At 43.0% G+C, this 220,164-nt stretch overlaps 3 protein-coding genes, 1 long non-coding RNA gene and 1 pseudogene across 26 annotated transcripts; 2 read left to right on the top strand and 3 right to left on the bottom strand.

The window, feature by feature from the left end:
• Positions 1–4,567: 4,567 nt before the first annotated feature.
• LOC112312344 (large ribosomal subunit protein uL24-like) lies at positions 4,568–5,556 on the bottom strand (annotated as a pseudogene).
• A 22,975-nt stretch (positions 5,557–28,531) lies between these two features.
• On the bottom strand, positions 28,532–65,658 carry FHDC1 (FH2 domain containing 1). Of its 6 annotated transcripts, none has more exons than XM_053910839.2 (12): positions 65,313–65,658; positions 58,237–58,867; positions 50,921–50,982; positions 50,145–50,247; positions 44,680–44,765; positions 44,493–44,593; positions 42,466–42,536; positions 42,258–42,365; positions 40,403–40,473; positions 38,075–38,192; positions 34,503–34,667; positions 28,532–32,723 (listed from the first exon to the last, which is right to left on the bottom strand). In XM_053910839.2, exons 2-12 carry the CDS (start codon positions 58,729–58,731, stop codon positions 30,681–30,683), a joined length of 3,423 nt encoding a protein of 1,140 aa, XP_053766814.1. In that variant the 5' UTR covers positions 58,732–58,867; positions 65,313–65,658; the 3' UTR covers positions 28,532–30,680. The 6 variants fall into 6 exon arrangements, with proteins under 6 accessions (XP_053766814.1, XP_053766812.1, XP_053766815.1 ...); XM_053910837.2 differs by lacking the exon at positions 65,313–65,658 and adding an exon at positions 65,071–65,252; XM_053910840.2 differs by lacking the exon at positions 65,313–65,658 and adding an exon at positions 64,780–65,048.
• Positions 65,659–80,901: 15,243 nt separating this feature from the next.
• Positions 80,902–166,426, bottom strand: ARFIP1 (ARF interacting protein 1). 9 transcript variants are annotated; one of them, XM_024569279.3, is made up of 10 exons: positions 166,157–166,413; positions 153,328–153,407; positions 142,268–142,369; positions 128,434–128,542; positions 125,455–125,550; positions 123,599–123,711; positions 114,300–114,521; positions 107,706–107,863; positions 101,894–102,068; positions 80,902–82,760 (listed from the first exon to the last, which is right to left on the bottom strand). In XM_024569279.3, the coding sequence occupies exons 2-10, from the start codon at positions 153,403–153,405 to the stop codon at positions 82,605–82,607; spliced, it is 1,209 nt and encodes a 402-aa protein (XP_024425047.2). In that variant the 5' UTR covers positions 153,406–153,407; positions 166,157–166,413; the 3' UTR covers positions 80,902–82,604. The 9 variants fall into 9 exon arrangements, with proteins under 9 accessions (XP_024425047.2, XP_045058175.2, XP_024425049.2 ...); XM_045202240.3 differs by having other exon boundaries at positions 166,292–166,400; XM_024569281.4 differs by lacking the exon at positions 153,328–153,407 and having other exon boundaries at positions 166,292–166,426.
• Positions 166,427–166,522: 96 nt separating this feature from the next.
• TIGD4 (tigger transposable element derived 4) lies at positions 166,523–179,580 on the top strand. 8 transcript variants are annotated; one of them, XM_053930628.1, is made up of 5 exons: positions 166,552–166,800; positions 169,245–169,288; positions 171,349–171,679; positions 174,682–174,769; positions 174,943–179,580. In XM_053930628.1, exon 5 carries the CDS (start codon positions 175,456–175,458, stop codon positions 176,992–176,994), a length of 1,539 nt encoding a protein of 512 aa, XP_053786603.1. In that variant the 5' UTR covers positions 166,552–166,800; positions 169,245–169,288; positions 171,349–171,679; positions 174,682–174,769; positions 174,943–175,455; the 3' UTR covers positions 176,995–179,580. The 8 variants fall into 8 exon arrangements, with proteins under 8 accessions (XP_045058170.2, XP_053786603.1, XP_053786605.1 ...); XM_053930630.1 differs by lacking the exon at positions 169,245–169,288; XM_045202233.2 differs by lacking the exon at positions 174,682–174,769.
• Positions 179,581–186,531: 6,951 nt separating this feature from the next.
• Positions 186,532–198,453, top strand: LOC112312676 (uncharacterized). Of its 3 annotated transcripts, none has more exons than XR_008425228.1 (6): positions 186,532–186,634; positions 191,605–191,675; positions 191,859–191,910; positions 192,470–192,977; positions 193,379–193,454; positions 197,009–198,453. It is a non-coding gene; the product is annotated as an uncharacterized lncRNA (long non-coding RNA). The 3 variants fall into 3 exon arrangements; XR_008425229.1 differs by having other exon boundaries at positions 191,605–191,910; positions 192,470–192,610; positions 192,868–192,977; XR_008425227.1 differs by having other exon boundaries at positions 191,605–191,910.
• Positions 198,454–220,164: the final 21,711 nt, after the last annotated feature.

Here is a 220,164-nt window from a genome sequence, read left to right as displayed (position 1 = left end):
TGAAGAAATCAAGAGGGATGGCAGTCCTGCCCCGAGGGCCACGCCCGGGGTGGAGCACACATAGCAGGTTGGCTGTGGGCCAGCCGCAGAGCTAGGGCTCGTGGGGTGGGGATCTTACACAGTTCGGGGGACACTCTGTTAGAGAAATAACCCAAAACTGCAGACACAAAGTGAGGCACGGAGCCTTGGCAGAGCCCACGCAGGAAGGGACCTGAGTCTTCTGCTCCATTAGCGTCACGACAGAGTCACCGTGGGCACAGCATCGTCATGAGCAGGGTGGTATATTCGTTTGCTGGGGCTGCCGTGAGAAAGTGCCACAAACTCGGGGTATCAAGCAACAGAAGTTTATTGTCTCGGAGTCCTGGAGGTCCAGAGGCTAGAAGTCTGAAATCAAGGTTTTGGCAGGGCCACGTTCCCTGGAAACCTGTTGAGGAATCCTTCCCTGCCTCTTCCCAGCCTCCTGTGGTTCGCCATCTCTTTTTGGAATTCCTTGGCTTGCAGCTGTGTCACTCCAATCTGTGCCTTGATCTTCACATGGCACTTTCCCTGTGTGCCTCTGTCTTCTCATGGCCTTCTGAGGACACCGGTTATATTAGACTAGGGGCCCGCCCTACTCCAGGATGACCTCATCTTACCTAATTACATCCGTAATGACTTCATTTCCAAATAGGGTCACGATCTGAGATATGGATGAGTGGAGCTTCAACATATTTTCCTGGATGGGACACAGTTCCACCTGTAACAGGTTGTGGGGTGGCAGTAGCGGCGGTGGTAGAAGCAGCTGGAGCTATTCTGCAGCCTTAGGGCTGGGAGATCCCCAGAGGTGGCAGCACTGGGCTCCCTGGGTGGGAAAGCTTTCTGCCTCCTTTCCCAGACCACCTGGAGAAGGTAGCATCTCCCCAGATACCCTGCTGGCCCAAGGCTCTGCTGCTTCAGGTCTAGTCTTGGTGTCTTTACTCCCTGGACTCACAGCATCGTTTTGATAGTCCCTAAGAAACTTGGTGAGTGTGGGTAGGGCACGCACCAGGAGCTCTGACACTGGTCCCTAGTCCCTGAGAGTTCACAGCCTGGTGAATCACAGTGGATGAAAATTGCCCCACAAAACACCATGCCGATATATTCATAGCCACAGGGCTACGAAGGCCAACTCCCAATGCGTGCCAAGCTCAGTGAAAGGGGTGGATGTTTAAGGGGTTAAAGCAGCAGGTGATTTGGGCTGGAATGCATCATTGTTTATGGTTTTCTTTTCTCTAAGAGGTTTTCCCTCTTCATTAGGTTTTGCTGAATCTCCAAAATGAATTTATGTTTGCAGAGCACACAGCAAGGGGTGGGAGCAGCCTGAAGAGTTCTGGGTGGCAGGAAGAAGCCAGGCTGGGCTTAAAGAAGGCAGATCATCACAAGATGGGTTCTCCACATTCATTCAGTAACCTCAGGCCTCAGCAAGGTCAACTACGGGCTGACCCAGTCACTTCAACATTCTAATTAACCAAATGCCAAAGAGGCCAGGCATTTTCAAAGTCATGTTCCAATGAAATACACCCAGCATTAAACTACTAATCAACGTGGCTCATCCATGCCGATTCAGTCACCCCTCGGAATCCAGCAGTGCCCCTGGGGACGTCAATTTGAATATGACTTATCCATGATACAGTGCGGTGCTTGTGAGCCGTGTGGGGACTGGCTGGCCCTGGATATAATGTGGAAGCTGCTTCCTGGTCACACAAATCAAAGGCAAAAAAGAGTCTGGTCATAAGAGCTTGTGGTCATTTGGGTTCTAGATTAAGATACAATCCCATAATGGCCATTTGGCTGCATTTGAATTTGAAGCCTTGGAAGAGGTTTGTTGATTGACCAACCCTGGTTAGAGCATATTTGAACTTGCTGAGCCAGGAAAGGCAGGCTCCGTGTTGACGCAGCTCCCACCCACCCACAAGAGAAGGGCAGCCCCTCTTTCCCTCTGAGGGTGCCATTGAGACCCTTCTGTGGCTCGTTGGCTGGCCTTCGGACCACCCTGCTGTGAACTCCTGGGATTTCACTGAAAGAATCAAAACTTCTGCCCCTCCTGTGTCTTGGTCATCGGGGCTTCAGTTCTGCCTCTCTGTGGGGAAACAGAGTCCCCCCTTTTCCTGCACTTGAGCCCAGCAGCTCCTTATCAGAAAGCAAGGCTGCCCTTCAACAACCTCCTGACCGTCCCACTCTCAGCTCCAGCCCCCGGGGGGACGCACAAGACAGCAGGCCACAGATGTCTAGGCACAGGTCTGCTGCCTTCAAAGGGTTAAACAGCTGTGCCCCATGGGAAACCCTTTTTTGCAGCCCACACCATGCTGGGAGCGCAAGGAGTGCTTGGCTGGCCTGGGCGGCTGAAAGCTGCTTTGCATCTGCTTGTGTATGCCGCCTCACTTCGGGGGCTTCTCGCACTCCTGTTTGGTGATCACCAAGGCACTGAAAACTGGAAACGTCTGTTCAATAATGAATATGTGATCAACTGGGACTGTGTCCATTTTTGCTCTCATTGGTAACTCGGGGAATGGCATTGTACTCAGCTCAGAGGAGGCCCTACAAAAGACTATTTAGGTGAATGAACAAGTGAGTAGATACATAAGTGACATTTCAAAGTGGGAGTCATGGAAATATGCACAGGAAGGACCCAAAGCAGCCAGGGAATTTTCCATGAGGGAGAGAGACCTGAGCTGGGCAGCTGAGACTGAGTGGGGTGTAACAAAGCAGCGAGAAGCCAGGACTATTTCTGTCAGAGATCTTCTCAGGAGGAAAGGAAATGTGATGGTGGGGATGTTGGGGGCTCAGTCAATTAACAACCATCTTCCTGGGGGCACAAGGGCATTTCCCATGGGGCCAGGTGAGAGCCTGCCTAGGAGGTTTTAAGAATTTGAGGCCGCACAGTGCAGCCCAGCAGTAGAGGCCATGCAATAGGGGGTTCAGGCAATGAATGTGAACTCACGCTCTGCTCAGGCAGTGGGGCCCGAGGAGGTGTGTTTTATGCTCTGAAAGTCAACATCTCCCTCCCACTCAGGACCCTGGACTCTTATCCACATGCACTGACAGGCTTTCCCCTTGAGCTCCCTGGATTTCTCCTGAGGAATATTTTCAACAGCACCGCCAGCTCCCGGGGTGTTGTCTTGGTTCCCACAGAGACTCATCAATTCCTCACACACTTATTGAGCACTCACCATGTGCCGAGAATTTTAGCGATGGCAGAGAACGGGACAGGCACAGTCCCTGCTATCGTGCAATTACATTCTCTGGCAAGGAAGACAGATAACAAAGCAAGTCAAGAAGAAAAGAAATAAAGTAACTGGTGTGGACGTCACAATAAGAAGCATCAACCAGGGCGACATGACAGAGAGGGACAAGGTGGGGCTGGCAACTTTAGATACGGGGTTGATCAGAGATGGTTGCTCTGAAGAAGTGACATGTGAGCTGAAAGCTATAGGTAAGTCAGCTCATGCCAAAAGTCAGTAAAGAATGGGGAATAAAGTTTTGAAGTAGTATCTGTTAAAATATGAGATTAATTGCTAATAACAAGAACCTACCAAAGTGGCTCAACTAAGTTAGAGGTTTGTTCCTCTCACAAACCTCTTATGAAATGTACTTATAAGGATGGAGGTAGGAAGCCTCCAACAGTACAATAGTATGACAGGAGCCTAGCTCTTTCTATCCTTCTGTTCCACCATTTCAAATGACGAACTTCTAGCCTTGTGATTACATCATGCCTCAAGATGGCTGCTAGAGCTCCAGTCATCACATCTGTATTCCAGGCAGGAAGAATAAAAAGGAAAAAGGACAATGCAGCACTGACCAGCTATCTGTCTCCCTTTGAGGGAACTTTCATTGCATTCATTTACTGTATTAAATTAGTATTTATTTTACTTCTACTCCATAGGCCCAGGCTCTGTGCTAGGATTGACGACATAAAGAAGGCCCAAAATGCTTCTCTTTCCTGAGGGACCTGGAGACTGGGGGAGAGGCAGACGGTGGCACACAGAAGACTGCGGCAGGTACTGCATTCACGGCGCACAGGGGAGAAGCACGGAAATGCCTGTGCGAGGACGGACGGGCCTGCAGTGTCCTGCTACAGGAAACAAGCTGACAGAAAGGCCCGGAACTGCATGATTTCACTCACATGTGGGATATGAAACAAAACACAGCGAATGAACAAACAAACAAAAAAGGAAACAAACTCATAGATAGGGACAACAGGTTGGTGGTTATCAGAGGGGAAGGGGTGGGGGCAGGGTGAGGAGGTTTAGCAAAGAGGGTCAAACATATGGTGATGGAAAGAGGCCAGACCTGGGGGCTGGACACGCAATGGAGTATACCAACGGTGTGTTATGGAGATGTATACCTGAGACTTTTATAATATTACTAACCAAGGTCACCCGAATAAATGTGAAGGAAGGAAGGGAGGGAGGGAGGGAGGGGGAGAGGGGGAAAGAGAGAGAGGGAGAGAAAGAAAAAGAAAGATGCTGTCAGACACTCCCACTCGCATTTGGGCTGACTTTATTTTTTTCATTTTAAGTTTGTAGTGAAAGTTGTATGTAAGATGGCTTTATTTCTGCATCTTCTCAATAGTTTCTTCCCTGTATTTGCCCTTTCCCTTTCCTAACGGGCAAGATTTGGCTTTACATTCAAGGATCTTTTTTGCGGTCTTTGTCCAGCTCAGTCTAGGGACAACCACCTTGCTGGGGTGAATGCCCACACGAACAGTTGTGCCATTAACTTTCTCCCGTTGCTCTCATTCAGTGTAGATGACGTATTTCTTCCTGTGAACCTGGACGACTTTGCCAATTACTGCCCTTTGTAATGTCCTCACACAAACTGAACTTCATCGTCCTCTCAGTTGGGCATGGATTGAACATTGTACTTCTGCCTCAGAGGAGAAGACGTCATCTTCCTGCAAAGGTGGGAAGGTTCACTGAAGTGCCTTTTACAGTCCTTGCTCCGGTCAGAAGTCACAAAGGGATTGCACTTCACTTTGACCCCGGGTGCTTCTGCAATGGCCGCAGAAGGGAAGAGCTGGGCTGAATTTCAACCCGACCGTCCAACAGGAATGCAGTGCCAATTTTGGAAAAAGCAATTTTGTGATCCATGGCCTTTGACCTAGTCATTCACTCCTGGGAATTTATCTTAATAAAATCATTCAACAGAAAAAAAAAAAAGGACTGTGGTACTATAGGTTTAGTTAGCATAGCATGTAAAAAATAACAGGAAGCTGAGAGGAGGCAAGAAGCATCTTGAGACATTCTGAGACCAAAGCTGGGGAGTGTGTGACTGATGGATGAACAAGCGCAGAGATACAAGTTCTGCAGGGCTGATCAAACAGCTCTGTGGCTGAAGCTCTTGAAGCCCTGGTTCCCCCTCCCCACCCACATGCTTATTGCCCCTGCCTCTAACTCACAGACTGAGCCTGTCCGCGTCCCAGCCCGTGTCTCTGTGACCAGCGTCACTCTGCTCCTGTCTGTACTCACAGCCGAGATGGCCGACGGGAGGGGACTGTGTGTTCATAGAATGTGGTAGATAAACACGATGAAATATCATTCCGCTACTTAATAAAATTGAGGAAGGATATGTCAAAATATGGAAAAATGTTTCATAGCAGAAACAGCCTAGATGACCGTGAAAGGAAAGATTTAATGGCCTGGGACAGAGCATCACACTGGAATGTTATAGTAGCTATATAAAAAAAAAAAGGGTAATTATGAAAACCATGTAGGAACATGGAAAAAATGTTGGATATAGTGATAAGAAAAAATAGCTGCTACAGAATTATATATGTGAACAGACTATATAAAAGATTTCTCTATTTCTCATTCCTATGATGTTATGTAATTTTTATTATGAGAAAAGTAGACTGTATGCAAATAGAAAGTGATATGCAAAATTTCATGAGCTACGAAGGGATGACCGATTCAAACTTTATTTTTTATTAGCATTTTCTTAGTGACTTTTCAGTAAGATGAACACAGCTTTTAAAAGATAACAAATTTTGGAATGAAGAGAACGCTTCCAAACCAGCAGAGAAATAAGTTTTTGTTGAGAGTCTTCAACATTGTTGTAGGTTCCGGAGGAAAAGGATGAAGAAGCCAGACTGGCTGCCTGCTCTCCAGCTGTTCCCACTGTCTGTCCCCCTCCCTGTGGTAGACTGCCTGCAAAGGTGGCCGTCCCCAGCTCCTCCCTCCCCGTGCACACTCCCTGCCATCAGGACACAGAGACTGTGTTACCTCTGCTTAAATCCTTTGGCAGCAGAATGTGGTCACACAATATGATTTCTGGGATTGGGCCCAAACAGTCTTCCTGCTTCTGTTTTTTTGTTTGTTTTTTGCCTTCATGGAAGCATGCTGCCATGTAAACAAATCCACTGTCCTGCTAGAGAGAGGCCAGGTGAGGAGAGAGGTGCTGGAGGAGAGAGGGTTCGGCTCAGCCAGCCCCGGGCCGTTCCAGCTGCCCCAGCCGAGGTGCCAGACATGTGAGCCTCCAGCTCCGGTGGAGTCATCCGGCCAAGACTAGTGGAGCAGAGACGGGCTGTCTACACTGAGCCCTGCTCAAGCGGCAGAACTATAAGTAAGGAGATGCTTGTTGTTTTCAGGTACTGTTGGGGGTATTTTGTTACGTGGCCATAGCTAACTGAAACAACTCCAGTCTTCACTAGCCTGAAAGACTCTAGGACCAGGGCTTGGTTGCCCTGGGTTGACACCCCCTCCTGGCATAGTGACTGGCACTTCAGGAATGGTGGATGGATGGACTCGGGTGAGAGAGAGGAGAGAAGCAGAACAGGAATATTACAGCTACATTGTATGGAGCATGATAGAAAGCCTTCCTACACATTGACTCAGCTCTTCCATATCAGCACAGTTGAGGGAATGTGGCACAGAGAGGATAACGAACTCAGCTAAGGTCACTGCCAGTGGCACAGCTGGGTTTCAAACCCAGGCAAGTCCAGAGTCCATGTACCCCACTATTTTCACACGCGCTCTCAGACTGACGTGCTGATGAAGACTAAGGAGTCTAGGTGCTGGCTCCTGACAAGCCCCTTCCTGCGTAAGCATAGAGAGAAGCCAGGCAGCACCATCTCCAGGGGAGGCCTGTGGCTGAGGGATGCTCCTGATACTTCCTCAGGCCTCAGCTCCTAAGTGAGCAATTAAAATGAAAAAATCTTCCAAAGTCGGTTATGGGAAGGAAGGCAAGAGTGTGAGTATTCACGGGAGCAGAATACCGCGGCCGTGTGGAAAGAGCTGATTAACCTGGTTGTCTGTCTGGTGGACAGGACTGATTCTAACAAAGCCCTCTCCCCAGAACCATTTTAGCTCCTCCAGACAACTCTAAGTTCATGCACCTCCCAGAATGTGCTTGCTTCCACCCTCAGGACTCCCAAAGGAACAGGCGTGAAAGGGAGGAAAGTGGCCTCGCGAACGTGGAGCCCAGCCCGCTGCAGCCTGCCAGACCTGGGCACATCCCCAGCCCGATCAGCACATTTGGCCCAGGAGAACTGGATACAAGCAGCACTCTCCTGCAATTCAAACCTGCTCCGGGAAGGAGACCGGGCCTGTAGTGGCCTCCCTCAGGGGGCCACTCTCGCACCCAATTCCCATTTGTTTGCATGCAAATAACCCCCTTTCCTGGACGGGTGTCCTAGCAACTCACCGTTTTCAGGAACTGAGATGAACGACTCCCACTGCCCTTGTAACTCTCCTGGGTGGAAGGGGCCACAAGAAGTCAGGACAACTGGGTTCAAATCCAGGTTCTGACACTTCCAGATAATGCGCCCATCTGTGGCAGAGGGATAAATGTTTATACAGCAACCGCAAGGGCCTGCCTTACGGCTTAAATGAAATAAATTGGGAAAAGATCCTGCACAAATAGAGCCTTTGTGTTTTCTCTTTCACACCCTCTCTCTTAGGTGGTTCACTTGGCTCCTTGGGAAGCACGTGAGAGACGGTTAAAGCTTTTACAAGAGAAGGAGGAAGGGAGGAAGGAGCTACGCACCTCCCAGTCCCTTCTAAATGCTGCAAACTCAGAGCTCTGATTAAGGTCCAGTGAAGGACAAGGGGAAGCTAATAGCTCAGAAACCACACTTAATCTTGCTTAACTTTTAAAATCTTCTGTTTTTCTAATTTGGAAAAAGAAAAGTTTCACTTTAAACATATTCAGAGGAATACAAATTAAAAGTATGATACAATCTAACCTTTCTCTTTGCTTATTCTCTGATGCTCTTTATGTAGATTCAAGAAGTTCTTTGAAGAACTTCTTTTAACATTTCTTGCAATACAGGTTTACTGGCAACACATTCTTGCTCGTCTGAGAAAGTCTATTTCTCCTTCACTTTTGGAAGATAATTGCACGGAATACAGAAATCTAGGTTGGTGGTTTATTTCTCTCAACACTTCACTCCCTTTTTGCCTGCATGACCTTTCTGAGGAAAAGTCAGTCAGATGTAATTTTTACCTGTGTTCTTCTGTAAGTAAAGTGTTTTCCCCTCTGGCTTCTTCTAGGGTTTTATCTCTGATTTTCTGTAGTTTGAAAATGATATGCCTAGGTGTGGTATTTTTGGTCCTTTGTCCTGTTTGGTGTTCTCTGAGCTTCCTGGATCCACAGTTTAATTTGGGGAAATTCTCCATCATTACCGTTTGGGATATCTCTTCTCTTTCTTTCTCTCTTTCTTCTCCTGGCATTCCCATTACACACGCCCCAACTTTTATAGCTGGCCCGCAGCCCCTGGGTAGACATTGTGTTTTTTTCAGTCTGTTTTCTCTTTGCTTTTCGATTTGGGGAGTTTTTATTGAGACAGCCTCAAGCTCAGGTAGTCTCTCCTCAGCTGTGTCCAGTCAAGTCACAAGCCCAACAAAGGAGCTTTCTGTCTTCATCGCTTTCTGGGTCCTCACTTCCAGCCTCCACTGCTCTGAGCCATCGGAAAGCTTGCTCTGTTCTGTCACTCATTTGTGCAAAGAACTTCCCTTCCCCATATCTCTTAGAAATATGAGCTGAGACTCTTTACAGATAAACAAATAGGAACTTCAAAGACCCTTCGCCTGCTTTCCCAGCCTGATCTCCCTCAGCCTCCTCTCCACGGCTCAGCCAGAAACTGCTGCCCCTGACACTTCTCAGGGGCTTTTTTTAGGGGTGTGTGTGTGGGGGGGGTGGGATTATTAACCTGAGTTCTGCAGTTATCTCGTGGGCACAGTTGCTGCCAAATCCTGCCACCCACCCTCTCTCCTCCTCCACTGGGTGTGAGCTCTTATAACTCGGTTTCATAACCACTATCAGGTGAACTCAGGGGCCCCAAGTGCAGTTGGGTGCTTTTGGAGGCGGGGTATTTGCGGCACAACAATTAGAGTCCCTCACCCCTTTGCCCTTGCATCTCCTGCTCCTCCCACTTATCTGCCAGATCCATCCGAGCTAGGAATTAGGAAGTGACACTCCCTAGCCGTGTGTGCGTGTTATTCTCAGCCACCCTTTTCCATGCCGCCTACCCTGGCCCCTTCCTATAGCTCCCACTGCCAAGGTTTCTGTCTGGAAGCTGTGGGCAGTACAGATAATGGAGAGCCCTTGGTGAAAGGGGAGCAGTCAGGGCAGCTGGGAAGCAGAGGGGCCAGATGGGGGCTGACCTCCATCAGGAGGACGGGACTCTGGCTTCTGGAAACCCCTGTCTCAGGCTGTCCTTGAGGCCTCCCCGAAAGGGGTCTGCCTCACGCTGCCATTGTTGGAGTTAAGCCAGACAGCAAGGGCTGCTTCCCCGGCCCCACCAGCGCTGCTGCCTGTGGTCCTGGTTCCACGGCAGAAGTGACGGGAGACCCCAGCTCCACCCCCCCCACAGCCCTGCACCTTTTACGGTGCCTGAAAACAACACTAGAGGAGTCCCCCCCGACACCTGCCGAGCTCCTGGAGCACGTCACGCCCTGGGCCAGGCTCTGAGTAGCCCACCTACTCTGGCTGCACACAGGTGGAAATGGGGCCACAGAGAAGTTTAGTGATTTGGGTGCCAAGACCCCGGACACAAGGCTCAGGCAGTGGTTTTGAAACAAGACCTTATCTCTCTGATAAGTAGGTTTGATTGATCTAGACAAGGCTCACAAGGAGTGTTTCCCAGAGCCTGTTTCTGTAAGCTGTCCCTCCCAAATGCCCAATGGGGGTGGGGCCAAGGGGTGGAATATGTCCTGAGGTCACATTTGGAAATTTAACTTATTTAATTTGGAAATTTAGTTTATATTAAAGGCTTTGATAAGATCTGAAGTCAAGAAAATGGTCTAACCCAGGTGTTTTCTTTTGCTGGGGTGGCAGGAACCAAGGGCCACCACACACGGGGTGTGGCTTAAATAACAGAAGTTTGTGGTCTCGTTGTTCTGGAGCCGGACGTCAGAGAGCGAAGCATCAGGGGTCGGCTCCTTCTGAGGGCCAGGAGGAAGACGTGGTCCGGGCCTCTCCCCTGGCCGTTGGTGACTGTCGCCAACCTTTGGTGTCTTTGGTTGCAGAAGCATGGCTTCCATCTCTGCCTTCATCTTCCCATGGTGTCCTCCGTGTGTGTGTGTGTGTGTGTCTGTCCCCACATGTCCTCTTTCTATAAGGACACCCACGATATTGGAGTGGGGGCCCCTCTTACTCTAGGATGGCCTCACTTTATCTGATTACCTCTGCGACAACCCTGCCTCCACACGAGGCCACATTCTGATGTACTGAGGGTAGAACCTCCACATACACACTGGGCGGGGGACGGGGCACACAATTCAACCTGCAACGCCAGGTTTTCCCACATTGAATCTGGGCGTGTTCATTCTGGGAAGGAGTGGATGGCATAGCTTGGGGAACTAGAACGCACACTCCCAGGAAAAACCAGCCCCTGCCTTTGAACCTTCCCCAAATTCAGTGTCACTAGAGACTCTGCCCCCCACCTCCCACCCCTTGCCACTTACCAGGCTGCAGCCCTGATGGGAGCAGTTTGCGGCTCCCAGGGCTCAATGAGGGGCAGCCCAAACCCCAGCTCAGAGAAGAAACAGGACCACTCAGCACTGGCCTGCTTCTCATCCCAGCGCTGGACGCCGGCAGGAGGCGGTACTTAGAGCCCCCCACCTTGAGGAAAGAAAGATCAACTCTCCCTTGATATCCAGCAGGCCCTGGGCATTCACACTTTACAGAATTCAAGCAGAACTGAAGCTCGGAGACATGCACAGATGTGTCACTGTCTGGGTCATGAATTTGACACAGCTGGTGGGACTGGTATGGGAGCCACGGAGCAGTGAGCAGGCCTCGCTGAGCGCGACCCGGCCAGAAGTCTCTGCACGGCCTCCTGCCCTCTGCCCACACTCTCTGCGGTCGGGATCAAAGCTTCCTTGGGGAAGAACAGCCCGTCGGAAATCTGGATTCTGACTATCCCAAGGAACAGAGCAGAATAAAAAGCTTTTTATTCAGACTGTCTGCCCAGCTGGCCCTCAACGAGTCACCAAAGTTGGCGCGAGCATCTTCTTAGATATCGCTGACACAAAAGGTTACTTTGAAGGACACTAGAAGGGAGGCATTTAGATGAGCCCAGAACATCCTCTGGGCCAGACAAGGAGGGCACCTCTGGTCTGGAAGATGAAAGTCTAAGAGGGAGCAAGCTTGACATTTAGAAGTTCAAGGACATCTTAGAGGAGAACATTTTGGAATACTTGAACAAACACGTATTTCCCTGAAACTTAGAAACAGCAGTAGAAGGACAAATAAAAGACAGTACTGCTTTTAGAATAGGTGGTGAACACAGAATTTATTAGCTCAAGGTATACCACAGGCTGATGACATTATAAATGGGTTTGAAGAGTGCAAGCCCATAGGTTCAGTCCTAGAAGACAAACTCAGCTGAGGGAGGCATAGCTGGGGTTCAAAGTGTCCAGGGGGAACGACTCCAAAATTGTACACACCGGCTGTGAGCCCAGAGCCCAGAGCAAAGCTGCAATATTTACAAATGGGGTTCTGATTTTAAAAGATCTTTCTATCGCTTTGTTCTCCTTTATACTAGTAAACAATGTAGCGTAATACGAGGCAAAGAGGGTCACAGGCTTAAGAACCAGGTCAGTTAGTTCCTGCTTCTAACTCCCGGGGTTTAGTGAATTATTGAACTTCAGGAAGGATAATATCATCAAACTAGATTCTTATAAATCAGTGAGATAATTCATGCAAAGCACTCATAGATGTGCAATGAAATTAGCTCCGTTCCCTTCTGCCCTCCTCAGCACTCTAGAGCAGAAAGTAGCTTTTCCTGAGGCGGGACAGGCAGAACACGGATGCTGGCTAGCTGGAGTGATAGGGAAAGTCCATCGAAATCTACGTCTCTGTCCCACCTTCTCACTTCTCAGGTCCCAATCACACTCCCTGTATTAACAGGACTCCTCAAGGGCCAGAGGCCAGAGGCCAGGCAGGCCCTCCTTGAACCTCCTGACTTTTGAGGAGACCTGGACCCAAGACTGCATTCCTTGGGAACAAAGGGCCCCACCAAATCCATTAACTCTACAGAGGAAACTTAGAGACACATAATGACCATCTCCTCTCCTCTCTCTGCCTCCCTTGCCATCGCACACTGCCCTTGTGAGAAGCAGTCTTCTTTTGTATTTGTACATGCTGCTTCCAGGAGGCCGTGGGGCACAAGCGAGACTCGCGGTCCCGTGAGAAGGAGTACAAGGCAACACGTAAAAAGCTGCCCTTCCCTTAAACATCTCAGAACCTCTCCTAGGGAATATAGTCAACAACATCATAACTATGCACAGTGATAGTTGGTTACTGGACTTATGGTGATCCCATCATAAGGCACGTGAATGCTTAATCACTCGGGTATATACTTGATACTAATGTAATATTGTATGTCAACTGGAATTGAAACTTTTTTTTTTCTGAGACAGGGAGAAAGCCTGGGGCAAGGAACGTGCCAAGACCTTCCTTTACCCACCAGGAAACGGTGATGGAGGGATGCAAGAAGGGGAAAAAGAAAGAGATGAAAGCAGGGTGGGGATCCAGGGAGAGAGGACTGATCCCTCAGGGGCTTGCTATTGCCCCTGAGACATGCCACCACCAGCCCTCACTGGGCCTTAGTCCCCACAGGTCAGCTCTGGCCTCCAGACCCCAGGCCTTTAACTCAGTAAATGAACATGGCCAAGCGTTTACCTGCCGGGGCCTGTCCCATGGATGATAAATGTGTGTCTTGACGTTTATTCTCTTATTTAGATATCTGATTCCTTGGGTCATGTGGTCAGCACTCAATCACAGTGATTTACTATTGTACTTAACATTATTTCACGTAACATTCATCATAACCCTGAGATGGGCGTCTCTTCACACAACAGGTGAGGCTCTAAAGGTTCACTGACTCTCCCAGGGCCATGCCACCAGAAAGTGACCCTGCAGGATCTCCTGCTTCTGAGCCAGCGCTCCTTCCCCATGACCCTTGATTTCACAGGTGAGCAAATTTCCTCACACGCTGGGTGCCCGCTGACTTAAGTGCCAGAGACACAAAGAAGTGTAGGACACTGCCAGGGTACAAAAGCTGCCTGTAAAGGGATTGTCTAATCCCTGAGTAACAGCAAGCGTGGAGGTGTGTTCTGCTGCTGGGAGAGGCAGCACAAAAGAGCCAATGACCCTGAATGGGTCCTAAAGGGTGACAGGGATCTCTAAGCAGCCAGGGAAGCAGAGGGGCCAGTCCCAGACCAAGAGCAGGTTGCTCTGCCTGGAAACAGGGTGGGCGGAGGGGGGCGTAGTTACTGATGGAAAGGGAGGGACCTCCTTGCCCCAATCACTCACCCTCCCACAGGCGTCTCTCCCTCCCTGGCTTCGGGAAAGGGTTTTGCCAAAGTAGCTACCAGTAACATGAATGTAAGATGGGGGCTCAGGGGCAGAGGTTTAGGGTAGAATCGGGAAGGATGAATTTTCCAGCTTCTCATAATATGTGACTTAGCCCCAGGCAGAGTGGAAGTGTTAGACATCCCGGGGCCCACCACCCGCCTCTTTGAGGCCCCTCCCACCTCTGGTTGTAGGGTGAGTCTACGAATAGTTGAGATTTATCACTGAGACCGTAGCCCTGAACAGCACCCACCGTGTACCTTCCCTCAGTAACTAGGAAGAGTTTGCATGAGGGACAGGAAGGGGGGCCAGTGTGAAGGGCCCTAACCCTCTGCCCGTCTCTGGAGACCTCCGCCAAGCTCCAAGAGTGCCATAGCACCTGTTGGGGCCACCCTCCTCCCCTCAGCCCCATCGGATTTGCAGTTGGGTGAGAAAGACTCTGGTGGAAAAGCAGCGCCATCCAGCTTACTCACCTGAAGGTTGGGAAGGTTTGGCCGAGCGTTTGGAGCTCTGCCATTGGTGGGGTCAGAGAGATCCCCAAGATTCCAGGCCTGGCAGGAAAATGTCAAAGGTTCGCAGCTTACTGCTTTCCCATTCCCCCTTTCCTCTCCTACCACCGCCTAGAAAAGCACCACATGGAAAGCTTCACCCATGGCGGCTGAACAAGGGCCCTGTTCTTTGTAGGTAGATGCCTGTGACCTAGAATGTTCCTCCAATGACAAGTCCCAGGTTCAGAGCCTGAAGGTGGTGCAGGTTGACACTTTCAACCCCTTTGTTTCAACGTACCCCAGGCTGCCTCAGGTGCCACCATTCAGCTCACCGTGGAGAGTTAGAAGCCTCTCTGGCATGAACAGCTATGTGTCACAGGAGCAGTGATATACGAGTCTGTTTGACCGGCTTGCTCTCTGGCACTAATATGTCATCCCTGGTTCCTAAGCCTGCTGGACTATGAATGAGCATGAATCAGGCAGGAGAGGAGGTTTCCAGGGAGCCCTCCTTTATTGCCCTAAAGTAAAAGCACCACCGAGGCTGCCTTCTCAGGTGTCCATCCTTCTGCCTGGCTGAGATGGGAAAACCCAGACATGGATGGAAGCTTGAAATCCTACTCCTGTTGGGACCCAAAGAGCCCAGCATCCCAGACCCCCAGGCACGGGGCCCACTTTCCAAGTGACATGTGAAGCTAGAACTTTAAAAAAAAATTGTATGAGTCACTGTGCTTTGAGGGAGGGGAAGGTAGAGATCTCTCCACTCCTCCCTCCCACTCCTGGTTCCCAAGGGCTAAACTGGTCCTCTCTGCAAAGCAGGATTTTCTTGGTGGTGCCCAGGTCCCCTTTTGGGCTGGCCCCGAGAGCACTCAGCAAACCAGATGAGCTCGCCCTGTTTGAAGCGGAGCCACGCCAAGGGGGATTTGCTCGGTGGGGCTGGGATATGACAAGTGCTCTGGGAGCCTCTTCAGCCAGAGGGTGGGATCTCTGGTCCGCTGAGGACTCTGGTTCCCAGGAGCCAGTGCAGTCTCTGCCACCCTCCGTTTCAGAGCCGCCTTCTACCGCCTCCCTCCCCAGCATCTCAGCTCTGCCCTGCCTGCTGTTTTTGGCTGTGTGAACCCAGCTGCCCTTCCTCCCTCCTGGGCTCTCAGCAAAGGCCGAGAGGGCACAGAGACACTTTGAACTTGTACAGAATGTATGGGTTTCAAGGCTGGTTCCTCTCCCTGCTGTTCTGTGTTCTCTAGAAATCTGGCCATTATTTGATGAAGGATTTGAACACAGATTTCCCCCCAAGAGACTGCAGCCACAGAAAGGGGACTCAGGGACTGGTCACAGAACACTGTGCTTGAAACTTCTGTGTGCTCTTTCCATGGCTAGAAAGACACAGGAGGTGACCGGGACCAGCATCTTTCCTGTGCAGTGGCAGCCAGTGAAGTCCATGCCTTGTCCCAGGTCACACAGTGGCTTCCTGGCTGGACCAGAGCTGCCCCAAGTCTGCTGATTCCTAGCCACCCTGGAGGCACTGTCAGCTTGTCCTCTCATATTTTCTGTATGACGATGACAAGTGTCAAAATGCCTTCTGTATTTCCATGATTATGTCCGGTCTCTCCTCCACCTACACATCCACCAGCTCATCAGCTCCTTGGGACTTTGTTTCTCTCGTCCCCACCACTCCCCTGTGCCTGAGCAGGGCCATGAAGCAGGACTTCAGTACAAGCCCAGAGCCCTCTGCACAGCTAGGGACCAGGCATTTAAGGAGAAACCTCAAACCAGAGACACCCAGGTGAATAACATGGCTTACCCTCAGCAGACCCTTAAATGAAGTGGGCCCGGTTAGTCGCACACTGGACAAACAGAGACGAGAGCTCCGTGAATCACTCTCTTGGCTCCTGCTTTGGCACTGGAGAGGTGACCTCACCCACTGCAAGGCAGGAGGAGCTCCTAGGTGACTCACCTGCTGGAGAGCTCGGGGCCAGCTGCACGTTCTCCCGGAACGTGTGAGAGGCAGTGTGCAGGGAGCAGAGGCGGTGATGGGACGATCCTCGGAGCGGGACCACCTGCAGACAATGCACACCTGTTCAGTCTGTGCATACGTGCGGAGAGAAAGGACCTGAGACATCCATGTATTCCAGGGAGCGCTACGAACAGTGGGAGATCCTGGGGAGGGGTGTGGCTTGGGGGCTGGTAAGCAAGGGAGGACTCTGACTTTGTGCTGTACGCATTAGTATAGCATAAGTGTTTATAAATTTTTTAAAATTCCTGAAAATAATTAAAAATAAACATATTCTCCTTGAGAATTCAAAATAGCTATGTTGTCTGCCACCTCCTTCTCTCATCCTATTCTGCCTGGGCTACAGGCAGAACTAGCAACATCTGGCCAAGCCATAGCAAGACAGTTGGACTCAAAGATGCTGAAGGAGGTCTGGGCTCTAAATGTTTACACCCCTGAGGAATGAGGTCAAAAGTTTCACGGACCAATGGGGTCAAATAGCTCTCTGGGTTCCATGGACACAAATTGCCCCTCCAACGCCAAGAAAAAACCGCCTCCTTTTTTTCTATCCACTTTCCCAGGCCTTCACTCCTGGGAGACCTGGGTTGACATTTAACACCTAAATGACCTGGTCCTCTCCTAGTGCAAACATGGCACCAACAATATGTGAAATGACAGAACCTTCCAAACCGTGGGTTGCACCAAGTCCCCAGGGAACTCTAGCTAGGAGTGGCCCCCTCCTGACACTCCCTGAGGCCTCCCTACATCCCAGGTAGGGTAGGAAGTGAGAAGAGATGGCAAAGGGAGGAAAGGTGTGGGTCTGCACAGCTGTCGCAGGCTGAAATTCTCTCTAAAAAAATGGCTGAGTTTATTATTTAAAAAAAAATTTTTTAAAGAAAAAGCTCCTTGGTGATTTGGATACCTCCCTAGGAGTAGATCCCATGCTGTGTCACTCTAACCAAGCTGGGCTAAAACTTGTCCCCAAGTCCTGTTTCCACGGAGAGTGAAGAAGCTTGGACCTCCTTCAAGGTGGGCATGAAGGTACAGGAGGGCTGCAGGAGGAAAGTGGGTGTCACCAACATTGAAATGGCATTAGAGGCCAACTGTGGGCACCATTTCTAAGCACGGGGAGCTCATTTCTGCCAGGAAGCTGGATCCAGCCCTGGGTCTTTCCGGTGGGACGGGGCTGTGCCGACAACAGGTTTCAGGGCCTCGCCCTGTGCTGCTACAGCTGCTGGAGGCTGGAGGGCCGAGGGTGCGGGACAGCAGAGCTTTCCACCTCGGCCACCTGGCACGGGATCTGAGGTCAGGGGACAACGGAGAGTCAAAGAAAACAGACCAGCTGGTCTGTGGGGGGCAGGGGAAGGGAGGCAATGGGAGGAGGACAACACACACCTGAAGGCACAAGTAACCCCCAACACTTTCCCAGAGAGCAGCTGAGCCTGAAAGTCCAGTTCGGTAAATGGGTGGAGAGGAGACAAAAATGTCTCCTCAGCAGAGCCAACAGCCAGCGTTGAAGTACAGAAAGATAATTACTTCTCCCTCAGACCATGAGGCTTCCTCAGGGTGGCGTGGTCAACATGGTCCCACTAACTTCAAGGCTGCACGTTAGGTTTTAGTGTCAGGAGAAAGGAAAGGAAAGGTTCCCCACTGTGGCTCACGAGCAGAGGTGACGGAGAGAAGGCACCATGCCCAGGGCTATGCCCACATTTTGTCCCTCCTGAGAAGGGGGACAGGCTTTCCTAGGGCCTGAGTGGGGCAGGGACAAGTCCTCCCCCTCCCGGGCAAGGCCGACTGTTTTACCAGCGGCCTTCCCCTCTTCTGGAAGCAGCTCTGTCAATGGTTGTTTGCTTTCCGACGCCAGGGGCCCCTGTTTTAGAGGACAGGCGTCTCCCTGGCTCAAAGGGCTCTCTTTCCATGACCCCAGTGACACCGCACCCACTGGCTTCCAGCTGCCTCAGCTGGGCTCTGGGTGCCCGGGGCCCTGGCTTCACACACATTCACAAGGATGTGTGGCCTTCCCCAGGGTGCACTGTTCCTGCTGCCTGCCCTGCCGATGGGGCCCCTCGGACGCCGCTGGTCTCCCCCACACCCCTCCCCACTGCAGCTTCTCCTTGCTCCGCAGACACACTTACCCTCCTCCCAGCCTTGAACCTCATGCTCCAGAAACACACTCACCGACTGCACACACCGTGTTGCTTTGACTCGGGCCTTTGCACAGGGTGCCCTGCTCAGGCGGCCTTCCCCCACTGCTTTCTTGGGAAAATTCGACCCCCGCCGTAGCCCCCTCCATGCTGCCAGAGCTCCCCACCCACTCTCCTGGGCCTTCAGGGCCCTGGGTGATAACTTCTTTTTCTCTCCACATTGTGACGACATCTTCATGTCCTTCTCCCCTACTGGAGAGTGACACTGCGAGTTTCTCTGGGCCAGGTCCTAACTCAGGGTCCGGCACACAGAGATGCTCGATGAAATGGAAAGGAATGGAGGTAAGAAAGGAGAGGAAGGTACCAGGTTAGATGCTGAACTTGAGGTCAAAAGCTCTTCTAAGGCAAACGTTTCTGAGATCAGAGCAGGGTCTAGGATGGGGCAAGGGAGACCCCCGAAACTCAGGTTGTGCCCTGCAGGGCAGCACCTGAGGGTGAGGTCTCCTTGAATCGTGTGCCCACCCCACCTCTCTTTCCTCACCCTGGCCCCGGCCCTGCCAAGCTTCTTTCGTTTCCTCCCAGCCCACGCTCACTCACTGGTTGTTTGCCGGGTGTCTACTGACTTAGCTCTGTCTGAGGCAGGCAGCATAATACCACCACGAGTGAGAAATACGCCGTGCCTGCCCTTGCAGGACTTGCAGGCTGGGAGGGGAGGAGACATCAACCAGTAAATCAAATCACATTTCATTAGAAACCACTGCGTGGTCTGAAGGAAGAGGAGGCGTGGCTCTCAAAATCAGCGCTAATCAATGAAAGATGTGTTTCCCCTGGAGGAAGAGATCTACCGCCAGCGCCAGGCAGCCCAGCCAAGCAGCGTTCCCGCTCACAGGCCCTCCTCCAGGCCCTGCCTCCCCGGCGCTGTGCAGCTGTCTGTCTGTCCCCACCCCCACAGCACCTAGTGACAGTGACTATGCGTACACTGTATGTGGTGGTTGTTCCTGAGAAACTCTCTGTGGTTCTCAAGGGGATGTGTGTTCAAGTGTCCACGGTGGTGCCCTGCGTGGTAATGCGTATGAATAACCTAGGCCTCCATCAGTAGGGGAATGGATACGAACAGTGTGGTGGCCACATACACACTCAGAACTGTTGTGCATCAGTAAGAGTTAACAAGCTAGGTGCACACGTAGCAGCGTGAAAGGGTCGTAAAATAGCGTAGAGTGAAGAAACGGAATGAGATTCACGGAATGCTATCACTTATGTAAATTAAAAACACGCTCCAAAAATAAAACAATGCTCCAAGACAATGCCACATATTTTAAGAGGATATATTTCTATATAGACACACACACATCAAGAGCAGTTATCGAATACATCATGGTGGGTGCCTACCGAGGAGAGAGGGAAGGGAAATGGAGATCAGAGATGGGGTGGGGGGGTGAATGAGATAATACCCAGCAGGAAAGGGCTTTACCCAGACTGATGAGAACTGTGTGCCAAGTACTGGGTGTGGTCAGCTTTATTGCCTGCCCCTGTGGTCCAACACGGAGCAAGACAGCACAAAACCAACCAATCAGCCAATAAAACCCCTGGCTGAGGATGCATCGCGAGAGAGCGGTGATTGCATTCCACTGTCGCAGGGCCTATTCCATCCCAGCTCCCCGCTTTGAGCTTGAGAAGCCCAAGGCCCAGAGAAGGCATGTGCGTTGCTCCAATCGTACAGCTTCTTGGTGGCGAGGTGCCGGTTCCAGCCCTAAGCTGGCACTCTGTGTCCCTCCCTGTATCTCGTTCTCTTTTCTGACTGCTCAGCCCAACCTCCCCTCCATGTTTGTTTAAAGGGCTTGTCCATGTTCATGTTAGCACATGGGCACCTGGTCTGAAATGACACGCTGGCGTTACCTGGCCCTTCCTTCGTAGAGTTCAAGGTGAAAACCTCAATACGAGCCAAGCTGGGAGGCTCAGGTACTACTTTATCTTTGTTGTTTAGTGGTTTTCCTCTTTCCAGGACAATGGCCTCAAAGCTCAGGTGACCTCATCGACTCGCCTGGGCAGGTAAGTATGGAACCTGGACAGGGCTGGAATGGGAGTGAGTCCTGTTTGGGGGAAGTGACATCAGTGTGGCGCTGGGGGCAAGGGGAGCTGCTTTTTAAAGGACCCGTCTTCCCCGCAGCCCGTTCAGCATGCCCTCTGAAGGTGGCACATCCACATCCCACGTTGTGCCCACGGGCCCACAACACCGAAGACCAGCACACTGCCCGGGCACTCACACGGGTGAGTCCAGGGTCTCAGACTGGTCCAGGGTCTTGACAGTGACGTTCCTGAGGGCACAGGGAACACTATGCGAGAGAGAGCCTCTCGGAGGAGCAGCCTTCGTGGGGGGCTCATTCCCCTAATGTCCCTCCATCCTGAGCGGCCCAGCTTGCAGCATTACAGGGCCACCCACTTCCACAGGGAAAACTGCCTGCACCGTCAGGGTTCCACACACCCACATAACCAACACCCTGAGCGAACGGCAGGCAGAACCCCTCCGGTCACTGACCTCCTCCCAGGGTTTCCACCATGCTGACTTCCCACAGCAGAGATGAGTTGTGTGTCCCCGTTTAACCCCATACTCAACAGAGCCCATAGCTGATTTTAAAAAATGCCCTTTTAAAATCTTAGTTCCCTTGACCCCATGGTTGTCTGGTGGCACAGGCAGGTAACAGGCAGTGTTCCTATCCTGGGGCTGCTGAGTCACGAGGAAACCAAATGACTCGGGTAGTCTCGGCCCCACAGTGCCAGCAGGCACCTGGCCACTCAGCTAGCTCGCCCCAAGCCATGCGACATCCGGGGGCCTCATGCAACAGGCTGCAGCCCTCTGCTCAGACCCCTTGGTCCTGCTCGGAGGGCATGGGCTTGAGACGTGATGTAGGTGCCGGGGACAAGCTCCTGGTACATGAAGAGGCCTCGGTGGTGACAAAGCCCAGAGCCTTGAAGATGTTTTAGGGGCCTGTGAGAAACGGCCAAACGTTGTAGCCACCTGTGAGACGCGATGATCTGGTTTGCTCACATCAGTCCAGAATTTCTCTTCTAGAAATTCCTTTGGAGCCATCTGACAGGCCACAGTCTTTTATCTTGTGTCTTATCACATTGTGATGATCACATTGTGAGGAACGACAGGCTGAACCTGTTTGACGACCCACCATCTTGCTCGCTGTGTGCACGTCAGAAAACAACCCATACGACTGCCACTGAGCATCAGGAAATATTCACAGAACGGCTCCCCCATAACCCACTGACCACTTACTGAGCACCTTCTAGGGGTTGGGATATGTCTCCCATTTCAATAACAACCCCAAAAGACAGGCACAACTCCCCCATTTCACAGGTGAGAGCCTGAGACTGAGGTGGGAAGTGACGTTCCCAAGGGAGCCCAGGTGGCAGAGTTGGGTTCTGCCTGGCTCCAAAGCCCATGCTCTCCCCCACCAGAAAGCCCCTGCAGGGCAAGCCCAAAGACCTGAGAAGGGCGGGCTCTGTGGGCCCCTCTGAGGACATGGGTGAGGCCAGCAGCGTGAAATGCGAGGGAAGGGAGCAGAAGGGGTGGACTACGAGGTGGCCCCAACATCCCCATCACTCTCACCAAGGGCCGTACTATCACAATCAAAGAACGTCAGCCCTGACAGCAACTTCGAGGGCCTGAAGCCCCACCTCCCCTGGATCAATGAGGAGACAGACATTGAGAAAGGATGTATGACTGGCCCAGGGTCACCCAGGGCAGGACAAGGAGGGCTCCACTCTGTCCTCAGCGACTGGTGGCCTCCTTTTTCTGTTTTGCCTTCCTTGCAGCCGGGGTGGTAGGTTTTATGTGGGCAGAAGACACCCCCCAGGTGACCACAGGGAAGTAGGGGGTTCCATGGGGAAGTCAGGAAGGAGTACACTGTGCTGTGGAGACAGAACCTCCAGCTCCCCTTTCTTTTGAGGGCCTCTGTTGACCTTGAGGGGAACTCCGGGCACAGCGCATTCCCTTGGCCTTTCCCTGAACCAGCAGCCTGCTGCTGTGAGGAGAGCACCTTCGCGTCACACAGGTGTGGGGCAAACATTCTCCAGGAGGAGGGGAGTCAGGAGTCGGGGGAGGAGGGAACCCCCTGAAGACTTTGGCCTTGGGGGTGACATCACGGGCCTCGGAAGCAAATGCATTTTATAGAGCCAATAAACTAGACACAGTCTGGCTCTTGAAGTGCCATCAGGTGCCAGGGAGCCCAGCCTTGCTTACTCTGCTGGAAGGAGAATCAGCAGTAGAGGCAGAACTGAGTTCAGTGACCTGTCCAAGGTCACACAGCCAGATAGGGACGGACTCCAGGTGAGGACCCACTGCGCCGTGTCAGCAGGCTGCAGTGGGGCCTGCTGCCCCCTGCCTGACCCGCAGTGGTCTCTAAAGACCTCTTGGTGAGCCCGTGCACCTCACTCGGCCCCCTGAGAAGTTGCCAGGTGGGACTCTGACCTAGAATAGTGCTAATGGCAAATATTTACACTATCTTAACATATTTAGTCATTTAACCCTCAAAACTGCTCAGAAGTCACACAGTACTGTGGCCCCTAAGCAGAGGCGTTAAGCATTTTGCCAAGGTCACACGGCTAATAAAGGGTAGAGCAGGAAGTATTTTAGCTGCCAGTGGAGGTCAGGCCCCAGCCCACCCATCGCCCCAGGCCCCCAGGATGTGTTGGGTCCTTTGCAAATACGGGAGGTGGGCTCATGTGTGAAACACAAGTGGCCGCTTCTCCTTGCCCTCAGTGCCCGAGGGGGTGGCTTAGGGTGCCCAGGGCAGAAGACGGCAGCCCTGCAATGGGGCTTTGGCCACCCCAGCAGGAGCTGCCTTTCAATGGGTGTGAGGGTTTGCCGGGTGGCTATGAGGTTCCCATTTCTCTCGATGTAAAGCACAGGCTCACTGCCTTCAGTGGGGAGCCCTGGGTGCCACCCCCTCTCCCTGCCGAGTCCACGCTCAGGTGGAGGCAGAGACCTGCAGTGAGGGAGGGGCCGTGGCCAGTGGTCCTCAATCACCTGTTTCCCTGGGACACAGGGTCCTGAGCCTTCTTTCCACCCATTTGACTCCAACCAGCCACACGTGTTCAGCATAACCTCAGTGCCCACCCTCACTGGGTCCTGGGGGGGTTCCACGGGTGAAGAGACAACCACCCCACACATGCACCCCAAGGTCACAGTGCAGCTCAGGAGTCAAGCGAACATGCCCAGCTGTTCTACAAGGCAGGCGGAGATCAGAGTTTATAACCCCGTGTGCTCTGAGAGTTCAGGGGCGGGAAAGTTCGATTCCCACAGCACAGGTCAAGGAGAGCAGATGAAGGGATGGAGGCACTCCTCCTGGACTTGGAGGGTGACTGGGCTTCTGGGGCCTGGGTACCCTGTTGGAGAACCCGTGCCAGACTCAGAGCTCTCCGGGATCACACACTTTTCTTTAATATCCGCTGAGAATCTGTCATTAGGTGACCATCCCTGTGCTCCGGAGCCCTGCCCTGTGGACAAATCCAGGAAGAGTAAACAAATGTTGCCATGGCAACAGCAGGCCCTGCGCCAAGGAGACAGAGGTACAGGAAGTGCCACGAAGACAGTGCCTGTCATGAAGCTTCGTCTTGTGACATATCCAGGTGCCACCGAGCCTTCCAACAGGTGAGCCCTACAAAGGAAAGCAGCCTTCAGGGGCTACACGGAGTCCTGGAGGTCATCTCACAGGCTCAGGGAAGGGACTCAGAGGCCTCCGCCCAGGGAGGGGATAAGTAGCTTTGGTGTGAAGGCCTCCTGTCCAGGTGACTTGTTTCTATCTTGCTTTGGAACAACACAGAATGAGATTAACCCCATCGCCAGCCTTTTATTGCCCTTTTTCAGTTAAACCACCTTGGTGGCCTCGCCATCAAACTGCTCGTCCTCACGCACGGTGCCCAGAGCCTGGCTGTCCCGGTCATTCTTCTCCAGCTCATCGAAGCTTGTCCTGCAAGCCGTCCCAGGGCTGAGGACGGAGCACATATGGACTGACCCGCGGGCCTCACACTGGGCGCTGTGGCTCCATGAATTTGGCCAAAGTGGGCAGCCACAGGAGCCCCCCAGCTCCCACCCTTCCCTTTCCCCTCTCCCTGGATGAATTCCTCCACTCAGAAATGGGAAGGACAAGTTCTGGGTCACTGGGACAGGGGGTGTGTACTGAGTAACTGTCGGGCTTCTCTGGAGAGAATAACCCATTCTCTCAGAGTTCAACCCATTATGAGCCGGTTGAGAAAAGCAGGGACTCGGGTAAGAGTTGACATCATTGGGCATCTTGTCCAGGTTCTTATCTAGTGACTCTTCTGTTGTATGGGAGTCCAACCTGAACTTGGGAGTAGGAGGCTCTGTGGGGGTGGGGAGGCCGTTCTGCTGTCTGTCTCTCATCCGAGGCAAGAAGCCTGCCCTGCAGGCAGCCCTCCTCTTCCCTCTCCTCCCTGCTGGTGATTCAGCTGGTGGGAACCACTGGAGTCCTGGGAAAGAGGAAAACACAGCTGACCAGGGAGGCTGACGTTGCTGTTCAGCCACAGCTGAATGGAGGCACTGTTCTTTCTTCCCGGGGTGACTTCCAAAGCCGAACCATCGTTTGAATCCAAATATAGTTCAAACCCCTCCACTGCACCTGCCCAAACCAGCAAGATGGGTGTCCCCGAAAGTGGTAAGACTTGTCCAGATTCTCTCAGCCACTTTCCCGGTCTGATTCGGCAGTTTATGGCCCAAAGTGGTGAAAGGTAAATTAATTATGCTGACAGCTTTGGAAAGCACTGGGGCCCAGTGCTCCTTCCTGGGAACACCTCCACACTCTAAAAGGGGTGGGAGTAGGGGTGGGGTCTCCTTCCAGCGTCCCTTCTTCCGCCTGCATTCTGACTGCCCCACGTGAGCGTGCGCACTGCTCCCAGCCTGCACTGAGTCAGCACCCTGGAGAGCTGCGCCCCACCCCCTTCCTGAGCGATGAGGTCAGCAGAGATGCTGGCCTGCCTGGCCTCTGAGCACAGCGGGAGAAGGAACCGCAGCCACTAGGCAAAGCTCCCAATAACTGAGTTGAAGTCGTGCTCTGGAAGGCTGTGGAAAGCCCCAGAACTCCAGGGGCCCAGGGAACAGGGCTCCAAAGTGCAGCTTTGCTGACAAAATCTCATGGTGGACACTCCGATGGCTGTGACATTGTTCAGCACTTATTAGCAAGTTGCTTCATAGACACTGAATTGGGGCGGCCATCGCAAGACTCATGAAGCGTCACTTCTTCTGTTCCTCCGGTGCCACACTTCCGAGAGCGCTGATGCTGCGTTACAGAGAGCTGCAGACTCACGGGAGTGGCCAGGCTATGATTGCAGGCACTTCTGTTTTAAGATGCAAGTCAGACCACCTGCTCAGATTCCATTAAAGTAGCTCTCCCTCTCACAGGGTGCCGAGGGCAGATGCATCATCTCTGCACCGCTCGCCCAGGAGAAAACACACCTGTTTGCCAGCCAGGCTTGGGGAGGTGTTTGGGCCTGAGAATAGCTCATGAGCTCCACATCAGAACCCCAGCCTCTGGCTTCTCTCCAGCCCACTGGTTCTCAACAGCAGGGTGAAAAGTGAACCACAGGGGAGTTACTTACAGTGCAAATTTTGGGCCCTACCAGAAAGATTCTGACTTGGGATAGGTCTGGGCTGGGGCTGGGAATCACCCACAGCTGTGGGGGATTCTGCCACACACTGGAGCAAACCGGATTGTGGGAAAGTGGGGGCTATTAGGTACTCCCACACTGTTAGAGGTCAGGGGCACACCGCAGAGCCCACTCCCTGCAGCGAACGTCCAGCTGCCCCTGAAGCTGCCCACTGACCCAGACCCCAGCTGTCCTTGACTCAGGAGGCCATGGCCCTGCCTACTTGGGCAGCCTCCCCATGGCCCTGCCATCTTCTCACTGGTTCTCAGGAGGCTAAGGGAGTGGGGTTGATCCAGCCTTCCTCCTGGGAAGTCGAAAGCAGAGGGTGGACACCCTTCTGTCGGGCCTCTCTATTAGAGGGAACAGACAACAGGTCGTTTCTAACAAGAAATGGCCACTGGACTTGGCCAAGCAGATGGGAGCCCCGTGTCCGACCTGAAGCGTGGCCAGGAGTTTGTATACCCAGCAGTGGACAGCGAACATTACTGGTGTTCAGGTGGCTCTGCCATAGCCTCTACCTGATGTCCCAAAGCAGGGGAGGCATGCTCTTGGTGCCCTGGCATTTTCCTCTAGAAACACTGCTACACGTGGGGAAACGTGGGCGCCGCAGTCTGCCGGTGGATGGGTGAATAGGTTCCCAGCAGGCTGTTCTGGAAACCTACCTCTGATGCGCGACATCGTTGCTCTGGGAATGTGTATTCTGAACTTCTCAAATCTCATTGCCAGCAAACTCAGGGAACACCATCTGCCTGTTGAGTTGGGGACTGCTTGTACGGCTCAGCCCTTGAATGTCTCTGAGGAGGCTGGGGCAAAGCCCAGGCCCTGATTCCAAAGGTCCGGCATGAGCATGCCTCAAGCAGAGTCCTCATTGAAAGGCTCAGCTATCTTCATCCCACGGGCTGATGGGCGGATGTGCCAGGTTCCGGGTGGTGGGACTCCAGGTGGGCCCCCAGCCCACGGCCCACAAATGAGGAGACTGCAGGGCTGCTTGGGGCCCTGACCTATCTCCTGGTGGGGTCCGATTTCCCTCCCTACAAACCAGGAAGCCAACTGCCTGCTTGCAGAGCTTTGGCCCGGAAGACAGAAAAGCCCTATCTTCAGCTGCAGGGTATTGCTTTTGTCTTCACTCAGGTGGACCTGTGAGCCCTGGGGCATTTTACTGGAAGGTGTTTGCAGACGAAGAGCCGCTCTGAGAGGTTGCTCTGGGCATTGAACCCGGCCACAGACTCAGCCCCTGCTAGGCACCGTCACCCCACCGTCACCTCACCGTCTCCCAGCTTGTTTGTGCTCAGGGCACAGTGTAAGGAAGTTCTTAGAGACCAGACGCAATGCCCCTTACTCATATCATATCTCATGCCAAATGTGTTTGGGGATACGTACCAAACAAAAATCTTTTTGGCAGGACTGAAACATGAAGCAAGGGGATCATGAAGAGTTAAGAATAAAGTTTGTTTCCATAGAAAATTCTGAAATTGCAAAATGGCATCATTGCCAGATGGGAGGTTGGAGGGATTCCACACCCACAGAGGCAGGAGTTGGTGACCTGTACACCTCAGGATGTTGAATTAAGGATTCTACCGATACTATTCCAGGGCCTCTCACCGTAACACACAAACATTCAGAATCTGGAATGCACAATAGGACACTGGGCCCTTGAAACCCAACACGTATCTTCGGGTGGAGGACTGGCAAACAGGGTCCTTGTGAAAGCCATTACGTAAGAGGTGAAGAGACCTACTCGAGACCCGCTGTGAACACAGGTCTTAGCGGGCGGGCAAACCCAGGCTCTCAGTGTCACGAGGCGAGCAGCGGCTCACAAGGGCGTCATCTGCACTCAGGCCCACTGGTGCCCGACCCAGGGCTAATTCCTCTTAGTCTAATCCACTCCCAGATAAAGCAGGAGAGTAGCCAGGACTAAAACCTGGTATGAAACCCCAAGGTATGAGGTGGGTCTTACTCACAACCCCACCTTTCTTTTCAAAGAAGCATCAAGCCTGCATTTGAAACAAAACCCCACCTTCCTCCTCCTCTGCTCATTCCTCAGGCAGCTCTGAGGTGCGCTGTGATTTCTCAACAGTGTCCTGAGCCAAATCACAGGAGGACACACGGCGGCAGATCCAGACTTGCCGGCCCCGCGGAGATTACACAAAGCTCGGCCCCAAACGCGGCATCATGTGACTCTGTACGAGGTGCTGAACATTCCGGAGGGCCTGCACGTCAGATGCCTGCCTGCCTGTGTTCCCACAGGCCTGGCGCAAGGCCCTCGGTTAAGTGCAGGTTCTGTGCTACCAAGACACACCAACGGCCTAATTTTGCCTCCTGAACCTTTTGAGAACAAGACTGTTGTAGGCCAACCCTCTCCTACCCCCCATCTTTCTTCCTCTCCTGCCAGGATGTCACCCACAAAAGTCGAGGAAAAAACACAGTCCCATAAACAGGAGCTTTATTCAACTACGTGTTACGTAAAAGAACATATAAATGGACCTTTAAATACATTCAGTTCATCTTAAACAATTTTATATAGAAACTTATTTACATTTCTCCATTATATACTTAAATTATTTTTCCAAGCTTACTACCGATAAAAGGTAATAGAATGACCACCTGCTCGCACAGATGCAAATACAGAAGTTGTCCACAGGGCTAAGTAAAATAAAACACCACTTCCCAGGTTATTCGATTTCAAAGCAACAACTTGTTCTGGAGGTGCTTTCCTCTGTCCAGGCCTTTAGCGAGGGCCCTGCTGTACAGGTGCCAGGGGCCGCTTTACGACAACTTGGACTGTTGGAGCCAGGACCCCTGGAGACCCGTCTGGAGGCCATGCCCCCACCTCCGCAGACTGAGAAACTGGCTTACGGAGAGGGAGTAGCCTGCCCAAGTTACATAGCATCAGCGGTGGAACAGGGACTCGAACCCTGGTCCTTAGGATCTCACCTAGGAGTCCTGACTCCGTCATTATCCACAGATCCATGAACTTTTTATCTCTTTCATCCATTTCCCATCCACCCACGGGCCCTATGTTTTGAATGTAGTTGTCTGCGTGGTGAAACACAGCTCAGGGTTCCCATTACCCATCTCTGCGGGGCCTGGAAACACCTACTTGGGGCTATTTTTACAAGAGGTTGTGTGGTCAGGTGCCTTATTCTTCAACCATAAAGTTCACCGTTTCAATTTAGCTGACTCATCCAAGTTGAATTTCCAATTAATTTGGTTGGAAGGCAACATCGTACAAGAAAGAAACTGTAATACATCTTGTTTGCCTAAATCCATCTACCACCATTGGATCTGAAACACGGTTTACACTAACAAGTGACCAAGAGTGGAACCAAAAAAGCTTCAATCATTCCCCCATTTCCCTACTAGTCTCAGACGTAGTGAAATGGGCCCTGGGTAGAAAAAGTACGTGTTCCCCTTTCTTTTGAACGAGGCCTTTTTTCCAAAGCCTCATTTTTCCTGATGATATACATTCGTCTAAAAGTAATTTCACTTTTTTAGTGTTTTTAAAAACTTGATTTGGTTTCTCTCAAGATTTCAAAACCACTGTACCAAAGAACCGAGTCAACATTTAAAAGTATCGCTGATCAGACAGACTGACTCCAGAATCCAGGTCACAGCAGAAAGGAAGGAACGGCTGGGAGCAGGTGAAGAGGACTGGGAGACAGACAGATTCGTTCTCACCTGTAACTACAGCGAACACAAGTCATAGCAGCTTTCATCAGTGGTACAACAGATAATACATGAATAGGAAAACAAGGAATGGGAAAGGTGTGATCAGCTGACGGCCCCCATCGCCTTCTAAATTCTGAAAGATCCAGCATTCTCCCAGGGGCTGCCACCTGCCTGCAGGGAGGCTGGCCCTGCAGCCATGTGGGCCCCCAAGTGCACATCCTACTGTCCATGGGGCCCCCCTGAACTCACAGGAGCACCAATTTCTGCCCGTAGGTCTCACTTTTCCTCCTGCTCACATGCAGACCCTCACCCAAAGTCACGCAGGGAGAGGTGAGCAAGGCAGAGTCTTCCAGGACACGGTGCCAGCCCCAGAACACCAAGGGCTCGTGGAGAAGTCCAGTTGCCAGCAATGGACGGTGGGTGGGCAGGTGGAACCCTGAGGCCGGGGAACATAGGAAGGTAAAAATATCTTCATACAAAGCGGTCTCTCTTCTGCCTTCTTCCCCCCAAGGGAGCATTCACTCTGCAAAAGGAACCAACTAAAACACTGAATTTTTATATGAAAAAATAAGCCTTTGATCTATAAAAACTGGCCAAAATTCCTTTTTTGCTCACTACATACTGGAGCGTCATCTTACACGCTCCAGTCTTTCACGGGGCTTTTGTCCGGGGGAGAGGGTTGGCTTGCACCGTCCTCGGGCATGTGTGTGGAAGGTGTCGCCGAGACAGGGGCGACCGGGGACCTGACAGCAGGCATCAGTCCACGGGACGGGTGGTGCCGTCCACGACAGGAGCGTTAGCAGGTGGCACCAGTGATTTGCATGCTGTGGGACAGGCATTGGGAGCTGGCCTTTCACAGCAGTCAGTCCTCATGGTAACCCCAGGAGGAGAGGGGACAGGCACTCGTCACTTCCACAGGGGATTGAGGATTTTCCCCAGTGTGGTCCGACCGGAGTCTTTCTTTCTGAAGGAGGCCCTCTCCGCAGTCCCTCTGCCCTTCAGAGAGGGCTCTGTGTTGGCACTGGGACCCTCAGGAGACTCCGGACACTTTCTGGAGGCCCGGGTGCTGCTGGCCCGCCGCAAGGTGCCACTCTCCTTGGAGCCTGCGTCATCAGAGCCGCTCTTCACCCTCAGCTGCCGGTGGGAGACTGCCCGAGTGAGGCCAGGGGCCTTGTTCACAGGAAGAGGATCTGTTTTCATGCACCGAGATGAGGAGGCCACTGTGTTTCGGGCAAAGCTCGGCACATGGGGTGCGCCGCGGGGGGCGCTGGGGGTGGGTGGAGGGGGCTTGGGCTCTTCCTCTGGGCTCTGGGGGCCCGGGGAGCTGGAGCGGCAGATCTTATTTTCCTCGGATTTCTGTCGGGGGACGTTCCGGAGGGGCTTGGCACTGGGCTTCTTGAGGGAGCCCCTGGGCTGCAGGGCAGGCTCCTTCCCGGGCCGGGTGCTGGCGGAGCCGAGCCTCGCTCGCGGTGGCTTCTGCTCCTCGGTCACCTCCCCAGGCCCCTTCGAGGACCTCCTGGGTGACGTGTCAGAGGTGCCCTTTACAGAGTTCCGGCGGGACCACGGTGCGTCTGTGCTGCAACTGCCGGGTGGCTCCCGAGGGGGCTGCTTCCAGCCCGAAGAGCCCCTGCTAGCCCTGGAAATGGGCACAACTTTGCGCATGCTCTCACTCTCCGAGGACGTCAGGGTCCGCACAGGCTTGGGCACGGCCCCCTGGCCTCGTGGGGCCGTCCCCTGGTTGGGGGCTCCCTGGGACGTTTCTTTCAGGGAGTTTCTCTTTAGTGACACCCCATCCTTCCCTTTAGAGGGTCTGTCCCTGGAAAGACCACCCTTGCCACCAGGCCCGCTCTTTGCAGAGGTGAGAGCAGGGGCATCCTCAGGGGGGCTGGAGACAGGGTTAGAGGACACCTGGCTACCACTGGTCTCCCCTACTGCAGAGGACACAGAGCCATCCTCCTCGCCCCTTTCCCCCGCCTCCCCGCCACCGGGCCTGGAGTCGGTTTCCTCCGAGCAGTCCAAGGTCAGCGAGCAATCGGTGGCATCAGAGATGCAGGACAGAGGCCCGGGGTCCTTGTTCTCAGGTTTGATGTTGGGCTCATCAGGGGCAGGCCCGTCACCCTCCAGGGCTGGACTGAGACCACCCTGGGCCCCCGTACCCACAGGCGTCAGGCTGCTGTCACCAGCGGTGCTGAGGGGCTGCAGGGCCCTATCCTCTGAAGACACCAGCAACACTGGGCTGAAGTCGGACAGGTTCTGCTGGGGTGTCTCCTCTGGGTCCTTGGGAATCTGGACCTCAAACTGGGCCAGCCCAGTCACCAGCTCGTGCTCCTCAATTCCCAGAGTCAGTGACGAGAGTGGAGGGGACAAGAGAGACGTCAGGCCCACAGGCTCGCTGTTCCTCTTTTGGGGCATGCTGAGTCTGCTGCGCCGAGGTCGAAGCAAAACTGGAGCAGGCTCCTCCATCTGGGGGACGAGGAGCTGGCCACACGAGGCTGAGGGTGGGTCAGGGGCTCCCGCCTGGCCCTCTGAGGCCAGAGGCCCGTGTGTGCGTTTTGAGTCCTGATCCCTTGGCTCCCTAGACTCCATCCAGGCCACCGTGGGCCGAGCCTGCCGGGGGCTGTTCCAGGGCAAGCTATTGAACTTGTTGGGGTCCTCGGGGCTGCCCATGGAGCTCTCCAGGAAGGTCAGCAGCTCCCGGTCAGCGGTGGTGCCCAGGGACAGGCGGGAGCGGCGGGTGTTCGGGGGCCGGTAGGAGGGGCTGACAGGCCTACGGTGCAGGAAAGAGGGCAGATCCTCTGCATCCTTCTTGAACAGCAGCTCCACATCATTCTCACTACTGCTCCGGCCGAATCCCACGAGCTCCCCAGCCGCCCAGGAACGCCGCTTCTGCTCCTGCTCCTTCAGCCGCCGCAGCTGCCTCAGCTCCTGCACCTGCCGGTTGTGGTTGTCCTGAACGAGGGGTGGAGAAAAGCCCGAAGATGCATCAGACACATGGGACCCATGTGCGACTGCAGAGCCACCTACCCCGAGACCTCAGTGAGACACACACGTGTGTGGAGGAGGGGGCTGGGTCATGGGTGTCACTGAGAGAGAACAAGTGTGCTTATACAAGTGCGTGGGGGGAGGCTAGGTCCTCCCGGAGCTATGTGGGGATGACCAGAGGAGCCCACTACACCTGCACCCAAAAGTCTGTCTAAGGGTGACGTCGGACCCCTGGGCCCAACTCCCAGCTTTGCAGTCAAGGCACTGTCCCCTCAGTGTGGGCTGTGACCTCAACTCCGAGGAAACCTGATTTGGTTCTTGCAAGGCTACGGCAATACACACACGCACACACACACGTGCTCCTGTGTGGCGCCTTCTACCTAACAAGGATGCAGATGTGTAAATGTACACCCAAGATATTGAGAGAGGCCTTTCAAATGTCTGTTCTGACTGCTCCCTGGTAAAAAACAACAACCAAAAAAACACCAGAAAGGCCAGGGTGGCTCTGTCCCTCCTGCCCCATGCCCTTCCCACAATTGGAGAAGAGGATTTGCCTTGCAAATCCTTTTACCTTCCACCCTGTTCCAAGCAGCCAGCCCTCCACCAATAACACGGAACCAAAACAAGTGCACTCAACAAAGCACACGTTACCGCCTGGCTATGTACTTTAAATAAATTTGTATCCTGGAAATTGGTAGGATCTCCCAACCCAAATCTGTTATTGGTAGCACCTTTTACTTGAAAATCAGTATCTTCAAATGGTGGACATTCCTGTCCAAGTTTCTGTGAGGCCCTGGCTCTGGCTGGCTGCCTGTTTGGGGGGGTGGGGCAGCCCTTGGCTCTCAGGGCAGCTGGGCTGAGAGCATCACACAGGTGGCCTCAAGAGCCTATAGAATTCTGACGGGAGCCAATTTGGCATGTCCCACCCACCACCGCCTTCCCCTTCTGAGCTCACTGCTTGGACAAGGGAGAGTAAACGTGGCCACAGGCTGAACCTCTGTCTCTTAGCTGCACAGAGGAAGGAAGAATCGAGAAATCAAGGGACTCTGGCCTACTCACTTAGGGGCGGAGAGAAACTTGACCAGTCCCTCAAAGAAATCTGGCTATGGACAAATCTGCTCCTGAAATACAGAGGCAGACATGATGCCCAAGTAGGAGGCTCCTCTTCAGCACCAGAAATGAAGGGAGGGGAGTTGTTTTGTTTTTAATTGAAATGAAAGTCTTATTTGCAAAGCCAAGCAACCCAGAGAGTTTTCTGGCTTCTGCAATGAACTCAGAGATTATCGGAACCGACGGTCGTACTCAGACCATCAAGGGCGCTCCAATGGTGGCAAGCCCTGGTGATGGCTACGGTGCTCCCACCAGTGAGAGGGGGCCTTCTGGTCCTCCCACTGCAGCAAAGGTCTCCTGGAAGAGGGATTTTCTCCCGGGGAGGAGGCGAGAAAGACCTTTAGGAGCTTCACAGAGACTTTTTAATATTGTGACTGCCATCATAAATAAACCTAACAACATGCTTTTAGGGCACAGAAATGAGGGTTGGGTCCTCAGAGTCGCGGAGGGCAGGGATGGCAGAGCCATCCCCCCAGTCCCAGCCCAGAGCCTGGCGACCCTGCCTGAGCCTGACTTGCCCGAAACCCCAGAAATGCTCCACCATCTTTCTGCTAGGGGCAGAGGGCTGGGTCTGGAAGAAAAAAAGAAATTAAAAATCCAACAACTCAGAAAACACAGAGATGCCACCTGCCGTACCTTTACCGCTTTGCTGAATTTGATACAAAAGTCTCGAAATATCTGAAGGCATTCATCCAGTTTCATGGTTTCTTTGTCTTCGCAGAAAAAATCTATAAGGGTGTGGGCCTCCTCCTGGAGCTCTCGTTTGCAGCGTTCCAGTTCTGTCAGCTTTTCCAGAGCAAACTGCGGAGAACAAACAGGCACATGTGGAGGTGAGCAGTCAGCGGACGGGCTGGTGCCCAGGAAGGCGTGCTCCTGGGCTGTTTCAGGTCTCCGAAAGGGGAAGGTTTATTGCAAGTCCGGTGCACTCAGAACCAAAAGGAAAATAAAATAGTTCAAACCAAACAAAACCTCCAGGGAAGCAAGGTGAACGCCTGTGTAGGGCCTGGGAGCAACAGGAGGGGCCGCAGGGCCTTAACCTGTAGAACGCCACTCACAAAATATTTCACCTTTAATGTCACTGAAAAGTAACATAGGTGAAATTGAGTCCTATTCTGGCCAAGAGCTAACTTTAGGGTCCCAGAAGGCACTTGGCTCTATTGATGAGTTGTTCGGTTGACAGGGAGGTTAGATTTAATCCCAAATGAGCAGGACTGAAGCCCTCATACCCAAAGGCCCCAACCAGGGCTTCTTATCCAGCTGCTTATCTAAGTCAGCGGGGGGTGCTCTGTCTATAGTTCATGCCTTTTAGTAGCTCTGAGATGGACCCAGCATTAACATCTTATTAAAGCTCCCCAGGAAATTCTGAGAGGCACCCGTGGTTAGGAATTAGTGCCCTATGCAAATCCATCCTCTTTACTTCTTCGTTGTCTCCTGATTCTTCTAGGACGAAGCCTCCAAGGCCCCTACAGGTTCAGGTACTGCCTCAACAAAGAAGTGAAAGCAGCCTGCTTTCCTCCAGTGCACGCCAACCGTCTCAGGGTGGGACCTACCGGGGCCAAGGGGCATGAACACACTTCCCTGCTGGCGCTTCAGGGACGGCTGATGCTGAGCTGAAACAAGGAAGCAGCGTGGTTCGAGGAGCCACAGCCCCACGGCACTGAATACGGGCACCCCGCTGAAGCCTCATGCTGCTCACTGCGCTTATACGACGGAGGAAGGTACGGAGTGTATCGCTTTATGAAACCATGCGTATCATGTTTTAAAGAAGGCTTACATTTGAGAAGCTGCCTGTTGAGTGGGGGGACAGGCCTAGGAAATGGAGAAGTTACAGGCTGCCCTCCCTCAAGGAGTCAAATCGCTGCTTGACATGTGTGGAGAGCTACAGACCCTGAAGAGAGCGCCGAGAAGACGCATCACCTCCTGCTCTCTCCCTTAAAAGCCCTCTTCTTACACTTAAACGTATTCAAGAGGTTGCAGGAACCAAAACTATTCAGGAAACCAAATACCAGAGAAAGTAACCTTCTGAGTCAGTAGCCCAAGGCAGTGTGTGCATTCACGTTTTGTTTTTCTTTATGGAGAGAAGGGTATTAATGAAAGGCTAGATCTCTGCCTGTCATTCTTCCACAGAAGGAAAGATGGATTCCAGCCAAGAACAGCTCAAATGCAGAAAAATAGGACTCTCGACAAGAAGGTACACAGGCGTTTACTCCACCTCATGTGTCTCACTGTTCCAGTCCAAGGGGACTGAGGGGACAAGGGGAAGGAATGACTTCAACGCACCGCAGTCACCCTCAGGACTTGGGAGGGTGAAATACCCTGAGTATGGGTCTGACAAGGCACCATGCTCAGAGCTATTCATCGGAAGTTCTTTGTTTGAATAATTCACAGTTAGGGCCAGGAACACTGGCAAAACATGAACAGCAACAGGTTAGCAGGGGAGGTAGCAAATTCAGCTTTCCATCTCTAAGTTGTCTGCCATGGACCAAAGTTCCAAAGCAGTTTCCTTGGTATTTCTCGCCCACACAGTCGAAAGACTGAAAGAGATCTGTCGTTTTTCTGCTCAAAAACCTTTAGCAGTTCCCCACAGCTTAGGGCGCAAAGTACAAAGTTTTCAGACTGGCATTCAGAGTCCTTCCTGGCCCGAGCCTAATCTACTTTAAAAAATCCTATCTCACCCTGGCCAGGTGGCTCAGTTGTGACTTTGATCCCAGTTGGGGCACGTAAGGGATCTGAGTGATTGACATTTCTCTCTCACATGGATGTCTCTCTCTCCCTCTCCCTCTCTCTCTTTTTCTTGCCCTCCTTGCTCTCTTGCTAAAATCAATGAAAACATATCCTTGGATGAGGATTAAAAAAAAATTTTTTTAATTCTATCTCCCCTATTTAAAGAAATAGAACTTAAAAAAGAAAACTAAATAGCTGGGTGGACGTTTTTATTTACAGAGATAAAAATGACTACCAGAAAGAAGTGTTGAGAGTTAAAACGAAGTTGCCTTTGAAGAGCAGCCTAGGGGTGCAACTGAGAGCTACTTTTCATCGTAAACCTTTCTGCTCGGCTGCTTAGCACACAACACTAATATTTAATGTGAGAACGGGGGAGCGAGGCATCCGGAATCCCTGACGTTCGGGATTTGCTTCATTTGTGTGAACGTGCTCACCGCTCAGCATTTTCCCACCTACCGTTAGGTGTCTGTGTGCTGGTGTTTTTGCACTTTTAGAAAAATCTGTGCCTTTTAAAGGGAAATTCAGAGACTGGTTATATGTAAAAGAAAACACAGAACACATGTTTAATAATAAAAATAAAATCCCAACAGAGCCAAACAAGATCCAGTGTTTAGTGATGGAAGCTGAAGCTCATAATAGTTGTAGCTTAATTACGAGTAAACGAGTATAGGCTGTGGTTGGAACCGCCTCAGGAGCACGGTGCTCCTTGCTGGGGCCAAGGGCAGCCCGGCCACACTGTTCCACCGAGCTCACCTCCGAGCACTGACATTTAAGGTGGCATACCATCTCCCCGAGGACGGAAAGCATAAAAAGGTGCCACTTCTTTTTTTTAATGAGGAAGATAAAAGAAGTATGTCAGCCTATGTGATTAGTGAGTCACAGGGAGCTGTCACAAACACGTCCACTCTGCGCTTTTCTGTTGTTATTCGGGGCAGTTCCTGCCACACCCTGCTGGGCTGATGCCTTTCGGGCGGTGATAGGCACGGCGATCGTGTTCTGCTCTCATTATAAAACGTGCCAAAACGCAGCTTGTGTCTTCAATAAACACAAGCGAGGCAACAACAGCCCAGGTTCTCAGGCGTCTTTACGATTTCTGTGGAACTTCGTTCTGTTGTCCACAAAATCGATGGGGAGACAGGAACCCCTAAACCTCAATTCAGAACCACGACTCGCGACGCCAGGGTTAAGTAGGCACCTTAAACTGATACCAGTCCACTGCAGCGCTACACGATCGTGAAAATCGAACAGTGACAAACAGGCCCGCTCCCTAACAAATACCTCAGTAAGTCGAGACCACATTCAGTAGCTTTTCCGCAAAAACAACCCAGCAGAGAATGGGCACTGAAACATGAAGTTCCCTTTACGGACTGGTGGGAGAAATATGAATGGGACCTGCTGCTTCCCCAAACACACCCATGCAAATCTAACCAGCCTCGGAGGAGCTGCTGCAAGATGAAATGGGGGGCCTTGAGTCACCCACAGACCTGAAGGAAATCTTGCATCTGCTGGCAGAGGTCCTCATCCCGCCGGATGTTTTCCTTCAGAGATCTTGTCCTGACGAAGAGCGAGTGCAGTTCCGCCTCCGTGTTATCCAGGGATAATCTGGAAGGAGAAAGGGGACAGTGGCAGTAGGCAACAGGGAAGCCTGTGTCACGTGGGTACATCAAACAAGTCTAACCGTGGTCAACCTTAAAAAGAGAAGGGGAGATACACCTGACACTAACACAGAGTAATATCGAATGTAAAAACAAAATCAAAACACAAACTGACCATCACATATCAGTTTGAATGCAAAAGCGGTTACAAGGGTCCCACTGTGTTCTATAGACATTAAAGAAACTGGGGGGGGGGTGGTAAAAGCAAAACCAAACACAAGGGGAAGGAGCCACTGCAATTGCACTGACCTATCCCTGTACTCAGTTTCCTCCTGGGCTGTTTTTTAAGAGGAGATGCCTTCTGAAAGGCACACACCGGCCAGAGAACAGGCTGCAGGTAACCGTGTCCTCGCTGGCAACCCAAACCATGGGACTTGTCTGAACGCCTGTAAGCAATGAGCATACGAACTAAAAACCGCGGGACTCAGATCCGCTTTCCCGTGGCCACTAAACACAAACACAAAAGCACTCACTCTGGAAAAGCAAGGGAGCCCATGCTGTTGATAGTCCTGCCGTTAAGGGTAAACGGAGACACTGAGCTGCCCTCATGTCGCTTGCCGCTGACAGCCAGAGTAGGCACTGTATTCACAAGAAAACTAACAATTCTGCAAAGGCTTCTGTTATATATACCAAATCCACATCAGTAGAGCATAAATGATGTTTTTGTCACCCAGTGAAGAAAAGAGATGAGCCCCCAAAATCCAGGGGGAAGTCAATCAGCAATTTCATATATTAGCATGCTTTCAGGCTGCCATGGCCAATTCTAACTTTTCTTCATGCAGTAAATCTTCCACCATTGATGGGCACTGACACCCATCTACGAGCTGTTGGTACTTCACCTTCCACATTACCGAACAGGATTTTTTCTAAGACAATAAACAGCTCACTAAACTTCCCCATCTAACTCTGTCCGGAACTGTCAGTTCAAACATGTAATGGTTATTTCTCTATTTCTGTTTTTTAGTAACATTTCTGTACTAATCAGAGGAAAAAAATATTCCCACAAAATTTCTTGTAGTAATTCAACACCAAAACTTTTATGAACGGTGCTCATTCTTCGGGGGGATAATCTGGTGATGGGTAAACATGAACTATGAACTGTTCACAGCTTTGCACTGATAACCTCACTCTGGGAAAGACCTGTGACTTGTGCTCATTGCCACTACACTGAGACACGGCCAACGACAGGGCTTGGCCCAAAAAGTGATGATTCACGTGCTTACGCATGTGGTTCGTGTCCTAACTGGACACGGCCACTCGAATAATTAAGTATATGCAATAAACTCTATTGCACACAAGCCCATGAACTAGGCGGATGGTGTGCGGAAGCCAGATCACTAGAGGTGACCTCGAGTATAGGCATCTCTTCCCAACTCCGCTTCAGTTAACGCCACATCGGCAGCTGGAGATCAGCCACGGTAGCAGTGTTTACGCCATGGAAATCAACAAACAATACAGATCAGAACTTTGTTCTCCCCTAAAAAGCTACTTTTTTGCACATTTACCGCTTTGATGCGGGGATGTGCGTGGCAAGTTTAAAAACACAGAACTCGAGAGGGCACGCACACACAGATTATACTATATTAAAATACACATCTTTAGTAGGATCAAAGCAAATCGAAGTGTTGTAAGTAGAGCGTTCTGCTTGGTGGATACTTTCTCTGTAAAGCTGAGTGACTAATTTAAAACAAAATCCTTTCACAGCCCTTGGCGCAGTTCCAACTTCTAATGTGATAGAAAATAAATGGACCATGTTAGATTCTACACGGAAACAAACACGGAGGGATGGTCCTGCAGGTGTGACTGATGATGCACCGGCTCCCGAGGTAACAGGCTGTGTTGTTTGAGCTCTGTCTTGGGTGTGGAGGGATCTGAAGGTCTTAATCCATGTTTTTTTACACTGATGATATTCATTGGTAATAGGTCTTTTTTAGGTTAAAATAAGGATTAATTTTTCAATACTCCCAAATCCCAAAGGTGTACACACACACCTCTGTAACTAAATGAAAGTAAGGTCTGAAAGTTCAACAAGACAAACTTTTTAAGGTTCACACGTGAATCCAGATGCTATACAATAGTCATCGGTTTTCATAAGAAGGTGGTTAAAAAGGAAAACCCTTAAATCGTCACAAGTCACTTTCAGTCTTCCCAGCTTACCTAGCAGCCTCCTGAACATGATGTAATTTTTCGGAAAAGTGAAGAAGACCATCATCATTCTTTTGGGCTTCCTGGAACAAAACCAGAATTTTCCCTCATTATACAGATAGAACTGGAAGGAAGTAATTTTCTCAGGGCTTAAAGGAACCTTAAAATCAACGTTCCCATTTTTATGCTTGATACTTTCAAAGCAGCTCCCTGAACTAGGAACTCTGATGTTCTTAGTAAGATTTACCAGAATGCCATGTCTCGAGATACATTTAACTTCCAAGAGCAAGTGATTCTGACATGAAATACAATGAACATGCCTGAAAACTCAGTGGAAGGAGGTGGTGGCTGAGCAGCACCCATTGTTTCCCAGAGAATCCAATACATCCTGCTTAAATACCACCCATACCTACGAGCGTGCCTTTAAACGACTGAGATACCTGCAGTTGTTAAACCAGTTTGCAAGCTGAGTTTAATGAGAAGGTGCGCAAGCCAGGGAGATTCTGGATTCTCTACCTGTTCACAGGGCATGAGGAAGGCAGGTATAAAGGGACCAATTAGCAACCCTGGAAACATCCCCACATGGGCAGGGACCAAGTCACACAGAGCACACCTGGATGCAGAAATCTAACAGAGCTGCCAGAAGACTCCCTGCAAGGCACGTGGGAGGAGGAACATATTTTCTGATTTTAATGTCCTGAAGATTAACTTTCAAATTAATCCTGAGGTCAACATGGCCTCCATCTTCTGAAGACTCCAGTAATAATTGAATGTATTATTTATGGGGAATGTAATATATGCTGAACATTAAGCTAAGCACTTGATGGGATTATCTGTTAACCCTCTCAGTTACCGGGTTTTGCAGTATCACTCCCCCATCACTAGATGAAGAGATTCGGGATCTGAGGTTTAAATAACTTGGGTGAGGAATTACAGCTAATAAATGACAAGTCGAAATCTCTCAGTTCTGCCCTGTTGTGAAGCTCCCAGTTGAAACCCGCACATGACATAGCTTCCTCCCCAGGCTGAAGCTACAGTCTTTGTATTTTCTGTCAAAACAACACAGCGGTCCAATGAAGGGAAAACAAACCAGAACAATTTGTTACTTGAGATAATTTCACAACAAAGAGATAATTGTCCTTGGCTGATTTTTCACTCTGTAACTGGCTCCTTCGGCATCACACAGACCCAGTCAAAAATGGAAGGGATGGACAGGGCTCATGAGTCCAAACCCTGGGCTCGCTGCAAGGCAGGCTAACCCATGCTTCACAAAAGGCAGAAAGGGGAAGTGATCTTTTTAATGGCCCTGACTCACTCCCTCGTTACATATAACTGGTCAAATATCTAGTCAATTCAACATCAGAAATGTTTCGACACCCAGGCCTCTACTTTCCATCCCTGTGGCCATTATCTGATTCTCAGCTCTCATCAATGAATTAGTGCCAACTGCCACCAAGAGGACCCCAGATTTCTACTTCTCTCTCCAGTCCAGCGCACCCTCCACATGGCCTTGTTTTCATAAAAACAAAAACAAAAAACCTACTCACACTATGCTACACACACACTCTGGTGGGCTCCACACTGCTAAAGCATGAAATCCAAATTCCCTAGCTTGAGGATCGGAACCCTTCATCATCTGTCTTCATCAACCCTCTCCCTCACTCCCCGACCACTCCACTCCCCTCCAGTCCTCTAGCTCTAGGCGCAGCTCAGCTCCCGAATTTGCACACAGTGCTTCTGCACAAGAACCTTCTTGGAGCCCACCATGCCCTTTCCTAATTCTGACGCCACCTTAGGCCTCGGAAAAACTGCACGGCCTGCGTGGGGGTTTGCACGCATTCTCTCTCCGTGTTAATCACCCCCGTACCTGTGCAACGAAGTGTAGAAGGTTCATCCCAGGTTTGTTGGCTTTTGTGTCTGCCAACTTGAGCAAAGAAGACAGTTTAAATCCTACTGCGTTGCCAGCATATCCTCCCTAAAAAGGACAAATCAGAAGAAAAAAAACACACATATATCTTTAGACTGACCAATAACGTTGGAAACACAACATTTTAATTCTTTTTAGTTTTACTTACTGCATTCATGATATTTCCCGCCTGTAGCACCAAGTGTAGTATCGAATGTAGCTCCTCACAAGACATTAGCTCTGTCAAAAAGAACACACCACAGGACCTTAGAGAAGCCTGCAGCTTCAATGCAGAAAAGACAGCGACCAGCTACTACATCCAAGTTCAAGGGTGTCTGAAGCAAGCTCTGACCCTCAACTGCATTCAAAGCCTGAGAAATTCAAATAAAGCAGCACACCTATGGTGTCTCTAAATGCAGCATTTGTACTGCAATCCACACCCTAGTGTTTAACTGGGAACCAAATTTGTGCAACACTTAAATATCACAAAATACTTCAATTGTAAAATTATTCAAATAGTGGAAAATTAAAAAGCCTCACAAAAAGCAGTGCACTGTATTATGGGAGTAAGTTTTCTCTCGGCAGTTACTTCTTCGTTTCCTTTATATTCACTAGCCTTTGACTACATGTAGGGACTATGAAAACTAATAGTGAGCAACATTTTGCTTAGTCGATAAGCTACGAGGAGATAAAAAATAAACAGGCTGGTATGACATGTAATAAGTTGCAAAGCACCAACCCTTAGGGGCCAGGCACCCAGAGAATCTTCCTATTTTATTTAAAACTATGCATTTCATTTGGATTGGCTTAAAGACTTAAAAAGAAATTTATCATTGTAATATATTGGTAAATTACCTCTTTAACTACAGAATCTTTTGTATACACACCTACACAAGTAATTGTTAAATGCACAATTAATTATCAAAAATTGTTAATGTATCTGGAAGGCTCAAAAAGTTTGATGATTAAAATGCAGTATACAGAGATAATATGCAAAATGCCACCTATTATATTTTAAGTTAACATTCTCCCTGAAGTCTGGTATTACTTTCAAAAAACTACATTTGGATCGCTGCCTGCACTGTGTTATCTAGGGAGGCCAGTTTCTGAAGGGGAGCCAGATAAGACACGTCTGAGCCGTGCACACACGTTTGCCCCGCTCGGTATGAAAACATGTTTTTCCGTCTCCGTTGGGACAAGAGGAACAACCCCTCTGAAGTTGCTGCAAAAGCCTGGGTCTAGAAAGAAATTTTAAAGGACCTCTAGACTGAAAGAAGAAAAAGTCTACATTCTTTGTCTCCCTTCTAAAATGAAGAAAACTATAATAGGCTGAAGAGAAAAAACTTGATCTCAACACAGGTTGGAGCAACTAAATGGGAAACCCAAATAGGAGCGGACAGTTCTGCACAATAACTAGAAATCCAGAAAATGGCTGAGAGGAAATGAGGGTGGCGCTGCTGAATGCTGGGAATGTGAGGGTCAGGAAGGGCCAGGGGCTGCCCCAGAGAAGACGAGGAGGCAACCGCACCTGGGCTGGGGCTGCATGCCCAGGGTCACAGGCAGCAGAAAGCCCAGCTCCCACCCCCATGGGCTGAGACATTAGGGCAACTCTGAGGGGCCTACCCAAGCTGGGTAAGCCGAAACATTTAGCAAGCTGTTCAAAGAAATGGAAATGGCCACCTCACCCTTCCCACATGTAGTGAGCCTGCCAGTTGTTAAGAGTCTGGAGGGGAGGTGGGTGGGATTGGGGGCACTAGGAACCCTGACAACAGTCACACTGGCTGCCCGGGAGAAGTCAGGAGGAATGGGGGTCTGCTGGAAAAGCAGGGTCCCAAACACCAACAGAGGAGAGACACACACACACACACACATACATGAAGCTAACCTTTGAGAGGAACAAGAGTGAGCTCACACAGCAAGGTTTATTCCAAAGCTTGAGATGAAAGAAACCTTCTCTTACGGGAGGATAATATGCTAATTAATTGATCGATGAATTAGTCAATTAATTAACTAATTGGGGGGGAGTAAATGTAGATAAACCTTAAATGCCATCCTTAGTAAGGTCTCATTTCCCTTTTTAGGGTGCATCAGAGATGGGACTTTGCATTTCTACTTTCAATGGAATAGTTTTTAAAAATAAACTGCTACCCAAATGAACAAAAAACCATTTACATGAAGCATCATGAATTTACCTACCTTTTATCGCAGTTCTTAGAACTGTTATATCTTTGTACAGAGAAGAACAAGAAGGTAAAAACTCTTTTTTTAGCACCATGGTTTCAATCCGAAGTGAATAGCTGAAAAGTAAAAATCAAACGATAAAATCTGATGTCACTGGTTGAAAAACCTCAGTCTGTAAAGAACAATGACCCGTGGTCCTTACTTTGGCACCTGAATTAAGCAGTGCAGAAAGGAGTCCGCCAGTGACAGCTTGGACACATCGCCACTAAATGTTTCTAATTTCTGTATCTAAAAAGACAAAGGGGAAAAGGGGGGTAGAGAAAAAAAAAAAACTTACGATTACAATGTACCATGATTTTACATTTCATCTTAGAATTCCTGTAAGCAAATAGGAGTGCAGTGCTGAATTCAAACGAGTAAAAGTGGGGACCTAAGAAAGACAGGAAAGGAAATCATCACATCTACTAGTTTGGTTTTTAAAAGCAGAAACACCAAAAGAAACAAAACATATTAGACAGAGAAGAGCGGCGTCACTTGCGTGGGTGTGAACAATCCCACTCCAACCAGAGAGCTGGGATCCTCCGCACGGGCTGCTAAAGGGAGGCTGAGAAAGGGCTGTTCTAAGGACGACAGTTTTCTGTACGTTGTAACCTGGAAGGGAGATCACTGCTTGGGAGAAGAAAAGAGAGACTGAGTGGTCATCATAATACGGCCCTTAAGTCGTAAGTGAAAAAAAAAATTCTTAGTATTTTTTAGTATTTGGGATATAAAATGCTTAACTGGGTAAAATCTAATGCAGATCTTTCTGTGGTCAAGTCCCCTTCACATATATTAACTTTATAGGAAGGGACCATTGTACGCTGAGGTGAGTACTCTCTGCTTCTCCGGCAGAGAGATAAAAAGGGACATGGCTTAACAGAAAGATCAATGTTAAGGGATCCCCCTATGAAAGAAATCAGGTAATACCAGAGTAAATACGATAGGATCCCATTCCTGTCATTTTATTTTTAAAGTGTCGCCTCCTTGCACGGATACACAGGAGAAAGATTAAACAGCCCGCCTACGCTAGGGATAGGATTCCAGTGGTAATTATTTCCTTCTGCTGCTTACTTTTATTTTCTAAAGTGTCTACAATGAACATGCATTATTCTTGTAAAAAATTAAACTAGAAGTTATTAAACATGCAAATATTCCTTCAAGTATAGGAAAGAACCTAGAGTTCTGAGACAGGAGTGTAGCTAAACAGCTAAGCAGGTGGGGATGGAGGCAAAGAGAAAGTTCTCTTCCACATCAGAGAGCGAGTCATGCCTTCCCCACACAGGTAGAAAACTGGACCAACCTGATGGCCAAAGCACTTCCGTCCACTGAGGCTTCCAACAAAAACAATTTATGCTAAGTAGGGCCTAAGACAACTAGTAAGGTAGACAGCCTACCTTTGCAGCTTCCCACCTTCTATTATTCTCCATAAAGCTTTCTCTGTTCCACCCCCTGGACTATGTTGGCTGCCCATAAAAATAACATGATTTTTAAGCCTCTTGAAAAATAGGAAATTACGTTCAAAACCACAGAGGTGGGAAGTATTTGCAGAGACCCAAAGATCCACAAACTGAAGTAGCTGCACCAATTCTTGAAGGCAGGAAGCAAACGGCACACTCGCACAACCTGGTTTTGATCTGGGCCTTAAGACCGTGTGGTCTTCTTCCGATGGCCAGAAAACAGCCATCGCTGGAACTGCATCATTCCCCCTGCCTTTGGGACCCCAAAGTGATTTTTGCCATCTTGAGTCTTACTAAAGGCAGATGGAACCTCTGGTTTTTAGCGAAGCCCAAATCAGAGCCTGGTTTCCGAACTAAGAAAGCTACAGGATGGATTCTGATCCCTCCTGAACAAGCCTCACAATTCACTATATATGGACAGGGGCAGAGTGAGGCCGTACCTTTTCTAAGACCACATACGTAGCATGAGCAACACTGCTGGAAGTAACAGCAGTTTTCTGTCCAAAGCATTCGAACAGGTCATGCCAAGTACTCTTGGTAGATATTTCACTGAGACATGTGCTAAACTGTAACTGAACAAGGATTAATCTCCTTCACTTATGGAAAGAGCTAAAAATGTTTAGATTTCAAGAGAATGGTGATGAAAAGATAGTATTTGATTTAAATGCCATGTATACAGTTCTTAATTGCATTTCAGAATGGGATTTATGTTCATTAAGTGGGATTACTGTAACTTCACAGTGCTAGGGAGGTCAAAACCAGAGGTGAAGCAACCCTGTAATTAGTATGCATTCCCACCATCATCAGAAAGCAAGCATTTATCAAACACCGCTGGGCACAGTGCTGTTGGCTGAGCCAAGTGACTCTCATTATGACCTGGCTGTGGCCGGGTCTGTCCTAACAGCCAACAGCATGCTCCTTCAGACTCGCGCATTCCTCAGGGCAGGCCTCCTTCATCCCATCTAATTCCACTCACATGGCCTTGAAATAGTTCCCACCCACAGACAAAGGGAAGATTCTGGGGCTCGTCCACTGTCAATGCGCCCCCCCCCCTTCCAGGGGCAAAGTAAACAAAAAAAGGAAGGAATGAGGTGATAAAACATCAGAGGGAACAATTCAATCTGCCCCCAGAGAGGAGAACATTTCTACCACCTTCCAGCCCTATATCTCCGACTGAGGTGGCGACAGGGTGCCGCTGTCCCGTCCCAGGGAAGGGCTCGCCAGCCAGGCAGGGGTCCCTTCCACTGCCCACCTGGCTTCTGCTCCAGCCTCCTCTCAGGGCACAAGAATACTTGGCTGGACATGGAGCACATGCCAGTTCTTTCATTTCTGGGTCTACCTTTTTCCTCTGCCAGTGCTAACCACGAGTTTCAGGCAAGATGAACAAACATGCCAGATAAAAGATTTGTGGCAAAGGGCAGAGGGATCCTGAACACAAATTAACCTTGGGCCGGCCAGTCAGCTGAGAATGCAGAGGAGAAAAGGCCTCTTTCCGTCCATATTTTTCCGCCCACTGATAAGATCGCAGGGGGATCTTGGGTGACGCTCACGCCAGTGCTCTGTGATAGCAGAGGTGATGACAAGGCTGCGAGGTCCCCTGAGAACTTTTGAGAGTTTTGGAAACCTCTGCCCTTCCTTCCTTCCTCCAAGTGCAGCAGAAGGGACTGCTCTGGGGTCAGACAAACCCAGGTTCACAGCCCCCTTCCTCCATGGCCAATCCACCGTGGGACACCAGACCCGGTCTATCTAGCCCATGGGGGGCCTCAGTTTCTCACTTGTACAATGAGGACTACCTTATGTCACTGTGAGGATCCAATGAAAACGGAAGACAAAATATTACAGCCACACCTTACTGACTGTCCACGTGCCAGACACTGGGCTGAGCCCTTGACATACATGATCTCGCTTGGCTACACTGTGCCCCGTCCAGTACCTGGAACATGGGGGTGCTCAACATGACCGCTTAGTCCCACCGTGTGCTAAAAATGAGCACAGAACGCTATGCCGCAGGCTCAGCAACATGCGGTTACGTGTACACTTATGCATTTGTGAGCATATTTCTGCCACATTCCTAAACCTCTCTCGCCTGGCCCTGCCTCCTGGCCTCATCTCCAGCCTCCACCCTCCACCAAAGACTCCAGGGTCGGCCCTGGGCCTGGGGGGTGCCAGAGGCCACACGGCATCCACAACACTGCCAATCTGTCCTCACAGCCAGCATGGGTCATGAGGAGGCTCCAGCTTTCACCGGGGGCGCTTTAGGGAGGGGTGTCAAGTGGCCCTGGGGACTGTCAGGGTGTTCCTGCTGAAGGAAGCTCCCAGTTCAGTTTGGAGGGTGTGGTGAGCTGAAGCTGCGAGTCAGTAATGTAAACAAGGAGGAGGGTGGCCAGGCTTGTCAGATATTGGGACTGAGGATGACCCAGCAGCGGGAGGGTGACGAGAGACGGCAGGGCCTGGCTCCGGCTGGGAAGGTGCTTTAGGATCCCAAGCCTAGCTGGCAGTCTGAGGGTGAGAGCGCCTCACGACTCAGGGAAGCCTTGGGTGGGTTTTAATCATCTTGCCCTTAACTGTCTTCCATTTGAATTATATCCCACCCACAAGTCAAAAAACAACAGGGTTCTTTAAAACATGAAAGGATTGACAGCTAAGTTGCCCCTTTGAAAAATCCCTTAGTCTTCCACAGCCTTTGCATTCTGGAATCACCTTTGAATTTTAAATTAGAAATGAAGGTATTAAGAAAACCATATTTAATCCCCCACCTCTTTGTGGCATGAAGCTGGCAGCCTCCCTCATGCCTGACTTCTGTTTCATGAGACATTTAGAGCTTTGCAGAGCACTTCCACCTGTGCCAGCAAATACGACCCTCCCTTTAAAAAAATCGCTAAAGTCAGTTAGGAGTGGGGGCCACAGCAGTCCTGAGGAGGAGTCATGGAAACAACCTAAGTTGGAATAAGATTTTGAGGAAAACTAAATCTTTTTTTAAAACCCAAATTAATTCTACCACATTCATCCTAATTTAAAAACGTGGGAACTCCCATTCTTTACATAAAAGAAAAATTAAACAGTGTTAAGTGAGTAAGATCTGGGTAAATTATGATTTGACGTCCCTTTCCCTCAATAATTTAAGACCCTTTTATTAACATTAATAAATGCTATTCATTAGCCTTGGCTAAGATAAATTACACTTAGTTTGCAAACAGAACATCCAAGGCAGAGAAAGGCCAAGGTTATTAGATGTGCCTGGAACACCAAGTTACACACTAAGACCCTCGATTCTGCATTGTGAGTTTATCACTGATGTAAAAGGTATAAATGCATTTCTCTTGTTATTAAAGGGAATAATGTCAAGTTCATCAGTCATGTGTAGGGTGGGGAGGGAGGAAGGGGCAGTATATGTAAAAGGGTAATATACTTTCTTTATTTCATAAGACTATTACTCAAATGTTCACAAGCACAGATATTCATGTAATTTCTTATAAAATTTTGTTTCAAAGCCCATTTCTTCACAAATAAAAGAGAACATTACAATTTTGGAAGGGTTGACAAAATTATTGTCCTGTTTTTTCCTATCGAGCTCCTAAAGGAACTTTATAGGTGGCACTACACTGCGACCCCAGCGATCTCCACCTTTCAGTCAATCACAGAGACAGACAGCACCCATTAACAATTTACCCACCTCTCCACATTTTAGAGCAACTTTATCCAAAAGTGGTTTTCTTTGTCTTTATTTCTTTTTAAAGCATGTGTATTATAAAAGAACCCAGGAATACCCGAGGCAAAGATCATCACTAGATGACAGAAAGCAGAAGTAAGATCTATGGAGCTTCCTCACGCTCAAGAACCGTGTGAGACACATAATTGCAGTTTAATTATCTCGACCATCCGACGAGGTATAAGCACCAGACCCTCACTTCCTAGGTGAGAAAACTGAAGTTCACAGGAGTTAAGAAACTTGCCCAAGTTTCACAATTCAGGGTAGAGCTGTAATTTAAACCTAGATTCTCTAACTCTGGAACACATACTCTTTTCTACTGGGTCACTTCTTAATTTTAGGTGAGAAAACTCTGGTTCTGGGTAGGAGAGCTCCCTTCCCATGTGATTTCTGACATTCCTACAAATACGCAGTTTTTATCACCACTCCGAACATCTAAAACTCCCACGCCAAATTCCTTACCTCCTCTGACTCTGGCAAAAGTTTAAGAAATTCTCGCAATGTCTCTGATCCATAATGCTCACTCTTTCCTTGATGGATATCTTCTACAATGGACTGAGGAGACCTTGAAAAGACAATTAGTCAGACTGCATTCCACGCTCGCTGGAGAGCCAAAGAAACACAAGCCAGTGGAAATTAAAACACATCACCTCCGCCCCCCTTTCAATCCCGCCTTCTTCCCAGTCTAATGGGCAATTTCGTGTCAGTGATCGCTACAGACCCGCTGCCAGAGACAGTGGGGATCCCCAAACCCCACTCAGAGGCCCCTTCACCCAGAAAACCACCCAGGCATCCCAGAAAGGTCCAAGTGGCAATGAGCACAGGAGTCTTCTTTGGGAGAAGAGAAGCTGTCCCCTTTGGTCTCATGAAGCTCCTGCAGAGCCCTTTCCTTTCCACTTCGGAGCACTAGAACTTCACCACTGTTTGACGCACCAGTCCAACCTCCGCTCAAGGGACAACACTGCGGATGAATTTATAAATTCCCTGACGCGGCAGGTCTGACTTGACAGTCCAGGGCAATTTGCCCTGTATTTCCAGCCACCAGACTGGGCTTTCATGAAGGAAAACAGCACCAAGCGACACTTGTGGATTCATCAAAGCCACATGTCTAAGAAGGATTTGAAGGCATGAGGGATGACTTCTCGTTATTCAACTCTGGATCTCAGCTCACACCCACGGACTCTAACACTGACAAGCATGGATATGACTAAAGGTGCAACTGTGTGCAAAAATCTTACTTCTTAAACTGCTTGAGGAATATCCCAATGTTCATGCTCCGTTTTGCATCCAAGACAGTAACCTAGAAAAAAATAGAGACACATAAGGTTATTCAAGTACAAACAAGAAGGAAGGAAAGAAGAGAATTAAAACCTATCAAAATATAATACCAATTTATGAGAGAAGAATATGTAACTCTGATGATTAAGTGATATACATAATATAGTCTTATAAGTAGGAAAATATTATCCCAAATGTTCTGCAATGATATATTTCCCTTACTGTACTCATTATACACTTCTATTTTAATACTATATAATCTTTAATACTGTGAACTGAGAAAGTAAATCATAATTCTGAAGTGATTTCAGAGTGAGTCCCAACCCTGATTTAGAGATACGAAAGAACCAACACTGTTATTTTCAGAAATGTAATAAAATTCTTAATTTTTTTCTAAAAGAAAAGTTTCCTTTCATTCAAAAAGAATATGTAAGTCCAACAACAGCCCTTTAGGTAAGAAAGTGCCCTACATTTTGTTGACTCAGAATTAAAAAGAAAAACCCTGTGTTGTATCACACCAAGTCGAAGACATTTTTTTCCCCACATTTTAACATCTCTGGAATCCGGATGTGTCAATGTATGAATGACATCTTTGATTTAAAGAAATGCGGTGGCTATTCCAATGTACTCCCCAAACCCAGATTTTGGCTCCAACAGGTTTTTAGCTGTTCAAAATTAATAATTTGGAAGTTTTACCTCACTAGAAATTAGAACTTTTTTTTTTTTGGCAAGGGGATGAAACACAAAGCCATTTCTTTCTTTGGAAATAAATATCCAAGACGTGTAGCAGAAAGATAACCTTAAAACTGCTGTACTTTTTTCCAGCTGTTTTTTGGTCAAGGGAGACTAGCTAAAATAGGAATGTTGTTATAATGCTCTTCCTTTCCAAATGTATGTGATTCATTGTGAACAAAAGAGAATCGGGTTTCAGATTAAATTCCTGATCGCTGGGCCTGCTTCTAAATTTATAGGAAACAGCAAGACTCGCAAGACTGTTAACCAAAGTTAATGGCACTTCCTGGCTATAAGGTTAAATTTTTACAAGAGTATGGTTGCCTTCGTTTGAAGACTAATCTTAAACCATCAGATTATTTACTATCCTAGGGGTTTATTTCATGTTAACACAATCACCTGCCAACCATAAAATAAACTCCCAAGTTAAAAGGGCCAGCTCCTCACTGCAATCCTTACCCTGGGGTTGCAGTTCAAGTTCAGTGTGAAGGGAGGGGAGGGAAGGGGGGAAAGAAAGAATGGGAAAAAACCTGTCAAAGTTATCACCCTTTAATGAAGGGAAGCTCATACCAAAAAGAGGAATCTAAAGTTACTGAGACAGACAACTATGTGTTTATTATCATTCACAAGTTAACAAGTAAGAACACGTATATCGATAGAGCTACGTACATACCCAAAGAACCTTCTCTGCACTCACTTCTACCCAGAATGGGGGCATAACTTCTTTTAAATTTCTCTCATTAAATTACCCCCTCCTGTTATATTTAACCCTTGATAGAAGCACCCTCCTCGGTCCCCACTACCCCAAACTCCACCCTCACCATCTTTACCCTCCAGCCCCCCGTGACTCCATACATTGGGCCGAGATCCGTAGCTATTGCTGGTAGGAAAGTGATGGAGACTTTACTCATTCCTATTTGCCGTATAAGGAAACTGAACCTCCGAGATGCCATGTTTATCATTTCCCCAAAGCAACACTACTGGAACTGAAACGCGCGCACGGGTGTATCTGCTTCCTTTTCACTCTAGTTCCTGTGAGTTGTAATAGCACTGAGACGCAGGAATAGAGAGAAGTGGCAGATGTTCTCCCGCCAGCCTGGTATTCACATTGGCATGTTTCTCAAGAAATGGGAGCAGATAGGGAGAAAGTCGTCCACAGGGTTGGTCCAGTCCCCTGGTGAGCCCAGAGTTATATGTGGGGGGTGATGGCTAGAAATCTCGCCAGCTAAGAGAGCCTCCAAGAGCCAAGAGGCTTCCTTATGTTCAACGCAGGGGCAGCTGCAGCCTGGGACAGCTGTCCTCTCTACGGCCTGCAGCAGGGCTTCAGAAACCGGTCACTAAGAGAATTCGACAATATTTGCAGGGAAAAACCTGGGCTGGCCAGGACCAAGCACCGCACAGGGAAAACAGCCCAGCACCTCCTCCAAACAACAGAAAACCAGACAACTGATAACACCGCAGGGACCGCCCCACTCTCTGGCACCCGCAGATTTGCCTAGTGCCTGAGCAGCCTCTTTCTCCCAGGTTATCTCACTCGATCCCTCTAAAGCAGTGTTACAAAGTGTTTGTTGAAATCCTTCAAAGAGGGTTATCACTACACATGTAAATTAGCTTATCTTGCTCCCAAACGCTGGCCAGCTCAGCAAGCCAGGCAATTGAGAAATGAACGCGTGTGGGACTGCTGGGGCTCTGCAATCATTCAGGGCCGTGGACTCTCCTCACCAGTTCCAGTCAATCCCTACCTGCAGCACACGTAGACGGGCCCCACAGAAGCCACGGCCTGCAGCAGTGGGTCCAGCCCGCAGGCTGCAGAGCTCCTGAGCTTTCCATAAAGGCCCGTGCAGGAGTTCACCACCCCTGGCCAACAGGCGCACTAACGTACGTGACAGGTATGTGCTCAGCTCATCCCATCCAGAGGATGTCCCACTTGCTATAAAAGCACAGTCTCCCCTCAGTTGGCCAGGGTGCCTGAGGCTGTTCCAACACCCCTGGAGGCACAGAGACCAGAGTATGCACTCTGCACTCCATAAATGATGCGCATGGCTATACCACCTTTCTGGTTAACACCTCGAGGCTCTCCTAGTTCCTGCTACCACAACGCGTGTACTTTCACCCAGCACCAATCCACCGCAAGTCTGCCTCCCGTATTCTCTAACAGACGCAGAGGGAACGTCTGTTTTCTGTTGTAGTGAAATACACCTAACAGGGTTTACCGTCGTCACCGTTTTTAAGTGCACAATACAGCTCAGTGGCGCGAAGTACGCTCCCGTTGTTGTGCAGCCATCACCACCACCCATCCACAGCACTCTCCATCCGGCAACACTGAAACTCTGGACCCATTCACCAAACCCCACTCCGCACTGCCCTTCCCCCACCCCTGGCAACCACCCTTCCACTTCCTGTCCTCAGGAGTTTGACTGCTCTGGGTGCCTCGCGTAAATGGAATCATACACTGTTTGTCCCTTTGTGACTGGCTTATTTCACTTAGTGTAATGTCTTCAGCTAAACGTAGAAAATTTTAAACCACTTTTTTTTCAATATGTCAAGAGGGCTTCCTATTTAAATAACAATAAGCAGTAGTTATGTCAATCCTATGTTAAATTCTGAAAAGCCTGTGTCCCCCGGTATGGGCTTAGCTTTTGGGTTTTGATGGTTCTTCATTTTTTTTATTTTTGGTTGGCAGTCAATGGGAAGTGTTCCTCCTCCTTCTACGAGGGGGCGAGAAATGAAAACCCAGTTGAGTTTGGGGTTTTCTTTCCTCCCTTCAAATATATTTAAAACACTACTACCTGGTTCTAGAGTTCTGGAATGAGCACGTCCCAGAATTTTAGAATACACAGGGATCTTAACAAGGGTTGAGAAAGAATGACCGATACCTGAATTACAGTGTGGGAGAATAAAACATTACCTCTTAGAAATTTAGAAAAACAAACATTCCTTCCATCCTTCCACTCTCTCTCTCTGTCTCTTTTGGTGAGAACATTTAAGTTCTACTCTCTTAGCAAATTTCAATTATACCGTACAGTGTTATCGACTGTGGCCACCATGTTTTCCTTTAGATCCTCAGACCTTATTCACCTTATTGTGGTTTCCTTGTGAATCCCAATTTTGACCTATCCTGCTGACGGACACCTTGTAAGATGGTCCCTTTGCTCCCTTGGGTCAGTTCTGTCAGCTGGGTTACCTTTACTATCTTTGAAGGCTACCAAATGGCTAAGACCGTCCCTTCCTTAAGAGCGTTTCAGGTTCTAGAGAGAGACGGGTACAGACCCGATGAACCAGTGCGGGGCTCTGAGGAGGCTGAGCAACACCTGCAACACCTGGACAGGGAACTCCTCAGGGGAGAGACCAGCCAGCTTGAGGGGAAAAAGGGTGGAGAGGTTGAGCTGAATCTTTTTATTATTACTACCAGTTATATAAATGTATTTCTAATTGCTTTATTACAGCTTTATTATTGTAATACCTGTAGCCTCTTCAAGTTACTTTTTAGGTAACAAAGATACAAGGATGGTAATATTTCATAACCTCTTCCCCCTTACCAAATGTTCCAATTTACTGTTTTAAGTGTTATTCTTCCTAAAGTCAGTGATTCCCAAACCCAGCTCCTCCCTATCTTCCAGCAACTTCTTCCTCTGGAGCATAATGGAGCTTATTTGTAATGCTTTATAAACCCTTTAAAGTATGAGCCAACCACATAATGGCAGGCCATTTCTGTAGCAGATTATTATGTTTCAAGGGGACATAATCTGATCCTTGGCATGTGTGCACCTCCAGAATGATGGCCCGTGTGGTGACACTTGGAACGCCAGGTCTCCAGGCTCAGGATGGGTCTCCTGGCCACCGACAGGTGGTGGGGACTACTGCCTTCCACCCTGGACTTCACTCACCGCACAGTGAACTGGGAGATTTCCTGCTGGGCCTTGTCGGACCAGTCAGAAATCTGCTGAGTGACCACTGCTTTAGCAGTATGTCTGCTGAAGGAAGAAACTAGCAGGTGTTGTATTCTTTACTGAAAAAATAAATAAATATAATGCTTCTAGCCATGTTGGAGATAGCAAGCAAAATTGAAAATTAGGCTGGATAACCCTGTTATGTGACAATATTACGTAATATGCACTTAAATCCATCTACCTAAACTACTTATCCTACCTGCGGTACTGAGGAATTGAAAAGTTAAATTGTTTAATTACACAGTTATGGTGATTTCACTTTTCTCTCTAGAGTGTTCTCTCTCAGATTAGGACCTACAGTGTTAAAAGTAAAGATATTTGCAAACCCATGTCCCTAACAGCAGTATTCACAGAGCCAAAAGGTAGAAATGACCCAAGCGCCACTGGTGGGCGGCCAGGTAAACAAGCGTGGTACGCACGGACACACGGAGTAGAACCCAGCCTCAGCACTCCGACACGCTACAGCACAGAGGCAGCCTGAGGACATGACTCGAAGTGTGATAATCCAGGCACAAAAAGACAGGCACTGTGTCATGACACTTACTTAAAGCACCCAGAGTAGTCACACGCAGAGAGAGAGAGAGAGAGAGAGAGAGAGAGAGAGGGGAGGGTGGTTGCCCGGGGCTGGGAGGAGGGAAAATAGAGCAGTTATCGTTTAATGGGTCCAGAGCTGCCATCTGCAAGATGAGACTTCTCCAGGTGGAGGGTGATGCTGGCTGTGCAGCAGTGTGGGTGGCTCAGTGCCCTCAACTGCACACTGAGGAATGGTTAAGATGGTACATGTCTATTTGACCACAATTTAAAACATAATTATTTGCTGTCAGTATTTTTTTTAAAGTTAAAGAAAAAAAAAAAGTAAAGGTATACCTAGAGTACAGGGGTGGAGGAAGGTAAGGGGAAAGACTCTTTTCCCCCTGAATTTTAGATCTGGCCTCAAAACGGGACATTTCTGCTTCTGCCACGGGTGGGAAAAGATGCCACATTCCCTGCTTTGTCCTTCCCTCTCTGGGGGGTCCTGATCCTCCCTTCAGTTCACCAACATAGAGCAGCAAATACCTCCTCGCCCCTTGAATTACCATTTTCATTTGGGAAAATAAATATCCCCAACTTACAAAGGCCAGCCACCTCCCCAGAAGTGTGGTGCTTTTCTGAGACATCACGTTTTTCCCCACATGCACCCATCCCCTCTTTCCTTGAAAATTCCTGAAATGCAGTAAGGAGAGCTCAGAATCAATGGTGAGACATGACCTGCTGTACAGTAAGAAACCTCTGCTGGAAGCCGGGGCGAAGGCCAGGGTACTTAGGAAATGGCTTCTCGTCCCTTCCAATACTGCAAGGCTCTGCTAAGAAGTAAAAGGACTTTGCATAGAGCAAAGAACACAGACAGAGTATGTTCAGCACTAAGGATTATCCCGAAGACTTCCTCTCAAACTTATGTCACAGTTTACAGTGAATTCTAATCCCAGCATTGTCCTCATTTTAAAATAAACAGACTCTTGGCTATTTCAACAGGGCACCACACCACTGGCTTCAGGGCCCCCAGAGAGAATTCACGGAAAGACATTATTAACACGTTCCTGAGCCAGACAGAAAAGAGGTCAATATTGCCAGCTCAAGAATTCAATAATGCAGGGAGCTGCTACCTCATTCCAGAGCCCTGCCTACTCTCTTATCTCACCAGCTCCATCTCTGACCTATTTTCTCAGCTCCCGTACACAGATTAAAAAATGATGCATTTCTGCTGCCTACACCCCCTCACTTTTTTTTTTCTTTAGTAGGCAGCATTCTTTCCTTTTAATCCCTGGTTTCCTAATTATTTCTTCTACCAAGTGGAGGCTTTTCAATTTTTACTCTCATGTTTCTACACAGAGTTTACACAAATGCAATTTTTGACTCAGTTTATATATTACATAGTGATCGGATGCTGCGCTTCCAGCTCACTTCTTATGACTTGTTGCTTTATTTTTTCCTCAAAGTAACACACTGAACCTTAACAGGAAATGTGCTTCCTATGAAGTCTATCTGAAAATCGCTTCATGCCTTGGCTCTCTGGAAATCTCTTTTCCGCAATGGCCATAATTCAATTCAGAGATTAGAGGAATAAAGGCCATCGCCAAACACTTGTGCAAGGAAAACTGAAAGAAAAGCTAAGGATAAAATCCTAAGGATATATATTAGTTAATGATGTTGTTTAACAAAAGGCATTGTCTCAGAAAGCTCCAGTTCATCACAGATGACTGAGTTAGTTGGGGGTTTTTTGTTTGTTTCACTGGAGACAAATAATCCTGGACTCCAGCAGAAGTGCTCCATCGGGGGAAACCGCAGATGCGCAGAGACAGGGCAGAGCTGAGAAGCCCAAGACGATAGCCCCAGATAGCATGTTCTCTGCATGAGGTCATAATCCGCCGAGATGTCTGGGAGGGTCGGCATGCAGGCTCCTTACACTTTGTTACTACTCAGCTCAAGTTCTCCATCTAAGGCCATTTCAATAATTCCCAGAGCACATTCCCTTGCATTATGTTATTCTTTAGTGATTCTAGCAAGTTTTGAAAGGTTTGTACCCTCCCAAACTCAAAACAACACCCCACTCTTACCTCCTCTCTCGCTTCCCTGAAGGACGAATTCAAAGGTCCTCCTCTCCGGAAAATGGAAGACTTGGTGGCATCTTCCTGGTGCCCGAAGAGCTCCTCCACAGTCTTCGCATCGATCTGGTACTGATGCTGCTGCTTGGTTGCCAAGGTCCAGATGTTGGTTTTGCCGCGCACTTGCTCCTCTGGAATGGTTTTCCAAAAGAAGCTTCTCATCCGCTTTTTCTTACCGATGTGGCTGTAGCCGTTCACGTGAGAAGTTGGGGGCAGTCCTGGAGGCGGAGGAGGGGCCGGAGGCCCCTCGGGGAGTGGATGTGGGGGAGGGGAAGGAGGAGAGGGAGAAAACCCTTCCGCTGAATATGATGGGCATGGTGGAGGTGGAGGGGGTGGTGGAGGAGGAGGAGGGGGTGGTGGCGCCTGCTCAATCATGAATCCAGCTGCTGTGGCGGTAGTCCCATTTTCTTTATCACTGACCAAGGAGACACAATTCATAACATGCATAGTATTGTTGCCTTCCGGGGAGGTAATTCTTGACTTTGGGGTAGCAGACACAAACCTCAAACTTGTGTCATACGTGTTCACCCGCTAGTCTGCAGCCAGAGAAACAGGCCCCTGTGAAGTGTGTCATCTTCCACACCTGCGAAGATAAAACAACATTACAACCAGCCCAGGAAAACAGTCTAGTACGAGCTCTTCCCGTCAGAAGCTAGTGCCAGTCCTCCTAGAGTAACTGGCTATTAAAATCAATGCGGGGCAATACAACCTAGAGAGCATTCAAAGGAACTAATACTTTTCTAAAAGTGAACCAAAGTTTACTGCCTGGAAACGTTGCCAACACAGCAGCAGTAAGTCCAACTTGGAAACCTCCCGTTAATCGATAGAACATATATTCGCTGAGAACCCACTGTAAGTTCAGCAGGAATTGCTCACTTTATGAATAAACTCCTTGTTCATGACCTGGCTCAGTGTCCCTGGACAATGGATACACAACCCCTAGGGAAATTACACTAATGACTGAAGTGTCAGGTGTTAGTGACCCTGCCTTCCTCCAGGATGGACATGTCCCCTCCCAATCAGTTGGCATCTTCCGCCTTGCATGTGATAGGCGGGGATTTGGAGACAATAAAATAAAGGCCAAACTCATCTCCCTGGAGACGGAGTCACCGCGTTCCTGCTCTACTGGGTGACACGGCTTCCCCGAAAATAGAGAAAAGAACACTCGACACGAAGATTAAAGGTTCCAACTCTAAATCAAGCTTCACTGCTTACCATTTCAGACCAGTCACTTCGCCTCGCTAGACTAGACTTCAGTTTCTCGTTTGTAAAAGTAGGAGGTTGGGATACATTACCTGACCTCTACCATCGCTTCCGATGCTATCACTTTGGATTCTAGTTAAGCCGCTCTCTGAAACCATCTGCCTCTTCCCTGACACTCTTAGAACCTGCCACATGTCCACCCTGATCCACACACACCGTCACTGACTGACTGCAGGGACCTGCATTTTTACTGACCTTTAATTTAAATGTTTGTTTCTGGTGTTGGGTTGGCATGGACGTGATGTGGAAAGAGGGGTTAAAACAACTCCATTTCTTCAGGTGTGAGCCCAGGTAAGTGGGAATGTGGACGAAGGGACCCTGTGCAGGCTGTGGAGGGAGCGCCTGACTATGTGGGTGAATGGAAAGGGGGGCTGTTTCCTCCAAGTCATAAAGGGCCCTTTTCAGACTGGACTGTGGAGCGTGGTTGTCTTTTTACAGCATCGCTGTCAGAGCACGCGCTCTCTCTCTCTCTCTCTCACACTCACACACACACACACACACACACACACACACACACACACACGGTGGCCAGACAAGACTGGGTTACACAGGAGTCAACCGTCTGCTCTCACCAACTCAAATATTATGAAATGTTTTACACAGAACCACACATAAAAGGCCAGACTGCCTTGGAAATGAGAGTGGAGGTTCCAGAAACAGACTGCTTTTCCTCAGATCCTCAGATGTGCAACCTGGGGTGAGGCAGGTTATTAACCCTACGTTCCGACCTTCTCTTCTATCACAGAAGGAAATTCCGTTTCAGCGGCTTGTATAAGAACATGCGAACTCATACACGCACGGCCTTACCGGGATGTCTGACATAATTAGCTGTTATTAACAACTGGCGTCGTGGGTACACATGATTTCTTTTTCTTTTCTCAGGCATTACATTTGCTTCAGAATGTGTGTTGGGTTTATAGATAAAGTGCTCAGGGAGCTAGAAACCGTTAATATTTCCACTCCCTGCTTGCTGTTACTCGGTTTTGGAGACTTGTCCCTTTTTAATACTCAGTGATTGTATATTAAGTTATCTCTATCAAGAGCAGATGTTTTTTATTAAATGTTTGAATATTTAAGTCCTGAAAATTACATATGGCCAGAAAATCGCATTTCTAATTATTAATTGAATACCATTGCTTTTCAGCATTTTTATCATGTTTAAGTTACATCAGCGACATTAAGTGCATTCACGCACAGCACTGGATAATATTTTTAAAGGTAAAGTGGAAAACGTTTCTCCAAGCCAGCTTGCAGCTTACTTGGGATGCAACTGGCTTTTAAAAGGAGTTTTCATAATTATCATTAGGGGCATAACTAGGCTGTTTTCACAGTTGGCACCGCTAACGCAAATGACTCACTGTCAATTACAGTTTATAGTTATATTTGAACTCTTCTTTTTTCAAGACAGCACAGGTAATCTTGGCAGTTTATCCCTACATATTTAAAAATGTACATGAAACATCTCTTGTATACAGGAGTTCTGGTCCTCCAATTCACTAATTATGTATAGAAGAGTTGCTAATCCTTCAATTCCAAATATGATGTCTTGTTTATAGATTATCCCTGTTAAGAATGATGATAAGCTTAAAAAAAAAAGGACTCTATCCTAGAAAGCAATAACTCACTTGGTGCCGAGTAAAAATATATGTTCAGATGTGCCCTTAAACCTCTCACAGCAAATGCAGAGACCCTAATAAAGAGGGGGAAGCCTGCACGCCCCCACGCCTTGCAGCAGCACTGTCTTCCAACACCAAACCTTGAAAAGACGCAAGTCTCTTTTCGGTATTATACTACACAGGGAAAGCACCAGATGAAAGCTTGTCCAAGTAATGGGTAACACGTGTTAGCTACGCATTGGCATGATTCTAACCCCCCCATCTTGAGAAAGAATATTATTTGAGTCCTGGCCAGGTGGCTCAGTTGGTTGGAGCGTGGTCCCACACACCAAAGGGTTGCAGGTTTGATTCCTGGTCAGGGCGCATACCTAGGTTGTGGGTTCCATCCCAGGTCCGGGCACATATGGGAGGCAATTGATTGATGTTTCTCTCTCATGCCCATGTTTCCTTCTCTCACCCCGCCCCCCATACACTTCCTTTCTCTCTAAAAAATAAAAAACCAAAAAAGTCAATAAACATATCCTCTGGTGGGGATTTAAAAAAATGTTGTTTGAAAAAGTTAAAGGAACAAAAGAAAATGTACAACATTGTTTCTGGTATGTTGTTTGGCTGATTTTCTCCCAGGGTAACATACAAGACTCTTAGGCCCCCCTGACAGTTTCTCATGAATACGCTGTCCAGAGATGATTAGCAAAGCTGCTAATTCTTTTATCACTGGCCTCCACGGGGCTTCAATAGTACTTCCTCCTTGGCCAGGATTTCTCACGTCAAGACAGAGGTAGGAAAAAGAGTGAGGATGGACATTCTGACCCTTTCCACAGTCTCGGCAGACATGAAAACAGAGGCTACACAGAGGACATTTAATTTACTTTGGTACTATCTCCGGGAAAGATGCAAACGTGTACGCTCCAAGTACGCGAGGAGAACACAGGCGATCTAAAGGCACTGGCTGTTTCTCACAGCCCGCGACTGCCAGCAGGGACAACAGAATCAGCCTTGGTTCTGTCTGGAAAATGTCAAGTATCCATCAATCTCCCCTGGGCAGACGACAGAGACAGGCTCGTATTTAACATCTCACCTACGGGCTGGGGGCCTCAGCGGCAGGGAGGGTGGCTGATCAGGCTCACAAATGCCCCTCTCTGAGTGAAATGGAGAGCAGTCACGGTAAGACTCCGAAGATGAGAACTTTAAGTCCCCTGCGTGCTAATCGTGACCCAGCACAGGTGTGTCTGAGTGACAGACACTCCCGGGGAGGCTGTAGCTCAGCTGAGCATCTTTCAACTGTGTGAATTTTTAGTAAGGGGACAGTGTGACCACGTTCTTGGCCTTTGGGCTCATCAGCAAGCAAAAAGTCTTAGAATAAGAATGTTCCTGGGGTCTCCAAAGGAGCCTTCTGCCCCCTTCCTAAACTCTCCTGCCTACACAACCCCATTACTTTGCTCTTGGTGTCAGAAACATAGCCAAAGCTCTCTTCTCTTGAACAGAGAGGGTGGGAGGGAAGAAAGAGTGTACGCTTTATTTCAGTGTATTTAGGAGGAAAACATGTTCCCGAAAGTCAGTTGAGAGCTGAGAGTTTTCCTGAAAGAGGGTTTAGTGGGTCCTTGTTGCTAGCTGGCCACTCAGCCCCTAGGTCAACAATCATCAAAAGCAAACACCAAGGAAAAACCACACCAGAAAATCTGCCTGATTCCTGACATGTGTCACAGATGAGGTGGGAGCAGGAAGGGCTGGCCCACACCCTTCTGAAGACGAACGGGGGCACAGCATGTCAGATTTGGAGAGAAGAGGCAGAGGAACTCACAGCCCTATTTTATTTGGGGGGAAGGAAAGGCTGGGGAGAATACAGGCAGTTCTAAAATACGGAATTTTTGCTCTCACTCCACTAACTCACTGGGAAAAGGCTCCTCCCCATCGCCTATCTTTCAATACCTTTATTAAACAGTGTCAACCATACAGTCGAACCAGAGCTGGCAACGAAGACTGTTTCCAGCCAGCGTGTTTAATCTGCAGCAAAACATAAACATTTCGCAGATGCCCGGGAGCGCAACACCCTGCGAGCTGAGAAGGAACGTCTGTTTTTGAATGTGCATTTTCAGTTTCTCTCAGTGTCCCAAAACCAAGGGGAAAAAAAAAAACAAAAAAAACCACAACCAGCGCCAAAGGATGCTCTAGAGAAAAGGAAGGAAGCGCAGGCAGGCTACTCATTCCAGGCAGACAAGTGTGGGTCAGTAGAGGGGGTCACAGACGGCCGAACAGTTTCTGTACAACATGTTTGAAAATGACTAGCTCCCGAAGAAACTCGACGTGGGGGACATCGGGGGCGAGATTTCTTCAAAAAGTCTGGATACATAGCAGTTTCCTAAGTCTGTGCGTTGGCGAGCAGACCACGCGACCCCCAACCCCGCCCCAACCACTCACCGAAACGCCACAGGCTCGGCCGCACGAAAGCCTCCCAGGGCGCCGCGAGCCCCCGGTCCGGGACGGCCAAACAGCAGCGCTCGCCGGAATCCCCAGGGAGCCCCGTTCCGCGTCCGGCGCAACAGGACCGCAGCGAGTGGGAGGTCCCCGCGGACAGCACGCGAGCCCTCGGCTGTGTCCTTATCTGGACCCGCGGCGGGAGGGCGGGGCAGCCTGGGAGAGGCGCGGGCAGACGCCCACACGCGCGGCGCCGCGTCCTCCGCGGACTCGGAGGCCCGGGGAGGGCGCGCACTGGGAGGGGCCGCCGCCTGCCGTGCGGGGACGAGCGGGGACGAGCGGGGACTGCGGGGCTAGCACCCGGGGAGGGGTTGATCCTCTGCCTGCCGGGAGCGCACGCCCGATCTCGGCCAGAAGCAGCCGGAGCAGCCGGCGCACCGCTTAGCCCCCCGGGTGCCTGTACTACAGGCGAGTCGAGGAAGGTTCGGGGTCGCCAGACCCCGCCCCTCGTCCCGGGGGCCGGGGCTTTAGAGCCCTCTCCACCCCCGCCGACCCCTCCCCTTGCCCGCCCCCTCAGCTGCACAAAGCTCCCAGAACCCGGGGGAGGGGGCTAACTAGGGAGGGTGTCTGCGCCTGAATCTAAAGGGGAGGTCACCTTGTTCGCAGACGTGGGCTTCGTCCCCTCCTCACCCCTCGGAGGCGACTCCCCCTCACCTCCGAGGTTGGGGTCCGGGGCGCAGGGAAGAAAGCCTCATCGCCGCACTGCGGCTCAGCTGAAGGCAGCGGGGACAACCGGCGAGAAAAACCGTAGAGGGAGACTCCTGGTGTTTGGTCGGAGAATTAAACTGGGAGCCCGCAGTCCTCAGGCTGGGGCACGACGGGGGCTGGAGGCGACCCGCCGGCCCACCCGCTTCCTCCCCAAACTTCTGCAAGTGCAGGGCGCACCTTCTAACCTGAACTTCGCGCGGCCAGAGCGAGGGTGCAAGAGCGAGAGCCGTCTCGTTGTCGGTCTTCGCCAACCCCGCACCCACTGTCAGAGGGGCAAGTCCGGTGTCCCCGCTGGCCAGGGACCCGGCGCGGCGCCCCGCAGTTGCGCGCTCTTGGGCAGGTGGGAATCAAGTAGGCGCGCGGTTTATCCAAAAGATTTACCAACTAAAGTAAAATCTGCCCTCCCAGGTCCAACCCCGAGGCGGCCCTCGACCTGGGTTGTTCTCCGGACGCGGGTGCAGACACGCGCGTGTTCGCCTCAAGGGACCGATCGCTGTGGTCAGCGGCCCGGGAAGTGCAGTCGCCAGAGTCACCTGGCTGGGTGTGTAGGGAGCGCTGACGTCCGGAGCCTTCCTAGTGAAGCTCGAAGGCAGCCGGGGCTCCGCACCCCAGCCCGGGCTCCCGGGTGATCTGCGCCCTCGGCCCTCCCGAGCAGGGACGCGCCAGGTCCCTGTGGCTCCGGAGCAGCAATCGCCTCTGCCGTGGCCGCGCAGCTGACACTCACCCGCGACCGGCGCTCCCCGGGCGCGCTCCGAGTTCCCGGCGCCGCGGCCTCTTCCCCTGTCACTGCAGCCCGGGCGGCCCGGGACGGCGAGGGGGCGGGACGGTGCGGGGCGGGGCTCCGCGCAGCCTCAGGTAACAATGCCGCGAGCCCGCCGCCGGGCCAGCACGCCCCATCCTGCTTGGCCCCATCCCCCTCCCACTGTCCCAGCGCCGCCGTCCGCGCTGTCCCGTCGCAGCGCTCACCTCCACCTGCCCGGGGCCCCGGGGCCTGGAAGTCGACGCCGACGCCCGGCACGCTGCTCCGTGCGGGGCCGGGTGCTCGGCCACCCGAGGAAGTAGGGGCGCCGGGGGACAGAGATGTACGGACAGTTGCCGAAGAGCCAGGTGTCCTCGTGGAACCAGCAAAGGGGAGGCGCCAAGCTGGCTTCTGAACCAGCCGGAGCCTTTCCACAAAGGAGCCTCTGCGGTAGCCTGCCTGGCACCCTCCCCTGTGTACACGCGCGCGCACACCCCTGCACGCACACACTCCGCGCACACACCCAGACCACACTCCGCCTCACGCTTGTTTCTCCCTGAAGCACCAGGCAGCACTTGGGTGAACTGTCCCAGCCCACGTAGCCTAATCCCCGCGGGGCGGAGCTTCCTTTAATCCTCAATGGCGACTATAGCAGGAACCTTTTAGTTACATTCAAGTCTGATCTCGCGAACAGACGATGTCTAGGAAAGGCTCTTCACAGGAGGAAAGGGGAGAACAGATTAATCGCATCTTTTTTCCGAGTGACTTGTGACGCCAACCAGTGGGGAAGGAGTCGTCCCAGGAAACCTCTCTGGCAAACCAGCTGATCGGAAATCAGCTGCAGGGTGGGGAGGAGCCCTCCCCGGGGATGAAGTCATTGCTACCTTTGACTCCTGAGCCCAGATAACAGACCCGTGCTTTTACTCCAGCCTGATGACTTCAGCCTCTCCACCCTGGTCCTCAGCCCCTGGACTCCCAGGGCAGAATTCCAACCTCTGTGTGGGTAGGAAAAGAGAAGCTAGTAGAGTAAAAAACAAAACAAATAAATCCCCACAACAAAATCCATCCCAGCCAATAGCCCATTTCTCAGCGGTTAACTAGGCTTACACTAACCATGAAGAGAAATCGATCCTACTCAGACCACGGAAAATCTCCAGGAGTGGGAAATGTAATAGACGAGAAAGACAGCTATCTCCATGCTCGGGGAGTTAATACCAATCCCAGGGAGCGGTCAGTGTGGCTATAGAGGCAAAAGTTAAATGACAGAATATCAAAAATAAGGAGTGGAACGAGGTCCTCTCCTCTTGTATGATGTCGGCCTCCTCAGATGAAGCATCCACACCCACCGCACACTTCCCGCTCCTTAACCCCCCTCCAGCCTGGCCTCTACCCCTCCCCCTGCCCAATGCTGAATGTGTGCTCTAAAGTCACTTTTTTGAGAGGTCAAGTCCAGTGACCCGTCCTCAGCCCACATTCCTTTGATCTCCCTGCAGCATCCTGGACTGCAGGCCTCCTCTCTGCCTCTCTGGCCTCCTCTGCTGACCCATCTTGTCCTTGGGGGACAGTCACTGGATTCTTCCAACCCTTCATCTCCCGTTATCCTATAGTAGTGCTTTCTGACTTCAACCTGGACAGGTCCAGGTTTTGGGGGGCCTGACACTTGTAAACCTCTTGAGGGAGCTTTTTAAAGAAAAACAATTTAAAAAAATAAAAAAGCTTGGAAACACAACAGTAGGTATGTGTCCAGGGAAAATCAGGAGCATGAAAATTTGAGCTCTGAGACAAATGCACTGTGGCAGGGACTCTTGAATCTATTGTGGTAATACCACAAATCCGAACGCGGTGTCCAAAATCAGCTCAGCTTTTCTCTCAAAACTAGTACTCTTCCTGCTCACACCTCTTACTTACGGCCTGATTTTTAAAATTTGAAAACCCAGACTTCCTCTGGTTTTCTCTTGTAAACTCCTTGTCTTCAAGTATTTGCTGGAGTTGAGCACTTCCTCAAGTACTGTCTCTTACATCTGCACCTTATATTCATTGTCACCACACTAGCCCCAATGAGAAGAGAGGGAAACTGGTATTTGCTTGCTATCGGCCATGAGCCAGGCATCGCCCTGGGCCTCACCATAGACCTAGAAACCCTGCACTCTATATCCTAGCTTAGAGCAGTTAAACTGGACACCTGCATCCACTTCCTCAACAACCTTCCATCCTCTGTTCTGATTCTGTTGTCAGTTCAGTAACTAAAAATGTGATTTCATCCCATTACTTTCCTGTTCAAAACCTTCTATATGTGTGCCCACAAGACAAAGTGGCATTCCTCAATCTCTCAGGCAGCACCCTACCTTCATCTCCCACAGTCTGGAGCATCCCATTCCACCCAAGCAGCATGTCATGTATATTTTCACTCTTATTTTCTATGTTGTGCCTATTAGGTGGCCAAGAAGAGCTTAAATAAAGCAGAACATGACTCTCAAATAGACTTAGTGTCTCAATGGATTGATCTAAGGCTGCAAATCTCGAGGACAATTTATTCTTTATCTATTGATATGAGGGTTGTTAACCACACCCTCAATTCATCCAAGTTTGTGCTTGGGAGTTCAGATCAGCCATTCCCAGCAATGTGCTTGCTAGCTGCTCTGTCTGGGAGGAAGGCTAGAGAGACTTCCGAGACCAAATGTGCCCAAATTCAGCCCAGCCTCTGGAATTCCTGGCTCAGAGGTGGCTGCTGCCGCTACTGTAGGGCTCTCAAGCAGCGGTGTGGCCAGCACTTTTGCAAGCTGGCCAAACCTCTCAGGGACTGTGTTAGCAGCTTCGTGTGGCCCAGGCAACAGGCCTCACCTGTGCCAGCTCCAAGCCTGCAGAAGAATTCTCTATTTACAGCTTGCTCTTCCCCCTCCCAGCTGTCTTTTCTAGACTGTTCCATTTCCTTTGCCCACTTCATTTTCTTCTTCTGGCTTCACCTCTTCAGCCCTGAGGAGTTTTCAGTTTCCTGCATCAAGTATTTTGCATCTGTCATTAGGAACCATTGAGCAAAGACTCAAACAAAAATGAATCAAATTTCAGGATCCACTCTGAAGGGTAACAGGCTTACAGATCTAAAATAGGCTTATTTACTTAAGGAACAAGTCTAGGATATGAGCTGGCTCTGGTGGCCCTCTCAGATCTACAGTGGACACACTGAAATGATCCCCCTGGAGCAGGAGTGCGGCATCAACCTGATTTTTACACTTGATCGTATCCAAGAGGCCGAGAAGCCATGGCATCAAAGTGATTTTTAAATCCCCCCCTCGTATAGATTGAGATTTGCTTAATCTCCACTCTTCTTAAAAAATATCTGATGAGACCAGTTGTTCAGATTTAGATTACAGGCTGTGTCTTGGCTCTTAAAATTGGAAACCGCAGGAGAAACAAACTACCAGCTCTCTAGTTATACAGATTGGACTCGCCAACCCTTCCAGTGACAATCATTTCTAAGAGAACTTGCTGGACGTTGTTTCCTTCAAAGGGTAGAAGCTGTAGAATAAACAAAATAAGCGGAATCATTGCCATCACTGTGAATGCAAATTTGCATCAAGTGTCTCATGGGCAAAACGCAGACACTGTATTACTATAATTTTCCAAACAACTTTGAACTGACAAAATGATGTCTTATTTCTGCAGGCTAAGACATTTAAATAGTAGGTTGCCTTTAAATATAGTAAAAAATAAATAAAAAATAAGAAGGCTAGGCTCGGGTCATTAGGGGAAACGTTTTCCTGGATGCTATGCAGTGACTTCTGAAAGTTTTACATAGAAAATGCTTTCACACGTCATGCTACTATCCCTGCAGCATCAACAGCAGGTCCCTTGCCAGAAGCAAGTATAGGTACCTCGCCTGTACTAGATCCTGATGTGTGTGAGGGTAGGGGGTTACAGACAACCCTTAACGCAAAGTGTAGGACACTGATGACCCTTGTCCCTGCCTATCTACGTTTCCATACAGCAAATTACCCATTTTTTCCCTTCTAAGGGGTGTGTGTGTGTGTGTGTGTGTGTGTGTGTGTGTGTGTTGAAGGCAGGGATGGAAGAGGAGACCAAGGAAAGAGAAACACAGTTGGTCTCTGAACAACACAGGGGTGAGGGGCACCGATCTCCACACAGGTGAAAATCCACATACAACTTCTGACTCCCCCAAAACTTGACTAACAGCCTACTGTTGGCTGAAAGCCACACTGATAAAATAGTCAATTAGCATATACTTTGTATATGTTATATACTGTATTTTTACAGTAAAGTAAGCTACAGAAAGAAAATGTTATTACAAAGATCACAAAGAATAGAAAATACATTTAGAGTACTTACTGGGGGGAAAATCCGCATGTAAGTGAACCCGCGCAGCTCAAACTCACGGTGCATATACATACATCACTGACTTGTCACCGAGAAACCTGTCCCAGCCGGGCCTGTTTTGTTTGCCATTAGTATAGTGCCTGGGAAACTGGTGTTAAATTTAAACGGAGGGTCTGTCTGTTATTCAAATTTTTAGGAGGCAAACAGCTTTAAAATATAACATAAAAGTGCGCCCCTTCTTTCTACTACCCGTCTTCAAAAAAGTGTGTGTCTCAATAGAAGGAATTACGTTAAAGAGAATGTCAGGTGTCACTTTCTTTTGCTACTGGTTTTAACTGTTTTCAAATCGCTTCCCCTTCTCAGCTAGAAAAGCAAACAGTAATCTGAAGTCATGACACATGCAGTACAGACCGTGTGCAAACAGAAACCCAGTGAATCAACAGCATTGCTATGTGGTGTGGGACAGTGTGTGTGTGTGTGTTTCTGGGGAAATACGATGTGCCCGTCCCGTGCAAGGCTCTGTAGGGCACACAAACGTCGGTGAAAGGACATGTCAGTGACTTAGCAATTTGTAAAACCCTTTGTACTTTCCTTGAAATTAAGTTTGTATTTAGCGTAGTGGCCCAGTTAGGAACAGTCCCCTCGCACGAAGATGGTGAATATTTGGCTATGATCACAAATAATAAAACCAGCTCATAAAAATTAGCATTTTAATATTTCTCGAGCCAATCACTTACAGGAATAATTAAAATGGACCACTTTTGGGAAAAGTGAAGAGGGGAAGCCTTTTGGTGGAAATAGCATTATGCAAGTGTCGCCTGGCCTTGGTCGCAGAGGGTCCCCATCTGAACACGCAGCTCACGGCCAGCTCACAGCTGCACCCCTCCGTGGGCCTGACCAGGCTGAAGCTGAGAGACATAGGCTGCAGTTAAACCCAGGACTTCTCTTCACTGTCACTTCTCACTGGCTGGCCCCTCTGGAGGAAAAGAGCCTCCTGTACTTAACTCAGGGAGGTGGTGTTGACCGTTCAGCCATTTGTGGTTTAAAATGGGCGAAAACCTTTCCCTTCACATATCTAAGTGCCTTTTATCTAATGTTTTTGTGCCTGTGATCAACTTTTGGTGTTAAATTGTGTATTAGGTCCTAAAAGAGATTAAAATGTATCTGCACAGAGTGTTTTTCTATTGGTTGTGATTTCTTAGGACTAGGGTAGAGAAAAGAGCAAGTGGCTTTACTTTTAATTAGTCTTCAATGTTCCTGGTTTTCTAAGTAAAAACGTAGGCTTGCTCCCTACCAGGCCTCTTTGTTGGAGGCACAGGTGAACAGATTTCGGAAGTTCTAAGTCTGGAATTGTGTCCTGGTGCTTCCTGAGGTGAGTGATGGGCAGTGCTGGCCCGGCTGTCTGTTTTACTCAGGGAAGGGGTGGGTGCAGGGAAATACACAATTAAACACAGGACTTTAATTCACTTGGTATTATTTTTTGTGTGTAATGGAATTATTTTTATGCTAAAAAAAGCTTTTCTCTCTCTCTCACACACACACACACCAGGGAACTTGAATACCCTTTCACTGTGGATTAAGATTTTATTTTTATTTATTTTTAGAGAGGGGACGGGAGGGAGAAAGGAGAGAAAGATCAATGTGTGGTTGCCTCTCCCGCGCGCCCCCAGGGGACCTGGCCCAGCAATCCAGGCCTGTGCCGCAACTGGGAATCGAACCAGTGACCCTTTGGTTTGCAGGCTGGCACTCAACCACTGAGCCACACCAGCCAGAGTTCACTGTGGATTCTTATTCCCAAATTTGGGGTCACAAAGTCACATCACACTTGTAATTTAAGAGGAGTATAAATAAGGGAAAGCAGAGAAAATGCTACATGTTCATACATTTTCATTCCTCCCTCGCCCCCCACTCTCAAAGATTTGAACATGCTTTCTAGCTTCGCGTTCTTCCCTTTCCGAGCATGCCCTCTTTGCAGTGCATCTCAGGGAGGAGGCTACTTGCCCAGGGTGCCGACTTGCCTGCTGGGCACAGTCAGGTTAAACTTTGTCTGCGGGAGGGAGAGCAGAGGAGGGAACCCTGCCAGCAGCCCCGCTGCACAGGAGCCTCATAAAGACGGGGGCCCCTTGTGATCCCCGTGCTCACGGTACAGGGTCTACAGAAGTCACCTGATGGTTCCAAGACCTTTGTCCTGTGTGACAGGCTGGGTAGAGGCAACATAAGGAAATCAGAGGGGCTAATTCTGCAGGCTAGGAACAGGAACCGGGGACAAAGGGGTAGTCATGGAGATTATGACTCACACAACCCCCCCCCCCCACCAAGTTTATTCACATGCCGGCTTTTAACAAAAGTCACAGTTATTCTACTTTAGGCAAAGTTCTTGTGATAACCAATAAAGACTCTTTTTTTTTGCATGGTGTGTCTTCCCTGTTACAATAAGCTGATTTCATCAGCCTGCAATCATCAAAACTGCCCAATAAAGAACTCTACAGGAATTGTTTTCAAATTCCCAAAAGCCATTTTGGCAGGTTCCAAGGCTCCCCTGGGCAACCTTGAAGCAGTCCCGCACCCGGGTCCTCGGCAGCCTGCCTCCAACCTACACACTGGAGCAGGCTGTTCATTTCTTTTCCTTCTCAAAAATGGGAGCACCCAGGTTGACCTCCAGGGGCACTAAGGTCACATATTAAACTGCTGAATCTTCTGATCAATTACTTTCCCAAGATGACCTAGGAGCTATGGACAAATTTGGCCTCTTTGCCCAAATAGCTGGTGCTACAGGCTCGAGCAGTGATGACGACCGTTACTGACATAACTCAAGCCTTTATACACACGGCACAGGAAAGGCTGCAGGAACGCTCACAACAGTTCTGCCCTCGGGAGGCTTCTCTGATCCAGAAGAGAATCCACCAGTTGAGTGTCAAGCTCTGTGAAGCAAGACGGAAGACAATATGAAGAGACCAGCCAGACAGCCTAACATTTTGTGGTTACCCAAAGAAATGTAGGCAGGGAAGCATTTTGGAAGTCACGCTGACGCAAGACCCAAAGCAAGGCAGCCCCGTGCTGGGCTGAGAAACACCTCCAGCTTTGACGCAGTGTGGGAAGAGGAGGCACTGGGATTGAGTTCTCTCTTGAAAGCATGTAGCCTGGCTCCTCTACTTTTCAGGCCACAGGAAAGGGATGAGGATTCCTGGTCTCAAAGACTAAGCGTGTGCTTGGTTAGACAGGCATCTGGCTCTGCCACTGCTTGGGTGAGACGCTTCCCCGGGCTAGGTGTACGAGATGCCAGAAAGGCTGCTGTAAGGAAAAAGATACTAGAATGATGAAAAGTCAGCACACTAGAAATTAAATGAATCATGAATGAAGGTTTTCTTAATTGGGTGATGTCAGTTCACCACCAGTGAACAGAAATTCACATAAAAATGCGTTAAAAGGGCTAAACGGGCAGTGTTCTTCCTAGAGTAAGTCGGAGGTCAGTGTCGAGGTCACTGGCAAGGAAGTCTGGAGAGGCTTGAACTGAAGCTACTTGTGTCTTGGGGGGAAAAAGACTTGTTTTCATTGCTCTCGCCATGAGCACAAAAGTGACTCCAAAAGCTCGAAAACCCAAAGACAGCACAACGGTCTCTTATTGTGTCACTGCACGGTTTTTAAAGGACAAAAAGGCAAGTTAGGACCACAGCCTGCTATGAAGATTTAACACACTTTCCTTTCTCTTGTAAATTTAGGAAAGGTCACCTGGTTTTAAAAATATTCCTTAGACTTATAGCTGTTCATTTGCAATTTCTAACTAATTTATTTGATGTCAGCTGTTTAATTGGGAAAAATGCTAACTAAACTTCAGAGAAAATATAGTGAGCCTTTTTTGAAAAGTACGGTTTAGATGACATAAAAGACATTACTTTTTAAAAGACCATACCACAGGAAATCCAAGGGATGAAGTAAAGGTCTGGCCTTCTCTGTTCAGCGACCACCAACTCAAAATAGGCTGCTGTAAACAGTTTGGTATATATGAAGCACATGGCAACCACCACCAAAACTTTACAGGAGATACACAGGATGTAAAGAGAAAGGAATACAAACACAGTTATTATAGAAAGCCATCAACATAAAAGAGGAGAGAACAGGAGAATAAGAAAGGAACTGAGAACTACAAAAACAATAAAATGGCAGTAACTACCCACCTATTGATGATAATTTAAATGTAAATGGACTAAATGCTCCAATCAAAAGAGGAATGGATAGGAAGACGACGAGCGCATACATACAATGGAATATTACTCGGCCATATAAAGAATGAAATCTTACCATTTGCGACAACATGGATGGATCTAGAGAGAATTATGCTAAGTGAAATAAGTCAGACAGAGAAAGACAAATACCATTTGATTTCACTTGTATGTGGAATCTAAAACACAAAATAAACCAATAAACAAAACAGACTCACAGAGACAGAGAGCAAACTGATGGGTTGCCAGATGGGAGGGGTTTAGAGGCCGAGTGGAGAAGGGAAGGGATTAAGAAGTACGAATGATGAGTTACAAAACAGTCCTGGGGATGTAAAGGGCAGTGTAGGGATTATAGTCAATACTGTTGTGACAATGCATGGTGTCAGGTGGGCGGGGGTTGAGACCTGTTGGGAGGGTCACTTCATAAGTTATATAAATATCTAAGCACTATTCTGTACACCTGAAACTAATATAATATTAAATGTCAACTGCAACTGAAAATAAAATTAAAAAAAAAATAGGGTCTGGCCTTCTCCAGTGACCACTACCGATCCAAGAAGAAATTGTAAGACCCACTTCAAGGGCCATGCGAACCTCTTGAGGGTGTAGTGGAATCAGGTGATGAAAGTCAACACGGGCAAGATAACCAGTCATTCAGCAAACACTCACGGCTGTTTAAACCTGGATTTTTTTTCAAGTCACTCGATAGTACCAGTAATTACACAGCAACCATTGCCGTGGTGAAAACTCAATTCTCCAAACATGGTCTGGCCTTCTCTGCTGCTTTTATTATGGATGTAAAGTAGTTAGAAAATTTTAATCCACTGGGTTCTCCGTTTTCTGACCTAAGACAGGGGCGAGGGAACAGGAAACAGAGAATTTGAGAACAATGTAAACATCCATTATTTATTTGGGGAGTTCTTTAAAGATTGAAGCTCATTTATTTAGTTAACAAGTACAAACTGAGGAAAATTTGGCCAACTCATAAAATACCATTTTAGATTGAGAATAAGTTATTAAAAATCACCAATGTACAAATATATTTTAAGCAATCTGAGGTACTATACATGAAGCAATAAGCTGCTAAAGTTTTAAGAAATCTAGAGTATGAAATAGTAGTATATGCTTATTTATGAAAAGACGGTCAAAACCGAGACAGAAGAAATCATTGGTGTTAAACTAAAATAAAGTTAGTGTTTTGTTTTGGGGCTTAACTTCTCTTATAGTTTCAATAGCTATTTAGAAAGTTGAGGGGAAAGAGAGAGGAAAAAAATCCAGTTCCGCGAATGCATGCTTTCCCACACGACTTGTTTTCTAACCAGCCTCATACCCTAAGCTACGTCTGCTTCTTCACTCCTTCTGTTTCTGTAATCTTTGCTGGAAAATTGGAAAATGGTTCAACTGGACACTCTCCTGAGTTTCTGTGTTTCCAAGTGCAAACCAATGTCTTGCACAGGCCAGAGGAGGGATTCCAAGAGCTGCAGGAGTGGAGCAAGCAGTTTCCCGAAACTGGCACAGGAAGGGAAACTTAGCAGGGGCCTACCTGTATTTCTGGACAAAATGCCACTCCCCCTTTTTAAAATTATTATGAAAACTTTCAAAGAAGGACAAGTGAAGAGACTAGTACAGTGACACCCCACACACCCATCCTCCTATTTCAATAATTGCTAACACATTGCCACATTTACTTTATTAAAGGGGTGTCCAACCTGCAGCCCACAGGCCACATGCAACCCAGGATGGCTGTGAATGCGGCCCAATCCAAAATCGTACATTTACTTAAAACATTATGAGATTTTTTTGTGATTACGTGTTGCAATGTGCTTAATGTGTGGCCCAAGACAACTGTCCTTCCAGGGTGGCGCACGGACGCCAAAAGGTTGGACAGCCCTGCAAGATGCTGTTCTCTCCGCCAGCTCTCTCTCCATACACATATGAACCATTCATTTGAAAGTAAATTGTAGACCTCATGCTACTTCCATGCACCTGTAAGCTTTTCATAAAACGTTTCCTAGTATAGAACTAGAACTCATTTAGGAAAGGGTAAAAATAAATTCACATATATAAATAATTGAGTACTTCATTCATTATTCTAAAAACTTAATTTTAAAATTTTTCAGCAAGATCAACTAGATTAAGTTAGCTTTCCTCTCCCTACCCCATATAATACTTCCCATTTGGAAAAAAAAAAATGTTGTTTTACAGTGAGAGTTTGCTTTTTTTAAAGTTAAACTTCAATAATCAAAGCTCCAAGATGTGGTGAAGACTAACCTGGTCGACCTTTTTCTTCCTGCCAGGCCTCCATGCCGGCAGGCGCACATTTCACCCCTCCGACACTGACACAAACACAGACTCCCGCACCAGACGCAGGCAATATGGAAGGTCGAGCCGTGGGGCGTTACTTCTGTCTAGGAACAACGCAATGGCATCTTGTTCCTCTTTCGTCTTCCTGATGAGTTAACGATTCATGATAAACCAGAGTTGCAGAAGGATCACTGTCTTTGATGGAGGATGCTGATGGCAAAGCCTCGCTTAGGCCCACTCAGAACAGTGTTTTTGTTCATTTGCGGAAGTTCCACTTGTGAAAAATGTAAGTGAAATTCCCAGCTCTGACAGTATAATAACCAATTAAGGGCGTAGAAATGGAGTCACATCTCTTAGACTGGGTCTAATTTCCCTTCCTCACAGGAAGAGTCTCCTCTTTCCTTATCAGAGTTAACACCAGAATAACAAATAGTTCTCAATTTATTTAGCTACTAAGAGTCAACGTCTATTTCACAAGCACAAAGCTGAAGTTCATAGTTTGCTGTCCATTAGGAGGACCACTTGGCAATTTACTATAAAGGCCCATTGGTGCCAGGAAACCTGTTGAGCAGGAAACCTTCAAGTGGGGACACAGAACAGAATTTAATGAAAGTCCTCAGGGGAGGAAAATCGTTTGCATTGTCCTATTTAATAGGTCTTGGATATTGTAAAAATAGTAAAGGACCCTTGGAAAAGCTTTGAACTAATGCAAAAATATAACTGGCCTTTTGATCAGAAAATTGCCTCTTTACTACTGGATAGTCTTTGCCAATATAATAATCTGTAATATTAGAGAAGAAATCAGATTTTTTAAATGCCTAAATTTGATTAGAATTAGTGATGAGGCCCTCAGATGGTCTCAACTCTCCCAGGCAACCTAGAAGTTTCAAGAAAAGAGCTGCTAGCAAAAAATATTTAGGAATATTATTACAAAATAAGTCGCTCTTGGTACTTCACACAAATTAGTACAAATTATATACAAATGTTGCACCAAACCAGCAATTTAAATAATTTGCTTCTATTTTTCACATCTTGAGTCATCTCCAGTGAGGGCTAAAGGAGCCTGCACACATTTTGAGGTAGATACATTATTCTTCAAGTTCACAGTCCTATGATTAAGAGACTCTTATCTTTAGCTTTTCAATATACGTAAGTTTACTTATCTTTTTATTTCTTTAACTAGTAAACCAAATTTACTAACACATTAAAAGGATCAAGCACCATGATCAAATGGAATTCTTTCCTGGGATGTGAGGGTAGTTTAAGATACACGGATCAACACATGAGATAAATCACCATAATGGAATAAAAGAAAAAACAAGATTATCTCAAAAGATGGAGAAAAAAAGCATTTGACAAAATTCAATATCCTTTCCTGATAAAACTCTCAACAACTGTGGATAAAGACAATATACCTTAACACAGTGTCATCTGTGAAAGCCCACAGCCACGACATGGTCCAGGTGAAACGCTGAAACCTGTTCTTCTCAGATCAGGGACCAGGTCAGGGTAACCATTCTCCCCACTGCGATCCGACGTCATCCGAGGGCAGTCAGGCAAGAAAACGAAGTGGCATGGAAATCAGAAAGGAACAGGTGAAATGATCTCTCCGCAGATGAAGTCATCTTATACGGAAAAAAGTCCTAAAGATTCCACCAGAAGGTGTTAGAATAAAATAGTTCAATGACGTTGTAGGATACAAAATAAAAAAAAACCAAAAAGTCAACTGTGTGTTTGCATGCTTCAAACAAAGATACAAAATCAGTTCTCTTCACAATAATAGCAAAAACAATGACACACTTGAAAATAAATTTAACCAACATGATCTGTACAATAAAAACTGTAAGATGCTGATGAAAGAAATCAAAGAATAGAGAAATAAATGGAGATATATTCCATATCCATGGACTGTGAAGATTTTAAAAAATTTTTATTGGTTTATTGGACATTGGTTAATAAAATTATATAAGTTTCAGGTGTACAATTCTCTAATACATCACCCGTATATTATATTGTGTGTTCACTACCCAAAGTCAAGTCTCCTTCAGCCACCATTTATCCCCCTTATACGCCCTTCTACCCATCCCCCCTTCCATCCGGTTATCACCATACTGTTGCCTGTGTCTGACTTTTTTTTTGTTTTTGTTTAATCCCTTCACCTTTGTCACCCCTCACATTTCTTTTTCATAATACTCTAAGTTAAAGGTCAGTGGATAATATTCCACTTGGAGGCTAATGGATTATTATTATTTTTACAATTTAGAAGACACTGAATACGCACTGTACTTCATTTTAGAAGAAACACTTTTAACACTTTGATTTAATTATGCAGTTGAAATGGCAAGATTTAAAGGGGAAATTCATATATTTAGTTGCAAATACACATCCGGCATTACATTTGGAAATGGGGGATGGCTAAGTAAGTTTAATACATTTGGGGGCCTTAGCATATCTGTAAAAAAAGGTGTTAAACAGAAAACCTCTAAAGGAACCTTCTATTTTACACTGTATGGCAGCAATTTTCACCCCTTTTCATTTCACGGCACACTAATTACTAAAATAATCTGGCACACCAAAAATATATATTTTTTGCTGATCTGACCAAAAAATAGGTTTAATTTTGATTCATTCACATTGATAGACAGATATTGTTGTTGGCTTTTTTTTTTTTTAACTTGACAATCTAGGGGAAAGAGGTCAGTGCCCCTGACTAGTCAGGTATGGCACGTTTTAACCATTCTCGCAGCACACTAGTTGAAACGCAATACTCTATGGGATAAGCTTCAGTTAACATCAGTGTGCTCTGAATATGGAAAAGATGGTTCTTAAATTGGGTTTCAGTTAAGTTACCCCTCAAGCCCAGATCCTTCCTGAGCCCTAAGATTTGGAAGCTTCCGGACTGTTACATTAATTCAACAAGGAAGTCATTAGATCGAGCTGGCTTTAATACCTTTGTAGTTTAGTAAGCTTGAAATGCTTCAAGATTAAGAAATCAAAGCTAAAATCAACCAATCACAAACAGCTGATTTAGGCTTTCCCAAATAAGGCAAGCACGTAAGCTGTGGCCAAATAATTGCTTTGCTTCTGCCTCTTCTTTATAAAGTTCTTCCCCCAGCTCCTGTCCTGGAGGGCTCCTAACCATTTCTGGTTTGGCACCGCCTGATTCCAATCAGTTGTTGCTCAAATAAATTCTTAAAATTGTTACTATGCCTCAGTTTATTTTTAGCAGGATGAAGGCAAATTTCACAGACTTGCTCTTCGGTGCGTTTTTTTTCTTGAATAATTTCTATTTTAGCAGAAAAGTTGGGTACTTCTTTGCCCCACACCCCACAATTCCCCAAATCCTGCTGGTTCAGCCTTTATCTTCCTGGTTGTTTTCCCTTTCCACTTAAAACATTTATAAAGTGTTGTTTTGCTGATTATGTGCACTATGCCCTTTTATGCATACCAACTAAAATATGCAAAACTGGGGTGTGGGTGTGTTTGTGTGTGTATATATATATTTATATTCTTGGAGGTATAAATTGGCAAAATCTTTCTGGAAAGCCAACTGGCAATACATAACAAAGTCTTAAAAGTGTGTATTCACTTTGAGGTCTCATTTTTACTTCTAAGCATCCAACCCAAGGGAGGACCCAGTTAAAAGTACAAAGGTGAGTGCATGAATATTAAAGGGTATGCAAACTAGAGTTTGTAATATAAATAATTGTTAACTAAAACATCTAAATTCAGGGGAGTTAGGTGGTTTCCTGCAGTACTTATAATTTGGCAAATGATTTATCTTCAACTTTTTAGAAATTAACTTCTGTTTTCTATAATGAGTATGAATTATTGACACTTAAAAGTAAATATAAGGGGGATTCAAGAAAAGGAATTTATTTATATAAAATTGTGTATTTATTACAAGTTTAAACTTCAGTCACCTTCAAAGTACTCTCCATTTGATGCAATACACCTATCAAGGCATTTTTTTCCACTACTCAAAACAGTTTTTGAACCCTGGCTGGTGTGGCTCAGTGGATTGAGTACCAACCTGTGAACCAAGGGGTCCCCAGTTCAATTCTCAATCAGGGCACATGCCTGAGTTGCGGGCCAGGTCCGCAGTAGAGGGTGCATGAGAAGCAACCACACATTGATGTTTCTCTCCTTTTTTCCTTCCCTTCCCCTCTCTCTAAAAATAAATAAAATCTTAAAAAAAACAATTTTTGAACTCGTTGATTTTGATGCCTTTTAGTGCTTCTGCCATTTTTTGTTTCACCTCTTCCACATTGGCAAAATGTTTCCCCGTGAGAAAAAAAAAGTCGCTCAGGATGATACTGGATGGATAGGGAGGGTGGGGCACAGGAGTCAAGCCTATTTTTGGTCAAAAACTGCTGAACACTCAGTGCAGTGTGGGCAGGTGCGCTAGTAAATCACCCATCATGAAATGGGCAAATACAATGAAAGAGTCTTCAAAAAAAAATTCACTGAGGCTGAATGCAGCCTCTCACAACAACACCATCTGGTGCACTGATGCAGAGGGGTTCCTAGAACATTCAACTAGCAGGGGAAGCCTGTACTACAAGGGGCCCGCCCTCCAGAAGATAATTCTGTTTTCTGGGAGGTGTCCCTCATCATTTACTGCTGGCTAATGTTAATTTATTTATTTCTTTTGCACATGTATCCATGACTCAGAATCACTAATACTTTAGTTTATTCTGAAAAATCATCAATCCATGAAATTACTTACTTAGCTACTACAATTGTTACTGAAATGTGGTTAAGAGTAGACATGTTCTCCCAAAATGGATTCCGACTGAGGGGGGGAAAAAAAAACCTTAGCGAGATAAAATAATTACAAGTGACAGAAACACCATTTTTTGTCATTGTTTCTGAAGTTCAGAAATGACAAATATGTCCTCAGAATTTCCAAACAGTTGCTTTGTATTTTAATTTACAAAGAGCCAGAGAAACAAGGTACTACTGCAAACACTTTTAATAAGAATACAAAATTCACACCAGAGGCACATTCTGGGGAATGTTAAGTGAACTATCACAATTAGTAATTCTGCTGGAAGAATAAAATAAGGCTCTCTGAAAGTACAAATATACAGGAGGGAATGATTTAAAATAGGTTTATGATTTACAATCACATTACATTTGTATTAAGCACTGAAAACAGGCATATTATTTAAAAAGCCAGCTAAAGGCATTTGAACATATATAACAAATCTTACAGTCCACAAAGTTCATGAATAACAGTAATTTTAAGGACTTCATTTCAACACAAAAGAAATGAACGGGTGAAGAAATACCTCTCAAAATATTAATTTATGTCTATGACAAAAATCAAGAGAACTTATATTTAAAAAGAGTTACATTACTGATTGAACCACACAGTGGACACGCCAACCATACAACACGACACCCACAGTGCTGAGCAACTACAACAGCTGGCCTTTCCAATCCCCTCCTGTTACCACCACACTGCCCCGCACTGCCTTTCCATTACGCAAATGAACAGAATTCCTCCGTCTTCCCGTGTCATCAGAGGAATGAAGAAAAACCAAACAGTATATTCAAAAGTTGATTTCACCTTAAACCGTATATGTAGTTTAGCAAATACAAAGAAACCCAACATGTATACACAGTGATCCTTTCCAACGAAGGAACAGACAAGTCAAACATTATCTGAAAGGGGTTTCCCTATGGATTATGTACATTGGTTGAATGAGAATTACTGTATCTGAGAAGGCACATATCTGTGATTTAAGGCTTAACCGGTATTGTTACATATGGAAGTCAATGAAATCTGTCTAGGGATTCACTTCTGTCAAAATGAATTTTACCCCAAACCTAGCTTTCTGAGCACAGATTTCTACTCTAGAAATCATCAAGAATTTCTGTTTCCAAGTCCACCTGTCAAAAAAATTCTCTTAAGCAGGTTTCATTATGAATCAAGTCATTGCTAAAATAACCACCCTATGACTCTGGATGATGCATATTCATAAGCTCGAAAGCCTCACAGAAATGACAGTGTGATTCCTGCGTCTTTAAAAAAAAGTCTAAACAAAATTACAAAGGTACAGATTAATTTTTAAAAAGGTATTTGCCAAAACTCCACAAGCCAATCAGTCAGTCATTAGAGCGGCTACCTATGTGTGGATGATGCAGGAACACCAAATAATTTTACTCTGCAAAATAGTTTCTCTTTTCTTTAAGATAATACGTGGAAACGAATCTCTTAAAGATGTTTAATATATTCTTATATAAAATATCTGATGTTGATACAAATCATGTAAACCTCCCTTTGGAAAAGTTACAACTGGCCCTCATTCCCAGGACCAAAAACCTTGAATTTTTCTCTGGTCAGTGCAAGTCTGCATTAGATGTTTTCAAACTACAGAAATAGCCGTCGACCCTTACAATACAAAAGGACTTCTCTAAAAGGAAAATTACTGTGTTCAGATTATAGAAATTATGTTTACATCAAAGCCACCCACCTTCCCATCAAATTTAACAGTTCAATTGTTAAAGTAGGAAAAAGGGAAAAATTAAAGCTGTTTGTGTGAGAATCTCTACAATCGTTTTTGCCCCATTTCTCTTCTCCCGACTCTGCTTAATTAGGCTTGTTTAGAAATATACCAATGTGACTTTCTTTTTTTGTTGTTTCCAGGAGTGATTTTACTGTTCTTCAAGCCAAGACGGGGCATCCATTCCGGGCGTTTTCAATTTGATATGGAACTGTTTAAGGGTCTGTTCAAGCTGTTTCTGATTCCCAGCAAAGTAAGCAGCAATGGCATTGTGGAAAAGGACCAGCTGGTTGTGCAACACTTTGACCTGTGAACGGGGCAGAACACGAGACCAAGCATTAGCACCAATGACCATGAAACAGAAGGTGAGTTATCCCAGGTCCTAAACAGCGTCTCTCCTCAGGAGAAGCTGTTTTAATAATGCAAAGTAGTTCACACACAGCAACTGTACACTGTTTTGCAGGGTCACTGAGCCTTCGATCTTTAATGACTGTTAATTTCCCTAAAGGGGACAGGTCAGTTTAAGAAGCTAAATACGCACGGGCATGCCTTGTTGTATTGTGGTGTGCTTTACTGCACTTCCCAGACGTTGGGGTTCTTACAAACTGAAAGCAGGGCCCTCCGCCTGCTTTAGCGTGGTGGTGGGCGCCCGCACCCGCATTACCTCTGAGGCACGCCTGGGCTCTGCGAGCCGTTCTCAAGCATTACTGAGGGCACTGATTAAAAAGTATCATTAAATGCCCTGCCCAACTAAGAATATTCAAAGTCAAATATAGAAGAGGAAACATTACATATAAGTAACTACATGATACATGCCCTATACCAAGTATGGGCATCATTAAGGCTAAACTTTATGTAAAAGTGGGCAGCCCAGACATTTTTAAATACTGAGGTTCTCTGCAAAGAATCGAGTGAATGGCAGGAAGTGTTGCCAGAAAGCTAATTGATTTAAGGTTCACATGACTCTCAGTTCTTTTCAAACACATATATAATGGTATCAGAAGTATGTTTTAACCAAGTAACACTACCTCTACAAACTTTTTTAAAGAAATCATGAAAAAAATCACAAAGATTTCTAAATAAAGTTTTTTCCCCCTGGGGTCTTATTTATAACTGCAAAATGTTCAAGAGTAGAAAGTATAAAACACATTCTGATTTACCCATACAATGAAATATTCATTAAGATTGAGCTTTAATAAGTTAAATGATGTAAAAATGTCTGATATATGACGCTTAGTAAAAAATAGGACATGACATTTTATATCAAATAGGATATGACACCTGTATTTACTATATTATACACACAAATATGCAGAGTCTCCTTAGCCATTTCTTTATCCATCTAACTCCATAAAGAAAATAACACGACATACTCATACTGGATAGTTTTGATTTGCCAAGTCTTTATTTTTAAAATTAAAATACTATGAAAATAACATGTGACACAGTTCTTGTGTCAAGCACTGTTCTAGGGTATGAGAGTCCAAGGATAGAGGAGGCACGTGACAGCAGAAATGATAATTAACGTGACTCACCGGCAACAGAAACACACTGGCTTAACTTAAAAAAAAAAAAAGAGGAAAAGAAGGAACAATGCAGGCACTTGTGGCGAGACCAGGGTTCTCCAGACAGGTCAGAGAAGTCAGGACTGGAGCACTCTACCGGCCCTGCCCTCTGGCTCTGAGATACGGAGGGTGTTTCAAGGGATGGTGGGCCTCAACCTAGGGACACTTATTAAGGAAACGGGATAATCACAGGAAAAGCGGGTTCCTAGGTGGCAATTTAGAAGATGAGTGAAACATTCTATTATAGTGGACGGTTACAATAATGCACCCAGAGAATCACCCCACTCAATGTCCACACCCTCGGGGACTGTTCCTAAAAGCCCAGGACAGCAAACTGAGATGTGATATCTAACCTAAGGGCAGTTTCAGCCTCTCCCAGGATGGAATCCTAAGCCAATCAGTCTGGAATTTCCAGACCCACACTAGGGAGGTGATCTGCCTGGTGAGACCCCCTGCCTTTCCCTAAGGGTAAATAAGTGTCCTTGCCTGAAACAGTCCACTCCTAACTTCTTAGTCCCAAATTCTTTCTGCCTACAAAACCCTACCATTTTGTACAACACACTGGGGCGCCCTTCTAGTTGCTGGATGGGACGCTGCCTGATTCAGGAACTGCTTAGGCCCATTAAATCTCTAAATACAATCAGTTAATTTTGTTTCTTTTTAAAACAAAAGCAAGGTTGGCCATGCAATGCTAGAAAATGAGGACTGATAAGCAAGCGCTTGCCCTCCTGGGCTACTGCCTCCACCTCGTGAGGAAGCCCAGTCTGGCCTCTCTGGGGACAAAAGCCCAGAGAGAGTGAGCACTGGCCAGCCCAGCTGTGTCCGGCACCCAGAAGCACCCACCTACCCAACCCACATAGTTGTGGCAAATGGTAAGTCACCAGTTGTTCCAGGCCACTAAGCTTTGGTGTTTCAATTATGAAGCAAAAGGTAAATGGTACATCTATGAAAAAGGTTAAGAATGCAGTTTCCTAGCAACAAAGAAGGTTTTAGACAACACAGTGAGGAGGAGGAAAATCAAAAGGTAGAGGACAGGCCTGGAAAGGGAAAAGGCTGAGTTGGGTGATAAAGTAAATGAGTAAAAAAAAGCATGTACTGGAGAGGGTAGAAGCCGGGGTGGCTGTGACCGTGAGAGAAATTAGAAGAGGAAGCAGCTGAGGACAGAGATTCAAACAAGAGAGGCAAGGCTGCTGCTGGCCGGCCCCAAGGTCTAACTGCAGTTCTGGAGTAAGTTTTCAAATCTTCGAGAACGTTTACTTCCAACTTCCTGGGAAGACCTGCATGAGGCATAGTCTGAAACCGGTCACAGCCTCCCCACGTCTGTACTTGTTACTCACCTAGGTCATCAGTCAGATACCCCCTTATTAGTACTCTTCCTTTATAGAAAGAGCTGTGGAGTCAGGGGGCATGCGTGCGTGCCAATCTTAGCCGCACCACTTCCTCGCGGCTTTGTGACGCCAGGCACGGTCACGTCTCAGCCGCGTATCAGGGATGAACCACCAACTGAACAGGCAGTGCTGCTGCAGGGGTTGAAGGAGAGAGACCCGACAAGAACGGCACTCATTCCATTGCAGCGGAATCCAAGTTTACCTATCGGACGCTGAAATTTTTAAACACTGACTTTTCTCAAAAAAATAAAATTTCGTATATTTAGAATCCACTGATCTGAGATTTGTAAGACTGTAATATTGTGATTTATAGTAAGGAAATTAGACTTGATCTCCATACTCATTCCTAGAATATAGCTCCTAAAATCCTTGTAATTTCTAAATGCTAAGAGGATGGGAACATCTTTTCTTATAATACTTGGTCTCTTGCCCTATTTCTGAAACAATTCCAGAGCTATAAAGGTGAAAGTATTTTTGTTATTCATAAAAAGCCCTTTCAAGCATACCCCACTTTAGGTTAATGAGATTTTTGGAAAGCCCCTGGATAACCACAGGATGGGGGTTGGTTGCCAAGGGAACTAAATTGTGATTAGGAGATGGGAATGTTCACCTCCACTGCCCAAACCTCTGGGGAGGCGAGAGGCGCTACAGGCTGAACTAAGTACCAATGGACAATGACTTAACCAATGGTGCCTATGGAACGAAGCCTCTATAAAAATTCCTGAAGTCCGGGGTTTGGAGAGCTTCTGGGTTGGTGACACAGCCGCGTGCAGGGACCGTGGTACGTCCCAAACGCCAGGGGGGCAGCAGTTCTTGTGCTCAGGACCTCTCCAGACCTGGCCCTATGCACCTCTTCATCCGGCTGTTTCTTTTCATCCTTTACTATCTACTAAGAAAACAGTTTTCCTGAGTTCTCTGAGCCACCCTAACAAATGACTGAGTCTGAGGAGGGGATTGTGGGAACCTGTGATTTACAGCCAGTTGGCCAGGAGAACAAGTGACAACCTGGTCTTTCAATTGGTGTCTGAGGCGGTGATGGTGGTGGGGGTCCGCAGTGTCAGAGCTAAACTGAACTGTAGGACAGCCAGCAGGCGTCCAGAGAATCAGAGAGCTGATTGGTCAGTGTGGGAAAACACCACACATCTAGTGTCAGAAGTGTGTGAGAAGTTTTGTATGGAAGAAGAAATGCAGTCATTTTCTTTTCAAAGACAGAAAGTGTGCTAAGGTGGGGTTCACCTAGCACGATAGAAAAGGGACGGCTGTGGAAGAGGGGAAAGGTGGATCTTTCAGGCACAGCCGCGGAAATGTTGAGTAGGTAACTGTATTTCTGAAGGGCGTTCAGGACAGCAGTCTGGGCTGGCCGTGCACATGCACAGTCAGTGCATCAATGTGCAGAGGCCGAGCAAATGCACACGATCAGGCAAGTCCTCACCAGGGTGGCCAGACAGACAAGAGGCCAAGGACTGAGTCATGAAAGTGAACCTTGACCCTTACAGCTCACATCTCCAGAACTGAGCTTGAAACGGATCAAAGGCCTAAAAGTCAAAGCTAGAAGCTACAGAAGTTCTAGGAAAACACATGAAAGAAAAATCTTACTGATCTTGGGTTTGGCAAAGATTTTTAAATAGTACACACAAAGCAAAATTTGTAAAAAGAAAAACATTAATAAGTTGGATTTTATCAAAATTAAAACATTTTTCTCTTCAAAAGACACAAAAAAATGAAAAGAGAAGCCACATACTAGAAGACACTATTTGCAAAATATGTATTAGACAAAGAACCTGATGCTATAATATATAAAGAATTCTTGCCCTGGCTGGTGTGGCTCAGTGGATTGAGTGCCAGCCTGTGAACCAAAGGGTCACTGGTTCAATTCCCAGTCAGGGCACATGCCTGGGTTGTAGGCCAGGTCCCCAGTAGGGGGTGTGTGAGAGGCAACCACACATGGATGTTTCTCTCCTTCACCTTTTCCCTTTCTCTAAAAATAAAACAAATGAAATCTTTAAAAAAAGTAATAAAATTATTTCCAAGAAAGAATTCATAAAATTGAATAAGAAGATGAAAAAGAATAAAATGGGGAAAAGATCTGAGCAGGCATCTCACCAAAGAAAATATACAATGGCAAACAAGCGCATGAAAACAGATACTTTACATCTTTAGTTACTAGCAAAATTCTCAGTAAAACCACAACAAAATGCCACTGACACACCCACCAGAATGGTTAAGATTAACAACTAACCATGCCTTATTGGTGAGGATGGGGACGAATGGATCTCTTACCAACTGATGGTGGGAATGTAAAATGGTCCAACTATCTTAGAAAAGTTTGCCGGTTTCTTCCAACGTTAAACATGAACCTACTATTCCCACATGTACGTGTACATGCAAGCCAGGTATTCCACTCCCAGCTCCAGACCTGACAGGGATGGATGAATGAGTGTGTCCGCACAAGCACCTGTACATGAGTGTTCACAGTGGCTTTGGCTGTCACAGTCTACAACTGGGAACAACTCAGATGGTTATCAACAGGGGAGTACACTGTGGTGTTTGCATACAATGGAGCATACACAGCAATAAAGAGAAATAAATTAGTGATACACGCAACATGAACAAACCGCAAAACATTATGCCCAGTGAAAAAACCCAGAAGACAAATGCAAACTGTTTAATTCCATTTATATAAAGTTGAGAATGTGCAAACTAATCTACAGTAACAGAAAGCAAATCAGTGGTTGCCTGGAAATGAGGGCTTGAATTACAAAGAGGCTGGAGAAAACTCTCGGGGGTGATGAGCACACAGCTAGCTTTGGTGGTGGTTTCACAGGTGTCTGCATCTATCGCAACTCGCCCAATTGTATACCTTAAATATGTGCAGTTGGCTACTCAGTCCAATTATACCTCAATAAAGCTATGGGGAAAAACGGTGATGCTTAGAAAACTGGTTATCCACCACCTGGGGAGAAAACTGGATTCCTAGTTCACAGAACATAAATCCAATATAACTAAACCAGCTCCAGGTGGATTTGGAATTGCGAAAAACAAAAATATCCAAAACTTTTAGAACATATAACCAAAAACCCAACAACCTTGGGTTTGAAAAGATTTCTTAAGTAGGACACAAAGGGCACTAACAAATAAAAGATAACTTAAACTCCTTAAAAACAACCAGACAACCCGACAGAAGTGTGGGCAAAGGCATGGACGGCATTTTACACTGGAAGCAATACATGTGGTCAATAAACAGTGAGGGACATAAAAGTGAAGAATACACAAAAGAGTACCATTTTACTCACTTTGCTGGGAGAGAGTGTGGATCAAAGGGAACTTGTGTACACTGCTGGTGGAATGAAAGGGCACACCCACACTGGAAAACAATGTGGCTTTATTCTACCCACTATGAGGCACGGTCAGGAACAGTGCGCATGTCCTTTAACAGCAGAATGGACGAATAAAATGTAAGGGGTGGGAGAGGTGAAGGGGTTGGTAAGGGACGGAATAGGAAGATAGTAACATTATTGGGAATGTTCAAGTTCTTGGGCTGGGTGGTGGGGTCACAGATTTTCATTGTATTATTATGCTTTATAGCTTAAATCTGCATTACATATGTTATTGTCTATGTATATCAAGTGTTATTTTTTAAGAAGATAAAGAAAAAAAGAAAAATAATCAAGTTTTATGATTCATTTCAGATATAGTACTAAAAATAAGACTATATATGAGTTAACAGACATAAAATGAAGCTAAATTAGAAAGTTTCAAATAATTTTTCAATTCTAATCCTCTCTATAGCCATAAATCAATTCTGTTTACCATCACAAAATTCACCTTTACTCGTAGTATCTAAAGTAATGGACCACAGAGAATTGCAGAAAACTCATATCTGTCCCTAAAATATGACGTTACAATCCTCAGGAACTCATACGTGATGCATTTTGAATTTCTGCAAACTACACTTAAAATTTCCTTCTCTAAAAATGACATTTTCTGGATCAGGAACAAAGCAAATTTATTACAAATAAGCCATTTATTATAATTATGTACTTTCCTCTGTCCATTAGTTAGATCATCTTTTTCCTTGTCTGCAGAGGCTCCTGTGAGCTGCAGAAGGAAGCTCATATAGCTAAAGCAGAATAAAAGATCCAGGAAAATGGGGTTCATTCCCATTTCTGCCCCAAGTTTACTGTGTGAACTCTCTTTTCACTTGCATAATGAGAAAATGAATTAAGATAATTTTTATGGTTCCTTTCTACTGAACTTTCCTGAGAAAAAGAATTGCTTCCTAAGTAGAGGCACACATGTATATCTGGAAACCCAAAGGAAAAAATTATTCCTATTTATTTTTAAGGATAGAAACCAGCTCCTCTTTTAGAGATTAAATTCAACTCAAAGTTTATGTCCGACATTAATTCATCACTCTTCCCTATTTAGAGGTACTTTTAAAAAGACTTTCACGCTAGCAGCCTAGCCTACCTTCATCACAAAGTACTTTTCTACCTTGCTCTACTATTATTTGGCCTTTCTTGTTTCCCTATTTTGGATGATCCTCGGCTCCTAGAATTATAGGAGCTTCTGTACAGTTAGCGTGAAATTCAAATTTTCAGAAATAGGTTCTAGCCAATTACTTTATTACTCTTTGGGTCACACAAATTTTTTTTATTTGAATTTTCATCTCCACGTTTTAGCATTAGAGGAGACAATGAAAGGATTTGATTGAGGCACCCGATCTCCAGAGAGCTGTTGTAACAGTCTAGCAAATTAGAGCCAGAGAGAAAGCGGGAAGGGCAGCAGACAATCCTCAGCTAAGCGTACAAATGTCAACACAAGTCCAGGTCCCCTCTCCCTGGGGTAGCTGACAAACCCAACATGGAGATACACCTCTTGTAGCTGAGGAAGACACGGTAGCTCATTAAGAAAACCTCAAACAGGGTGCATTAGCTGTGTTTAAAATAGTCCCCCACCCCCAATGAAACTTAATCTATTGGAAACCAAGGAAAGAGGGTGCTTTTAGGACTGACTTCTAGTTTTCACAACAAAATGATACAATACCCATTTTCACAAAAACATCCCCCAGTAACTGTGAGAAGGTTGATGTATAAAGCTTTTAAAAGTATACACAACACTTCAGAGCAGTTCCCGTGAACAGAGAGAGCCTCGGAGGATTCCCAGGTTTTTAATTTTAACTATGGAAATAAAGATAAAATTTCATTGCCATTTTAACCTCAGAAGCTCTTTTATACCAAACCAGATACCTTACCTCATTTTTCTATTAGCGCTAATTATGTAAGTTGCCGGAGCACAAGTTTCAGTTTTGGGAGCATGTCTCCAAAATCAGCCACAAATCTAAACAACGACACTGACTCTTTTATCCACGCAAAACATTACTAAATAAAAAATAAAGGGAAATTAAAATAAACTAAGAAACCAATTTTCAATGTGACTATACTTTCTAAATTAATTACAAATATTTTAAAAAGTAAAAAAAAATAAAACTTTTGCGTTTCTGGCTATTTTTGATGAACTAATTTACACTATAATATGTATTCATATAATGTTTTCAGTGCAGTTCAGACTGATATGTAGGCTACACGGAATCCTATAATGTTTTGGTTATTAAACAAATCATTACTAATGAAAGGGAAGAATTAAGTACTATTAGAGAAACAGTTACAATTTTAAAGGTAACTAAATTTTGCAATCTTGGTAATTGCTGTTGTCACTATATAGAAGCAGTCTTAACAAGACTTAAAAGTATTATTTTAAGTTACTTGGCTTGTTTATCAGGTTTACTTTGCTAGGCTGTTTGGTCTGGTAAAGGTCAATCTAGGAGAGATCCTGCTTTCTCAAACAGAACTGGCTGACGGAGAGAGGAAGAAAGTGAGGTGGGGGAAAGGTCAAACCTACATTTAGGAGATGGGGCAAAAAGCCAAAATGTTTGAGGGAATATTTTAGGGTCATTACACTTTTTAAATTTACTTGTGTATTTATACTAACAGATCATGAAAAGTGATGAGCTTCCAGAATCAAAGAAACAGCCAAGTGCTTTTGGTAGACACTGTTTGCTATGGTGGGTGGCACTAACTTTGTGAGGCACTTTCTGTGTGACAGATAATATGTCACCTTCACATCTACTCTGTACAGGCTTTTATTCTCATTGCTTCTTGGTCTTTTGGCTAAGATCAAGTGTATTCTCTCCATGTTACAGTTAAAGAAAGCAGACTCATAAAGTTGAGTAACTTGCCTAAAGTTAGGAAGCTAGGAAGCAGATGGGCTGGGGTCTGGGGAATTCAGGAATGTCTTATTTTGACTGGCCCCTGTTTTTTCACCTATGCTAACCTGCCTCTACTCACAAGGCGATAAACATTTGGGAAAGCTTTTAAACAAAGTTTAAAACAAACAAGAGAAGACATCCCAGAACTCTTAAAAGAAGGGTAGAAATATAAAAAAGATATACTTTAACCTTCTTCCTAATTTTGTCTCTGGCCCTGAAGTTGCATTGAAACATCCTCAGGACAAGGATCTAACACAAGAGTTGGAGAAGATGAAAGAAATAAAAGTTAATTCTTTCTCAAATTATGAAGATCAATGCAATCTGAAATTTTTCATAATTACAGAGCAAGAAAAAATCTATAATGAACTATTTACTGATGTATGTCCTAAGTTAGAAAAGATTTAAAGTGGTTGTAAGGATAAATAAAATACAACAGAAAAACAGAGATTTAAAATAGGAGCAATAGAAGAAGATGGAGGTAACAATTCCAGGCAGAAACAGGATGATGACAAATTTGACAAATTTTCAAAACCTAACATCACAAACAATTACAGTAATTTAGAAATACACTAAATCATTGTGAACTCAATTACAAAGAACTTTCATAAAGATCTGCCAAACAATGAGCAACCCAGATCAGACATAAGCAAAACCACGGTAGCAACATCTGGTGAATGACCTGAAATATAGCATACAATACTTTAATTGTTAAAGGGCAAAACAAACCTCAACACCGACTACTAAGGCAGAGGCAAGCTGGGGTTTGAAACAGAAACTGGGTAAGAGGAATGTAAGAGCAGGACTGATAGAGGATGCCAAGTGGATTACACCGAAAACTGCTCTCCAGCCTGCGCAGCACGTATCGATAGAAGATAAATGCCGTTTACAAAGCTACTGACTGGACAACCTGAAGAGAAGTATTACTTTGTAGGCAGCAAAATCATAAAAATGAACTTTTCCCCCATCAAATTTACATTACATATCTCCTTATCAGAGATACTGAAGTAATGGAGAAAAAGAGGCAATTTCCAGTTAAAAGTTATTAGTTATAATATGTTTATAATTGTTAAGTTCTTCAAATTAATTATTGGCTCTCCCAACAATTTGATAAAGTAGGGGTGTATATTACATGTACAACAATACTGGGGTAATAGCTGTGAGAAAATAAAGTCATTCTTTAGTAAGATGTCTCCAACCACAAATATGTAGAGTATTAAACTCCTCTCTTTACCCCCAAGTATTTAAAAATGTATAATTACGTGCTCTCTCTGCCCATCATTGATCTTTCAGAGAGCTTTCTCCACATGTGCATCACCCAGAGACCAGTGTCTATCAATCCGTTTACTGTAGGAAGGGAAGGCTCTGCGTGTTCATCCGTGGAGCTCACCCCCTGGGGAAGACGCAGACTAGCAGGCACTCCTGCCCAGTACGGTACGTGCTTTAAGTGGAGAAGGCCCTGGGCACCAGCGTAATACAACACACAGGGGAAGAAAGAAACTTTCAAGTTGCCAGAGGAAATATTAAGTAAGATAAATCATTCATGTGAGCATGGGAGCTCCTAGCTCAAAATTAACTGAGGCCCAGAAGAGTAGGTGAGAAACTGGGTATTCCCTGTCACCAGTTGCGAAACCCTGTCCTCCCTGGCCTTTAGACATAGGGACTACAGGGTCTTAAGGTTAAACCAATGGCCTATTCACACTCATCTTTACATTCACAAATACTTTTCTTTGATAACTACGGTTTTCTGTATTATAGCTTGGAAAACTAATTTTTATTTTAAGATTAAGAACTCTATCTCATACAACTTACAACATTCTGATCCTATGCACCTAACAACTATTTATAAACTTAATGGAAAAGCTTTGTTAAAATTTATGATAAGGCCATTATTGTTCTTAAAGAAACCCACAAGCAGTAATTCTATGCTCTGGTTTAGGATGAAAACAGAAAATGTAACCAAGTTTACTGGATCATTTAAACATATGATCCAGTTTCTTTGAGAGTTTTTTTTTTCTGGCCTTTACCCACCAATGCCCACGTTACTCAGTCTTGTGTAACCCTGCTTAAGTCAGCTGCCACCTGGCCTAGCAGGTACCTGCAGCCCACACTCATGCTTCTCTTCATCAAATTCTGTATTTCTTCTTTTCCATGCTTTACTCGGCATTCTGTACACAGCAAATGTTACTAACTGTTCTCCATTGGACTGTAAGCTGCCTGGCAGCAGGGAGTCTGTCACAGCATTTTTCCACAACCGTTTTTAGGGTTAGGCATTATAATGTAAGCCCTAAACAAGCACCTTAAAAAACCTGTTGAATTTTAGAAAAGCATCTTTTGAAAATCTGAAGACAGAAATAACGACAGAAAATCAAATGTTATAAGGTTTAAGAGCAATGAAGGAGAAACTGTGTTATCAAATGACTTTTTTAATCTAAAAAAGCAAAGTGTAGATGAGTCACGGAAGGAATATATATACACATATATTCAACATTAAAGTGCTGAGTCATTACTGAGAGAACTTTAAGGAAAGGTTAAAAAGAACAATGTAAAGTCAAATTCTTAAACACGGCCAGTGTCTTCTGAGATCTTATTCAGAAACACTAATTAAAGGTTCTACTTTTAAGTAAATTGAAGAGACTGTAACTACTAAGAACTAAAAAAAGTACTGTAATGCCACTGTCACTAAAACCAGTGCAGATTATCAGTGATCTGTTCACGTTTTACATCGATCATTCGAAAACTCAACTTTACTACAAGGCCTGACAAATTGACTCGGGTGCTACCCAAGGTTGGCAAAATCAGTGAAATGTGGACCTGAGGAGGACGCAGACATCAACTATTTTGTAGAACAGATACATCACAGTAGTAACAGTTAAGAAGTAAATTTTATCAGTGAATCCTATTCACACAAAGTGAAAGGAAGGGACAATCCCCTCCCCTTTAACAGATACAATTAAACAATGAAACCCAACCCTACCCTCCAGATGAGTTAATCATTTCTGACCAAAAAGAATCAGAAAACACAAGTACCTTATAACTGCCCCCCCCAAAGGGAACCAAGTCAAATCCGTAAAAACAGCAATTCATGACTATAAAGCTCTCTCTCCCTCATATACTCGTTGACGACTGCAATTACTGAAATGATTCTGGGTAACTATGGCTTGGAAGATGCTAACTTCAAAGCCAACCCACAACTCACAACTCTTTTCACTGCATGGTTTATATAGATAGTTGACTTTTGTTTGTTAACTAAAGAGAGAAAGGAGGCAATGCAAACCACAGGCAAATTTTCCTCCTCTACCTGAGTTTAGAAAAAATTTAAAAGGGATCTGCAAGCCAAACCACTAACTGCAGCAAACGGTACCATACATGAAAATATTTTCTGACATAAATTAGAAGTACTATATCACGCCATTTAGAATCTGTTACTTAAAAATGGAGGACATTCTTTTTTTTGCCCATTTTGCACATTTTTTTGCCCAAATTTTTGAGGGAAAAATAAGGATGCACATTATACATGGGTATAATGATTATGTACCATGGTTATAAAATGGACATGATAATTCCGTGTATAAAGAGCACAAAAACATGGACGTGCTTTATACATAGCAATACACAGTAACTGTTTTTCTGTTCTCTCATCTGATTTTAAAGCTAAGAGGAAAATTATAAACTATATAAACAAATATTAGACTATGTTTGAAAATAGCAATATAATTGTCTCATTTTGAAAAAAGATAGGGCATACTATTTAAAAAAGACACATTTCCCAGCTGTCCTTACCTTCCTTTCTTTTTAGGGTTAAATCTTATTCTTTGAATAGGCAGAATAAAAATTTAAAGGATATAAAAAGTGTGTAATAATGAGAAGTCTCATTTTCACTCCTGTCTCCAACTACTCTGTTCCCCTTATAGATAACCAATTTTAACTAGTTTGAACCAATTTGAACCACGGTTTATTCAACTAGGCCCTTCCTGCTCAGCTGTTGGGTTGTTTCTCATCACTTGATAGTACTGGACGCCGCAGGGAATAGCCACGTACAGACACCGTTTTCTTCCTCGTGTAGGCCCTAACTACCCAGGCAGCTTCATCGCAGCTATTCTCCCCAGTCCTCAGGCTGTGGCCTCACTGATCATCAGCTGGCTTTTGTACACTCCGCCAATTTTCAACTGCTGTGCCGCAAGAATTTTTAAAACACATAGTACCTGACTATTTAGTCACAGGCATGGCCCTCTTTCCCCTTAGATTGCCAAATTTAAAAAAATGACAACAGCCAACACAACAACAGCCATCCGGTGTGAATGAATCAAAATTATACCTTTTTTTTGGTCAGATCCACAAAAAATATATTTTTGGTGTGCCACAGAACTTTAGTAATTGGTTTATGTGTGCTCTGAGGTGGAAAAGATTGAAAATCACTGGCATATGCTATTCCTTCGATTTAAAATCTCTTCTTTCCACACACCTTTAGTTAACTCCTTTCCATTCCTTTGGCTCTAAGCCCCAATTTCTTCCTCTAGCTGGCCTTACACAATCCCCGCCCCGCAGCCAACTCCCCCGTCCTCACAGGGCCCTTTATCTTCCCTTCACAACACATCAAACTTGCACTTAGTAATTATTTGGCTAATGCCTATTTCTCTTACTTGAGTATATGCTCTTTGATGGCAAGACCATTATATTTCTGCTACCTAAATCAGTGACTGGCACATAAAAGGCAACCCATGAATATTTGCTGAATAAAGAAATAAAATAGCAAAGGTGCCAATTATACATCAATCTGTTCTCAGTACTTTACATGCACTTGTTTTACCTTTAAAGTATCTCTTGGAATGTTTGGTTCACTCCATTTCCACTACCCTTATCCAAGCTCTCATCATCTTGCCTAAACCACTATATTAACTCTTGGGTTCTACTGCCATCCATGCTCCATATTTCAGTCCTATCAGTTGCCAAGAATTTCTTCAATGGCTGTCCACTGGTATTAAAATGAGCTTTTCCTGAACGTGGTCAGTAAGGCCTGTACAGTCTGGCCCCTGCTTACTTCCCAGTGTTCTCTCTACGCTCTAGTCACATTCATTCGGTGAACATACCACCCTGCCCCTCACCCTGCCTCCGCCAGAGGGCTGTACACACGCTGTACTTTTTACCTGGAGTACTCTGTTTCCCATTTTACCTAGTTAATACTCAACATTACTTTCTCGTGGAAGCTTGCCCTGGTCACTCTTAATGGACGATGGACCTCTACTGGAAAGCACTGGTCACGGCCCAAATTACATATATATTTGGGGGTATGATTTGATCAATGTCCTATTTTTTAGCAGCCTGTAAGCTCTTCAAGGGTAGAATTTGTTTTTACTTTCCTCACTGGGTATCACCAATATCCAGAACACTTCTTTGGTGAGGCCAGGACTAAAGTTTTGCTACCCCAAAATATACCTTTTGGGGTATTGTTTTCAGGATGGTTATTAAGAAACAAAAGACTCAGAAAGCAACTTTGACCCTTCCCCTCACCTGACTAAAGAAATCCAGATGGAAAACCTGCTTTACCTTAACAGGGAGCATGACCTTAACGTCACAAAGTAAACTAAACATGCCGGAGGGAGGGGTCCCGCAGAGCTTGTTTGTTAGGATTCCCTGCGTCTCACCGTCTCGGAGTGGCCCAGGTAAAACTTTGCCGCAGGTTTCCTCCCCCTCACCTACCTGAAAACTACCTGCTTTCTCTTTGAAATCCCAGGCCCCTGCCCCCCCGTCTCCTTTGTCCAAAATGGCCTATAAACCTCAACTGCCCAATGCCCTTGGGTCTCATATTCTTTTGATACCCCGCACATGCAACTGTAATAAGTTCTGGACATTTTCTCCTGCTACTCTGTCTCGTGTTCATTTAATTAGACCAGCCAGAAGAACTCAGAAGGTAGGAGGAAATTATTTTCCCCCTACACTGGCACACAGTATATACCTGAAAAAAAAGGTTTGTTAAATGAGTGGAAAAAAGGACAATAAGAACATAAAATTATATTGATTAATGATGAAATACCCTGAGAAATTAAGTCTGGAAGTAAAGTTACATGGGTTAGGGAATGTTTCACAGGGCCCAAATGTAGGTAATGAATGATATCTGGCACAGTGTTGAGGCTGTTTATTATACTTGCACATATCAATCCATAAATGTTTATTATTATTATTATTTATACCCTAAAATGCTTTGTTAAATCTTTGACACACTCAGAGTTTTTTTTTTCCTAATACACTAATAACCTTGAAAAGAGATTTACTACGTTCGAGTTAAACTATAGAAACTAGAAACATTAATCTTAAATTACTTTTTTCATATTCTATGTGATTCCAAGCCATATAAAGGTTGTTTAAAAAAATAAACATGGATTGCTCACAATGATCTAAACATTTTCCTCTGACTTTCTGCTTCCTCTTTCTATGCAAACAGTACACACTGCAGACCACAGAAGCCTTTCTGGGAGAGTATGCTTTGCCCCCACTAAAGAAAGCAAACCATGAGGTAATCAGGACTCGTCCTTCCATCCCATGCTGGCTGACTCTCACTCACTTCCATCTCTCTCGCTTGCCTTCAGTGTACCTGTAGTTCTAGAGGAAATGCAAACATGCATTTGCCAAATGACTACTATACATTTCATACCATTGCTCGGCATCATGAGTGCCGTAAAACAAGGCCTGGTACCTATTCCCACAAAGTCTACAAAACAACCAAAATGTCTACTTTTTTCTCGTTACTAAAGTAGCCTGTGTTTTGTTTTGAAACTTGAAAGGAACAATCAAAGATAAATAATCTGACTTAATCCACAAGATAGCTCAAGTTACATTATTTAAAGGTGTAGAAAAAGAGAAATATCGATGAAAGGACAAACATTAGAAGAGCCTAATTAACTTTGTCCTTAGTGCTATGCAACTCAATGTTGTTTAACAAACAAGAGAGTATCAGAGATTAACAAGGGCTGTTTAGGTTAAAGACAAACACAGTATAACACGGGGATGGGTGAATACAGAGCACAGATTGTAAACAGTAGAAGAATTCAATGTTTCCCATTAAGAATAAAACTATTTCTAAAGACAGTCAGCAATCTGTAACAAGTACAGGTACGTGCACCTATCACTCAGCATGAATGCCTGCACATACACAGGACTGTCTGTATTTTACATACCTGTTCCCTTTGTTTTGCCAGGAAAGGAAGGTTAGGCTAACTGCATATAAACACCTCACTTTTCTAAAATATAACTAAGAATCTACTTTTCAATCCCTCTCAAAAATGTTTAAAAGTTTTAAGGACAAAACAAACAAAAACATTCTCACAATGTTTGGCCACTAAAATTCACTGTAATAGCCATAGGATGGTCCTTAGTCTTTCACTCAATGACTGCTTACTCCTCCTGTATGGACGTGCTCGGTGTCTGCTTATCCGGCAACTCGTTTTAGAAGAGAGGTGTTGCTGTGGGAAGCCCCCCCAACAGCCACGATCTGAGAGCCAAAAGAGAGCCCTGACGCCTCCTTCAGAAAGCTGCAAAAGCAGCTTTTAAAAATAGCAGTAACCTTTACAACACCATCAAATTACCAAACAGCACACTCACTGATGTTTCAGATATCTTTGTTTTAAAAAAATTCAATACACAACATGTAAGAAACGGAAAGAATATATGGACTTTTGCTAAAGTTCAAGTGCTAAGTAGATTACTCGGCGAGTGACTAAGGTATAAATTTGACTGTAGTTTAACAAAAGAACAAAACCCCCCGATTTCTGGAATTTCAAACTGCCAAGAAAGCGAACACAAACGACAGACAGTTCTTCGGCTTGCTTTTTCCTCCCTTCAGAGCTACAAACGAATTTTTAAAAGGGTAAAAAAAGGTTGCTCAACAACAGTAAGAAAAAAACAAGAGTTTTCTTATGGGTCTGTCTCCATCCAAATTATAGGTATTTATTGCTTAAAATAACAGAGACCAACATCTTGCTAGCTTTAAAGAATAAAAAAGATAAAAGATTTGAGTTTCTTTATGGATTCGGTTTAGACGCACCTGAGTACTGAGTTTACATGGAAACCTAGCTTGGTAACAAGGGTGGAAAGTCACAGCCAACAGTATCTCCCGGCTATCTAAGAACGTAAAACCCCTGAGAATAAGGCGATTGTATTCTCTTGTCCTACAGTGAGAAAGGTCAAGAAGGCGTGGCAATGACATTGTGTTCAAAGCCATGACTTCTAACCTCCGTCTCCGAAGCCTCGGCCCTGCTCACCTCAACACCAAACCCACATCTCTGACTTCCTACCAACTGCTTCCACTGGAGCACTTGGCATCCTCTCAAACCGAACCCAGGGGGGAACAGAACACATTCCCAACCCTCCAGCCAAACCAGAGCCCTGTGTTGGTTTCCCAGTCCCTGGCAGGCCGTCTGGAAGCTACTGTCTCTCCTTTCCTTTCTGCAGCTACTGCAGTGAAGGCTGTTAGGAGGGTAAGTGAGAGAATACATGTAAACTGCGGAGTAGCGGACCCATAAGAGTGCCTTCCCCGATCCACGTCTGGATCTGGAGATCTCCTGCCAAGTGTCACAAACAGTTACGGCAAGAGAAGTAGCGGTCAATGGCCACTGTTTATCCTTGTGTAATCTGCTCGTTTTTACCTACTCTGCCAAGACCCATATAAGCATAGCTGGTTTAAAGGTAATGATTCTTTCAAAATAACTTTCCCTTCTTTTTAAAAAGGCAACACAACCTTTCACAGAAATTGTCTAAAATACAGAAAAAATTATAGAAAACAAAAATTACCTACAACTTCCTATCCAGAGAATAGCACACAACACCATTAGATCCCAATGGAATGCAATTACCACTTTCTAAATTTCCTAAAATTATTTTCTCTATTTGCAGAGGTTGTGAGCCCCCAATTCTTTCCCTTCAAGTAAGGTTTGGATAGAGCCCCCCAAATTCTAGCACACTGTCTAGTGCAAACACATAGGGCGGTATGTCAAAAATATTTTCCTATTTAAAGTATACATCTGTATCTCAGTATCGATGCCGTCCCCTCCAATAAAATGTTGCGCGACATAACTGACCCCCCTACGGACAGACACATGAATGACGAACACAGTGCTCAGCTGACGGAAGCGAACAGGCTGCGCTGGGCTCTTGTTCGAACGATGCCCAGCAATCTGTCCGACAACTCCGCTGCAGTTCCCCTTCCTGCCACTGTAATGGGTTCACATGAGTATTTGTCGCCCACTGTAGCTGAAAACGGGGAGTGACAGTGCTGGACTTAGTAGGTCTCAAGGCAATTTATCATTCTGAAGCTTTTGTGGTAACCAGAAGAGTTTCTGAGGAAATGTTAAGGCAAACAGGAACACAGCAACAGACAACTGGAAGCGAAGAAAAATTCTGAGAGGGTACCTGAAGGAAAGCAGAGCTGAAGGCCTATCGTGACTTCAGAGGACGTGACAGGCATGGGAAGGGGACCACAAAGGTGCACCGGGAAGACCCCCATCTCCACAGGATCGAGCCTCACCTGCCCTGCACCGTGCTCACTACTGACTCTCTCATTTCCAGAACTGCTGCCCCCCTCACAAAATTGGGAAGGCGTGTAATGGAAAAAATGTTGAAGTGGGAACCTACACTTTACTGAAACCAAAACTCACGAGCCTATGAATCCGTCTCCGAGTGAATCCCCCAGCAGGTCCGTCTCAGCTCTCACTGTCCAGTCCTTAGATGTGCTCATGGTACATGGAAATAATGTGAAAAACTGATTTCTGGGCTAATTTCCTCTAGATTATGTCAACTGCAGCCCTACGCTGAACTTTTTAGTCACTTCTCATTTAGCAGTTAATATGAAGAATGCTTTTCTCTTCCTGAAATCTGTACTTACCATTAGGAAAAAGGCTTCAAAATATCCAGAGCAGAATCTATCATTATATAACTTTTTAAAGCAATTAGCAGCAATACCACTTTGAAGATCAACAGCTGAACATCAAGTATTGTTTGCCAATTGTTATATGTGAAAGACTGGGAAAGTAGAGTTGATGATGATTTTTATGACAGAAAGGTAAATATATGTTATGAACTTCTCAAAAACTCAAACCCTTATTATAGATGAAATTCCATTTTGCAACTGTAATGAGGGAGAGTTAACAGAAACAAAAAACATTCTATTTATCTCTTTAGGGTGACTTAAGTCCATAGAAAGATCTCAGAAGGTAAAGAATAAAGTCACCTTATTTTCTTCTAGAAATTTCAACTTGATAGAAACATCATTGCGCATTTTATCGTATTTCTCCTTATGGGCTTGGAACAGATGCTGTGACTGCTCGATCTTTGGCAGAGTGTTTGCATCACGTGGTCCAAGATTCAATTCTTCCAAATCAGTGCGATAGGCATCATATTCAATCCTGGAAAGGAGAGGCAAGTGAAGCACACTACAAAACAGAGTGAAGTAAGTTCAAGAGGCGAGCTAGAAATACATGGCAGGCTCATACTATGCCTTGACAGATGACGATTCTCAGACATACTTCATACCTCGTGCCTTTAAAATGATGCGTTTCTTTAATACAAAGAACTATTGATATAAGCATGGAGGGAAACAAGTTGCTCCTTAAATTCATTAACTGTTCCTCCCCAAGTACAGTATTAACCGACAAGTAAACTTTCCAAAATGTAAAAACCAGTTAAAAAAATAGATGTCAAAACCTAATGATCACAAGAACGACTGTAGTAACCAATCCCGCATGTGAACTGGTTAATACTGATGAGGCAGAGCAGGTGAGGACAGACTTTCGAATGACACCCTGAAGTGAGCGGGTGCAAGGGAGTCACACCGCGGGTCAGCAGTCTTCTAAGTACTGTCTGGGTCAGCAACGCACAGCAGAAATGTAATGCAAGCCACCTGTGCACCTGAAAGTTTTCTAGTAGTCACATTAAAGTAATAGAAAGTAATTTCACCCGCTTTAAATATATTTTATCAAAAAATCTGAAACAGTGTCATCACAACATGTGATAAATGTAAAAAACTGTTAATAAACTACTTTACTTGGGGGGAAAGGTACTGAGTTTTGAAACCCATCGTGTATTTTACACTTCCATCAGCACTCAGTTCAGTGGACAGTGCTCAGCAGACACACATGGCCAGTGGCTACCGTGTGAGACAGCACAGCGCTGGATGGAGTTCCGTAACGTTAGTATTCAGAATGCGACACGGCACCTATGACAGAGCGTTCACACCCTGTGTTTCCTGAGACTCCTCCCCTAATATTCTCCCACCACTAGCTGAAAGTTACCCCGCCCACCATCACTCCTGGATCCCTCAGCACCTGTGTAAGCGCAATACCATTTTGTTTATTCCACAGTGACTTATCCGGCAGTCTCAATTACTCAGCTACGGAAATGCAAAGTGATCTCCAACTTAGTCAAAATCAGCACCACTAAATTTATGTCCCAAAACTAATGCTCTTTGTTCAAATCTCTATAGTACCAGTCTCCTCTCCTATTCTGAGAATTAAAAATATTTTAAATGATGTAATATATTGTATATATGACTTGAGAAAGAATATATCAATCTTTCATATTGAGCCTAATCTATATTTAACTTATACTGAACTTAACAAACTTGATCTATCAGGGCCAAAAGATCAATCACTCATTCACTGATACACTGATTCATTCAACAAATATTAAGCAAACACATCCTATGTTCCAGGCACTGTGCTACAAAGTAGAGCTATGAGGATGAACAGATGAAGTTTATCCTTGAGAATTTTACAGTCTAGATGGAGAGAAGTTCTTAAACACAACCAAATGAGATAATGGAAATTACCATGAGAGGGGATAAGGTCGGGTGGAAATTAAGATGAAGAAATACATAATTACATATTTGAAAGGCATCTCAGAATAGAATTAAAACACTAGAACTAAATTTTAAAGGATGGTAAAAGTTTACATGATAGATTGGGGTAGAGAAATTGCTAGAGCATTCCAGGAAGAGAATAGTACAGACAAAGGCATTATCAGTCTATTGTAAGATACCATGAAACATTTGGAAAATAATTCAGTAAGTTATAACCTGAGGTTGGAACACAATAATGGAAGGCATTAAAGTCAAACGAGTAGGCAGGATTGAGATTAAGCATGCTAAAGGGATCAGGCTTAATCTGGAAGACAAGTGATAGGAAGCCCCTGAAGAACTCTGACCTAGAAAGGAACGTGTTCCTGCGTTTGGGACAGAAAGATGACTATAGTGGCAGTGGAAGGGATGGAGGATGACCTGGAGTTGAACATTGAGAAGTCAGAAGCAAGAAAACTGATTAGAAGACTATGGGCAAAAGAAAAATGAGTCGCCGAATCAGGACAATGGCAGTGGAGCTAAGAAGGGGACGGATACTAAAGATTTAGGAGTGAGACTGACTTTGTGATGGTAACAAGTTAGTTAAATTCCATGGGTCCCCTATAGCCACCTGAATGGCCACTCTGCCCTCCACTGGCTCTAACATCTTCAATTAGTTATCTCATCTTTTTGTTCGTTTTTCACCTGTAGGTGGGAATAATAATCTCCACAAACATTCATACATATAAAGTACTTAGGATACCAGGAAATAACTAGTATCTTTAGAGTGCTTTTTATTATGGCCAAATTAGAAGAGCGAGAGCCAGAAGCAAACATAGTAGAAACAATAAAAATAAAAGAGAAAAGAGCAGAACAAAAATAAACAGTAATATGCGGTGGTTTTTAACGTGAAGACAAATATCCTTCAATAGCCTTGGAGCACATTTTGAAACAACAGTGATTAATTTAAACATAACCAAAGTTATAATACGGACCTTATATTCCCTTAATTTTTACATCCAGAGTTTGTACATGGTATCAAAGTAAAACTTTCCATAAGAGCTTCTCTAACAGTGCTCATGACAACCCGGAAGAGAAGCCCACCAAGTTTTCAACATGCAACTCTTTGGGGCTGCCCCTCTGAATTGAGTCCGTATCAGTAAGTTTAGTGATAGCTGTTACTTTATGGTTTCCGTAAAACTTCTAGAGAACAGGTGTCCACATCCGAAAAGCCTCGACCACAACTGACTCCCTTGTTGCTGCTGCTGTGGGGAAGTGCTGAATGGGCTGTTAGAAGATTTTCTATGTATGAAGCACCCGAGGGCTAGGAAATACTTGTACACAATGCATAATGGGGAGCATTAAAAGGCCACCATCCGTTTGCCTAAACTGCCCCTTTCTGTGCTGGATCAAATAGCTGACCCTTGCCCTAAAAGTCAATAAATTCTAGTTTTGACAGAGAAGAAAATTCAGCTACTGAGAAATTTTTAATCTGGAATTCTTTTTTAAATATTAGCCTTCAGTAGGCAATGTTTTAGTGTTACAACTAGTCAGTCCCTTAGCTACTTCATAAAAAGCACAGGAAAGTTAAACCCCAAGTTAAGCTTGATGAATACAATCATATACTGTAATTCCAATAAAAAGAACAAATTATGAGGGTTCAGTCAATGTTGATGGTGGGTTTTAAAGCACACACAGAGGATGTCTAAAGGTTTCCTGATAACCAGCTACCAAGTACATATAACGTGATTTATAATTTTGTTCAAAAGTTTCAAACAAACCTATATATTGGATAAGCTGAGATCTTATATTATAGTATACTTTGTCAGATTTCTTATTATAAGATATGGAATTTATTTTTTTATAAGATGTGAAAATTTGAACCCTGGCTGGTGTAGCTCAGTGGACTGAGTGCCAGCCTGTGAACCAAAGGGTCACTGGTTCGATTCCCAGTCAGGGCACACGCCTGGGTTGTGGGCCAGGTTCCTAGGAGGGGGCACATTCGAGGCAACCACACATTGATGTTTCTCTCCCTCTCGTTCTTCCTCCCTTCCCCTCTGTCTAAAAATAAATAAATAAAATATTTTTTAAAAAGATGTGAAAATTTGAGATTAAAAAAACCCAGTTCAAGTTTGAGGCCTAATGATCAAAAATAGATCATGGGAGGGAGTTCATGGATTTTCATTTTGGCTTTAAAATAGTTCTCTAGGTGAGAAAACCATTTAACGTCTAGAGGCTTATTTTTCTCCTCTAGAAATTAAATACAAAATGTTTGTGTATGAACAGTGACTTATTTAATAAATGTGTCTTTCTTTAATATGTATTAATATTTTTAAAAGCATGTTAGAAATAAAAGTTGATGAGAAAGATATTACAAGCTTAAAATAAAATATATATTATAGTTCCAAAAATATTTTTTAGTACCTAAACTATATATTTCAGAATAGATGGACAATTATAAAGTAGAGAAACAGAAACTAGATTTGTGTAGTGCTTAACTGGGGGTACTTTTGGAACAAAAGAATTTTCAACTTCAAACCCCACAAATATTAAAACCAGAATGATTAAAATATTAAAGAGGTAAGATTAAAAAAGAAAAGCCTTTATTATGATCAAATTAGGGCATTATAAATAAGGAAAAAGAGATTTGGAAAAGAGTCAAATAAAATTTATAGAAATGAGTCCTTTGAAACACACAGCCAATGCCACAAGAGGATGTGAACAGAAACTGGAGAACCGATTACCGGGAATGTTACTGAAGGTGTTCCTACTGAAGGATTATCTTCCTGAGAGACTCCTGCAATGTTACTAAGGAATATCCTACTGAAAGATTCCTTCTGTTTCTTCCTTTCCACCTTCTGATTTTAATACTATGCTAGTAGGTAGTTCAAACAATAAAGTAAAAACTAGGTCCAACACCTAAATATGGCGTACAGCTATGTCTCTGCCCTTCTCCCTCCAGATGACCACAGCTATTTGTCTTGAACTTCACTTTCAAGTAATTAAGAATCTCATATGTTAATAATAAACTGAAAATTACAAACACAGCATATGACAGAAGCATCGCTTCTTGTGGAAAGATCAAAGTTAACTTTCCGAGAGATTTGGGCTTTTAACTTGTGTAAAGCATGAGAAAATACCTAGTTAAGAATAAGCACTCCATTGCAACACAAAAAAACTAGATGAATTTATAGTTTTCATAAGCATTTCTCACATCATTAAATGAGGGCAAGAAGCCAAAAAGTAAAGTTATACTTCTAGAAGGTAAAGTTTACCCTTCAACTATGCTACAAAAAGTATAACAGAAAATAACGATTTCAAGTGGTCAGAAGAAAAAGACTTCAAGGGGACTGGGAAGACAGGGAGGAAAGTGGGTCTGGAATCAGGAGCTGAAAGTGCTATCATAGGTCATAGGCCTGCTATTCCGTAGGCATTTATAAGTATTGATTAATATGTACTTTGTTTACCTGACAGGATGGTGATGAGAGAAAAATCGTGTGTGTATAAAATGTATGAAAATACTGCATTATAAAAAGCTACGGAAATTAAGGCAAACACTTAATTTACATAAAAGGCAAAATTTGAAAGAGTTTGAAGGCTGGTTATAATTTGGATAAAAAGGGAGCTGATATCCACACCACCAACAAAATCATGAAGGCAAAAATGAGCTTGTAAATTCAAGAGAAATGGAAACTATGAGTTTGGCTGCTGTGGAAGCAGTGAACTGCTGACAGTGGGAAGCAGTGGTATAAAGGGTGAAAAGGTAGGCTTAGGCCAGATTATAGAGGGCACCTAGTGTCGACCAGGTAGAACCCAAGGCCCTGTCCCTACTAAGGAAGCTGGAGCTAGGAGATCCTTCACCTCCTTATTCCCTAGCAGGCAGGGTTTGGGCACACGACCAAGATTCAGTTGGACACTCAAGGCAACGAAGCAAGTACTCAGGGGCCTTTTGGAAATGACTTATGGTACCTGAGGCAGCATCAAGGTCCTAATTAGATTCTTGAGGCATTATCTTGGCTTTGGTTCTTGCTTGTTTCTAGAATCTGTTCTCCTGCTTTTCTGTTAGTCCCATAGGCTATCCTATAACCTAACACATTTATTTTCTGTCCATACTGGCCAGAGTTGGTTTCTCTTATTTGCAACCAAAAAACCTTAACTGAATTGCATAACATCTGTAAACCAGACAATACGTAGTGAAATGTATACCAACCTGGCACTTTCATACTGTTTCACAGTCATTAATGTATCTTCAATTGTTTTATTCACCAAAGTGTTCACACTGGCGATAAAAAAATTAATGGCTCCAAGAAGAGTCTCTCCGTTTTTAGCCAGCAGCTTCTGGGTATCTGCATTATAGCCAAATTCTTCCTAAAACAAAAAGTCACCTTAACTTATCTAGTAATAAATTAGTAAGTGGGACTAAAAAAACCCCTCAAGTAGCACTAATGGGAAAGCATTTCATTTAGAACTCTAACTATAGAAGTTTTTTCTTTCAATGCTTAAGTAAATATAAGTCCACAACTAGCTATATAATTACCAGAAAAGTCTAGTAAACTAAAATTGTTATCAGCTCAGAGGCATAGCAAAATAAATAATTTAAAAAAGTTAAACTACTTTGTACTAGAAAGAATATTTTCATTTCTCCATTTTGTTTCGACTATAGTGTAAGCACAGCTGTTAAGAAAGACAGTATAGCAGATTATTAATCAGAGAAACTGTAACTTTCACAACCAAATTAGGTAACAATGGGCTAAAACTTTCAGACATAAAATAGATTGCAACTTTTGTGTTTTGACTAAATCTCCTCAAAGTATAAACATTAATAATACACGCTTCTTTGTAAACGCAGGGACCAGTTGGCTACTCCCAAGCTCAGGTCTGTCTGTGCACACAGCTGAGGAAGTGTCGCTCACACCAGTTTCAATTCATTTCTCCGAATAACCTGAATCTTGGCTTAGCAAACATTACACAGGGCTCTTTCAGATACGGCGGGGGCTAACTCTCTATTTTCAGCAGTGAAAGCCTTCCAGTCCAAGTTTGATTAATTAAGAGATTATTAGGAACACATCTGACCAAAAAAGAAATTTTATCATATTGTAAGATGTATCACTCAATTTGAGAATTCTGAAGTTTGTTAAAAAGGTTTTAAATTTAGCTGGAAAAAAAAAGTAATATTAAATTAACTAGAATCTTTGAAGATACAAATTTAATGCTAGTGCTACAGCTATAATTAAGTTTCTAGGTGATAAAATATTCAATAATTAATAAATAGCAGGAAAGTAAAATTATCTTTATTATGCTAAAAGTATTTTCCATGTAAGAGAGGCCCAGTAACTCTTTACTCTGCATTCAGGGAGATCTATACAACCTAGAAGGCTGCTCTTGTACTAAAAACATATTCTTCTCTAGAGAATATAGGAAGATGAAACAGCAGATTGCAATGTTATATAGCAGAATTTGGAACCTTACATTTATGGATGAGAAAAATAGGCCTACATTCAGGAAGAGTAAACTGACACTATTCTGCTTCATGAATGTAAGTTTCACCTATAATTCTGTGAAGGGAATGTGTATAAAACTGAAGATTTTAATGTACAATTTCAAAACTGGCTGGAATAAAAAAGCATTTTTACAAGAGCCATACTAGTAAAGGATATAAAACCATTAGGACACTAGGAAGAAATGAGTACACATATGTATTTGCATTATAAATAAGTACATAAATAATTAAGCATGTTCTGGCACTGAAAATATGATGATATAATTCCTTGTCAAAACTCAGTCCTTTAGTCACGTCACATGTAAATAAAATAGAACTATGTGAAGTATTTTGAAGTTTGTGACATGGTATGTTATTCTCATACAAAATGCACAAACTTAAAAAACCGTAATTCCTAAACTTCATTTAGTTGGTAAGTTATGTTAGTATTCTCGGTTAGACGGGGGCACTTTACACCTTGCTGTAAAGTCCCTCAGCAATTGTAAATAAATGAAACCAAGTCACCAAAGGGCACACACATCCCGAGCAGGGCGCTGGTTCTACCCTGACTCCAAAGAAGGAAGCCAATCCAATTCCCTGATCTAAACATTTGCTCGCTTTTTATACAGAGAGCACAAAGTTTCGAAATATCTGAATTTTTTTCAGTCTTTAGAAGATCCTACATCATTTACAACATCTACCAGATGTAAATAACCACCTCTTCCCATTAAACTTATACCATTAGGACCAAATAATAGAAACAGGATTGGATCTAAAACACCAAGTTTTAGTAATATAAATGATTACCTCACTGGTAACAAATGAGTTATTTTAAACAATAATACAGGGCAGTGAAAAAAGAGAATCGTATGCACCAATTGATAATTGATAGCAATATGGGTTGTGTGAGCTTTCCCAAACTTGATGCAGATGTCACCCTCTAAACTGAGGAAACACAGTTTGATGAGGCGCTGTGGAATGAACAGAACTCGGAGGCAGAAGGCCTGGGCAAAACGGTAGAAGTCTAGTCTGGGAATTCAAACAACTTGGAGCTTTACATCTTGATTCTGCCACTGGCTATAGTTGTGTCTTTCATGAATAATTTTAATTCTTTGTGTTTCAGTTGCCTTACTAATAAAACGAAGATCGTTCCCATATAAACTTGGCAGGAAGTGTAATGAGACAACCTGTATAAAGGTTCTAACGTATGACAGGTATTTGTTAAAATATCATTTCCTATTCCCATTCAGGAGATCTGCTTTTTTTTCCCCTGGTGAATACTGATTGTTTCTACAAAAAAGGAAAGACCGGACTACTCGTTAAAATTCTTCCTCAACTCCCAAATGCCATCACCCCAACAGCAGCCATCACAACCATCCACGTCTACTCAGTGCCACTGTGTGCCAGGCGCCACTGTGCTACGTGTCCCACGGACCTCAGTTAACACAGCCTCAGGTGGGAGGCGGTGGACGCCAGCTCTTGGCCACTGCACCCGCTACGTTTTCCTCACACGGCATCAACGGGCGAAGAAGGGCGCTACCGTGCTGGCCGGCATGAGTGATCCTGCCTACCAAGGGGCAGCTGGGCTGCTGCCCTGCGACGGAGGTAAGGGAGAGGGTGCCTGGAACACAGGCGATCCCTTAGGACGTCTTAGTCCTCCTATGCCCTGTGACTAATGTCAACGATTTGGGTCACCCCATCAGGCAAAGAACCAGGACAAGCTGAGGGGTTGGCTGAGGGCAAATGCAATACAGAATGGGTAGCGGAAGCGGCTCTGACCATGTGAACATTTGTAGAAATGAGGATTATAATTTTTATGAGTATTTCCTCCTTATTTGTCATAAATACGTTTGTGTGTATAAAATAAATACCTTTGTTTTTCCTTCCCTCTCTTATCCCTTTATCATGTGATACAATATATGTTAACTTACATCACAGTATTTAAGTATTGTTAACTTTACATCATGGTATTTAAGTTATAGTGTATCAAGGAAAAAAGTGAATGTTACTCAAGGACTTGCCGTCCTCTTGATCCTCTTGGGGGTGGGGAGGGTTAGTTGTATCACGTTAGGTGGAAGTAAGACTTTGTTACTGTCTTTATTTAGAGATTAAGTATGGTTTACAAGATGTCTATAAGTGCTACATTGAAAGGAAGGATTGTGATGGTTAATTTTTTGTGTCAAGCTGTTTAGACTATGGGGTACATTTGTTTGGTCAAACACCAGTCTAGATGTTGCTATAAAGGTACAGATTTTGTTGATGTGAACAACACTTACAACTATAAACGCTGTAGATGTGGTTTACAGTTGACTTTAAGGAGGTTATCCCTCCATAATATAGATGGCCTCATCCAAATGGTTGAAGGCCTTAAGAACAAAAGGTTGAGACTTCTTGGAGAAGAAGGAGTTCTGCTATAAGATTGTAACATAGAAATCCTGCTTGAATTTCCAGCCTGCAAGCCCACACTATGGATCTCAGGCTTGCCAACCCCCACAGTCATCAGGGGATTCCTTACACTAAACCCGTGTGTGTGTGTATTATGAACCTACCTCCTACTGGTTCTATTTCTCTGGAAAACCCTGGTACAAAAACATCCATCCTGTTAATATTGATTTCAGATTTCTAATGCATCTCCAACAGGTTCTACTTTACTATTATTTTTACATTTATAAACATCAATTTGAAGGTTCGAGTCCATGAATGATTGATCTATTTCCTGCAAATCACTTTTGTATGCATGCTTGCTTTCGGCATTTATTCACTAACGAAACATATCAAATACATCTTGGTGCACAAACAGCATAAAAGAAGAATATATCATGTCTTTTTAGCAAAACAGGACGGTTCAGATTCTTGTCCAAAACTGTCACGTGATGGAGTCATTCCTGTTGAATGTATGACTAGACCAAAGTAACTGCAATGCTTACTTTTATGTGTCAACTTGGCAAGGCCATTGTGTCCAGATATTTGCTCAAACATTATTCTGGTTGCTTCTGTGAAGGTGTTTTTGGATAAGGTTAATATTTAAATTGGTGGACGGTAAGTAAAGTAGGTTGTCCTCCATAAAGTGAGTGGGTCTCATCCAATCAGTTAAAGGCCTTACTAGAACAAAACTGACCACCCTGAGCAAGGAGGAATTCTGCCAGCAGACTGCCTTGGACTCAAACTGCAACTCTCCCTCGGGTCTCCAGCCTGCCAGTCTACCCTGCACATTCTGAATGTACTGAGCCTTCACAATTGCATGAACCAGTTTCTTAAAATAAATTTCTGTATACCCACACACACTGCTGGTTCTGTTTCTCTGGAGAATCCTGACTACTATAATGCATTGTCTCTTGCTGACTCTTGAATTTAGGATGAATTTTCTAGGATACCATCAGAAGACTCACACACTAAGATTTCACTTCTATTGAGTATTACCAATTCTGCCATCATCGTTAAGAGTCAATACTGCTGTCTGCAGTCATCTTCTGATTTGTATAACAATTGTGAAATGTCTTCCCCTGGTATTCTTCTCTTTGCCATTATGGGCAGAAAATGGAAAATTCTAAATTCTCAGTTGTGTTGCATGAACATTAAAAAGAACAAAAAATCACAAAAATGGTTTCTTCAGATTTCTTTCTAGCAACACAAACAAAAAGTATTTATCTCACTACTGTATCATTCCTCTAGGCAATGCTGTCTCTTGCTTCTTATTATCTTAGTCATTTTTAGCATGGTTGGAAATACCTGATGAGTAATGATGAAATAATTCCTAAGATGACGAAACAGCAAAATGTTTTAAGATACACGAAAATAAGATCTTTAAAATCCTATGCTGTCTCATTGATTTCTAATGGACCAATATGGTAGCTGCAAGATAAAAGATTTTATTCTATTAAAAAAATAGGTAAACTTCCTCAGTGGAAGACCTCAAAGAAAAAATAAAAGCCATGAAATATCAGTCCTTAAAAAGAGTTAGAAATGTTCAAACAGGAAACTAAAAAAATTAAAACTGGGTCCAATAGACTTGAATACTGAAAATTACTAACCTTTTAGTTCTGTAAAAAAAAAAGATTCTCACATCTACAAAGGAATATAATAAAAGTACTTATTAGCTAAGACTGAACATTAGTTGAGTTAATGTACATATAAGCTACTTAGACCTGTATCTGGTATATAGTAAACCCCCAGTCGGTGCTAACTATTATAATTTGTAGGGTTTATTGAGTGTAGCACCACTGAAAACATCGCTGCAATGCTTCCCCAGATCCTATATCCTGGCTGCCTCTTTCCATGCTGTGGGGTTTTCTCTGGGTCACAGACCCTCTCACGATTCCTCTTAAAGAGACAGCAAGAGATCATGGAGAAACAGAAACTGACCAGAATATGAATTCCAGTTCTACCTTTAATTGTTTTGCGATCTTATAAAAATTACCTAATCTCTCTTGGCTTCAGTTTTTTCATCTATAAAACTGAGGTAACATTTCTTGCAGAATTGTTAGATAATTACATGATATGATGGCTATAAAGCATCCAGTCCATTACACTGCGATTGTGGACACTCGATAACTGCAGCTGTTATGACTATTCTCCTTTCCAAACATTAATTAGTTCTTCTTTTTGCCTAATGACTCAGAATCGAAGCTCAATACATTTTTCACTTTAATGATAAGTACTGCAATTTCTAGCCAACTGTCTTTGTCCAAGTTTCTAGATATTATCAAATGATTTAATATTCTCAATTATCTAACTTTTCAAGTTAGAAGTCTGCAGGCGAGGGATTTCTGTATTTTTAGGTGAGAAAAAAGACATAAGAGGAGTCATGACATCATAAGAAATTGTTAGAATGCTTTGTTGACTACTTAGAAACACATGCAAAAAATAATTTTATTCTAAAATTTACAATTTGTATTAACAATATCACTAAAAGTATCACAAATCCAGTCGAGCAAGTTACTATTTGTTAAAGACACTTGGAGACTAGGTAAGAGTGAATTTTCGACAGGTGCCTGGATTTACTTTTTACCCACGCCCAGCTGCACACAGCAATGACTCTTTCTAGGCTCAGGCAGGCCGAGTATTCTTTTTCCCTTCCTCTGATTAACTTCCCTTCCCCTGAAGCCTCCAGCTGACATCTCTAGAGCATACTCTTTTACTATGGTAACAAATCAATTGGACCTTCTTAAAAATTATATTAAATATCTTAAAAGAACAGCTCAAGGTTCCAATTTCATTAAGACGTCAGCAAATCACAAATGTAACAAATCACTTCTTATCAACAGAATACTCCTATGGTCATTCTCCTCCTCCACACCCCCCAGTAGTTATTTAAAATAATCTTACATGGAGTTCTAGCGACTTCAAACTCAGGTCAGCAAATGCATCTCCAAGTTGCCTTTGGGTATGCACCATCTGGAAAAGCTGGTTCGACAATGTCTGAGCCAGTCTTAGAATATTTTCATACTTTTTCTTGTTATCTCTTAATATGTCAATCTGGGCTTCAAGTTCAAGGTCCACAGTTCTCGATCCACGGCCTAGCTTCTCGGAGATAATTTGTCGAGTGCACTAAAAGTGGAAAGATACACTTCGTTTAGGAAGAAAGAAAAAGAACAACAACAACAAATAATAATATGCAATGGAGTGCAAATGCTAGAGCATATGGTGTATACCATCTTTGGCTTCATACAAGCTAGCCTAACAGACTGAAAATTGTCAGTCCTGTTTACAAGTTCATCAGTACTCAGAAAGGAAATTTACCAGACATGTCTAATAACTATTAATAACTGGAGGACATTTTAAGATTTATCTAGCTAATTTATGTTACTGCCAGATGAGCTCTCTCACTAAATCATATTTTAAGCTTAACGTACTTGGTAGATTATTTAAAACAACTGAAATACTTAACACTGATTTAAGAACAGTATTGGACTATTAATAAACACAGTAATAATAATACCAAAATTATAATCTCCCATTGGTTTCATGTGCCTTTTTCCCTATTATCTTCCCCTTAAATCACTGTGTGTATGAGTAAGAGGAAAGAAAGGGAAGAAAGGAAGGAAAAAGAAGGGGTAGGAAGAGGGGTAGACAGGGGGAAAAAGAAAGGTGGAGGAAATGAGTGAGGGAGAAGGAGAAAGAGGTAGAGATCAGAGATTTTGAATTCTTTTATTTTGCTCAAATAGTATTAAATTATGCTACTCCATTCTGCCCCACAAATAATGATAAAAGAACTTATAATTTTTTTAAATTGCCTAATTTCAGACCACATGGGAATGAATTTTCTAGTACCTTTTGCGGGAAATAAAAAATTGTAAGCAACATCACTACTCAATAATACATTTTGTGAATAACTTTAAGGGCATTAAATTACTCCTGATCATTTAAAGTTACCATAAAACTTCTAAAAAAGTAGTAAATAAGTATTAAAAAATTTTAAATTGCAAATTTGCCCTTTTATCATCTCTTTCAAAGTTTTGGTTAGAATATTTGTTGCAAAAATTAAAATAATGAAGGAAATAAAAGGTGAATTTCTTCATCTTTCCTTTAATGCCAGTAAAGAGTAGAAAACTACTATGAACAGTTTGATAGGTAGTCTAGACTCTCCTTCAAACCAATACAATCACATATGTAACATGTCTAAAGTAAGCCTAAGAGCTATGCTATACAGAATATCTAGACATTTCTCTTCTGTGAACAAGTATCTTGAGACTTGTCCTGGTCAATACACATAAATCTGCATTTTACCCTAGTCATACCATTAAATGCTGCTTATATTTTTCCATTAAAAGCTAAAATAAAATCTTTATGATGCATTCTCTATTCTCATGAACTAAGAATATTTATGAATAAATTGTTTTCAAAAAGTTCTTTTTTAAGAAAGTAGAGAAATTATTGATATAGAATACGACAGAAAAGGTGAGAGGCCAAACTCACAGAAGGGAGATAAAACTGTGTCTAAGGAAAACATACAAACAAATACTCCTGGAAGATGAAGACCACATCAAGAGAAAAGTTTCACTGCAGATGCTATGACTTTAATGAGGAAAAACATCAACAAAAACTCACATCTGAAATGGTAACAAGATAAAGGAGATATTCCACGCATGCCCCCTTTTCATTCACACCGGGATTTCCCCCAAGCAATATTATTAGAAACAGTCATTGAAGGAGTTTGATAGACTGGGCAAGAGAAAGGAAATGTCTACTGTTGTCTGAGTGGCCTTTTTTCCCAGAGAAATAACAGTTATAAGCAGACAGTAGGGTCAAAGGTTTAATGAGGAAATGTTTTCTGTTGCCAGGAAGCTAAGGCAGTGGGAACAGTAAGGCAATAGTGAATATGAGGCTTATTCAGATTTACCTTTGATTTCTTGCTATAAAACTTATATAACAAGTTTTAAAACTGAACTTAGGGAGCTTATATTCCAAAACAGGTAAGTCTATACTCTTCAGGAAAACCTAAGCAATCTGGATCTGATAGTACTACAGATGGCCTACATTGGGGGTGCCAAACTCATTCTCACCTGGGGCCACATCAGCCTCGCAGTTGCCTTCAAAGGGCCAAATGTAATTTAAGGACTGTATAAATGTAACTACTCCTTAACTAGCGGCAAGGAGCTCTGCACCCAGCCCTTTGAAAGCAACCGTGAGGCTGATGTGGCCCCAGGTGAGAATGAGTTTGACAGCCTGGCCAACCTACATGGTGCTCTGTTGAGGCTGAAGGGAAACACAAGGTTGCGAGTCATTTCCCCACTCATCAGGGTCCCAGAGCAAGCTCCTTGGGCAGATCACTAAGATCACTAAGATCAGATGTTCATTTAAATCGTTTCCTGGTATGTACTAAAATTAAAATGCAAAATTAGAGATCAGTATATATTATAAATGAAGTTTAAAACAGGGAAGAAAAGGCTTAGTTCTCTACCCATCTTCAAAGTCCCTGAAGATACAGATGACTATACAGTGAGCTGGCAGTCCTATTTGGTTTTCCACGCTTATAAATTAAGAATTAATTTTGAAGATAACAGGGCCATTGAAGGAAAGTTAAAGGGGCAAGAAGCAGCAGAAGCAAATTACTGCTCTATGAAGATCTTCAACTTGGGGGAAATGAGAGTAAAATAACATAATGGTGCACAGAATATCACGTATCACCTTCATACATTCATGAATTTTATAAGATAGTTATTGGATACTCTGAGTATTTAAATAGCACCAAGAGCTTTTTTGGTAATGCCAAACAATGAATAAAAACATTTAAATACAAGGAAAATAATAATTTCATGGCAACAGTTTGATAGCTTTTTAAAAAAGATTTTATTTATTTTTAAAAAGATTTTATTGATTTAAAAGGGAAAGAGAAAGAAAAGCAGAGAAACGTGTGGTTGCCTCTCGTGCACCCCCTGCTGGGGACCTGGTCCGCAACCCAGGCATGTGCCCTAGACTGGAAATTGAACCAGCAACCCTTTGATTCACAGGCCAGCACTCAACCACTGAGCCACACCAGCCAGGGCCAATTTGATATATTTTTGAAAAGTCATTAAGGATGAAGGATAGATAGGGGAGAGAGCATAAAAGGAAATGTTAGAAACTTAATGGGGGAAATAGGTCAATCAGTACATAAATAAAGCAATATGACAAGAAAAATAGGAATGAAAATTTTATATTGGCTTAGGGACAACAAAGATTAATTTGATAAAGATGTGAATATTGATGGCAAATTATTAAAGACATTAAAAAAGCACTTAATGTTTGGAAAAGATGCCAAATAGCTCTGAGTAAAACCAAGGTTATTCTTGAAAAGAATAAGATGGGCTTCTAAAAGTACTCTATTCTACATTAGAAAAATACAAAAACAAGCCAAAGAGATCAAACAGAGTTCATTATTCATTAACTATCCCTGCAGATAAACATAAATAAAATTTGAATTCAAGTGTGTGGGTAAAATCAGGTAGATTAAAATAATATTTGAAGAGATGGGTTCAAGGCCTAAACATAAAATTGTTCCTATTATGTATTTGGTTTCAATCATGAGACTAGTTTTAGAGCCCAAATTAACAATCAATAAAGGAAGTGCTAAATATTCTCTTTGAGGAAAAGCCTTCAAGCGTTTTCTAGATAACAGAAACAGAAGAAATTAAAGGTAGAAATCATGAAGAAACTGAAGTCCAAGAAAGAGAGGGTCTCAGTCATAGCCACAGTCAAGGTACTCGAGAGTAAAATGAGTAAGAAGCACAGTCCTAAATCAATCAAATCAGAATTAATAGTTAAGGATTATCCAAATGACAACAAGTGCCCTACATTAGCTCACAATTTGGACAGAAAAGGTCAAAAAGCCACAGGAAGAGAGTCACGTAGACCCAAGAAGAACATTACACTTTGAGGCTCTTTTAGATGAGAAGCATCTACCAGCACAGACACATTAGGCTACAAATTCCATTAAAATCATGTAAGTTTGAACTTTCTTTTTCTCTTTGACTTAGAGTGAAGTATCTAATTAAGCACTGATGAAAAAAAAATTCAGTAAAAAATAAAGAGATCACTCTAAGGAGAACAGTAACTCCTTCACACAGTTGTTATGTCATGAGTATAACATTTTAAAGACTTGTTATTTGCATTAACACAAATTTTAAGAAAGGCTGAATGTGGTAGATAAATATGGAATCTTAATGATTCAACTGAGGTTATACATTATTGAGGTAAGAGACGGAAGAAAAGGAACAGATAAAGAATACACATATAACAGAAAAAAAAAAAAAGACACTAAGGAATAAGGACAGCCCTGGCTGGTGTGGCTCAGTGGACTGAGTGGCAGCCTGTGAACCAAAGGGTCACCGGTTTGATTCCCAGTCAGGGCACATGCCTAGGTTGCAGGCCAGGTCCCAGTAGGGGGCGCGTGAGAGGCAACCACACACTGATGTTTCTCTCCCTTTCTCCCTCCCTTCCTCTCTCTCTGAAAACAAATAAATAAAATCTTTCTTAAAAAAAAGATAAGGAACAAGAACAAACTAAATGACACACGAGAGGAAGAACCAAATGAACAATCTTAAACTTTGTAATCACTAGAATTTGGTTCAGAAATAAGGCTTGTATTCATTAGGTTCAAAGTGTGTGGACATAGAATGTTTCCAGTTAAGAGGCAAATTTCATAAATAAATGCACAAAGGGAGTGAATGAAGCTAAGTCTAGTATGAAAGATATGAAAGTGAGCACAAAGGGGAATTTCAAGCAGTAGACAAAGACAGCTCCATGAACAAAATTTACAGGTGTGAGAAGGCACAGTTTGTTGAGGAAGTCCCTGGACAAGTTGGTGTGGATCAAGGGATCCATGGATGGAAGAGCAGAGCAGCAGGAGAAACAGCTGGAAGGGCATGTGGGGGTCAGATTCATGCCACTGTAAAGACCAACTGCCATGCAGTTCATGCCGTGCAGATCAACTGATGCATTTTAAACAAGACTGAACCAAACAGTCAGAGTACAATATGTAGTCCAAAAGAATTTGTTAACAATCTACTACAGTAATGTTAGACAGTGATAAAGACACGAACTATGGCTATGAAGGCTAGAATGCAGAGAAAGGAATTAAGTCAAAAAATATTAAGGAGGCAGAATTCATTTAATGACTAGCTAGGTACATCAAATCAATGTTAAGATGAAGTAGAAATCTGAGTATCTGAGTGAACTGTTGTGATATGAGGAAATATAAAGGGAAAAACAATACACGAAATGGGAGAATCCACATCCTTGAGAACAAAGTGGCAGTGATTAAATAGAATGTCCCAAATGAGAACAGTGTAAGTAGGCATCAATTTTTGTCAACTACTATTGGCATTTCTCATTTTTCCATTTTAAAATAATTTTTATTTTTTGATTACAGTTGACATAATTATTCTAATTTCAAGTGTACACCCCAGTAATTAGACATTACATGACTTACAAAGTGATCGTCCTGATAAATCTCACACCCATCTAACACCATATATAGTTATTAGAATATTATTGACTATATTCTCAATGTTATTCCGTAACAACCAATTTATACTTCTTAATCCCTTCATCTTTCCCCCTACCCCACCAAACCCCCTCCCATCTGGCAACCATCAAAATGTTCTCTATATCTATGAGTCTGTTTCTGTTCCACTTACTCATTTATTTTGTTTTTTAGACTCAACTGTTGATATTTATTGCCATTTCATTATTCATATTTTTTTATCTTTTTCTTCTTCCTGTTCTTCTTAAAGATGACCCTTTAACATTTCATGTAATACTGGTTTGATGGTGATGAACTCATTTTTTTCTTGTCTATCCTTAAATTCTAAATGATAGCTTTGCTGGGTAGAGTAATTTTGCTTGTAGGTCCTTGCTTTTTATCACTTTGAATATTTCTTGCCACTCCCTTCTGACCTGCAAAATTTCTGTTGAGAAATCAGCTGACAGTTACAGGAGCTAACTGCTTTTCTCTTGCTGCTTTTAAGATTCTCTGTCTTTAACCTTTGATATCTTAATTATGATGTGTGGGTTTCTTTAGGTTCATCTTGCTTGGGACTATGTGTGCTTCCTCAACTTGTATGTGTATTTCCTTCACCAGGTTAGGGAAGTTTTCTGTCATTTTTTCAAATAGGTTTTCAATTTCTTGCTCTCTCTTCTTCCAGCACACCCATGATGTGAATGTTGGTAGGCTTCAAGTTGGCCCAGAGTCTCCTTACATTATCCTCATTTCTTTCTTATTCTTTATTCTTTTTGCTGTTCTGATTGGGTGTTTTTGCTTCATTACATTACACATCGCTGATTTGATTCTTGGTTTCATCTACTGTACTGCTGATTCCCTGTAAATTATTCTTCATTTCAGTTACTGCATCCTTCATTTCTGACTGGTCCTTTTTTATGCTGCTGAAGATCTTACTAAGTTCATTTAGCATCCTTATAACCAGTGTTTTGAACTCTGCATCTAGCAGATTGCTTATCTCCATTTTGTTTAGTTCTTTTTCTGGTTTTGTTCTGCTCTTTCATTTGGGACATGCTTCTTTGTCTCCTCATTTTGGCAGCCGCCCTATGTTTGTTTCTATGTATTAGGTAGAGCCTCTCTCTCTCCTGGGCTTGGCAGAGTGGCCTAATGTGTAGGTGTTCTGTAGGGTCCAGTGGCACAGCCTTCCTGATCACCCAAGCTGGGCACTTGAGTTGCACCTCCTCATGTGGACTGGGTACATCCTCTTGTAGTTGAGGCTTAATAGCTGTTGGCATGTCAAAGGGAGGGATTTACTTCTAGGCTGATCAGCTGCAAGGACTGGCTGTAAACACCAACCTCTGGCCACTGTGGAAGACCAATTATGCAGGGGCCCACCCCACAGAGCATGGCTCTGGTGCCCACAGAGTCCCCCGTGAGTGCGCTGTTTGTGGAGGGGGTTGGGTGATGATGCTTCGATGTGGTCTGAAGGTGTCTGCTGGATGCACTGGCTCTGGAACCTCGTAGGAAGTGCAGGCCAAGGTCAGCTGCCACCTGGGTTCTGCTTGGGGCCACCCAGCATGAGCTACAAAGTGATCTGCAGATGACTGTCACTTGTGCTGGGGTTGGAGGTACCCAGAGGAGGCCAAGCTGCGAACCAAGGCTGGCTGTTCCTAGTGCAGGCCTGGGACCACTTAGCAAGAGGTACGGAGCATGCTGAGGCCAGATGCTGCTTATTTGAGAGATTTAAGGAAAATCTGAAGCATGAGCCAAGACAGGCCATTAGTATGGAAAAGCCATTGGAACAGCTTGGGTGGGCCTGAAAGTTGGGTAGGGTAGGGCAAACAGTCTGAGCCAGGTTGATGGAATCTCAGACATGGTGCCTGCCTGCTGGCTCTGTGGGGGAGGGTTCATCAAAGGAACAATGGCCTCTGCAAGTGCTTCTATCAGGGAGAAAGTTGTCCACCATCCTACCCCCAGCTCTCGCCCTGATGCTGGACAATTCAGTTCCTCCTCCTATGTCTCCAGTGCCTTTCAAGTGCTGCCCCAGAGCTGGAACTCAGAAGGAGCGAGTAATTCAATGTGTGGGCCCTTTAAAAGGAACTGCCTGGGACTCCAGTAGCACTCCATCTCCCTCAGCCTCAATCCTCACTGGTTTTTACAGCCAGAAGTTACGGGGACTTCTCTTCCTGGCACTGGAATCCTGGGGTAGGGGACCTGGTGTGGTGCTGGGACTCCTTGCTCCTCAGAGGGGACTGCTATAGCTGAGATATCCCTCCCAATTTTCCTCTGCCACACACAGGTATGGGACCAGCCCGTTCTGCATTTCCACCCCTCTTACCAGCCTCGTTGTGGCTTCTTCTTTAATTCTCTAGTTTCAGGACCTCCATTCAGCCAGGTACCAGGAGGTTCTGAAGAGTGGTGTTCTGCAGCGCAGCTGGAATTCTGATGCCGTGGTGGAAGGGGATGAGCGCTGTGTTTACCTGTGCTCTACCCTTGCCTGTTCTCAGTTCTGCGCTGACGTGAGCTAAGTAATTTTTGGAAAGGTTCATGCAGAATGTTTCAGGGCACTTTCTCCTTCTTAAGAAAACCTGTGCTTTTGTAGAGGATTTTGGATATTTTAACTAGAAGAATAAATTCACTTCTGTATTACTCTTGAAAACATACATAAGAGAGATGTGCTCTGTATAAAATACAGATAATTCTGATTTACAAAGACCCACAAATAATTCACGAAGATAGAAAGCATTATGGCTAATGCTGTAACCTGAGCCTCTAGGGTTTTCATCCACTTAACGATTCTATAAATTCTACTGTCTTGTCCCTATTAAGATTCAAAGATAATAAATCAATTTGGGGCTTTAGCTCTTTGTAATACAGCAAATATAGTATAGATTAAATAACTTGCTTATTTGCTTAATGGACAGCCTAAGAAAAATAACCACTAATTAGGTACTGTGAGGCAATTCAATTAACAATGTGAAATAAACCTTTGAAATCCAACTCGTTTGTAATGTGGTGAAGTCTGTATAGTGAATGCTGTCACAGTAAGATCAGAGGGGCGTGAAAAACTAACACACTCCTCTTGACATTCGGTTGCTATAAAGCAGCGATTTTCAGCTGGTGCGCTGCAAGAACTTTTGAAACATGCAACACCCAACATTCAGTCACGGCACGGACCCCCTTCCCTTAGACTGTCAAATAAAAAAGTGACAAGGGCCAACACAACAGTAGCCTTCTGCTGTGAGTGAATCAAAATTACACCAATGTTCTTGTCAGATCGGCAAAAAATATATATTTTTGTTAGGCTGTGGAATTTTAATAATTAGTTTGTGTGTGTCATGAGAAGAAAAAAGCTGAAATTCATTGATATAAAGTATCAAAAAGAGGGAGTAGGGGAAACACTATCTATAGCAGTTCTGCAGCTGAATATATTCCGAGGCAACGTATTTCTTCTTCAATTATGTGTTGTCTATAAATTAATAAGCACTATAGTAGCTTTTTAAAAACCCTCTTCCTACTGGCTTTTTAAAGTACATTTATGTAAGAATCAATAATAAAACAAAATGCTTCATTTACTAATTGTATTTTTATGTTTAGATGGCATTGTGCTTTTATGTGTCCATATATTACAAAATAATAATTTGAATAACATACGAACAGAAATTCTTTGAGCCAGTTAGGGTGGAAACGTTAAACAATTACAAACCTTGTAGGTGTTTAGACTCCATTTTCTAACAAGTTCTAACTTTTCCATTGCAGGATTTTTAATTTCATCTGCTAGAACAACTGGTCCACTTTTTGTTTGTGTCCTCTGGCCACCTGCACGATCACAAACACAAAAGATAAAAACATAAACCAGATAAAGACAAGTGGGGAAAGAAAACAAGACACTGAGGCTGTTCAAATTAAACTACTCACGCACTTGAAAAATGAAAAGGTTCCCACAAAGTGAAGGAATACAATTTCCTGAAATCACTGAAGAAAATTTCCTAACATTTCAAAAATATTTCTATTAACAGAAATGCCACGTGATTCGTCTTCTTTAAAAAATGTTGCAATCAGCCTTGTTTTCTAAACAAATGCTGTTTACTTCAAGAAAAATAAAAATTTCCACAATTAATCTTATGAGCTTTGACCTAAACAACTGTGTCAGGAAAATCGGAGAGGCCGCACCCCCCCGCACAGGGATCTGCTTCCCTGTACTGCGCACCGCACCTCCCCCTAACAACAACAGTGTTCCCACAGTTCCGGAGGGCTTAAAAGTACAATTCAAGTTTAAAACAGTCGTTAAAAATATTTTACCACCAGTATGAAAGGCTGGGTTAAACGAGACCTACACTGTACCTCCTCTCTTAGGAGACCCCCCTCAAAAAAAGCTGTAAGTAATAAAGGCAGTGTGATGCCCTGACATAAAAACAGTTCTACAACTACATAGTTGCTAACAGTAAAATGTTTTTCACAGAGGAAGATATTTAATAAACATTTGTGATATTAATGACTTGGGATAGAAACTTTATAATAATTTTAAAAGGATAATGAAATGAGAAGAGAGCCCTGGCTGGTGTGGCTCAGTGGATTGAGTGCCAGCCTGCGCACCAAGGAGTCGCTGGTTCGATTCCTGGTCGTGGCACATGCCTGGGTTGTGGGCCAGGTCAGGTCCCCCCAAGTGGGGGCCGTGCAAGAGGCATCTACACATTGATGTTTCTCTCCCTCTCTTTCTCCCTCCCTTCCCCTCTGTCTAAAATAAATAAATAAAATCTTTAAAATAAAAAAAAAGAAGAAATAAGAGGAGAAAATGTGCTAACAAATGGTTTTAAGAAGTTGGCAAAATTTTCCTTTCTTACTCCTATAGCCAGATCAGCCTTTACCATAGCTCTACATAATCTAAAATCAAAAATTATATATATTATAAAACACACTTAAGAATTTACAAAATTCTCATAGAAACAAAATACAAAATGTTGATGTTTCACATTAAAAGACATTCAAGCAATATTAAAGTGCAGAGTAAATTCAATGCAAAAGAAATGGAATTTATCTCGAGTAATTTTCATTGGACAGAACCAGTAAATTTCATAATATTTTGTTACAGTGTGCTATTGGTAAGCTGAGGCTGGAAACAGGAAGACACAACGTTTTCCACATGACCCATTCCAAACAATGAACAACCCAACTGTTGAAGGCTCCTTCCTTGTTCCACTGAAAACAGAGAGCAGGGCTGCAAAGCTGAGAGTTTAGGATCAAATAAGTGAGCTGACATTTCCCAGAACAAAGAAAGGATGGTTTAAAACAAGTAAAAATTTATGATGTTTTTAAATCTTAAAGTGAATTAAATTTCAAGTCTGAAATACAGTTAATAACTTTTAAAAGCCAGAAAGATGAGTATGGCTAGAAAGATCATTTCCCTTATTATTACAAAAAAAGAAAAAGGAAGCGGCAGCCACTAAAAAAGTCAGAATAACACACACCTAAGAATATAAAGCAAGTGATTATGAAACTGAGTAAATTAGTTTAGCGTCAGCAGTAGCAAGAAGGCCTCTATCCGATCAGTGCAGTGAATACCTGCGGGAGCAATTATGTCACTTCCTTGCTGAGCCAGCTGACTGGCTGCAACCCTGCTAGGAGACAGAACGGATGGCAATGGCGGTGCTGAGGAACCTGCAAAGGGCAGACATTCAACTGTGAAAATCCTTTCCCTCCTCCACATGTTGTACATTTTGAATATAGACTTACCGACATTGCCTTTAAAATATTCAAAAACTGGGACTGAACACTGGAATTAATATGGTTGAGTTCTTGTATAAATTTTTCATCACATTCTTAAAACCAAACAGAACAGACAACTATAAGAAGAAACTTGGCAAGAACATGTCCACACAGGACTTTACGTAGACTCTGCACATTAACATCAATTACTAGAAGGTGATTAAAGCGCCATAGTTGAATTATTTAAAGATTAAGTAAATATTTTATAACTTGCTACTCTTACATATGAAAAAAAGCTCTTCAAGTAGAAATCCAAATGGCATGTAATACTGTACAAAATTTGTAATTACAATTTACAGAAATGTGAATGAATCATAGCCTTCAAAGGACATCGGAGCCACAACTTTCAAATCATAAATCAAATGTAACACAGTGTGGGTCAATGCCATTCATAGTATGGATGTAAGGGACCTATCAATTATATCACCTGGGAGCCCATTAGAAATGCACAATTCTCTGTACCTTAATTCTAAGGAGCTTAGTAAGTCCCTGACACTTGAAAATATGAAAACCTTAATTTGGGCTGGATCTAACATTTAAAATCCAAACATGCAATAGATCTAAATACATTGGTGTCACTTTTCAAAGTGAGGGATACCTGTCTCTTTCAGTCTGTTGAACCATAAAATTAAAAACTGGATGGGATGAGGGGAATCACCTAGTCAGACATGAAACTGTAAGAGAAACAAGGCCCAGAGAGGTTAAAACAGCTTCTTATTAGAGCCTCAGATGTTCTGAATGCACAGCATAATATCCTCATTATTAACTTTGATACAGAAAACACCAATCCATAAGTTACGTGTTGAGGTGGGACACACTTGAACAGGTTACCCAGGTTACCATTGTAAACAAAGCCGGAGTCACTACTATCCGAGGCACAGGGATTTCTATTTTTCAGTGTTAAGTAAGAATGACTAGTGTACTTCCATTTCTCGATGACCCCCAGAACAGAACTGTTATTCTAGTTATTACTGTTTATTAATCTTGTATTAGGAATAATCCCATGACATAACATGAGATCTGTTTAATATATGTAACAAGTGATAAAGAACTTTCCAAACTAAAATAGAAAAAGATAAAGTGTTGAGGTAACTAGTCCTTCCGGTGTTGGTTTTTGGGGTTTTTTTTGGCTTTACTTTCAAGGGTAACTATCACTTCTGTGTATCTTCAACTCTTTAAATCACTAATTTAGACTAAATTAGTTTCTAAAACCACTCACTAATATCCAATAAAAATACTTCTTAAAGGTTTAAGATATTGCTAATTGACTAAATTCAGGGTATTACCTGTTTCATCTTAACAAGAGAAATCTAGGAATATGAATATATGTATACAATGATCAAAACCCCATTAAAACAGCCCTGACTGGTATAGCTCAGTGGGTTGGGCATTGTACCACGAACGGAAAGGTCGCTGGTTTGATTCCCAGTCAGGACACATGCCTGGGTTGTGGGCCAGATCTCCAGTTGGGGGAGCATGAGAGACAACCGATCAACGTTTCTCTGGCACATCGATGTTCCTCTCCCTTTATTTCTCCCTCCCTTCCCCTCTCTCAAAAAAAAACAAATGTTAAAAAAAAAAACAATTAAAACAAAACTTGGGTACCAAGCACTCTTACTTCACTCTTACGAGCTTTGACTTACTCATGGTTTCTACTATTAATGAATGACTCTGCAACACGTGTGTTCAGCAGATTTCAACATTTGTTTCTGTTAGGCTGAATTTAAGTATAATTTCTTCTAAATTTGCTCTACAGGTGAAAAAGTAAATGGCTAATACTCTTCTTGCAGTAACTATTCAAGTCATGAGTCATTACGAAGTCACCAGTCATTTTTGCAGAGTGCTAACACAGCCCCAACTCCTTTTACATTTTTCCCTCAGACCTATTTGCAATCTCCAATAAGAACCCCGGCCACTGAGTCTCTAGTGAGATCCCGTTAGCCACATTTCACACACGTGTCACAACTCTGCTGGGGGCACTATGCATGTCCTGGGTGTCTCAACTGGGAGAAGACCCTCTCTAGCTTATGCCTAGTTCCCCCCAGACTGCACGTCAGGCATCCTTTACCTTTGCTAATTGTGCCTGGTATACTTTTGCCGAAATAATCACAGCAGTGAGTATGACTATATATCACAGGTGGCAAACACAAGGCCCGCCACCTTGTTTTATCCGGCACGGCACCTTGTTTCTACCCGGCAGCAGCGTGAAGCTCCTTGCCCCTAGTGGAGGAGTAGTTACATTTATACAGTCCTAAAGTTACATTCGGCCCTTTGACGGCAAGCACGAGGCTGATGTGGCCCCCGTGAAAATGAGTGTGACAACCCTGCTCTATATACTGAGTCCTGTGGGTCATCTTAGCAGATGACTAAATATGACGGTGGTCTTAGAGACCTCCTATATAGCATGTAAAGTCAGAAAAATAAGTTTTGTTTTCCTAATTGCTTTGAAATAGGAAATAAGTATTTATACAAATCAATACTTACGTAGCTATAAATTTTGTGGTTACTAGCTAAAATCATTTAAATTTGCATTTTTATTTAATTCTTGAGTTTTTCAGTATTTTAAAACCAATTTCTATATAATAATCAGTGAAATTATGCACACTGATCTATTTATATGAAGAAGACTACTAAAACAATTCTTAAATCATTTGAATTGAAGAGAAAAGGATTATGTTTATAATTGGTGTTTTATCACTGAATCAAAGGGCTCAATTCTTTTAATGAACTCCCATCCTCCACCTCACCCATCTTTAAAAATACATGGGCTCTTACCTGGAAGTGCTCCTGCTTCAGTAACCCCCTCCTTGGCACTGTCAAAGCCGTGAGATGTAATTTGGGTTTCTGAGAGGCCAAGTCCAGCTGGCAATGAACGCTTCAAATCCTTAGCAACATTTGAATAAAAGAGAAAATCTTTGTAAAAAAACCCTCATATCACATCAACAGTTCAGGATAAGTGTGCCCTTTTAATCACATCTTAAACTATTTTTTGCTCGACTATGTCATATTTCCTTATGCCATCACAGCACTCTGTAACGATGTACAATGGCAGCAAACTCAGCAAGATCTGCCAGTAAGAGGTACGGTGTATGTCAAGTGCAAAATACTTTCAGTATTCTAGAACAAAGCAGCAGGTAGATATTAAAATTCAATTTTCAAATTTCTAATCTATTGATACATCAGGAAAATCATTTTAAAGAACAGAATTAAGATGACTAAAAAGCCATATCTAATATTAAAAACAATTGATAGATGTGTAACATAACCATAATGAGCCTGGCTAATGATCAGTATAGGCAAACCATCCACTTGCAATATTAATTTCTCTTTTATTTCAAGGTTAGCTCAGTAAACAGGGCTTCTCTGACTTCAATCAGAATGAGATAAATTCAAAGGTTCTTTAAATTTACATTAAGTAAATTAGCTTACAATTGGAACTTAATATTCAACATTCAGCCTTAGAGAGACAGAGCACATACACGTCTGCACCAGGAAACACAGATTTTCAATTAAAAGTCCTTTCTTTTCTTTCACTTGGATAAGAGGAATTATCTAATTTTCATAATCAGAGTCTTCTTACCTTTTAGTACACCATGAACTTGTCATTATTGTGGAAAACCAATAGGATCTACAATAATGACAAGTCAGTGATGCACTAGAAGATAAATGTCTTTAAAACCCTTTCCTAATACTCTACCCCACCACACATAATGTAGTTACAACTTGAACACTCAGAACCTAACACTGAGTTTTCTAACTTGCAAATTTAAAGCTTAACAGATATATAGTCTCTCATAATTGACAAGTGTTTAGAGGGCTTTTCTTGAGAAGCTCATTAATTTTGCCTAGGCAATTACTTGATTGGTATGGTGGACCCTAAATAACTAATGAGATCAATTCTCATCTTAGGTGATTTATCAAACAGTATCTGACACAGGTGACGTGCTCTCCTGGGCACACCCGCAACCCGCAGTGCAGGGCACTCCTCATCTTCCTCTGACCACGTCTGGTAGGTCCTACCGTCTCCTTTGCTGACTCCTCATGTCCCCACCCTCCAATCCTGCAGGGGGCCCTGGGGTTCAGTCAGAGGACTTGTTCTCCTAGACTCGTGTTTTGAGTGATCATATTGTTTCTTCTGGCTTTGTGTTTTACCTGGGTCTCCCATTTAACTATTATGTCTAATCACATACCTGTCACTTCCACTTGGATTTCACATAAGCATCTCAAACTTTATGTCCCAAACTGATTGATTATATACTAAACCCACACCACGCCCAAAGAGCAAGAAAAACCAAATAACCTCTAGCTTTTATTCCTTTCAGTTAATGGCATCTCTATTACCAAAATATTAGTCAACGATCTTAGGACTTATTTTTGACTCTTCTTTTCTCTCATCTCCTCATCCAAACCATCATCAGAGGCTATCAGATCTGCATCAGACCAATTCTTTCCACCTCCACGGCTACCACCCTGGTTTAAGCTCGCATCCTGTTTCACCTGGATAATTCCAAGAGACTTCTAACTGGTCTTCCTGCTTCTGTCCATGACACAAGCCTCTACCTCCACACGTCCACCAGTTAGCCCCTACACCAAACTCTAACAGCCCCAATCTCATGGGACACAAAACCCGGACGATTAAGTGTTCTCCAAGGATTACATGATTTGACTTCACCTCCTCCTAGCCTTTCAGGCTTGCAGCCACACTGTTTCTTCAAAAAGAATAAACCTACCTCTATTTCAGGGCCTTTGTACTTATGACATTTTCTTTCTGGAATGCTCCTCTACCAGACATCCATGGGACCTGCTCCTTTAGCCAGAGAGGCTTTCCTTCAACAACGTGTAAAACAGCAGCTCCCACAGCGTCTACACTGGCACTCCCTGCTTTGCTCGCCCTGTTTATTGTTCTCACAGCAGGTGCCACTAAGTAATATAGTATGCACAGATCTGTTTATTTTTGTCTCCTCTCTCTATATTGTCAGCTTCACAAGAGCAGGAAGGTCACCTATTTTGTTTACTGCTATATTCTTAACACCTTTAAGTAGTGTCTAAGATACAGCAGCTGTTTAATAAATATTTGTTGAATAAATGAATTTGTTGAGTGAACTAAGGACTTATGACTCAACACCATTAGATTAAGAAGCTGCTATAGCAATAGGTTTATTCTGAAATTTAATGAGTATTTGCTTAATCTTACTATATGCTAGACTTACTGGGAAAAGGAAAAAAAAAAGACACAGGCCTCGCCTGACTGGAGAGACAAGATGTACAAACATTAACATAAAAGCTGAAGTTAGTACCAAAGCAAAGACAATAAACATCAGAGGAATTCAGAACAGGGACTAAGTCGCGGGGAACTAAATAGGAAAGACGAAAGTAGTGCTTGGGCTCTGAAGCAAGGACCTGTTCACAAAAGGAACCGACATGTAGTGAGCACCAGCTTCAGGGCAGCCACGCTCCAGACACCACAGATCTGGAGCAGTGCGGGAAACAATGTCTGCCCACGTTAGACTCACGTGGGGTTGGAGGGAGGAGACTGGCAGTAAACAAACCAATGGATAATAATACATTAGCTGATCAAAGTGCTGCAAATAAGTAGTACTTATTATAAGGGTTGTTTTTTTTATGGCAGGATAATGGAGACACAGAGTGATAGGCAAAGGATGCTACTGCAGGTGGGGTGCTCTGGGAAGGCCTCTGAGGAGGTAAAATATGGGCAGGCTCCTGAGCAAAGTGAGGGGGTGAACCATGTGCCTATGTGGGGAAAGAACAAGGCCTTAAATGGTAACAGCGATGGTCTACTTCTTAATTGAAGGGTAGACAAACAGTAGTCACCGTACTCTGAATTCACTTCACTGAAATATAATGCACATGCCGTCAAATTCGTTTACAGAGTTGTATACCAATTTTAGAACATTTTCATCACCCCAGAAAAGAAACTCTGTAGCCATTAGAAGCCACCCTCCATTCCTACCTTTCCCCAGCCTCTGAGGACCACTGATCGACTTTCTGTTCCCATGGGCTTCTTTTCTTTACTCTGGGCAGTCATATAAATGAAATCATACAGTATGAGCCTTGCAGCTTACTGGGTTCAAGGTTCATTCATACTGCAGCATCTATCAGTAGTTCATCTCTTTTTATGGCTGAATAATATTCCATTGTATGGACATAGCACATTTTGTTTATCCATTCATCAGCAGATGGATCATCACCTGGACTGTTTCCACGCTTTGACTATTATGAATAGTGTTGCTATGAACATTAGGTATACATGTTTGTGGCTGGGCTGTACAGTAATTCAACGTTTACCTTTTGAGGAACTGTCTGTTTTCCAAAATGGCTACACCACTTTACACGCACTATTTACACGCAGTGTATGAGGGTTCTAATGTCCCCATATCCTCACCAACACTTGTTACTATCTTTTTGATTATAGTCGTCCTATGAAGTAGTATCTGAATGCAGCGCTGATTTGCATTTCCCTGAAGACTAATGATGTTCAGCATCTTTTCATGTTCTTATTGGCTATTTGTGTATCTTCTTGTGGGAAACACCTACTCAAATCTTTGGCTTTAGTTTTGGTTGGGTCATTTGTCATTTGACTGTTGAGTTGTAAGGCACAAATACTTTATCATATATATGATTTGTTAACATTTTTTCTGTGGGCTGCCTTTTCCCTTTCTTCTTCATGGTATTCTTAGAAGCACAAAAGTTTTACGAGTTGATAACATCCAATTTATCTATTTTTTGTTGTTGTTGTTTGTGCTTTTGGTGTCATATGCAAGAAATTCAAGTGTCTAATCCAAGGTCGTTAAGAGTCACATCTATGTTTCTCTTCTAAGAGTTTTATAATTTTAGTGCTTAACATTTAAGTCTTTGATCCATTTTGAGTTAATTTTTTAAAAGATTTTATTTTATTTATTTTTAGAAAAAGGGGAGGGGAGGGAGAAGGAGAGGGAGCGAAACCTCAGTGTGTGGTTGCCTCTCATGTTGCCCTCCTGGAGACCTGCCCTACAACCCAGGCACGTGCTCTGATTGGGAATCAAACCAACAACCCTCTGGTTTGCAGTCCGGTGCTCAATCCACTAAGCCACAGCATTCAGGGCTTGAGTTAATTTTTGAGTATGGTGTGAGGTCTGGGTCCATATTCATTCTGGACATGTGGATATCAAGTCGCCTCAGCACCATCTGTTGAAGACTATACTTTCCATATTGAAAATTATCTCAGCACCCTTGTCGAAGCTCAACTGAACATAAATGTAAGGGTCAATTTCTGTCCTCTCAATTTTGTTTCATTGATCTATATGTCTTCCTTATGCTAGTACCACACTGTTTTGATTATTATAGCTCTGTAGAAGTTTCAAAATCAAAAGTAGTGCGTTCTACAACTCTGTTCTTTATTCTGAATCCATTGCATTTACATATAATCAGTTTGTCAATTTCTATGAAAAAGCCAACTGGGATTTTAATAGAGATTCTGCTGAATCTGATCAACTTGGGAAACACTGCCACCTTAACAAATTAAGTCTTCTGATCCGTGAACATGAGATGTAGTCTTTCCATTTATCTAGATTTTCTTTAACTTCTGACAATGTTCTATAGTTTTCAGTTCTAGGGTCTTGCACATTTTCCTAATTCTTATTTTTGATGCTACTGTAAGTGTAATTGTTTTCTTAATTTTATTTTTAGATTATTTATTCCTAGTGTGCAGAAATAAAATTGTTTTGCTATTACTCTATATTCCACAACTTTGCTGAACTTACTAGTTCTAAATATACTCAAACAACATACAAATGGCACATGTCCAAGACAGCTATGTTTACTACATTCTTGAAACTCACCTGAAAGAACAATACTCATTTGAATCATCTGTCCTGTCACAAAAATGTATGTATTTCCAGAAAAGATGTCTAGTGGAAGCAGTAGTTGGAAAGAAGGAAATTAGTAATAGGTTAAACATAGGTTAAAAACAGGTTAAATACAATGGTTATGTCTGATTACCTAGGATTTCAAAAAGTCACAGGGACACCTTCCATCGTGCCGAACATGGCCTCCAGAAAAAACAACTTCCAGTTGGTCTGAGGATATTACAGCTCACCCAGTGGTTTTCCAGGGTCCTTTATTCAACAAACAAAAGTGCTTCCAGAAAAACACCCATGTTCTTTATGTAAAGCAGGTATAAAACTTGAAAAGCACTAAGGCCTCCCTATGCCTAAACTGTTACAAACAGAAGGAATTTAACCAAAGTGGCACAAATGGGCCCATTCATACCCTGAGCTGAATCACCGTTTTGACAGCGGTCTGGCAGCTAAGAGCAGCACAAAATGCCATGTGCAATGTGAGAGGAATGTGTGACTTGTAGACAACGGCATTTCACGAACCTGTTGACTATTTTCTCATTAAATATATATATTCTCTAAGACATATAATTAAGCCTCATGGTTCACAAAAAGTTAAAATGTGCCTTTATATATTAACCCTTAAATTGTTTTGTAGCATCTCAATTGTAAGGCTGTGCCTAGCTTAATATCATTTTTAAATATCTGTTCCTGCATTCACTCCTATAGTTTCTGGAATACATTTGAGAGACAATGAGCCCATTTATAACCAATAACATAAAATCCCTTATTTGCATTTTTATGTCACAGACATTCAACTCAAAATTTAAGGCTTTGCAAAGCTGTGCTGAACTGTACAGTAAAATGGAATAAACCTGAAATTAACTTTTTATTCCAGCTATGAGGGTAGTGCCACAGTATTTAATAGTTTTAAAAAATAAATTTTCAAATAATTAAGCTAAAACAAAATATAATGCTTTTGGCAAAAGACTTTCATGTATATTTTAAGTCCTTTTCTAAGGATACAAAATAACAGTTTGTAGTACCAGCTTCCATAAAGCTGTGAGAGGTGCTCATTTTCAACCAAAATAACTTGCCTCCATTTTGCATATCTTAACTGATGTTAAGAACAAAAGTGAGGTTAAGAAAAATGTAAGTTAAGAATTTATGATTTAGCATGGTAATCTACTTTCGAACTAAAGTTAGTGCAAGACCAACACACGAAGCGCACAAAATGTTCAGCAAATTTGCTTTAAAACACACATCCTTGAGAAGATGCACAACACTACAACAGATGAGCAGAACTAGAGATTTTTTAAAGTAGTCCTCCCCTTTTGCTTAGGGTGAGGAGAAATCTCGAATGAAAGAGTGGTTCTCAACACCTATACTGCACCACCGAAGGTTCTCCAAGGGTTCTGTAAAGGACACGGGCTCTCTTCCCCCTTACTTTATGTCTGATCTGTCCCCCTTGTCTTGAGTCGTGTCACTCCTGAGATTCATTCTTCGAATTGTAGGCAGAGACAACTTTCTACAATGCAAATCGAACTGAGACACTTCCATTTTTGTCACTTAGTGGCCACTGTCCACTGCCTTTTAGGTAAAGTCCAAACTCCTCCACAAGGTTTTAAGGTTTTGCAGGATCTGGTCCCTACTTATCTCTCCAGCCTCATTTCTCACACATTTGCCCCCACATTTTCCACTTCAATAATAGTGAATTTTCAATTTTATGGTGTCACATCTTTTCAGGGCTTTTAGAAGTTGCCTCTGATGGGAATGTTCTTCACCCTTCTTCATCTGGCTAGCTCCTCCTTCAGATTCAGCCTGGATAGGAATTCCTCCAGGGATCTTTCCATCTACTCCTCCTACCAGTTCTCACAAAACGCTATGCTTGGCCTAGCACATCACTTCTCACATGGTATTAAAATCAATTTGTCTGTATCCTCTCTCCCTGCTGGCTGTAAGCTTGCTAAGACCAGGGTGCTTATCAATCTTGCTCCCCTTTAGTAATGCTAGCACCTATCAGATATAATACTAATATTTCATTTACTATGAAATTTTCTCAATTTAAACATCCTCTCTCATTCTTCAAAGTAGATAAAACATTCCAAAGCATTTACATAATATAATCATTAAAGAAACAAATTGAAAACTTTATGTTAAGTGTTCTACGCATTTTGATAACTTAAAATTTCCCTTTGTCACTTAATGTTTGGCTGCCTATAAAGAATATCTGCCCGAAGCAAAGCTCTTATTCAAACAGACCTCCACATCCCCAACTGTACTGTAAAGGTACTGTAACCTCCTTAACCTGCTCACAGTGGCTTCTCTGCCTCCTCTCCACAATTACCTTGAGTCAAAGCTTCTTCAACACTCTACTTATCAAGTGAGTAGAAGGCAGGGTCAGCATTTTCTCAGCCCTCCACTGGTACTTCTAAACTACCAGTTCTCAGGCTTCAGTTTGGGTAAGAATAACCTGGGAAACTATTAAACATGCAGACTCTTCTCAGCTGCCTGTTGTGATTCTCATTAAGTTGGAGCATGGAGCCCAGGAGTCAGAATTTCAAATAAGTCAGCCCAGTGATTCTGATGCAGGTAATCCTTTGCCCACATTCTGAGGAACTCTAGTCAAAGAGAACTGCTTTCCTACCCATGTGCATTACCACCCCCTAACCCCCACGTCCTTGGGGGCCACCCTATCGTACTGCCCTCTTCACCACCTTAACATCACCACCCAGTCAATCCCAGACATTCACTGAGGGCTCTGGCAGCCCCAGGCCTTCTGCTCCATCCCCAACTCGAACCATTATCCTGGGTGTTCCCAGCCTTTTGCATGTCACTGGGCACACTTTCAGGCAATGACTATATGTTCAGTTTGCAATTCCTTCCAAACTGATATATAAAGTGTCTAAGATGAGTTTTCATAGCTCACCAAAAACACAGCCTACTAATGGCATGGAATATAGTTTGTCGCTTTATTTTTTTAATACAAATTATGAAATATTTAAAATGAAATAAAACCTATCAAATGAGCCTGCCTAGCTATGCTGATGCAGGATGACTGGTTTTAGTAATAACAATTAGTAAAGGTATAGGATTTTTTCCCTAAAAACTTAAAGATGGTAGTTTGATTCAGGTTTGATAATTTGCAGTTGAATAAAGAGCCAAAAATAGTTGAGGGCAGATAAAAGATGTATTAGACTAATGTAGTACAACCCAGCCTGCACTTCGGTCTCAGATTGCATTAGCCTCTTCATCTCTAACGCCTCTCACTTTTCATGACCTGTTCTACTTAGGTAACTGAACTCCCGTGGCCACTCCAGACTCGTATTTAGTCAGGAAGCAACGCTTCTGTAGTCGTAAGTCTAACAACTTACTTTTGATCACAGTCTCATCCTGTATCTGTTATTCCACTTGATCAAGACAGTAAATCTCCTGACTTAACTATTTTCTTCATTTTATCAACACCTCCCCCAAGATACTCAATCATATTTTTCTCTCTCCCAGTCCCCTCTCATTCATTTAACAAACATTTAACAAGAACTTGCAGCATCCCTATCTTTTGGAGTTTTAGCCTCCAAAACTGCCTAGCCTCTTGGCCTCGCCCTACTCCTGTACCCACTAAATCTAGATTCCAAGTAGTAATCAGGTTTGGTAAGAATGAAATCATGTACCAATTTTTATCAAGGTAATGCTGAATTCATCCAAAGACTATCACTGTGGAAATATCTGTATGTAGCTACATTCAAAAAAGTCCTCCTAGAGATTAAAAAACTTATTCATGATAGTGTTTCTTTATAAATAAAAGCACAATCTATAGATTATAATTAAAATCAATAAGGCTTTAGCCTCTCAATAAAAATTAGTTTTTCACAATTTTTTTTAGATTTTAATTTACTTTTTTATTTAGAGAGAGGGGAAGGGAGGGAGAAAGAGAGGCAGAGAAACATCAATGTGCCAGAGAAACATCCATTGGTTGCTTCGCATGCCCCTTACCAGGGAGCAAACCTGCAACCGAGGCATGTGCCCTGACTGAGAATCGAACCGGTGACCTTTTGGTTCATAGGCTGGCACTCAGTCCACTGAGCCATACCAGCGAGGGTACAAATTGCACATTTCTAATCTAACATTTGGAAAGCAGTGTAACAATAAATTATAAGTAATAAGTAGGTTACAAGTTGAAGAGTAATTTGTATTCTTTAGACATGAACTTTACTAATCTTTAAAAAATATGAATTACTTTTTATTTAGAACCAAAAATATTTTTGCTGCAAACTGAGATAATACTAAGATAATCATTCTATCCTCTCTACATATAGCTGTTGCCCTTCGTCTTAATAAAAAGTGGTAAACCTCAAATCATTAGCCTACGTAAAACTGCTGCCAGAGTATCACTGTGACAAGTTCTTCCATTAAAATCTCTATGTGAAATGTGAAGAGTCTAACCAGAGCCTCTCCTAGGACAAAGAAGGAAAATCAAATGAGAAATGAAACGTCTGCAATGAGACACAAAAGCATTTATAATTTCACTGCTTGTGTCACAGTGACACCAAGTGGCCGGCAAAGTTATGACAACTTAACAAGCTACCATCTTAATTTTATACAAGATTATATATTTTAAAGTGCATTATATAGTATGCATTAAATAAAAGGCATTAAACAATTTCAAACAACAAATAGGTACAAAAGGAAGATACATATAAGTAAAATATCTCAGGAAACTGGGTATCATCCAGTTTTACATGAGATCTTTCCTTGTCTATAAAGTAGTCTAATGCTAAGAAATACATTTTAACACTCTTATGAACTTTTATCTATATTAAAATAGAAATATGGATTTGACATTAAATTCAATTTCCCTTTTATTGCTCAGAAAATAATGAAGAGAAAGTGCCCAAATCTAGGTAAATAGAGGGTGTGGCAAAAGCAGGTTTACAGTCGTGTATACACAAAACAGAATTTGGTCTTGTGTTATTATTTCTTAATTATTGTGTTGCTTTCCATACAGACCACTGTAAACCCACATTTCCCCACCCTGTGTGCATGCCTGATACTGAATGTAATACAGATCTTGAGTGTAACTTATTTATAACAGTCAAAAGATGCTTCTGAAATACCGTTTTTTACTCATGGTGAAAGGGCTCACGTAGCCAGTTTTTATTTCATTTTTATTTTAATTAAAGCATATTAAATATGTAAGAAAGTTTCATCATGCATATACTTTTCATAAGAGCAGATGCAAATGGAAATGTTTTACAATGTTGAATTTCTTTAGGGAAGTGAAGTGGGGTGTGCTGGTTTATTTCTTCTAAGGAGCCTTTCCCACTGGTGAAGTTCGCATCCACTTAGGGAAGAGACAACATGTCCTGTTTAACTTCTCTACCTCTCAACAGAAAGTGAAATAACTACGCAGGAGAATCTCCAAAAAGAGAATCTGACATTCACCAAAGAGTAAACTTACAAAGTTAACCAGCTTTGACTGCATAAGAACTCATACAAATATAGTATGTTTTAATGCACTTCACTCCAGTAAGATTCTCTATTCTAAAGTTAAAATTTGAAAGGATTAAAAAAAAACAAAACTTTTTCAGTGCTGCCCAAAATGCTACCCAAAGGCAAATAAAGGTAGAGGAATTAATAAGTACCAGGTGCCAAGGCTAAGGGCTAATAACTTGGTCCACACTTAATTACAGTAGTAAGAAAGAAAGATAGTGCACCTTTAGTGCAAGGATAGACAAAAAGACCAAGAAATAAAACAGAGCCCCAAAGCCCCCTGTGGCAAACGGAGTCTTTTCAAGAGACCATGAATATCAATGAGATATTTATATGATAAAAAAACCCTTAACTCCTACATCACACCATACACAAATTTTAATTCAAGAATAATCACAGATCTAAGCACAAGAAGCAAAACAATAAAATTTTTAGAAGAAAACAGCATCTTCATCATCCCGGGATAGGCAAAGATATCCTTAAAAGGTCACAGAAATCACTAAAAGGAAACACTGATAAACTGGACTTCATCAAAAATAACAACTTTTGTTCATCAAAAGATACCAGTAACAGAGTGCAAAAGAAAGTTACAGACTGGAAGAAATATCTGCAACACGCATATCCAAACAAATAATGTGAACCTGGACTATGTAAAGAACTCCTACAATGAACTAGAAAAGGCACACACACCCAACAGAAAAATGGCCCAAGTACTTGAAAAGGCCCTTCATAAAAGATAATATCCAAATGGTCAATATGAATATGAAAATATGTTCAACATCATTAATCATCAGTGAGCCATTAAGATGCATATCAAAACCACAATGAGATACCCTTATGCTTCCAACAGAATGGCTAAAATTAAAAGGTATGACATTACCAAGAATTGGTAAGGACGTGGAAAATTAGAACTCTCAACTCATTACTAGAATCGTCAACTGGTTCAATGACTTTGGAAAAGTAGTTGGCATTATGTACCAAACCCAAACATCATGCACCCATGGCCTGGCAATTCCTCCTTTAGGGATATATCCAACAGAAATATGCGACCATATGTACCAAAAGACCTGTACAAGAATAGACACAGCAATTCTGTTCATAATAGCAGACTGGAACCAACTAAGGTATCCATTAACTGAAGAATGGATATACAAATTGTGGTATATTAACACAACAGAAAATTATATTACAATGAAAAAGAATTAAATACTGCCACGAACAATATAGATAAACTTCCCAGACATAATATTGAGTGAAAGCCAAAAAAGAGTACATACTATATGATTCCATTTATATGCAGTGCAGAAACAGTCAGAAGCAATCTATAAGGATAGAGTTGGAATAATTGTGATTACCCTGGAAAAAGGGAGGTGTCTTGCCTAGGAAAAGGGCAAGAGAGAGCCTGTTCAGGTCCTGGAAATGTTCTACACCTTGATGTGGGTGGTGGTTCCATTGAGCTGTACACTTAACATTTGTGCTTTTTAGTATGTATAAGCTAAAGCTCAAAAAACAAGACAAGACCAAAAAACCCCCAGCAGCAACAAGAAAAAGAAGAGGTTTAAGAGGGGAGGGGAATATCCAAAATAATGCAGTATTTTACATGCAATGCATTTTTCTTAAACAAAGATCTTCAACTTTCATTACACTATTATAATATCAACTTCCTAATGGCAGGTATTTTTATTCTCTCTTATATCGCTAGTATCTAGTATATAGCATATAATAAGTATTTGCAGCATAAATTTGCAAAAGCAAGTGTTACCAAAAATAAGACAAAGCAATCATTCTCTAAAATATTGGTATAATTATTTGAATTAATAGAAGTTTGAAGACCCATTCGTTCCCTCCAAAGGACTGCTGAGGCAAAAATAAGTAAAATCAATTAAAATGATCCAGCTAAAACAGTGATTCTCAATCAGAGGTGAGTCTTTCCCTTCCCCTGGGGACGTCTGGCAATGTCTGGAGACATTTTTGCTTGTCACAACTGGAGGGTACTACTGGTATCTAGTAAGAAGAGGCCAGGGATGCTACTAACCATCCTACATGCACAGGACAACCCTCCACAACAAGGAATTTATCTGGTCCAAAACGTCGATAGTGCTGAGACTGAGAAATTCTGATCTACCACCTTCTGTTAAACTATTTTATTCTTAAACATATGAAGTAAAGAGAGCCCCATTTATTTATTTATCCTCACCCAAGGACATGCTTACTGATTTTAGATAGAGGGGAAGGGAGGAAGTGGGAGAGAAACACCGATAGGAAAGAGAAACATCAATTGGTGGCCTCTCTTCCGCTGCCAGGGACTGAACCTGCAACCTAGGCCTGTGTCCTGACCAGAAATCAAACCTGCGACCTTTGGATTTATGGGACAACGCTCGAAACAACTGAGCCAGCTGGCCAGGGCGAGCCCTATTTAAACTGTAAAATAACTTATCTCCCAACCATTTTCAAGAATATGAAAACTGTATTTTTAAAGTTATTTAAAGTTGTACACATGTATCATATATCATGAAAAGAGATGTTTAATGAAAATATCTCCAGGAAAAAAACCCATCACTACCATTTCTAGGACTATATTCAGCATATTACTTATTTTACCCCATTTAATATTCATATCCCCATAGAGGTAAATAAGATTCTCATTTATAGAGATTAGAAAGCAAAAACTAGACGAGATTAAATAACTACCTGCCCAAGGTTACAACGCTAGAAATTACACAGCTGAAGTCTAAGCCCAGACTATATCCAAACACACGGTGTTCCTATCAAAATGCACTGAATTGCAATTTCGAATGAGAGGCAGATCAAAATTAAAAGCACCCCTAGCTTCATTTCCCTGTGGGTCAAGTGTGCTTCAGAAAGCACTTTCGAAAGTGACCAGCCAAGTCGGGAGTAGTCTACTTAGGAATCACACAGTAAGAACACACAAAAAAGAGATTAGACAGTGCCAGTGTTTAAAAGAATAATCTGGAGTTACTATTTTCTCTCATGACAAACAAAATCAAGTAGCTTTATAAGCTTATAAGCCAAAACCGTCAGACACACTCCTGTTCTGGTCCCACCTCAGGGGTACTGACAGCAACATCAGTCTCAGGGCCCACCAGCCCAGCGCTTGACCCTGACGGACCACGACCGGCCAAGTCATCCCACAGGATGAGTTAGATTCCCGGCATTTCGGTCAATCTAGGAAAATATTCCTACCATACACTCCATTACTTTGGTCCCAGCATTTAAGGGCTTATTGTGATTCTTTGCATCAAGAGAAAGAAAAGTATTTTTACCCTGTTGAAGCCATGTTCGTGAGAGTCATCAACTTCCCCATTACTAGTCACTGGGATCTCTGCCGCTGAATTTTTGGGAGAATCTTGAGCCATGGTAGACTCCTAAAAAAGAGAAAAAAATAGTCATAAATAACACCAGATCATAAAAGGCAAAATTCAGAAGACTATATTCATGTTTATGATACTTCAAAAGCCACCAATACAGCATTTAAAAAAATAATTATAACCCATCTAATACTTATACAATAAACATGGTATTAATACAATAAAAATGCATCTGGCTTTTAACACTACACTCAAATTTCTTAATTAAAAAAAAAGTTACCTGATATAAGTGCCGGGGGACAATGATCTTGCCTTGTAAACAGTGTTACGATAAACTACCACTTACAACTGGGAAAATACTACAGAAAGCCAAGTTTGATTATTAATTCAGTTAAAGCAGCTCCACTTTTCCTGTTGTACACAATGGAGTTCTAAGTCAGCTTTTGTCTGAAGAGTTTTCTTGATACAACAAAAATTTTTAAACCTCTACCTTAGGAAAATTAAGTTTTACACTGTGATTTTACTGTTCTAAAAGTCAAATAATGCTTAAAAATACATTCCTTAATTTTATAACTATAGGAAATATAAATTTCTTTCAGAAACTAAATACAATCAATCAATAATAGAACATCAATTATGATTGTAAAAATTTTTCTTGCTCCAATCGTACTGTGGTTTAAAAGAATGTGGGGCTACAAGTTAAAATGCAAATTTCTTATCTGTAAAGAATCTTAAAAATAATCTATTTTCCTTATTTTAAAAAATAAAAAACCTTCAGAATAAATAAGCTAAACGATTTACTTCACTTTTCACAGAGAACGGGTGCCTCCCTCTCCTCACCCGCGCTTCACGACAGTGCCCAGCAGAAGAAAGGCTTTGTCAGAAATCCACGTTAGGGGCAGAGTCACTACCTAACAATACGCGCTCTAACGCTCAGACCTGAATCTGGCTGCTCCTCCTGATACCGCCCCGCATGGGACCCCCAAAATGAGATCAAACAACCAAAATAAGTGTGTGTGCACGTGTGTGTATGTTCAATCTATAGGCCTGAACCTACAGCCAGGAACACTAATTTAGGGGGTTATTATAGGCTGTCATACTATTAAAAGCAAGTGTTAATGCAAATAGCTTTGTGGTCTAGTCTCTACTTCTATAAAATACAAGAAGTCTTATTAAAGTATATCTCACAGACATAACTTAGAGCACATTAAGCCGGACTCAATGAATACATACTATATGATTTAATTGAAAAAGAAACCAACGAGTTCTGATGATTGTAGGCAGAACCGTAGTTACCGTGAGGTGGGGAAATACTAAGTCTTGACTTTGAGGGTGGGACTTTCAGTTTTCGTTTCCTAACAAGTAAAAAGCTGAACAGACTGAAATATCAACAAATCTTGGATTCAAAAGCTAGAGGAGGACACAGGAGCAAATTGCTGCCCCCAAAAGAGGAGAGACACACAGGCAAACACAGGGAGTCAGGGCTTCCCAGAGTGAAGACTCACCCGTGGACAGGGCCCCGGGGACCAGTGCTGGGATGGGGAAACCTGAGGAACTGTGGGAGGGTCAGCGTGGACTACCCAGAGGTACAGACTCCAGGGAGAATAAGGATGACCCACAATAGTGTGAGTTTTACCTCCAGGAGCTGGACCAGGCCACCAGAGTAAATACGGGAGAAAACTCCGCTCATCTTTCCAGCAGGCGAAGAGAAATGGAACCACTTTGAAATACACCAGAGCACTCTGTTCCTCTTAAGAGGCCTAACCCTCAGGGGAAACCAGAACTTAACCTGCTGGGGTATAATCAGTGTCTCACTGACCTGAGGAGGGAAATAGCCAAACCCAGCATACTCTGGCCATCCTGACACTTCCAAGAGGGGGTGGAGAAAAAAACTGAGAAACAATTGTGAAGTTCACAGTTCGGAGGCACAGGGTCACTGAAGGCTGAGGCCTAATCACAGAGCTGTATATATAATGCTGCCCTCCTCCCGGACATTGCCAAGACGTTGCTAAAAGCCTATTTACAGTATGTCATGTCTGGCTATCGAGAAAGAACTACCAGGTCTTCCAAATGCAAAACAAAAACAAAACCAGAAATAAAACAAAACAATTTGAAGACACAGAGCAAGCATCACAGCAGGATGTTGAAATGATCAGACCAGGAATTTAAAATAATTATAGTTAATAGGCAAAGGGCTGTAATGGATAAAGTAGACAGCATGCATGAACGGACAGATGGGCAATGTAAGCAGAATTATAGAAATCGCAAGAACCAAAGAGATACTAGAGATCGAAATCACTGTGATGGAAATGGAGAACGCCTTTGATCATTACTAGACTGAATGATGACTTCGGGGTAGGCAAACATTTCTTGGTCAGGACACAAAAAGCATAAACAATAAAACTGATAACATGGACATCATCAGAATTAGAAACTTCTCTTCAAAAGACACTATTAAAAAAATTAAAAGGCAAGCCTCAGACTGGAAGAAAAATGTGATATATGAATATATCTGACAAATGACTAATACTCCAAATATATAAAAATAAGTCTTACAATTCAATAAGAAAACAACCCAAATAAAATATGGCCAAAATTTTAATAGGCACTTCACATACACAAAAATATGAATGGCAAGTAAATACATAAAGATGTTCAACATCACTAATCATTCGAGGAAATGCAATTTAAAACCACAGTAAGCTACAGCTATATGTCCGCTACAGTGGCTGAAATTGAAAAAGACTGCCAATACTAAGTGTTGGTAAAACGTAACTGGAACTTTCAAACACTTTTGGAAAGAATGTAAAGTGGAGAACTGTTTAACAATTTTTTAAAAACATTTTATTTATTTACTTTCAGAGAAGGAGTAAGGGATGGAGAAAGAGAGGGAGAGAAACAGCAATTAGTGAGAAATACATTGATATATGTTGATCAGTTGCTTCTTATGTGCCCCCAACCTGGGACATGGCCCACAACCCAGGCATGTGTCCTGACTAGGAATTGAACCAGCGACCTGAGTTCGCAGGGTGGCGCTCAATCCACTGAGCCACACCATCCAGGGCTAACAATTTCTTATAAAAGTGCGTAATGACCACATGACTCAGCCATTCTACACTAAGCATACACCAGAGAAATTAAAACGAATGCTCTGAACAGACTCGTATATGTGTATTCATAGCAGTCTTACTCAAAAGAGCCCAAAAGTAAACAAAAATAAAATTAAAAATGTCCACCAACAGGTTAATGGATAAACAAATAGTCGTACATACATATAATGAAATATTTCTCAGCCATAAAAAGTAATGAATTACTGGTGTATGCAGTAACTTTCTTAATCTAAACACATTATGAGCTTAAAAAGCTAGACACAGAAGAATATGTATTCTGTCACTCTACTTACACAGAACCCTCGAGCACACGAAACTAGTCTACCTGACAGCAGCTAGTCAGTGTCTGGGGAGGGGGGGGAGGGTTCATTGCAGAGGTGCACGAGAAACTGCAGGATGATGAAAACACTCTGTATCTTGATTGTGACTATGGTTTCCCAAGTATATACATTGTGAAAACTCACTGGACTGTATATTTAAAACGAATGCCTTTTATCCTATGTAAATTTTGCCTCAAGAAACTGTTGATTGCTGATATTTTTAAGGGTAAAATTCCATTCTATCATCCATTCTATAATGGCAGAGGATCTATTTTTATTTCACGCCCTAAATCCACCCACAGAGAGCACACTAGGCTGGTAGGGGGAGGTGATACGGCCCTGACTATAGCGCCCATATACAAGGAGGCACTAATGTGCTCTCTATAACTCAGTAAAGGAAGTTTGTCATTTTCCAAACTATGTCTCCATGAGAAAAATAAATTAGACCAATGACTTTTCACTGTAAAAATTACTGCAGTCCTGGCCAGTGGCTCAGTTGTTTGGAACATCGTCCCGTACACCAAAAGGTTGTGGGTTTGATCCCCAGTCAGGGCACATACCTAGGTTTTGGGTTCGATTCCCAGTCAGGCCACATACCTAGGTTGCAGGTTCAATCCCTCATCAGGGTACATATGGGAGGCAACAGTTTCTCTCTCTCTCTCAAATCAGTAAGTGTATCTGCCTGATTAAAAAAAAATTTACTGCAGAGTCCTGTCATTTACAGACATATTCCGTGTTTGATCCAGAGTCTGAAAATCACAAGTACTTGCCTCTAAGAGAATACCTAAAGAACAGCAGAGCATTAAAAACCACCAAAAATAAAACCCTCTGTTATTCAGATCCAGTGTACCCCATCCTAGATCTTTTCTAACAAAATTTTTAATTGTATTTTTCCATTACCATTTAATCCCCTTATACTGCCCCCCACTATTGTCTATGTCCATGAGTCCTTTTTCCTTTTTGCTCAATCCCCCTACCTCCTAACCTCCCCCTGCCTGAGCTGTTATCCTGCTCTCCATCTCTAAGTCTGTCTCTATTTTGCTTGATAGGTCAGTTTGTTCATTAGCTTCCACATATGAGTGAAATGCTAGATCTTTTAAAACAGTCAGAGAAAATGGCCTCTTTTTGGTTTGCTAAGTCAGGCTTTAGCTAAATATGACACCTATCTTAATTTTTGGCAGCCCAGCCACAGCCCCCTTCCAATTCTGGGGAAAGGCTCCACAAGATGTGGCTAGCAAAAGGCAGAACCAGTATCTTATTACATAAAAGCTCAAAATATCAGATCATCAAACAACTTTCTCAATAGCTGCAATATGGATGGTAAACTACTTACAATCTGACCCCTACCTACTTCTCCAGCTGCTTCCCCTAATTCTCTCCATACTGATCAACTGGGCAACCAAACGTCTACTTTCTCCATCTTCACCCTCAATGCAGTGACTCTTCTCCCTGCCAACTCATCTGCCAGTCCACAGCCTGTTCCGTAACTGCCCAAGAGTCTGACACTACTTATGGTTTTCAAATCCTGAAAGTATACACTGACATAAAACTTTAAAAAGTTTTACACTCGACAGTCAGCATTTACAGGTGAACACCCCGTGGAAAATAAGAGATGTAACATTAACAAAATCTAATCCAAACACTAAAAAGCTACCTTAACAACACGAGAGAGGGCATATGGAAATATGAATGATAAAACCGAATTTCTAAAATATTTATAAAACAAGGGAAACTTTCCAGAAAGGATGTAAAAGAATGTCTTAGCATTAATTAGACTTCTGAAATTGTACAAGGCATTCAATCTTTTAAAACACATTTAACATTGTTTTTTAACTTACCACTGAGGACAAGCAAAAATGAAGTGGTATAGTAATAAGCTTAAAGTTTATCCAATTGTTTAACTCTACCATTTAAAAATGTTACTTGATAATTTACTAAAAAATACAGTGAAATGTTTCCAATGCTCAGTTTACTGGCTGCATATATTCAATGGATTTTTTGTTCTACTATCAAAGAGTAGTTATATTTTCTTCTAATTTAAAAAACTATCTTCTTAATTTCAGTCAATTCTAGACAAAAGAGTAACGAAGAAAGTAAACAGTGGTAGAGAAGAAAAGAAAGAAGGCAAAAATATTCAACTCTAATTGTTGTAACATGGCTTTCAACAATGCAGGTCGCGGTGCTTAGTGGACTAATTATGCATGTCAACTGAGACTGACTTTGTTCCAATACCAAGAAGCACAAATGCCTTCTGTGTCAGATGAAATTATTTAATTTTTCTTTGCCTATAGAAAGAGAAAGCAATTCTATTGAACTCAGAATTTAAATAGTCTTTGAAATTTCCTTTTGTATTAGTAAAATTTGACCTTCTTTAAAAATGGTTAATGTATGTATTACAAAGTATTAATTCAACATGGGTCAAAATTGTAAGGTGAACAAGCCTACCACATAGAATCTGAGACCTAACCAAGGTATCACGAGACATGAATTTAATGACCAGCCTCTGTCCCTTTACATAACTTTATAGAAGTCACTTTACTTGCCTAAATGATGAAAGTTTCAATTTCCTCATTTATAAAATAAGATTATTAACCTCACCTATATACCCTGAAGCTATTATAAGAATCAAGTATGTAATTGCTTGGAAAACTAAAAATGCTACACGAAGATGTTGTAATTAAAGCACATTAATTTCAGCTCAGGACCAACAGGACCAGCACTGGAGCAGTCCCCTCAACACCAGCGTTCACAGTGCGGCTACTCTTCCTGACTGTCACTGCGGGTGCCCCAACCACACTCTTCCAGCATAGGCCAGTATTAACGCAGAGCTGAAATGCAGTTACAAATGCTACTGTTTGTAGCCTTGTTCTTTTTTCTTTGATCTACGGAGGCAATTTCATGTTTTTAAAAGGAAGATGACCCCCAAACCCACTGTATTTTTATAAAGGAATGGATAGAGCAAATGTGGTAAAATCCAGATAATTATTATATTTGGATGATGTGTACATGGGAATCCATTATTATTTAACGTTCACTTCACGTTGCAAATTTTTCTTAACAAATGCTTTAATTGTAGTAGTGTCGGCATCTAATTTGTCTGTTGTCAACCACGTGCTATCTACACACTACATTTCAAATCTCCCAAGGTTCTCACCCTCTGCCTGTCATCCTCATTTGCATGTGAAGCCAATCTCAGCTGGCAGCTCCCCCTGACCCGCATTTCCACCCACTCTTTCCTCACTGACCTTTAGTTCTAGCCCCTCACCATCTTTCTTAAACACACCAAATCTTATTTTTGCCCTTGCTGTTTTCTTTCCTGAACGTCTTACTCCCAGATTTTCACAGGACTCTCCCCACAGGTCATTCAGGTTTATGCTCAAACATCATCTGAGAAGGGAAGCTCAACCAACTGACATAAATCAGCACCCTTCTACATACTTTTAGTCCCTTATCTTGCTTTAAGGTAGTGGGACTACTTTACATTATTTTATAAAATAACGTATACGTTTAACATGTCTGCCTCCTTCCCCAATGTTTACAACATAAAAGCCAACTCCTCCTAACACTCAAAACCCTTCCATGAAAAAAAAAAATCCTTCCATGGCCTACAAATTGTACTTCTTTAGATCCTATTAAATCAAACTAACTACTCACACTTTCTTATACATGTCTCTCAATTTCCTTTCTCTCTGTCTCTGTTCAAACAGTGGCCAACATCACTCACGTGCTCAAATTCTACCCACACTATAAGACTCAGTTTAAATGCCACCTTCACGATATTCCTGGCTGATAGCCCTCTGAACTGCTACAATTCTTCATCTGTACCACTCTAAGGCATTATTATTCTACATTTTATTTAATTCAAAATCCCCTGTTAATCCCCTTGAGTGCAGGATCTGTACCTAAGTCACTTTACAAACAATTATTTATTTATTTTTAGAGAGAGGGGATGGAGGGAGAAAGAGGAGAGAAACACCAACTGGTTGCCCCTCGCACACCCCCAACTGGGGACCGGGCCTGCAACCTGGGCATGGGCCCTGACTGGGAATCAAACCTGTGACCTTTTGGTTCCTAGGCCGATGCTCAATCCACTGAGACACACTGGTCAGAGCTCAATTCATTCTTTAGACCGCTGAGTTACTTATGTAAAGGAAGAATGAAAGTGCCTTGGCTGGTATGGCCTAGTGAATTGAGTGCCAGCCTGCAAACCAGAGTCACCAGTTCGATTCCCAGTCTGAGGCACATGCCTGGAGTGCAGGCCAGGTCCCCAGTTGGGGGCGCATGAGAGGCAATCACGTATTGATGTTTCTCTCCTTCTCTTTCTCCCTCCCTTCCCCTCTCTAAAAATAAATTTTAAAAATCTTTAAAAATATGGTGGTTACTTAAAAAAAAATGAAAGTATCTGTATATTTTTCTTGGACATTAGAAATTGGTATATTTACTATATTGAAGTGCACACAGAAAAATTCAATCAATAATCTCAGGATATATTAATACCAGACACAATTCATTTGACTGCTTTCCTTTTCTGTTGTTAAAAATCAACTTATCTGCTTGTTTTCCAAACATCCTCACTTCTACCTTTAAGTAGCATTTTCCCTGATTATTTTTTCCACACTTACTAATCTCTTCTACTTTCTTTGGGTTCATGTCACAGCCCTTTTCCTCACTGGTTAGGTTAACCCTTCCAGGTCTCCATTGCCTAATCTACTTTCTCCTAATCTACTAATCTCCTAAATGAAGAGAAAGAGTCAAATGCAAACATGGTCACTGTAGCATTAACTGAGATACATGTAAAACACAGCACAGCGCCTGTCAGGCTCTCAGTGAATGGTGCCTATCAGGCTAGTATTTCTTCTGTAGATGTAGAAGCAGCAGTTTAAACACATTTCAAGGTATAATGTTTGAATATTAAAAATACAAAGAATAAAATCTACCTTTATCTGCTCTAATCAAGAGTGGACTAGAATACAAAGCAGGCCAAGCTCATGTTTTCTTTTTTTAATTCAAACAAAATAAAAAAACCCCTTACATCATTTAAAAAAAAGTCACATGTAGCAGAAGAAAGCATTTTTATGGTCACTGATGAGACAGACGTTTTAATGGAAACAGCATGTGATCAAGAGTTAGGAAATCACTCTGGATTCTGCAATTAACTAGCTAAGAGATCATGAGCAAGGCAATTCACTTTACAGAGGCTAAATGAACTTTAAAACTCTTCTTTTTTCAGGGTTGATAATGTTTTTGAATCTCAGTTCAAAATGCTGGGGGTTTTGTTGTTGTTTTGTTTTGCTTTTAAAGATTTTATGTATGTATGTATATATATGTATATATTTATTTTTAGAGAGGGGAAAGGGAGGGAGGGAGAGGGGGAGACACACTGATGTGAGAAACACTGATTGGCTGTCTCTTGCACACACCCAATCAGGGATCAGCCTGCAACCCAGACTTGTGCCAGGATGGTAATCAAACCGATGACCCTTCAGGTTTCGGGACAATGCCCAACCAACCGAGCTACGCTGGTCAGGGCTGTTTTGTTTTGCTTTTGAAGAAATGAAAACTATCACTGAAGTCATCATATTCTATTCCTAATCCTCCCCAAACCAATATCCAGATCATTTACACTAGCAGAGTGCGAATTAATTCATTCATCAAAAAATATCCAGTGATGTGCCAAGCTCTGTTAGGACTGGTCTGAATTACTGAAAGTTCTGATGTATAGAACATTTATAATTAAGAGAATGGCCAAAATATATACACAGCTATAATATATTAAAAGAAGAATTCTTGTAAGCAAAATTTGACCCCCAAACGGTTTCAATGGATTTTGAAAAAAGCAGATTTAAGTTAGTAGAATATTACTAGATGGGGAATTTTAAAGTCCAAAATATTCCTAAATCCTACTTCAGTTAACTGTAAACTCATACAATGCTTTTAAATTTGGGCATAAATTCATATTACACTTACACACCTCTTTTTTTTTTGTAAAGTATTCCTTGTGAATGCTGCACATTTGAATATGGCTAGAAAAGCAGGGAGTGCCTAACAGGGACTTTGTTGTTAGTTTATGGACAAATCTGAACAATTACTCGGCAGCGGTTTCCTTCAGATCATCACCATCCAAGCCTAATTCTTTATGGAGTAGGAAACTGCTAGTTTAGCATCTATCCAAGTGACAGTCACAAAGACGAAACTCAGTGGTAAACCACAAATACAGGGTGGGACAAAAGTAGGTTTATAGTTATTTGTACAGAAAATGACACAATAATTAATAAACTACAACACAAGAATAAACTGTTTTGCAAACTCACGACTGTAAACCTCCTTTGCCCCACCCTGCAGGGTACTTTCTTTTATTATTATGGGTCCCATCACTGGTTGGACCACTAATTTTTCCTGTAGTTCACATGCGTCAAACGTCCCCTGATCATCACTCAATAGTAGATTTAGAGATCTGATCATAAAAAATCAAACCCATGAGTTAAGGTAAATATAGTACACATAATCCCCTAGTTTCTCAGGACTAAATATAACTACAACACTGCTTTCACTAATGGTAAAAGCCAAACTATTTTAAATCACAAAGAATCCAGAATCCTCCAAAGATAGTACATAATTTGCCAACCAGAACTCATCTTTGACTTTTGAACTAAAAATAAATTATCTAGCTCTAAATCCTATATTAAAGCTTGTCACACAGACTCACAGTGTCTTGGTGTGACTGCAAATACTGTGGCTGCTGTTACGCCACATGTACAGGTGGCAAATTGGTTCAGAAACTGCAACTAGAGTCAAAAGACCCCATGTAGTGTTCCAGCCTTGCCAACTCCTGAAAGTCAGTCACTGCCTTTCTGAAAGTTAAGTACGTTCAACAAATAAATGGGGAAAATAATAATTATTCTACTTACCTAACTGAATGATATCAAATAGACCTAAGGACCGAGGTGGGACAATATGAAAGCGTTACTCTGTAAATCTGTAAGCACTAAAAATATGAGAGGTATTACTACCATTAGGTATTAAAAAATATCTAGTGACTTGACTGTACTATAAAATTCATGTTTTTTTTTATTCTAATGAACTGGAACAGTAGTACTTATGTGGTCTACATTAGAATCACTTGTAGAACTTCCGAAAACAAATAAACAGAAAAATATACATGGCCCTGTGTTTATCTCTGTAGACTCTGATCCAGTGAGTCTGAAATCCAGAACTCAGCATTAAAAAAAAAAACAAAACTGTACACATGGATTCTGAAGCATGCCTAATTAGAAAGAGTGTTAGAGGAACTCAAACGTGAACCTTTATCTACTATTATTTCAACAGAAACCTCATTTCACATTTAAACTAGAAACTGTAATTTGACCCAACTTTTACATTCATTTCATCGTGGAAAGGCAAACGGGAACTTACTTTTCCTACTCTGAAGAAGTCTGTCTCCCCTCCCACTCCTTTCCTGTGTCTGTGTGTGTAAGCGCTTATTTAGACTAGCACGTGTTTAGATCAATTAGGTCCATTTGTACAGGCTAAAACTCTGATCACGATGGGCTGTCTTTGAAGAGCAGTATAAGTGCCACCCAATCACCTCAGAATTAGACTCGACTTCTTCTGTGGCTGGTTTAGATGCACCAAGAGTGGCAGTATCATTGCTGCAGTCCGACATGCCTAAAAGTGAAATGTGTTAAACACACATTAAATCTTTTCGTTAAAAGCTGTATCACTTCACCAATATCCTTGCAAATATTCCACAACATAACAAATTTACTTCAGTCATAATTTGCTTTGCAAAATTATCTACAATCATATGAGTACTATTGATTATAACAGGTGAAGAAACAAAACCAAAAGTTCAGAAAAAGCATGCAAAATGTAAGAATACATATCTCAATGTTAAAAAATAATTTGATAAAATCATTTGAGACATGAAGCAGAATTTAAAAGATCTATTAATATAGACTGTATTCATAACTATACATAAATACTGTTAGTCTATTTAGTAAAAGTTTTTCACAGGGGTAGAGATTAATTATTTTGAAATTATGTTATATGTATAATAGAAATGAACAAATAAGTAAATAGAATGTGAATACTGAGAACTAGATTTCTCATTGTTGGAGAAAAAAATTATAAACAAACAAAAGGAGAAATGCTAACATAAAACCTGTGGTGTTGGACTGGAATCAATCATCAGTATAAACTCATGGTTTTTCGTGTGTGGGCGTAATACACAAATATAACACACACACAAATGTATTTATATGTATAGGTCTCCTAGCTTTGTTCACTGAGAGGGCCTACAAGCAGTGACCCCCCGCACCAATGAGTGTAACTGGTGCTCAGACTTTGGCCTCTACACACTATTCTAAGGAGAAGTGGTTGACTCTAAGGCTGGGGCAGAGAAATTACAAGCCTAGAACATTTTCTTGTATCAAAAGGAAAGTTAAATTTTAAAAAAGGGAGGGTGTCACCAGTGTGGACCAGTTGGTTGGGCATCATTCTGCAAAGCAAAAGGTCACCAGTTACATTCCTGGTGGGGGAACAAGCCTAGATGTGGGTTTAGTCCCTGGCTGCAGCAAGTATAAGAGGCAGCAGATCAATGTTTCTCTCTCTCATTGATGTTTCTCTCCCTCTTTTTTACCTTCACTTCCCTATTCTCTAAAGATAAATAAATTTTAAGTAGCGGGGGAGGGCTTGTGGAGGAGTCCCTAATGGTCAATGCTGAAACCGAGCAACAAAATAAATGACAGTTCTGAATTTAAACCCGCAGAATGAGGCAAATATTAATGAGTGCGCGCTGTCATAATCGAATGAGTAAGTAAAAGGGGGTAAAGAGACAGTTCTTCCTTACAAAAGAATCTCAATTAATCAACATGGAAAAGAAAGAGGGAAACAATCACCACTAGGCAAACATCACAGTAATAAATGTTGCAGGCGAGAAGACCCACTGATGATACTAAAGTAAGAGGGCAAAGTTTTGAGGACAAACAGGATTTATACTATATAATATAAGTTCCAAGCATCTCCCACAACGCCCTCGTCTGCTGGAGAGGAGAGGTAGCAGATGAAGAAATTCGGAGCTCACAGTGAAGAAACTCAACAGATCCATCTTAACCAAGTGATAAGCAATCACCAGTAGGAAGACATGTCAACACTGTAATCTCCTCGATACACTGCAATGAGGGCGCAACATCGTTTTTTTTGTGGTATTCTTGCAAAAAATGCGTAAGCGCAGTCCAATAATGAGAAAACATCTGACAAACCAAAATTGAGGAACATTCTACAAAATAACTGATTACTACTCTTCAAACGTGTTGTAGTCATGAAAGATAAGAAAAGTGTAAGAAACTTAATAGTTTAAAAGAGACTATAGAGAAATAACTAAATTCAATGGGGGGTTCCTAGATAGAATCCTAAAACAGCAAAAGGACAGGTAGTTGAAAATTTGGTTAAATTCTAATAAGGTCTATAGTTTAGTTAATAATATTGTACTGATATTTCTCATTCTTGATGATTTTATAATTATATAATTATATTTCCTATTCTCGATAATTATATTAGGGTTATGTAAGATGCAGCATTAGGAGAGGAAGGGTGAGGAATATAAGGAAACTTTCTGTACTATTTTTGCAAGTCTGAAATGAGATTTTTTAAAAAGCTTTTAAAGACAATAAGGAATTCTGAGCAAACACAGAGAAATTACCCTTAGACAGGAGGAAATCTCTTTCACTGAAGGGAGAAGAGGAGGAAGGAACTGTGGAGAGAGCAAAGAGTGGAATGGAAAACAAGAAAGTTCAGGCAATTCATTTTTGCTGTCTTCTATTAAACAACTGCACCAATTAGGAAAACATATGATTATCATCCAGCTCAAGAAGAGACCAAATAACCCCAGGCAGACAGAGAAATAGGGAATCAAATTTCTGAGAATTGCAGAAGTAAGTACTAAATCTGTGTTTTACTCATATTCTTTAAAGGCTCTGACCTTCACATTTATTTTTCAGAAGTTCATAACTTTGATAACTAACATACATGGGGAATGACAAGATGTAAAGTTAATAACATAATCTGTAGTGTTTAAAATGTTTTCTGATCTTTACCTAAATTCACAGTCATCTTTTAAAAACTGTCCTCAAAAGAGAATGGTAAGTTACTCTTGCAAAACTACCATTCATGTTCAGGCCTCACAGATATGTCTACACTGGAGGCCAAAGATGCCTTAAGTCATCTCTAAGCGCTACTTCTTTAAATCAGCCACAGGTATTTATGTACTAATGAGTGTAAGAACCAAGAACCTATAAAATGAATTACTAATTAGCAGTTGTAAAAAATGCATAAATAATAATATCACCTAAAGCATATCATCCATCCGTTTGGGTTTTTTATTTTAAATACATTTTATTATGCTATTACAATTGTCCCAATTTTTCCTCCTTTGCCCCTCTGCACCCAATACCCCCTTGCCTCAAGCAATCCCTCACCCCGCACTTAGTTCATGTCTATGGGTCATGCATATAAGTTCTTTGGCTTCTCCATTTCCTATACTGTTCTTGACATCCCCCTGTCTATTTTGTACATACTAATTATGCTTTTTAATACCTGCACCTTTTCCCCCATTCTCCCTCCTCCCTCTCCCAGATGATAACCCTCCTAATAATCTCCATATCTATGATTCTGTTCCTGTGCTGCCTGTTTGCTTAGTTTGTTTTTTAGATTTGTTTGGAGTTGTTTTGATGTTACAATCAAAATCACATTTTGATTTCTACAAACTAAACACACTAGATCTATCCAAAGGGGAACTACAATGAGGAAGTATTCTATACCTTAAAACTCTTAAATGCATTTAGGGTATTCCTAGGACCTAGGAAGGAGAAGGCAGGGGATACTAGACTTGCCAGGATTCGAGGAGTTAAGAGAAAACAAAAGACCCCATGGATACCAGAAACAAAAACTGCATTTGAGTCTCCACGATACCAATGAGTTAAAGACTCAGAGGTTAATACTAAGGGATCTATACATGGGATGAGTGTTGTTGATCAGAAATCGTAACATGAGTTTTTCAAATTAAGGGGCTCACATACCACAAGGGTCTGAAATGCTATGCTCAAAACACCCGAAGGCAGATATAAACAGGGTGGAAAGAAAAAGGATAAACATGGGACATCACACTGGAATGAGAATTTACACTCTTTTCATTAAAATAAGTATGATATTATGGAATCTAAAGCAAAATTCACGTAAATAAAACAACAGATATATGTCTTCTACAAAATATCTTAAATTTTATGATAAAATATGGGTCTCCAAAGAAACTTCTGAAGGGTTCTTTTAGGGGTCCATCAGTAAAAAAGTTGGAGAAGTGCTATAAATATAACATATAGGACCAAGCAAGGAGCTCTGCCAAGGACAATGCTAAGGTAGTAAATACAGAGAAATTAGGGCAAAAAGTTGCAGAAGTTGGGATTGCTTTCACCTGAACTTGCTTACTGGTTACCAGGCTGAGACAAAAGAAAGTGGCTCTCTGACCTTCATTCCCAATGAAATCTAATGAAACGTGTCTATCTTTTCTCACTCATGAATAAATAGGAAGGGAATGGTAAGGCTTGTTTTAATTTTGTAATTCAAACTGAATTGTTTACAGTAAAAAAAAAAAACCACAAAGAACAGAGTTATACACACAGTGTCCACAGTAAATAACTACACATTTAGAGTTGAAAAATATCCAAAATATAGAAGTTTTCTGTTTAAGTCAAAACAATTTAAAATAATTTTGTTTTTTATGATGGTAGTTTTCTTAAAATAGGAAAAATGTCCTTTTCCCTGTCCAATGCAAATGATATTGAACTGAAAATGTTTTACCACACAATATGTTTAAAGTACATTACATTTTCTTTCATAAGTAGAATACCCAAATAAAAAGGGATACGAGAATAAAGAATCCCGTACATCATGCTGCTGTCTTTATGTCAACAACTATTTGGTATTTGCAAAAGCTATTTTGCTGCACGCCTGTAAGTCCTTTTAGATAGTGATAAATTAAGTTCAGGTTGTTCATTAAGATAAACACATCAGTCTAGACAATTCTAAAGTAGAAAGTTTTAGCAAAATACAGATAATTCTCAATTACATCTAGTAATGGGAAACAATTTAAAAATCAACCTAACAGATAATCAACTATTCCCATACCTACCATCCTTACCAACTTTTAACCAAGTAACTAAATTAACTGTTTGGAAAAGTCTTTTTATTTTCCCCATTCAGATTGTGTTACAGAGAAACTAATGAGAAGTAAAATGATAAGACTCTCAAAACTAAATTACTCCCTGAAAGAAAACCAGCTGTAAATAAGCCCTAAATTATTCAGTGTACTGTGTCCTCATTCTTCATAGATGGCTAGCTAAATTCCAGAACATTAGCAGTGAAGCCAACCAAGAACGAGAACTGGAGAGTTACTTTAATTCTGTTACTAAATTCCCAAAACCGTCTAAAGTAAACTCGTCAATATTCACAGGTAATTTTTCAGTGGAAAAAGCTCAGAGCAAATAATCTAAGAATACAGCTTTATACAGATACAGTTACACATAGAAATATTTAAGATATATACATATACACATACACACATATGAGTTAGTGTACACTTCCTAGCAGCAACCCCAACAACCATAAGCACATAGTAAGCCAGATCTTGGTTTCTTATACCATCCTTCAGGAAAGGGAACCAGCATTCCTTGAACGACTGGTTGATTCTAGAACTGGTGCAAGAAATGCACAAGATGAGCTTGGAGGATCTTTCAGTGCCAGAAAGTAGAAAGCTGCGTAAAAGAACCAACCGAAAGAGCTCCCATGGCCAAAGCTGGAACAGTCTGAGCAACAAAGTCAGTCAGTAGTACTGGATTATAACTCAAAGTATAAAATGCACATCCATGGGTCAATACTGATGTGTATATACATTTATACACACACACACACACAGATGACTGACTAATTTAATGAGTGGGGGGAAGTGGCAAATCTCCTTTGCAGAAGTATTCAAGGAGGTGGACCATAACCCCCAACTCAAGTGTGCATTTGCTATAGTGTCTTTCTTAATAAATCCACAATATGCAAAGAGGAGGGGAGAAAAGTAACTTTACAATGGATACTCCTGACAAACAATATCTCCAACCAGGTGATCAAGTTTAACATCAGCAGTGCTAAGGCACTTTGACAGTGTATACTCCTGATACGGGACTTGAACGGCATTTTGCCTCCGTTGTCTTTCTCCTGAAAACACACCGCCCAGACTAATCATGAGAAAAACACCAGACAAATTCCACCTGAGGAACAGTCTACAAAATACCTGTCCAATCATCCTCAAAACTATCAACTTGTCATCAAAAGCAAGGCATCCGAGAAACAAGAGGACACGTGGCAATGAAATGTAGTGTGTCATCCTGGGTGGGGCCCTGGAACAGGAACATTAGGAGAACACTGAGGCCATCTGAACACGTCAGTTAATAATAATGTACGAATATTGGTTCGGGAATCGTGACGAATGTACCATTCCAATGTAATATGTTAGTGACAGCGAAAACTGGGCTTGGCGTATGTGGGACTCGCTACACTGTCTCTGTGATAATTCTGTAAATCTGAAACTGTTCTAAAATGTGAGTTTGTCATAACGTAATCTAAGAACACTGTGCTATATTTTATAATAATTGTTTTCAACAATTAATAATGTAAGTTTGCATTAGTAAAATACTAATTTGCTTTCATGTACTTAAAAAAGTAGTATAACTGGCAGTTTTACTACTACTCTATTGTCTGCTGTATTTATAAATATTAATATCAAAATCCTAATTACAAAAATCCATGAACTGAAATCTTTAATAACATCAACTTGGCAATTCAACCAATATTTAGGTGTCGGGCACTGAGCCAGGATTCAGGGATTCAACAATGGGTCAAAAAGGAAAACAAGCTGTGGTTCCTGTCTTCATGGAGTTTGGAGGCAGTGAAGAGAAAGACAATCATACAGTTACACAAGCAAATGTAAGTTGGAACTGGGGTAAATGTATGATGTCACTACCTAACCTGGAGGTTACAGCAAAACTTCAGTTGAGGTGTGAAGGATGATGGCCAGGAGACGAGCAAAGGTAAAGTAAAGAATGAGTGGTCCAGACAGGAAGGAAAGGCCTTGTAATGGTAAGGAGCAAGACAAGTACAAGGACTAACACAAGGCTAGCTTGGCTGAAGTGGACAGTTAAACGGAACACGGTAAAAGAGACGGCTAGAGGACTAAGCCCTGTTAAGGAGTCTCGTTTGTACCCTAGAAGCAATGGGAAGCCATAGAAAGACTGGGGAAGAGGAGTGGACAGTGACAATAGATGTGTGTTTCAGAATAAGTCACTGTGCCTTCAGGATGGATAACGGATGAGAGAGGGGCCAAACGGAAGTACACAGACAAGAATTCAGGCTACTGTAGATATTTCAGGCAAGATGATAGTAACAAGCTAAAGGGGTAGCAGTAGAAATGGGAAGAAATAAACAGATTCAAGACTAATGAAACCTGACAGACTGGATATATCAGGGAGAGAGAGTTGTTAAGAATCACTCCTACTTTTCTGAATTTTACAACAGAAAAGATGATGGAGTCTATTCACTGAAATAAGGAACAAAGAAAGAGGCCCAACATTTGGGGTTTTTTGAGGGGCGAGGAGTGAGAGGGGAATCAGTTTAGTCTTAGACATATTGTATTTGAGATACCTTTATTCAAGAGGGTGCCAACTGGAAAGCAAGATACATAGTTCTAGAGTTCAAAGGGGATAGAAAACACTTATGCTCTTAGAAAAGCTGACATCTTCATCCTAGAAAAGCAGCTAACTTTTCTAGGATGCCCCCAAATAGCCAGGAACAACATCAGACTTTGACCATCTGTACTTAATTAAAACAAAAAGCTGAGAGAAAACATGGCAATATTTTATCAGCTAATACAAAAAATGCTAGACAGAGATTTTTAAAATCTTGGTTCAATAGTATAGTAATTGTGTCACTAACTGCACAGTGTCCCAAAGTTTCAGCAGGACTGGCCAGTGTTACTGTAAAGGATCTATACCTGCACCGTCCAGTAAAACAGCCACGAGCCACGTGGGGCTACTGAGCACGTGAAATGTGCCTGGTGTGACTACGGAACTGAGTTTTTTAAATCCTATTTTTAACTAATTTAAATAGGCATATGGTATTAGCATGGGTTTAGTGCTTCCTCGGGTACTTCACTGAATCCCCAACAACTACCTTGTGAATTAACTAGGAGTGTGCGTGGGGCCTAGAGGGATTAGAGAAGTAGAAATTCTCATTCCATCGGCTTATTATATTATTTGAACTTTTATTTCCAGAATATATATTACTTGTATAATTAACATGCCATATAGAACAATTAGGAAATACAGAAAGAGGAAAATAAAAATAATCTGTAAACACACCTTTAGGAAATACTCTACAATTAACATTAGCCACATACATAAAGAGGATCCAGATTTTTAAGCCTTTAGTTAGTAGTGCCTGTAGCACCACTGACCAAGTTACTCTCTGAGTTTTAGCACATGTACTTCTCTCCTACTCCACACCCATCCCCAAATACCCTGGAAATCCGATTACATAGTCATCGTCTCTAGAATTCTACCTCAAAACTGCTAAAAAGACACATTTAACAGTCCACTTGCCTATCTTCCTTTCATCATCACCCTCTTGTCACCAATGTCACACACTTTAATTAGAATCCAATCTCTACTCTGCAATGTCCTAAAATCATTTAGTCACTATAGTGAAGAGTACAAGCTTTGGAGTCAAGCAACTTCAGTGACCGAGTCTTGAGTTCTCTTTCTGCTACTTGGGTGACCTTGGACTGAATATTCCTGCTGGTTTTTATACCTGTTCCTTCATTTGTTATTAGAAAGTAAGAATTCCTAATACACAGATAGCATTTATAAAGCATAATGCCTAGCCAGAGTAGCACTCAATAAATGACAGCTATTATGAACTTCTACGTGCCTAGAGCTGTCCTAGATGCTGGAGGTAGCAAGCACTCTGAAACAAAACAGGTAGGGTCCCGGCCATTCTGCAGGTCACTTGCCACTGCTTAACCCCCAAGGACTCTTTCCACCTGGGTTTTGACTACCTGAGCCATCCCTTATTAGGTGTGTGACCTCATACAAAGAACTCGATCTAAAAATCTCAATTTCTTCATGTCTAACATGGTAGTGTTATCTGTCCTACCTACATAACATAAAGTCCTGACATAAGTAGAATAAAAATAAAATGAAATTGTGCGTCAAAGTGCTTTGTAAATCATTATATGCTGAATAAACAAAGGTATTAAACAAAGAGTGACAGATTCCTCTTTAGGGCAAAACTTTCCTTCCATTCAGTGTGCTGGGAATGGATCACAGATGTGCTGAAATATTGACCCACTCTCTCCACCCTCCTCAGACTTCAGCAAGCCAGGGAGGGCCTGGCTACAGCCTGTCATACAAATACAATCATTTCCCATGTGTGCCATGATGCAGGAAAGTCTGCAAACCCTCTTTGAAAGCACTATCTCACGCTAGCAGAAATGAGCTGGCTAACTTACCCTTTCCCCTGGATGATTTAGGATTCACCATCCAACTCTGCTACTCTTAGGATCCTGCTCCAAAGACAGGGTGTCGCAGCGTCACGAAGGGTAAAAGAGGATCAAGCCTGAACATTGAAGAGCTGCTAGCCCAAAGCTGTCAGAGATACACAAGAATGATAGAAAACAAAAGCTCTTTGGTGAGAACTGGCAAAGATAATGCCACATTTTCACAAAAGTATGGCAATTTCCAGCAACACCTGCCTATAACCATCTGAAGACAAAGGTTTAGAAGTAATGGAGCAGAGGGGAATAACAGTAAGATAGAGGGAACAAGGAGAAAAGAAATAAAGGAAAGAAAATATATACTTTTGTCTAGTAGTGAATAGCTGAGGCTCTGCAATGGGTATTCAGTGGCTCCCATGGCAGCCTAAAGCTAGTCGAGACCAAAGATAAAATTATTTTCAGAATCTCTTGTTTTACAGTATTCTTCATACATGCTAGAACTAATGCTGGTCCATATCTGACTTCTAGACCTTCACGGTCCCTAAGTCATCATCTTCCATACTACGTGCAACCACTCTTTCCAGTCTGTACACATACTTTTAGTTCTTCATTCATAGCTGTATTATTTTAAATTCTCTGTTGAATTTACTCCTTCCTCCATCCTGAATTTATTCCTTACTCTATCCCAAGTTTACCATTCTGGAATATACAGGGTCTGGCACAAATAATGCTTTTTTATTATAAAATCTTTATTACAAAATCATAAGCATGTAATTCTGTAACATAACAGTATCACACTCAAGCACACCGTATGACGTTTTAGCTGAAATGATCAAATTAAAACTATAAATTACTACACCCGTATTATTACCCTACTAACCACACTCAGGCAGGGGTAACTTCTGCCGGACCCTGTATTTATACCTCTAGACTCTCACAATGCTGAGTCTATTACTTAAAAATCTTTATTTTCACATCTTCTCCTCCTCATATATCATAACACACACAAAACTTTATATCCATCCCAAAGGGAAAAGTCTATCAAATAACACTCCAAATTTATTTTTTTGTCCTCCTTTGTGGTATGACTTCAACCAAGTATTCATCCGCTGTAGATTAGTAAAGGAAAAGATCTTATTTTCTTAATGTCTGACAAAAAAATCAGGTGAGATACCGCTAACTCAGGCCAAACAAGATGTAAAGAAATATGACAGAAGCTGTCCAGAGGAGTAGCTAAGGGCTCACGAACGGGAGTCAGACAACCTAGGTTCAATTCTGGCTCCGTCTGTGTATCCTGAGATTACTTTAGCCTTAGTTAATCATTTAGTTTCTTAATAATCATTTAGTTTCTTCATCCATAAACAAGGGAATTTTAGCTGCCTTCTGAGGATGCTGTGAAGATCAGATGAGATCATCACGTAAAGCATGTAGCATAATGCCTGGCGCAAAGTAAGCAAATGAATGTTAAACGTTGTTACGCTGTTAGATGTAACACCCCATCTTCTGACGTCATCATTACATTAGAAGGAAACTAATATAGCATAATTTACTCTTTGTAAAATTATGTTTTCTGCTCCTCCTCAAGTGAGGCTGTTAGAAAATTATTTTATTTTGTGAGCAGAAGAAACTGGTTACTCTATACAAACTATGAGAAGCTGTATAGGTCTCTTCAAGTTCTAACATTCTATAAAACAAATGTAAACCATTTAGAAATTTAATCTTTAATGGACAAACACTGCATGACCTAGTCAGTAAGTTCAAATATGCACTCTAAACTTGCATTAGGTTTGGAAGGATACTAACTGACTCAAAAGAGAACAATCATTAATATACCTATTATAGAAGAGTGGGAAAGGGGACGTTATGATAAGCAGCAGTATGTTGAAAGCTTATAGACAACACTATGAAGCATCTTATTTGCCCTTCCTAAGGGCAAACATCTTATCTGCCCCGCCTTTTGGTCAAAGCCAAGGCCCAAAGTGGATGCCTAAAGTGAAAAACAAGAAAATGAATGCAGAGTACAATAAGAATTTAACATTTTTACACTGAATTGTACCTAGGTTGGCAATACATAATACGCATTTAAAAACTAATAAACACATTAATTTATAAACACACTGGATCTTCATGGCATTGGCCACAAATAGCTATCCCTAAAAAGAAACCTCAGAACCACAAATCAGGAAATAAGTAGGCAATCTTACTTCCTTCTCTAGGTGTAGGAAGGAATTTAGAAACAATTATGTTTTGAAGTAGTTAGAGATTTCAGTATAAAGCTAGAATCTCTGCATTCTACTCTCCCCAAACAAGCTATTCACAATTTGAAAAATAAAGCCCCCCAAAAAAGTTTCCATTAACTTCAACAAGACACTAAGACATAGGTATACATCTGGGGGTTCTATACCATATATATATATATATATATATATATATATATATATACACACACACACACACCCCATATATATACACACCATATATATATGTTGCATATACACACACATACACACACTCTCTGGAGGTTATATATCTCCTTTGAGAATGTGATAAAAAGAATGGACCCTCCCCCAACCCCAAAATGCACTCAAACAAAACTTTGCACATAATTTCGGAGTTGGGGTTGAGTCACAGACATAACCCAAGATTAAGATAATTTATCACTTTGAAAAAGAATGAAAGTGAGGCATAGATTTTAATCCAGAAAATAAGATTAGAAATACTTTCTAGCATCAGATGTGGTGGCTGGGAGAGGGTGTTGGTCATGCTGGGTGAGGAAAACGAACAGGACAAATGGGGAAAAAGTGGATTAAAACAGTACTAACATATAGTGTGTTGTAATCACTCTGAGAGAGCAGCAACGACATGGCCAATTCCTGCAGCCTTAACACAGAACTGATTTAAAGTAACCAGTTCCGGTGCACATGCCAATGAAGTTAATTAAGTGATAAACGTGAACACACCCTTGCAGGTCAAAGATCAAGTTTATGAAAAGTCTTACATATCTTCCATTTTTCCTTATCAAATCAGAACCAAGTTAGAGAAAGTATACACTTTAGGAGACAACTAAGGGACGGAAACAGAAATCCTAAAGGGAGGTGGCTAAAGGATTTGCAGGAAGTGTAAACTGCACACTTTTTGAGATCAAAATGCTCTAGAAGGATAAGAACAAAAAAGGAAGTAACAATAAAGTAAAAGAAAAAAGCATCTAGAAACTGTTCTTTAAAAAATCTCTCCTTTTCCTAGACACGTAAACAGCAGCAACTTGGCAAAGAGGAACGGACGAGAAGACGACAGCACAACCTCTCCCCCAAACTCCAGCATTCCTCGGACGTTCCCACGAGCAGTCAGGCTTGGGACATTTCCTAAGCAAGGCTTCTCCTCCTGCACTACTCCCCGGAGAACCTCTCGGAGGGACTATCACTGTCTCCCTTCTCTCAATGCGGGAGAAAAGATGTGGGGGATGCAGGCAGAAAAGTAAAGGATGGACACCAAACCTGAAAGTGGCCCACTCTGAGACTTAATCGAGAAAGACCTGAATTCTGCAACCCCTCTTCCCATCCAATGCATGCAAAGCCAAGAGGGTGCCGCCCTGTAAGGGCCGGGTCTCCCTCTTTGCCCAGCTATTTCGGGGGACACACTTAGGGAGGACTGGAGGAACGAAAGGGCAGAAACCAACGATCTGGCAGAAAGGGCAGATATGGCAAAGACTGAGCATAGAAGTGTCCTGTGCATGTCCGGAACCCCAGAGGCAACGGGTCCGCCACAGCCAACCACTCAGACCAGCCTTCCCCCCGCCTCTTTCCAGGTGGGCCAGCTCCGCCCTCACCTGTGTGCTGGGAACCCGGCAGCTCTCACGTCGAGGATAATCCTTGCCGCTGCTCTCCGGAATGGTCTTAACCCTGGGAAGGAGTGAGCGGAAACGCGACCTAGGCCTTTTCCTTCTTCCCCTCCCCCCACGCACCTCGGCTTCTCGGGGGCGGGAAGCTACTGCAGCTGTCACAGCCTCTCACTGACCAACCGCCGAGGACACAGACCCAGGGCCTCCCAACCCGACCTGCGACGCGAACAGCGGGGCCGGAAGTGAGGAAACCGGAAGTGGCGCTATCCCAGGCTCTGGACGTCCTCTCTCTCCCTCAATCTCACCCAGCCGGCCACGACTCTATGGTGCCAGCGCGTCTCCCACGAGACCCCTCCGCCCCTCTCCGGGAGGCGGGCCCCGCCCCTCTCGCTGCGGCCTTAGCAACCACATCCGGGTCTCCGCTGGTGCTGTTGCCCTGGTAATTTTCTGGCTGCCAGGAGATCACAGAGGGGTGTGTACGCGGGTTCCGACGCACTTGCCAGAGCTGGGAGCTTGCCGAAGGGCGCGCGGGCCCGATCTTGAATGGTCGGAGGTCTCCAGGAGTCCTCAGCATTCTTCTTTCTCCCTCACACACCCCAGCCTCACGCATTAGGCATCTCCCCCAACAGACGGTGAGCCGGTGGCGGGAGGGTGGAAGTGGACGTAGATCGCCGCCACGCAAATCACCGGAGAGCCAAAGCTTCTTTCTCAGCTGCGGGAGAGTACGGAGGTTGTTCCAGTCCCGCGGGCGGTGGGAGGGTGGAGGGAATGCGGGGTTGGAGAGCAGTTGGGATGCAGGCGCCTCACCCCCGCGTCTTCAGTGCCTGGAGAGCCCCCTCTAGCTACGTCACTCACGCTCACGCCTTTCAGGAAGACCAGACCACCTACGCCCCGCTTCCCTGTGTTCTTGTTACTTGCTCTGTCTTTGTGATCACTTTCTGCTCTGCTCCCTCGCTGACAGTGGGTCCCCGATACTTCTCTTTCCTGCTTCTCCCACTTTATCCATACAACTGATTTCTGCTTTCTTTGTTTGCCCGTTACTTAAGATCACTGCCCTGTCTGCAGAAATCGAACAATTCCTTCTCTTAGAGCCCTTTGTAGTTTCCTAAATTGAGGCCCCAGACTGTACTCGGGATACTCTCCCTAGCTCCAGCGCTGAATGGAGGGAATGTATGGCTCCGCCGTGGCGCTGGACACACGGGAAGCTCATTTACATACCGTACACACAGTTGGTTCGCCCACACACGTCTCCCTTCAAGGTTCTTCACTGCTTTTCTTTTGACAGCCGTGGCTGCTCTTTTCCCCGCCATTTCACTTGTAGAAAAGCGAAAGGTAACAGTGTACTCCTTGGAGTTTATCCTTCTTTAGACCATATTTCTCACCTGCCTTTCCTTGTTACATTCTCTAACAAGATGTATTTCATAACTTATGTCATAACTTATTTAAGGCAGACTCTGCCTCTTCAAATTTCTAGGGCGTTTCAACACAGTGCACAGTACAGTGTATCCCTGTACAGATACCTTCCCCATGTCCGCGAATAGTAAATACCCATGACACCATAAATATTTCAAAGGTAAAATAACAATATTTATATTCTGAAATCTCCAGGACACCTCCTCTGGCAAAAAACAGTGCTGAAATCCCAAAACATAAATTTGTGTATAAAGGACCCTTATCTTACATGGCTCTGTTCTTAAAAGGAAAGAGCGAATATATGCCAATATATTCACTCAAACTGTAACTAAGTTCTACAGCTTACTGTGGACTTTTTTATTCAAAGCCATCTTGTTAGTCTCCTCAGTTATAAAGAAAAGGATCCCAATTAGAATAACTACTGCTCTTATTGTATAGAAACCGAATGGAATTTGGTAGCTAAGTACAAGTGTTCTTAAGTTCCAAGCGGGTGGCCAGGCGGAGGAGGTGCAGGGCAGTGCTGGGGGTGCTTGAGTGACGTGTACTGAACTCTGTCTGAGCTGACTGGTGCCCTAAGGATTCCTGCTAGTTGTCTTGAGTTTGAGGGCGTGTAGCTTCATTACAGTTAGTTTAAATACTAGTCTGTTACAGAGGCTTTCTTATGTTAGAAAGGTGGACACTTGCTTTAGTTATTTTTCCTTACCTGGATGGTGTCCTTGGAAGCTGCTAATGGTTTTGATAGAGATTCTGATGGACTTGAGCCCACTTGGAACTACTGCTAACTTCTGCTTGGTGAAGGTATTATTATTCATGTCAGGTACTTTTTAGTCTAGTGTGATCCTGGTCCTGTGTATGATTAGTGCTCATACACAGTGTTATGCTGTACGAGGCTATGTACAGGATTAATCTTACCATTGATTGCTCCTGCTCCAAGGGAAATTAGAAGGCAGGTTGGCTTGAAGAAAACACTGGAAGCCACTTCAGCTAGCGATGGAAAACAGTGAAATTCTATGTACTTTCTCTGGGAAATTTTTCATACTATCTGAAAGACCTTATTTAAAACCTAGCCCTGCTTAGATGGAAACATTTTTTCCCTTCCTCTTTCTTTCCTCCCTCCTTTCTTCCTTTTTTCCTTTATTTCTTCCTTAACCCCTTTCCTCCCTCCCTCCTTTCTTTCCTCTTTCTCCTTCCTTCCTTCCTTCCCTCTCTCCTTCCCTCCCTTCCTCCCCTCCCTCTCCTTCCTCCTCCTCCTCCTTTGTCTCTCTCCCCCCTTCCCTCTAGAGCTTAGGGAATTCTACTTGCCAGTTTTTAGGAAGAATAGATAACTACTTTTCTCTCAGTTGGCAATTGTATTTGGAGAGATAAGAAAAAGGGAATAGCTGCCTGCCAAGTATGCCTATGACGGGGGATTTTCTACTTACTTACCTTTGTACTATTATTGGCCATTATTCAGCTTTCAAATAATCAGGTACCATTTATTCATTTAGCTTGTGAGGAACTCTAGCAGCCTACCTTTCATTTATTGACCAGAAGAAAAGAGGCAACAGGTTAAAGGACATTGCTATTATTCCTTTATGAATGAAGTAAATATGAATGTAACCTTGTTTCTTTGCTTCAGATGTTGATTACTGTATACTACTTATCAATATTATTTCCTCAACAGAAAGAAAAGGGTGCTACCTCCAGATCTTTTTTCGGGGAATTCTGGTAATGTAATAAGTTCATCACTGTAATGGGAACATCACAGTTCCCTTTTCATGGAGGAATATTTAGTTACTGATTACACGGTATAATTCTCTAGAAACAAATTCTTTATTAGAAGATACTGATTAATGGAACACTTTTTAAAAATATATATTTTATTGATTACGTTATTACAGTTGTCCCATTTTTTGCCCCCTCTATCCCTCTCCACCCTGCACCCCGCACTCCCATCCACATTCCCGGACCTCAGTTCATGTCCATGGGTCACACATACAAGTTCTTTGGCTTCTCCATTTCCCATACTATCCTTAACATCCCCTGTCTGTTTTGTACCTACCATTTATGCTACCTTTTCCCTCATTCTGCCCCTCCCCCTTCCCACTGATAACCCTCCAAGTGATCTCCATTTCTGTGGTTCTGTTCCTGTTCTAGTTGTGTTGCTTAGTTTGTTTTTGTTTTGTTTTGTTTTTGTTTTTTTAAGGTTCAGTTGTTGATAGTTGTGAGTTTGTCATTTTACTGTTCATAGTTTTGATCTTCTTCTTTTTCTTAGATAAGTCCCTTTAACATTTCATATAAGGGCTTGGTGATGATGAACTCCTTTAACTTGACCTTATCTGGGAAGCACTCTATCTGCCCTTCCATTCTAAATGATAGCTCTGCTGGATAGAGTAATCTTGGATATAGGTCCTTGCCTTTCGTGACTTTGAATACTTCTTTCCAGCCCCTTCTTGCCTGTAAAGTTTCTTTTGAGAAATCAGCTGATAGTGTAATGGCAACTCCTTTGTAGGTAACTGTCTCCTTTTCTCTTGCTGCTTTTAAGATACTCTCCTTATCTTTCATCTCGGGTAATGTAATTATGATGTGCCGTGCTGTGTGCTTCCTTGGGCAATGTCTTTGGGACTCTCTGAGCTTCCTGGACTTCCTGGAAGTCTATTTCCTTTGCCAGATTGGGGAAGTTCTCCTTCATTATGTTTTCAAATAAGTTTTCAATTTCTTGCTCTTCCTCTCCTCCTTCTGGCACCCCTATGATTTGGAGGTTGGAGTGCTTAAAGTTCTCCTAGAGGTTCCTAAGCCTCTCATTTTTTTGAATTCCATTTCTTCATTCTGTTTCAGTTGAATGTTTATTTCTTCCTTCTGGTCCAAATCGTTGATTTGAGTCCCAGTTGATTAATAGAACACTTAAAGAAGTCCCTGAATAGTAGAATGAGTAGAAGAGAAGAGTAGACATTGTTTTAACTACAAAGAGAAAAAAACTAAAGTTATTCATAATTCCATTACCTAGAGTTAACATTTAACATTTTAGTTATTGCCTTTTTTCAGTGTATATATTTTTTCTTCATTTATTTAACAAATCCTTAGAACCTTTTTTTTTTTTTTTTTTTTTTGGCTGAGCACTAAGCACTCTAGGAGTAGCCATGAGCCTCTGGCTTCATGTAACTTTTGTATCTGTTCTATTTGTTGGTATACAGTTTTATGTTTTGCTTTTTTTCACTTAATACAGTATTCAATTTTCCTCACATCATTGAAGAATCTTTAGTGGCTCAGTAGTATTTTAGCATAAAGATTTTCCTTAATTTATTTATCTAATGCTTTGGGTTGCACATTTAGGTTATTTCCAGTCTTGTCTGTAATTATGAAACGACTGGGGAACCTTATAGTGTGCTAGAATTCTACGATGATTCCAGTGATCCTCGTCCTGTGTAATTCCCTCCCCTGGAACACGATAGGGTATCATTCCCACGATTATGTTACATTACATTAAAAAAGGATTTTCAGAATGTACCATATTTTGCCACGTATAATGCACACTCACGTATCTGTGCGCATGACACATGAGATTATTATTACCCGTGGTATATAATCATTATGCCATGTATAATGCGCAGCCTTATTTTTCCCTCAAAAATCTGGGTAAAAAAGTACACATTTTACACAGCAGAATATGGTAATTGAGGCTACTAATCAGTTGACTTTGAGTTCATCAAAGGGGAACTAACCTGGGTGCCCCTGAACTGATTACATGGGTCTCCTAAGAGCGGGGAGTTTTCTCCTGTTGGTCGCAGCAGCGGAAGTCAGAGAGATTGGAAGTGTGAGTGAGATTTGACAAGAGGAAGCTTCTCTGTTACTGTAATGAAGAAAGCCACAGGCAAGCACCTGACATTGGCCTCCAGGAGCTGAGAGCAGTCTCTGCTGACAGCCAACAAAAAGCCAGGGACATCAGTCCTACAGCCACAAAGAGCTGAAGTCTGCAAATAACCTGAATGAGCTCAGAAGCCAGTTACTCCCCAGAGCCTCCAGATAAGAGTCCCGCATGACTGACGTCTGGATTTCCGCCTGGGAGACCCTAAGCAGAGGACCCCGTTGAGCCCACCTGGACTTCTGACCCACAGAACTGTGAGATAATAAATGGCTCTTGTTTTAAGCACTACATGTGTGGTAATTTTGTTATGCAACAATCAAAAATGAATACATTTGCAAACGCGATTATTTTTGTATCGATAAGTATTTGGGGGTAATAAATCCTAGGTATGGACTTGCTGAATAAAAGTTATGCACATTGTTAAGGTTTTTGTAACATATTGCTCATTCGCCCTCCATGAGCTTTGTACCAATCTGTACGCCTCTAATAACCTGTGTTACTGCATCCAAGAAAACATTAGGTACTACCATTCTGACAGGCAAAAACCAAAACCAAAGAGGTATCTCCTACTTTGAAAGAAGATTTACATTTCCATTATTCCCAGTGGAATTGACCATTGTTTTCTTTAGTTAGCTTTATTGTTCACAAAGAGAAAATAGGCCCTAATGGGTAGTACAGCATTTCTCTACTGTGATATTTTCAAGGGGTAGAATGATGAATGGGCTTAACTGAGAGAATGAATAATTCTGAGAAATACTAGCTGCTGCCATATTCCCAGATGTAATATTGTGGGAGAATGCAAAATGTCAGCCTCATTGATTAGGCTGTAGGTGCCTTATTCTTTTCTAGGGAAAAAGTCTAGCTTCTCCAATTTAGCATTAGAAATGTGGTTATTTCAGGAATAAAGATATATTGTATCTTACCAGGGAATATTGTGGTTTTGACTACTGTTTTAAAAGGAAATACATACTATTACCTATAAGAAAAGATAATTAATACCTCCCTAAATGAACATATCGCCTATCAATTTGATCAAGATAACCAGTAATCTCTGATTATACAGATTATATTGCTTCATTTGAGATGGTATAAGGGAGGAAATTTGAGTTTCTTTTTCTGTAATCCTTGTAATTGGGATAGTAGGGTTTCTTTCTGACAAATGAAATAAGGCAGAAAGAAAAAAGAGGAAGGATAAAAGAAAAGTGAGAGTGAAGTCGGCAGATTGAAGAGTAGTTTTGCTTGGTTTCGCCTTTCTTAAAAGTTGGTTCTTGCTACCTCAATTTCCGAAGGTTGGTATCTTCCTAATTAGAGTGAGATATTTTTAAATTTTTATTTTGAAATAACTGTAGATTTACAGGAAATCGCACAAAAATGTTCGGGATATCCCTTATATTAGCACTTGCTTTTTTAGTTGAACGGTCAGGTCCTTCCCTTGGTTGTTGTTTGTGTTCACAGAATTCAGAATGGCCTGTTCTGTGGGCGTCTGATGCTGCCCTTTTACGTGGTTGCTCGGTTTGGATAGGCATTGGAAATGCTGACTTGGCTTGGTGCTGGGGCGTGGAATGCGTACTGTTATCAGAGGAGGCTACCCCACCGTGGTTCAGGGACACTATGACATAATGAGAAGCGTGGTTGACTTGACATTAGGCAGAGCCTGGATTCCAGACTGTACTCGAGCACATTATAACTGTTTGAGTTTCGAAATCCAGTTGTACCTTCCTCCTGAGTTGTTTGGAATATAGGAAGTAAAACAGTTTGGAAACTAAAGCCTAGGCTCTCATAATAATTGTTAAGCTCTTTCCTGCAATAACAATAACAACAGCAAACTCCCATACTGGTTGTAATTCCCATGACAAAAATTACTTTTTTGATTTGGACAACAGAAGCAGAGGAATTTTGACAAAAAATTTTAAAATAAATTTTGTGTAAAATAAAATGCATGTGTCATCTTGAAATCCAGGAGGACAGAGAGAAGAACTAGAAGGATGGAGCACCCACACTATTTCACACGGCAGTAACACCCACATATCAAATCAGTTTGTTGTCTGGGTCTGCAGTAGTCCTGAAGCCTGCAGATTCAGAACTGTTTGGTTTAGGAGACTTTGCTTTTAGTATATAGACAGGGATGGGCAAAAGTCGGGTTATTGTTGTTTGTATGGAAAATGATAAGTAATACCAACAAATAATATAATAAGTGATAATAGAAGAATAAACCGTAAACTTACTTTTGCCAACCCTGCACAGTAAAATTCCAGAATTTTATATACTGACATAACAAAAGGGACATTAGAGAGAAGATAAGAATGATGGTACCATCACCAAACATTCACTGAACACCTTGTAAGGTGCTAAATGTTCTGCTAAGTGCTTTACATGCTCTCAGTGAATCTCATTGAATGCGCAAGAACATTAGGAGGCAGGTGCTATAGTTAACCCCTATTTTACAAATAAGAAAACTGAGGTCAAATGGTTAAGTAAACCACCCAGGATCACATAAGTGCTAAGTGGCAGAGTCACCTGTCAACTCAGGTGTGTCTAGCCCAAAGCCCGTATCTTTACACTATGACAGGCCTTTATTTTACAGGTAAGGAAGTGGGGAGGTTAAGACCCACGGTTACTCTCCTTTTTATTCTTAGTCTAGGTCTTTTTCTGCATTACCCTCTTAATAATTTGTTTACTCCTATGCATTTTGTCAAGTTTTTCTGGCTTCTGTGCATCTGCTTAATGTGTCAAATTAATTTTTAAAAAGTTAGGTTTTTACACATTTAGATAGAATAAGATTTAGATTTTTAATCTAATGAAATCACTTGATTTGATTTTTAATGAAGCATTTTTAAAAAATTTTTATTTACTGATTTTAGAGAATGGGAAAGAGAGAGAGGAAAAAAAACATCAATTTTGTTTGACTTATTGATGCCTTCATTGATTGCTTCTTGTATGTGCCCTGACCAGAGATCAAACCTGCAACCTTGGTGTATCAGGGCAACGCTTAACCAAAGGAGCTACCCAGCCAGGGCCTAGTGCAGCATTTTCTACCAGATTCCGATAAAGGAGACACTGTCTCCCATGTGCTATTAAAAGTTGGACCTTGTGACTGCTGTCTGACTATGTTTTTCTTTTGGAGAAGTCAGAGGGGGCAGTCTGTGACTGCGTGTAAAAAATAGCCACCAAAGATACATCCAGCATCATTTTTAGTTCTTTAATTTTGGTAAGCCCACGTTTTCAAAACAGGTTAAATTTGTCTGGTTTATTTCAGAAGTATATATTACAAACCATGCAAAGGCAAGTGAAAATTCAAATGACAGAGCAGAGCTAGAGAGCTTTTTACAGAGGCCCTTCCGAAGGTAAGCATTTCTCCTGCTTTGGTTATTGTATTTTCAGAAATGTGCTCCCATTCTTTTTTAGTATTAAAACCGTAACTAATTAGTATAAATATTCTTTTTGATATTCAATTGGCATATCATTGCTAAAAATGCTGGGGTTTATTTTTTGTTTTGTTTTGTTTTACATTTTCAAGAGACAGAAGATATGTCCGTGGTCATGCCCTAGAAGGATTCTACTGTTTTCTTCTCCGCCCTGAAGAGACTTGGAAATTAATGGGTAACATTTTGCATGAAAATTTCTGAATGCTATTTGCTCTTATCTCTGAGGCCTTTTGTGAAGAATTAACAGGAGGTTTAATGCCCGCATGGATAAAATGGATCATCTTAAAGGATTGAAGTTCCAAAAATATATCAGCAGGACTGGACAGGTCTGACATAATGAGATTTCTATTTTAGCTTAGTTCTGGAACTCTGAATAAACTATAATATAAACTGTGCTACACAAGGTCTTCGGAAGGAAATTTCTCTTCTAAATTATTGAATAATATATATTTAGTCATCAATTTCCTAAGGAATAAGACTTAGTACCAACTTTTAATATATGAAGTGGGAGAAAGAGCAGCAACTGGTGTCATACTGGAAAAGCAACTTAATTAAAGAAACAGACACCAGGAAGAGGAGAAATCTCTCTCTAAGCACTGGGTGAGATGGCAGAAGCTTCTGCAGATGCCTCAGCTCTGCCTGTAACAGTGAAAAAAAAGAAAAGTCTGTCCATTGAAGAAAAGATTGACATCATAAATGCAGTAGAAAGTGGCAAGAAAAAAGCAGAGATTGCAGCTGAATATGGAATAAAGAAAAATTCTTTGTCTTCTATTATGAAGAATAAAGACAAAGTTCTAGAAGCTTTCGAATCTCTGAGATTTGATCCAAAGAGAAAAAGACTGAGAACTGCTTTCTACACAGATCTGGAAGAGGCATTAATGAGGTGGTATCGAATTGCTCAGTGTCTCAATGTGCCAGTTAATGGTCCAATGTTGCGTCTAAAAGCTAATGATTTTGCCCAGAAACTGGGACATAATGATTTTAAGTGCAGTAATGGATGGCTGGATCGCTTTAAATCCAGGTATGGCTTAGTATTCAGAGCTCAGCCTGTAGAAGCTACAGGTGTATCAGTAGACCCCTCAACTGTTTGGCACCAAAATGTACTTCCTTATTATTTAAACGATTATCATCCTAAAAATGTTTTTAATATAAAAGAGACTGGGCTGCTTTATCGAATGTTGCCTACAAACACATTTGCATTTAAAGGAGAAACATGCTCAATTGGAAAGTTATGCAAAGACAGAGTAACTCTGGTGGTTGGGACAAACATGGATGGCTCAGAGAAACTTCCTTTGCTTATCATTGGGAAAAACAGAAATCCACATTGTTTCAAAGGTATAAAATCATTGCCTGTGTATTATGAAGCTAACAGAATGGCATGGATGACCTCAGATGTATTTGAACAGTGGATGCGGAAGCTTGATGAGAAATTTCAAGCCCAGCAACGAAGAGTAGTCATTTTTGTTGATTCTTTTCCTGCACATCCAGAGGTAAAGAACCTAAAGTCCATTGAGTTAGCATTTTTTCCATCGTGTTTGTCTTCCAAATTTATAGCTATGAAACAAGGTGTTATTAAAAGCCTTAAAATCAAATATCGACATTGTCTTATCAAGAAATTTCTAAGTTCTGTTGAAGGCAGCCAAGAATTTACATTTTCCCTCCTGGATGCAGTTGATACCTTGCATCTCTGTTGGAGGGCTGTAACCCCTGAGACCATCGTCAAGAGCTATGAAGAGGCAGGATTCAAATCTCAACAGGGAGAAAGCGACAAGACAAATGCAGAGGCCGACACCGGTCCCGATTTGGTTGCCCACGCCCAAGCAGCCGGAGTAGAGTTTCCTGAAGGTTTATCCATAGAAGAGTACGCTGCCCTGGACGATGACCTGGAGACGTGTGAAGCAGCACCAAATGGTGACGCGGTGCGGACCAAAGAAAGTAAATCAGACGAGACTGGATTTTATACTTCCGATGAAGAGGGTGATGGTGGATCTCTGGGAACTGAACTTCCTTTACCATCAAAAACGGAGGCAATAGCTGCTTTAGATACTCTCAAAAGTTTTCTTAGAAGTCAAGATATGAATGATGAGCTTCATAATTCTTTAGCAGACCTTGAAATTTTTATTAACTCTTTGTCATCTAAGTAATAATTTATTATATAACATCTGAAGAGCAATAGCTTTTCCTGATGTATTTTACTATATGAGGTATATAAAAGGAAAATACCACTTAAACATAAAAAATGAAGAATTAGTAGTCTTTGGTTTACCTGCAGATGTCTTTGATCTGAATAGAAAAATTCCCTGGGCAGATTAAATAAACATGAAGTAAATGAGAAACTTGAATTTAAAATTAGCAAGCTTTGGAAAGTAGAAATGTATGTCAGAGACCTTGTACTTGAGAAATATGGTATATATGTTAAAAATAAAAAAATTCTCCAGCTGTCTGATCTATACAGGTTGAATCAGTGATTGCTATTTCCTTTTTTTTGAATGTTCAGATCATGTTCCAGAATATTTTATCTACCTCTTCTGAGAAACAAAATATCTATTGTTGCTTTGGTATTTGTTTTTTAATACATATATGCCACATATAACTAGACCCTTAATAACTAGACTCTTAATATCAAGTATTAATTTTAAATTACTTAATTTTTCTCACAACTAGCCAATCCTCCTAATAAGAAATTATAAAACACTACTAAAAATAAAATCTTACCCAATTATACACCAAAATGATTACAAATGTATCTTAACTATGTGCAAGTTATTTCTACATAAGGTCAAACAAAAGACTATGACCTTAGCAGATTTTTAAAATCTATAACCAGAAGATGATATGGATTCTTCCTAAATACTTGTATGTATGTCTAATAGCAAAGTACATTATTGAAACATTTACTAAACTCTTAAGATATTTATATTTTATTAAGACTACTCTAAAAAGTAAATACGAAGGTTACATATGCTGTTACTAGAAAAGAAACTACCTTATGTGGTTCTTAGTTTTCTAATTTTAACAGCTGAGGCTTACAATCTATAATATTTAATTGTTTTCTTGATTTTACTGAGTTTTATTTTTAGGAAAAACTGAGTTGTCCTTTCAGCATATTCTAATGTATTTAATCCCTCCCTCCACCCCCATAGTAATATTTTGGATTAAAAATCTGTTTGAGGAAGCTTTGTCTACAGAATGTTTAAAAATATTGTAAAAATCATTTACTCTTCATCTATAAAAGTCTTTAAACAGGAGAAATATAACAATGTGTCAGGCTTTTCTATTTTCAAATTATAAATTGTGTGCTTATTTAACTTATAACTAATTTAGGATTCCATTTGAAAAGTATTTTGAAAAAATATACAATGTTATTCAGATTATTTTTAATATGAATTATTATTAGTGTGATAACAAAAGACATATTTGGAAGGAAATATTTATAGAAAGTGTCTTTATTTTCCACTGTTAATTTACTCTGCTTTTGAGATTTTGTAATAGCGAGGCTTAAAAATGTATTAAAATTAAGATAGTTTCTTTTACAGTGAAATATGTATTATTTAAATTTAATTAAAGGCATTCTTATTAATGATTTAAGTTTTTAGTGTGGCAGAGTCATGGACCTACAGTGGCTCTTCAGAGCCCCAGCTGTAGCAATAGCACCTGGCACGTATTGAGTCCTCAACAATTGTTTCCCTGCTTTTTCCACTTCGTAACATTTGGGTATGAAATATTTCCATTCTGATCATTCCAGATACCATATGACATAAGAATTATTATCTTTATTTTTACAGATGCAGAAATTAAAATCTGAAAATACCAAAATATTTGGTTAAAATCTCAGAGCCCAAACTAAAATGCACTAATTCCCTGTCACATAGTCCTGTGTTATTACTATCTATATAACTTTATGCTTCTTTTCTATACTGTATAAAAGAAAATTCTAGTATTTTTCCTTTTTAGGACCCTGAGGGCGAAGGATTTCAGAGAGCATGCTGAATCTGTGCTGATAGCTCTATTCACAAGATCTCTCCTGGGAACACTATGAATAATGAAATACTGGTCTATCTTTTGATTTGGTAATGCTATACTATTCTAACACACAGGTTCCAGTGGAGTTCTATTGAAAATATTTAAAACAACTTTAATATTTCCAAAGTACTGAAAGCATCTATTCCTTTTTCCCCTATAGGATATGATTTTTTTTTAAACTTCTGGGGCATAATGAATCTAAAGATTATCAAGTAAGACAAGGTTACTATATAAAGAATTAGAAAAAGATGCCTGCAGATTTAAATTCAAAGATCAACTTTACATTGCTAATGTTGTGAGCTTTTGTATTAAATTCACAAGATATGCAGATTTAAATAACTTTCAGAACAAAACATTTTTAAAAATCACTTTTCCAGGACAGAGAAAGTTGCACCGCATACCTTGCTCCCGGTTTATCTTCTCTATGCAGTCAATACAAGTAGGGACTAAACGCCATGTGTCTTTTCAAAAAACAACTTGACTCACAATTCACCTGTTCTTCAATTAAATGTGGTATTATTTTCATTGTTTCTTGCCTTATGAATTCCTGCTGTTCTAATGTTTTTACCTCTTTCTACTTCATGGAACAACATATCTTATGTTGAACTTGGGACATTGATTCACTGCCAATGGCTACTGAACTGCTAGTAAAAGGTTTAAAGTAGGATAAAGTAGGACACTGAGTAAATCAAGGCCTGTGGGTTTCATGCTGCCTGCCTGTCCTCTCATTTGGACCTAAAAACAGATGTCAAACATCCCTTTTACTGTGTACAAAGCAGAATAATTGGCGGGGGTGGGGAGGATATGAATTGGGGTAGGGAAGAGTTGAAGGAGAGCTTCCCAAGCAAACACTTCAGATGTCAAGAGAAACCCTTTTCAATTACTGGCCCAGTAGCAGCTCTGTAGAGACTGGCAAAGAGGGATTTGCCCATTAGGAGAGTCATCACCACTCATCTGCTCACAGGTTCAGAGTCCAGGGGCAGGTGGATGTTTTGGGAGCACCAGGAGCTAACCTGAGCTAAGGATGGGGTAGCATAAGGCAGCCAAGAAGCTACACCTGTTGCTGAGAGTTCCTACCACCACAGGAGATAAAGGCCTAGGTTGGGGCCATAGTATGCACCCAGTAAGTTCTCAGAAAATAATTTCATTGAATGGAACACATTAAATTCAGCCCTAGTTTTATGCTACCTTGCAAAAGACATTTCATTTCTCTGAACTATTTGCTCCATCCATAAAATGAGGCTGACACTTCATTTGATTTTCTTTTCGGGAAAGAATATTTTGCATATTAATACATTTAGCAAATTCTAAACAATTTCACGACTATAAGGAATGACTGGAAAGGTGCTTTTGTTACTACTTCCAGATATGCCCGATTATTAACACTTTGGTCACTAAACTTCAATGACAAATCTTCTTAGCATTCTTCTGTGTGATAAAGTAGGGAAGTCAACATTTCTAGAAATATGCCATTTATCTGTAGAACTAAAAATTTATTCATTTTGAATAGGGAATAAATGACTTAAAAGCCTTCATTTGTCCTGAATTGCTCCTTGTGTAAAGCAATTTTATAAAATAAGTACTCATCACAAAGGAGCCCTTTCTGTAAGGACATTGTTTCATTCGATTGCACTATTTCCTTGGGTTGTGAAGCCAATGGTAATCCAGAGTATGGGGGATGATGAAGTCATACAAACACTACTGTAGCAGTCCGCTTGGGCTGCCATAACACAATACAGAATACCATGTAGACCGAGCGGCTTGAACAACAGAAATTTATTTTCTAATAGTTCTGGAGGCTGGCTTCTGGGATCAGGGTGCCAGCATGGTCAGTTTATGGTGAGGGTCTCCCCTTTCTCCCCTTGGTTTGTAGGTAGTCACATGACTTCTTCTTTGTGCCAGTACCGAGAGAGGAAGAGAGAGAGACCAAGCTCTCCCAGTGTTTTTTCTTATAAGAGCACAAATCCCATCGTAGAGGCTTCACCCTCATGGCCTCATCTAACCCTAATTTGCTCCCAAAGGCCCTAACTCTGAATCAAACACCATCACACTGTGGGTAGGGGGAAGGGGGCTGGAGTTAAGGCTTCAACATGAATTTTCAAGAGAACAAGAACACTCAGTTCATAACAACTACCTAGTACCAATAAAGGCATTCACATATTAATTCAGTTTTGAATTCGCTACAAACTAAAAGGGAATGTCTATTTCAGAATGTGTTAATCAGCTACAGTTGTTAGGAAGGACGTTAAAGTTTATGAAACTTAACAATCAATGTAGGAATATACAATATCCTTGAATAAATGTCAAGACTCAATATTGAAATATATCTTTCCTCTACCTTAATCCCAATCAAAATCCTAATGCAGATTTATTGAAAAATTTGCAAAATAATTCTGATTTTCACCTAGAAGAATAAATACTATGTATCAATATCTAAAAATTTTTGGAAAACAAGTACTATTTGATTTAACAGAAGTTTAAACAATATGGCATAACAAAGAGAATTACCCTGGTGGGTGCAGCTCAGTTATTTAGAGCATCGTCCCATAAACCAAAAGGTTACATGTTCAATTCCTGGCACATGCCTAGGTTGAGGGTTTGGTCCCCACTCGAGGCATGTACAAGAGGCAACTGGTCCACATTTCTCTCTCATATCGATGTTTCTCTTTTTCCCTCCCCCTTCCTCTCTAAAAGCAATGAAAAGATATCTTCAGATGAGGATTAAATAAATAAATAAAATATAAAAAGAATTAATAGGTCATCAAAGGAATAATACATGATGTCTAGAAAAAGACAATAAATTTGACATGAAAGAACAAATAAAATACTTTTTAATCAGTGGTTAAATAGGTGAATTATTCAATAATTGGTATTGGGATAACTGGCTAACTATAGGATTTTTTTTTTAAGTCATACGTCAAAATGAATCCTAAAGGCATTAGACTGGAAGGGAGGAAGGGAGGGAAAGAGGGAGGGAGGAAAAAAGGGGAGGGAGAGAAAGGAAACAAACTTGCAAATACTTGGAAAATATATTTAAATGCAAATATTTTAATATTTTAACAGGGAAGATCTTTTAAAAAGTGATAAGAAAACCATTAAGAATAAAAATACTGAAAGTATGAAAATATTTGCAACATCACTGGAAATCAAGGAAATGTAAGCAAAATGAAAAGATAACTTTGGGGGGTCTATCACAATAGACAAGATTATAAAGGTTGATAAGAGGCCAGACCATAGAGAACTAGGTGCACTCTTGTCAGGAATATAAATTAATACCCTCATCATTATAGCTCACAGGTATCAATATTAATTACCAGACATCGTTCTGTTTTGCGTGTGTCCCTTCACTTAATTCTCAGAATAACTTCAACTGTCATCACGCCCATTTTACTGCTGAGGAAATTTAAGTATAGGTAAGACTGACAAATGACAAAACTAGAATTCAAACCCAGAAAGTCTGACTCAAACATAGGTATAAATTTCCTGTAACAAAACGAACATATCAGGGACATTTGTTGCTATGAATTTGCATCTGTTGTCCCTTATCCAGAATCCTGGGAGTGTGTTTCAGAATGCAGAATTTCCCCGATTTGAAAAAGACAACTGTGTGTGCATATACTGTAATTATATAACACCCCCAGAGCAACCAGGGCAGCACTGCACAAGGAAACGTTAATGTTTTCCCAGGAAACATTCACATGAACTCAGATATGTAAAGGATCTAAACAGCTCAACAGTTTCATAGGCTTCTTGTCAAAGAAGTTCATGTCAGGTCAGCGTTTGTCACCAAATGGGCCACAAAAAGCTTTTCAGAGTTCTCATGTTTCAGAATGCAGATAAAAGATTGCACTCCAATAATAGCTTAAATTGAAAAGGCTGAATATTATTTGAATGTCTTAGAGGATTAATTAAATATACACGTTTGAACGAAGCATCAGAGTCCAAACTCTTTTTTAAAACTCCTTCTACATGGGCGTGTATGCAAACTTTCTTGTCTGAACTGAAGCGATTGTTTTCTAAATTTGACTTTAAATTCTGGAACTAAAATCTCCTCCTCTGGTGATTCTCTTTGTTGAACATCTTTACTGTCACTATGAAAACTATAAAATTTCTTGCCAAGTAAAACAGGAACTATAGCATAGTATTGAACTGGCGAAAAACTAGCCTTGCTGGTTTAACGTACTATGAATGACATGTTTGTCTTCATGCATTAGCCCCATTTAAGTCCAAAGAAGTCAACTTCCTCGATCAGAGACACCTCAGCCAGTGTGTCAGGAAGAAAATGAAAAGGATAGGATCCCCAATTCACTCCACTTTTATTTTTTTCTTAGCTGTCAAATCCTAACAAGATGGTAGGTTGTTGTTTTTTTTTTTAAGGTAGGACGGTTGAATAAATGCTTTATAGCTCCCCAATAGTACCTATTAAATACAAGCAGGTTATTGAATGAAGAACTCAATGAAAAGTTTGGTTGTGTTTCTTTACTAGGAATAAAGACCAGACCTTTGTTTTCCCCTAACTTCCTCTTTGTACGCCACTAAACTGTCCTTGTTGTGAATGCAAAGTCATTGTTTGTGTTCCTGGCTGGTACCACACCTTATTCTCTGTATTGCAAAAGAGATAACTCAGCATACAGATAAGGGTGGTTTTCATGTCTCTACCTGCCCCACTGAGGGACGACTCCCCTCCCCCCCAAGATCCAGAATTGTACCTCTCAACTCTTGGAGTGACTTGCTGAGAGGTATTTGCCTCGGCCCTACACTCTAAAATGAATATCTATGAGAATTTCATACTGTTCATGTAATTATTATTTATCAAAAAGTAAGGGAACGCAATTAAGCAACTAATAAAAAGACTCAAGTCCATGCAGAGCCACCACTTTCATTTCTTACAATTATTGTAAAATCAGCCAATGATAAACTTGGAAAAAGAGGGCTCATGTGTAATGTCACAGGAGAATAATCATTAATTTGACGTACTTTAAATTTAAAAATTTTAATTAAAAAGCATAAGAAAGCATATGCAATACAAACATTTACCAATTTACATAATTAATGTTGATATTATCATGTCTGTTTCAGATTACCATATATACCCTCTACCTTTTTAATTCATTCCTAAATATTTTATAGTTGCTACTGCAAATGGAATATTTTCCCATTTTCTGCTGATTACTACTAGTATAGAGATAAGTGAATGATTTTTGACTGTTTCATGTCAGTCACATCACCAGAGCTTTGTATTAGGAACTGGAGTATGTTTTCTAGCCAGGTCACTTCGGTATCACTTACAGATCGAGATCACTTAACTCTATTTCTTTTATTTATACTAATTGTTTTCCTCATGTCCCTACCTGAAGGCCATGAAATATTCCTCTGTATTTTCTTCTACTAGTTTACAAGTTTTGTTTTCCTATTTAGAGTTATTTTGTGTGTAGTATGAGGCAAGAATCTATCTAATCTTACTTTTCCTATAGGGGAAGTAACCACCATATATTGACTAGTTTACTGTTTCCTAGTGCCCTTTCTATTCGTAACAGGTTGCCGCACCTGTACCCAGAGGTAATGCGGGAGAAGAGTTTAATTCTCACAATGTCTGAGTAATTGCCAGAAGAAATTGTTTTAAACCAAATGACAGTTATATTTAAGTGGAAACATTGTTTGTTGGTTTTCTGTACTGAATGGAAATGGGGGTTTGTGGTCATGTAGAGTTTAATTTTTTAAAAAAGTATATTTCTGCATTCCTGGACTGTATGTAGTATGTACAATTTAAGTCTACTCCGAGACTAATAACTTTTCACAACATCAAGTTATACTCAGCTGTGGAATTTCAACTTTGAGTCTTTTTCTTCCAAATTTGATCATTGTCTGCCAAGGTCAACTATTCAGCGAGAGAAACCCTCGCAAGTCCAGATGTAGCTTACCTAACTTTTTAATTCAGGGTTTTCCAAATAGAATTGACTCATGCCTAATGACTCTAAAGATTGTAGTGAAAAAAAAAATGACTTTACTCCACGAGAGCCTGTATCACTCATTAGCCTAGGCACTAAGGATTTAATGGCGAGAGTGAAAAAAAGTCCCTGCCTTCATGGAACTGCCAGTCTAGGGGGGAAACAGACATGACTCCATGACGACACAAACGAGCCTGTGAAAGAGTAGTACCCACTTCTATAAAATCACACAAAGTGGGAATTTGACCTAGTCTCTAGGTCAGGGCAGGAGTCACTGAAGGAGCTTCTGGAGCTGAGACCTGAGATTTGAATGGTAAGTAGAAGTTAACTATGCAGGGGAGATAAGGAGACCATCCTGGACAAAGGCTCCTAGAGGGAAAGAACATGAATCAGCTAAGGAACAGAAAGAAAACATCAAGAATGGGGACAGGTGTGATGAGGGTGGTGGAGGCCAGGTCTTGCAAGCATGGTCTACAGTTCGGGCTAGGTTAGCATTAACTATCCTATTCATAAGGAAAACAATGTAGGAAGAAAATCAGTCCTGTTCACCTTTGCTTTCCAAAGCTGGGACCATAGCAGAATAATGGGACTCAGAACACAGACAAAATGTTAGAAAGTTGAGTTTGGGGAAAGCAGAGTTTCCTGCCCAGCTGAAAAACAATTCCCTCCAAGGTGTGAGGAGAAAAGAGAGAAAGGCCCTGAGAGCAGAGATTACAGCCAGGGTCACTGAGAGGGACATTATTGGAAGGTCCAAGAACTGTGGGAGCTGAGTTGGCTCTGCAGATGGCCCAGTGCCCCTGCCCCCGGAATGAGCATTGGAATGGACAGGGTCCATTGCCTGGGGCCAGGCTGTGAGGCCACCCTCCCGCCTCACAGCACTCCCAGGACTTCTCACTTTGACAGCAGCCAGTACTTTGCCTGGCGACTGCCTTGCAGAAAAGATTCCAGTCTTAGCCCCACGACGTTGGCAGATCTTACCCACTTCCTTATGTAAGCAACCTACCTTTTCACTGCCCAAGAGAAGGGCGGGTGGGCCCTGGACACCTCTTGAGATGGTGGAATCTTCCCATTCCTGAACTTAGAAACAGACCTGAACCGAGCTCATTTAGGATCCCTGTAATACATCCCTCTCCTCCCAGCACCCACTCCCACGGTGGTGAAATCACTTCCTTAGTGCTGATAATATCAATCACAGCCTGGAAGGAAAGAGTCTATACGCGCACAGGGAACAAATAGCAAGGTCGTACTATAAGACATACATCTTCACAAAAACAGTAAGATCGATTTCAAGTCTCACATTAGCATTTGTGATTTCCTTTCTGCCACTTCTCTATAAATATATAGGACTACAATAGGTAATGAAGAAGCACAGATTGAATAATTAACAGGGTTCTCCTAACTCACTGTTTTCAGGTGTGGTTTTGTGTGGGGCAGCTTGAATTATGTCACGACAATGCTCTCAAATGGCCTTCTGTGGAATCAACATCCTACTTGGAATAAAACATCTCCAATGCCATTGGAAAAGAAGTAACTAATCTACCCGAAAGCTATGTATTTTTGAAAGTTTGAGCCACAAAAGGGAGATTTAAAAACACAAGGAGGAGGAAAAACATGACAAAAGGTAAAACAAATGTTTATTTAAGAACAAACGCTTCTCTAGTAAATTACTTCCCTCTCTTCTTTTTTTTTTTCTTCTCTGGTATGGTAACAATGTGGCGTTACCATAGGATGTGGCGTTCTCTGTAACAGACTGGGGCTTGGATGTCAAAACGGAAAGGGAGAAGTATATTTTAGCACACGTAAAGAACAGCAGGTAAGGCTCTTTAATTTTTATTTTGGCTGTTTTCTTTGGGATTTTAATCATACTCTGCAGCTACCTTCAGCGTAAAAGAGAGCAAATCTATTTTTAGAACTATTTGCTCTCCGAATGCTGCAGTTGTCACTGGGGGGGACCCCTGTTCTCAGCTGGAGTGTCGTCCACTGCTTTACGATGAGCACAGCAGCAGGAGCAAAACCTCACATTGCTTTCACTGAAAACCTGTTTTTCTTCTCAGGCTGCCTCTCCTCCACCCTACTTAATTAACAGGCCAGAGTTCTTAGCAACGAGCGTTATCTCACACAATGCCCCTGGTTAGAAGGTGGTTCTTTTGATTTTTATTTTCTGTAAGAACTTTCCCCACAAGCTCAGGCGACTTCTTCTTGCTTTCATTAATGAGTGTAGTAGGCACACTGTGCTAAGCAGTTTGAAGATGTCTTTGAGTCTAGAAAAGGCACAGCTCCTAATGAACTCTCCAGTGAATGCTTTCACTGTGTGGGGATCAGTTAAGTACTTCCAGTGGGTTTTGTGGGACTGAAGAGAGATGATAACTGAGTTTTTAATCAGGCAAACTAAACAACGAACACTTTTTAATGACTTAGCAGCCCCACTCCTACGAGGACTCCAGATGGCCAAAGCTCTCAAGAACAATTCTAGAAATCCTTGTCAAGTTCCATCGGCACCTGGGATCTTTATATACGTTTAGCCTTTGAGTAAATGCTACATGTGTTTTTTTTTCCTCCTTTAAGATTTTGAGACTGTTGAAGATAGGGGGATTTTTGTTGTTGTTGTTTACTATGAAATAAGTAGAAAGGGCACTGAAACGTGAAATGGATCTGGAATAAGAATAATTTGGAAGTGTCTCTATCCCTCCTGTTAAACCAAAGTAGTGGATAGGAAGAACACTTGCGTTTTAAAATCTCTTCTGATTAACAGCCTCCTTTGAGAATCCAAATACAGCTTTGGCTTTTCTCCAGAAAAAGAACGTGTATATAAAATTTGCTTAAAATTTCAGGAGGATAAAAAAATCACTATTAGGAAACCCTACTTCATCTTTCTACCTTTTATAAAGTCTTCATTATGAAAAGCTATACAAAATGTTAAGAAAGGAAAAAAAAAAACCTCAGTCTCTGAGGCAATTGAGCTAACCTTTCACATCTGACTGTTCTTTTTTAACCACCTCAATGTCACCAATAAACACTGGTAACAGTTAAAATTTTCAAATAGAATTAAAAACAAATATCTTGTATTTGAATTGAGAAATGTAGTCTTCTTTTGCACATTATGTATTTTTAACTTTCATCTTTGAATGTTACTTTTAATGGCTTGTCTGTGTATTTTTACAAGGAATTAACTCCTCCTGCCAAATCCAATTACCAGTAATAAATAGAACTGTCTGAGGCCTCGTGCGCTCTAAGATCTGAACGGAGTCTGGAGTCAGTACCACGCTGCTTCTCTATAACAGGACACGCTCACGGCGGCACTCTGATACTAGACCCCGGTGAAGCCTCAGAAACACAGTGTTTGAGCACTGCGCATTACAGGCCCAACCTCCTAGGGATGGCATGTGTTCTGTTTTTGGAGGAAAAAAAAATCACAATCATTATTAGTCAAGCTGTTTCAGAAGTAGGAAGACTGTCAGGTGAGAGTAAATGTGATTCTGAGAGCCTCCTCCGCCAGCGCATCCTGTTATGTAGGGAGGGGGGATGCCGAGGAGTTAAAGGCCGGGTCTCTTCCTTGGAGTTTGCATCCAGACGGAAAGGCAGACACTGTGGGTAACAGGAGCCATTACATGCTGCTTCAAATCAGTGTAGCAGAAGACCTCTGCGAGTGCAGGGCAGAGCTGCTGTGAGCTGCTGTGAGCTGCTGTATCGGGAAGGATCATGCAGAGTCCCATACCTGGGCAGGTGAAGTGCAGGGAATATATCCAGGTTGGCATAAATTCTAAAGGGCTTTTTCTTTCGATGGGATATTTTCTGTGCTGTATATAAGGAAGAAAAAGCGTACATTCACAATGTCTCCAAATGTGGACTGTAGAAGACAAGTCCATTGCTTCCCCTTGGGCTTGTGCATGTTGTAGACACATCCACAGAACTCCACCCTCGATTGTGTAAGGCTCCGAGAAAATGCCCTTTCATCCCAAATGCACGTGTAATCTTCACGAGAAACCTAAAAAACAATGATTAAAGTAATAATTCCTGCTATTAGGCCTGTTAGACAGGCCTAAGCAGAAAGGATCAAGTGGTGAACAGCAGAGTCCAAAAGAGCACTGTATTCAGAGCTCAGAGCACAAGGCCTCAGAGGTGGAGAAAATCATTTTGGGAGCCAGACGTTTAGGCCAAGCCTGTCAGGGAGTGGCTGGAAAGTAACCCGGCTCAGGCTACTTCTTGTTCCCCGCCCCAGGAGCAGCAAGGTGACTAAAGGAAGCACCACACCACCGGTGTGAAAGAAAGGGTTTGAAGAAAGAGCAAATCATCTCTCCCCTAACCTGGTTACTATTTGGTTTACTTTCTAACAGAACTTCAGTGTCACAGGAACTTGAACCAATTTAAATACAAAATTTATTCTCACTGTACTCAAAAATCAATTCTCGCTTCCCACCCCCCAAATCCAAACCATTAAAACTTAAAGGTCCAATTAAACCAGGTTTGTGCTATTAAGCAGGCCTTATGTAGGTGAAAATCACTAGGGTAATGATGTACTCTGAGATGCCATGGCTGGCTCCAATCGTGGATGAAATCGACTCGTTTTCTCACTGGCTCACAAGCTTCTATTTCTTCTATGGTAAGATTAATATGAGTTACTTACGTTGGATGTTTACAATGTGCCTGGCACTGTGCTAAGAATTTTATGTTTGTTATTTCATATAAACACTCAAATAGCAACAACCAGATAGTACCCTGATTTTACAGATGGGGAAACTAGTACAGGATCGAGCTAGAATTCAAGCACTTTGGAGGATGACTCTCACCCCATTCCCAACTACGTGTCTCCCTGGCTGCCTCCCTTCCCCCACTCTGCCCATCCAAATTCAGTGAAGGCCCAACTTAAGGCCTATGTCTTCTGCAAACATTCCTACTGCCCACGTTGATCTCATCTCGGAACTAGTAAAGCATTTATTAATTGAATGTAGAAGAACAGCACATTAGAGTACTGATTTCACAACCTAATCAGAGTTAAAGCATATTGAGTACTTACTACGTACAAGGAATTGTTCTAAGAATTATATACGGATTAACCAATTTCACTCTCACAACAAAGCTTTAAGGTCAGAATTATTACCCCACTTTACAGATGTGCAAACTGAGGCAGCTCTCTCAGTTGAATAACTCTCCTAAGGGCACAGACATTCATATGTGTGAGCACATAGAATATAGTACTTGGTACATAGAGTATTTAAGTGTTGCCTATTAATACTATTTCACTCCACTGCTTCTCCGAAAACATTCGCTGTCTCTGTTGAGTTGATTCGTCTTCCCAGGAAGAAAATGTGTTTTCAATGAGCCAGATGCTGGGTTAGAAAGTGTCATAGTTGTCATTTCATTCAACAACTATTCCAAAGCATCTATCTACCTTGTGTCAGGTACTGTTCTAGGCATCAGGATGCAGCAGTGAAATGGTCTTTTCACAGTAATCCTGTACAGGAGGTTTATTAGCTCCATTATAGATAAAACTGAGGCTCATACTGGCCACTTGAAGGCTTGGAGTTTAAATGTAAATCTCTCAACTTAAAAGTGTGGGGTCTTTCTCTCACAGGAGATAACGCTACTTCTGTCTGTTATCTACCTGGTATATCTACACCACCCCCCTCCCCCCATGGGACACAGTGCATTTGGAAATTAGGCAACTGCTGTTTCTCTGTCTCATATTCAGGTTACAATTTCCTAACAACATCGCCATCATCCCCAAACAGTATTTGAAGAATATGTGTATGCTATGCAATTGCTGAGCCTGCTCCCCTGTGCTGCCACTCTGCCCTGCTCCCCGACTCCCCAAGAGTCTTCAAGCAAATGAACTATTCTGGGAAAAGTAGATTTGCTTTGGTTTGGAGCTTAGTATAGTCTTTGGTGGTCCTTGAGCCCCAGTTGCTCTATCTTCTCCTTGAGTCCCTAAGGTGACCCCTAATAAACCCCCAAAGACTCTACTGCTCCACAGGACACGAGAGAAACCATCAGGATTGCAGGAAGAGCTCTGTTTTTTGGAATCAGAAAGCCTATTTATTAACATCTTTCATTATTTATTTAACCAACACCCAGTATATCTCTTACTATGAGCCAGACACTGTTCAAAGCATTTCACAAACACTAACCCCTCTTAGATCTCGATTTGAGTCCTGATTTGCCATTTACAAATTGTGTGATTATGGTCAAATCAGTTAACTTCCCTGAGCCTCAGTTTCTTGACCTGTTAAGTGAGGATAATAAAATCTCACCAGTTGCAAGAATCGAACGAACTAAGTCAGTGCTTTACCAACGAACAAATGTGAGTTATTGTCATTTTGGTACTTTGCGAAAGAGTTAGACGTTTCTCCTCCCAGGAGCCTGAGCTGTAGAGCCTAGGCGGTGTAAACTGCATCTCAGGTTTTAGAAGAGCGTGAAACAGTCAGGCGTTACAGCTACAGTGAGTCTGTAGTGAGGTGTGTCTGCGCGCACGCGTGATGACTATAATAAACCTAGCCAACATTTAATCCACACGAGAGTTTTGACGTGGTCCCTTCACTATTCCCTTATCTGAATTCTACTCACTTTCTGGGTCTCTGTTTAGATTTTGCTCCTTTTGGGAAGCCCTCCTCATTCCCAAGACCTGTTTAAAGGATTTTTTTTTTCCCATGGCCTTCCACAGCATTTTACACTTCCCAGCTACTTTTTTCCATTGTTTTCTTATCTAACTCTTCAACTGGACCAGAAGCTCTGTGAAGAACTAAGCCACACCTATCTTTTTCTGCATTGTATTCTCACCATTTACAGATATCCTGGCACTTCGTGGGATCTCAATAAACAATTGCGTGAGAAAGTGATCCTGTGTCTGGACTGAAGGGGTAGGAGAACTTAGAGCCCTTGTAGAGTTATAGAGGACTTCCAGAACATTGCTACACAATGAGCATGGATCTCTTCCTCTTATCATGGAGCATAAAGCACGCGCTCCTAAGGTGACCCCGAGCCAGCCCAACATCCAAGGTCACACTGTAAGTGCTCAGAATATTTATTCATCTCATTCCTAGATGACCTTTGCCTACTAGCCGTTCAAGACCTTCACGGAACAGCTTCTCCCTGGTGAGTCAAGTCCAATGCTGGGAGTCGAGCGCATGTGGGCCAGGAGCTCCATTTTTAGAACTCAGCCTCTGAAGTGTAGACTAACTTGGAGGAGACTGGAAGGGAAGCCAAGCAGTGTTGTGTTATTGAACGTGTTTGGGGCATACAAATATCCTTGTCAGTGTCAGAAGGGTCAGTAAGTATCCTGCTCGCTGAGAAATTTCATGCATGGCAAAGAGATGAATTGGTATTGGGAACGAAATGAAATGTCACCACAGTGAAATGAAATGCTGGGGGAAAGGCAAAGGAGACAGACAAGGATGACAGAGTTGACAGTCATAGGGAGACAGCCTTTTAGCATAAGTTGATTTACCGGCCAGCTCAATAAAAAAATAAGCATTTATCTGGCTTGCACTATGATATATTAGACTCTGACACAATGCTAGGAGGGGCGGGGATTTAAAAAAGGCCATTTCCAAGGGCATAATATATTTTGTGTGTGAATTGCAGGTGACGAAGGTGAAACTGATAAGTGTTTTTCATATTTTTTGGACTCCCGTCATGTTTGCGTCCGTGCCAGCTCCTCTGGAATGCAGGATTCACAAAGTTTGGCGCATCAAGTTAAACTATCTCTGTGAGGTGGAGAAGAGATTTTCGTGGGAACCAGCCAGAGGTCCACATACACCTGCACTGACTCATGCAAGTACACGGCCGACTTCCCGTAAGTGTCAATTAGAAGAAAGCAAGTCAGCCATGCTCCATACCTATTTCTTAGAATGTGACTTTTCACTGGATATTGGTAAGTAGGTCCTGTGGTTATAATTCAAAAACATTTAAAATGTCATGAATAAGACCTCGGTTTCTAGAAGCTTAAAATATTCAGAAAGACTAGAAGACAACCTAATTTAGTGCTCTTCTGATTGTAAGCAGCTGACGAAAGCCATTTCTAGTAAGGCATCTTTGCTTTCTCTCCCTAAGTGCACAGGGAGGGAAGTGCAGAAGCGATTGCACGGCCAAACATCAAGGAAGTCATGAAGATAAAACACAATTAGACCGGAAGCCATTCCCCTTGGAGCACCTCGGACAGAGTAGGTACTCAATACTTCCTTTAAACAAGAGGGGTGAGAGTCCCCAACGTCACTGTAATAACTATCTAAGTAACCCAGCCACCACCATCGGTTTTTGTCACGTGGTGGCCAGCTACAGTCAAGGCCCAGGGAAAAGAAAAGCCAATGTCCTGGGCAGAAGGACTGCAGCCAGGTGGTTATGGCTCCCACCTCTGCACTCGTTTTATCTGCCTGATCTCAAAGCGCCCGGTGAGCAAGCAGTCAGGTGGGTGGGAGAGGCGAGCGTTACAGCTGGACTGTCCTGTCTACTGACAGCTACCTCAGAGCAAAGATAGGTGTGATCTGATTTGCGAAGTGTCTATACTCTTGAAATTTTGAATTTAAATACAAAATGGAATCATATTATTTTAAATGCACTTTAGGAGCTTAACTGTGTAAAGGACATCTGAGCTGTACCTTCTCTCAAGTGCAAACCCTCTTCAAATCAAAACAATACAGGTAATTGTTTTAAGCCAATATATCCTGTGTTTGACTTTTGAATGGCAAACTTATGGTGAAATACCTTATATTCTGAACTGCATTTCTGTAATTATTTTGTGGTCCAAAGCAATAGATTAATAAATTGTTGAAATACAAAATATATTCAGTAAATTTCTTTAAGTACGGAACCAACAAAAAGTTGCCCCATTTATATTTTGTGAGGTAGAAATCTATTTATACAATTATTTCATTAAAAAATAATTTGACATCCAAAAAGAGGGCATAGCATAAAGAACAGCAGGTAGTCGTACTACACAGGTGAAATACATTTTTACAAATATATGCGCAATCTTTGAGTTTAGAAGAATTACAATAGGAAATTTTACTTGATAATATTACATTATACATACTGTTAATTTGATATACACTTATCAGCTTGTGGTTATATATTCAATGGGATACCACAGAGTAGAGCACAAATGTTCAATTTACTCTCATTTTAACTTTGTCATTCAGTATTAAACTATTAAAGTTCATTTAAACTTATTTGAAAATAGGGTCTTTGCAGATGTAATAGATTTGTTAACAAAAATGGATTAGCACTCTTATGGCACTTCCCTTAATTTGGAATATGCCATGTAAACTGAAGCACATTCATTGACAGCTGTGAAGCTACCCACGTTCCTTACTGGGCTGGAAGAATCTGGGGGTGGAGCCCAGGCGCCTCTAAGAAGCTCCTATTCAATGGCTCCTATCAGCTGAGGCTGGGCAGCTGGAGGCCCTGAGGCCTCTCAACTCAGAGCACCCAGGGTTTATGGGGAAAGATGCCCTAGTCTGTGAATAAGTTCCCCTCTGACCAGTGCTGTTCCACTGTCCAGCATCTGGGAACCACTGTCTTATTCAGGAGACAGACAAAGGTCAAGTTTGCTTTTGATTGTAAACAATCACTAGCTGTAGTAGGAAGAAGATGTTAATAACAAAGAGTAAATAAATTTCCTGTCTTATAAATGTGTAATCTCCCCATTTTGTCTATTTTCTGTAGTGAGTCACACATTGTAGTGGATTGAATAATGCCCCCACCCCCCCAGATTCATGTCCACCCAGAATCTCAGACTGTGGACTTATTTGGAAATAGGGTCTTTGCAGATGTAATGAGATGTAATTAGTTAGGCATCTAGAGATGTAATCATCCTGGATTTCGGGAGGGCCCTCAATGCAATGACTAGTGTTTTTATAAGAAGGGAAAAGGACACAAAGACACACACATGGGGAAGAAGGTGGTGTGAAGACACAGGTAGGGACTGAAGTTAAGTCATGAAGTGCCAGGAGCCACCAGAAGCTGGAAGAAGCAAGGGGGGATAGTCCCTTAGAGACGTCACAGGGAGCCCGGCTCTACTGACACCTTGATCTTGGACTTCTGGCCTCCAGCACTTGTGAGAGAATACATTTTTGTTGTTTACAGTCACCAAATTACAGCAGCCTCAGGAAAGCAGTACAAACATCTTTTGTTTTTTATGGCTCAATTCTCTTTCTTCTATATCCTTGGCAAGAATGAGGTTATTAAACTCAACAAGAGATTCTTTATGGAATCTCTTTGTTGACTAAATAACACTTCTTCACAAACTTCTTGCTAGTTTTCAGGCTCCATTTTTCATCCTCTTGACTTCTCATACTGTGCCATTTATCCTGATTTTGCTTCTCTTTGCTTCCTTGTGCCCTGAGAGCCACTAGCAGGACGGTATTTGTGCAGACGGATGGGTGCCTGTCTGCTGACCCTTTTTTCCATGTGATGCCCAAGGAGACTCAGAACTCACTCAGTGGATTTACACTTGGAAGAGTCAGTTACGCTCAGGTCTTTTCTAAGACAGTCATGCCTTGACTATTCATCTTCTTACATCAGGACACAGGCATTTGCCATTGATATTTATAACTGCTGGCCCATTTCAGAGACTCTTTTTTTACAGAAACAATGTCTCCTTATTTGGTAACCGCTCCCTGGCCCGGGCATGTCTGATTTGAAGCTATAGTAATCCCCTACTAAATTCAACGCTGAAAGCAGACTCCTACTGCTCTCTTTAAAATAGCTCACATCATAACTTAATCAAGAAAGTACACAGATATTTATGAAGCACCAGGTAAAAAGGCCTGGCACTGTATCGGAGGGTTTCATGAGCATGTATCATCCTGTATCCACCAGACAGAATGAAGGAAATCCCTTAGTCTTCATCGTCAGCCCCCTGGCTCTCCCCCGCTGCTGGTCTTCTCTCCTCCAAGTCCCCCAGGACCACAGACAGGGCTGTTTCCTTGTGTAGACAGACACCTAGAGTTTCTCCAGCTAATGTAAAAACAGAAGAGAAAACACATTCTCTGCTGTTTCTGAACCCTATTTTTGTCTTTTGGGGGATAATGCAGAGGAGAAGTGAAACCAACTATGCAGCAGACACCCTTTAAAGCCTTCTGTCCTGGGCTGTCCCCTCCCCCATGGCTCCCTGCCTCACCCCTGCACCCCACTCCTGTCTCCCCAGTGCCACTTCCCAGAGAGAGCCTGCCAGGGCCTTTGGAGCTCCTGGGCTCTAGAGAGACCTGGCAGGCTTGCAAGGGAGGGGCCCAGGGGGCAGGAGTGATGGGGCTTCTTGGGAAGCTTGAGCCCCCGCTGTTGCCAACCTGCACACAAAAATTCACCATTTCAGCAACTGGTCCGGCCACCCTGGTGGGTGCCAACCAGCAGCAGCCCTGCCTCCCTCGGTGACCAACACTGGATGACTTCACTTTGTTGAGACCCAAATCCCTCGTGCATCCAAGGACTCACATTTGTCCTGCTTACCTTACAGCATTATAATGGGTCACAGTCTGTAATGAATATTCACTGCTTAATAGCAGAATTTCAATGGCTTTTATGTAAACTTTCTATTTATCAGGACTACTGTATAATCTCAAGCAAATTATTTAAAGTATCTGCACTTCTTTCCACTTTTGTAAAATGAGAGGAAAAAAAGGAAGCACCCACTCCATAGGGTTGCTGTGAAGGCCTCAGGAGCTGATGGGTGTAGGGCGGTTGAGCAGGGCCTTGTGCCATATGGTCACCAGGGGCCACCAGGCTGGCAGCTGCCTAAGTCCTATAGGCTGAAGGAGAGGCTCTGGGCTGCAGTTATGAAAGCGAAAGCCCTGAGGATGGTCAGAAGGGGAGGCTGCACTTTAGTTTTGTTTGCTAGATATTTCTATAACCAGATGTTAATAGCTACCAAATAAAACAGAAAAGGCAAAAAAGGATCATTTTCCAACCCTGTCATGCCTTCTAAAAAATTCTCTCTGATTTTCTGTGTCATCAAACACCATGCACCCCCTTTTTCTTGACAGCTGGTTACTTTTTCACTATTCCCTTATGGGTTCATGGGCCAATGGCTTCACTTCCCAGAGCCCCCCTTTCTCTTCTGTTAACGGGAACAGACACGGGAGATTCAGGCACTAGGAGGTGCACGGAAGTCCTTTGAAAATGAGAAATAGTGTGTAAATATTGTGGAGGAAGACACTTTTATGCTTTATTAATTACATAAGCACAAACTTCTTTTTAGGATCGGAAATGCTCCCATACGGTGCATTGAAGCCTCAGGACAGACAGGCAGGTTTCAGGAGCGTGTGAGAAAGGCTGGAGAGTGGCTGAAGGACAGAGTTCACACGGAGAGGGTGTTAGGGTTCTGCCCGACTGTTTCCATCTTCACTGAAGACAGAGTAAAAAGAAATGGGCATCAGCTGGAGGGATTTCCATTAGACATGAAGAATTTTTTCTGCTGGTGAGGATTTTTAAAAATTGAAAAGCAGGACTCAGTCTGCATGGGGCTTCTTCTCTGAAGGGCCACAGATCTGATGTTAATAAGGACATGAGAACTAGTATATGGGGTCAGATTAGGGGTTTGCTAGGACCCAGCAACTCTGGGCAAAACATCCCAGGCTTTCTCCAACTACCATGTCTACAATCACACTTTTCTTGAGCAAATGTATGTGTTCAGACTTCGGCAAGTTACTGATTTATATGCATTCTATATCTAATTAGCATGCCCATTTATTAAAGGGTTGTTGCATCTAGAGGTTGGGAGTACAGACTTCGGAGTCAAAAGGCCTGGGTTCCCTGCTTTGCCCCCTTTCTGCTGTGTCTGTCACCCAGGCTAATTGATTGGTTGCTGCACCTTGGTTTCCTTACTTGGATGTAATAATGGTTCTTACATTATTATCGGTGATGCAATGGTTATTACATTATTGCAATCACTAGTAGAGGTGATTGTAGGCATACCTGACACGAAAAAAATGCTCAAAAGTGATAGCCAGTATTAGACTAACAGAACCCTTCTATGGCGTCAAGGAGGTACCTCTGAGATCTCACCCTTGGAGGGTTGCTTGTTCTTCAAGTTCAGAGTTTTGTATGTGTCAGCGACCTAGTCTGCAGTGTATTCTTCTTCATTTGAAAATAAACCCATACTCTCGGGAAAATACATCTCCTTCCTTGTTTACGCCAGTTGTCATTCTCTGAATTTTCTCAAGCTCCATTACAGCTGTCTTGAAGGGAAGCGACTGGAATTGTTCGAGTGATGTGCTCCTAAAGGCAGAGAGATGAACTGAGTCATCTATTAAGGTGCCTTCTGGCAATATGAATGCGTGCAGTGACTCTTAGTTGAGGGAATTTTCGTTTTCGTTCTCAGACTGCCTCATCGGTTAGCCAAGGTCTCTTTGCAACACTAGAGGTCACTGTTACAGCAATTTTTCAAAAGCAGAAGCCTTGCAACAACGATAAAGTTGAGAAAGAATCCTTCAGGACGCGGATGAGTGAAAAGATATCATACAGGGGAGTCCGAGGACAACAGCGGGGGTTTTATCAAGTTCCTAAATTGAAATCCATTTCGAATCTTTTCCTGTTTCTGACAGCTAGAAAACAATTCTGTTCTCCCTGTGGCCGTAGGAGGTCTACCTGGGGAGGGTTTGGGACTGACACGTCTGCTCTGGCTCCCACCGCACCAGCCTCTCCAGCCCTGACACAGAGGCCAAGCCCGCGTCTGCACTGCTGACCGTCTTCAACCCACTTCACGTGTCAGTCCCCCGCCCCCACCTGCATCTTCAATTCCAAGCCTGTCAAACAAGAGCCCACTACCCAGTCTGTTCTTCCCTCTACTTCCACACCCAAATCGACCTCCTTACTGGTGATGAAAACCCGATTCAATCTGCAATTTAAGGCCTCGTTCACCAAGTTGTGTTGATTTTATGTCCTAGCTGGTTTTTTAATGTATCTTCTTCTGTAAAGTCACAAACAACAGCACTCCTGTCATAGTGTGGTGTTGAAATAAGGCCACCACTAGGCAGTGTCCAACAGAGGACCCCGTCCACTATAAGACCACCCCTGTGGGAACTCCACAGCTCCCCCACCGAAGAGGATCCCCAGAACCTGTGCAGCTCCTGTGGAGATCCCCAGGTACCTCACTGTCTGCCTTGTGACCACCAGGATGAAGCCCGTCGGGTCCCTTATCTCTGCTGATGTCCCTCTCTACTAGACACAGGACTGTCAGGTGGTCTCTCTGCCGAGAGTCTAATCCCCACACGACCCTGTCCACCCCCTTTTCTAACCTCACCTAGAAGCTCTTCCTGTCTCCTGAAACCTTCTCGCCCACCCTCTGGGACTTGGGTTAATCGCCAGCAAAAGCCTCCTTTCCCCTGCCTTTTCTCTGAGTGTTCCCTACCTGCCTCACTGAAACGTAGCTCCTCCCACTAGGGACACTGCTTCTTCCCCTGCAGTCCTAGGCAGCCAGGGCTGCAGTCTTTCCCACAGGCCCCGGTGTGGGCTGGGGCTCCCCTTGCTCTTCCTGACTGCCTTGACCATGCTTGCTCAGCTGGGATGCTTTTATCACCAAACTACAAAACTTAGTCTCCAGCCATTTTTATAACTTTTTGATGATTTTAATACCTGCCTTACCTTCACTCTCTCCAATATTACTCGTTTCTTGAGTCTTAGTAATTTCAGGTTACATACAGATGATCTTTCCAACACCCAGGTCTCTCCTCCAATGATCTTGACCTCTACCTGACCTCAGCAACTTACCGTGTTTTGCCCGAATTTTTGAGGGAAAAGTCAGGATGCGCATTATATATGGGCATAATGAGTACATAACACGGGTATAACAGTCCCGTGTATGATGCGCACAAAAACCACAGGTGCACATTATACATGGCAAAATACAGTGTTCCTGCGGTCAAATCTGGGCAGCGGTGTCCAAAAGGCTTTCTGTGACAATGGAAATGCTCTGAAGCCGTCTGATAGGGTAGCCCCAGGCATACGTGGTTACTCAGCACTTGAAATGTGACTAGTGTGACTGAGGAACTGGATTTTCAGTGTCACGTAATGTTTAATTAATTTAAATGTAGAGCATCTATCTGTGCCTGTATTCTCTTTGTGCTGCCTGTTTCTACAAATGGACTTAGCTCCTGGTGGTCAGCTCACCCCCTCGCCCTACTAGTGACATCCCCCCTCCTTTCTTCACCAGTTTTTTCCCATAGTTTCTACAAGGCCATTTCCATCCACCTAAAAACATGCTACTGTTCTTTCTCCCATCTTAAGAAAAACCTCTTTGGACCCGTTTCCCACCTGGCACTGCTGAATTCCCCTCATTCCCTCCAAAGCAAAACTCCTTGAAAGAATGATCTGTACTCAGACACCAATTTCTTTCCTTTTATTTTATATATATATAATTATTATATATTTTTTCTTCAGCTGAGGACATCTTCTTCATTGCTTTTTTAGAGAGAGGAAGGGAAAGAGAGAAACATTGATGCGAGAAAGAAGCATCAGTAGGTTGCCTCCCATATGTACTTGGATTGGGGATTGGAACCCACAACCTATGTATTTGTCTTGATGGGGAATTGAACCTGTAACCCGTTGGTTACAGGACGACACTCCAACCAGCTGAGCCACACTGGCCAGGGCCTCTCCTCCAATTATTTTTTGAATGTCCACTCAGAAACTTCTCCTAACAGGGTACCAGTGACTCCCTAGTGGTAAATCCAGCAATCATTTCCCAGTCCTCATCTAACTTGATCCATTAGCTGCATTGTACGGTTGCTTCACTCTCTCCTTGAACGCTCTTTCTGTTGGCTTCCAGGACAGCACACTTGCCCGGCTTTCCTCCCAGCTCTCTGGAAGCTCTCTCTTCATCCCTCTGATAGTTTCTTCCTCCTCAGCTTCTCAGCCTCTGAATGTCAGAACACCCAGGGCTTAACCCTCGACCCCCGTCCTTTCCTTTTCCTATTTAATCACCCCTACTTTATCTCATCTAGTCTCATAGCTTTAAACATCACCTGTATGCCGATCATTTCTACATTTTCATCTCCAAGGCAGACCACTGCCCCGATGTCCAGGCCAATTGCCAACTTGACATCTCTAATTTAACAGGTCCCAAATGGAACTCCTGACACCCATCTCCCTGCAAAAATAACTTGCTCCTCCTCACTCTTCCCCATATCAGTTAAGGGCAATTCCCTTTTTTCCCAGATGTTCAGCCAAAACCCCTGAGACACATCCTTGGTTTCACTCTCCCTCACCCCTTACACGCACATGCACACGCACACACACACACCACACACACCCAGCCTTTTTTTCAAAGCTAACATTCAGTGTTTAATATGAGGTGAGTACTATGCTAAGGCCTTACATGCATTATCTTATTTAGTTCTCATAAAAACCTATTGGAAATTGTAGCATGTGGATTCTCCACACACACACCAACCAAACACCAAAAGGTTAAACACTTTGCCCAAGGTCATACCACTTATTAAGTGCTGGAAGTAGGATTAAAGGTAGGAAATCTGACTCCAGAACACCCCATACTCATCACAGGAATAGATTGCCTTACCCTCCTGGACGTAACTCTGTCCTCAAATGCTATGCTCTCTGACAGCTCAGGTCTCACTTCCTTCATGAGGCCTTCCTGTCTGCTCCCCCACACACTGAACGGTCCCCTTCTCAACCACAGCATCCCCGTTGATGCCGAGTACTTCAACACCTGTCAACCGACTGTACTACCGTTTCAATTTAGGATTCTAGGCTATAATATATTGTGCTATTATTTAGTAGTTTCGTACAGATTCATTTTTTTCTTTATTCATTTCTGTGCCTCTAGAACAATCTAATACTTCTTTTGTATGTCGCTTTAGCAACAGAATTCGCCTGGATGGGATACTGTAAATCTGCCCATGGCATGGCAGGGCTTAACAAGGACTAGGAACTCATGTTTCTGAGGCACATGCTACTATGCTCAGCTGAATTTTCCATTCTTACAGAACAAAGAGCAGACAGCACAGAGGCGCTAGGGCCAGACTGACCTAGGTTCATTCTAGGTCTGTCACTGTACTACCCAAACAAATGACCCGTTCATGGAGCCTGTTTCTTCACTTGTACAAATGGAGAAAAAAACTAAAACACATGGTTGCAGTGGGCATTAAAGGTATTAATAAGTAAAACCTGAAGTGCTCAATAAGATTTTATGTTCTCCTCCTGGGTTCCCTCCCCCTTACCAAGATGGGTCTCAAGAGACGTCTGAGAATCACTTCCTCTTTAACAAAATAAGATTAAGCAGGTTTCTCAGCCATGCCTAGTCGACACTTTGAACCAGGTTAGGTTCCTGCTGTCGGGGGTCATCCTGTGCACTGAAGCATGCTTAGCAGCATCCCTGGCTCTGACCTCTGTTCCCTAAGTGCCAGGAGTACACCTGCAGTCCCCCCAGTCCTGACAACCAATCCTGTCTGCAGACATTGCTAAATGTCCCCTGGAGGACAAAGCCACCCTGGGGAAGGACGACGGGGATGAGGGAGACAAGGCCTTCTGTAGGACAGGCAACTTGTACAAAAATTATTTAGCAGTTTCTATAAAAATCCTTTACAACCAAAAATGACCTACTTGCAGCCTAGGTAATGAGACAAAACCTTGAGGATCAGGTAGGGGAGACAGAATTGATAAAGAAGCCTTTGCTTCTCCTTGAGGAAAGAAGTTCCTTTTGACCTTTTATCTAAACTACCTCGGCCTCCTGCGGGGGGCCAACCGGGTCAGGCAGGCAGCGGGAGGCGGGGCACAGCTGTTCCCACATCCAGGCGTGTCAGGGAGGACAAACTGCCTCACAGACTGCAAATACGCTCCTTTCCCAGGTGAAGCCAGGATGTAAAAAGAAGATCTTTTCTATTTTTTTTTCCTACAGGCAAAACGACGTAAAAGTGCTTGTTCTTAGCCTGATACAGAATCTTGGTAAATGTTGAAAAATATAAAAATAAAAAACCTGGTTTGATTAGTTATAATCAATAATTAAAATAATTCATAGAACCTGACTAGGCTTCTAAGGTGAGCATTTTGAAGATTGGGATTTAAAGAACATTTTCAATATTTCTGAATCCAGCTTAAAACTTTTATTAGGAAAAAAGATACTAATTTATAGAGAAGGTTTAAATAATCTTACACATAGAGGCATTCTATAAATTTTTTATAGAATTTTATAAAACATTTTATAAAACGACTATTTTCTCTTGCTTTCTTTTCCATTTCAGAGAGTTATAGAATCTCTAAACGGAAAACCACTTGTGAGATCTTTAAGAAGTTTTTCATCTTTTTGCATATGGACCCCTTTGGCATTATTGTGAAGCCTACTGACCCCTTTCGGAATAATATTTTTAAATACATACAATAAAATGCATACAATTCCATAAGTTGAATCATTTTAAAGTACGGTTATCAGTATATATTTTTGATTACTTTTAAAAATTATGATAAAATACACGTATCAAAATTTGCCATCCTAACCACTTTTAAATGGACCGTTCCGTGTCATCGGGCACATCCACATGGTTGTGCAACCACCACCGGCTGTCTCCAGAGCCTCTTCACCTTGCAAAACGGAAACTCTATATCCATTTAATCTAACTCAGCATTCTTCCTTCCCCTCCCCACCCCAGCCCCTGGCCACCACCATTGGACTTTCTGTCTCTACAGATTTGACTACTCTTAAGTTCCCTCTATCCATAGTTCCTCCTCCCACGGTTCAGTTACCTATGGTCAACTGTGGTCCAAAAACATTAAATAAAAATTTCCAGAAATAAACAACACATAACTTTTCAATTACACACCAATCTGAGTAGTGATGAAATCTCGCAAGGTCTGCCCTGTCCCACCTGTGATGACTCACCCCTCTATTCAGCGTCTCCGCGTTGTAGATGCTCCCACAGCTGTAGGCACTTGGCATCCCCATGGCAGTGCTTGGGTTTGAGTCATCCTTATTTTACTCAATAACGGCCCCAAAGCACAAGAGGAACGATGCTGGCAATTCAGATATGTCAAAGATAAGCCACAAAGTGCTTTTTTAAAGTGAAAAGGTGAAAGTTCTTGGCTTAATAAGGAAAGGAGAAATTGTGTGCTGAGGTTGCTGAGATCTACAGTAAGAGCAAAGCAATTCATGGTGGTTTTATTGTTGCAAAAGTTATGGTGCAGAAAACCCAGAAATCGTGGGGGGCAGATGTGAACTGAAATTGCGTTCTGGTTGATGGAACTGTGTTGCATCGGAAAGTATTGCACCTATATGAAGACTTCAGCAAGGGAGACCCTAAAACAAGGGACTCCGAACCATTTACTGCAAGTGAGGAATGGTTACACAGATTCAGGGATAGATTTAGAATTTTATCATCTCCCGTTATCGCAAGAAGAAGCAGCTTGAGTTCAGTACAGTAAGATATTTTGAGAGAGAGCACACTGACATAACTTTAATCACAGCATATTGTTACAATTGTTCTATCATTAGTTATTAATCTCTTACGGTGTGTAATGCATACCTAAACTTCATCATAGGTAGGTAGGTACAGGGAAAAATAGTACATACAGGTTCAGTGCTATTTGAGGTCTAGGCATTCACTCTGGCCGCAGAGCACATGCCCCTCAGGTAAGTGGGGACGCTGCACGTGCCCTTTGTGACTGCTTCACTTCACTTGGCATGTGTTGTGGCATGTGTCGTGATTCCCTTCCTTTCTCTGCCTGAATAGCATCCCTTATATGTCTGTACCACATTTTATCTGTTCATTCACCCCTGATGAGCATTTGGGTTGTTTCCGCTTCTTGGATATTGTGATTAACGCTGCTTTAAACCTGGGTGTACAAATGTCTGTCTGAGTTCCTTTCAATGCTTTGGTGTATATACCCAGAAGTGGAATTGCTAGATCGTGTGGTAACTCTATCTTTAATGTTTTGAAGACCCGCCTACTGTTTTCCACAGTGGCTGCACCAGTTCACAAACCCACAGTCGGTGCACAGTGGTTCCAGTTTCTCCACATCCTCACCAACCCTTGTCCTTTGCTTTCTTTTTTTAAATAGTAGTCATCCTAATGCATATAAGATGAAGTTTTCAATATGTTTTTAAAAACAAATTTGTAATATATTGTATATGTAAGCTTTTATTAACATATTAGTTTTAAAAAACTCTAGCAGCAGGTCTAATAACTTCCATAATTTCTAGGTAATAATGGGCCAAAACAATATTTCAAGTTATCTGCAACAATTGCCGTACAATATGAAGATATATGTGATTTCTGTTGGTGACAAAATACAGGTAATATGTAGGTAATACTACTGTAGCTTGTTGCCTATATTCACAATGGAAGGAAATGGCCATTTTCAGTAAGAGGTTAGTGGAAATAAAATGCAATTTTCCCCCATACACATTTATATACCCCAGAAATGATCCTTGAACACCTTGGAGGTCGTGGACCGAAGGTTAAGGACTTCTGGTCTAGATTCCCCTCATCGTATAGGTGAAGATAGATTAAACGATCTGGCAAGAGTCCCATAGTTGGTGGCAAAGCCAAGACTATAGGACTCAGTCTGCTGGTTCCTAGTCCTGTGTTCCTCACCGGCATAACCCATGCAAAATGATCCGCATCTGAGCCATCTCTAAATGTACCAGAGCCTTCAGTTTGCTTCTTTGCACATAGTTGGTCTCAGTAAATATACAGAGGATGAATGATAGAGGATGAATGGTGCGCATTGTAGGCAAGAGAGGCCAGAGCTGAATGCATGAGCAACGCTCTTTGCTGAGGATCTCAGTGTGGGGGCACGTTTTTCTACCCAGCAGCGACGATAGGATAGAAATTATTATTTCATTTGTATGAATAAAGAAAAGGAGGTTAAAAATTAAAGGTGTTGTTTTGGTTCCAACATTCAAATGTAACAAACATTTTTTTCCCCCAAGTGAATTCACAAAAAGCTATTTGACTGATATTTATACATAAGTCTTAAAAAATAGTTTCAGATTGCAAACTATTTTTAAAAATACTGTTATCTATAAGTCATGTGTTTTGGAGACTATCTCAACAGCCTGTGTTCCAAGATGTGTTCTAACCTGTTTAGTTTCTAAGACATCAGCTGCGTCCTAGGAAAGCACTGGCCTCGGCATTACAGAAACAGATAAAGATCAAAGAAACATAAGACAAACGCAGCCTTTCCTTACATTTCCCAGGCCATCTTTAAATCCTTGCTTACCATCTAAAGGAATTTGCTCGATCTTGCTAGCAGTTTTAACTTTGCTCTTAAAACTTCTAACGACTTAAGAAGAAAATTCAGATGACGGTTCTTCTGCAGCAGGTGTCTGCTCACGGTCTGATGTGTCAGTTGGTTAGATCAGCCGTTGGTACGAGACAGTCTCTGCTGCAGTCGAAAACTTCACGTTGCTTTTTCTACTCCACAGTGGACTGGTTGATACAACTGCCTGCTTCTTTGATTGTGAGAGAAGCTACAGGAACTTTCAAGCTGTCTGTGCACTTCAGCTTTATCTGTCTGCCAACAGGACACTTACCTATTCACTTTACAAGTGGCTAGGCTGACATTTCTTCCTGGAGGGGAATCTCCTTCATTTCTGTTGTGTCTGCGGACTTGGCGTGTCTGGCTTCTATCTGAGGCAAAGGGCCAAGTCTCTTAGGAAGTTTCCCCTGTGGCAAGGCCAAGCCACTGTTGTGCTTTCCTCAAAACAGATCGACTGTTCCCTAAAAAGATTTAAAACTCCCTAGCAGAGAGAAATATTGAAGTAAGTTGGCATCGTTTTTATTTTGTTTTCTTGGCTTTGAGGAGGGATCTAAAACCCCCTTCAGATTTTTTAAGCTTTTAGCTCCTTCCGTGCTAGGTGTAAGGAGCTGCAGATGACAGACAAGTCACATTTGGTCCATAAATCTTATTTCTACAGCATGCCCAGTCCTTTCACATCTTAGTGTTTGGCAATCTCTGGGTGATTCAGATGAGTGAGCGCACACGTTCTCGCCGGGAGGGGAAGCAGCCCCACAGGTCGGCCCACACCACACGTGGTGTCGCACTTAAACACCCGCCGTCCTTAAAACATGTTCAACAAGAGCGCTGAGCCTGTGGCGCTCATCCAACTCTGATTTTTAAAGTCCGGAATTATCATTTTGTTTGATCTCCAAGACAGGTGTTTTCTTTTTTTCTTGGCACAAGAATAGGCCTGTCTGCTAAAAATTTTTTTAAAAAGTAGCACGGCTCTCACTGAATTCTCCCAGATCATCAACATTCTCAGCAGGTCATTGTAAATCCCCATTTAAATCCAGCCTGCTACTCTGTATTTACAGGTTGAAAAAATTAGAATAATAACATCAGTCCAGGTGGGGGGTGATTCCTAAACCTTATAAGATCTGTTCCAACAGGTTGTGAAGCCCACTAGGGAGCCTGGTGAGGGGTCTGAGTGGTATTTTAACCCTTGGATCTTTGAAATCCTGTTTCAGATAAGAGAGGGCTGCTGAGCAGAGATGACATAACACCCAGCACCCCTCCTCCACCCTCCACACACACACACACACACACACACACACACGTTGGAGAGTCTGCAAAGGGAAAGGGAGGGTGGGGCCCCAACTCTGAATATATGGAATGAATTGAAAAGCAGGCAAGTTCCTCTGTAATGCTCTTCTTCTGCCCACCCCAACCATCTCTTCCACGGATGTTTGCCTTTCTAGCAACAGCACCATCATCTCCCTTTGTTTTCTGTGCTGTGGGGACCCAAACAGCCCATGTGATTGACAGCACTGATTCCTCCCCTCCCCTCCAGTCAGCTGCGAGCTGGAGAACAAGGGAGAAATGGGCCCTGCAGGCATTCTTGACTTAAATGATCATTTTGGCCACTAATTCATACATGGCCACTCAGTGAGCAAAGGCTGATTAAGTTCCCAGTGCCGCAGCACTGTTCTGGGCACATGGGGCATGGGGTGAATGAGAAAACACATGCTGGAGTGGGGGGAGGGGTGGGGGGGACAAGTGAGAGAGCCGGCTAAGCTCCTGCAGTGGCAAATGCTAAGAACGCAGAAAGTGGGGTCTGTAAGGGATTCCTGTTTGGTTTTGGACCCCAAAACTTAGGTTTTTAGCTCTGCTGTGCTGGCTGCCTGGCTAAGGTACCCTGCAAGGCTTGGCTTCTATGCTTCCCTGTTCTGGAATCTTCTTTCCCTGTATTTCCCCATGGCGCACCCTTAGAGAGGCCTTCCTTACCATTACGTATATATGTAGGATATGTGTGTGTGTGTGCGCATACATATATATGTATCCTGGACCATCTGAGAAGAAGTTGAGGGCATTTTGATGCTTCACCCCAAAATACTTAAGCACGTGTCTCCTAAGAGCAAGAAAAATTTCCTACATAACCACAATCCTGGGGATAGGGCCCTTGGAGCCAGAACTCCCCCGATGACACGCAGTGTCACCAGCATGAAGCAGTTCAAGAGATGGCAAAGCCAAGGCCACACTGCCTCTGGTCTCCACGAGCCAGGCGAGCAGAGACTGGTAATGTGTCAGTGAACTATGGTTCCACAGACAGCTCAGTGAGTTCCGGGGTTGGAAGTGCTCTGGTCTGTAGAGATGCCTTTCCTTCAGCCTGTGTAAGGGAAGGAGAGAGTGAGTCCACCTCCCCATTTGACTCCTAAGGAGTCTCGGAGACAGGACTGGCTTCACAACCCTGCACTCACACAGGGTCCTGTGTAGAAGGGCCCAGTGCCTGGTGTGAAGCTCTGCTGTGGCCATCTTGAAATTCTTAAGATTGAACAAGAGACCCCCCTAACTTCACACCTAGGCTTCATACCTATAATGTAGCTGCTTCCGATCACAGGGCACAGGAACATTACTAGTTAAGAAATGTTTAGTTTTTAACAAGCAGCTGCTTATAAAGAACCTCAAAATCCTTTAAAAATTAAGGCAAACAGGAGATTGAGATCTATGCAGACTACTTAGAACCTGGATTCTGTGGGGACTCTGAACATGCCCAGTTATCAAGGTACCAGTGGCACAGCTGGCTGGTGGGCACTGCCTGTGTTTGCCAGAGAAGAAACTGAAAGTGACTGAAAGCTGGTATTTCACAAGCATCCCTCTTTTCCTCAGTTTGAAGCCCTTTTGTTTTAAGAGAAGGAACAGGTTGCTGCTAACGTCATACTTACTACTAGTTCCCACCAGGGTTGCATACACGTTGATTGGCAGGCCTGTGTGTTCCGGGGGTGAGGTGGGAGGGGACAGGGAGAAAACTGCGCAACACAATAATGTTGTTTTCTAAGAATTCAAGTCCCTCCTCCCCTGTCTCAGCAGAAGCTCCTCTCATTTATACCTTTGTTATTACAGGGAGCAAACACTTCTCTTGGAGGGCTTTCTGGACAGACTGGTAGAAATTGTAACACAGGGGGGAAAAGAGAGTGAGGTTAGGGGAAGAAGATAAATTATGCAGAGAAAACATTTTTTTTTACATCAAAATGGGGAGGGAGAAATAATATAACAGTGAATTCTTAGGCTCTTTACTCACCAGTGGTTTGGTTTTTTTGACTGTCAGCTTCTCGCTCAGGCATGTAAGATGTATCTTGTTCATTCCCCATCTGATGAAGTTTATCCAGAAAGATACCCTGGGCCACCAGTGTGTGAGTCTCATGCACTTGTTATCTTCTTCCGACTTCCAGTAGCTGCTGAGAGAATGCAGCTCGATACCCGATTATTCCTGCCACTCAGCAAGAACCCCCAGCAGGGCTTGGAAAGCAATCTCACTGTTGGGCTCACAGCCAGGTAGAGTGGTCCCCTGGGTGGGGCTGTCCCTGCAGGGACAAGGTTTATTGGGCATCTACAAAGACAATTATCTTTCTTTAAAGAAAGGAAATGTTGCAGCCCTTGGACCAATTTTCAGTGTCTCTAGGCGTTTGTCTTTGGAGAAGCCTGGAAGAGGAAAGACAAGTGGTCCGAGTGTGCACAGAGGGTAAACCCTCACCTCTCACCAGCAGCAGCAAAGAAACAACCTTGACTCAAGCAGGCAACCTCCAAGCTAAGAAATGTAGCCTCCGGAGAACGTGGGGAGCGAAAGTCCTGATCAGAATGATAGGTGACTTCCAGAAGACCCACGAATGGCACTAAGTCCTGCCTTCCCCTGAGAGAAATATCTTTTAAATGGCACAAAGCTGATAGTAAGCTGGGGAATCCATCAAGTCATTGTATAAGTTGTTCTTATTTTTCTGCAGTTTTTCTGACAGGATCATAAAGTCATTAAATGATATTGTTTGGAAAGAGTGACAAGAACATGTAAATGAGTATTCATCTTCTCTCGAGGTAGGGGGATACGTTCTAAATGTGGCATTAAGAGTAGAACATATGGGAAAAGATCAGTGAATTTGACACAGCAGACACTAAAAGTTTCTGTACACTTTTTAAAAACCACTATAAAAAGCATTAAAAGACAAACGGCAACCTTAAACAATGTTTCCAATATACACAGTAGGCATGAGGTTTAAAATCTTAATATACTGAGGCATAAGGAACTCATAAACAAAAGAGAATACTCTAATAGAAAATATGTAAACAAAGTAGCTGTTTATAGAAGAAAAATATAAATAGCCAATAATTTTATGAAAAAATTTCTATAACACTAGCAAACAAGGAAATGTGCGTTAAAACAACATAAGGAAGCCTTTTCACCAAATAAATTGCAAAGAAAAAGTAACCAATATTACTAAGCAATCATAAGAAGTAGTACCTCCGTATATGTAGAATATTATTTGGTATGTTTCTGAAATTTATCATATATATCAAAGGCCTTAAAAGTAAGTTTTCCCTTTGGCCTGGGAATTACCATACGGAAATAATTAAGCATGTGTATGAAAGTGTGTATCAAGAATGCTCAATTTAGTATTGTTTATGATAGAAAAAGCCCGTGAATTGGAATGCAAACCATCAGAAGGGAACAGGCCCAGGAAAGTATGAGTACGCGGTTATGAGGGAGTGGGTATGGGGAAGCGGTTATGAGCATGCCCACTGAGACTGCCCGGCCTCAAGTTCTGGCTCTCCACGTGTGTGTCTTCTGCGCTGCAGTTTTCTCAGCTGCAAAATAAGGACAATTTTATAACATCTGCCTCATTAAGTTATAGTGAGATGAAATGAGTCACTCTATGTAAAGTGCCTGCTCTATGCTAAGTATTGTTTGTGCTGTTATTGTTACTATTATCCTAGCTGCTGTTATTACTACTATTTTTTCGGTGGATACAAGATGGCCATTCAGTCTGTTGGAGAAGAATATCTAAAAACAGGGAATGGACATAATATAGAAAGTGGGGGGAAACAGAGTACAAAGGAATATCTGAAATACTCAGAACAACTTTGTACATACATAATTACATACAAAAAGAAGCAAAGAGAAAAAGAGCAGCAACAGACCAAAGATTAATACTGTTTATTTCTGGGTGACTTTTGTTGCTTCTCAATCCTTTTCAGTATTTTACAAAATTTCCACTACGGCAATATTTTTGCTTTTAACCAGAAATTTTAAAAACACGACTCTATTTTTAAAGGAGCTTAGCTTGGACTCTCTCTGTAGCACATTCCCTTGTCTGACAGTGGCAGACCGAGGTGGAAGGCCTCCCTGCTCGTCTGTGGGACTGGGCTTTTATTCGACCTCGTGGTGGGCATCCCTGCCTCTTTCTCTCCGTGGCCCAAGGCTGGGCTCCGCTCTGGTCACAGAGAAGCAGATCAAGCTGGTGGGATTCGGAGTCCTGGGAACCTTGTTTGGGAAGGAAGTGGAGCCAGAAGCAGACGTCTCTGGGGTGGGACTGGGATGGACAGCTAAGCAGTGGGAGGTTGAGAAGCCCTGGGTGATGGGGCTTCTGCCATAGCAGGGCCTCGTGGTAGATTTGGGTTTCAAATGTTAGGAAACCCTCATTTTCCTGTTGCCATGATGACTAGGGAGACTTATCAGGCAGGTAGTGTTCGTTCTACCTCCAATTTGGCAATCCAGTTAAGGTCCATAAATGAGTTGGCATCCTCGACTTGCCTTATTGCCCAGAATTGCCAAATAATGGCTTTGCTCACACTTCCTGGGGGAGAACTGGAAGTGAGAGAGGCCTGAGATTCTAATTGGTTCAGGGAAGCCCCACCAAGATGTGTGACTAAAACAGGTTTTTCCCTTTCTCCTAGGCTGAAAGCAAGAGAGAATTGGGGCGTGTCTAGGTGTCTGAGTCACTGACAGGCTAGTTTCTGTCTTTCCTGAGGCTTTCTCGGTGTTTTTGTCTCTTGTTTCTGCAGCCTGGCAGATTGTGGGTGCTTCACAAATTTTGTGAGCAGGTAAACAGATAAATGAGTGATTGAGAGGATAAATAAATGAATGGGTAGGTGGATGGCCGATGGGCTGGAATGGGGCTTGAGGAGGATGGGCTAAAACTCCCTCATCTTTCCCCTCCTTTCAACCTCCTGGAAAGGAGGGTGCACCCCCACTCACCTCTTTATCACAATTTCTCCTGCTCTCAACTCTGAAGCTGAGGCAGCAGGCAGGCAAAGCTAAACTGGAGAATGCTGAACACTTGTTATTTGTTGTAAATGAGGCGGGTTATTTGAGAGCTGTGAGTTTAAAAGGTGTTTCCCACGTAAAGTCTCTTGGGAGAACACAGCTAGCAAACTTTCCAAAGCAAGTCCCCAATCCTGGTGTCGAAATCTGGGGTTCACAGAAATCTAGGTGGACAAATGCAGTTAACAGAGCTGTCACTGAATGTTGGGGGATCCTGGTGTTCAGGATTAGGAAAACCAGTTCGCTGAGATGTTTGGGTCTGGGCAAGAGTTTACACACAGGTGAGGACACTAGGAACCTGAGCTTCAGGCAACTGATTCACAGAGGGAAATAGAGTATAAGGAGAAACCACTGGTCAGGGTATTGTGGCTCCAGGAAAATGCAGGGCCCAACCTGAGCGCTGCTGACTGAGGGCCCCATTTTCCCCACCAAGGGCTGCAACCCCAGGCAAGCAGCCAAGGAAAACTTTACATCCCCCTTCTGGAATCTAGTTTGTTAATTATGTCCTCGATTTTTGAACATTCCCACCCCATTAGTTCCTTTTTCACTGAATACCAACATGCTCCAGGCTCTCATCTCTTTAAAAAATTGTTTTTAAAAATCCTCACCTTGAACTACCAGCATCATTTCCCCTTTCACTACCAAAATTCTCATTTCTTTGTCCCTTAGAATGAAACTTTCTCTGAGGCTTCGTAATTGAAATTGCTACCAAAGGTCACAGTGACTTTTAAGTCCCCCAGATCAGTCATTTCCACTCAGTCGTGATCCTCTTGACTTTTTGGTAGCATTTGACACCGATGACCATTGCTATCACTTGAAATTGTTTTCTTTTTGACTTCAGAGGCATCTCAGTGCCTGGAGTTCCAACCCCTGAGACCATCTCCCCTCCATTTCCTTCTCCGACTAAGTCCTCTCTTCTGCTTGTAGAACACAGGCACCACTTAGTGGGGCGTGTGCACAGGCGCATAGTCAGGACTCAAAAAATGTAAGCTGACCAGAAAAGAGCCCGTCCCCTCCCTGCCTCTGCCTCCTCAGTTCTCTCATTCCTCCAAGGGCTCCCCAACCAGTGTCTGGGCTCCCGCAGCACCCCGCATGCACGTCAGTAGCAGACTGCCCGAGGGCCCTGGAATCTGTTACTGCAGGGCCTGCTGGCTCTACTAATCTGAGACCCGCACTAGGGAGGGGCTCTGTCTTCCTCCCTTTTGTGGCCCCAGTCAGTGTCATACTAGAGATTGTTGTGCTTTAGTCCGCTTGCTGGTAGAAGGACCTCAGTGTGGGTGACTGAAATGTCTGTCTCCAGGGAGCCCTTGCTTTCAAAGCTGCAGAATTATTTTTCTGCCTGCCTGTGGACACGTTCACATACACGTCTCACTTTTACTAAAACCAAACTCATGGTTTAGAAATGTTCTCCTGGAAAGACTCAGATTTATAGCGTGATCACTGCGTTTTCTTTGTCACCCTGACATACAGCCACCAGATCCTGGGGTGCCTTCCTCCCCCCCCATTCCAACCCACTCTTTCTGTTCCCAGAACCCCATGCTGGTCAAGGCCCTCCTGCCTGGGCTGATACAGTGGCCTCCCAACTCACCCACTCTTACCCATCAAATCACATCAGGGCCAAATCAACTTGAAAGCACCATTTTGGTTCTGTCATTTCCGTATCCTTAATTAGCCAGCAAATATAGTTCAGGTAGGACCAGGGGACTCCCTTCACTCCTTCCTGTCCCCTTTCTTCCCACGCAAAGACTGGGCCACATCCTTTCCCCAGACAGTGGGCATTCCTAACTTTGCACCTTTCTCTTGGATTACCCTCCCCCTACCTTTCCTCCTAACTAGCTCCTAGTGCCACCTGCTCCCAGCTGCTGTCCTGATTACTATAGTTAGAGGTGACTCTTGTCTTCTCTGATCTCCTGAAATATTTAGTTTGTTTCTCCCAACGTGAACGAGGATAGATATATCCGTTTTGTCCTGTCGTTCCTGTAGGGAAGGCACTGTGTCCACAGTGCTTTGCATGTTACACAAGATAAGCCTTCATTTCCGTGACTGAATGAATCACTTTATCAGAACTGTGCACCCAGTGATGTGTGATTCCTAGTTACCATTACCAGCTCATTGTCGCCTTAGGTAAGTATGTGATAGTTGGTCTTTGCGGAAAAAAGATTCCATTAGAGTTAGGCTCTGGGCAAAGTGTATACAGCCTAAAGAATGAGCCAGATACAGAGAGCTGTTCCTCAGACGTGGGAGTTACTGAGGGCCAGGGAAAGGAAGGGTAGGGGCCAATGGACTGGGTAGGGCCTATTTGAAAAGTTTTCCTGGGAAATCTAGGTGTTTTTAGTTTTTTTTAAATTTAGGTGTTCTATATTATATCAGTTTCAGGTGTATAACATAGTGATTGCACATTTATAAAGTGTACTTACAAAGTGATAACTTATAAGGTGATAACCCCAGTAGGTCTAGGGCCCATCTAATACCGTACATAGTTATTAACTTACAAAGTGATAACTTATAACTTATAAGGTGATAACCCCAGTAGGTCTAGGGCCCATCTAATACCGTTATTAGTTATTGTAATATTACTGACTATATTCCCCAGGCTGCACTTTACATCCCTGTGACTGACTTTTTAACTGGCAATTTGTACTTCTTAATCCCTTTACCTTTTCCCACCTATCCTTCTCCCCCACCCCATCCATCTGGCAACCCCCAATTTGCCTGGGGATCTAGGCTTTAGAACTCAGATTTCAGACTCACCATTCAGTCCTTGGGCCTCAAGCTGGGATAGCCTTGGGGACATAATTTGGAATTCCTCCTCCCTTTCCTATCCACACCCGAGTTTCCTTTTTTTTTTTTATAGTCTCTTAGCCTACCCCATAACTCATTTCTGCAGTCTAAGTAGAGTTCCAGAACTTAATATTTCCCAGGAACTAAGGCATGAGGCAGAAAAGAAGCGAAGCAGTAAGTATTTTGCCAAGAAGAAGTGCTGTTCTTAACAGTCCAAATTCTGACACCATCTGGTCCTAATGCCAGTCCGAGCTTCCAGGAAGCATCAGAGGTGTTCATAGGAGGCCCTGGCCAGTTCGGGATAGCTGCAGGGACCTCCAGGAGAGAGGAAGACTGGAGTTAGCCTGTATTTAGCAGAGTTTTATGGGTAGTGATTAAACACTCATTAAAGAGCAATTATTAAATGATTAAACACCTGTGATTGACCCTTCCAAGAGGATCTTGCTAGAAAGCCAGAATCTAAGGTCCCCGTGCCAGGCCTCCTGAATCCAAATCTGCATCTTAGCACGAGCCGATGATCATTTGTGTCCACTTCCACATTTAAGAAACACAGCCATAGGCATTCTAGATCGGTCTCTTAAACACATGTTCCAAGAGCCAGTATTATAAAAGCTGTCAGCAACTACCACTCTGCAGAAACTTGCCTTCTCAGAGGGCCAACAGCGGGAGAGAGTGTCACTATTGAACTGCTCCATTCCTCCCAGTTCTTGGGTGGTCACCTCCCTTCCTGGCTCCAGCCAAGGGGCTATTTTGATTTGAGAGACTGCTGGCATGAGGTGGTGGGGAGGAGCGGAAGTGGAGTGGTGTATGGAGGCACCATACCGGTTTTCCCCTCGACTACCTCCACATTGCTCTGTGGAATGATCCCTGCCACTCCCGTGGCAGTAGGTCAGGAGAGGTCAGAGCAAGAGCCTTGGCAGTGAGGAGCTCTGGGTGTTTCCAAAAGAAATGCCAGCTAGGCTTGTTTAAGAGAGATTCTGCCCTAAACCTGGAAACAATTGAGACGTTCACAGAGAGATAAATAGATAAACAGACTGTGAGGTAGCATATGCCAGAAGAATACTACTCAGCAATAAAAAGAAATGAATTATTGACACATGCAGCAACATGGCTAAATCTCAAAGTAATTTTTTCCTGAAAGTAGCCAGATCCCCTCTAAGAAAAGACAAAGAGCAACACTATATAACTGCATTTATATAAAACTCTAGAAAATGTAAACTAATCTATAGTGACTGACAGCAGATCAGTGGTTCTTGCAAATGAGGACAACCCAGGGCAGGAGGGAAGGATAATAATGGGGCCACAAGGAAACCTTTAGGGGTGATAGATGTGTTCTTTATCTTGATTCTGGTGGTGGCTTCCTTGATGTATGCACACACCAAAGGTTATTAAACTGTATACTTTTAAAGAGGCAGCTCATCATCTGTCAATCGTACCTCAAGGAGGCAGAGAGAAAGAGAGAAGTTGCTGGGCAGGATCACCAAGCGCTGGGAGAGAACAATGAGGAGAAGTGAACAACGGAGAGACTCCTGGAGCCAGGGCGAGGCAGAAACCAAAGGTAAGGTGAATCCTGCCCCTTCAGCCTCCACACTGCAGGAAGCTGGCACAGAGATCCTTCCCAGACCAGTGGCAGGCTGGCTCTCAGAAATACTTCCGGTGACAGAGGGAACTCACACTCCCAAACTGGCTCTGAATAGACCTTGCTTATCGGAGAGACAAGGGACAACAGGGGCCTGTCCCTTTTGAGCCATGACTGGCTCTCTGTGTTCTAAGCCAAAGTCAGATGTCTTTCTGTGGGTGGAGTGAGGTGTTGCTCCCCACGACAGGGGCCCCATGGCCCTGGCACTGTGTGTGGGGGGAGGGGAGGGTGCAGGGTGACCTGGCTTTGAGAAGCTTCATGAGCTTGTCATGTGCTCCCCACATGGTAGGCAGGGCTGCCTCCTATCACTTCAACCCTGGAGGTTATCCTAGGCATTAAATGGCTCATGGTGTTAAATGGGTCCAACATCAGTGGCAGCCACTTAATACAGGACCACTGACTATATGACATTGTTTATAAGGGGCGGCCCTGACAGAGCCCCTTCCAGTTGGATTTCACCAGCCACACAACCTGGCTTTCTTTACTAACGTCACCTCTATCTGCTAAGCAGCAATAGCAATGTCCTCCAGTGCCAGAAGCCTGTAGGAGAGCTGCACGCATTCTCAGCAGCTCTGAGGTGGCCTTTCTACTGAACTGGGGGAAGAGAGATGCAGTGACAGTCCCTTTAGGAAAGGCTGGCTGGGGATGTGGCATCATGGGCACGTACACAGCCTGCTTGAAGACTGATTCTGACTTTGGCTCTCCAGATTAACCATTAATCTGTGATTTATATATAGTAAAATTCTCCCTAAGTGTATAGTTCAGCGGGTTTCAATAAACGAGGACAGAAGTGTAGCCACCGTCATAGTTAAGATATGGAACAGTTGCATCATTCCCAGAATCCCCCACTGCCACGGGTAGTCAACCACTGTTTTCTGTCTCTGAAGTTTTGCCTTTGTGAGAATATCACATAAATATCATACAAATGGAAACATACAGTGCATGTGTCGACTTGTGTCAGGCTTCTTTCATTTAGCATAATGTTTCAAGGTTCATCTGTGATGTAGCATGCATCAGTAATTCATCACTTTTCACTGCTGAAGTTATTATTTCATTGTATGGATGTAGCAGTTTTTAATCCATTCCCAGTAGAAAGACATTTGGGTTATTTCCAGCCTTGGATGATTTTGAATAAAGCTATCATAAGCATTCACAGCAAATTGTTTTGTGAACATAGGTTTTTATTCCAATTAAGAGTGGGATGGATGGGCCATATGTCAAGCATGTGTTTAACCTTATAAGAAACCGCCGAGCTGTTTTCCCAGGTGGCTGTACCATCGTGCATTCCCACCAGCGGTGTATGAGAGTTCCAGTTGCTTCACATCCTCATCAGCACTTGGTATTGTTAGTTTTGTTTTCTTGTTTTACGAGCCTTTCTAATAGGAGGCGGTACCTCACTGTGGTTTTAGTCTGCATTTCTCTAATGACAAGTGATACTGTGCTTGTTTGCTGTCCATCTAGCTTTTTAGGTGACCCACTCCAATGCTTTGCTCTGGCTTCCTTTTCAGGACCTGAGGTTGAGTGTCTCCACACAACAGGACTGTTTCTCTTGTACCCACCTGCACATGCTGTCTTAGTAAGTTAAACAGTGTGCCCTGAGAAACTGGCGGGGAGGGGGAGCGGGTAACAGAGATCAGCGTAGTGCTGCCCAAAGGAAGGCTGTTGAGTTAGAGTGTAGAAAGGCATGGTGCGTTTTCTCAGGTGGGTCTTCAGGGTGGAGGACAGGGAGGGGGAGGACTCCCTGGTTCGGTTATGGAAGGCACAAAGGTATGCTGCCTGTGGCGTGCGGGAGAGGAGAGACATTCTGCTATTCTAGAAGCCGTACTCAAGAGATACTGTTGCCTCGGGACTTAGGGGAGAAGGAGGCCAGTGATAATATGGAGTGCCTAGAAGTTACAAATACAAATCGTGGACCTAAATATGAGACTGTGGCTTAAAATAACTTTGTGTCTCATTGCATTTGAATCTTTCTAAAAGTTCTCTTCCCCTTTTTGGATATGAGGTAACAGTTTTGCTTCTTTGCTGAAGCAGAGGCATTAAGACAAGCAATGTGCATTTAACTCTTAAATTAGATTGTTCAAGAACAGTTCTCAGTGCTGCCTGAGCCAGGGCTCGGTATGTGGGTGCTGCCCGGCTGGCCCGGCCTTCTGGGGCTTCAGTGCACAGCCCCTCTGAGTGCTGAGAGCAGGAGATGGACCGTCATGTCACGGGTGACTGGCTGCCCTGCGGGAGGCTCAGACTGAAGGGTGGTTTTACTTGCAATAGGAAGGCAGGCTGGGGTGGGGAGCGGGAGCCTGCACACAGGCATGTTCCAAAGTCAATTCAGATAGGAAGTGAGTCTGGGATACAGTCCGGTCAGCAATAGGGCCAAGATACAACCCAGAAGAATCGTCTTCAATAAGCACCCAGCGGAAATGTGGCAGTGTGCTGCCTTGCCCTTGGCCATTGGTGCCCACCTGCAGATAAGTCACCCTGTTCCCTAAGCTGCAGGACAGGGTCTGGGGAGTCCTTCTTTGTATGCCCTGTGCCCACACCACACGTCTAATGGTGACAAGATGGAGGAGGCTCCAGGGAAGTGCCGAGAATGCCAGAGGCTGACTTTCCCAGATAGTAAACAAGAAATGGTCTCATTACTTTTGCTCTCCCTGAGAACTCTTCAGAAAACAATCATTCATTTAAGCAACCAGCCTCTGGGCCAGACCCAGCAGGCCTGGAGGAGGGGTGGCTGCTTTGTTTTCCTCGGAGGGTTGTCTTGGTGATGCACTTCCCAGGGATGGGAACCTGGGCCAGAAATGACTTTCACTCTCCTGATTCTCCTCTGAAGATTTATTGATTTTTACTTGCAAGCTGAGTGATATTCTAGTTTCAACCATTCTCCTGGGCTCAGTGAATGATTACACACACACACACACACACACACACACTATTGCTTTCTGTAACTCACATGAAGGAGACATATTCCTTCCCTTTCTGGCTCCAGTGGCATGAGAGGTCAAAGGTGGTTCTGTTTTGGGGCATACAGGATAGCCCTCCCATCCTTTACCTGAGTGCGCGGTTTGACGCAGGGCAACAAGTGTGACTAAGCTAATTCACACCAGCCCAGGGCATCACTTGGTGGCTCCTGTTTCCCCCGAGGGAAATCCCCCTGGAAGATACCCGTACCTGAGGCTTGTTTCTCAGGAGGCTCTGGCTTTACACTGCAGAACCTTCCTTCCTTGAAACGGCACAGCTGCGAGTCCCTATTGTGTGGGAAGCTCAAGCAGACTCTCTTGGGCAGAGAATTGCTAAAATTACTACCCTATGGAGGGCCTCAACTTCCAGCTATTAATTTTTGAATGTTGTTTAGGTGCTGCTGCTGCATATACATACGTTTTGTTCATTGATTTCTGTAAGGGTTTATTATGGTATATTTGCTGCTGTTACAAATCATCTAGATTTACCAGTTGGTGTATTC

This window comes from Desmodus rotundus, chromosome 9 (assembly GCF_022682495.2).
Source record: "Desmodus rotundus isolate HL8 chromosome 9, HLdesRot8A.1, whole genome shotgun sequence".
Lineage (NCBI taxonomy): Eukaryota > Metazoa > Chordata > Mammalia > Chiroptera > Phyllostomidae > Desmodus > Desmodus rotundus.
Note: the sequence above shows the minus strand (reverse complement) of the source record. Positions and strands in the feature narration are given on the sequence as shown.

Coding starts and splice junctions, on each gene's coding strand:
- ARFIP1 (XM_024569279.3), bottom strand. CDS start 153,405: ATGTCGGACTGCAGCAATGATACTGCCACTCTTGGTGCATCTAAACCA. Junction 123,712..125,454: donor TGACATAATTGCTCCCGCAG/GTATTCACTGCA, acceptor GTGATCGTGCAG/GTGGCCAGAGGACACAAACA. Junction 102,069..107,705: donor AAACAGTATGAAAGTGCCAG/GTTGGTATACAT, acceptor TCTCCTTTCCAG/GATTGAATATGATGCCTATC.
- FHDC1 (XM_053910839.2), bottom strand. CDS start 58,731: ATGCATGTTATGAATTGTGTCTCCTTGGTCAGTGATAAAGAAAATGGG. Junction 50,983..58,236: donor TCAGGGAAGCGAGAGAGGAG/GTAAGAGTGGGG, acceptor ATTTTTTTCTAG/GTTACTGTCTTGGATGCAAA. Junction 44,766..50,144: donor TTTTGCCAGAGTCAGAGGAG/GTAAGGAATTTG, acceptor TTGTCTTTTTAG/ATACAGAAATTAGAAACATT.
- TIGD4 (XM_045202235.3), top strand. CDS start 175,456: ATGGCAGAAGCTTCTGCAGATGCCTCAGCTCTGCCTGTAACAGTGAAA.